This window comes from Lutra lutra, chromosome 2, assembly GCF_902655055.1.
Source record: "Lutra lutra chromosome 2, mLutLut1.2, whole genome shotgun sequence".
Classification (NCBI taxonomy): domain Eukaryota; kingdom Metazoa; phylum Chordata; class Mammalia; order Carnivora; family Mustelidae; genus Lutra; species Lutra lutra.
Window position 1 is genome coordinate 45,677,233 of NC_062279.1, and position 288,358 is coordinate 45,965,590.

The 288,358-nt window shown below is 46.4% G+C and overlaps 4 protein-coding genes and 2 long non-coding RNA genes across 9 annotated transcripts; 3 read left to right on the top strand and 3 right to left on the bottom strand.

The window, feature by feature from the left end:
- The first annotated feature begins 41,622 nt into the window (after positions 1–41,622).
- Positions 41,623–55,295, top strand: CHMP7 (charged multivesicular body protein 7). The gene is made up of 10 exons (XM_047717358.1): positions 41,623–42,170; positions 43,917–44,088; positions 50,277–50,462; positions 50,600–50,733; positions 51,800–51,848; positions 52,105–52,224; positions 52,508–52,606; positions 52,842–52,902; positions 53,398–53,577; positions 53,824–55,295. Exons 1-10 carry the CDS (start codon positions 41,872–41,874, stop codon positions 53,874–53,876), a joined length of 1,353 nt encoding a protein of 450 aa, XP_047573314.1. The 5' UTR covers positions 41,623–41,871; the 3' UTR covers positions 53,877–55,295.
- On the bottom strand, positions 42,667–60,724 carry LOC125092871 (uncharacterized). Its single transcript, XR_007125084.1, has 3 exons — positions 60,461–60,724; positions 58,734–58,815; positions 42,667–42,744 (listed from the first exon to the last, which is right to left on the bottom strand). It is a non-coding gene; the product is annotated as an uncharacterized LOC125092871 (long non-coding RNA).
- Positions 60,725–60,845: 121 nt separating this feature from the next.
- Positions 60,846–126,322, top strand: R3HCC1 (R3H domain and coiled-coil containing 1; the record flags this gene model as incomplete). Its single annotated transcript, XM_047719805.1, has 8 exons — positions 60,846–60,995; positions 117,755–117,882; positions 118,256–118,393; positions 119,253–119,850; positions 121,008–121,180; positions 123,338–123,408; positions 124,786–124,881; positions 126,001–126,322. Coding segments are annotated over 8 exons (1,491 nt in total), but the record flags the coding sequence as incomplete, so codon positions are not given.
- Positions 106,159–117,161, top strand: LOC125092874 (uncharacterized). Its single transcript, XR_007125085.1, has 3 exons — positions 106,159–106,209; positions 116,552–116,829; positions 117,075–117,161. It is a non-coding gene; the product is annotated as an uncharacterized LOC125092874 (long non-coding RNA).
- A 927-nt stretch (positions 126,323–127,249) lies between the features above and the next one.
- On the bottom strand, positions 127,250–215,205 carry LOXL2 (lysyl oxidase like 2). 3 transcript variants are annotated; one of them, XM_047717360.1, is made up of 14 exons: positions 215,037–215,205; positions 188,117–188,537; positions 181,522–181,697; positions 167,472–167,683; positions 161,316–161,538; positions 156,944–157,145; positions 149,964–150,115; positions 144,378–144,545; positions 142,149–142,311; positions 137,908–138,151; positions 132,210–132,325; positions 130,952–131,088; positions 128,902–129,013; positions 127,250–128,153 (listed from the first exon to the last, which is right to left on the bottom strand). In XM_047717360.1, the coding sequence occupies exons 2-14, from the start codon at positions 188,466–188,468 to the stop codon at positions 128,074–128,076; spliced, it is 2,337 nt and encodes a 778-aa protein (XP_047573316.1). In that variant the 5' UTR covers positions 188,469–188,537; positions 215,037–215,205; the 3' UTR covers positions 127,250–128,073. The 3 variants fall into 3 exon arrangements, with proteins under 3 accessions (XP_047573316.1, XP_047573315.1, XP_047573317.1); XM_047717359.1 differs by having other exon boundaries at positions 156,944–157,148; XM_047717361.1 differs by having other exon boundaries at positions 156,944–157,127; positions 215,037–215,204.
- Positions 215,206–243,904: 28,699 nt separating this feature from the next.
- On the bottom strand, positions 243,905–280,869 carry ENTPD4 (ectonucleoside triphosphate diphosphohydrolase 4). Of its 2 annotated transcripts, none has more exons than XM_047717363.1 (13): positions 280,697–280,869; positions 272,933–273,031; positions 271,563–271,760; positions 270,851–271,056; positions 268,058–268,208; positions 267,235–267,338; positions 259,411–259,470; positions 258,558–258,688; positions 256,450–256,616; positions 252,126–252,450; positions 250,286–250,371; positions 249,200–249,361; positions 243,905–248,130 (listed from the first exon to the last, which is right to left on the bottom strand). In XM_047717363.1, exons 2-13 carry the CDS (start codon positions 272,938–272,940, stop codon positions 247,902–247,904), a joined length of 1,827 nt encoding a protein of 608 aa, XP_047573319.1. In that variant the 5' UTR covers positions 272,941–273,031; positions 280,697–280,869; the 3' UTR covers positions 243,905–247,901. The 2 variants fall into 2 exon arrangements, with proteins under 2 accessions (XP_047573319.1, XP_047573318.1); XM_047717362.1 differs by having other exon boundaries at positions 258,534–258,688.
- Between the last annotated feature and the right edge of the window lie 7,489 nt (positions 280,870–288,358).

The window sequence follows — 288,358 nt, forward strand, 5'->3', positions numbered from 1 at the left end:
TACAAATCATATATATATATATATATATATATATATATATATATATATATGAAGAACACATTCAACTCAATAGCAAAAATATAAACAATCCAATTAAAAAGTAGACAGGGCATCTGAATCACCATTTTTCCAAAGAAGACATACAGAGGTCAACAGATACATGAAAAAACGCTCAACATCACTCATCAGGGAAATGCAAATCAGAACCACAATGAGATATCACTTCACACTTGTTAGAATGGCTATTACAAAAAAAAACAAAAAACAAAAAACCAACCCAAGAAATAATAACTATTGGCAAGGAAGTAGAGAAAAGAAAACACTTGTGTGCAGCTGGCAGGACTGTGCAGTGGTATAGCCTCTATGGAAAACAGTCTGGAAATTTCTTTAAAAATTAAAAATAAAAATACCATATAATCCAGCAATTCCACCTCTGGATACTTAGTCCAGAGAAATGGAAAATACTAACTTGAAAAGACATATCTCTTACCCCCCACCCTGTTCGCTGCAGCATTATTCACAATAGCCAAGACACAGAAGCATTCGATGGAAGAATGAATACAAAATTGTGGTATCTATATTATTTTTTGTACATATCATGTATACACATAAATCTTGCCACTAGTGGCAACATGGCTGGACCTTGATGGCATTATGATAAAGGAAATAAATCAGACAGAAAGACAAACACCATATTATCTCACTTTAATGTGCAATCTTCAAAATCTCACTTATATGTGGAATCTTCAAAAACAAAACTTATGGACACAACAAACAGATTTGTGGTTCCCAGAGGTGGGAAGGCAGATGGATGAAATGGGTGAAGGTGGTCAAAAGGACAAACTTCCAGTTATCAAACAAGTAAGTCCTGGGATGTAAAGTACAGTATGCAGGTGGTAGTTAATAATACTATTTTGCCTATTTGAACGTTGCTGAGAGAGTAGACCTTGAAAGTTCTCATCACAGGAAACAAAATTTGTAACTATGTGTAGTGATGGATGTTACGTAGACTTATTATGGTCATCACTTTACAATGATCCAAATGGAAAATCATTATGTTGTACACCTGAACCTAATATAATGTCATGTGTCAGTTATAGTTCAATTAAAAAAACAAAACAAAAAACCACCCCCCCACCACATATCCAGCAACCACACTGCTCTGGGGCCACTGAGTCCCTCGACCCTACCCGACACTCTCCTGCTTTTTAAAACTATTTCCCAATGTCTCTTCTCCTCCAGCACTTCCTGACTGCTTTTCACTCTTGGCCAATGACCTTGCTTCTTAACCTTGGGGACAAAGTAGAAACTGTGTGGAAAACTTCCATGTGCTCCATTCAGGGAATCCCCCCATGGGCCTGCTTCAGTGCCCACAACTTCTGTCTTCCCTCCCATTAGAACAAATAAAGTTCCCTCTTTTTTCGTGATACACTTTGGAAGTCATCATCCGACATTAAGATGGTCCCCAGCAGATTTCTTGCCCCTGCTATCTGCGTGGTATATCTTCTTCTATCCTTTTACTTTCAATATCTGTGTCGTGCTTTTATATTTCATCTCTAATTGACAGTATGTGGCTGGTCTCACTCTCTCACCCCACTAATCTTTTCTACTTTTGAATTGTAGTGTTATATTACAAAAATTAATATGGTTGAAATAGATCTCTAAGTTAACCATTTCCTTTGTCCAGTCTTTTCCCCTCATCCCTCCTTCCCTGCATACTTTGATGTTAATTACCTTTTAGAATTGCATTTTACATGTGTATTGGCTTTTCATCTACTCATATTTCTGTCAGCTCTATTTTGTTTAAAGATTTACTTATTTATTTGAGAAAGAAAAAGAGAGCACAAGCTTGAGGGGGCAGAGGGAGAGAGAGAAAGAATCTCAAGCAGACTCTAGGCTGAGTGTAGAGCCCAATGTGGGGCTTGATCTCACAACCCTGAGATCACAACCTGAGCCAAAATCAAGAGTCAGATGCTTAGCTGACAGTGCCACTCAGGTGTCCCCATCTCTACTTTTTAAAAAAATTTTAAGTAGGCCTCATGCTCAATGTGGGGTTTGAATTCACAGCCCTGAGATTAAGAATGCCACGCTCCACTGACGGAGCCAGCCAGGTGCCCCTTTACATATTTCCATTGGCAATACGCAATTGGTACAGGCATTAAAATACACAATCTTTGTGTCTATTGAAAGGTTCTTAAAAAGCAATTTATTGAGGAAGAATTGACACGCCATGAGCTGCACCTAATTAAATCACACAATTTGATAGATTTTAACATATGTCTGCAACTGTGAAACCACCACCACAGTCAGGCTAATGGCCGGGTCATTACCCCCAAAGTTTTCTCTTGCCCCTTCATAATCCTTCCCCCGCCCCGCCCTGACCCTTTTGGCCCTGGGGAACTATTAATCTACTTCCTGTCACAACAGATTGGTTTGAACTTTCTGGATTTTCACAAAAATGGAGACAGAGAATATTTATCTCTTTCTCTCAGTTTTCTTCTGCTCTGAATGATTATTTTGAAATTCACCCATTTTGTTCTGTGCATCAATACCTCATTCCTTTTCACTGCTGAGTTGTATTGCTGAATGAATGGTGTAGCATTAGTATAGAAAGTAAGAGATTTATAACAAGATAGATCAATTCATCACCACTCTCCATTCTTTTTGCGAGTTGCTCATATACATGTTATAAATCACACAAACAATATTTGATCATACGTACATTTAAGAAATTAAGAGAACATAGTGGTCTTTGTCATTTGGCTCCATCTTTCCTCTTTCTGGTGATCTTCCTTTCTTCCTTCCTTAATATGCAGGTTTCTATTCGTTGTCATCTGCAGGACCTGGAAACTTCATTCAGTCTGCTGGCAATGAAATGCTGCCTCTGTCTCCAAAATCACACCCATATGCCTAATTCTTAAGCCCTTTTCCACCCATTTACTCTTTGATTTTGTTGATGACCTCTGTCAGCCACTCAGGTTGCAAAACCTAGAATTCACCTTGAGTCCCTTCCCTCCTCTTACCAAACCCAAGTCATCCTCTGCCAGTGCTATCATTGTTTCCCTCACACCTGTGTCTGCTGCCACTTTCCTCTTCAGGCTGATACAACCTAACCACTTACCTTAACCACTAGGACCTGTGCCAAATTCTCTTCAGTTCACATTTGAGTTCATACCTCTAGTCCACCAACCGAAGGGCAAATGATTTTCTCTTTATAAACAAATATATTTACAAGAGCTAGTTTGATCAGGGATGACCCACTGAAAAGTTGACAGCTGGCTCCTGGATGGAGCCCATGGACTTGGGCAGTTCCTTGGGATGATATTCCCTGACTTCTGTTCTGTCCTCAGCCTGCCTGTCCTGTTTCCCACCACCCACATTAAACATACTGTAGAACAGGACAAAATCACATCAGCATCAGTACAGGGAATTAGAACCCAAGTCATCCACTCACCCAGGGAAGGCATGTCTGGAGCCTGGTCAGCCATATGGGACAAAGAGCATCAGTGACACGACATGGCCCTTCCTTTCTTTAGGACAGATGTGGGTCACAGGGAAAGGCAGAGTCACAGATCACCTCACAGTTGACAGAAGTGAAAAGGGCTTGGAGGGGCTGCCCAGGCTAAGGTGACAATACCATGGGTGGCAGGGACACTGGTGGACATAGAGGGGAAAGTCCACTCAGACAGGATCAGATAAGAGAGGTCAAAGTAATGGGCAGGGCAGAGGATGAGACATTCTAGTTTGTAGTCATCTCTGCTTGAGGAGACTGGAGACACGGATGGAGATCTAGACTGTGCCAACCTATAGACTCGGACTCAGGGGTGAATGTGTGTGTAAAAGAGAGAGACAGAAAAACAGAGGAATGCATGAAGAGAACAGAGCTTGGTGCATGTTAAGTGCTGTTTGTAAGTACACACTGTGACACATAAACATCAGCCATGAGGTTGACTTTAACTAAAACCACGTCCTCCAGGCCAGCGATATCAGAGCTCTGGGCCTTGCAACAACTCTGTCAGAGTCCAAATACAGGTGAATAACATACCCCGTCACCATCACAGCCTCTCTGGAGGTGAGATAAGTGGAGGGTGATGAGACTCTATTCCATTTTCCTTTAGGTATGTAGGTTCCTGGCCTCATCTCTTCTGTTAGACTCTGAGCTCCCAGGACCAGGATAAACATGGGTCATTTGGATAAACATGGGTCATTTGTTCCCCTCCCCAAGACCCTGGATTTTCCTGAGTAAAGGGCTCATCAACTGCTTGGTGGGTTAATAAGAACACCCTCCCCTAGGACACAAAGAAGGTGAGCCTAGCAATGACCTCATCGCAGTGCCTAAGGACAGTTTCCAAGGGGCAGCAAAAGGAGAGGACCCAAAGGGAGCCCTGTGACTTCTCTTGAGGAGACATGGCAAGAGTTCCAAGAGGCTGAATGCAGGGCAGTGAGATGGAAAAGAAGTTACACAGAGACTGTTCTGGAGATGTGCAGAGGAGCCCATCCAGCACGTGGGTGTGTGCTGACCTGTGCATACATGAGAGGGACCCACCCCCAGACTGAGGAGAGATCATCAGAAATCAGTAGGCTGGGGTGCTTGGGTGGATCAGACAGTTAAGTGTCTGAATCTTGATCTCGGCTCAGGTCTTGAACTCAGGGTCCTAAGTTCAAGCCCTGCACTGGGCTCCATGCTGGGTGTGGAGCTTACTTAAAAAAAAAAAAAATTCAGTGGACTGGACAAGGGTTGAGATTCACCCAGGGCTGGGAATTGTTTTGCTCCCATTCATTAAAATGGATGAACTGCATAAGGTTACTGGCTGGTTATTACAAGTTTATTATTAGTCTTAGTAGTTAATATTAGTCCAAGTAAGTTGACTGCAGCCCAGGCATAAAGTTTAAAAGGTAGTATCAGATGATCAAACTGATATTCAGTTTTCTTAACTTTGATGAGAACAATACCCAACATTCTTTAAATGAATACTACAAAGTTCAATTCCCAAAAAAGTAAAATTGCTAGTCACCTAATAAAAAATTATTTTGTAGATTATATTATTTAGATTAGATTATTATTTATCATCTAATAAAAAATTACCAGACATGAAAAAATTGAGAAAATATCTCCATAAACAGGAAAAAATTCAATCAATAGAAACAGTCAACAACATGAGCAAAATAATGGAATTTAGGCAAAGAACTTAAAACATTGGAGGCTAAGCTATATCTTCCAAATGCCCTGAAGAATGTACAAAAAATATGAACACTATCAGGAGAGAAATGGATGATATTAAAAACATCCAATAAAACTTCTAGATTTTAAGAAAGTACAATGTCTGTAATGAAAAATATACTGGATGGGTTTCAGCAAATGAAGTACTGCATAATATCAATGAACTTGTAGACAGAGCAACAGGAACTGTCCAAAATGAAACAAAGCAAAAAAGAAGGGAAAAATGAACAGATCCAAAATTAGTTCTGAAATAGTATCAAGGATTCTAACATAAATGCAATTGGAGGTCCATTAAAGAGAACAGACTACCAAAATATGTGAAGAAATAATGGTCAAAAATCTTCCAAATTGGGGGTACCTGAGTTGCTCAGTGGGTTAAACAGTTGTCTTTGGTTCAGGTCACAATCCCAGGGTCCTGGGATGGAGTCCTGCATCGGGCTCCCTGCTCAGTGGGGAACCTGCTTCTCCCTCTGCCTCTGCCTGCTGCTCCTCCTGCTTGTGCTCTCTCTCTCTCAAATAAATAAATAAAATATTTTAAAAGAAATCTTCCAAATTAGATATAAACTATAAAGCCAAAGGTCAAGAAATGCAATCAACTGCAATATATGTATAAAGAAAACCAGACTGTGATGGTTAATTTTATGTCATCTTGACCAGGTCAGTGTGCCCAGATATCTAGCTATGGATTATTTCTCTGTGTGTCTGTAAGGGTGTTTCCATAGGGAACTGACATTTGAATTGGTGGGCTCAGGAAAGCAGTTTGCCCTCTCTTAAAGTGGGAGAGCACCATCTAATCTTTTTGAGGGCCTGAATAGAACAGAAAGGTGAAGGAAGGGAGTGCTCAGCCCTTCCTGCATAATCACTAATGCTGTGACATCCATCTTCTCCTGCCCTTGGAGCTCCTGGTCCTCGGGTCTTTAACCTAAACGAGAATCTATGTATTGGCTCCTCTGGTTCGCAGGGTATCAAACTCTGACTGAATGAAACTCTAAACTAAATTAAACTCACTTTCCTGGTTCTCTAGCTAGTTCTCTAGGCATCAGATTGTGAGACTTTTCAGCCACAACATTGGTGACCAACCATCTGGAGCCCCATCTGCTGTTCACTCTTCGAACTGTCCCTCTACAAAGCACTCACCAGCGGGACACCTGAAAACATCAGAACCCACCAGACCTGTGGCCCTGTTATGCCATCACTGCCATCACTTGATGTTTGGGCTCCTCTGTTTTCCTCCATGACCCCCTTGAGCAGGGCTCTGCACCCTGATTTTCAGAAGCTCCTGCTTCCCCCTCAGGGAGCCCATACCAAGGTGCCAACACAAGCAGGTGGCAGCCACTGCTGGGGTGGAAACCATGTGCCCTCTGAGCCTCCCACACCCCCAAGGATGTGATGTGTCCTCCCACACGGCCTCACACAGGTGCTCACTTAACTGAGCAGTTTACGAAGGGTCCTACCGCTTTTTTCTCCTCTCCACTTTACACATGAAGAAGCAGGGCCAAACCAGGGGCACAACACTGGAAAGAAGCAGGGCAGGGCCACCATATCCAGCTCCAGTATGAGGACCCATACAGCCTAACAAGCTTCTAAGCCTCTGAACCTCACGGTTTCTACTGTCACAGAGAGAGGGACCTGGAAGGGAAAGACCTGGAAGAGCAGTGGACCCTTCCAGCACATACAGAGTAAGAATGTGGGGTTAGGAAAGAGCTCAGCATCTGATGTAATCCTCCCAACAGCCTGAGGACACAGGTGACATCTCAACATAAGTGGAGCTGGGGCCAGTAACTGGTCCCAGGGAACATAGTTTCAAGTGAACAGCTGGGATTCCAGTCTTCCTGCCACCTAATCAAGGTTTCCTGGTCATCTATTCCCAGAAATCTCATGGGCCCCAGAAAAATCTCTCATAGCTCCAAGGAATCAAAACTGTAACACTGTGGAGCATCCATTTTTACCTTCTAGATTAGCAAAGAATGAAAGTTTAGTGTAACAAGGGTAAAAGAAAATAGGCATACTTATGCATTCCTTTTTTTTGAATTGAGACTTATTCTGTGGCCTAACATGATCTATTCTGGATAATGTTCCACATGCACTTGAAAAGAATGTGTATTCCACATTTTTTAGACAAAATGTTCTGAATATAGCTGTTAGGTCCATCTAGTCCAATGTGTCACTCAAAGCCACTGTTTCCTTGTTGATTTTCTGCCTGGATGATCTATTCACTGATGTAAGTGGGATGTCAAAGTCCCCTACAATTGTTGTATTACAGTCAATTTCTTCCTTTTTGTCTATTAATAGTTGCTATATGTATTTGGGTGCTCTCAAGTTGGGTGCATAAGTATTTACAAATGTTATAACCTCTTGTTGGGTTGTTCCCTTTATTATTACACAGTGTCCTTCTTTGTCTCATCACAATCTTTGTTTTAATGTCTGTTTTTCAGACTCTCTGTTCAGCAGGGAGCCTGCTTCCTCCTCTCTCTCTCTCTGCCTGCCTCTCTGCCTACTTGTAATCTCTGTCTGTCAAATAAAATAAATAAAATCTTAAAAAAAAAAAAAAAGAATAGGACGCTTAAACTGACCACGCCTCCCAGGTGGGCACCTGGGTGGCTCAGTGGGTTAAAGCCTCTGCCTTCGGCTCAGGTCATGATCCCAGGGTCCTGGGATCGAGCCCCGCATCAGACTCTCTGTTCAGCAGGGAGCCTGCTTCCTCCTCTCTCTCTCTCTGCCTGCCTCTCTGCCTACTTGTAATCTCTGTCTGTCAAATAAAATAAATAAAATCTTAAAAAAAAAAAAAAAAGAATAGGACGCTTAATGTCTGTTTTTGCTACCCTGGCTTTCTTTTCACTTTCATTTTCATGGCAAATGTTTTTCTAGCTCTTCACTTTCAATCTGCATGTGTCTTTAGGACTGAAATGAATCTCTTGTAGGCAGCATATAGATGGGTCTTGATTTTCTATCCATTTCAGTCACCCTATGCCTTTTGATTAAAGCATTTAATCCATTTATATTTAAAGTGATTAGGTCTGTATATATTGCCATTTTGATACTTGTGTTATGGTTGTTTTTATAGTTCTTCTCTTGCTTTCTTCCCTTGTGGTTTGATGGCTTTCTTTAGTATTGTGTCCTTGGATTAATTTCTCTTTGTTTTCTGCATATCTATTATAGGTTTTGGATTTGTAGTTACCTTTGGGTTCATATGTAACATCTTAGAGGTATAGCAGTCTATAATAAGTTGATGGCCACCCTAGTTTGAACCCATTCAAACAGCACTAAATTTTACTACCCTCACATTTTATGTGTATGATGTCACACTTCACTTCCTTTTATTTTGTGGATTCCTTGGACCGATTTTTGTAGACATAATTGATTTCCCTGCTTTTGTGCTTTGACCTCCATACTAGTTTATTTAAGTGATTAATCCACTACTTGTATTATAATTTTGCTTTTACCTGTGTATTTTTTTCCTTTCATAATTTTCTTACTCCTGATTATGGACTTTTCTTTTCACTCAAATAAGTCCTTTTAGCATTTCTTGTAATGTTGGTTTAGTGGTGATGAACTCCTTTAACTTTCGTTTGTCTGGGAAACTGTTGTCTCTCCTTCCATTCTGAATGATAATCTTGCTGGGTAGAGTATTCTTCATTGTAGGAGTTCTTCCTTTGAGTACTTGGAATATATGATGCCACCTTCTTCTGGCCTGTAAAGTTTCTGCTGAAAAATCAGTTGATAGCCTTATGGGGTTTCCCTTGTATGTAACTACTTTCTGAGAGCTGCTTTAAAATTCTCTCTTTAAGATTATGTTGAGTGAAATAAGTCAAGCAGAGAGAGTCAATTATCATATGGTTTCACTTATTTGTGGAGCATAACAAATAGCATGGAGGACAAGGGGAGATGGAGAGGAGAAGGGAGTTGAGGGAAATTGGAAGGGGAGGTGAACCATGAGAGACTATGGACTCTGAAAAACGATCTGAGAATTTTGAAGGGGTGGGGGGTGGGAGGTTGGGGGCACCAGGTGGTGGGTATTGTAGAGGGCACGGATTGCATGGAGCACTGGGTGTGGTGCAAAAATAATGAATATTGTTATGCTGAAAAAATAAAAAAATTTAAAAAATAAATAAATAAATAGGAAAAAAAATTCTCTCTTTATCACTACTTTTGCCATTTTAATTGTGTGTCTTGGTGTGGACCTCCTTGGGTTAATTTTACTGGGGGAATCTCTGTACTTCCTGGATCTGGATATCCACACTTCGGCATTTGTGAAGTGCATATAAAATTGGCACAAACTTCTTTTGGAGAAGGAATTTATTGATATAAATACAAAATCCTAAAATCAATCATTTATCACATTGATACAAGCAAATTACTGCTATGATGTTTGAATTAGAAGAAACAAAACCAGTATATAACCTAAGCAACTATGCATAGGAGAGAAATGTAAAATAAACTGTTGTTCTCTCATGCAATAAAATACTATATCATTATTTTAAAAATTAAGATAAATCTCAATGCACTAATATAAAACACCTAACTTAATTTGTTATTATCTCTATAATTTTAGAAAATAATTTTAGAAAAATTATTTAGAAAAATAAATTTCTATGCATTTTAAATACATAGAAAAAGACAGACTTATGGGAGGCTGATGGGGGTATTTGTAATACCAGAAAGTTTAGGCTTACATTCCCCAAACCATCAAATCCAGATTTTGACCTTATCTACACAGATCATCCTTACATTTATCCTGGAGACATACAAGCCACTCATACAAGCCATTCAAAATAAGCCATTCATCAAGCAGTATAAACATAGGCCCTGTCTAATATAGACTAATATTTTATTTATTTAATCTTTTAAAATTCTTAACTAGCATTTTTAAAAGATTTTATTTATTTACTTGTGAGAGAGAGAGAGCACAAGTGGGGACAGGAAGAGGGAAAGGGAGAGGGAGAAACAGATTTCCCCAGTGAGCAGGAAGCCCAATGCAGGGCTCAATTCCAAGACCCTGAGATCATGCCCTGGGCCAACAGCGGATGCTTAACCAACTTAGCCACCTGAGCATCCCTAAACAGATATTTTAAAAATAAATCCTGAAATGTTACTACTTTTCTTAATTTATTGCTAATTTATTCAATGAAAATATTTACAATTTTGTGATTCCTACAACCTCGATTTGGGTGCTTTTGTTTTTGTAACATATAAGTAACCTTGGAAAGGGTAATTGACTGGAGTTTCCATTAACCTGGAAAGTAATTCTGTAAGTGTATATTTTTGTAAGTGTCTTCAGGATGCACACCCTTACCAGTTTGATTCTCAAAATCAAAATCAAAACAGGAGCTTCACACCAGCCTCCTAAACTAAAGATAGATCCGGTATCCTGCTGTGTGATTATTGGTGGTTTACCTTGTGAGCCCTGTATGTGTTTCTATGGATGTAAGTGACTGGAAAAAAATTTGGTAAATTGCTCACAGTGGCCACTCAGGATTACTGAATCAAAGGGAGGTGAGAAGTTTGCTTTTCTGTAAAAATCAATGGGAAAAATAGACACCATGAGCATATTTTAGAATTTAAACTGTTAACCTTCACAATAAAACTCCTAGCTATTTTACCAGCAAAAGCTGAGTTTATTTGAGAGCAGTAGAGAATTGTAATCCAGAACAAGCAAGCCAGGGCAAAACCATAGGCAACTTCTCCCAGAGGAAAGCAGGAAGTTGGAGAAGCTCTTATAAATAAAAAGTCTATTTGATTTCACTCAGGTCATGATCTCAGGGTGGTGTGATTGAGCCCTGCCTCAGGCACCACTCTCAGTGCTGAGTTTGCTTGTCTCTCTCCTTCAGCTTCTCCTTTCTCTCTCTCTCATTAATAAATAAATTAAATCTTTACAACAGGTATTTTTCAAAGTGCTGAAACAATCCTAAAATTTGTATGGAACCAGCAAAGATCCCAAATCATCAAGGAAATGTTGGAAAAGAAAAACAAAGCTGGGGGCTTCACACTGCCTAATTTCAAGCTATATTACAAAGCTACAATCACCAAGACAACAAGGTACTGGCACAAAAACAGACACATAGATCAATGGAATAGAATAGAGAACCCAGATATGGACCATCAACTCTATGGTCAAATAATCTTTGGAAAAGTAGGAAAAAATATCCAGTGAAAAAAAGACAGTCTCTTCAATAAATGGTGTTGCGAAAATTGGACAGCTATATGCAGAAGAATGAACTCAACCATTCTCTTACTCAAAATGGATTAAAGACCTCAATATGAGACAGGAATCCATCAAAATCCTAGAGGAGACCATAGTCAGTAACCTCTTAAACATTGGCCACTGCAATTTCTTTCATGACACGTCTCCAAAGGCAAGGGAAACAAAGGTGAAAATGAACTTTTGGGACTTCATCAAGATAAAAACCTTCTGCACAGCAGAGGAAACAGTCAACAAAACAAAGAGACAACCCACGGAATGGGAGAAGATATTTGCAAATGACACTACAGATAAAGGGCTGGTATCCAAGATCTATAAAAAGTTTCTCAAACCCAACACCCAAAAAACAAACAATCAAGTAAAAAAAAAAAATGGGCAGACATGAACAGACACTTCTCCAAAGAAATACAAATGGCTAACAGACACATGAAAAAATGTCCAGCCTCATTTGCCATCAGGGAAATTCAAATCAAAACCACATTAAGATACCACCTTTCACCAGTTAGAATGGCAAAAATTGACAAGGCAAAAAGCAACAAATGTTGGAAAGGATGTGGAGAAAGGGAAACCCTCTTACACTGTTGGTAGAAATGCAAGTTGGTATAGCTACTTTGGAAAACAGTGTAGAGGTTCCTCAAAAAATTAAAATTAGAGCTACCCTATGACCCAGCAATTGCACTACTGGGTATTTACCCCAAAGATATAGATGGAGTAAAAGGAAGGGCCACATGGACCCCAATGTTCATAGCAGCAATATCCACAATAACCAAACTGTGGAAAGAGTCAAGATGCCCTTCAATAGATGAATGCATAAAGAAGATGTTGTCCATATATATAATGGAATATTACTCAACCATCAGAAAGGATGAATACCCAACTTTAGCATCAATATGGTTGGAACTGGAGGAGATTATGCTAGGTGAAGTAAGTCAAGCAGAGAAGGTCAATTATCATATGGTTTCATTTATTTGTGGAACACAAGGAATAGAGTGAAGGACATTAGGAGAAGGAAGGGAAAAGTGAAGGGCTAGAAATCAGAGGGGGAGATGAACCATGAGAGATTATGGATGCCAAGAAACAAACCAGGGGTTTTAGAGGAGTGGGAGGTGGGGGGATGGGTTAGCCCAGTGATGGGTATTAAGGGGGGGCATGTATTGCATGGAACACTAGGTGTTATACACAAACAATGAATTATGTAACACTACATCAAAAACTAATGATATACTGTATAGTGACTAACATAACATAATTGAAAACAAATGAAACAAATAAAAAATAAACAGAAAGTCTATTGGAGTAAACTGGAAGCTAGAAGTATAGTGGCTTTTCATTGGCTACATTGTGACTGTCTCTCATTGGCCAGGCTGGAGGGTACCTGTCCTTCCTCCCGCTGGAATAGTAATCTAGTATCCCCTGCAAGATCTGTGTGTTTCTGTTGGGTCTGCGGTTGAGAAGGTGGTAGGGCATGAGAGCTCCCCTGGCTGAAACTCTTTACTCTTTTTAGTGAGGTTTCCCTTTATTAATTTTCATAAAATAGAGGCCATAAAAAAGAAAGGGAAGGGGGCACCTGGGGGGCTCAATTAGTTAAACATAATTTTGGCTTAGGTCATGATCTCAGGGTCGTGAGATCAAGCCCCGTGTCAGGCTCCATGCTCAGCACAGAGTCTGCTTGAGATTCTTTCCTCTCCTCCCTCTCCCTCCTCCTCTGCTCCTTCTCCCACTAGCGTGTTCTCTCTGTCTCTAAAACAAACAAACAAACAAATAAATAAGTCTTTAAAAGAAAGGAAAGAGAAAGACCACATCAAGGCTTGCTAGTGTCAACCTAAAATTGTCAGGAAGCAATAATTTAAGTAAAAACATTTATTTAGGATCAAAGAATTGGAATTTGGGGCACATAGATTTGGATAACAACCCAAATAGTGTCCCACTAGAGAGAAAGAGTCAGGGATTTCTAGAGACAAAGAGAAAAAGCTTGTATATGTTGCTTACAAGAATTTTGATTGATGTTCAAAGAGGACTTCTAGTAACAACTTTCTAATTGATGAAGTTCTTTCCAGCTTGTCTTTCTTCCCCCCCAACTTATCGGATAACTCAGGGAAAAGACCTCACGGACTAAACATTCAAGCCATAAAGCCTCCATTTGACTGACTCCAAGACAATAATGGACCTGAGCTTTACCGCCCAACGGGACATACCCACCAACTTTTGTCCCCACGTCTTCCTTACATAAACCTAGAAGTATTTTCAGCACTTTGTAGACTGTTTTGAGGACACTATTGCACGGTCTTCCTGGTGTTGGCCCCACTGAATAAATTCCTTTCTTGTTTCACCTCCTCTGGTCTCTCTGCCTTTGGATTTTATCAGCAGGGAGTGGCTGAGCCTGGTGTTTGGGACATCTGAGCCATGCTCTTGCACCCTTGGACAGAAGTTACCCTGTTGGTGGCAGAAAGCTAATCTTGGCTAAATGTAATTGGTTGCTAAGGCTATTACTAAGCAAAAGCCCATGACTGTAACAAGTTGTAGGTGTTCTTGCAGAATTCTTAGAATTTTTGTAATTTGCTCCAATTCAAAAATTCATGGTTCTTTCCACCGTTTGGCAACCGTGGCCATTGCAGCTAAGAACATCAGGGTACAGATGGCCCTTCTTGTCATTCCATCTGTATCTTTGGGGTAAATACCCAGTAGTGCAATTGCAGGGTCATAGAGTAGCTCTATTTATGGTTCTACCTAGTAAGGATGAGGAAGACCTACATCTCCTGAATGTCCTTCTCACTCCATTTAAAAATCCTGGACATATGGGAGTCTATTTTGTTTCATGTTTCACATAGGCGAGTCTTCCTTGATTCTGGAATTCATTTCCAGGACAGCCAGACCTGCTCGGGACCAGGGTGGGGGTCTCTGCTCCCTCTGGGTCTGGGCAGGTGCTGTTGCTAGAGGGCTCTTCCCTGGCTCCACCCACTGTTGGTCCTTCCCCAACTCACCCCTGCCTCTGGTGACCCAGGAAAGCACTACCACTGTGTTCCCTGCTCCTGGCCATGAGGCCCTCCTTCCTGAGCCAGGAACCACAGCAGGGACTCACCAGCTGCAGGACACCAAAGACAAGGAATAAAAAGGTCCTGGGACCCCAAAATGGAGGCCTGCCCCCCCACAGTTGGCATGGTGTCTGCAGCTTACCTTTCCCCTGGCACCAGAGGCTGCTCTCTTCCCACTGCCCCAAGCCATTAGGGAGTGCTCCTCATCTCACCCACCTGGCCACCAGGCTCCTGGCAGTCAACGTCTGCCTCTGTCCCTATACACTGCTCTGTGTAGGTTCTGTGTGAATGCCAGGAGCATCACCTGCTTCCACATCAGCTGGTAATACACAATCAGTATGGAGCTAATTGAAAACACTGTGCTTTCTGCTCAAGCAGGGAAATTAGGCTCAGGTTCAGCATTCAAGGCCTTTCCTGATCTAGGTCCTTCTTAGGATCAATATCCCACTTCTTCATAAACCTTGAACTTCCTCCCTTCATCTGACTACCATTTTCTGCCCACTCTCAGCTTCTGCTCCTCGTCAACCATGTGCATGGATGTCACTCATCCAGAGTTACTTTGCTCTTCTGTCCCAGTGTGAGGCTTCTCAGTCAGAGGCTTGTTAGCATCTCAGTAGCCACTGTCTGGCAGGAAGCAGGTGGATGGTTGGAATGGACACAGAGGCCATGACCAGTGGCTTTGAATTCAGATGGTCAGTAGGCTTCCACATCTTCACTCATCACCTCTTTGCAAATTCAGGTGATTCCATGTCCATTATCCATTTTTCTGTCTCAGGTTTTCACACTCTCATCTCAACCCTACAGCTCCTGCTTTGACAAGCCAGAGGAACCCACTTCAGCCTTTCTTCTGGATTTTCCTTCCCTGTTAGATTCTTTAAAGTTCTTTGGATGCAGAACTCCTGGTGACTAATTAGCATATGAAACTCAATGGGCCAAGAAGAGGAGTCCTGTTGTGGTTCAGGCTCTTCTAGCTGTATCCACACACTTAGGGCACTGCTGGCCCCAAGTTGGTAGGGATGGTGGGGTCCACTATTCCATAAGTCACAAAAGTCTAGATCCTTCTTTGGTAATGCTTGCAGAGTGATTTAAGGGCTGGACAGAGTCTAAGAGAGAAGGGAACCCAAGGGAGCTTCCAACTCCACCCCTTACATCAGTTTTGTATGTACAAGGGTAGTAGGAGTTCAAGTTTATTTTTCTTCATACATCGATCCAGTGGTTCCAACATCATTTATTGAAAAAACATTTTTCCCCATTGAATAGTCTTACCTCCTTTGTTGAAATTCAATTGACCATCTATATGGTCCATTTCTGGACTCTGCATTCTGTTCCACTGATCTATTATGTGTGTCAATACAGCATTGTCTTGATTACCTTCAAATATTTTTTTAATCTATTGAGATAATTATATGGATTTTCTCCTTTACTAAAGTGGTAAATGAAATTGGTGGACTTTACATCAATAGATGAGTGGATAAAGAAGATATACTATATATACACAATGAAATATTATTCTGCCATAAAAAAGAATGAAATCTTGTTATTTGCAATGACATGGATGAATCTGGAGAGTATAATGCTAAGTGAAAGAAGTCAGTCAGAGAAAGAGAAATACCATGTTTGTACTCATGTGAAATTTAAGAAAGAAAACAAATGAGCAAAGGAAAAAAGACAGAGAGAGAGAGAAACCAAAAAACAGACTCTTAACTATAGAGAACAAACTGATGGTTACCAGAGGGGAGATAAGTGGGGGGATGGGAGAGATAGGTGATGGGGATTAAGGAGTGCACTTGCTGTGATGAGCACTGGGTGATGTATGGAATTGTTGAAATACTATATTGTACACTTGAAACTAATGTAACACTGTATGTTAATTATACCGGAATGAAAAAAAATAATAAACTAAGATAAAATAACAAACTGATGGACTTTACAATGTTAAACCTACCTTGAATTCCTGGGCTAAAGTTTGCTTGTCATGATGTAGTATCCTTTTTAAGTATTGCTAGATTTGATTTGCTGACATTTTCTCAAGGCTATCTTTGTGTGTGTGTGCACCTATTGTGAGGAATATTTGTCTATAATTTTCTCTTTCTGTGATGTCTTTGTAAGGTTTACCTATCAGGGTTATTTGGTCTTATAAAATAAGCTCAATTTCCTTGAGAGTTGTGTAAGTTTGGTATTATTTCTTCCTTTTTACCTTCTTCTTTAAATGTTTCATAGCATTCGCCAATCCCACCACCTGGACCTAGAAGTTATTTTTTGTTGCTTTTGTTTGGAGTTGTGTGTGTGCATGTGTGTGTGTGTGTGTGTCTGAGAGAGAGAGAGAAAGAGAGAGAGTGTGTTTGATAATTCAAATGCCTGAATAGATGTGGTGTTACTGAGATCTTCTATTTCTTTATGTGTCTATATTGACAAGTGAATGGTTTTTTGGTTATTTTTTATTTTTTATTTTTTAAATTTCTTTTCAGTGCACCAGAATTCATTGTTTATGCACCACACCCAGTGCTCCATGCAATACGTTCCCTCCATAATACCCACCACCAGACTCACCCAACTTCCCACCCCACCCCCTTCAAAATCTTCAGATTGTTTTTCAGAGTCCATAGTCTCTCATGGTTCATCTCCCCCTCCAATTTCCCCCAGCTCCCTTCTCCTCTCCATCTCCCCATGTCCTCTGTGAATGTTTTAAAAAAAAATTTTTTTTTTTGCTTATTTGAGAGAGAGTGAGAAGAACAGGAGGAGCAACAAAGGGAGAAGGAGAAGCAGACTCCCCACTGAGCAGGGAGACTGACACAGGGCTCCATCCCAAGATCCTAGCAGATGGTTAACTGACTGAGTCACCCAGGTGCCCCTGACAAGTCAAGTTTTTAAGGAATTTGTCTCTTATCTAGGTTATCAAACATATCAAATATATCAAATATATTCCCTTACTATCCTTAATGATCATAGTGATATCCTCTCTTTTATCCTAATTTTGGTAATTTGTGTTTTTCTTTTTCTTGATGAATTTTGCCAGAGATTTTTAAGTTTTATTAGTCTTTTCAAATAGCTGTGCTATCTATGTTAATTTTGTTTTTTACTTTATTCTGTTTTTTACTTTACAGATTTCTTCTCTTTATTATTATTTTTCTTCTACTTATTTTAGGCTTATTTTGCTCTTCTTTTTCTAGATTAAGTAGCAAACTAGATCATTGATTTTTAATCTTGTCTTCTTTACTAATGTAAACATTTACACTCTCTCAAGACTTGCTCCAGCTTCCTCCCATAAATTTTAATATATTGCATTATCATTATCATTCAGTTGTAAATACTTTCTAATTTCCATGTAGTTTCTTTTCTGACCCATGGGTTTTTAAAAGTATGCTCCTTAAATTCCAAATATGTTAATCTTTTATTTATATCTTAGTGTTAATTGATTTCTAATTCAATTCCGTTGGCAACCAGAGAACATACTATGGTACAATTTCAAATCTTTTAAATTTACTGAGATTTGTGTTATAGTCTAAATGTGGTTTACCTTAGTGAACACACTATGTGCATTCAAAAATAATAAACATTCAACAATTGTTGGGCATAGTGCTCCACAAATGTTAATAAGCTCAAGGAAATGAATTCCTCAGATCTATGACTCTGTTGATTTTTTTCCTGATGAGTTGTTCTATGACATGTTGTGTAAAAGGTGTTAAAAATCATCTATGATTGTAGATTTGTCTATTTCTCCCACTAATTCTATCAGTTCTATCAATAATTCTATCAGTTGCTTCTTCAAGTTTTAAAGCTCTGTTATTAAGTACATGCATATTGAGGACTATGTCATTCTGATGAATCAACCATTTTATCATTAGATAGCCTCTTTATCTTTGGTAATACGTGCCAGTAATATTGAAACTACTCTGTTTGACTTTAAGAGAGCTACACCAAGCTTACTTATGCTTATTGATTGCATTGTATATCTTTTCTCATCTTTTACAATATTTAGGATTTTGTATTTAAAGTGCATATGTTTTAATTCTCGCCAAAATACTAGCCAATAGGATTCAACAGTACATTAAAAGGATTATTCACCACGACCAAGTGGGATTTATTCCAGGGCTGCAAGGTTGGTTCAACATCCGCAAATCAATCAATGTGATACAACACATTAATAAAAGAAAGAACAAGAACCATATGATACTCTCCATAGATGCTGAAAAAGCATTTGACAAAGTACAGCATCCCTTCCTGATCAAAACTCTTCAAAGTGTAGGGATAGACGGCACATACCTCAATATTATCAAAGCCATCTATGAAAAACCCACCGCAAATATCATTCTCAATGGAGAAAAACTGAAAGCTTTTCCGCTAAGGTCAGGAACACGGCAGGGATGTCCGTTATCACCACTGCTATTCAACATAGTACTAGAAGTCCTAGCCTCAGCAATCAGACAACAAAAGAAAATTAAAGGCATCCAAATCGGCAAAGAAGAAGTCAAACTATCACTCTTTGCAGATGATATGATACTATATGTGGAAAACCCAAAAGACTCCACTCCAAAACTGCTAGAACTTGTACAGGAATTCAGTAAAGTGTCAGGATATAAAATCAATGCACAGAAATCAGTTGCATTTCTCTACACCAACAACAAGACAGAAGAAAGAGAAATTAAGGAATCAATCCCATTTACAATTGCACCCAAAACTATAAGATACCTAGGAATAAACCTAACCAAAGGGACTAAGAATCTATACACAGAAAACTATAAAGTACTCATGAAAGAAATTGAGGAAGACACAAAGAAATGGAAAAATGTTCCATGCTCCTGGATTGGAAAAATAAATATAGTGAAAATGTCTATGCTACCTAAAGCAATCTACACATTTAATGCTATTCCTATCAAAGTACCATCCATTTTTTTCAAAGAAATGGAACAAATAATCCTAAAATTTATATGGAACCAGAAAAGACCTTGAATAGTCAAAGGAATATTGAAAAAGAAAGCCAAAGTTGGTGGCATCACAATTCCGGACTTCAAGCTCTATTACAAAGCTGTCATCATCAAGACAGCATGGTACTGGCACAAAAACAGACACATAGATCAATGGAAAAGAATAGAGAGCCCAGAAATAGACCCTCAACTCTATGGTCAACTCATCTTCGACAAAGCAGGAAAGAATGTCCAATGGAAAAAAGACAGCCTCTTCAATAAATGGTGTTGGGAAAATTGGACAGCCACATGCAGAAAAATGAAATTGGATCATTTCCTTACACCACACACGAAAATAGACTCAAAATGGATGAAGGATCTCAATGTGAGAAAGGAATCCATCAAAATCCTTGAGGAGAACACAGGCAGCAACCTCTTCGACCTCAGCCGCAGCAACATCTTCCTAGGAATATCACCAAAGGGAAGGGAAGCAAGGGCAAAAATGAACTATTGGGATTTTATCAAGATCAAAAGCTTTTGCACAGCAAAGGAAACAGTTAACAAAACCAAAAGACAACTGACAGAATGGGAGAAGATATTTGCAAATGACATATCAGAAAAGGGCTAGTGTCCAAAATCTATAAAGAACTTAGCAAACTCAACACCCAAAGAACAAATAATCCAATCAAGAAATGGGCAGAGGACATGAACAGACATTTCTGCAAAGAAGACATCCAGATGGCCAACAGACACATGAAAAAGTGCTCCATATCACTCGGCATCAGGGAAATACAAATCAAAACCACAATGAGATATCACCTCACACCAGTCAGAATGGCTAAAATGAACAAGTCAGGAAATGACAGATGCTGGCGAGGATGCGGAGAAAGGGGAACCCTCCAACACTGTTGGTGGGAATGCAAGCTGGTGCAACCACTCTGGAAAACAGCATGGAGGTTCCTCAAAATGTTGAAAATAGAACTACCCTATGACCCAGCAATTGCACTACTGGGTATTTACCCTAAAGATACAAACGTAGTGATCCGAAGGGGCACGTGCACCCGAATGTTTATAGCAGCAATGTCTACAATAGCCAAACTATGGAAAGAACCTAGATGTCCATCAACAGACGAATGGATAAAGAAGATGTGGTATATATACACAATGGAATACTATGCAGCCATCAAAAGAAATGAAATCTTGCCATTTGCGATGACATGGATGGAACTAGAGGGTATCATGCTTAGCGAAATAAGTCAATCGGAGAAAGACAACTATCATATGATCTCCCTGATATGAGGGAGAGGAGATGCAACATGGGGGGTTAAGGGGGTAGGAGAAGAGTAAATGAAACAAGATGGGATTGGAAGGGAGACAAACTATAAGTGACTCTCAATCTCACAAAAGAAACTGAGGGTTGATGGGGGGAGGGGGGTTGGGGGGTGGGGTTATGGACATTGCGGAGGGTATATGCTATGGTGAGTGCTGTGAAGTGTGTAAACCTGGCGATTCACAGACCTGTACCCCGGGGATAAAAATATATGTTTATAAAAAATAAAATTTAAAAAAAAAAAAAAACAAACCCTAGGGGAGGCCCAAGATGTCAGAGAAGTAGGAGACCTAAATATCATCAGGACCCAGGAGTTCAGCTAGATAGTTATCAAACCATTTTGAACACTTACAAACTGAACAGGAGATTGAAGAGAAGCACAGCAATTCTAGGAATAGAAAAGGGCCACTTAATGGAAGGTAGGATGTATGGAGAAGTGAATCCTAGGCGATATATATGGAAAGAGAGACCGCAGGGAGAGGGGTCAGCTCCCCGCAAGTGGTAAAGCAGCAGCGCACAAAATCAGAACTTTTAGAAGTCTGCTCCACTGAAGGACGTCACTTCAGAGGCTAGTGGGGGAGGGTGTGTGGAGCCTCGCAGTGTGGTCTCAGGAACTGGTCACAGAAAGACCAGGGGTGTCTGAGTGTGGCAGAGCTCCCAGGTATCAGAGTGGGGAAGCCAGCAACAGATATGGAGCCAAGGAGGCATAACACGGGATCCAAGGCACAGGTGGGCCACTGCTCTTCAAGAAGGGACCCCACAAGGCACCTGGATGGCTCAGTGGGTTAAGCCTCTGCCTTCAGCTCAGGTCATAGTCTCAGGGTCCTGGGATCAAGGTCCATATCGGGCTCTCTGCTTGGCAGGGAGCCTACTTCCCCCTCTCTCTCTGCCTGCCTCTCCCTTCTTGTGATCTCTCTCTCTGTCAAATAAATAAATAAAATCTTTAAAAAAAAAAAAAAGAAAAAAAAAGAAGGGACCCCACAAGCACCAGATCCAGGGAGACCCTCTCCCTCCTCCTCCAGGAGGAGCATCATGGGAGTGCACTGCAGGAATCTGCTGGTTTTGGAGACTCCAAACAGGACTGTGCACCAGTGATAGAAATGCTTGGTCACAGACTGGTGAGCACGGAGTGCAGCCAGAGACCAGGGAGATGGGAGGGACTTACTGCTTTTCTCTGAGGGCACACTGAGGAGTGGGCCCCAGAGCTCTCAGTTCCTCTGGGGCCGTAGATTGGGAGGTCAGCATTTTCATTCCCACCCTCCAAAGCTCTACAGAAAGCATTCAGGGAACAAAAGCTCCCGAGAAGGAACCCAAGCAGATTGCTTAGCCTGGCTCCTGGCAAGGTCAGTGCAATTCCACCTCAGGCAAAGACATTTGAGAATCATGGAAACAGGCCCCTACTCCAGAAGATCAGCAAGAACATCCAGCCAAGACCAAGTTCACTGATCAATGAGAACAGCAAAACTTCAGAGCTACGGGAATAAAGCACATAGAATTCATGGTTTTTTACCCCCATGATTCTTTAGTCTTTCAAAGTTAAATTTTTAAATTTTTTTTTACTATTCCATTTTTTAAATTTTTTATCTTTCCTATTCCTAACCCACCTATTTCCTGTTTTATCTTATCAATACCTTTTTAAAAATCTTTTACAATTCTCATTATTATAGTCATATTCTATCCCTTCGTTGTATTTAACATTTTTTTTTATACATATAGGTTTTTCTTTCTTTAAAATTTTAGGATACAGTTTCTTCTAATAGATCAGAATATACCCTAAATCTAGTGCATGGCTTTGTTCTAGTCTCCTGCTTGATCACATTCTTTCCTCTTTGTTTTTCTTTTTTTTTTCTTTTTTCAACCAACAACTTATCTTATCAATTCCTTTTTTAGAATCTTTTTTCATTTTCATCTTTACAGTCATATTCCATCCCTTCATCGTGTTTACCCTTATTTTTGTACATATATGTTTTTTCCTTTTTTTTTTTTTTTAATTTTGGGAGGTAGTTTCTTCTAACAGATCAAAATACACCCCAAATCAAGTTTGTGTCTCTGTTCTATTCACCAGTCTAATATATAGTATTATATTTTATTATATTATACATATATATTTTTTTCTCCTTTCTCCCCCCACCCTCAGTTTTGAGACTCTTCCAATTTGGTTAGTGTATATTTTTCTGGGGTCGTTGCTACCCTTTTAGTATTTTGTTCTCTCATCCATCTCTCTTATCTGGATAAAATGAAAAGGCAGAAAAACTCACCTCAAAAAAAAAAACAAACAAACCAAGAGGCAGTACTGAGGGCTAGGGACCTAATCAATATGGACATTAGCAAGATGTCAGAACTAGAGTTCAGAATGACAATTATCAAGATGATAACGGAGCTTTAAAAAAGCATGGAAGATATTAGAGAATCCCTTTATGGAGAAATAAAAGCCCTTTCTGGAGAAATAGAACCAAAATCTAACCAAGTTGAAATTTAAAAAGCTACTAATGAGGTGCAATAAAAAATGGAGTGTCTTACTGCTAGGATAAATGAGGCAGAAGAGACAGTTAGTGATATAGAAGAACAAATGATGGAGAATAAAGAAGCTGAGAAAAAGAGAGATAAACAACTACTGGACCATGAAGGGAGAATTTGAGAGATAAGTGATACCATAAGATAAAACAATACTAGAATGATTGGGATCCCGGAAAAAGAAGTAAGAGAGAGAGGAGCAGAAAGTATATTGGAGCAAATTATAGCAGAGAATTTCCCTAATTTGGTGAAGGGAACAAGCATCAAAATCCAGGAGGCACAGAGAACCCCCCTCAAAATCAATAAAAATAAACCCACACCCCATCATCCAATAGTAAAACTTACAAGTCTCCGTGACAAAGAGAAAATCCTGAAAGCAGCTCAGGACAAGAGGTCTATAACATACAACAGTAGAAATATTAGACTGGCAGCAGACCTCTCCACAGAGATCTGGCAGGCCAGAAGGACTGGCATGATATATTCAGAGCACTAAATGAGAAAAATATCCAACCAAGAATACTATATCCAGCTAGGCTGTCACTGAAAATACAAGGAGAGATAAAAATCTTCCAGGACAGGGGCTCCTGGGTGGCTCAGTGGGTTAAGCCGCTGCCTTCGGCTCGGGTCATGGTCTCGGAGTCCTGGGATCGAGCCCCGCGTCGGGCTCTCTGCTCAGCGGGGAGCCTGCTTCCTCCTCTCTCTTTGCCTGCCTCTCTGCCTGCTTGTGATCTCTCTCTGTCAAATAAATAAATAAAATCTTTTAAAAAAAAATCTTCCAGGACAAACAAAAACTAAAAGAATTTGCAAACACCAAGAAGCCTACTGTAAGTGTTTAAAGGGGTCCTCTGAGCAAAAAGAGCCTAAAAGTAACAGACCAGAAAGGAACAGAGACACTATACAGTAACAGTCACCTTACAGGCACTACAATGGCATTAAATTCATATCTTTCTTTAGTTACCCTGAATGTAAATGGGCTACATGCCCCAATCAAAAGACAAAAAGGGTATCAGAATGGATTTAAAAAAAAAAGAGCCATCAATATACTGTCTACAAGAAACTCATTTTAGACCCAAGATACCTCCAGATTTAAAGTGAGGGTGTGGAAAACAATTTACCATGCTAATGGACATCAAAAGAAAGCTGGACTGGCAATTCTTATATTAGGTAAATTAGGTTTTAAGCCAAAGACTATAATAAGAAATGAGGAAGGACACTATATCATACTTAAAGGGTCTGTCCAACAAAAAGATCTAACAACTTAAAATATCCATGCCCCTAACATGGGAGCAGACAATTATATAGACCAATTAATAACAAAATCAAAGAAACACATTGACAATAATATAATAATAGTAGGGGACTTTAACACCCCCCTCACTGAAGTGGACAGATCATCTAAGTGAAAGATCAACAAGGAAATAAAGGCTTTAAATGACACAATGGACCAGATGGACATCACAGATATATTCAGAACATTCCATCTCAGAGCAACAGAATACACATTCTTCTCTAGTGCATGTGGATCTCCAGAATAGATTACATCCTGGGTCACAAATCAGGTCAACTGGTACCAAAAGACTGGGACCATTCCCTGTATATTTTCAGACCACAATGCTTTGAAACTAGAACTTAATCACAAGTGAAAACTTTGAAAGAACTCAAATACATGGAGGCTAAAGAACATCCTACTAAAGAATGAATGGATCAACCAGGAAATTAGAGAAAAAAAATTTCACAGAAACAAATGAAAATGAAAACACAACTGTTCAAAATATGTGGGACACAGCAAAGGCAGTCCTGAGAGGAAAGTATATAGTGATACAAGTCTTTCTCAAGAAACAAGAAAGTCTCAAATACACAACCTAACCCTACACCTAAAGGAGCTGGAGAAGGAGCAGCAAATAAAACCTAAACCCAGCTGGAGAAGAGAAATAATAAAGATCAGAGCAGAAATCAGTGAAATAGAAACCAAAAGAACAGTAGAACAGATTAATGAAACTAGGAGCTGGTTCTTTGAACGAATTAATAAGATTGATAAACCCCTGGCCAGATGTATTAAAAGAAAAGAGAAAGGATGGAAATTAATAGAATGATGAATAAAAGATATCACAACCAACACCTAAGAAATACAAACAATTATAAGAAGATATTATGAGCAACTATACACCAACAAATTTGACAATCTGGAAGAAATGAATGAATACCTAGAGATATATAAACTACCAAAACTGAACCAGGAAGAAATAGAAAACCTGAACAGACCTATAACCAGTAAGGAAATTGAAGCAGTCATCAAAAATCTCCCAAGAAACAAGAGCCCAGGGCCAGACAGCTTCCCAGGGGGATTCTACCAAACATTTAAAGAAGAATTAATACTTATTCTTCTGAAACTGTTCCAAAAAATAGAAATGGAAGGAAAACTTCCAAACCCATTTTGTAAGGTCAGCATTACCCCGATCCCCAAACCAGACAAAGACCCCATCAAAAAAGAGAATTACAGACCAATATCCCTGATGAACATGGATGCAAAAATTTTCACCAAAATACTAGCCAATAGTATCCAACAGTACATAAAAAGGATTATTCACCACGACCAAGTGAGATTTATTTCTGGGCTGCAAGCTCGGTTCAACATCAGCAAATCAATCATTGTGATATGATACATTAACAAAAGAAAGAATAAGAACCATATGATACTCTCAATAGATGCTAAAAAAGCATTTGACAAAGTATAGCATCCTTTCTTGATCCAAACTTCACAGTGTAGGGTTAGGGGTACATACCTCAATATCATAAAAGCCATCTATGAAAACCCCACAGCGAATATCATTCTCAATGGGGAAAAACTGAGAGCTTTTCCCCTAGGGTCAGTAACATGGCAGTGCTGTCTACTTTCACCACTGCTATTCAACATAGTACTAGAAGTCCTAGCCTCAACAATCCGAAAACAAAAAGAAATAAAAGGCATCTGAATCAGCAAAGAAGAAGTCAAACTCTCACTCTTTGCAGATGTTATGCTACTTTATGCAGAAAACCCAAAAGACTCCACTCCAAAACTGCTAGAACTCATTCAAGAATTCAGCAAAGTGTCAGGATATAAAATCAATGCACAGAATTCAGTTGCATTTCTATACACCAACAGCATGAGAGAAGAAAGAGAAATTAAGGAGTTGATCCCATTTACAACCGCACCCCAAACCATAAGATACCTAGTAATAAACCTAACCAAAGAGGCAAAGAATCTGTACTCAGAAAACTATAAAGTACTCAAGAAAGAAACTGAGGAAGACACAAAGAAATGAAAAAATATTCCATGCTCATGGATTGGAAGAAAAAATATTGTGAAAATGTCTATGCTATCTAAAGCAATCTACACACTTAATGCAATCCCAAACAGCTTTTTTCAAAGAAATGGGACAAATAATCCTAAAACTTATGTGGAACCAGTAAAGACCCCGAATAGCCAGAGGAATGTTGAAAAAGAAAGCTAAAGTTGGCAGCATCACAATTTCAGACTTCAAGCTCTATTACAAAGCTGTAATCATCAAGACAGTATGATATCAGCACAAAAACAGACACGTAGATCAATGGAACAGAATAGAGAGCCCAGAAATGGACCCTCAACTCTATGGTCAACTCATCTTCAACAAAGCAGGAAAGAATGTTCAATAGAAAAAAAACCAGTCTCTTTAACAAATGATGTTGGGAAAAATGGACAGCCCCATGCAGAAGAATGAAACTAGACCATTTCCTTACACCACACACAAAAATAGACTCCAAATGGATGAAAAACCTCAATGTGAGAGAGGAGTCTATCAAATCCTTGAGGAGAACACAGGCAGCAACTCTTCAACCTTCGCCGCAGCAACTTCTTTGTAGAAACATCACCAAAGGCAAGGGAAGCAAGGGCAAAAATGAACTATCAGGATTTCATCAAGATCAAAAGCTTTTGCACAGCAAAGGAAACAGTCAACAAAACCAAAAGACAACTGACAGAATGGGAGAAGATATTTGCAAATGACATATCAGATAAAGGGCTAGTATTCAAAATCTATAAAGAACTTATCAAACTCAACACCCAAAGAACAAAAAATCCAATCAAGAAATGGGCAGAAGACATGAACAGACATTTCTGCAAAGAAGACATCCAGATGGCCAACAGACACATGAAAAAGTGCTCCACATCACTTGGCATCAGGGAAATACAAATCAAAACCACAGTGAGATACCACCTCACACCAGTCAGAATGGCTAACAAGTCAGGAAATGAGAGATGTTGGTGAGGATGTGGAGAAAGGGGTACCTTCCTACACTGTTGGTAGGGATGCAAGCTAGTGCAGCCACTCTGGAAAATAGTATGGACGCTCCTCAAAAGTTGAAAATAGAGCTACCCTACAACCCAGCAATCACACTAGGTATTTACCCTAAAGATACAAATGTAGTGATCTGAAGGGGCATGCGCGCCCAAAAGTTTCTAGCAGCAATGTCCACAAAAGCCAAACAAAACAAAACAAACAAACAAAAGCCAAACTATGGAAAGAGCCTAGATATCCATCAACGGATGAATGGATAAAGAAGATGTTATATAAATATATTTCACAGCCATCAAAAAAACCAAAATTGCAATGATGTAGTTGGACCTAGAGGGTATTGTGCTAAGTGAAATAAGTCAATCAGAGAAAGACAATTATCATATGATCTCTCTGATATGGGGAATTTAAGAGGCAAGGTGGGAGGTTGTGGGGGGAAGTAAGGGAAAAATGAAATGACATGGGGCTGGGGAGGGAGACAAACCATAAGAGACTCTTAATATCAGGAAACACACTGAGGGCTGCTGGAGTGGAGGGGGAAGGGTGGCTGGGTTATAGACATTGGGGAGGGTATATGCTATGGTGAGTGTTGTGAATTGTATAAGACTGATGATTCACAGACCTGAAACAAATAATACATTATATGTTAATAAAAATAAAGAAAAGAAATGAAGAGTGCAATAAATAAGATTAGAAGCACACTTCATGCAATAGACAGCAGGCTGGAAGAAGCAGAAGAATAAATTATTAATCTAGAAGACAGAGTAATGGAAAGTGATCCAAGTGAACAAAAGAGATGGAAAAAAATGCAAAAGGATAATAGACTTCGGGAACTCAGTGACTCTATAAAATGTAATAACACTGGTATTATAGGAGTCCCAGAGGAAGATGAGAAAAAGGGGCAGAGGGGCGCCTGGGTGGCTCAGTGGGTTAAGCCGCTGCCTTCGGCTCAGGTCGTGGTCTCAGGGTCCTGGGATCGAGGCCCGCATCGGGCTCTCTGCTCAGCAGGGAGCCTGCTTCCCTCTCTCTCTCTGCCTGCCTCTCCATCTACTTGTGATCTCTCTCTGTCAAATAAATAAATAAAATCTTTAAAAAAAAAAAAAAAGAAAGAAAAAGGGGCAGAAATTTTATTTTAAGAAATAATAGCTGAAAACTTCCCTAATCTGGTGAAGGAAACAGATATCCAGATCCAGGAAGCACAGAGGACCCCAAACAAAATCAACAAAAGCAGATCCACACCACAACATATTGTAATTAAATTGGTAAAATACAGTAATAAAACAAAAAATTTAAAAGTAGCAAGACAAAAGAAAACAGTAACATGCAAGGAAAACTCCTGCAGGCTATCAGGGGTTTTTCAGTAGAAACATTCCAAGACAGAAGAAAGTGCCATGACATATTCAAAGTGCTGAATGGGGAAAATCTGCAGACAAGAGTACTCTATCCAGCAAGTCCATCATTCAAAAGAGAAGTAAAGATAAAGAATTTCCTATAGACAAACAAAAACTTAGAGTTCGTAACCATTAAGCCAGCCCTGCAAGAAATATCAAGGGAGACTCTTTGAGTAGAAAGATCCAATTTAAATCCAATTTAAATATGAATATATAAAAATGAATATTTCTGTAGTAAATCAGCCAAGGAACTCACAGAATAAAATGATGTAAAATATGACAGCATATATCAGGGTGCCTGGGTGGCTCAGTTGTTAAGCATCTGCCTTCAGCTCTGGTCTGATCCCAGAGCCTTGGGATCAAGTCCAACATCATGTTCCCTGCTCAGCAGGGATTCTGCTTATCCTTCTCCTCCTGTCCCTCTCCCCTATTAATGTTTTCTCTCTCTCTCTCTCTCTCTCTCTCTCAATCCTTCTCTCTCAAAATAAATAAATAAATCTTTTAAAAAATAAAATAAAACAAAAAGACAAAAAGGACACTATGTAAGGGGGACACTATAAAGGGACAATACAATAAGAAAATATAACAATTGTAGGTAAAACACCCAACATGGGAGCAATCAATTTCATAGAATAGTTAATTACAAACATAAAGGAATTAATTGATAATAATACAATAACAGTGGAGGACTTTAATACCCTACTTATGACAATGGACAGATCATTTAAAGAGAAAATCAAGAAGGAAACAAAGTCTTTGAAGACACACTGGACCAGATGGAATTAACAGATATACTGAGAACATTCCATCCCCAAATAGCAGAATACACATTCTTTTCAAGTGCACGTGGAACATTCTCCAGAATAGATGACATATTAGGCCACAAACCAAGCCTCAATAAATTTAAGATCAAAGTCATACCATACATCTTTTCTGACCACAAGGTTATGAAACTAAGAGTCAACCATAAGAAAAAAATCCAGAAAGACCACAAATACATGAAAGTTAAATAACATGCTGCTAAACAATGAATGGGTCAGCCAAGAATGCAAAGAAGAAATCAAAAAGCACATGGAAACAAATGAAAATGAAAACACAATGATCCAAAACTTTGGGGGTGCAGCAAAGGTGATTATAAGTGGGAAGTTTATAGCAATACAGGCCTACCTCAAAGAAGCAAGAAAAATCTCAAATAAACAACCAAGCCCTATACCTAAAAGAGCTATTAAACACACACACACACACACACACACACAACCAAAACCTAAAACCAGTAGAAAGAAGGAAATAATAAAGATCAGAACACAATAAATGATATACAAACTAAAAAAGAGAGAGAGAGTTCAATAAAACCAGAAGCTGGTTCTTTGAGAAATCAATAAATTTGATAGACCTCTAGCCAGACTTAACAAGAAAAAAACAGAAAGAACTCAAAATAAATAAAGTCACAAAATGACAGAGGAGAAATTTTAAAAATACAGAAATACAAATAATTACAAAAGAATATTATGAAAAAAATATTATGAAAAACCTAGAAGTGGATAAATTCTTAGAAACATATAAACTACCAAAACTGAAACAGGAAGAAATAGAAAATTTGAACAGACCAACAAATAGCAAAAAGATTGAATCAGTAATCAAATCCCCCCCTCCAAAAAAAATCCAGGGCCAGATGGCTTCACACACAAATTCTAACATTGGAAGAAGAGTTAATACCCATTCTTCCAAACTATTCCAAAAAAAATAGAAAAGGAAGGAAAACTTCCAAATTCATTTATTGGGACTAGCATTACCCTAATATCAAAAAAGATGAGGACATTACAAAAAAAAAAGAGAGAGAGAGAGAACCATAGGCCAAAATCTCTGATGAATGGATGCAAATATCCTCAATAAAATACTAGCAAACCTAATCCAACAATACATTTTAAAAAATCTTTCACCATGATCAACTAAGATTTATTCATGGGTTGCAAGAATATTCACAAATTAATCACCATGATACATCACATCAGTAAGAGAAAGGATAAAAGCCATATGACCATTTCAATAGACACAGAGAAAGCATTTGAGAAAGTACAACATGCATTCATAGTAAAAACCCTCAATAACGTGGGTTTAGAGGGAACACACCCCATCATAATAAAGGTCGTATATGAAAAACCCACAGCTAACCTCAATCTCAATGAGGAAAAACTGACAGCTTTTCCTGTACAACAGGAACAAGACAAGGATGTCCATTTTCACTTTTATTCAACACAGTACTGGAAGTCCTAGCCATAGCAATCAGACGACAAAAAGAAACAAAAGGCATCCAAATCAGTAAGAAAAAAAGTAAAATGCTCACTATTTGCAGATAACATGATACTACTATATATAGAAATATATATATATATCCCAAAAGACGACAAAAAAACCCCTGCTAGAACTGATAAACAAATTCAGTAAAGTTGCAAACAGAAATCTTTTGTTGCATTTCTATACATCAATAATGAAGTAGCAGAAAGAGAAACTAACAAAACAATCCCATTTACAATTGCACCAAAAATAAGATACCTAGAAATAAACATAACCAAAGAGGTGAAAGACCTGTACTCTGAACATTATAAAACACCAGTGAAAGAAATTGAAAATGACACAAGGAAATGGAAAGACATTCCATGCTCATGGATTGGAAGAACAAATATTGTTAAAATATCTATACTCCCCAAAGCAATCTACACATTTAATGCAATCCTTATCAAAATGCCACCAACAATTTTTACAGATCGAAAACAAATAATCCTAAAATTTGGAAGGAAACACGAAAGACCCCAAATAGTCAAAGCCGTCTTGAAAAATGAAGAGCAAACTGGAGGCATCATAATTCTGGATATCAAGTTATATTACAAACTATAGTATTCAAAAGAGGCACAAGAATAAAAATAGATCAATAGAATAGATTTAAAAAAAATAAGGGCACCTTGGTAGCTTAGTCAGTTAAGCATCTGACTCTTGGTTTCAGCTCAGGTCATGATCTCATGGGTCATGGGATTGAACCCGTGTCCAGCTCCATGCTCAGCAGGGATTCTGCTTGAAGATTCTCTTCTTCTGCCCCTACTGCTCCTCAAATAAATAAATCTATCTTGAAAGAAAGAAACAAAGGAAGGAAGGAAAGAAGAAAGGAAGGAGGGAAGGAAGGGAGGGAGGGAGGGAGGAAGGAAGCAATCAAGCTCCAAAATCAACCCATAATTATATGGTCAATTAATCTTTGACAAAGCAGGAAAGAATATGCAATTGGGCATAAGACAGTCTCTTCAACAATTGGTTTTGAGAAAGCTGCCCAGCACCAAGCAGAAGAATGAAACTGGACGACTTTATTATACCACACACAGAAATAAATTCAAAATGGATTAAGGACCTCAATGTGAGACCTGAAACCATAAAAATCCTAGGAGAGAGCACAAGCAGTAACTTCAGATACTGACCATAGTAACTTCTTACTAGACACATCTCCTGAGGCAAGGGAAACAAAAGCAAAAATAAACTCATAGGACTACATCAAAATAAAAAAATTCTGCACAGCAACAAAAACAATCAACAAAACTAACAGGTAGTCTAGGAATGGGATAAGATATTTGCGAATGACATATATGATAAAGGGTTAGTATCCAAAATATACAAAGAACTTATATAACTCAACACCTGAAAAACAAATAATCCAATTAAAAACGGACAGAAAGGGGCGCCTGGGTGGCTCAGTGGGTTAAAGCCTCTCCCTTCGGCTCGGGTCATGATCTCAGGGTCCTGGGATTGAGCCCCACATTGGGCTCTCTGCTCAGTGGGGAGCCTGCTTCTCCTCTGTCTCTGCCTGCTGCTCTGCCTACTTGTGATCTCTCTCTATGTGTCAAATAAATAAATAAAGTCTTTAAAAAAAAATGGAAAGAAGACATGGACAGATATTTCTCCAAAGAAGGCATACAGATGGCCAACAGACACATGAAAAGAAGCTCAAGGTCATTCATCATCAGGGAAATGCATATCAAAACCACAAGGTCATATCACCTCACACCTGTCAGAATGGCTAAAATCAACAACATAAGAAACAATAAGTGTTGGGGCGCCTGGCTGGCTCAGTGGGTTAAGCCGCTGCCTTCGGCTCAGGTCATAATCTCAGGGTCCTGGGATCTAGCCCCGCATCGGGCTCTCTGCTCAGCAGGGAGCCTGCTTCCTCCTCTCTCTCTGCCTGCCTCTCTGCCTGCTTGTGCTCTCTCTCTCTCTCTCTCTCTGTCAAATAAATAAATAAATAAATCTTTTAAAAAAAATGTTAAAAAAAAAAAAGAAACAATAAGTGTTGGCGAGGATGTAGAGGAAAAGGAACCCTTGTGCACTATTGGTGGGAACGCAAACTGGTGCAGCCACTGTGGAAAACAGTATGGACGTTTCTCAAAAGTTAAAAAGAGAACCACCCTATGATCCAGCAATCACACTACAAGTATTTACCCAAAGACTATAAAAAGGGACTGAAGGGACACATGCACTGCTATGTTTATGGCAATATTATTTGCAATAGCCAAGATACAGAAGCATCCCAAGTGTCCATCAATTGATGATGGATAAAGATTGGACAACTATGTATAGAAGAATGAAACTTGACCATTCTCTTACACCATACACAAAGAAAACTCGAAATGGATAAAAGACCTCAATCTATCAAAATACTAGAGGAGAACATAGGCAGTAACCCCTTCAACATTGGCCACAGCAACTTCTTTCAAGACATGTCTCCAAAGGCAAAGGAAACAAAAGTGAAAATGAACTTTTGGGACTTCATCAAGATCAAAAGCTTCTACACAGTGAAGGAAACAGTTGACAAAACAAAGAGACCACCCACGGAATGGAGGAAGATATTCACAAATGACACTACAGACAAAGGGCTGATATCCAACATATATGAAGAATTCCTCAAACTCAACACTCAAAAAACAGATAATCATGTGAAAAAATGGGCAGAAGACATGAACAGACTCTTCTCCAAAGAAGACATACAAATGGCTAACAGACACATGAAAAAATGTTAATCATAACTAGCCATTAGGGAGATTAAAATCAAAACCACATTGAGATACCACCTTACACCAGTTAGAATGGCCAAAATCAACAAGACAGTAAACAACTGGAGAGGCTGTGGAGAAAGGGGAACCCTCTTACACTGTTGGTGGTAATGCAAGTTAGTGCAGCCACTTTGGAAAACAGTGTGGAAATTCCTTAAGAAATTAAAAATAGAGCTTCCCAATGACCCTGAGTTGCACTACTGGGTATTTACCCCGAAGATACAGATGTAGTGAAAAGAAGGGCCATCTGTACCCCAATGTTCATAGCAGTAATGGTCACAATCGCCAAACTGTGGAAGGAACCAAGATGCCCTCCAACAGACGATGGATAAAGAAGACATGGTCCATATATGCAATGGAATATTATGCCTCCCTCAGAAAGGACGAATACCCAACTTTTGTATCAACATGGATGGGACTGGAGATTATGAAATGATCTGAGTGAAATAAGTCAAACAGAGAGAGTCAATTATCATACGGTTTCTCTTGTGGAGCATAAGGAATAACATGGAGGACATTAGGAAAAGAAAAGGAAAGTTGAATTGGGGAAAATTGGAGGGGGAGATGACTCATGAGAGACTGTAGACTCTGAGAAACGAACTGAGGATTTTGGAGGGAAGGGGGGCAAAGGGTTAGGTGAGCCTGGTGGTGGGTATTAAGGAGGGCACATATTGCATGGAGCACTGGGTGTGATGCATAAACAATGGATCTTGGAACACTGAGAAAATAAAATTAAATTTAAAAAAGAAGGTGTGTTATATAGAGACAATGAAATATTAGCCATAAAAAAGAATGGAATCTTGCGATTTGCAACATGGATGGAACTAGAGAATATATTGCTAAGCAAAATAAGCCAGTCTGAGAAAGAGAAATACTATATGATTTCAATCACATGTGGAACTTAAGAAACAAAACAAAGGAGCAAAGGAAAAAAAGAGAGAAAGAGAGAAACCAAGAAATAGACTCTAACTATAGAGAAAAAAGTGATGTTTACCGAGGTGGGTGAGGGAATGAGTGAAATAGAGGATGGACATTAAGAAGTGCACTTGTGGGACGCCTGGGTGGCTCAGTTGGTTAAGCGGCTGCCTTGGGCTCAGGTCATGGTCCCAGCGTCCCGGGATCGAGTCCCATATCGGGTTCCTTGCTCGGCAGGGAACCTGCTTCTCCCTCTGTCTCTGCCTGCCTCTCTGCCTACTTGTGATCTCTCTCTCTCTGATAAATAAATAAATAAAATCTTTAAAAAAAAAAAAGAAGTGCACTTGTGATGAGCACTGGGTGTTGTAAGTAAGTGTTGAATCACTATATAATACACTTGAAACTAATATATCACTGTACCTTAATTGGAATTAATATAAAATCTTAAAATATTTTTAATTAAAATAAAAGGGAAGAGTGGAAGAGAAGACAGTGAGCTTAAAAAGGGATAAGTTCTTTGGCACAAAATTAAACAACTTCATAAATGGTTACTGAGGCATTCTAGAAGATCGTAGTTATGAATGGGTAGATAGCAACAACCTCCTGTGATTTGCATTCTTTGAAAGGAGAAGCCAAGGGAGTTCCCACAGCTGTAATTGCTCTAACCAGTCTGACTATGTAAGCAATTAAATTTAGAGGCATTTCAGCTCAAACCAGTTAAGAAACAGTAAGTCATCCAAATAAATAAAAGGTTTGATTTTTGTACTTGTACATTATATTGTGATCAATGTTCTTATTTTTTATCTTATTTTTTTCAGTGTTCCAAGATCCATTATTTATGCACCACACCCAGTGCTTCATGCAATATGTGCCCTCCTTAATACCCACCACCAGTCTCACCCAACCCTACTCCCCCCTTCCCATAAATATTCTCATGATATAAAGCATAGGCAATGATGATATTGTTTCTTCATTCTTTCTTCAAACTCATGGTTTGACTAAATTCATTAAATTTATTCATACAGCAATCTGAGTCCTTATAGATGTGCACACACTGTGCTAGAAAAAACAAAATTAAAAGCATTGTCCCTGCCAGTAAGGCGATTAACCTACTTAGACAGGCACATAAATGGAAATGCAGACAACAATGTGGGACATGAAATGATAGAGAAGTATACAGGTATAAAAAGATAAGACACCCAATCCAGCATGGAGCAGGAAGGAAGGAAGAGGAAAGAAAGAGATCAAGAAAGACTTCTAGAACATAGTGGTGCTGGAACAGAATATTAACAAGCCTGGCTTCTCCCTCCATAAATTTCGTAGATCATGAATAATGTATTTTTTATTCCTCCTTTAGCCAAGTCCTAAAGGCTGTGAATCCAAGAGATAAGAACTAGAAATAACTGGAAAACATAAGAGGGCATGCATATTTCCACAAAAACAATGAGGCATCCCCAAACCAGCTGGAGAGGCGACATGGAGCACTGTGCGGCTTTACAGAGGTGATGCAGGGTTTGAAGGCTCTGCGATGTTTGCACATTATCCCAGAAGTGAGGCTTCTCAGGCATCTGATCAAATACATATCAGAGTATCGGTAAATAAATATCACCGCAGTGAGATGATATGGTTGTTCTTGGTCTTCAGACTCCCCACTACTGAAGGACACCTGCAATCACTCACACCTACAATAGATATTACATTTAGAATTAGAAAGTGGGCACTAGAAAAAAAGTCCTCAAGATCATAGTGTAGAACACTTAATTGACAGAGAAGGAATCGGGAGAGAAAGCCTGCTTGCCTGAGGTCATGCAGGTATTTACTGACCTGAAACCAGGATGTGCGTCATGGTCATTTATTCATTTAAAAAAAATTAAATGAGGGACGCCTGGGTGTCTCAGTCAGTTAAGCGTCTGCCTTCGGCTCAGGTCATGATCCTGGGGTCCCTGCTCAGTGGGGAGTCTGCTCCTCCCACTCATGTTCTCTCTTTCTTAAATAAATAAGATCTATTAAAAAAATTAAATGATATCTAAGCGCCTCGCTCTGTGCAGGTACAGAGTATGAAATTTAGACTCATTGATACATCCCTACTCTCTCCCATCTAACCTCCTGCCACAAATTTCTTATGGTTTCAGTCTTAACTACTTCAGATATATCTTCAAAATATACTTTCAAGAAAACATAACCCCCATATTATTTCATTCGAAGTAATTTGCTAAATATCAAATGTCCAGTTAATAGTGAAAGTATCTGGTTACTATTGGGGTCCGTGATCAAAGGAACGAGACTGATACAAAGCGAAGGTCAAGCAAAGCTTTATTTCGCGCCAAGCATCAAGAATCAAACTGACTGGTCAGGGCTGTCTCTTATGAAAAGGTGACAACGACAACCCTGGCAAGGCCGCTCCCACCGTGGCCACTCTGGATAAGGCTGCTCCCCAGACAGGGCCACTCCCCGGACAGGGGCTGCTCTGGCAAGACCACTCCCTGAGGCCGCGGCTCCGGGCGGCCGCCCCGCTGGCGGCTCTCCCGGCTCTCACGACTTTCCTACTTCTTCCACGACTCTCCTACTCCTCCCCAGCCTCAGCCTCGCAGACTAACCTTTATAGGGGTGGTTGAGCCCCGCCCACACACAGGTGGCCAATGGGATCTCACCTCAGTAAATATATGCGCACCCCTCTAATTGGATGTTTTCACCTGGCCTGACTCGCCTGTGTATCTAGGCTTTGCAAGTAAGTTCCTCTGGGAGGGGCAGGGTCAATCTAAGTTCACTGCATAGGGTCAATCTAAGTTCACTGCAACAAAATGGCTCCCTTTGGCCAACCAGGCCCTTGCAGTTACCACTGATGAGTTTTTCTGATTATTCATGAAATTGGATCCAAATTAGATGAATAGATCTAATTGTAAGTTCTAGGTAGAACTCCCCAGTCTGGATTTTGCTAATTGCAACCTCAGTGTTCATTTAACATGTACCTCTCTCTACATTCTGATTTTAACTTCCACAAGCTAGGATTTATTTTTTTTTTTAAAGATTTTATTTATTTATTTGATAGAGAGAAATCACAAGCAGGCAGAGAGGCAGGCAGAGAGAGAGGAGGAAGCAGGCTCCCTGCTGAGCAGAGAGCCCGATGTGGGGCTCGATCCCAGGACCCTGAGATCATGACCTGAGCCGAAGGCAGCGGCTTAACCCACTGAGCCACCCAGGCGCCCCCACAAGCTAGGATTTAGATCTAGTAGCTTGATAACTTTCAGGTTCAATTTTTTTTTTAATACAAATACTTCCCCGTGGCTCTGTGTACTTGCTATCACATGTCTTCAGGACACAGGTATGTCTGGTTGTCTTTCTGTGATGTTCAGATAAATCAGCAGGTGTTGTCAAACTGACCCATCCATTCTAAAATGCCAAGGGCGCTATGTTACATAGAATGTTCAGACAAGGCCTTTCTGAAGAAGTGAATTTTAAGCTGTGACCTAAAGGATGAAAAGGAGCCAGTCGTGCAGAGCAGAGGAAGAATGTAGCAGTGGAGGCCCTGAGATGAGAAAGAGCTTGACATATCCCCAGTCGCTCCTTTGAGGAACATTGGAGCTTTTCTTTCTGTTCTCCATTACTCCCAGTAACTCCCCCAATTTCTAAAAGGTGGAGGTGGAGAACCCTCTGCTTAGAGGGTTCAGGAACCCAGTGGCGCTTTCAGTACAGGTGGCTACAGATACTTAACTTTGCTCTCCTGAAAATGTTTAGGACGGGGTGCCTGGGTAGCTCAGTGGATTAAGCCTCTGTCTCTGGCTCAGGTCATGATCCCAGGGTCCCGGGATTGAGCCCTGCATGGGGCTCTCTCCTCAGTGGGGAGCCTGCTTCCTCCTCTCTCTTTCTCTCTCTCTGCCTACTTGTGATCACTGTCTGTCAAATATATGAATAAAATCTTTTAAAAAATGCTTAGGAGCAGAACTATTTTGACTTGGACTCAGAGACCTAGGTGAGAAAACAAGCTGGTCTCTCCCATGACACACACCAACCAGCCATTTTATTGAGTATGCTAGCGTGGCAGAAACGTGCTTCTTAGGGTAACCCTGGGCACTAGTTAAAGTGGTAAGGATAGATTTTAATCAGTAATATACTATTACAATAGGGAAAGCATCCAGTGCAAATTTATACAGAGGTGACTAGGCTTTTCAAAGGGCAAATACGGGAGTAGGCAGGAGAGTGAGGGGGTCTCAGTAGAGTCTGGCCAGAGATAAATTACAAAAAGCAGGAAGGGGAGGTGGTCCCTGTGAAATGTATCTGGGTTTGCCAACTGACTTGTGAAAATTAGTTTTCCTCTCCCACAGAGGCTGGGAGACAAGGGCCCCATCTTTAGGTGTTGTCTGGAACAGACAGTAAAATTTTTTGACAACCTTGAGTTTTCTGAGACAGCAGCACTTTGGGAGGGCCTAGGGTTTCCTAGAGATGTGGTCTTGAGCTGTTAGAAACTAAGGTAGCATTTGCTCAGGTCTTTATAGGCCAAGGTTGGCAGGCCTAGTCAAGAACAGGGTTCAGAGAAACCTATCTAGAGTGTGGTCAAGGAGAGACTTTTTGTCAGTTGTCATAAATATCATATGGGATATTGACCTGAAAATGCTTGAAGGAATGCAACACATCAATATCAGTTGACACATTCATTTATATAGCCAAGCAAATCCCTTTTCGTATTTCAAAATCCTCATTAAAATTCTTCCTTATAACTGAGTTCCAACTACTAAACATTCTGCCACATGGTGATAATGATATGGAATACAAAGTCAGAAGAAAAATTATTAAATTTCCTTACTACTTACAGCCCATTGACAAGTCCTTGAAACGAGGAGAGTGACATTCCTTTAGGGACTCAACTGTCTCAATACTGACACTTTGCTAAGGGCAAAATTCAATCTTAGCCCAACCCCTGGGACCCTGTAGGTGTTCTTTAACATATAAAAATTCCTTTGGAAGCTCACTTTATCTCTAACCCCTCCCCCATCCAAGATACAGGTTAGGAATCATCTTCCAAGCATATGGTCCACTGATAGACATCTGAAGGGTCTCATGACTGAGGGTTTACTAAACAGTAATAAACACCTTTCCTAACAATTGCTAGCCCCCTCAGGGCCTTAGAAACCTTGTTTCCAAAATACCTTGGAGGTTTGTTCTGTCCCTAACCCCCTTTCCAATTTGCAAGTATATAATTGCCCACTCTTCGTGACCCAGTGCACTTCTTTCTGCCAAAGGAGCCTGTCTCGGTGTTTTAATAAAACCAACTTTTTGCACCAAAGACATCTCAAGAATTCTTTCTTGGCCCTTGGCTTCAAACACTAACATCTTCTGTACATCAATAACTATACTACTATACTAGGTATTTTACATATAGCATAGTATTTCTTTCAAATAGAAAGGTTAAATACTTGACCAAGGTCATACAGCCAGTGAATGGCAGAGGTCAGATTCATACTCAACTCTGGGGATTGTTACCCAGTTCCATTAAACAAGAAACTCCTTTCATCTTTTAAATCGTTCAATTAAAAAGAAAACCAGGGCGCCTGGGTGGCTCAGTGGGTTAAGCCGCTGCCTTCGGCTCAGGTCATGATCTCGGAGTCCTGGGATCGAGTCCCGCATCGGGCTCTCTGCTCAGCAGGGAGCCTGCTTCCTCCTGTCTCTCTGCCTGCCTCTCTGCCTACTTGTGTTCTCTCTCTCTCTATCAAATAAATAAATAAAATCTTAAAAATAAAAAATAAAAAGAAAACCAATTTATTTTAAACACCTTGGACACGTTCATTGCTCAAAAGATTTTTTTTGTAAGAATCTTATATATGTGAGCTCTCATTCATTCCAGCAAGATTCTAAGTTATTAGAAGGGCAGAGGTCAAGCCGAACACCTTTCAGTTTATCACAATTTCTTCAGCACCACTATGTATCATAGTATCATATTTAAGCCATTGCACCTGCCCGGAGGGAACTAGGGAACAGATACAGAATAGTAAATGCTAACTGTGCAGTTCGGGAAAGAGATCAACAGTGAGTCAGGTCAGTTGGGGTACGTTTCAACGAAGATTAGAGTTGAGCTCCAGCTTGAGGATCAGCAAGATACTGACACTGAGAATGAAACGCAGGGCGCTCCAAGGATGAAGGTGAGAAGCCAGAACAGTAGAAGCTTATATATCTTTTAAAAGTAGTGTGGGGGCACCTGGGTGGCTCAGTGGGTTAAATCCTCTGCCTTTGGCTCAGGTCGTGATCCCAGGATTCTGGGATCGAGCCCCACATCAGGCTCTCTGCTCAGTGGGGACCCTGCTTCCCTTCCTCTCTCTCTGCCTGCCTCTCTGCCTACTTGCGATCTCTGTCTGCCAACTAAATACATAAAATCTTTAAAAAAAAAATAAAATAAAATAAAAGTAGTGTGGATACTGTCACAGAGCTTGAGTGGCCGACGGCTGTCTATCTGCTGACATTACTGTAAAAGGAAGGTATCTTGGAAGTTTAAGTGTCTGAAGTAAAGGCTGCTGGAGGAACCGCATAGTGATGCACCAGCGATCCCGGCTCCTCTGGCGCCTCTTAGCGGGACTCTACAGTTCCACTATCTGAAACCTCCACAACCCGGCGCAGAAGCGTTAGGCTCTCTATGACGCGTCATTAAACTCTATGATCCGTCAGGGAGGCGGGACGCTCACCTACTCGCCGCGCACGCGCGAAGCCCCACTTGCCGCACAAAGACTGCGGGAGGAGGTGCCGGCGCAAGCGCCTTGAGCCTGTCAGAAAATAGGGTCATCATCCCGCCTCCTGGCGCAGGGAGGGCAGAGAGAAGCATGCGCTTAAGAAGGCACGGGACTTATTTCACGCTGGGGGTGGCGATGACGTAATGACAGAGGAGGAGGCGGTCAAGGAACGGAAGCCGGGAAGGAACTAGGGCGGAAGGGGACCAGGGCCGGGGTTGTGTTCGGATCCTTGGCGGGGCTGGGGTTCCGATGTGGTCCCCGGAGCGGGAGGCCGAGGCCCCGGCCGGGGGAGACCCGGCGGGCCTACTGCCCCCCGAGTGGGAGGAGGATGAGGAACGCATGTCTTTCCTGTTCTCCGCCTTCAAAAGGAGTCGCGAGGTGAACAGCACCGACTGGGACAGCAAGATGGGCTTCTGGGCTCCGTTGGTGCTGAGCCACAGCCGCCGCCAGGGGGTGGTGCGCCTGCGTCTGCGGGACTTGCAGGAGGCCTTTCAGCGCAAGGGCAGTGTCCCGCTGGGGCTGGCCACCGTGCTGCAGGATCTGCTACGGTGAGGGCGGGCCCGGGCCAGGGGCGGGGGTGGCTCCCTGAGGGTACCGCGCCCAGCCCAGGGTCTGGACCGCAGGGGCGGGTCTGTTTGTTCAGTACGCACAGGAGGACCAGAAAGGAGGCTGGGTTAGGGGTGTGGAGGGAGACGGAGACGGGGCATCGGGCAAATCGGGGGGCCACGATTGTCCGATGAGATTAGATTCAGACGGTAAGAGGAGAAACCCGTCTGGCAGAGGTGACAATGACTTGTCTGGCTTGGAATCCCGTTGTGTAGTTATTTTGTAGGGGCTTCCAAATTTGAATTACCGCGGCACAGAAGGTGTGTGAGATAGATTTATTGAACTAAGGAAGGTCAGGACTAACGAGAGGGCAGTCGTGGAGAAGAGGCCTGTGGGGATCTTGCCTGCAGCACCCCCGGCACAGGTCATGTGTCTGGACTGTCTTGGCTTGTCCTTGGCACAGGCTGGTTGAAGCAGAGGACAGGAAGCAGGCTGAGGGCTTTACTGGGTACCTCGGTGCTCTGAGAAGGGTCTGTAGGTGTCCCCTGTGCGACCGGTGCAGGGTTTTGGAGGTACCTGCGGCGGCGGCATGGATATCTGTCTAATAGATGTACCGCACTTAACAGTATGCAGATACTTTGCATACACCATCATCTGACCTCCTCAGCAGTCCTGAGGGCGAGATGATAGAATTATCCTCAACAGACAGAAGAGGGGACTGAGACTGAGATCAAGCTACTTACTTGAGGTCACTCAGCTAGTGAGAGCTAATGCCAGGCCTGGACCCCCTAGTCTCCTGATTCTAAATCATTTAGATCACATTTGCAGATCACATTTGCAGATCACATTTGTACCTACACTGAGAGCAGCCTAGCTAGCACAGTACCTGCTTCAGTGAATGAAGAAAGTCAACTTTCATATGTTCCTTTGAGGGTCCTGCCCAGTGAATGAAGAAAGTCAACTTTGCTATGTTCCTTTTAGGGGTCTGTCTTCTCCCCAGTACCTTTCCATTGGCTGACTCTGATAGGACAAGCCATTTCTGAAACTTACTGTGTCTGAGAAAGTGAACTGTGCCAAGTTGAGGACCAAATGGTCTGGGCTCAAATCCTGGCTCTGCCACTTGCTAAAATTATGTGCCCCTCTTTAAGCTTCAGCTTGACCAAGTATAAAATGATGATGATAATTGTCGTTAGGTTTATCGTGAGGATTTGAAACATTCCTTACGTAGTCCTTAGTATAGTGATTGGTCGATTAAATGTAGCTACTTAGTACCAGTACCATAAAGTACTTATGTCCTGTCTCCACCTTAGCTTAGGAATAGCAGAAAATCTTTTCTCTGACCGTCTTTGTATATTTCCTTAGGTCTTGCATTGACAGTAATTGACATTATGGTTATTTTCATTTATCATATGGAGCCTCATTTGTACAAGGAAGTCCCAAGGTATGCTCTGTAGCCTTAGTGGAGAGCTTGCATTTTGGAGCCAATTATATTGGCCTCTCTCACCCCAGTCCTCCAATTTTCTCATTGACCAAAATGCTAGCAACAATGTCCATCTCACAGAGTTGTCGTGAGGTTTTCAGCTGGAGCATAAACATTGCTGCTCATAATCGCTGGCCCAGAGTAGGTACCTAAGAAATGGTGTTTATGATAATGGTGATGATCAAATTTGTCTCTTAGGGGAGGATTCAGATTGGAATGGGACATTGCATTAAGCCTACTCTACGCCCTTTTCTTTCTTTGCCTGCAGTCGAGGGGAGCTGCAGCGGGAGTCAGACTTCATGGCCAGTGTAGACAGCAGCTGGATCTCCTGGGGGGTTGGAGTCTTCCTGCTGAAGCCCCTCAAGTGGACTCTTTCCAACATGCTAGGCGATAATAAAGTTCCTGCCGAGGAGGTGCTCGTAGCCATGGAGCTGCTTAAGGTGGGTACTCAGAAGGCAGAGGTCCGGTACAGATGGCATCCGCCATGATGACAGGATCCTCCACGTTCCTGTGTGTATCCTTAGAGAAACAACATCTTTTTTTGCATGGTGACGGAGTTGATAATGGAGTTTATCTGACCTTTTATATGGAGTTGTTAGTTGGATTGTACATTTCAAAGGCGATGGCTGTCCAGGAATTGTCCGTAACATACAGTTGATTACTTTCTGTATTTGTAGATATTAGTGATAAGCTAAAGTTTAGAAAATTCTTTGCTTTCTGTAGTTTACTGGTTAAGCATTTCTGAGGATTTCTAAAGACCTTGTGACTTTAGCTAGGCCTTCTCTTAAATCAGCAGACCAGGTTCAGAGTTCCTCCTCTGTGATTGTAACCCTCTCCCCGTTAGCTTACTGATGGTCTTAGTTTCACTGAAGAGGCCACCAGGCCCTTGGTCCCTTCATGCTGTCCTGGTCGGTCAGCTTCCTCCTGGCCTGCCTTCCCTAGCCAGCCTAGAGCATGCACCCAGCTGCTTTGCTGCTCTCTCGGGCCACCCGAGACACCCAGCACAGCCACTGCTGTAGACCAGCCCCACGGCCTGCCATCCCTGCTAGAGAAAATCACCCTGTCACCAAGACTGGGGTCCCTTTCATGGGGCCCTGCTTTAGGAGGGCCCTCGTAGCCATTCCTCAGCCCAACTTCTTGTCCTTTCCCAGCCCCCTCACACTTGCCTTCCATACGCCACCCTCATGACTCTGCTGACATTTCATTGAGCAGGTAGAATCTCCTAAGTTAAGCCTTCAGTTTTCTGTCCTTCTACATCCAGTTTGAGCCTTCGTTTCTCCCCAGGCTCAGAGGATGAAGGGTCCATCTTCTCTTCCACATGGGCTCTTGAGTCTGTGTCTACCTGGCTCTCCCCTCATTCCATCAGTCCCTCTTGATATATATTCTGTCTCCCTTGCTTGGTGATCTCCTTCCTCGGCCTCTAAACCCTCCCGAGTTTTTCCCATCACAGAATGACTCCTTTGTAGGGCCTGGCCACTCTCTCGTTAGTGCTCTGTTTCTCTCCTTCTTGACCAAGCTTTGTTGTCACCACTTCCTGACCTTCCCAGTGCGCTTTAACCCAGTGCACACCCACTTCAGCCCCACCACTCCACCAGAACTGCTCTGTGTGTGCATGTTTACAGATTGACTGAACACCAGGTAGCAGAAGTACAGCGTAGACAGTACTTATTTTTTGAAACTCACAGACTAAGCCCAACCTCAGGACCTTTGCATAGCCCCAGAGGCTTCCACACAGCTGGAGCCAGCTCAGCATCTTCATCCCTTATCCCCGCAGAAGCTCCAGTTTCTCTTCACCTTGACAGACTCCCCACCCTCTGTAACTCAGACTGAGATGGAGGTCTCCAAAATCTACCCCCTCTCCCTCACAATTTGACTGAGCAGTGTGCATCTGCTTCAAGGGAAGGGCTCTTTCTTTCCCTTCATCCACATGGCTTTCCTCCCACCCAGCACCCTGACCTCCAGGACTTAGCCAGGGACCCGCAGAAACTACAGGATAGTTTGTGTGGCTATGGGCCAAGCTCCATTCCTCTTCGCAGTCTTTTACTGCAAGGTTTTCCAACCTGGAACAAAGGGAGATAGACTCATTTGTCCCCACAGATGTGGTTTTGGATTCATAGGCTTTTGAAAGCAAAGGCAGAGATGGGGGAGGAAGTGGAATTAATAACATAGATCTTCCAAGAACCAACAGTAATTTTTAACTGCAGTGTAGTTTACTCTTATTTAAGTAGAAAAATAAATCTCGCTCTACAGCGGCATGGTACCGTTAAACCTATACCCAATTTACATCACAAAACAGAGTGCTTAACACTTGAGCTCATTCCGTGACATCTGCTTTCAAATATATGGTGACTTTGCTCTTTTCTCCTGAGAGGGAACCTTGTTTCCCTGTATGAAACTGACGAGTTTTCTCTAGATATTGTTATAAAATAAAGCCTACTTCTGAGGTTAAGTGATTTTCCCAAGTCCATACATAGAAAGCCAGTAAGTTTTTATTTGAAAAAATGCAGAAAAGTAAAAATTGCCTGTAAGGTTTGCTATTTAAAATAATTATACAAAGAAACAAACATTTCCTTTCTGTTCATGCCATTTCCATCTCTTTAGGTGTGTTCCTTTCTGTTTGTGTGTGCACACACATGTGCTCAGGTGCTCCTATATTTTCTTATTGACCTTGTCCCACACCATTGTATTACTTTCTGTTTTGTTTTATTTTATTTTATTTTATCTTATTTTTATACAGGTAAAATATATATTTTTTATATTCATATTTTTATGTTTTTATTTTATTTATTTTAGTTAGCATTAATCCTTCCTAAAAATATTATTTACTTGTTTATTTATTTATAATCTGTCTCTCCTACCAGGAGGGAGAAGTTCCATTGGCGCTGGGACTCTGGGAACAGCACCTGCTTCATAACAGAGAGTCAGTAAACATTTGTTGAATAAATACATGAATGTACACATACATACGAAAATATGCATGCACACATGCATTTTTTCCAGAAATAGAATCTTATTTTAATTATTGATCTGCAACCTGCCTTTTTTTCTTTACACTTCAGTATGTTACAAGCGTCTTTCCAGACCCCTACATAACATTCTTTCGGATAGCTGCATGATAATCTATTGATATGCCACAATTTAACCAGTAGTAACCACACAGTTGGACATGGAAGTCATTCCAATTTCTCTGTTACAAAAAAACAAAAAAATACTTCTTTGATAGCTTTGTGTATACATCTGTATACTTCTATTTTATTTTTATGGAGTTGATTTCTAGAAATATATATGTACAGAAATTGCCAAATTACCTTTCAGAAGTTTGTACTAATTCACACATTAACGTGTTCGGTCTCCCCACATCCTTGCCAGCACTGGATAACATGAGTCTTTTAAATTTTGCCAGTATGATGAACAAAAATGATGCTTCCTATTTGGGGTTTGAGCGGCTTTTTCCCTGTCTGCTGGCCATTTACAAATCCCTTTCTGTGTGTTGCCTGTTTATATTTTTTGCTTATTTTTATATTGGATTGTTTGTCCTTTATATTTAGGAGGGGTATTTTTGCGTATTAGGGGTAGATAGATAGAATATATTTAGTGTTAGGGATGTAAATATTGTTTTCTGGTCTCTCTTTTGCTTTTCATTTTTATTTATGATGTCTTTTACCGTATAAAAGTTTACGTTTCTATGGTCAGGTCTCTAAAAATTTTCCTTTATGGCTCTTCAATTTCTGGTCTTGCTTACAAAGGCATCCTCCACAAGGTTAGTTAGATTTTTAAAATACTTCCTCAGGAGTGTCTGGGTGGTTCAGTTGGTTAAGCATCAGACTCTTGATTTCAACTCAGGTTGGGATCTCAGAGTCAGGAGAGCAAGCCCTGCATTGGGCTCTGTGCTCAGCGGGGAGTCTGCTTAAGATTCTCTCTTTCCCTCTGCCCCTCCCCCCACCCTGTCTGTCTGTCTCTTTCTCTCAAATAAATAAATAAAATCTTCAAAAAAATGTTAAAAAATATTGTCTTGGGTCCTGGGTGGCCCAGTAGGTTAAGCATCTGCCTTCGGATCAGGTCATGATCCCAGATGTTGGGATCGAGCCTCACATCAGGCTCCCTGCTCAGTGAGGAGTCTGCTTCTCCTCCCTCTGCCCAGCACTACCCCCGGCCCGGCTTGTGCACTTGTGCTCGCTTTCTCTCTCTCTTTCTTTCAATCTCAAAAATAAATAAATAAATAATCTTTTAAAAAAAACAAAAACAAAAAACATTTTCTCAATTTAAATTCCAGTAATTTGAGGGTGGCTGTGTGATGGACACTGGGGAGAGTATGTGCTATGGTGAGTGCTGTGAATTGTGTAAGACTGATGATTCACAGACCCGTACCCCTGAAACAAATAATACACTATATGTTAATAAAAAATAAATTAAAAAAATAAATTTCAGTAATTTGGCATTCGTTTCCATATATCTGGTAAGGAAAACTGATTTTCTTCCAAACAGATAGTCAGTTGTCTTAACATCATTTTTTGGTGTTTTTTTTTTTTAATTTATTTTTGGGGCACCTCAGTGTCTCAGGTGTTGGGCGTCTGCCTTTGGCTCAGGTCATGATCCTAGGGTCCTGGGATCAAGCCCCGCATCAGGCTCCCTGCTCAGTAAAAAAGATTTTTTTTTTTATTTGAGAGAGCCCACACAAGCAGCAGGACGGACAGAGGGACAGAAACTCAAGCAGCCTCCTTGCTGAGCTCAGCGCCTGACGTGGTACTTGTCTCACAACCCTGAGATCATGATCTGAGCAGAAATCCAGAGTCGCACACTCAACCAGCTGAGCCGCCCGGCTGCCTCAACATCACTTACTGTTGCTTGCCGTTCATCTGTTGGCCTGGACACTGCACTGTTCCCACTACAGAAGCTTTATAGTAAGTGTTCTTATCCGACAAGGCAGGTAAATCACATGAAAAGTGGAGTCTCTGTCTTACTAGACTCTTCTGTTGCCTTTGACACCATTGCCCCCTCACTTCTTAAAATTTCCCATTTCTTTGATTTTGTTGTCATTACACTGAGGGTTCTCCTTGGTTCTCCCTAAGTGTTGCTCTGGGTCTCTTTTGTGAGTTCCTTCGTCTCTTAAACCTGGATCTTCCTTCAGCTGATTACTTTTCTCTGAGTTTCCTTGGGTAACTCGTTTGCACTTGGGAATTGAATTACTTTCTGTGTGCTTGAGGAGTTTCAGAGTTATATATCCTGTTTTGGTGTCTCCTTTGAGCTTCAGGTTTGTGTATCTAGTTCTGCTGGATGTATTTTCTTGGATATACTTCAGGCATCCCAAACAACGTGTCCAAAGTGGGAGGTTTTATCTTTCCTATAGAATACACTCTTCCTTCTGTGTTCTTGCTGTTAATTAAAACCATCATATCCACCTGGTCACTCAAGCCAGAACTGAAGCATCATCCTGGACTCTTCTGTCTCCTTCCACCCCATGCCCAGCTACTGAGGACTGCCTGTTTTATCTTCTGAATTTTTCTTGAACGCATCCCTTTTCTGTCCCTGTCACCACTGCCCCGTTCAGGCCCTCCCAGTCTCTGGCATAAATGGTCACCCTGCCTCTAAGCCTTGCTCCTACAATCCATCTTTCCCGCTTGCCAGCTAGATTCTGTTAATCCAGGCTTGTCATTTCGCTTGCAAGACTGTCCACCATCTGCAGAGCAAGGACAGCAAAGAAGAGACTACAGCTTGTGTAAGAGAGAAGGGCTTCTGTTCTCTCTCCCCTTCCCGTCCACATCCGTAAACACCATATTGACTGATACTCTATGCCGTTGCTCAGGACCTTCCCCCTTCCTGAGATACCTTCCCACCCACTTCACCTAGGGACTTACCCTTTGGAATTCTCCTCAACAACCGTTCGTCCCCTTCAAGCTATCTCCGAACTCCTAGGTGTTCCTTCCTTAGATTTTCATAGCACTCTGTTCATACCTCAGTATTTCCTATTTGCAGAAGTCTGAGAGAGTGCTTTCCATGTAAGAGGAACACGGTGGCATTGTTTCTTGAAACTTCTATTTCTTAGGCTCCCCACACAAACCCTGTCCCACCTCATTGTCACATACTTCTCTCCTGAGACTCCTTAGAGACTCAGTAATGCTCTTGCTTGCCGTATCACCAGTTGGCTTAAGAATGGGAAGACCAGCTTTGGAAGGGAATATGGATGTCATCTCTCCCCCTTCTTCAGTCTGTGAGAGGGATGCTGAGGACCGGTGAGACTGACTGGTCCCGGGCTCCAGAGGCAGAGCTGAAAAGCAGGCCTCAGCTCTCAGTCATGGCCGTGCCACCACACCACCTTGGGCTCCTCCTCCTTCCCCTGGGCTGGGAGACCCAGCAACACAAAGTCCCACATGGATAGGCAAGCACGGAGCCAGCTCCTGATACACATACCATGTACTTTCTTTCATCTGTATATACCAGACTTCCCTCTAAGGTTTAAAAAAACTCAAGTTCTTTTTCCTTTCCTAAGCTGCTACTTCAGGGGAGACAAGGCCAGCGCCCCCTGCTCTGGTCTTGCATGATCCTGGTTGGGAACATGGGGCCAGGGCTTCTGGGGCACTGAGGGCAGCGGCCAGGCTTGTAAGCACGTCGTTTGCCTCTCCCCCCGCAGGAGAAGGCCGAGGAGGTGTACCGTCTGTATCAGAACTCCCCCCTCTCCTCCCACCCCGTGGTGGCCTTGTCAGAGCTGAGCACCCTCTGTGTGGGCTCCTGTCCGGACGAGAGGACCTTCTACCTAGTGTTGCTGCAGCTGCAGAAAGAGAAGAGAGTCACGGTTCTCGAGCAGAATGGGGAAAAGGTACGGAAGTCCCGCTGTTCATTCAACGACTCAGCGACGGCTTATCGAGAGCTACTGCATGCACCTCCTGCCCTTCCTGCGGGGGGATTTCTGAGTGTTGGCAGTAGGGGCCCCAGTAATTTGTCCCTATCGCTCAGATTGTGAAGTTTGCCCGAGGGCCACATGCCAAGGTCTCTCCGGTCAACGACGTAGATGTCGGGGTGTACCAGCTGATGCAGAGTGAACAGCTGCTGTCGCGCAAGGTGGAGTCCTTGTCCCAGGAAGCAGAGAGGTAACTACCCCGGAGCTGAGCAGCCCCAGTCCCCCACCTGGCAAAGCACTGGTGTCGGTGGGCTCGTCTCAAAAAAAAGGAAGAAAAAAAAAAGGGAGCACCTGGGTGGTTCAGTGGGTTAAGCCTCTGCTTTCAACTCAGGTCATGATCCCAGGGTCCTGGGATCCAGCCCCGAATCGGGCTCTCTGCTCAGCGGGGAGTCTGCTTCCTCCTCTCTCTCTCTCTGCCCGCCTCTCTGCCTACTTGTGATCCCTGTCTGTCAAATAAATAAATAAAATCTTAAAAAGAGAAAAAGAAAGAAAAGTTTTTTTACTAATAGCAAAGTCCTCGCTGCTCAGTGCAGCAATCATGCAAAAAAACGGACTATCACAAAGGAGAAATAAAGGAATTTTAATTCTTCCCCCGACAAGATTACATCTGTTGCCGCTAACCTTTCTGCTCCTCCCTGCCACCATCTTTTTAACAGTGTCTGTCGCGCGGGGTCTTGTCTTAGGTTCTTAGGAATACTTCGGAATACCGTAGTGAGCGAGGCGAGTGTCCGCCTTCCAGGTTCTTTCTGAGGGATCCCTGCTCTTCCCCTCAGATGGGGAAGGCACCCCTGCTAAAGGCACACAAACCCTTTTCCAAACCGCAGGCTGTGTGGACACTGAATGAAAATGCTTGCTCCTCCTTAACAGCGAGAGAGACCCAGCAGTGCAGGGAAGCCAGGGACTACGTCCAAGGCCACTGTTGGTGTTCAGAACTGATTCCTTGTCTACGGCTGCCGAAATGGGACTGTGCTGTAAGGTGCCTTGTTGGCACGTTCTCCTTCCCTGGCAGCTGAAACCGCTTATCCTCGGTCGGTTTGGCTTTCTCGCCTGCATATATGTTCCATTTTACATCTCAGCTTGCTGCGGGAGTTTGCCAGCGGGCTCTTGGGCGTCGTTTTTCTGGCCATTGGATGGAAGTGATTTGATTTTCAGATTTGAAAGTACCTTCATTAAGTGGGACTGTCGGGGACTATTGGGGACACTACCACCCTCATCCTGCACCACAGTCGTCTTGATCTGTCCCCTGTGTTTGGTAGGTGTAAAGAAGAAGCCCGCCGGGCATGCCGAGCAGGAAAGAAGCAGCTGGTGAGTTTCCGCTCTTCGCCTCTAGCTGTGCACCTGGGCCTGGGTCCGACAGTGGGTGGGGGTGCCCCAGCGGTTCAGAGACGAGCTTGGGGCACGATGGGAAGCGTCTGCAGGTGGTCCAGGCACCACAGCTTGCTTTACAAATGAGGGAGGAGGAGGAGGCCTGAGATGGTCTTACCATCAGAGAAAGCCTTGCTTCCTCTGGCCCTCTGGCCTCCTGACCAAGTCTCCATGCCCCTCCCCCCACCCCCACCAGGCTCTGAGGTCTCTCAAGGCCAAGCAGCGGACAGAGAAGCGCATCGAGGCCCTGCATGCCAAGCTGGACACTGTTCAAGGCATCCTGGACCGGATCTATGCCTCTCAGACAGATCAGATGGTAACCACTGCCCCTCTAGTTCCGGGATCTGGGTGGTCTCTCCAGCAAACACTCCTCATTCCCTCCACTGTGGCTGTGCTGTTTGGAGGAGGCCTGGGTGTTTTCAGGATAGGGTGGGAGTTCGCTTCTCCTTTTGGGAACTTTTGGCTTCAGTGAACATGGGCTGAATCAAGGGCGGGTGGTTAAAAAAATTCCCAAAGTCCTCATTCGGAGATGAAACGATATTGGTACGTATTTTGCCCAGTGTTCTTTATTTGCACTGATAACTTCGTTTCCTCTTTAGGTTTTCAATGCCTATCAGGCTGGGGTAGGAGCACTAAAACTCTCCATGAAGGATGTCACAGTGGAGAAGGCAGAGAGCCTTGTGGATCAGATCCAAGAGGTACAGGAGGGGGCCAGGGAGGAACAGCTACAGAAGGAAGTTAGTGAGGGCAGGTGTGACTTTGCTGTGCTTCCTCTTTTCCCAAACTGAACTCCTTCACTTGTGCACTTGAGGAAGATTGTCTTGATTCTCAGGCGGGGCAGCATTACTTGGTAACCCTGAACCTTGAGCCCAAAAGACTGAGAACCCCAGAAGTGCCGCTCCGCCTTCAAGGCCTTGTGCTTTTCTCTTCCAGCTGTGTGACACCCAGGATGAAGTTTCTCAGACTCTGGCTGGTGGGGTTACCAATGGCTTAGGTGAGTTGACAGGGTGGTTCTTTTCTTCCTTCCTTACTAAGAGGCCTTCGCTTCCTTGTGCTGTGATGGCTTGGGTCATAGATCTGCTTTTCCTGGTGTAGGCAGGACTCTCACTGGGGGTGAACCCCCAGCAGTGGTTAGAAGGAACTGTCCTCTCCTCTTTGTAGACTCTACCGTTAACCTCTCTGGGCTGCAGCGATCTTGCCTCAGTAGACTTCCTACTGCAGGATCCTCCTTTATGGGCAAGGGGAAGTAGGGTCAGTTCTGTGGTGTTAGCAAATACAGGCCCTCGATGACTTAGCTCTGTGTGTGTGGGAGAAGAGTATTTGCTTGGAGGTGCCCTCTGCCTCCCGACTCATAAGATTTTTCGGACCTGCAAGGAAGCCTGGACATCTTTTGTAGAGCTGAGCTGAGTGATGCCATCCCCAATCCTTGACTCATGAACGCATTTGCTCCCTGGACTTTGTATGTCCTCATGCCACCTTTTCTTTCCAGATTTTGACAGTGAGGAACTGGAGAAGGAACTGGACATCCTTCTTCAGGATACCACCAAAGAACCTTTGGATCTGCCCGAAAACCCCCCTGAGACATTTTATACCAACAGTGTGCCTAACCCTAGGATCTCGGACGCTGAACTTGAAGCTGAACTTGAGAAACTGTCCTTATCAGAGGGAGGTATGGAGCTGTACTCCCAGGGTTGCCGGTGGGCGTGGGTCCCTCTGGTTGACAGTAGCCAGGCACAGGGCTGGTGAGTCCCAGCCCCAGTACTCAGTCTGTCAGGGTGCCAGACCCCAAGGGGTTTGTGGGAGGGAGAGATTGCAGGCTCGTTATTTAGGTGAAGACTCGACCCCTTACACACTGGGATGCTTTCACCCTAAAGGTCTGCTTGGTGTAGAACTCAGTCATTTCTTCTCCTTACAGGTTTGGTCCCAAGCAGTAAATCTCCAAAAAGGCAATTGGAACCGACTCTCTAAAGCCATTCTAGGACCCTCAAGTGAAGGACCCTCGTGTAAAAGAGAGACCAGGCTTGTGTGTGTGTACATAGTTATTTAAATGAGAAACTCTCAGAATTTGTTGGGAAGAGGAGGAAGGAGAACTGCTTCGATGTATCTGGATGCCACCACTCACTACAGGACAGATGTAATTTCTGGAAGCGTGCTCGTGAGGCGTGCTCCCAGCTGGTGTCATGGACCTGCCTTCTCATCTTTATAGTGCCACAATTTATACAGTTCTGTGTTTGACCTGTCGTCTCTCATAGCCTGCAGTCCTTGCCGTTGGCTCAGTTAGGTTTGTCTTTACCCGCCAGCTTTGTTCCAGCCCATGAAGGCGAAAGAGTTGCAGCTTTGCCAAATCAAAACCAGTCCCTTCTCCCCACCCCCACTGTTTTTTCCCCCTGAGGGAGGACTTTATTCTGTAAGGTCAGGTAAGCGACTTGTTCCGGTCCTATTCTGTTTTCACTGGTAACGCGAGGAAGGAGAGTCAAACAGCCACCACTTGATGGAGGAACGTACGGTGTGAAAGGGTGTTCTGTGGGGCCGCTGGCCAGATTCTCCAGGTGTTCAGAAAAAGAGGTCACCCCTGAGTGTCAGAGTCACGACACCTGGCAAGGGGGCTTGTGTAGTTGGGGGGATGCTGCTGTCTTTTCCGTCTTATGCAGAAGATCTGCGGACTGGAGAGTTATTCTTAGTCTTTTGAACTTGACGGGGAGAAGCCCAGGTGACTCTAGGGCCCTGGGTGTCCAAGCTCCATATTTTTTTTTAACAAGGCACAATCTCTGCCTTGCCCCCATCACAGAATAACTTAACATATAACTTAAATATGCGTATCAGAGCAAGCCACACAACCACACACCTCCCCTTCTTGAGCCTGGCACACAACAGCAGGTTCTTGGTTTGAACTTCAGAAGCATTTCGCTTTGTAGCCCGTTGCTCAGGGCAGGGGATCTGAGCCAGGATGTGCAATAGAAGCAGAAGATGTGGCCTTCCGCCATGTCTGCTGTGTACTTCCCCGGTCCTGCGCCATACCTGTCCTGCCTCCTCACGTGCTGTCTTCCTGCTTCCTTTGATGGACTGGGGAGGATGGTAGGGGGTAGGGGCGTCAGACAGGAGGGTCTGAATGTTCTGGCAACAGGGAGAAGAAAGGAGGACAGCTGCACTGCCACTCTGCTGCCACAGTAACAAGTATTTCTGCCTGGAGCCCTTTGCCCTGGCCCTCCTCCACAAGGTGCCGCAGAGCCCAGGGAAAGAATTTGCTCCAGGCAAGGAGCATGAATTACTGTTCAATTTCTCTCCTACTTGACCTTGGTAAACTGAAATGTTGGGGGTGAAGAGAAACAATCACTATTTTTTCTTTTTTATCTGATAAATAATTAAAAGAAAAAATATGAGTCCCGGTCCTGGTCTCTTCTCAGGTTGTATAGAGTTTCCTGTGCCTTCATGCCCCCTGCCACCTATACCCGCTGCATAGACACAGTCCTGGTCTTTGGCTTGAAGGCCGCAGAAGAAGGAAAGAGCTACAGAGTGTGAGAGCTGAGGTGGCCAGCGCCGACCGCTCGCTCTCATGCCACACGGTTCCTGTTCTCGGGGAGGAGGCATTCTTGGAAGGGCCTGGGTTCCAGGAGGGTGCCATCGTCTTGATTATTTTCCATGGCCTGTTCTCTTTCAATGGCCCCATTCCTCTACCTGTGTGACGATACCATTTTCTAGTCTGGCGCAGTGTCCACTCAGCACCTGTTACTGGCCCAGTGTTTGCCACAGCGGGTGGGGAGGCTGAGTGCAGAGCTAGATCGACCACAGCACTGGGTGTGCAGCTCTAGGGGAGTCACCGAGCCCAGAGCAGAAACAGCTTGGACAGAGAACCCCGTGAAACAGGCCAAGTGCTCTAAGGGAGGCGTGTTGCAGGGACCCCTGGTCAAGCTGGATGACCTGGACGTTGTGGTCTCATGTTAAACTCTTTCTTGCACTGGCCAGAGCTGCTGAGAAGTCCGTGTTAAAATGTTTTAGCCTGGGGCCTTGCTGTGCTGAAAGAAAGGAGATGTTGTCTGGGGTGGCTCAGAGAGAACAAGGAGCCGCTGGCTGGCGGTGGCTGCGTTTCTGCACGTGATCCCCATGAGGGCCTGAGTCCTGTGTCAGGGTGCTCCTCTGGAAGGAAAGGACTTGGTTTATTAAGGGAACTGGTGAATTTTCTTGTGTGTGGAGCTATACTGGGCCCAGATGAATCAGGCTCGAATATTGCCCTATTGAAGGTGGAGGACCCTTCAGCATACAGCTGAAGACCTAAGTAAGTTCCCAGAATAAATAAGTTGGTGGGCTTGGGGAGAGCTTCACAGAGGAGACGACATCCAAGCTTTCACTTTTCTTGAGTATTTTCTTGGGTGTTCAGAATCTTGTAAAGCAATCTAAGTGTTAAAATATCTTTCCATTCTGCTAAGAACAAGTAGGGAGAGAAAATACAAACTAGGGAGTGATAGGTCCTAGCTAAGGGAAACCTAGCTCCCGTTCTTGCCTCAGCCACTAACGAGTTGTGTGGCTCTGGGCCTACAAGCCTCTCATTTCTCATCAGCAAAGCAAACAAGACAGACAAGAGGACTCCTGAGATTCTGACTATCTTAGTCTCCCCGCAGATGGTCTGCTTATCCTTTCTCATGAACACCTGCTGCCTTGTGATGAGACAGGAAACGTGGCTAGAGGGTCTGCAGTCACTGCCTGCCGGGCGACACTGTGGCAGCACGCAGAGAGCAGGTGTGGGAAGGTGGAAGGAAGGGGGGTGGGTGCCTGGGAGCTGGGTGGGCTCTCCAGTCGGATACCTATTGTGAGAGGGGTGTCTTATCACTGCCTGAAGGGCTGAGAGTCCAAGGCTGAGCAGCCAACCCTGTCCCCTTCCTCACCCCACCCCCAAAGAGGTCACGATATTCTGGTCCAACGTGCTGGAAATGTCATCAAAGCAATTGCAAGGAGAAAGAACAAAGTCTAAGAAATATGAGGCAACTGGGAAAGCTCCTGACTCACAGGGAATCCAACCAAAGCTTTGCTTTGAGGTTTGTGGGTGAGTTTGACAACCTCCTTTCCTTTTGAGGGATTTTGTTTTCCCCGCCAATGTCTCATTCCTACCACCAACATCTCATTTTTTTTTCTTTTTATTTATCAGAGAGAGAGGGAGAGAGAGCAAGCACAGGCAGACAGAATGGCAGGCAGAGGCAGAGGGAGAAGCAGGCTCCCCGCCGAGCAAGGAGCCCGATGTGGGACTCGATCCCAGGACGCTGGGATCATGACCTGAGCCGAAGGCAGCTGCTTAACCAACGGAGCCACCCAGGCGTCCCACCAACATCTCATTTTTATTCAAGCTGCAGCCCCTCTGGGGAAAGTGTGGTTCCCGTCCACCTGCTGCACAGAAACAACACGTCGTCACAGACACCTTGGACAGGAGAGCCGGAGGAGCCTCGGCAAACCAAGCAAAGCCTTCGTTTTCCAGCTGAGGACACGGAAGCACAGATGACCTGCCCAAGGTCACAGAGCTGGCAAGGAGAAGTTAGGCTGTTGACTTCCAACTCCGCACTCTCTCTGTTAGAACAGGCTACTCTTAAAGCAGACTTTCAAAAACGATCTAACTCCGGAGCACTTCCTGTGGTTGGTGGGTGGTGTGTGCTAGCGCTGTGACTCGGCAGACGGGCTTCCCCTAGTTCTCAGTGCTACAATGACACAGACTTCTGTGGATCCAAAATCCCCTCCCAAGAGACACCAGCTGGCCAGGGGCCAATTCTTAGTGAACTCGAGGACGGTCTTGGCATTGCTCCTTTGCTGATATTACCCATGAGGGTAACTCTTTTGACTTGCATTTTGGAACAAAGCCCATCAACTGTATTGAAACCAAGTCCCAGCTGTGGGCTGCACAGCCCTTTCTAAAGGAGCCAGACTCCGAATCCTTGCAAGATAACCAATGGTGTGATTAGATGACTTGGTATCTCCAAAAGCACACCGTGAACTGCAGTGTGGATGGAACCTTAGCTAATAGATTTCTATCCCTGCGAACAGTATAATGAATGCAGGCTGGCCTCCTGGCTTATCATGTAACGAGGTAGCCTAGAAACTTCCTTATGCATGTGGGAAGAGTAAAATTTAGCTATTCAAAAATAACCCGCTGAAGTCCTTAACCCAGGAAAGTTAAAAATTAATCAACAGATTCGCATGGTATGCCCAGTTTGTGTGAGCTGGAGGGAAGGAAGTGGAGGAAGCTGGAGGGAAGGAGTGGAGGGAAGGAAGGAAGTTTTAGATAGATTCCCTGCCCTGCAGGTACTTCAAGGTGAATATCGTAGTTCAGATTGTATAACAACATACCACAGACCAGATGGCTAAGAAACCACAAAAATTATCTTGCAGTTCTGGAAGCTGGAAAACCGAGATCTGAGTGCCTGCATGGTCTGGTTTTAGTGAGGGCTTCTTTTAGCTGCTGATAGCCACCTCCTTAGATCCTCACTTGGTGGAAAGAGGGCACGGGAGCTGTCTGGTGTCTCTTTTTATAAGGGCACTAATCCCATTCACGACGGCTCTTCCCTTATGACCTGATTACCTGCTAGAGGCCCCACCTCGTAGTACCAGTACACTGGGGGTTAGGATTCCAACTTGTGAATTCTGGGAAGGACACAAATGTTTAGTCTATAACAAAGAGTAATTCCACGATATTAGCATAATGAAGGGTGATTAGTACAGCACTAAGCACCTGCAAAGCAGGGGTGGGATGGGTTAGGAACAGAATGTCCAATCTCAGACTCGAGCTTCTATTTTAACACAACAACAGTAACAAAAAGCAATAGCTAACATTTATTGCGTACTTACTGTCTGCCAGACACTGCATGTTACAGACGGGCTCTCCAGAAGCAGATCCGGAGACAGAGTTTGGGGTATCAGGGCTCCCCACCTGTGAAGTGAAAAGGGAAAAAGAAGACTGGGGAGAGGAAGAAGTCAATCCACGATGCAGGATCCCAAAAGCCTTGGCCGCTCTGGCAAGAAATTCTAAAATGAGTTTGCCCATTACTATCTATGTCAGGCAGAACTGGCCGTGCCTTTATCCATTACCCTTTTCCTCAGTTGTCAGAGTCCCCTGGAAAGGGGGTGACCTCAGCTGGGGGAGCTTTCTGCATCTGGGGCAGCCCCTGAAGGAGCCAAAAGCAGGCCGGCTGGTGGCTGACCACACTCCCTGTGGCTGGGCAGCAAATCCTTGAAGGGAGGCCAGGGCAGGGCATCTCCATGGTTACCATGTTGTGCTAAACCCTTTGAATGTACTTAATCTTCCAATGAGACAGGAACTATCATTTCACAAATGAGTTAATGGAGGCTTGGAAATGGTAAATAATTTGTCCAAGGTTAGCAGTGGATGATTGTGATATTGTGATTGGTAAGAAGACAAATATATAGTCAGTCTTCATCCAGTTTTTGGCACAGATCCTAAAACCCTTGAAATTTCTCAAGTGATAAGAGTAGTAAAGGAATGTTGATAATCCTAACCGGCCCCTTTCAACCACACCCAAGTTGATGTTAATGAGATGACTTTTGGAAAACACCTAAGAATGGGGTCTGGATGCCAGAGGAACCAGCCTTGTGATTAGAGGGTTGAAATTTTCAGTTCCCACCCCCCCCCCCCAAAACTCTAGAGAAGGGAGCTGACCTGAAGACTAAGTGTGATCACCAAGGGCCAATGCTTTAATCAATCATGCCTAAGTAATGAAGCCTCCACAAAAGCCCAAAAGGATAGGGTTCAGAGAGCTTGCAGGTTAGGGAGCCAGAATGCTTCCACATGTCACCAGTCTGGGCCTTAAACACCACAAGGCTAAAAGCTCCTTTGTTCAGGATCTTACCCTATGTATTTCATCTGACTGTTGATTTGTGTCCTTTACTATCCTTTGGAAAAACCCATAATGTAGTGAGTAAAAGGGTTTCCTGGGTTCTGTGAGCTACTCTAGGAAATTAATCAAATCCAAGATGGATATCATAGAAACCTCTGATTTAGAAACACGGGACACCCTGGATTTGTGATTGCGACTGAAGCAGGGTGGCAGTTGGGGGAGGTCACTCTTGCTGGACTGAGGAATCTGATTTTGCCTCCAGGTACCTACAGTCAGAACTGAGTTGAATTGTAGGACACCCAGCTGGTGGCAAAGAATTGCTTGGTAGTGTGAGGAACCTTCTCCCAAAGCCTTGCACCGTGGAAATTGGGTGTAGAACCCCTTTTAATGATGGAAAGAGGTTTCAGCTAGTGAATCCAATTTTTGCATTTCTCTTTTACTTTTCCTCTTTGTTCTTATCCCAACTAGGGTAAAAGTTGGCTCTCACCCTGATCATCCTACCCATTTATGAAACTCACATAGTCTTGATTCTTCAGCTTTCATGGGAGTAAACCCCTTTGATTATGACAGCCCTGGAAGAGAAACTTCCAGAAACCAGAACTGAATTTGCTTTTGTTTTCTATTTACCATAAGCACCTACCATAGCTTGGGGTGTGTGAGGGGGGATCGGGGTAGGGGAAGGTACTTTTTAAGATGCACCCAAATCGAAGCTGTCTTTACCAGTTTCCAGGATTGTTAGCAAGGGGCAGGCATCATCTGGCCACCAATGCGAGGAGGACAGCAGCTGAGGGGAGAGTCCTCCTTGCTCTCATTCTCTGCTACTAGCACAGCAGACCCCACTAGCTGCAGACCCCACAGGTGCCTCCGTCACCTCACAACTACCACTGTAGCAACAGTACATTTCTTCTGGTCCTTCCGAGTCCAGCGAGGGGCTGCCGAGGGAAAAGGAGACCCTTCTAGAAGGAAGGGCTCCAGAGATGCCGCTCAGAGATCTCAGGGAAAGTCGGGAACTGCGGGCCCCAGAAGTCTTGGTAGCACCAGAGGCTCCGAGGGGGCGGTACTCCGGGGCGGGGCTTGGGGGCGGGGCTCGGAGGGGGCGGGGCGCGGGCTTGCAGAGAGCCGCTGGGCGCGTCTTTGGACCTTGGGGGGAACGGGTTCAAGACCTTGCTGGCGCTGTTTCTGGGACCGTCTCGGCGCACGCAGGGAGCGGAGCCTGGGGATCTGGGGACAAAGGGTCGGCGCCCCGGGGAAGAAGGTGAGAGGGACCACCGCGCTCCAGGGAAGCAGGCGGGTGGACGCAGGGCTGCAGGGCTTCCGAGCCAGGAGCGCGGGGTGTGGGGCGCGGAGAGCCGTCGGGCGATTAAGTCCGGGAAGGACGCCGAGTCCGCTAGCGTAGGGGATCTCTAGGCCCCCTGGCTCGGTCCCTGCCTCCATGCTTCCCAGATAACGCTTTCCTTTCCAGCGGGTTTCTTGCGTCCAGATCCTTCGTGTCTTCACGTCCGTCCACTCGGACAGACGCTGGCCGTAGTCACTGTTTTGTGTCCTGTCGCCCTCTTCCGACGCTGGGAGGAGCCCGGGAGCCACTGACCGAAACCTACCCGCTCCTTTTCACAAGATAAAATATGGGACCTCCAATCTTTGCCCTATGCAGCGACCCGTCCCCTCTTCCAGTGGCGGGATCCTGCCCCGGGCAACTTCGGTGCAGGGAGAAAGACCACCGCAGGAAGCCAGAGGGTATTTGATTTTAGGTAGAGGCTGGTGCGTCTGTCGTCTGTCGGGGCCTCACTACTTGACCCTTGCCCCTCATCTCAGGCCTGTTCCAGAGTCTCTAGAAGGCCCAGCAGTTAGTTTTTATACGGGTGACAGAGGTCCCAGATCCAGCAGAGGGCAGGGGTGGTGAGGCAGGGAGGTGAGGAGGGCACTTGTGGGTCCTCACTGCTTGCATTTTGCTGATAAATACTCCTTATGTGTGCCGCCACCCTGAACTTTGGCCACCTGCGTTCTATGATCACCATTGTTCTCAAATTCTTTCTGGTCATCTTGGACCATCTGGTGGCTTTGCTGGCAATGCCTTGGGAAGTGGCAGCCCGGGCAGCTGGCTACTACCTTTTGGGGACTTCCGTGACATCTGGGTGGCCTTTGACATCCTGCGTGTTTTTTTCACTGCCTCCATCTTGCACCTGTGCCTCATTTGCCTGAAGCGCACTCCGGCCATGGCTGGCGCCTCCTACCACCTGCAGCATGAGACCTGCCCATGGCTTCTTTAGTGACCATTGGTTAGCCTGGCTGCTGTCAGTTCTCGTCTCCCTCATCCCTGTCCAGCTGCACTCTGGCCTCAGCAGATGGGGCCGGTGGCACAGGGTGGAGCCTTGCCCATCTGTACAGAGCCCCCAGGTATATTCAAAGATGCAGCCCCAGCCACACCTCTGTGGTGGCCGCTATGCAGAGTGTTATAAGGTGAGCCATGGAACTAGCACGTGGAGTTTGGGAGCCTACTGAGGAATTGAGTCTCAAGTTACGGTCACCTCTGTGGTGTCAGAGATACCCTGTGGGATCTGTAGGGCATTCTGGTATCATATTCCTCGACTCTGAATCCCAAGACCCTCTGTGGGTTTTCTCTTTCATTGCTGTAACTAGTCCTCATGGCATCAAGGCAGTCCTCATCCCAAAGTCTTGCTGGACAAGGCATGTAGTCCTTGATCAAAAATACCTTTTCTAATTCCTGAAGTCCTTGAATCAAAGTCATTGATGCCACAGCTAAAGCATATGCTTTATATACAAATATACTTTGGATATACAGGGTTAATGACTGAAGACAGAGAAAGTGGACAGGATAACTTGGAGGGGAGGGTCTAGGTGTGTAAGGGGGTAGGGTGGAGAAGTGGGTGAATTGATAATATTGATAGAAAGCGTTATCATTTGGCCAGGAGCTGGCTCTGCCTCACAGCCTCTTTCCTTCCTTGCTGCTGGGGTGTAGTCTGCAAACTGAGTTTACCACCACTGGGGGTGGTGATAGATTTGGTAGTGGGGAATGGTGGCAGTGAGGGTGAGGATAGTATTGGTAGTGATTGGTGGTAGTTATTGTGGTATTGGTGGTGACTGGTGATGGTGGTGATGGTCGTTGTAGTGGGGATGGTGGTAATGGTGCTAATGATGATAGTTGGAGTCGTGGCGGAGGTGGTGATGATGGTGGTGGCCATAATGAAGATGGCAGTGGTGATGGAGGAAGGATGATTGGGTAGATTCAGGGGTAGAACCACCAAAAAGTAGGGGAGAGAGTCAGAACTTTAGAGTGAATCAGTGTCATAGTCCATAGTTCCAAGTTGGGGAGTCAGTTTACTGAGGTCACCCTGTGAATGGGGGACCAAGAACAAACCAGGAACCCAGTGCCATGACTCATACTTGTATTGGGGACGTCTGGACTAAAGGCAGCTCCAATGCCCTGAGGTCTATCCCTGGCCAGTGGGCATGGTTACCACGCAACTGCTGTCATCCTCCCCGCCACAGGCATGGAGCTGCAGAGGCTGGTCTTTTTTTTTTTTTTTTTTTTTAAGATTTTATTTATTTATTTGACAGAGAAAGAGATCACAAGTAGGCAGAGAGGCAGGCAGAGAGAGAGGAAGGGAAGCAGGCTCCCTGCTGAGCAGAGGACCCCCCCCCCCATGTGGGGAATCGATCCCAGGACACTGGGACCATGACCTGAGCCGAAGACAGCAGCTTTAACCCACTGAGCCACTCAGGCGCCCCAGCAGAGGCTAGTCTTAAAGCATACCTGGCCAAGCTGTAATTCCTGATTTGCTCAGTAGCATACAGTTTAGTTGGCCAACTAGTATCTGGGGGGACTTGAGGGGCTGAATCAATAAGCAGTAAAACTTTGAGGTGAGAGAAGAGGACCATGGTACACAGGGATGCTATGGCAGGAGGTCTTAGAGGGAGAGCTGGTAAGCTTAGGACCTGAGAGGCGGGCAGAAGTCCTATTTCTGAGGCCAACTCTGTATGTGGATTAACTTTGCCCAGTGCCAGGCGAGGACAGGCTGAAGGCCCTCAGAGCCAGCTTCTGCGAGGACAGCTTGTTCCCATGCTTAGCCAGGACCATGACCACTAAGTTAACACTGTGACATCCTTCCCCTCCCTCATAGGGTAGAGGCTGGGCAGGCAGGGTGCAATGGCCCCTTCTACTTTTGTCTAGAATTTATTTGGAATGGTGGAGGAAAGATGGCAAGATCTAGGGCTAGCAGCCAGACCTGTGATTTTGTGGCCTTGGACTCTGGGTCCTTAGCCAGAGGAGATCAGTAAAGCCTTTGATCTGGCTCTTTCAGAGCTGGAGCTCCCAGATACCTCACCTGCGCATCACAGAGCTGAGGGGGCCGTGGGGGGGGGGGGTCCCATCTTGACCAGTCCTTATGTGCCACACACTGTGCTAGATGTGTTTTGTGAGTTTCTCATTATTCAGTGTCCATTGCTAACAGAGGCCCAAAGTATTACTATCCCCAGGTCACAGATAAAGAAACCACTAAATAGAGATAGTTAAGTCTTTTTTTTTTTTTTTTTAATTTAAGATTGTATTTATTTGAGAGACAGCAAGAGAGGGAACACAAGCAGGGAGAGTGGGAGAGGGAGATGCAGGCCTCCTGCTGAGCAGGGAGCCCGATGCAAGAGATGGTTATTCTTTTTTGCCCAAGATCACACAACTAACAAGTAGCTGCACCAGTATAGACTGATCCCAGTTCGTGCCATTGTAACCACTCTGCTGGGATAATGGGACAAAGGGGAGTTTGGGAATGGAGTATGTACATTTTTTTTTTGGTTATTTAGTAAATTACTTAGGACCTGCTTCCTTCTTACATTGATGTAGGGATCTCCCCTTTCTGTGCAAAGTACAGACGTGTGTGGCCCCAGCCTGGCTTTTATGTTGTTCTGGGGGCAGAGGTGCGTGTTGGTTGTCAGTGGAGTGGGTGGGTGGTTGGAGCTACTCATATTCTCACTCGGGGCAACCGTGGGGGCAACCGTGGAAGCAGGAGAAGAATGAGGCACAAACAAGTCAGCTGCAAGAGATTGGGAGCAGGGGACAACAGTCAAAAGACTGCTGCCTCGAGCACCTCCACAGTCTCACTTTTATTAGATAGAAACAATAACCCACAGAAGAGCTGGTGAAGGTCAAACATTAGTCACATGTCTTGTGGACAAACAAGGAGGGTAAAGTTTATAGTTAAACAAGCACATTCAAAGGACTCATCTAACTAACAACAGGCGCTTTTGGGAGGAGAAAGGAGAGACAGCGGAAAAGGGAAGCAGGCGGAGTTCCGCCAGGCCTTCCCAGCTGCTCAGCTTCAAGGTCGTGTATTGTCCTTTCCCCCAAAGACCTGTTGCCAGTACATGTTTTTCTTAAGGCCATATCTAAATGTGCTTGGTAACTAGTAAAATCATCCAGGGGTTATATTTTAAGTAATACATTGTTCTGAGGGGTAGTTGCAGTGGGCCGCCTTTCCAAGTGTACAGGGATGGGCCGGCATGGCCCCTTGTGGTCAGGAGACAAGGCATCCAAGCTCTGGCTCCATCATTACCTGGAAGTGTGATGTAAGGCAAGGCACCTGCCTTTGTAGAATCTTTCCAGGCGGGGCCGTTGTTTGTGAAACCTGGATTAAATGCACATCAGGCCGCCTGGCCCTGAGCAGGCATCTGTCCTACTGGCCTGTCCCCTTCCCTGGTGAGCTGTGCCCTGTAGGGGTTAGGGGCAGGTTGAACAGGGGCCTGGTGGAAAGCTGCCCGGAGTGAGAAGGGGACAAGGCTGTTCTTGGGAATGCTCCGGCCACTTGACTTTCTGGGGCCTCTGGCTTGGTCACAGCAGTCGTCAGTCCAGGCAGCTGGCGTGGACGTGATGCGGCTGGTGTTGAGAAAGAGCCGGGGGGGATGGCCGGTGGAGATTGCCAAGGGCTGTCCCCAGACTGCAGGAGGCTTGGTGACTTCGGGAGGGCTTTCCCTGTATCGTAGACCCCCTGCTTCTCCTCACAGCAGGCACGCTGACCCAGAAGGAAACTGAGTGGTGAGGAGGAGCCCGAGGAGAACTGGGCTTGGGGCCCAACACAGCGCAACACCAGGAGGGCAGCTGGCAGCTTTGACTTCAAGTCCTCCAAGGACTTGAACTCTGGCTCTGGATGCTTCTCTGTGAAGCAGCTGTCTCGACCCAGGACTCACCTTCAGTACCCTGCCCCAATTCTCCGGTTTCCCATCTGCCTGTGTTGGGCTCAGGACCCGGTTTCTTAACGGACTCTGGAAACAGTTTAATGCCTTGTCTCTTGCCTGGGTGAGAAGCCCCGTGACGCTGGTAAGCATGCTTTATCTTTCTCTTATATGAAACTTGATGTTTCTATTCAGAAAGCACTAGAAATACTGGTTTGAGAGCATGGTGGGAGCCACGCTAGGTGCTAGAAATGAGAAAAATGGCCATCGAGCTGTCAGCAGAGACCTGACAGTGTCGCCAGAGCCACTCAAGCCCTCAGAGGAGCCCCACGTATCTTTCCTTCCCGCTCTTGCCTCCTGTCCTTTTCAGGGGCATTGAACTGGGGCTTCTGGAGCCAGAGCCCATGGGGTTTGAGAGCTGGCTCTGCCATTTATCAGCTGTGTGACCTTGGGAAAATCACTTAACTTCTCTGTGTTTTAATGATTTTTTTTTTAAGATTGTATTTATTTATTTGACAGGCAGAGATCAGAAGTAGGCAGAGAGGCAGGCAGAGAGAGAGGAGGAAGCAGGCTCCCCGCTGAGCAGAGAGCCTGATGCGGGGCTCGATCCCAGAACCCTGGGATCGTGACCTGAGCCGAAGGCAGAGGCTTTAACCCACTGAGCCACCCAGGTGCCCCACTGTGTTTTAATGATTACGTCGATAAAACGGGAATGATGATAGTACTACCATCCTAACGTTGTGAGGATGAATCGAGCTAAGTGAAGGGCACAGAGGGTGCCTGGCGTGGAGTCAGCCAGTGCCACACGTGTAAGCACGCTCTCAGACCCTTGTGGCAGCCTTGTTGCCTCCTGGGGCCATCCTGGTGATGAGGGAGCAGGAGGCTGGCTGAAGACAAAGCAAAAGCTGGCACCTTGCACCCCCTCTCCATCCGCTCCCCCTCAGTCCTATGTGTAGCATTCCTCAGGCAGCCCTGACTGCCATGAATGATAAACAAATAGTTAACTTGCAGAGATCACAATCCTGCAAGACAGACCGGAGTCTCCCTTGGTTTACAAATGTCCTAAATCTCACTAACAAAGACGACTGATAGCAGGATTGTGACATCCACCAAAAAATCTCCCAATTATCTTGATGTTAATGGATGGCCCAACGACTACATTGATAAAGCCACGGGGGGCAAGGCCTCCAGTAGACCTCCGATATCCTGGCGACTCGTAGGCCCTCTTTAGCATATGAAACCTCCATTGAAACCTTCCTTCCCCTCACCTTCCCCCAACCGCAGGGTACATAACCTGCCACCCCTCACAACCCGGGGCAGCAGCATCTCCCCCTGCCCCCGGGTCCTGTCCCCGTGCTTTAATAAACCACCTTTTTGCACCAGAGACGTCTTAAGAATTTTTTCTTAGCCCCCGGCTCCAAACCTCACCCCACCAAACCTGACTTAGGTTCTGGGACTTCATCACTGGGAACCTGTGTTTTCTTTGTTCACTTGTGGAATTCTTCCTTGCTGGTGAGTGATTACGTTGGATGTCCTAACAGATATGTAAAGTAGAGTGTGCATTTTTTATTTTTTAAGATTTATTTATGGATTGATTTAAGAGAGAGCAGGGGGTGGAGAGAGAGTGAGGGGTAAAAAATCTCAAGCAGGCTCTGCACTGAGTGGAGCCCGATGCAGGCCAGCGTAGGGCCCTTGTGGGCTTGATGTGGGGCCTGATCCCGTGACCCCAAGATCACGGCCTGAGCCAGAGCCAAGAGTCAGACGCTTAGCCGGCTGAGCCACCCAAACCCCCGTGGTTTGTTTTAAATAGTTCTTGTAGGGGCATGAATTCTCACATGCTTTTCTTGACCTCTTTGTCTCTGTGTCCGTCTTTGGTGTTTTGCTGATAGACTTCTGATTAAAAATATATTAAGATCTACACAGTCAGGTGTTGACTAATGAAGAATGTAAAGACATTTTAAAGAATTAAGCAAATGAGAGTCTGGATTTTCACTAAAAATTCATAATTTCGAGCAGTTCTTAGACAAACATCTGTAGTATGTTGCAAATTCACTCCCAAGGCTGGGGTGGGCTGGATCACATGATGGTCTTTTTTTTTTTAATTGTACATTTTCCCCCCTGTCTTTTTTGTTTGTTTGTTTTGCTTTATAGCTTCAATAAAGCAAAGAGATACAAATTTCCCTTTGCCATCCTTGAGCGATTTTTTTTCTTTTGTGCTCTATGTTGGATAAAGTTTTCATATCATTATTTTTCTGTGATGATTTGGATTATATTTCTGCCCTTTCAGTGGGTACCCTCGAATTTTTAACTTATTAATTTAACGATACACTTTCTACCAAATTCTAAAGGTCTTCCATCTTTGTCTTTTCCCATTCAAGAACTTAAAGATGTTCTACCTACGAAGTGAGTGCCATCCTTGCCCAGCTTTTTATTGTTTCCAAGAACTTCCATTTGGCTTGAAGAAATGAACTTCTTGGGGCGCCTGGTTGGCTCAGGTCATGATCTCAGGGTCCTGGGATCCAGCCCTGCATCAGGCTCCCTGCTCAGCGGGGAGTCTGCTTCCCACCACCACCGTGCACACACACACACACACACACACACACACACACCCAGCCCCGCCTGCCTCTCTGCCTCCTTGTGATCTCTGTCAAATAAATATATAAAGTCTTAAATTTAAAAAAAAAAATCAACTTCTTACTCTGGAAAGGTTTAACTATACATAATATTAGGGAAAATAACATACCCATCACCCAGTTTCAGTAAAGATCACTACTTTGTTGGTCTTGTTTTCTCTATGATTTCTCCCTTATCTTCTTCCCAGCATATTTAAAGATTCTAAGGCAGGGACGCCTGGGTGGCTCGGTCCCTTAAGCATCTGCTTTTGGCTCAGGTCATGACCCCAGGGTCCTGGGATTGAGTCCTGAATGTGGGCTCTTTGCTCAGTGGGGGCCTGCTTTTCCCTTTCCTTGCTGCTATCCCTGCTTGTGCTGTGTCTGTCTGTCTGTTTCTCTCTCTGACAAAAAAATAAAATCTTGAAAAAAAAACTTTAAATTTTAAATTTAGTATTTAATAAAATATTTATAAAGTCTTTAAATAAAATCTTAAAAAAATAAAAAAAAACAAAGATTCGAAGACATTATACCATTTTCTCTACATACACTTTAGTATGAATCTTTACCAGATGGAAAAGCAAAACTACAAGTAAATGTGAAGATTTAATTGGCTTTATTAACTGTTCATGAATCAGACAGCATTCCATCTAGCAAGTAGAGGGGAATTCTGCTGAGCTAAACAAAGGAAAGATTTTTAAGGGCTGAAAGAGGGGCACCTGGCTGGCTCAGTTTGTAGGTCATGCGACTCTTGATCTCGGGGTCCTAAATTTGAGCCCCATGTTTACTTACAAAAGTAAATAGAGTTTAGAGTACATAGAATTTACTTACAAAAGAATAAAGACAGAAAAAGGGGATAAAAAAGAAGAAAGGGATTTATTAGGGAATGGCGTTGTATAGGTAGGGTTGGCCTTCTAAGGGGAGTGGAGGGAGTCTAGCAGTCAATTTCCTAGTATTGACTAGAAAATTCCATGTTCCCTGGTTAAAGGTTACATTCCTGGAGGGCTGAAACTGCAGTTTGATTAGGTATTAAGTCTTGGTTTACTAGCTTGTGCCCTTAACTTAAGCGATGCCATTTTGGGTGTTAGGGTTTTCTTCTTAACAATTCCTCCCTTTTGATCAGACTCTCAGCTTAACCAAAAGATGCGATCAAAATTTGAGTCTTAGCACCACTCTCATCTACTGCCTTTAGTTCTCGTAGCTTTTGTTCCTTTGTGTGGTATCCACAGGTCATGATGTTTTTGTTTCATCTCTGTGATACCTACACAGTATCCCTTCAGGGTACGTTCTTCATGCCAGCCATCCCTTTGTTCCTTTTCTGACACTTCCAAGGAAGGAGATCATTTGCTGGGTGGTTAGTGGCTATGAACATGCATTTAAAGCTTTGGAGAGAACACAACACACCAGGGAAGGGGATTGTGATTACGATGAGCAGGCTAATTCCCAATATTTGGAGGGCACTTTGAAGCCATGGTCCCCGAGACCCAAAGCAATTAAAATGGAATAAGTCAAAGAAAGACCCCAAGGAATGAGTCGTCTTTTTAAGCCAAGTGGCTTGTTTTGTGATCTTATGTAATTGACTTTCTGTTTCCCCCAGAAGTGCTAATTCAGGTCCACAAAATGGTGTTGGCCACAGCACAGACACCTCCCTGCTCAGCCAAAAGTAGCCAAGGGTTTAGCCTATCATCCAGAACAACTTAGGCCAGAGAATCTAAGGCTCTTTGCTGGGTAGCTGTTGGTTTAGCAGCAGATTCTGCAATAATTTTAAGAATTAAGAAGTTAGGCTTGTTCACGTTTATCCCTAACCAGGGAAGTAGGGACCCATCAAAAGGGGTGAATCCTAAATCATGAAATTCTCCCACTAGGTCTTTGTAACCAATGAGATGTCTTATTTTGCTTGGGAAAAGTTAAGAGATACAGTTGGATTTTTCTTTTAGCCTGAAAGAAAAGATGACTTTCAAAAGATTTTATTTTTTTGAGAAAGAGAGAGAGCAAGAGAGAGGTGAAGGGCAGAGGGAGAAGCAGACTCTCCTCTGAGCAGGGAGCCCTGTGCGGGGCTCGATCACAGGACTCCAGGATCATGACTTGAGCCAAAGGCAGATGCTTAACCGCCTGAGCCACCCAGGTGCCCCTAAAAGATTATTTTAGATCCCAGAGGTTATACCCCTCTTGGTAGTGGCCTGGGAGCCAGAGACGAGGCCTTTCCAGGCCAATGGCAGAGAAAAGGGAAGAGAAGACCCAGGTTCCATGTTTAAAGTATGACGGGTGATATGTCATCTTGGGCAGAAGCCATATTACTTGACATCAGCTACATGGATTTGATTTAGAAGTCTCCCACCATCTGTACACTACTGGGTATCCAGTGGAAACTTACTTAGCTGTGTGATGTGAACCCAAGGCTTAGTAACTTTTAACTTTTATCGCAGTGATGAGAACAAAGGCAAGAGAAATGTAGCCTTATTAACTTGCTGATAAACCCTGAGACACACAGATTGTAACATTCCTACAGCTCCCTCAAGGACTTCCTTTAATGTTTTACTACTACAGCTTTGCTCTCGTTAGTGTTGCCTTCCTCTGATAATCATAAACAATTCCCCCAACCAAGATACATGTTAGCAATCATCTTTCAAACATATGGCCCACTGGCGTACATCTGAAGGATCTGATGACTGTTTTACTAGACAGTAGCCAGTAACCTTATCTGAATAGCAGTGAGCCCCTCAAGGTCCTAGGAACCTTGCTTCCAAATTCCTTAGAGACTTATGCCATCCCTAACCCCCACTAACTATAAAGTATGTAACCAGTTATACCTCACAATCCCAGGACAGTTCTTCCCGCCCATGGGTCCTGTCCCTGTGCTGTAATAAAAGCACCTTTTTGCACCAAAAAGAATTCTTTTTTTTTTTTTTTTTTTTTTTTAAGATTTATTTATATGAGAGAGAGAAAACATGAGCAGGGGGCAGGGGGAGTGGGAGAAGCAGACTCCTGGCTGAGCAGGGAGCCCCACGTGGGGCTTGATCGCAAGACCCTGAGATAATGACGTGAGCTGAAGGCAGACGCTTAACCCAACTGAGCCACCCAGGCGCCCCAGGAATTCTATCTGAGCTATTTGCTTGCAGCCGCATATCAGTAGTATTAAGTGGTGAGGAGTGCTTGGTAAAGTCCTTTCCAGTGAGGCTCACAGGCAGTCTTTTTCTGATGACCTTTTCAGAATACTCAGTCTCCAGGCTCTAAAATGTGACCAGAAGGACCCTTGGAACTTGTTGATGAGGGACTTGAGCAGAAGACCTTAGAGACTTTCAGTAGCCAGTCCTACTAGCTTGAGACAACAGGGGATCGGCAGAGGGCTGTATACTGATAGAATCCCAAGAAGTTTGCAGAGTTTTTCCTTGAAGTTCATACCATCTGTCCCGTGAAGTGGGTGCCTCAGTCACTGGAGGTCATGGGGCTCTACCCCAAGTGAGAAATGAAGGCCCTTTTAACAGTTTTTTGCTATAATGGGGATCATCAGCCTTAGAGCAGGGGAAAGCTTTAACCCATGTAGAAAACACACAGTAACAAGTACGTACTGATAATGTAGCTGGGGTACAGGGGTGCAAGAGCACCTGGCTCCAGGGGAAGGGTCCCAAACAGACCAGTTCAGCCACTCGCCACGGACAGAATGCAAAGGCCGAGGGGACGAGCAGCGGCGAAACAAGAAAGGGATCTCTCGGTGTGGCCGACACTGGGAAGACAGCAGGTAGAAAATACTTCAGGTTTATGTAAGAAGAATACAGGAGAGGGGCGCCTGGGTGGCTCAGTGGGTTAAGCCTCTGCCTTCGGCTCAGGTCATGATCTCAGGGTCCTGGGATCGAGCCCCGCATGGGGCTCTCTGCTCAGCGGGGAGCCTGCTTCCTCCTCTCTCTCTGCCTGCCTCTCTGCCTACTTGTGATCTCTCTCTGTCAAATAAACAAATAAAATCTTTAAAAAAAAAAAAAGAATGTCTACTCATAGTCTGAATCATCTTAAGTGCGCTCTGGAGAGGAAAGGAATGCAAAAACCAAAAAATGGAAATTATCAGGGAGCCAGGAAGAACCAAGTCGCTGTCTCGGGTACTCGTACCCCAACTGTCTGTTTAATTTATAGCCATTGTTTGCTCACCTTAATGTCTCGGACTCAAGAGCAGACACTTCCCATGTTGTGACAGAGGCCGGGCCATAGCCATGGGGGGCTATGTTCTGCTTTTTGCAGAAGCAGAACAGACTTCTCTGCATATGCCACAGTGTTCATAGATCCTGTCACAGCCTTTGCATCAACACCAGTGTTAATATTGAAATTTCTTTCCAAAGACCCTTTTTCCACAAACCTTCTACAACATTTTTTTTTAAACATTTAGATTTTGTTCTAAATTTTTCCTCTTTAAAGAACCACCCTCACTTTAGGACCAAATTAGTTTCTTTTCCTCAACAAGAATGTGTTTTTATTTCTCGTATCTTTTCGTACCAAAAACATACATTTTACTTTCCTTGCATAGAGTTGTTTCCTCTTACTATTTCCAGTAGTCTTAAATACACTTACTAGAATTTTTAACTCTTAGAAATCTTAAAAGTTTTCGTGAAAAATAAGTAATAACTAATTATGAACTGTAATACCAGCATTTTTTGTTTTTTAAAGATCTTTACTTATCTGACAGAGATCACAAGTAGGCAGAGAGGCAAGCAGAGAGAGAGAGAGGAGGAAGCAGGCTCCCTGCTGAGCAGAGTCCAATGTGGACTCCCAGGACCCTGAGATCATGACCTGAGCTGAAGGCAGAGGCTTCAGCCTCTGATCACCCAGGTGCCCCTAATACCAGCATTTTTTTTACAGATTTTTTTTTTTTTATTCATTTGACAGAGAGAGATAGAAAACACAAGCAGAGGGAGAGGGAGAAGCAGACTCCTCACTGAGCAGGGAGCCCAATGTGGGGCTCAATCCCAGGATGCCGGGATCATAACCCAAGCCTAAGGCAGATGCCCAACCATCTGAGCCACCCAGGCACCCCAATACCAGCATTTTTTATTTGTAAATTTACAAATTTATTCTATAATATCTAGAAGCATATGCTTTTTAATTTTTTTTTATTTTTTTTAAAAAATATTTTATTTATTTATTTGAGAGAGAGACAGTGAGAGAGAGCATGAGCGAGGAGAAGGTCAGAGAGAGAAGCAGACTCCCCGTGGAGCTGGGAGCCCGATGCGGGACTCGATCCCGGGACTCCAGGATCATGACCTGAGCTGAAGGCAGTCGTCTAACCAACTGAGCCACCCAGGTGTCCCAGCATATGCTTTTTTAAGTTTTCTAATATAGCATTAATGCATTCGATTATCTTTTAGTTTTTTATAATGAGAAGCCAACAGTAGATAAAACTTGACGTGGGAAACAAAGGCAAAAGAAAAATTGAATTTCCTCACTATTTACAACCCATTCACAAATTCTTGAAACGGGGATGACAGTCCTCAAGGAACTCAGCTGCCTCAGTGCTAATACCTTGCTAAGGGCAAAAGGCAATCTTAGCTTAACACTATCCTGACCCCCCATGATCCTATGAATCTACTTTAACATATAAAAATTCCTTTTGAAACGTCTTTTATTTATACCCCAAGGCACATGTTGGCAATCATTCCCCAAGCATATGACCCACCGATAAATATCTGAAGGGTCTTGCCAAAGGTTTTATTAGACAGAAAAAATGACCTTTTCCTAACAATAGCTAGCCCCTTAAAGGTCCTGGAAACCTTGCTTCCAAAATTCCAGAGATCTGCACTATGCCTAATCCCTCCCAACTTGAAAGTATATAATGGGTAGCTCCTCAGGAACCCCATGTAGCTCTTCTGCCCTCAGGTCCTGGCGCCACGCTTTAATAAAACCACCTTTTTGCACCAAAGACACCTCCAGAATTCTTCCTTGGCAATTGGCTTTGAACCTCAACGCCCTTCTTACATCAAACCTATGTTCGGTATTTAATGCTGTGGTATTTTGTCTTATTTGGAAATGATCTAGACATTTAATGAATTTAACTTAACTCATCATTTAAACTCACTTGGCAAAAACTTTAAGGCTTTAGGACGCGAGAAAGATTTGGGGAAACGATTGAAGTAGATCTAAATACGGCTGAAAAGTCTAAATAAACTTTTATCTTGTTTACATTTATTTAATTTATTTGTTCTTAATAACTATGTTTAGATTACCCATGCGGACTTCATTAAACATTAGCCAAAGTTAGCCATTATCCTAAGCTCTTATTTTTTTGTTGTTGTTGGGAGATCTTCTAAGACACAGTATGAATTCATTCGGCTTCGTAAACTCATGTAGAATAAGAGTCTTCTATTTGATGTTAACTCTAAAGATATGTCTGTTTTAATCAAACCATCAACCTTCAGCTAGATTTTATATTGAATATTTTTCCCAGATCGTGTGAACTGGAAAACCATTTGGCTTAGTTTCGGTCTGAGAGTTTTAGAATGCCCAGTCCTTAACAGCGCTTGCCTTCAAACCAGCTACACAGAGCTCTTCTACAAATTAATTTTAGCAATACCATCTGGAGGTAGAAAAATATCTCTCATTTACACAATATATATATATGGACATACACACAAAAACAGATGCAAAGGACCTCATAATTTCTAATATTTGTGGAGAAGATTTTTAAGATTTGTATTTTACCTGGTCTTAAACTTGAGGTTGTGCTAGATTTTGGACATAGGCGCCCCTTTAGCAGTTTGTATTTTAAAAAGGCCGCCTCCTTGTCTTTCCCCTTAAGTTTCAGGTGATTGTGGGCTTGTGTTTACATTTCAAAAGAATGAGAAGGTGTACAAATTTAAGGGACAAAAAAAATGTAACTTAGGTCAATAGTTTACAAATCTTTTTGAGATAAAGGGAACTTTGGGGATTGGTAAAGGATAGGTAAAGGATAGGTGAATTTTGCACTGCCTTTAAAGCTGATCCCTCCCCCACTCCCCCATCAAAGATTTGTAAAATCAGGATAATTGTTCTTGGTTCCTACAGGAATTGGGTTGTAATTTGAACGACATCCTGGGTTGATCCCGCATATCCACCTACATTATCTTCAATTTGTTTCTTTTCCTCTGGCTACATAGTTTTAATTTTAAATATTTCTGGCAGTATTGAATACCAGCCCCCCTTGGGTGTAAGATGGGTCCCCAAAGAGGGTGCAAAGGATATTACCTTCCCTAAACCCAGAGTCATTCCCGAAGATCGCCAAGGCAAGAACCAACAAGCTGCTTGTCTCAGGGAGGCAGAAAGCCAAGCTTTCAGTTGTGCAAAGTGAGATCCTGAGAAGGCAAGGATCCCTAAACAATGGGTTGCATTTGGAAAGGAAGGACAAAGTGCAACTATTTTTTCTGTCTTACCTGGGCACTAGAGACATTCAGAAGAACGGAACCTGGTGGGCTTTTTCACCCTTCACTGGCTTCTACCAATTTTTCCAGGACCGTCTCTGCAGGCTCTGGTATCTATTAGACGTTCCCCTTGGCCATTAAAGGGACTAATGTAGCGGTTTATCAGAAAATGCCCTGGTTTTACCATGTGAGGGCCCTCCTTTCAAGGTAGATATGGTGGGTGTCTGTAAGACCTTTAACTTGGCAGCCTTTTCCTATGGCTGTGTAGTCTTTCTAAGTGAAGAAAACAACTCAGGATGAGTAGAATGAGTTCCCAAAAGAGAAGAGAGGGGAGCAGTAAGCATGACATCATTGTTTCGTCTTGTTTCAAGCATCTCTTCCATTAATCTTCCTTTAGCCTTTTGCAGTGAATCGTTCCATGAAACTGTTCTGGAACTTTGAAGATTTTTTGGAAGTTTCTGCTTGCCAGTTAAAACAGTTGGGTTTGGGAACCTTGGCTTTCAGGTGCACTTCTTAGATGATCTTATCTCGTTGGAATATTCCCCACCATGGCTCTTGTAATTCTAGGTGGTTCGTAAAATTCTGCCCCTTCTGTAGATATTCACAGCTCCTGGCACTTCGGTTTTTAGGCACGAAATAAGCAAGCGTGCTGGAAGGTGGTATACTTGATTCTTTGGGGTTTAAGGATCCCAGGGATGAAGTTCTAGAACCTAGGTGAGGTTCGGTGGGCTGAGGTGCTGAGCCGATTACCAAGAAGGAATTCTTGAGACCTCTTTGGTGCAAAATGGTGGTTTATTAAAGCACGGGGACAGGACCGGTGGCCAGGAAGAGCTGCTGCCCCGGGTTGTGAGGGATGGCAGGTTTTGTACCTTGCGAGGGGAAGGGAGGTCTCAAAGAGTTTTCATATGCTAAAGAGGACCTACAAGGTGCCAGGAGACCACTGTTGTCTTTCAGCAAGCCATTAACATCAAGGTAGTTGGGAGATTCCTGTCTTGCAGGATTGTGATCTCTGCAAGTTAACTATTTGTTTCTTATGGCAGTCAGGGGTCCCTGAGGAATGTCACACACATTACCGAGGGGAGCGGGTGGAGAGGGGGTGCAAGGAGCCAGCTTTTGCTTTGTCCTCAGCCAGCCTCCTGCTCCCTCCTCACCAGTAGCTAAGACTGTTTACACAAAATGAGGCAAACAAATGTGTACGTTAATACACCAGCAATAACCAAAAGATGTCGTTATGGCCTGGCCAAGAGAAGCCAAGCGTACCACCAGGAATGCCTAACGTGGATTAAGTCGGCGGGCTCCATATGGAGACTGGGGACTGGAAATGAGGAAAGGACTAAACCCACAAACTGAGGGTGGGAACTGGGGATTCCAGCCTGGAACTGCCGGCTGAACCAAGGGCTAAGTTAAGAGATTTGGTGTGAGGTGGGGCCTGGGAACAAATGGTCAGGAAAGAATTCTTGAGACATTTTGATGCAAAAAAGTTGGAATTATTAAAGCGTGGGGGCAGAAAGAGCTGCCCTGGGATTGTGAGGAGCAATTGATTATATGCTTTTAAGTTGGGAGGGGCAGAGATAAAAGGAGCTTCCAGAAGGATTTTCTTTTTTTTTTTTTTTTTCTTTTTTTTTTTTTTTTTCTTTTTTTTTTTTTTTCTTTTTTTTTTTTTTCTTTTTTTTTTTATTTTTTTCAGCATAACAGTATTCATTATTTTTGCACCACACCCAGTGCTCCATGCAATCCGTGCCCTCTACAATACCCACCACCTGGTGCCCCCAACCTCCCACCCCCCACCCCTTCAAAATTCTCAGATCGTTTTTCAGAGTCCATAGTCTCTCATGGTTCACCTCCCCTTCCAATTTCCCTCAACTCCCTTCTCCTCTCCATCTCCCCTTGTCCTCCATGCTATTTGTTATGCTCCACAAATAAGTGAAACCATATGATAATTGACTCTCTCTGCTTGACTTATTTCACTCAGCATAATCTCTTCCAGTCCCGTCCATGTTGCTACAAAACTTGGGGATTCATCCCAGAAGGATTTTCTTTTTTCTCTTCTCTTCTTTTTTTCTTTCCTAAGATTTGAGAAAGAGAAAAATAGAGAGTGGGTGCACCTGTTGTGGAGGCCGAGAAAATTAAGGCCATCCCACCTCAAGTTTTGCGTTAGCACAAGTACAGCCATCTTAGCTTTGGCAGCCATCTCGGCTCCTGTGACCAGGGGCTGAACTTTACCCTACTTCAGTTCCAGGAAGAACCACTATACCCAACCCTGCAACACCCCGGCAATAGCTAATTAGCTTACTGCAGTAAAGTCTGAGATTTCCCCTCTAACCCCCCACTCAAGCCTCTTGTAATGACGCATAGATACCCCTGCCTTAATTGTACTCGGGGTCCAAGTCCCTACTCCTCTGTGCTGGGTATACTTGGGTCCAAGCTTAAGCTTGTTGAATTAACCCTCGTGTGATTGCATCGGTGTTGGCTCCTTGTTGGTCTCTCAGACACGAAAACTTGGGCATTACATTTGGAGGTCCCACCGAGATCTGAGAGACCCCCAGGACCCCGACCCAGAGGGTCCTGCTCCGGCTGGTCAGTGCACTTGTTTTTATCTATTTGTGCACATACTTTGGGAGCTCCAATCTGCATTTTTACCTGTAGGAATTCCAACCTGTATCTGGGTCGACATTGGCTTAAGCGGCGGGCTGGCGGGCCATCGACTGGGGGTCTTGGGAGACGTCCCTTGCCCCCGCCTAGCGGACGAAGTCCTCATCTGTGAGGAGAGCCGGCTGCCCTTGCGGTCGGATTCTCCCTTAACTTCCTTTCAGTTTTGTCTTCGCGGGCGTGCCGGATCATTTGTCTGTGTGAGTGTGTTCTTGTTAATTGTCGTAAGTGTATTTGTCTTGCTGTGGACTGAGGACGTAATGGGACAGACGCAGACAACCCCTCTGTCTCTGATGGTTGATCACTTCTCAGACGTCAGGGAAAGAGCTCATAACCTGAGCACAGATGTACGTACGAAAGGGAAAGCTTTGGCCCGGGAGGGAACTTTTCAACTACCTATTACCTTACAGGTTAAGGCCATCATCTTCAGAGAAAAACCACACGGCCACCCTGACCAAGTGCCTTATATCCTGGTCTGGCAAGACACAATTGAGAACCCTCCCTCCTGGCTTAAACCTTTTCTCCCTCCCAAAGCAGGACCTACATCCAAGATCCTAGCCCTGCGGAACCCAACTCCTACGTCTGACAAGAAAGCGGAGTCCGAACCAAAGACTCCGCTTTACCCAGTCCTTCAGGACACTTACACGGAGGACCTGATTCTCCCACCACCCTACCAGGGCCCCCCACACTGTCTGCCCCTCCAGCAGAAGCATCAGGCTGCCGAGGGAGTGCCCCTCCCCCTCCCAGATGGAGGGGCCCCACGCATGGGCCGGCGGCAGGGACGTGGACGGACCCATTGGGCAGCCCCAACTCCAAATCTGGGACCGGCCGATTCCACTGTCCTTCCCCTCTGTGCCACAGGACCCCCCCCATGAAACGGGGGGACAGCCGATGTTATATTGGCCATTCTCTACTAGTGATTTATACAACTGGAGAACCCAGTATGCAAAGTTCTCCGATAACCCAAAAGATCTTATCGATCTTTTGGATACTATTCTTTTCAGCCATCAGCCCACCTGGGATGACTGCCAGCAGCTCTTACAGGCTCCCTTTACCACTGAGGAAAGAGCGAATCCAGGTGGAAGCCTGGAAGTCCGTCCCAGGTGACGACAGCCAGCCAGCCCAGAACCCCGACCTCAAATGCAGCTTTCCCCTTGTCTCGCCCCACCTGGGACTACAACTCAGCAGAAGGTAAGGAGAGGCTCCGGGTCTACCGCCAGACTCTAATGGCAGGTCTCAAGGCTGCAGCACGCAAGCCCACCAGTCTGGCCAAGGTATATGATGTAAGACAGGGTAAAGATGAGAGTACGGCGGCATTCCTAGAACGGATCATAGAGGCGTTCAGACAATACACCCCTATGAATCCAGAGGCCCCAGAAACCAGAGCTGCCATTGTTACGGCTTTTGTTAACCAAGCCGCTCCAGACATTAAAAGGAAGTTGCAGAGGGTAGAAAGACTAGGAGAAAAGAGCCTACAGGATCTGCTAGTGGTGGCAGAAAGAGTCTACGATAACAGAGAGAGCCTGGAGGAACAACAGGCTAAGATAAGTGACTGTCAGACCCGGAACCTGGCTAAGATCCTACTTGCCACAACCACGGATGACCCACAGGAAAAACAGACGTCTCAAGAAGTTGGCTTCAGGAGCAGGTAAGGAGGATGGCCCCTGTTGAGAACGCCCCAAACTGAATAAAAACCAGTGTGCTTTTTGCAAGGAAGAAGGCCACTGGGTAAAGGATTGCCCCAACAAAAGACCAAAGACCTCTGCTACTATCTTGGAGGTCAAAGAGTTAGATGACTAGGGGGTCAGGGTTCAGCACCCCTCCCCGAGCCCGGGGTAACTGTTAAAGTGGAGGGGCAACTGATTAAATTCCTAGTAGACACCGGGACACAGCACTCTGTCTTGCTACAACCTCAAGGGAGGTTGACAAATAAGACCTCATGGGTACAGGGGGCCACAGGCATTAAACAATATTCATGGACTACCCGAAGAACAGTGGATCTCGGCGTGGGCTGGGGATCCCACTCCTTCATGGTCATCCCTGAGTGCCCATACCCCTTGTTAAGCAGGGACCTACTCACCAAGATGGGAGCCCAAATTAGTTTCCACCCTGAAGGGGCAAAGGTGCTGGATAAAGAGGGGCACCCAATCGAGATGCTTGTCATGACCCTCGAGGATGAATATCGTCTTCACCAGACGCCCCCAGCACCAATGACCGACATTGACCTCTGGTTGCAGGAGTTTCCCCAAGCGTGGGCAGAAACGGGGGGAATGGGACTGGCCCAACAATAGCCAGCCATATACATTGAACTGAAGCCAGGAGCAGATCCAGTCAGTGTCCGCCAATACCCCATGCCTCTCACAGCGCAGACGGGGATCACCCCACACATCCGGTGACTGCTAGACTCGGGCATACTGTGGCCTTGTCAGTCGGCATGGAACACTCCCCTGCTGCCGGTGCGAAAGCCACACTCTAATGATTATAGACCGGTCCAGGACTTGAGGGACGTTAACCGACGGGTGATGGACATGCACGCTACAGTCCCAAACCCCTACACTCTCCTCTCCACCTTGCCCCCAGACAAGACTTGGTACACAGTGCTAGACCCAAAGGATGCCTTTTTCCGCTTGCCCTTGGCCCCAGAGAGCCAAGACCTCTTCGCTTTTGAATGGGCGGACCCGGAGAAGGTCATCAATGGCCAACTCCTGGACTCGACTGCAGCAAGGATTCAAGAATTCGCCCACCATCTTCGACGAGGCACTGCATGAAGACTTAGGTGAGTTCCGTGCCAAACACCCTAATCTGACTCTATTACAATACGTAGATGATATCCTATTGACAGCAGAGGACCAGGAAACATGCCTACAACGCACCAGGAATTTGCTCCAAACGATAGCAACTCTGGGATACCGGGCTTCCGCTAAGAAGGCCCAGATCTGCAGAACAGAGGTGAGCTACCTGGGGTACAAATTAAGAGATGGACAAAGATGGTTAACGGATGCACGGAAGGAGACCGTCATGAGAATCCCACAGCCTGGAAACGTCTGCCAGGTACATGGATTCCTGAAGACGGCTGGGTTCTGCCGATTGTGGATCCCAGGTTTCGCTGACATGGCTAAGCCCCTCTATGAGGCCACGAAACAAAAACAGGACTTTGTATGGACTGAGGCCATGAACAAAGCCTTAAACAAGCCTTGCTTTCAGCCCCGGCACTCGGGCTGCCTGATCTTACTAAGGCCTTCCACCTTTATGTGGATGAAAAGGAAGGGGTGGCAAAGGGAGTCTAATTCAATACATGGGCCCCTGGAAGAGACTGGTGGCCCAACTCTCAAAGAAATTAGATGCCGTGGCCGCTGGATGGCCTCTCTATGCTTAAAAATCATTGCTGCGGTAGCCACCATGGTCAAGGATGCAGATTAGCTGGCTATGGGGCAGGAACCATACATCACTACCCCACACCCCATTGAAGGGGTGCTTAGACAACCCCTGGACTGATAGATCAGCAGTGCCCGCTTGACCTGTTACAAGGGCTTGCTTTTGAACCCTACCAGAATTTTGTTCCAGGCACCAACAGCCCTAAACCCAGCGACACTACTCCCTAACCCTGAGGGAACCCCCCACTACATGACTCAAGAAATCCTGGCTCAGATGCACGGAGTCAGAGTCGATCTCCAGGACCAACCACTGCCGAATACAGGTGACACCTGGTAAACAGACGGCAGCAGCTTTGTCCACGAAGGAATCAGGTATGCGGGGGCAGCTGTGACCACAGAGACAGAGACTGTCTGGGAGGAACCGTTCACGGCTGGGACATCTGCCCAACGTGCAGAACTGATTGAGCTAATTAACCAAGGCACTAACAATGAGAGCAAGCAAGCGGATAAACATCTATACTGATAGCAGGTACGCCTTTGCCACAGCCCACATCCATGGAGCCATTTATAGAGAAAAAGTGCTCTTAACAGCAGAAGGAAAGACTATTAAAAACAAGGCAGAAATCCTTGAGCTCCTAAGGGCCCTCTAGCTGCCTAAGGCACTGGCCATTATCCATTGTCCGGGACACCAAAAAGCATACATGCCAGTGGCCCGGGGAAACAGGCTGGCCAACTTAAAGGCAAAAGAGGCAGCTCTTTCGGTAAACCCTGTCTTAGTGACCACACTGCCTGACCCAGGAGCACTGAGCTTGCCAGACAACCCCAACTACACTGACACAGACTTACAATGGATTAGGCGTCTGCTCATGACACAGTGCTTACATGGCTGGCGGAGAGCTGCAGATTCCAGCATAATCCTACCAGAGGAATTGGGATGGCGAGGCCTCTCCAAAATGCGTAAGAGTACCCACTTGGGAACAAGAAAAATGGAAGACTTGGTGCGACGTGCAAGGATCACCATCAAAGACTCCCGATCAGAGATTGAACAGATTGTGGCAAGCTGCCACGCGTGTCAATTAATTAACGCCACCACCCATGGATCTAACCCGGGCACCCGGCTCCAGGGTGACTGCCCAGGAGCCTACTGGGAAGTGGACTTCACTGAGGTAGAACCTGGAAAATACGGATACAGGTATTTGCTAGTGTTTATAGATACGTTTTCAGGATGGACAGCAGCATTTCCCACCAAACATGAAACAGCACAGACCGGGACCAAGAAGCTGCTGGAAGATACCCTACCAAGGTGTGGTTTTCCTGTTAAGATTGGATCAGACAGGGGCGCCTGGGTGGCTCAGTGGGTTAAGCCGCTGCCTTCGGCTCAGGTCATGATCCCAGGTCCTGGGTTCGAGCCCCACATCGGGCTTTCTGCTCAGCGGGGAGCCTGCTTCCTCCTCTCTCTCTGCCTGCCTCTCTGCCTACTTGTGATTTCTCTCTGTCAAATAAATAAATAAAATCTTAAAAAAAAAAAAAAAGATTGGATCAGACAACGGACTGGGATTCGTCTCTCAGGTAACACAGGGAGTGGCACTAGCACTTGGGGTAGATTGGAAATTACATTGTGCATATAGGCCCCAGAGCTCAGGACAGGTAGAGAGGGTGAACAGAACGTTAAAAGAGACCTTAACTAAATTAGCCCTGGAGACTGGCGGGGACTGGGTGACTCTCCTCCCCTTCGCCCTATATAGGGTACGAAACTCCCCATATAAGATGGGACTTACCCCCTACGAGATCATGTTTGGTATCCCTCCACCTATCATTCCCAATTTAAAACCTGAGGTGCTTACTGAGTTTGATGATCACCAACTCCTTTTCTCCCTCCAAATGTTAGAATGAACCCATGAACAGGTGTGGCCTAAGCTGAGGGCCCTCTACAAGACTGGGCCACCCCCGGGCCCCCATCGATACCAGCCTGGTGACTGGGTGCACGTCTGGAGATAACCAACGCCAAACACTTCAACCACGCTGGAAGGGACCCTACATCGTGATCCTGACCACTCCCACCGCTCTCAAGGTCGACGGGGTTACTCCCTGGGTCCACTGCACCCACGTCGGGCCAGCTCACCCACACGCTGTTCTCAAGGACTTCGTTCCAGAATGGAAAAGTCAGCCCGAAAAGGACAATCCCCTAAAGCTAAGACTGTGCCGTTCTCACTTACCCCACTAATGTTGCTTATGTTATGTCCCCCTCATGCCAGGGCAGATCTCCACCAACCACTTAACCTAACATGGCAGGTAATAAGTGTTCCTACAGGAGAGGTTGTATATTCCCTCTCGAAAATTGCCCCACTACAGGCTTGGTTCCCTGACCTTACTCTTGACCTAACAAAAATACTTGGGGACACCCATCTCCACGGGTTGAGAAGCCAACTATACAAACGGCATTTTTATGTTTGCCCGGGACACCTTACAGGATACAGGGCAAAACAGTGTGGGGGCCCCACCCACTTTTACTGTGCCAGCTGGAGTTGTGTCTCTACTGGCGAAATTTGGTGGACGGCCCCCTACAAAGATGATTTAATTACTCTTAAAAGAAACCACACATTACAGAGCTCTGAAACCAGTAATCTGATCACCCTAAAATTCACAGAGGCCGGCAAACTAGATACAAGATGGCAGATGGGACTTACTTGGGGCTTAAGACTCTATGACAAAGTAAGGCTCGGTTACCAGGACCCGGGTGCAATATTCACCTTGAGACTCTCGGCCCAGAATAACCAGGTTAACCTAGGCCCAAACCCTGTATTAGCACCGCCCAAAACTCCAATAACTCCTATTCCCCCTCCACTGCCCTCCCCTGTACCCACCATTCCATCTGCATCCAAGATATGATCACTCCTGTCCCAACCCCCTTCCCACAAGATCCTCCCTTCCTCAGCTCCTCTGAGCAATCCACTTTGGGACCTGATGTTCCAAGCTTACAGGTTCCTCAATGAACTAAGCCCAGTCTTACCCGATCTTGCTGGCTCTGCTCTGACATCCGCCTCCCTTCTATGAGGGAATCACGATGTTGGGTCAGTACAACACAACCTCCAACTCTAATGCCTGTAGATGGCATCAAAAGACTCAAGGACTCACTTTACAATCAGTGTCAGGTCAGGGACTCTGTATAGGCACCCTCTCACCCCAATACCAGGCCCTATGTAATGATACAAGATCTATGTCTAGTCTAGACTACCACCTACCTCCTCAAGGCGGTTGGTGGACATGTTCTACAGGCCTAACCCCCTGTTTTCATGGTCAGGTTCTGAATCAGACAAAGGGTTTCTGTGTGCTAGTTCAGCTACTTCCTAAAATTATCTACCACTCGGATGAGCAGGTACTTCAGTGGTTCGAGGCAGGTACCCACAGTCAGGATAAAAGCCCCCATCTCAGCTATCACCATAGCCACACTGTTGGGAATTGGGTTAGCAGGTGCAGGGACAGCTACTGCTTCACTAGTCGTACAGAATTCCCACTATCACAGTCTCAGAGCAGCAGTCAATCTAGACATAGAATGGATAGAAACCTCTATTTCCCACCTCCAAGACTCCCTAACATCTTTGTCTGAGGTTGTCCTTCAAAACAGAAGAGGACTAGATTTAATCTTCTTACAACAAGGGGGGTTATGTGCTGCCTTAAACGAGGAATGTTGCTTCTTCACTGACCACTCAGGAATAGTCCGAGAATCTATGGCAAAAGTCAGAGAAGGTCTGGCTAGAAGCAAACGGGAATGGGAACAGCAGCAGGGGTGGTTTGAGTCATGGTTCAATCATTCCCCATGGTTAGCCACCTTGCTGTCCACCCTAGCCAGGCCCCTCATTATCCTCCTCCTCCTCCTTACCTCTGGGCTCTGCATTATCAGTAGATTACTCACTCTTGTCAAAGACCAATCAGTACAGTTCAGCTCATGGTACTCAGACAGCATACCAACCACTGGACCTTGTCTCTGAGACCAGCCTGAACCCATTATTGGGTCCTTCCTTAGGTTCCTCTGAGAAGGAAATGTGGAGGCCGAGAAAATTAAGGCCATCCCACCTCAATTTTAGCGTTAGCACGAATATAGCCATTTTAGCTTCGGCAGCCGTCTCAGGCCCCTGTCACCAGGGGCTGAACTTCACCCTACTTCAGTTACAGGAAAAACCGCTATACCCCACCCTGCAACACCCCTGCAACAGCTAATCAGCTTACTAGTAGGAAAGTCTGAAATTTCCCCTCTACCCCCGCCAAGCCTCTTGTAATGACACATAAATACCCCTGCCTTAACTAGACTCGGGGTCCAAGTCCCGACTCCGTTGTGTTGGGTATACTTGGACCCAAGCTTAAGCTTGTCGAATAAACCCTCGTGTGATTGCATCGGTGTTGGCTCCTTGGTGGTCTTTCGGACACGAAAACTTGGGCGTTACAGCGTGCGCATGTGTGCGCGCATGTGAGCGTGCACACACACACACACAAGTTAGGGGAGGGGCAGAGGGTGAGGGAGAATCTCAGGCAGACTTCCCACTGAGCACGGAGCCCAGGGCAGGACTCAGGGCTCATCCCACAACCCTGAGATCATGACCTGAGCTAAAATCAAAAGTTGAACTGCAATCACACAACAAAAACTTACTATGTACTGTGTGTCGGCTAACTGAACATAATGGAAAAAAAGAAAAAGGAGTCAAGACAACTGACAGAGCCAGCCGGTGCTCCTCCATAAGGATTTTCGTTTGTTAAAGAAGACTTACAGGATCCTAGCTAATGTTTTTTGCTTCTATCAAAGCATTAACATTAGGACAGTTCAGCCGGGGGTGGGGGTAGGGGGGTGGGGGGTTGTCACCTGGGTGGCTCAGCCCGTTAATTGTCTGCCTCTGGCTGGGGTCATGATCCTGGGGTCTGGGGTTTGAGTCCCACATTGGGCTCCCTGCTCTGCAGGGAATCTGCTTCTGTCTGTCGTCCTCTCTCTTGTGCACTCTCTCAGATAAATAATAAATAAAATCTTTTTTCTTTTTTTTTTTTAGATTTTATTTATTTATTTGACACAGAGAGAGAACACAGCAGGGGGAGTGGGAGAAGGAAAAGCAGACCTTCCCTACTGAGCAGGGAGCCCGATCCAGGGCTCAACCCCAGGACCCCGGGATCGTGACCTGAGCCGAAGACAGACACTTAACGACTGAGTCACTCAGGTGCCCTGATAATAAGTAAAATCTTTTTTATTTATTTATTATTTTTTTTAAGATTTTATTTATTTATTTGACAGAGAGAGATCACAAGTAGGCAGAGAGGCAGGCAGAGAGAGAGGAAGGGAAGCAGGCTTCCTGCTGAGCAGCGAGCCCAATGCGGGACTCGATCCCAGGACTCTGGGATCATGACCTGAGCCGAAGGCAGCGGCTTAACCCACTGAGCCACCCAGGCGCCCCAGTAAAATCTTTTTTAAAAAGACAGTTGGGAGTTCCTGGAGGAATGTCCTACTCTGCTTGTCTCAAATATTTGTCAATGGACTGGCTCTCGGTTAGAGGTTCTTGTCCGTGTACATGAACTGTTAACCCCAGACTGGAAAGCGATGATGTCTGCAGAACTCTCCAAGGGCCCTGGAACCGTGAACTCCAGAAGAGCTCTCAAGATGCCACATCTGTTCCTCATTGTCCCCGAATGCCATCAGAAGTATAGTTTGGATCCTGACAACTGCTACCAAATCTGTTAAAAAAACAAAATTCATCCAAGTACATTTGAAGATTAATGTGCCTTCAACAATTCAATAGTTCATGAATCGAGCAGCATCCCATCTAGCAAGTAGAGCTGTGCTGAGCTAAACAAAAGAAAGGCTTTTAAAGGCAGAGGGAGAGCATTAAAAAAGAAGAGAAGAATTTGTTAGGAAGGAATGTGCGGTTTAGGCAGGGTTGCCCTCCCAAGGGAAACAGGAGGGAAGTATTGGCCAGGAAATCCCGCCCGTAAACCATAAACCTGGTGAAGTTTATATTCCTGGGAGGGGCATGGTTTGAGGCCACAGTTGGGGTGGGTATTAAATCTGGGTTTACTGACCTGGGGCCTTATAAGCCAAGCAATGCTATTTTGGGCCTGTGGTTTTCTTTTTAACAGCAACCATAAACACCCCCTGAAACATAAGAACCGAAACCCCTCATACCATCTAGTATCCAATCTGTATTCCTTCTTCCTTGGCTTTACCAAACGTGTCCTTTTTCACCATTAGTTTGAATCAGAATCTACAAGGGCTGACCTTTTGCATTTGGTTGTGTCTTTTCTTACCATTTGTTGTTTGCAGGCGTTTGAGCGTTTGAGTTTGCCAAGTTCTTCTTTTGTGGGTTGCTTTTTCTCTCTCTGAGCTCGCTCATCCTTGGATGGTGACTTTGTCTTTGCTTCCACCCCTGCCACAGGGCATTGGGTTAAGAACCAGCTTTCTTCTTGGCAGTGGAGAGCCCTGTGGATGTGGGGATGTTGCTGGCCCCATTGCCTGGTCGTTAGATTGGCCCAGGAGCCCCTCCCAAGACAACGTCTTTTGTCCTTCACCTTCCAGAGTAAACCATACTCCTAGAAAAAGTGGTCAAATATAGTTTTATTCTGTATGAATGCATAAATGGGAAGCTCTCCCTCCATCCCAGGTGTTGTGTGATTAGGTGGCTTCGATCTCCTTTTCTAGGGCCCTTTTCTTCCCTTTTAGCGACAGGGACTGAGATCCCCGAGGCTCTGCTGGTGTTAAGACTTGCAGCCCAGCTGGCTTGCGGCTTCAGCCACCCTCACTTCCCGGTGTTTGCCAGAGACATCAACTGTTTTCGATCTTTTTCATACAGTGCAGTGAACAAGGCCCTTTTGTGCTCCTTTGCCTCTGAGAGATTTGTCTTAAAAAGCCTGAGCAGAAGATACTCCGTGATCACTGACCATCTTGACTTTTGTTCTCGTAAAGTGTGAGTCCATTTAGGAGACACTACTAGGGTTCTGGAGCAGAGAGGGAATCATATTTGTGGGGGGAAGAATAGAGGAAATGTAGGGAAATACAAAGAGACGGGTCTGTGGGTCCTAGCATTGCTGAGGGCTCACACCGCAGGTCACTGGGAAGCCTTTAGAGGAAGTGGTTTGCATGTTTCACCTGGGAGACTGGATGCAGGGCCCCAGTGTTTGAGTCCCAGGGTAGAGTCACACAGCCCATCTGTGGCACAGTCACGGAGAGCCACCCAGAATCCGTAGGACCTCTGTGGTCTTAGACAGGCTCTTAGAGGCAGCCACTTCCAATGGGGTCCATATAAAAATCACCACAGTGAACGCTCTCGTGTGACTGTAGTTCTTAAACACAGACAAGACGGAGCAGCCCAAGGGAAGAGCATCTCAGGCAGAAGGAATAGCCATTGCAAAGCTCTTGCATCAAGAAAGAACTTGTCATGGAGAAACAGGAGGTTGGTGTGGCTGGGAGGTAATGGACAGGAAGGAGGGTGGTGGTCTGGAAGCTAGAGCCTTAACTATGGGGACGCAATTCAAGCACCCAGGGCGCAAGGCTTATGAAGGTAGGCTCTCTCCCACGTCTGGTCGTGCCTGGCTTGTCTCACCCTAGTCCAGGCCCCATTGCAGAAAGCCAGAATACTTAGAGCCTGGCAGTAAGTTACTGGAATGCACTGGGGTGCCTCTAAAGGATTTCATGTAGGGGAGCAGATGATATGATTTGATTGACATGTTAAGACTGCTGTCGTAACTTGTTACGGGAGATCTTTAAAACAAGCCTGAGGCCCATGGTACCATTTTTTCCTCCCTCATGATGCCTGAGGAATTGAAAATTGAAAAAGACAAAACCTCCCAGTCTGTTGATGGATCGTGGCTAAATAATACCCTACAGACGCTTGGCTGGAGACTGCAGTGAAGACGCGCTCCCCCTCAGTGAGTGAGCAAATAGTGTCAGCTCTGCGCCTCAGCATTATTCACCCACACAGAGTCTCAACGTTGCCAGCAACAGAGTAGGTAGAATTGGCCCTACATGTTTCTTAACACAAAAATGCTTAGAAGTACTCAGTAAATAAGTACAAATTTAACTGTATATCTGGTTACAGGAATGGGTAAATAAAAAATATTTAGATATTGTTGGAAAACAGGATTCTGGGGCACCTGGGTGGCTCAGTCATTAAGCGTCTGCCTTGGGCTCAGGTTGTGATCTCAGGGTCCTGGGATCGAGCCCTGCATTGGGCTCCCTGCTTGGCGGGAAGCCTGCTTCTCTCCCTCTCTCTGCAGCTCCTCCTACTTGTGTTCCCTCTCATGCTGTGTCTCTCTCTGTCCAAAAACAACAACAACAACAACAACAAACCAGGATTCTCACTGTAAAAGAAAGTGCATATAAATAAGGGATGGGAGGAAAAGGGCGAGAATTTGTTGGTTTGCTGGTGCTGGCCTGGAATTAAGAAATCCGTATAGACCCATTTTGACAAAATCAAGAAACTCTTAGCTCTGTCCATTGTAAGGACCTTGTATTAGTCATTGTTCTCCAGAAAAACAGAATCAGTAGGAGATTTCTATCTCTCTCTCCCTAGGTTTATTGTAAAGTACTGGCTCACATAATGTCCCAAGATTGGCATGTGTAAGCCAGAGATGCTGGAAGACGTGAGGGTCAGAGAGCCAGTGATGTAGTTGTCCGTCTGGATCTGAAAGCCTGAGAACAGGAGCACCGAGGTCAAGAAAAGATTGATGTGCCAGGAGTCCGCAAGCTGAGAGCAAATTCCACTTTTTTGTTCTATTTCACTTTTTTTTTTTTTAAGATTTTATTTATTCGTTTGACAGAGATCACAAGGAGGCAGAGAAGCAGGCAGAGAGAGAAGGAGGCAAGTAGGTTCCCTGCTGAGCAGAGAGCCCGATGTGGGGCTCGATCCCAGGACTCTGGGACCATGACCCGAGCCAAAGGCAGAGGCTTTAACCTGCTGAGCCACCCAGGCACCCCTATGTTCCACTTCTCAACAACAAAAGTTCTATACCACTTTGTTCTGTGCAGGCTTTCAGTGGATTGGATGATACCCATCAACATTGGAAAGGGCAACCTACTTAACTTAGTCCACTGATTCAAATATTCACTTAATGAAGCGTTAAGAAACACTTTGGCAGACACAGCCAGAAATAATGTGTAATCAGATATCGGGGGATCCTGTGACCCAGTCAAGTTGATACATAAAATTAATCATCAGGGGCCTAGGCACAGTGGGATCCCAGGAACAATGAGCACATGGAAATTCTGATCTTAATATCATTTCCCAGTGAAAGGAATGAGGATTCCTTGGATAAATGAGTCTGAGGTCAGGGTCAGGGAAAATTTAAGGTGAACCTAGAATGTCTTGCTAGTCAGAAAGGAAGTGTTCAAAAACCAGCGGAAACGTGTCAAAAGGACACAGGAGGCCGCTTGAAGGAATGCAAGAATACTCAGAGAAAATGAATAATGTGAGAAATCGTTTTTAACACACCTTTTTTTTTTTAAAGACTTTATTTATTTATTTGACAGACGGAGATCACAAGTAGGCAGAGAGGCAGGCAGAGAGAGAGGAGGAAGCAGGCTCCCTGCTGAGCAGAGAGCCCGATGCGGGGCTCGATCCCAGGACCCTGGGATCATGACCTGAGCCAAAGGCAGAGGCTTTAACCCACTGAGCCACCCAGGCGCCCACACCATATATTTTTTTAAAGATTTTATTTATTTATTTGTCAGAGGGGGAGAGAACACAAGGGGAGAGGCAGGCAGAGGGAGAAGCAGGCTCCCCGCTGAGCAAGGAACCCAATGAGGGACTCAGTCCCAGGACCCCAGGAACATGACCGAGCCAAAGGCAGTCACTGAACTGACGGAGCCACCCAGGCATCCCTAACACACCATATTTAAAGATTAATGGGTTTATTTTTATACTAACTTCAAAGATGATAATGACTGAGTTGGGGTGGGGAGGTGCTGGGGGAGGGAAAAAGGAAAACTCTCCTTAGAGAAGAACTAACAAACATCAAAAGAATAATAGAATTAAAACAATTACCTTTTTGGGGCGCTTGGGTGGCTCAATGGGTTAAAGCCTCTGCCTTCTGCTCAGGTCATGATCACAAGGTCTGGGGATTGAGCCCCGCATCAGGCTCTCTGCTTGGCAGGGAGCCTGCTTCCTCCTCTCTGCCTGCCTCTGTGCCTACTTGTGATCTCTGTCAAATAATAAATAAAATCTTAAGAAAAAAAAAAAATTACCATTTTACAACCATCACACCAAAACTAATTCAGGCAATAATAGCTAATTTAGACACTATTGAGCAAAATAGGACATTCACACAGTCTGAAAGTACCACTCCTTAGCTTATTAATAACGAATGAGAGAAAGTGTCTTTTTATTATTTTTTATAAAGATTTTATTTATTTAGTTGACAGAGATCACAAGCAGGCAGAGAGGCAGGCAGAGAGAGGAGGAAGCAGGCTCCCTGCTGAGCAGAGAGCCCGATGCGGGGCTCGATCCTAGGACCCTGAGATCATGACCTGAGCTGAAGGCAGAGGCTTAACCCACTGAGCCACCCAGGTGCCCCGGAAAGTGTCTTTTTAATGGATAAACCAGGTAGATACCAATCAGATAATCAAACTTAGCATTACTACAAATGTAGAAAAAGGGATCATGTTCCTCCTGATAAGATGGATAGAGAAAGACACAATATTAGCTATGTACAATTCTTGGCCAAAAAAAAAAAGCTTACTCTGAAACTAAAATATGCAGACAAATCCAAATTCAGAGTTACTCTGCAAAACAAGTGGTCTAGACTTTTAAAATGTCAATGTCATGAAAGACAACAGGCAGGTACACTATCTTAGATTAAAAGACACGAAAGACATAAGACATGTAAATGACGTGTGTGGCCTTTAACTGGATTAGAAAAAAAGACTGTCTTAAAAGACATTATTGGGACAAATGGGGAAATTGGACCATATATTAAAGTACTATACCATTGTTAAATTTTTTGAATATGATAATTGTATCTTGATTACATAGATGTATGCAGCAGTATTTAGAGGTGAAGTGTCGTATCTGTGACTAACTCTCAAATGGTTTAACAAAAATTTAAAAAGTAAATGTGTGGGTGTCTAGTTCTTCGTGAGATTTTTCTGTGGTTTTAAAATATTTCAAGATGAGGGGGGGAAATGGTGCATAACTGAGGTCACAAGAAAAAAATCCTTAAGGGATAAGAACAGAAAGAGAACTTAAAACTAGATGAGCTCTCACTGTGGCTGCATTCAGATGGGGTGTGTTGAAAACATAGGGCACAGAGTGTCACACTCACCCAGAGATAAAGATGAGCCCAAAAGTCTGTGCAAGCAGGGGCTGGGAACAAGAGTCCTCTATTAAACTGTGATCCTTAAAGTATAGCACCCTGCCTCAAGGGGGAGGTAGGAAGAAAAGCTATCCTTTGCCACAAGGAGATGACAAGGAAGCCTGTCCATCTCAGCTTGGACTTGGATGGAAAAAAAGTAGCATCTGAGAAATTAGACTCACAGGTCTACTCTCACCGGTTTGGGGTTTAAATTTTTCATTTTTCATGTGATATTACAACTGCCAAGATGAGAAAGAAAAAGTGGTCCTCTGTGTGTATATCACAATTAAAAAATATGGTCCAAGATTATTGCCACCGTGACTATCTGGAAGGGACAAAGGTAAGACAACTCTTAAAGCTGTATAAAATCTGCAGATAGAACTGCTGAAGGTGGGCTCATGGTTCCAAATTGTAAAATATACAAGAAAACAATCCACTATGAGAGAAAGCTAGCCCAGAGAGTAGCTTCTGGGTTAGACCACAGAACTTTAACTAAAGTGATTCACAGCTTATGACTATAAAAGTGAAAATATACTAAATAATTTAAAAGCATAAGAAGGAATCAAAACAAAAGTAATACATTGTGAAAATGACTAGGCAGATTTTTAAAAAAGGAAATCAAATTCTAAAAAAAGTATATGTTTGTTTATTCACCAAATCTCAATGCATGGGTTAAAAGAGCACATCTGATATACCTTAGAAAAGAATAAGTGAGCTATACAAGGAACTGAGAAAATTACCCAAATGCAGAATTGAATGAGGAAAAGATGAGGGAAATCCTAGCTTTCCAGTGTTCTCTAGACTTTCTGCTAGGTGGTCTAGAGACCACAGTGAAAAGGTCTATCATATATCTAAGTCAATGTCCAGAAGGAGAGTTTACAGATGGAAGAGCAACAACATTCAAAGAGAAATCCGTGAGTGTTGGGCTCCTGGGTGGCTCAGTGGGTTAAGACCTGCCTTCAGCTCGGGTCATGATCTCACAGTCCTGGGATCCAGGTCTGCATCAGGCTCACTGCTCAGCAAGGAGCCTGCTCCCCGCCCCCGCCCCCCCCACCTGCCTCTCTTCCTACTTGTGATCTCTCTCTCTGTCAAATAAATAAAATTAAAAAAAAAAAATCAGTGTTTTCCAGAACTGATGAGAGAAAGGAATTCAGGAAATGGATTCCAGATTAAGTAAAAAATAGTTCATACCTAGATCTAGATCCTGTAGACATCACAGAGTTGGTACAAGTATTATGAACAATACAATATATTAAAAGTTGTGGGGTACCAGCACAGGAGTGCTTAGCCTTAAATGCATATACCAGAAACAAAGGAAAAATGGAAAATCAGTGGTCTGAGCTTCCATCTCAAGAATCTAGACAAAAATAACAAATCAAGGGGCGCCTGGGTGGCTCAGTGGGTTAAACCTCTGCCTTCTGCTCAGATCATGATCTCAGGGTCCTGGGATAGAGCCCTGCATGGGGTTCTCTGCTCGGTGGGGAGCCTGCTTTTCCCCCTCCCTCTGCCTGCCTCTCTGCCTACTTGTGATCTCTGTCAAATAAATAAATAAAATCTTTAAAAAAAAAAAACACCTAAAAATCTAGAGGGAGAAAATAAACATAGCAGGTATTAATGAAATAGAAAACAAATGTATGGCAAAGAAATTTATCAAACCCCAAATCTAGTTCTTTGACAAGATGAATAATATTGAGAAATCTTTAGCAAGACTGATGAAGAAAAGAAAACAACATGTTACTGAATCCAGATTTGGCTGCCTGTCACTTGAAAGGCCATTACTTGAGAGATGAATTGTTTTTGTTTTTTTGTTTTTTTTGTTTTTTTTTTTTTTTAAAGTATTTTCTTTTTTTTTTTTTAAGATTTTATTTATTTATTTGACAGAGAGAAATCACAAGTAGGCAGAGAGGCAGGCAGAGAGAGAGGAGGAAGCAGGCTCCCCGCTGAGCAGAAAGCCCGACGTGGGGCTCGAACCCAGGACTGGGATCATGACCTGAGCCGAAGGCAGCGGCTCAACCCACTGAGCCACCCAGGCGCCCCTGTTTTTTTGTTTTAAAGATTTTATTTATTTGACAGAGAGAGCGCAAGTAGGCAGAGGGAGAGGGAGAAGCAGGTTCTCCTCTGAGCAAGGAGCCCGATGTGGGGCTTGATGTGGGGCTTGATCCCAGGACCCTGGGATCATGACCTGAACTAAAGGCAGACACTTAACTGGCTGAACCACCCAGGTACCTTGATGAGTTTTTGATTGGAAAAAAATTTGAGCTTTATTCAGAAGGCCAGCAGCCCAGGGAGAAGATAGACTCTTGATCAAAAGCCAACTCTGAGGTTTCTGCCTGGCTCATGGCTCATTTTTTTTTTAAGGGGTTTTGGGTAGTTAATCAGCAAAGGGAGTGCAGTGGCCTGCAACATTTCTTCATTTTGAGCAGACTCGCTGATGTCAGCTACAAATGTTATCTCAGTGCTTCGAGGTTGTGCAGTGAAGGGGTCTGGTTCTTGGTTCATGATGTGCAGGAATACTCTGTTTTTTCTGCAGAGGAGGGCAAGGTCTACAGATGCACAAAGCCAGGTCAGTAAAATCATTTGTGTGACCTAAAAAAAAGAAAAATATGTTGCTAAGAAATTTGGGGGCTAGTCAGAAAGCCGAGACATTTTCAGACTTCCTGGTCCCTGTAGCCTGGGAAAATTTGGTCCTTCATTCCTCAAGGCTAGTGGTCTGCAGATCTCAAAGAAAGTAAATTAGTTCTGTTACCTATCAAGGGCCTTATGTCAGTAAGTAAGGAATGTGCTAGCTTAAAGCAAGTCAACCTTTAAGACTGGTAGGAGTGCTGTTAAAGAGCATCATTACAGATCATACAGTTATGCTACAGATGTTAGGAGTAACTACACTTTTAAAACACAGCTTACCAAACTGACAGAACAAGAGAGAGAAAAGCTGAACAGTTTGATAGCTAGAGACTGAATCCATTGTTAAAAAGCTCACAAAGAAAACTCCAGGCCAAAACAGTTTCATTTTCCCCCAAGCATTTAAAGAAGAAATAATAGTTTTGCACAAACTCTTATTGAGCAATAAGAACTTAGGGAATACTTGCCAACTCATTTATGAGGTCAACACCTTCTAGTCACACAAGTCTGACAAAGTATATTACAAAAAAGAAAAGTAATGCATCAACATGAAGGGCAGTTTATTCCAAGAATACAAGGGAAGTTTAATAGTTGAAAATCAGTCAGGGATCCCTGGGTGGCTCAGTTGGTTGAGCATCTGCCTTCAGCTCAGGTCATGATCTCAGGGTCCTGGGATGGAGCCCCACATCGGGCTCTCTGCTCAGCAGGGAGCCTGCTTTCCCCACTCTCTGCCTGTTTCTTTGCCTATTTGTGATCTCTATCTGTCAAATAAAATCTTTAAAAAAAGAAATCAATCAGTTCATCACATGAAAGGAAGAAACAAGAAGGAAAAAGCAATTATCTTGACAAATTAGGAAAGGCACTTGATAAAACTCAGTACCTATTCATGATTAAAGTGGGGGGACTCTTTAGCAAGGCAAGAATAGAGGATAATTTTTTTAAAAGACTTTATCTATTTGACAGACAGAGATCACAAGTAGGCAGAGAGGCAGGCAGAGAAAGAGGAGGAAGCAGGCTCCCTGCCGAGCAGAGAGACTGATGAGGGGCTCGATCCCAGAACCCTAGGACCATGAACCAAACCGAAGGCAGAGGCTTCAACCCACTGAGCCACCCAGGCGCCCCAAATAGAGGACAATTTTTAAAAATCTGATAATTGGGGCGCCTGGATGGCTCAGTGGGTTAAAGCCTCTGGGATACAGCCCCGCATGGGGCGCTCTGCTCTTCTGGGAGCCTGCTTCCTCCTCTCTCTCTGCCTGCCTCTCTGCCTACTTGTGATCTCTGTCAAATGAATAAATAATATATTTAAAAATATAAAGGGGTGCCTGGGTGGCTCGGTGGATTATAAGCCTCTGCCTTCGGCTCAGGTCATGATTTTAGGGTCCTGGGATCGAGCCCTGCGTCGGGCTCTCTGCTCGGCAGGGAGCCTGCTTCCCTTCCTCCCTCTCTCTGCCTCCTTGTGATCTCTGTCAAATAAATAAATAAAATCTTTAAAAAAAATTTAAAAATAAAATAAAAATCTGATAATTGTCAACTATAGACCTACCAAGAATATCATATATAGTGGTGAAATATTGAAAGCTCTCCTGTGGGTATTATACTTATTCAACATAGCACTGGAAGTTCTAGCCAGTTTATTAGGGCAAGGAAAAGAAAAAGTATAAGGACTGGAAAAATTTGAAATAAAGCTGTCTTTATTCACAGGTGATATACAATTTTGTATATAGCAAATCCAAAGAATCTATAGATAAACTACCTGAAAGAAAGGTTAATTTTAGCGGACACAAGCTCAGTATTTGAAAAGTCGATTATATTTTTATGTATTAGCAACAAACATAAAAAAATTTGAAGATATTATCTACAATAGCCCCTGAAATGCCAAATTTCTGGGAAAGAAATCTAATAAAAAATCTAAAAAAGTCTTTTAAAAAAATCTAATCTAAAAAATCTAATCAAATAAGTTGAATACCACTTCACCAGAGTTTCTCAGCCTTGGCACAGTTGTTGACACTTTAGAATGGATAAGTATTTGTTTTGGAGGTAAATTAGTCAGCTTGGGCTGCTATTTAAAAAAAGGCACAAAATTATTTCTAGTTAAGAACCACTGTTTTACACTGAAAACTATAAAGTAGAGAAAAAATTTAAAGCCCTTAAGTAAATGAAAAAATATGCACGTTCTTTGATTAGAAGATTTAATAGCATAAAAGTGCCTGTCCATTCTAAGTTCAGTGAAAACTCAATCAAAATCTCAACAGGGTGTGTGTATGTGTGTGTGTGTGTGTGTGTGTGTGTGTGTACATATGTGCATGCATGTGAAAATTAAAAACCAGAAATGCAAAGTTTCAAGAGTAACCAAGGTAATCTTGAAGATGAATAAACTTGGAGAATACATGTTTCTATGTGCCCGTTGCAACTCCCATTTTTTAAAACTACTAAAAGAACAGTTATTGAATGAGTAACTTTTTTTTTTTTTAACAATTTTGTAATCTCTACACCCAATGTGGGACTTGAACTCACAGCACCGAGATCAAGAGTGACAAGTCATTGCGTCAGCCTGGTGCCCTGTATGAATAAGTTTTAAGCCATTAGAATATAAAAAGGGCAATAGGGCAAACCCAGTGGAAGATAGGAAAAAATAAAAACAGAAGCACAGAAATCCTGGTTAATAGAAAGTACAGGGATACCAGGGTGGCTCAGTCCGTTCAGTGTCTGCCTTTGTTTGGCTCAGGTCATGATCCCAGCGTTCTGGGATCAGGGAGTCTGCTTCTCCCTCTGCCTACCATTCCCCTGCTTGTGCTCTCTCTCTCTCTGACAAACAAATGAATAAATAAATAATAAAATCTGTTTAAAAAGTACAAAATTAGATGGTAAAAAAAAAGACATAGTAATCATAGATGTAAATGAATTGAACCTGCCACATAAAAGAAACTGTCCGATTTTTTACAATAATAAAAGCTACTTATGAACTGTTTGCAAGAGATAGACTTAAAAAATGACACACACATTTTTATATTAAAAGATAGAGAAGTGGGGCCCCTGGGTGGCTCAGTGGGTTAAGCCGCTGCCTTCGGCTCAGGTCATGATCTCAGGGTCCTGGGATCGAGTCCCGCATCGGGCTCTCTGCTCAGCAGGGAGCCTGCTTCCTCCTGTCTCTCTGCCTGCTTGTGATCTCTCTCTGTCAAATAAATAAATAAAATCTTTGAAAAAAAAAAAAAAGATAGAGAAGTGGTGCATCTATTTTAATACCAAACAAAATAGACTTTAGGGCAAAAACCTATTAGGGTTAAAGATGGTCATAGTTAAATAATAAGAACAATTTACCAGGAAGATCTACCTTTTCTACGTTTTTATGTACCCAATAATATAGTTTCAGAGCATGTAAATTAAAGCTGAAATTAAAAAAAAAATTGCCAAATTACAACTATGGTGGTAAATTTTCACACATGTATTCTAACAGAGTGAGATCAACTCGGATATCCAGTAGACCAAAAATTAAGAGGCTCTGTAAGATTTGAAGCACACAGCATGCTTGATCCAGTGGCAATATCTTCAACTCTGTATACAATGATCAGAAACTATGCATTTTTGGGGCGTCTGCTTGACTCAGTCCGTTAAGCAGCTGCCTTCAGCTCAGGTCATGATCCCACGGTCCTGGGATCCCAGCCCTGTGTCTGGCTCCTGATCAGCGGGGAGCCGGCTTCCTTTCCCTCTGCCCCTCCTCCTTGCTCATAGTCTCTCTCTCAAATAAATAAATAACATTTTAAAAAAAGAAACTTCATTTTTTAAAAAGTTTTATTTATTTAAGTAATCTCTACACCCAGTGGTAGGGCTTGAACTCATGACCTTGAGATCAAGAGTCCCGCACGCCTCTGACAGAGCCAGCCAGGAACTCTGAGGCAATTCCTTTTTTACGTATACACAGAATATTTACAAAAGCTGGTTGTCTACTAGGACACAAAACAAGTCACAAAAAAAACCAAAAGATCAGAATCATATTCATATTCTCTGATCACGATACAATTAAGTTAGATATATACAGAAATGGGTTAATTCTTTTGTTAGTGGGAATATTTTTATTTTATGTGCAATGGGGTGGCATTAAGGTAGGTGTCTTGGATGATGCACTCAAGGAGGTTCACTTAATCCAACGTAATGAAGCCTCTGTCTTCTGCGTACTGACGGAAATACTGGCGGCACATACTGAGGCCATAACTCTGAATCAGACCATGCTAGTTTGAGCAGACACAGCAAAAAAACAAGAAGCCGGGTGCCTGGGTGGCTCAGTGGGTTAAGCCTCTGCCTTCGGCTCGGGTGATGATCTCAGGGTCCTGGGATCGAATCCCACATCAGGTTCTCTGCTTGGCCGGGAGCCTGCTTCCTCCTCTCTCTCTCTGCCTGCCTCTCTGCCTACTTGTGATTTCTCTCTGTCAAATAAATAAATAAAATCTTAAATAAATAAATAAAATCTAAAATGCTCTGTCTGCTGCAACAAGGCAAAAGAAATGGGTTAATTTAAAGAAGACATTTGGCCATTATGAAATATTCCTGAATAACCCCTGTCTCAGAGAATAAATTATATTAGAAAGTAGAAAATGAGGGCACCTGGGTGGCTCAGTCGTTAGGCCTCTGCCTTTGGCTCGGGTCATGATCCCAGGGTCCTAAGATTGCACCCCGAATCGGGTTCCCTGCTCCGCGGGAAGCCTGCTTCTCCCTCTCCCACTTCCCTGCTTGTGTTCCTGCTCTTGCTGTCTTTCTCTCAAATAAATAAATAAAATCTTAAAAAAATAAAAAAGAAAGTAGAAAATGGGTAGCCACATCGGCCTCCCTCACTGACCCTGAACCTGCCAGAAATGCTCCCACATCAGTATCTTTGTCCATGCTCTCCTCTCAGCATACTAAGATGCATGTAATGGGGCTAAAGAGATACTTAGGGGACAATTTGTATTTGTATGTGCTAGTATTGAAAAATGAAGAGAAAAAGACTGAAAATCAATGAGCCACTAAAAATCTCAGCGAACCTACTAGCAAAATATCTTCTAAAAAATTTCCTGCATTACCAACTTTGCTTTATCGTCATTTTTCAAGAGTGATTGAATATCAGAAAATCTAATATCGTTTGCCACCAAGCCACCGATACGGTCGGGTACGTTGTCCCAAGCTGCCCACGGAACAAGTATCCAGTAAGACTAGGAGCCAAACCAGAAGTCACGGGCAGGCCTTTATTTACGTAGTGTAAGCAGGAGGCGACAGGAATGGATGTTGGCTTCCCCGGAGCCCTGTTTTCCCTCCACGGAACAGCAGCAAGTGAAGGTTAGCTGAATCAGTGAAGTAGGGAAGGCAATTGCCTCATGGCTCAGGGAGCGACCAACAAAAAGCCCTCACTGTTTGATGGGGCTGGAAACCGGCGGGAGAGTAGGGGGAAGGGCTAGAGGCAGAGGCATCTGCCAGTGTCTGAGCTCACCCTACTGCTCCCCCAGCGAAAACTCCTGGGCGAGGAATGTAGGTACTGCCGGTGTATGTGAGAGCATGGCTGGGCTAGGCCGAGGGAGCTGAGTCCTCAATGGTGGCTGCCTCCAGGTGGCAATGTACAGGCTGGGGGTCAAAGTCTCTTAGGAAGGCAGCTTCCCCACTCCCACCCCTGAGGGCTGCCAGGCAAAGCCTTCACACTTGCCAGCCGTCAGGCCTGAAGCATCACACATAGGCTTTGGCCTGGAGCCAGACTCCTCATAGGGTATAGCCTCTGTGTGGGCTGAAGGGGGCTGAAATTCAGTTCCAGCTTTGCTGCTAAGCTGTGGGCCCTGGCATGGGGCTGTGTCTACCTGAAGGAAGACACGCAAAGCTACCATATGGGCTCCTGATAGCCCTACCCACATGGACAGATTAAAGTAGATCGCACCACGTCTTCAATAGCCACAGAAGAGGCATGTGATAAAATTTCACACTCATCTATGATTTAATAAAGTGAATAAACTAGAGACTAGCAGGAAATTTCCTTAACTTAGTGAAGTGTCTGTGTCCAAATGTCCTCTTCTAAGGGCACCAGCATGTTCAATTAGGGCCAACCCTACAGATTTTAACTGAAGCACACCTTTAAAAACCATAGCTCCATGGGGCACCTGGGTGGCTCAGGCGGTTAGGCTTCTGCCTTCCGCTTGGGTCATGATCCCGGGGTCCTGGGATCGAGCCCCACATTGCATCGGGCTCCCTCCTCAGCGGGAAGCCTGCTTCTCCCTCTCCCACTCTCCCTGCTTGTGTTCCCTCTCTTGCTGTGTCTCTCTCTCTCTCTCTGTCAAATAAATAAAATCTTAAAAAAGAAAAAAAGCCCCAGCTCCAAATGCAGTCACATACTGAGGTTTCAAGGGCTAGGACTTCGACATGGAATTTGGAGGGACACAATACGGATAGAAGGTGGGTGTCAGAAAGGCCAGTTTGCAGAGGTACGTGGGAGACAGTCCCTGCAGGTTCCCAAGGGCTTGGGGTCAGGTGGGAAGGAAAGGGAGGAAAAGAGATGACTGGCCTTGAATAAGAGGGTAGCTGCTGCTCCACTTGCTGAGACGTGGAAACCAAGGGAGGAATAAACTTGAGGCTTGGTCCCAGACAGAGCCCTGAGGCATTCTAGCTTCCAGAGACTAGGAGAAGTGGAGCCCAGAAGAGTAACGGGAAGGAGGAATCCGGAAACCTGTACTGTCTTGAAAACCGAAAGAGAACCAGCAAGTTCTATTGATTCTGCCCTTTCATGTCTTTCTTATTTGAGGCAGAGAGAGAGAGAGAAGCAGGCTTCCCGCTGAGCAGGAGGCCCGATGCGGGGCTCCATTCCCGGACCCTGGCATCACAACCTGAGCGGAAGGCAGACGCCTAACCACTTGAGCCATCCAGAGTGCCCCTACCCTTTGCCTTCTGGTGAACTCCTGACTTCTACTCCAACTTGACCTCTACCCCGATTCCACCAGCAGAGGGAGCCTTTGACTCCAGGTGTGGGCCCAAGGGGATGCATTTTCAACGGATAGGATGGAAACAATAAAACTCAGTCTGTTTTTATTATCACCATGTGCTGGCAGTTCTAGTGGGTAATAAATACTTTTCTGCAAAAATAATTTATTGGTCTCAGTTCAGAATAATGACTGTGGTTATGTAAGCTTCAAAGGGAACATATTTATTATTATCTTCAGTAAACCTTATACTTGGAAGCTAATTCAGGGAGTTCACAGTGATATAGTGAGCTGCTACACATTTGTTTTGAAAGTAAGTTCTTGGGGTGTCTGGGTGGCCCAGTCAGGTGAGCGACTGACTCTTCCACTCAGGTCATGATCTCAGGGTCCTGAGAGTGACCTCAGTGCTCAGCAAGGATTCTCTCTCTCCCTCTCCCTCAGCCCCAGCCTCCTGCACCTCTCCCCCGCCCCCGCCTCTGCCCCCGCCCAGGCCCCCGTGGCCACACAGACACAAGCACTCACTACAATAAATAAATCTTTTTTTAAAAAGTAAGTTTTTAATAGCTTAGAATCTTTAAAACTCATTTTAGGTATAGTTCATGTCCTCAATCATTATGATAATACAAATTCCTGTGTTTATTTATTTTTTTTTAAGATTTTATTTATTTATTAGACAGAGATCACAAGTAGGCAGAGAGGCAGGCAGAGAGAGAGAGGGGAGAAGCAGGCTCCCCGCTGAGCAGAGAGCCCGACTTGGGGCTCGATCCCAGGATGCTGGGATCATGACCTGAGCCGAAGGCAGAGGCTTTAACCCACTGAGCCACCCAGGCGCCCCAAATTCCTGTGTTTAAACAGTAGATTCAAAATCAACCAGGATAGTATAGCAATTGTAAATACAAAAGAAAGAGCATGAGTTGCGGTAATTATGTCATTTTAATTATGACCACTTGGAGTTTTACTTGTGTCTAGAATTTAAAACACTGAAAGAATACAAAGTGTTTGGTGTATTTTTGTTTGGTAATTGCAAATTTTATTCATGCACGATATATTTTACCAGATTTGAATATCCTTAAATTGAAGTTTATCCTTTTTTAAATGGGAATTGTTGCTAAGCTAACGAAGGAATCAAGACAATAATGATTATTACCGATTAGTATGTGAGTGTTAACAAAAATAATTTTGTTGTCTAGGGGAGGAAGATACTTATAAATGAGCCACTCCCCAGGTATCCAATATGCTGATTATGAAATCAAAATGCTCACTATTTCATCTTTGAATATACATATATAAGGACAAAGTTTAGTACCTCTTGGGGTGCAGAGAGCAGTTTGTGAACTGGGTAAGGAAAAAAATAATCCATTTTTTCTGGCCAGAACAGAGGGACAATGAGGAACATACTAGATGAAATATGGCGGTCTTCACAGTCAGTCAGCTGATGGCTCCGTCTGTATTTTCACAGAAATGGCTCACATGCAGAGTTTCATTTTGCTGAGTTTCTTTGAATATTTTCTTTTTCCAAAGTCGTAGAAAGGAGTGACTTCCTAATTATTCTTCCTTGAGCCCATAAATGGGTATTAAGGAGTGAATAGGCGGAGCTGGGCTCCAGGCCTCCCAGCCCAGCTTGAGCCCAGACAGGTCACACCCACATCGTAGAGTCCAGACGTTATGGGCTGAATTGTGTTCACTCAAAATTCCCGTGTTGAAGGCCTAACCAGCAGGACCCCAGAATGTTACTGTATCTGGATGCAGGGCCTTTAAAGTGGTGAGTAAATGAAAATGAGGCTCTTGGGGGAGGCCCTAATCCGGTGTGGCTGATGTCCTTCTAAGATGAGATCTGGACGTACAAAGAGACACCGGGGGCCCACATGTACAGAGGGACAACCAGGTGAAGAAGCCAGAGACCGGCCACATTGCAAGCCAAAGAGAGAGGTCTCAGAGGAAAACCAACCCGGCTAGCACCTTGATCGTGGACTTCCAGCTCCTGGAACTGCAGGGGGGAACAAACCAAAAGTGTGTTAAAGCCACACAGTCTGAAGTATTTTGTGCCATGGCAAACTAACACATCAGGCATTTGTTTGAACTGAAGGTTCCACAGCTAGAAGGTGTTGGGAAATTACTAGAATAGGGGACAGAGCACAGACTCAGACCATTCCTCTGGATTTGAATCCTCTTTGCTTCCTTGTAGCAGAGCAATGGGATGGGCCATGGACTGAATGCTGGGGGCCCAGTTTTATGTCTGTAAAGTGGGAGTGATAACCACTACTCGGTATTTCAGTGGGGATGACACGGGCTAACGTATGGAAAGTGCGAAAACCGTTGTGGGAGCCCAGTAAATGAGGCTGCTGAGCCAAAGGCTTTCCTGCTGCCTTAGCTCATGTAAGTGAGATCCTGCCCAAGCTGACTACATTGGGGAGAGCTGGAAGTCTGTGGATTTCGCAGTTAAGGGAAGGTCGTTTTAAAAATGTTTGCTCAGTTAAGTTTTAAAAAATTTTGCTTAGTGTTACTTTGAATGGTTGGGAAGATCGAAAAATAAGTGTCTTTTCTCTGCTTATAAAAATAGCATGTGTTTATACATATACTGTGGAAATACACATATTCTACAGATATATTTTAGAAAATTTGCATGAAAGGTTTAGGAGTCTAGAGAAGAAAACAACTCATAATAAAACCGCTCAGGGACAACCACTGCCCACATTTTAGTATGTTTTCTTTCCATATTTTTTTTTCTGTTTTTTTTTTTTTTTTCCTAAATTGAGGACATCAATTTTGTGCCATGTTCTTTCACTGAACTTTTAAGCATGGGCACTTCCTATGCCATTACAAAGTCTTTTTTTTTTTTTTTTAAGATTTTATTTATTTATTTGACAGGCAGAGATTACAAGTAGGCAGAGAGAGGGAGGAGGAAGCAGGCTCCCCACTGAGCAGAGAGCCCGATGCAGGGCTCGATCCCAGGATCCTGGGATCATGACATGAGCCGAAGGCAGAGGCTTTAACCCACTGAGCCACCCAGGCGCCCCTGCCATTACAAAGTCTTAGCTTCCATTCTTTTCCTCCCGTCCTTTAAGGCCCATGGCTGCTATAGGGGCTGTTGTGAAGTAGCATTTGAACTGGGGAAAACAGATCTGGGTTTGGGGGGCTGTGCAAACACTAGCAGTCAGTCTTCCTAAGGAGTCCCTGGCAAGAGCTTGGAGGCTGAGATGATGACGGGCCTGAGTCCCGCAGCCCACCAGTGAGACACACCCTCCCCCCATTCCCCATTGAGGTTCCTGTTACCCTGGCCCTTTAAGAATGGAGCTAGAACTTGGGCTAGCTGGACAAGCGGTCTCCTAGCAACAGAAAGACAACAAACAGTTTCAGAGTTTGGGGCTGGGGTGGGGACCCTCCACAGCAGGGGATGGCTACCTGGAGGCCTATCAGGTAGAGCAGGGTCTAAGGGTGGGTCTCTCTGTCCTTTCTCTCCAGCCTTCCTACCCCTGCCTTTCTCTGTCCTTCTGTTAGCATTCCCACTTCCTCTGCTCCAAATGATCTTCATTTCTGGAGACAGTTCCTGCTTATTAAGACTTTCTTAGTGGATCTTGAAATTTTCTATGGGAAAAAAATACTCTGCAAATGATGATTTTTGTTGGATCTCATTAGATTTCCAACCTTTCCAGTTTTCTTTCTTATGTCCAAATTGCTTTTGCTAGGACCCCTAGAAAAAAATTGTAAAAAAGGCGTTGGTGAAGGGTGCCTGGCTGGCTTAATCTGTAGAGCATGGGACTCGATCTTTCAGGGTTGTGAGTTCCAACCCCATGTTGGGTGTGGAGATTACTTTAAAAATAAATAAAATATTTTTTGTTTGTTTGTTTTAAGATGATTTATTTATTTGACAGACAGAGATCACAAGTAGGCGGAGAGGCAGGCAGAGAGAGAGGGGGAAGCCGGCTCCTCGCCGAGCAGAGAGCCCAGTTCGGGGCTCGATCCCAGAACTCTGGGATCATGACCTGAGCCAAAGGCAGAGGCTTTAACCCACTGAGCCACCCAGGCGCCCCAATAATAAATAAAATCTTAACAACAACAGCAGGAACAACAACAAAAGGAATTGGTGAATATCCCTGGCTTGCTCTGAAATTAATGTGGTATTCCTAGTGTTTCCCATTAAGTTCCATGTGGTGTTTTGACTATTTTATTGAGATCCTTAAATAAATTTGCATACAGTTGTCCTAGGTGTGAGTTTGGTAAAGAACATAGAATGATATTTTGCTCTTTTAATCAATTTTAATGTGCATAATATAATGGAATCTATCCCATATATGGTTTTTAAAATTTTTAAAATTTTTTAAAATTGGCATATAGTGTATTATTAGCCCCAAAGGTACAGGTCTGTGAATCGCCAGGTTTACACATTTCACAACAATCACCATAGCACATACCTTCCCCAATGTCCATAACCCAACCACCCTCTCCCTACTACCACCACCACCCCCCACTCCCCCCCAACAACCCTCAGTTTGTTTTGTGAGATTAAGAGTCTTTTGTAGTTTGTCTCCCTCGATCCCATCTTGTTTCATTTATTCCTTTCCTATCCCCCAAACCCCCTACGTTGCCTCTCAACTTCCTCATATCAGGGAGACCACCATATATGTTTTTTGGTTTTTGTGTTTTTTTTGCCAAGGCTTTATTTAATATTACTTCCATCACCTCTTTTTTGTCCATTCTTTAAGCTTTCTTACCCCCTCCCCTTGTATTATATTTTTGGCCATATTTTGCTATAAGTTCAGTCTTCTTTGTTAACTAATGTCCCCAATCTCTGCCAGTTACTTGGAAAAACTATTATTTATTGAATGCCACAGTTATACGCCCTTCCTCCTTCCTCCACACTGTAGAATGCATTTGGGGGTTCCCGTCCTAGTCTGTTGTGATAAAAAACGTTTTTTTACATTCTGTAACTCTTCTTTCAAGAATTACGATATTTGTATACCATTTTCTTGCTGTGATTATTTCACTTAACTAAACGTTTAAGCAAATTAAATGTTCATCATGAAGCATTCTCTCTCATGACATCCCAATTTGTAAGTCATTTATTTTTATTCATCCCTTGGTTGTCTGCATTATGTCTTTTTTTTTTTTTTAAGATTTATTTATTTATTTATTTATTTGTCAGAGAGAGAGAGAGAGAGCGAGCACAGGCAGACAGAGCGGCAGGCAGAGGCAGAGGGAGAAGCAGGCTCCCCACAGAACAAGGAGCCCGATGTGGGACTCGATCCCAGGACTCTGGGATCATGACCTGAGCCGAAGGCAGCGGCTTAACCAACTGAGCCACCCAGGCGTCCCAATGTCTTTTTTTTTTTTAAGATTTTATTTATTTATTTGACAGAGAGAGAGGGATCACAAGTAGGCAGAGCAGCAGGCAGAGAGAATGGGGAAAGCAGGCTCCCTGCTGAGCAGAGAGCCCAAAGTGGGTCTCGATCCCAGGACCCTGAGATCATGATCTGAGCTGAAGGCAGAGGCTTAACCCACTGAGCCATCCAGGCGCCCCCTGCATTATGTCTTATAGTCGCTTCCCAGGAAGGATAATGAATGTCAAGGCAAAGCTTAGAAACATCATTTAGTTATGGACATTGGGGAGGGTATGTGAAATGGTGAGTGCTGTGAAGTGTGTAAGCCTGACGATTCACAGACCTGTACCCCTGGGGCAAATAATACATTAAATGTTAATAAAAATAATTAATAAATAAATTTAAAAAGGAAAAAAAAAGAAACATCCTTTAGTGAGTTGTGTAACTAACTCACAAGAACACCAAGGACAGGCATTAGATTCTTATGGGTGAACAAAGACAAAAAAAAAAAAAAAAAAGAAAAAGAAAAGAAAACCAAAAAAAGGACTTACATAAGGAAAAGGTATGGAAGAAGGCAAGGGGGGGCAAGGTGCTAGTCTACAAAGAGTGAATTTTGTTTTTCTAATTAGGGTTATTTAGCTCGCAGCTATCAAAGAGATTGGTCAGGCCATCTATACTGGAATAGATTGACTAGGTCATTAGAGAAAATAATTTCAGTTATTTGTGGATTTTCCAGAGTCTTGAGACTTAAGCTATGCAGGACACAGACAAGGTGTCTATCAACAGTGTCTGCCAATGTCCTGGATCTCCACCATAGACAGGCTGGGACCACTCCATTTCCCCCAGCGGAATTTCTATGAGAAAGACTTACAAAGTCATTGCAAGTTTGGAAACATCTTCCAGCTGCCATCGCGATTTATAGATTTTTGTGCTCTTAACACTTCCCCTTTAAACATCCACAGATTTGTTTCCTTTTCCTGTGGCATATGAGTTGCTAGGGAAATCTGCAGCCACTTGATTTTTTCCTTTGTATTCCACCTCAATCTTCTATTTGTCTTTTTTTAATGCCCAGAGGAAAGAATCTTGCCATGATCTGTATCTGTCTGTCTGTCTGTCTATCTATAAAATGGCAAGCCACTTTATAGCTTCATGTTTTCCTTTGTTTTAACAAAATATGGTTGCATTTTAATTTTTTTAAGTTGACGGTTGCATTTAATTTTTTGTTTTCCACAAATATTGATATGTTCTATTCATTTTCATTCCGTTCAATGTATTTTTAAATTTCCCCAGGATTTCCTTTTTGACCCATGTGTTTTTTAATTTCCTTTTTGACCCAGCATATTTTTTTAGTTTCCAAATGGTTGGAGATTTTCTTGCTATCTTTCTGTTACTTATTTCTAGTTTGAGTTCATTGTGGTCAGAAAACAGATAACATATGACTTAAATTCTTTTAAATTTGTTGAGGTTTGTTTTGTGGTCTAGGAAATTGTCTGTCTTTGACTATGTTCCATGGGTACTTAAAATGAAGGTGTATTCTGCTGTTGTTGGGTAGAGTATTCTAAACATTTTGATTAGATCCTGTTTTATTTATTTTATTTTATTTCATTCATTTGTTTTTTAAGTAGGCTCTGTACCCAATGTGGGGCTCGAAACCACAACCCTGAGATCAAGAATCACATGTTCTTTTTTTTTTTTTAAGACTTTATTTATTTATTTGACAGACAGAGATCACAATTAGGCAGAGAGGCACGCAGAGAGAGGAGCGGACACAGGCTCCCCGCCAAGCAGAGAGCCCGATGCGGGGCTCGATCCCAGGACCCTGGGATCAAGACCTGAGCCGAAGCCAGAGGCTTTAACCCACTGAGCCACCCAGGCGCCCCAAGAATCACATGTTCTATCAACTGAGCCAGCCAGGTGCCACACATGTTGATTAGATCCTGTTGATTAATGGTATTGTTGAATTAATCTATATTTTTGCTGCTTTTCTGCTTAGTTATTCTATCAGTTATTGAAAGAGAGATGTCAAAATCTCTAATTATAATTGTGGGCCTTGTTATTTCTCCTTTCAGTTCTATGAGTTTTTGCTTTACATATTTTGCAGTTTTTTTCTTTTGCACTTACACATTAGGATTGCTATATCTTCTTGGTAAATTGATGCTTTTGTCATTGTTTGATGTCCGTTTCTCTCTCAGCTAATTTCTTTGCTCTGAATTCTACCTTATCTGAAATTAATATAGCCACACATGCCTTCCTTCGATTAGTGTTTGCATGACAGATCTTTTTCCATCCTTTTACTTTCAACCTGCTTATGTTTTTTCTATTTGAAGTAAGCTTCCTGCAGATAGCATATACCTGTGGTTCTAAATTGACTTTGACAATCTGTCTTTTCAATTGGTGTATTTAGAACATTTATATTTAGTGTAATTAGTAATATTTTAATTTTTTTTAAGACTTTATTTATTTATTTGACAGATAGAGATCACAAGTAGGCAGAGAGGCAGGAGAGGCAGGCAGAGAGAGAGAGAGAGGAGGAAGCAGGGTCCCCGCCTAGCAGAGAGCCCGATGTGGGGCTCGAACCCAGGACCCTGAGATCATGACCTGAGCCGAAGGCAGAAGCTTAACCCACTGAGCCACCCAGGTGCCCTAATTAGTAATATTTTAGAGTCTAAGTCTGCTATTTTACTATGCTTTCTGTGTGTGTGTGTGTGTGTGTGTGTTTAGGGGGTAGGGGACAGAGGGAAATGGGGAGAAAGAATCTTAAGCAGGTTCCATGCCCAGTGTGGAGCCCAATGTGGGGCTCATTCTTACAACCCTGAGATTATGACCTGAGCCAAAAATCAAGATTAGATACTTAACCGACTGAGCCACCCAGGCATCCTGCTTTCTTTGTTTTTCATTTCTGTTTTTTTTTTTCCCTGCCTTTCTATGGGTTACTTAAACATTTTTTAGAATTTCCTTTGATTTACCCATAGTATTTTTTAAATGTCTCTTTATATAGCTTTTTTAAATGGCTGCTTTAGGTATCAAAGTCTTCTGGTGTTCTCTCAGTTTACCAACTAGAGTAAAGTATGGAAATCTTAATTCCCTTTATGTCCTTTTAACCTCTTCCACTTATAATAAATTATAATAAATTACAATAAATTGTCTTAAATATTTACACTAGATAGTCATAATTTTTGCTTTAGCCATCAAACACAATTTAGAAGATTTAAGAAGAGAAACCAAGTCTATTGTATTACTTACATTTATGCTTACTGTGTTCTCTTCTCCATCTTAATGTTCTAAGATTCTTTCTTTTATTGTTTCTTTTCTATTTATTTATTTTTTTTTAAGATTTTTATTTATTTATTTATTTGACAGAGATCACAAGTAGACAGAGAAGCAGGCAGAGAGAGAGAGAGAGAGAGAGTGAGAGAGGGAAGCAGGCTCCCTGCTGAGCAGAGAGCCCTATGCGGGACTCGATCCCAGGACCCTGAGATCATGACCTGAGCCGAAGGCAGCGGCTTAACCCACTGAGCCACCCAGGCTCCCGTTTCTTTTCTATTTAGAGAACTTCTTTTAGTTATTCTTTTAGACTAGGTCTCCTGGCAACAAATTCTCTTACTCTCCCTTTATCTGAGATTGTCTTGATTTCTTCTTCAAATTTGATTGTTATGTTTTCTTGGCAAATTGACCCTTCATGAATTTCCAAGTGGATTTTTTCCCAAATTTCAGAAGTTTTCAGCAATTGTTTTGACCACTTTTTCCACCTCACTCTCTCTCCTCCCTGGGACTCTGATAAAATGAATGTAAAATTGTTTTGTTAACATCTCACAGATCCCTAGTCTCTGTTCATTTTGTTTTCAGTCTTTTTTTTTTAAAGATTTTATTTATTTATGGGGCGCCTGGGTGGCTCAGTGGGTTAAAGCCGCTGCCTTCGGCTCAGGTCATGATCCCAGGGTCCTGGGATCGAGCCCCGCATCAGGCTCTCTGCTCAGCAGAGAGCCTGCTTCCCTTCCTCTCTCTCTGCCTGCCTCTCTGCCTACTTGTGATCTCTGTCTGTCAAATAAATAAATAAAATCTTTAAAAAAAAAAAAAGATTTTATTTATTTATTTATTACAGTGAGAGATAGTGAGAGAGGGAACGTAAACATGGGAGAGCTGGAGAGGAAGAAGCAAGCTCCCTGCCAAGCAGGGGGCCTGATATGGGGCTCAATCCCAGGTCTTTTTACTCTCTGTTGTTCAGATTGGGTCATTTCTATTGTTTTATCTTCTAGTTCATAGATTCTTTCCTTTTCCTCTTCCATTCTACACTGAGTTTTTTATTTTCATTATTGTATTTTTCAATTCTAAAATTTCCTTTTGGTGCTTCGTTACATGTTCTATGCCTTAGCTGAGACTTCTTTTTTCATTTGTACAAGTGCATTCACAATTGCTTGTTGAATCATTTCTTTCTTTCTTTTATATATATATATATTTAAGATTTTATTTGTTGATTGATTTACTTGTTTTTGAGAGAGAGAAAGAGAGCACAAGTGAGGAGTGAGGAGGGGCGGAGAGAGAGGGAGAAGCAGACTCCCTTCTGAGCAGGGAGCCTGATATGGGAGTCAATCCCAGGACCCTGGGGTCACGACCTAAGCTGCAGGCAGATGCTTAACTGACTGAGCTACCCAGGTACCCCTGTTGAAGTACTTCTTCTTGGCTACTTTAAAATCTTTGTCAGATAATGTAACATTTCTGGCATCTTAGTATTTGTATCCATTGCCTTTTTCCCATGGAGTCTGAGGTCTTCCTTAGTATTTGGTATCACGGGATATTTCTGATTGCATTCTGGACATCTTGGATGTTACGTTATATTTTGAGATTCTGTCTCTGTTTTAGCTGTCTCTTTCTGACACCATTCTATCAGGGGCATGGGGGGCATCTTTTTACTGCCAGATGGGTTCTAAAATCCAGTCTTCCCATACATCTGCCATTGACACCCAAAGTGAAGGCTTCTCATTACTGCTGGGTGGGGATGGAAGTTAGGTTCTTTAGTGGTGTCTACTGACACTGTAGGCAGGGGCCAGGGCTCATTACTGCCTGGAGAGCATGAAAGTCCCAATTCCCTACTGGGAATTCCCTTTCTCTGACATTGTCTTGGTGGGAAGATTGTGGTGCTTTATTACAAGCTGATGAAGCTGGCAATCTAGGCTCCTATTATGTTTTGCTGTTTTGAGTGAGAACAATGTTTGGCTGTGGTAGAACAATTATTATCCTAAAGTTTTCTTTCTGGCTAGCCTGCCCATTTGGCTGAGTGAAAAAAGGCTTTTGTTAGGTTTTTGTTTTGTTTGTCTGTGTCTTTTGATGTTTCTGGATTGCTGGCTTCAAGGTTGAAGTCTGGGAACTTGAGGCATAAAGAAAACCCAGGAAATATACCATTTTGTTTTTTCCTTGAATCCTGAGATCCCTAGCTGGTCTGCCTTCTCTCTGCCTTTCAGTCTCTTTATGTTTGTTTTATATATAATGTCCAGGGTTTTTAGTTATATTTAGTAGGAGGAATAGGGAAAAGTATGTTTACTCTATATTCCAGAAGTCCTCACTTTTTTATGCATATAAAATTGATGACCTTGTGGGCTATAAAGCAAAACATTTCTCTGTGTTGTACTTAAACAACTCTTGTTGATATTAAAATATTATAAATCTAGCTCTTTTTAATATTATAATACTGTTTACCAACTTAGTCAAATACTCTTAACTGATGTGATGTGGGCCTGGAGCAAATGGTCAAGAAGGAATTTTTGAGATGTTTTTGGTGCAAAAAGGTGTTTTTATTAAAGCACCAGGACAGGACTTGTGGGCAGGAAGAGCTATACTGGGATTATGAGGAGCTGTTGATTATATACTTAAAAAAAAAAAGATTTTATTTATTTATTTGACAGAGAGCAAGAGCACAAGCAGGGGGAGGAGCAGGCAGAGGCAGAGGGAGAAACAGGCTCCCCACTGAGCAGGGAGCCTGATGCCAAGCTTGATCCCAGGACCCTAGGATCATGACCTAAGTTGAAGGCAGCCGCTTAACTTACTGAACTGCCCAGGTGCCCTGATTATACTTCTAAGTTAAGGGTGAGAAGTAAAGACAAAAGAAGTTTCCGAAAGGATTTTCATATGCTAAAGAAGACTTCTAGGATCCTGGAGACCTGAGCTACTGTCAAGCCTCTAGCAGAGCATTAAGACAGTTATGAACTCCTGGAGGAGTGTTTTACTCTGCCTGTTTCAAGTATTTGTCAACGGGCTGCAAGTTGCATGGAAATTTAAATTTATCTACATTTCTTTGGTCTTTGTTCTCCACATCATTACATCTGCCCATTTTAAAATTCTAAGTCTGAGATCCATTTCACTTTTTAAATTGGAATCACCACGTCATATGTGAGATTCTCCAATATGCCGAACTATGTATGCCAACATTACAAGGACTTTTGATTGATATTCTTTTTTTTTTTAAAGATTTTATTTATCTATTTGAGAGAGAGAGAGAGAGAGAGCGTCCAAGAAGGGAGTAGGTCAGCGGGAGAAGCAGACTCCCCGTGGAGCTGGGAGCCAGATGTGGTTCTTGATCCCGGGACTCTGGGATCACGACCTGAGCCTGAGGCAGTGGCTTAACCAACTGAGTCACCCAGGTGCCCATAAACTGGATATTCTTAAATGTCACCTTAAACACAAAGAGCACACTACTGCAGCAGGGAACTCTCGGTCCATCTCTCCATATAGGACTGTTTGGGACCCCGCGTCCCCTGCATTCATAATCTTTCATAATCTTCCAATCACACCTCCTGGGAAACATTCTATAGCATACATGAGCATGCTTCTTCAACTGATGGATTCATCGAACTTATTTCATTCCTGATTTCTGCATCTGGCTCCAGGCCACCAAGATGAGTCTGATGACATTCTCAAGATGGAGAATCTTAATCCCGTGGTGTTTGGGAGCATGGGTGTGGCAGTCAGGCTAGAACTAGATTTTGAGTGGGTTCCAACTCCACGCTTTGTAGTTGCGCGTCCTTGGCTAAACCTGAGTTTCCTCCTGTACAATAGGCTCCCAATCTCCATCTGAAAGAGCTGCTGTGAGGAGTTAACGGCAAGCTTTCTGTAAATAGTCATCTTCTTTCCCACCAGCGTTTACTCCGCGGCGCTGCCGTGTTGCCCCTAGTTTTCGCTGCTTCTGCGATGAACGTGATTGCCTCTTTTACATCTTTCCAAGGCTCTGACAGTTCTTTTTCATCTCAATCTGTTGGTTTATCCACCGTGGCATGGAAATCAGTCTTTCTTTGATTTCCTTGGGAATGTGAAGCAGTTATTAACTGAAATTGTATTCTCTTTTCTCAAGGGAATCATCCAGTATCCTCTTACTGCCTATGCTCCGCTCTGCTCTTTTTCCTGCTGTGTGCTCATCCTTTTTTTTTTTTCCTGTAGAAATTCCGTCTATCCTTTGTGCTTTTTGTTCTGTTCACTCCCCTCTGAGTAATAGGGCCCATTTTATCCTCACCTGATACTGTCCCAAATAGTGTGGGTAGAAGCACTTTGACTCCCTTCCGCATTTCTGGAAGCATCCCTTCAGGAGGTCCACCCATGGTGTGGACCAGCTTTAAAGAGGTGGGGGCATGGCTTGTTTCTGGGGTTTTTGATTTGTCCCTCTGTTTTGGGAAGAGATGACCAGTTTGTTGAGAAAGTTGGGCCTTTGTTTTCTGAGTCCCCAGGCATATTCCTCCCAGGTAAGGTCTGGTCCCTAGCTGTGGCTAAATGGGCTTGCCTCCCAGCCTCATGCCTCCCAGTTAAGGGAGCCTGGTCAGAGAAACAGTGCCATCGTGTGGCCACTCAGAGTTCTCTCCCGGCCTGCTCCTGCTTCATTCATACCCATGTGGAGTGTGGGTATGCCTGGTGGGGTCAGAAACTCAAAGGGTGTCTCTCATTCTTCCTGCCAGCCTCCCATCCTCAGCCCTCTCGGGGACTGCAAGCCCCTCTGGGCTGGGCACGAGGATCTGTCAGGTCTTCAGAAGCTCCTCACGACCATACCCAGAAAAAAGACTCATGGCCTGGCTCCCTTGAGTTCTCCCTGCACTGTGTTTTGTCTTTATTCTAGGCCCTTTTTATTCTTCCAACTATCTAGAAACATCATTTTTTAAAAAAGATTTTATTTGTTTACTTGACAGAGAGAGAGATCACAAGTAGGCAGAGAGGCAGGCAGAGAGAGAGGGGAAGCAGGCTCCCCGTGGAGCAGAGAGCCTGATGCGGGGCTCGATCCCAGGACCCTGAGATCATGACTCGAGCCAAAGGCAGAGGCTTAACCCACTGAGCCACCCAGGCACCCCCTAGAAGCATTGCTTTTGTAAATGTGATATAATACCACCATCTTCTTAAGAAATTCTCTGAGAAAAACTGTGAGAAAGCAAAATGCATCTTAATTTTTCTCCATTTTTCTGTTCCAGGCCTCTCCTCCCAGCCCACCTTTGAGCTATGCTGTCCCCATAACCTTGCCCATATCTGACTGCAGGGCATGTTCAGACGGTCCCATCTCTGTAGGAAACCTGGGTCTTAAGTGTTTTTAGCTCAGGGCCTTGCTTTGCTCTGAGCTTCTGGATTCAGGATGATCACGGGCTTACATTTCAGCACCTCTCAGAACACAGGAGGATTTCAGCTCTGGTCTTCTAGATGATAACAGCCAGGAGGAGCTGTCTGATGGCGAGAATTTCAAGCCCCAGTTAAGGTGGGTGCTGGATGTAGATGTGGATGTAGAAGGGTAGTATAATTTGATGGCCGTCAAGTCACCATGCTAGTGCCTACTTCGCCCAGTTACCCACAAGGCTGGTACACCTTGTCAGTGACCCCTTGGCGTCCAGCTGGACTTCTGTGAAGATTCCCTCAATGAGGGCAAAAGAAGGGAAGGGATGGGCAAGAGGTGGTGAAATATTTGGTGCCCAGAAACTTCCTTCCTCCTTATTCCTCTGTTAGGTGCCTCGGAAGGGGAGTTCAACCGGGAAATCTGGTACTCCACGACCTTGCACGTAGGAGCCACTCAAAAGTGTTTGCTGAACTTAATACTAGGAGACAGTGTGCTCTCATGGGGAAAAAAAAAAAAAATCCCGAACACGCCCCTCTGCCATTTCTGCGGTGCCTCCCCCGGGCCGCGCGGTGGCGCTGTGGTTCCGCAGAGGCCGGGTGATGCGGGGCGCGCCGGGGCGCGCGGGCTTCCGGGGACCCTCAGAGCGGCGGCGGCGACGCGCGGGGCAGTGGCGGTGAGTTCGGCGTGCGGGCCTGGGGGTGGGTCGCCAACCCCGAGCCCTCTAGGCCTCCCGCTCGGGGACTGGGGAGGGCCGGCCGCGCCCGCCGAACAGGCCCCCGAGACGCTTCGCGGTTTCCCTGGCCCGGCCCGGGGAGGGCGAGGCAGCGTGGGGCTCGGCGTGCAGGGGTGCGCCTCCCGCAGGGCCAGGAGTCGCTGCCCTGGCCCCGCCAACGACTTGCCCGGAGACCCTCGGCACTTCCTTCCACCCGCCTCGGAGCCTGGCTGCTTTTTTGTCAGAGGAGAGACCTTGGCCGCGGTTCCTCTAAAGACCGGTCGGCACCGCCACTCGGGGTTGTGGGTGGGCCCGGGGTCTGTGCTCTGATCCCGCCGGGTCCCGTCTGCCCCGCAGGCTCTCCCACCTGTCACCCTGGCCCTTCTCTGCTTGGACGGCGTCTTCCTCTCCTCCGCCGAGAATGACTTTGTGCACCGCATCCAGGAGGAACTGGACCGCTTTCTGCTGCAGAAGCAGCTGTCAAAGTAAGCTGGGGCGGGGGGCGAGGGACGGCTGCCTGTTTGGGAAGAGTGGGTTCACGGGGAGCCGCCTGTGCCACCTTCCCAAGTAGCTCGTTCCTCCCTGCGTCTGGCCTTGGCCTTTGGGTTTAATAACCTCCTCTCTAGCCTCTCCCAGCCACATCTTTCCTGTGTAATTCTGAGCATCACCCAGAGATCAAAGGGTGTCAGCACAAGAATGGAATGGTACCAGTAACTCCCTGTGATAACCTCCTTGCAGCTGGCCAGGGATGCAGGGGGGCAGAGGGGCCTAGTGTCAAGCCTCCTGGGAGCTGGGCGTGGACCTGGTGGGGGTCAGGCCCTCGGCTCCAGCTCAGCACTCGTTCCCATCCCTTCCCAGGGTGCTTCTTTTCCCCCCACTCTCCAGTCGCCTGCGGTACCTGATCCACAGGACAGCAGAGAATTTTGATCTTCTGAGCAGCTTCTCCGTTGGGGAGGGCTGGAGGAGAAGGACAGTCATCTGTCACTTGGATATCAGGTGTGTATCTTAGTGCCGTGGGGGGCCCTCGGCATCTCCCTGTGGGTTGGTGGGTAAGCTGGTCAGGAACCAGGGCCCGCAGCCTCCAGGCGGCTGCTGCTGTCCCCGCCTCAGCTGCTTCAGGTCAGTGCCCGCCTTCTGTTTCAGCAGCGGGGTAGGTGTGCATTGTTTGTGGGATTCATTCAGCAAATTCAGCTATATGCTTGGGCCGAAAGAGAGAAAAATAGAGCAGTTGAAGCAGTGAGAGCGTCTGCTCTGAGAGGCCGTGGAGTGTGAGAAGCAAACTCGAGCCTCACGCATGTCTATTATGTGTGCATCTCACAGGATCTTATTATAACCACTATGATCCTAGTGTTTAAAGTTAGTATTTTTCTTTCTTTATTAGAGAGAGAAGGGGTAGTGAGAGAGGGAGAGAGAATCTTAAGCAGGTTCCGTGCTCAGCATAGAGCCCGATGTCAGGCTTGATCCCACAACCCTGAGATCTTGACCCTGAGATCACTGAGCAGAAGTCAAGAGTTGGACAGTTAACCGACTGAGCCACCTAGATTCCCCCAACATTTTATATTATTCTAATAACCAAGTTCCTAAATGCAAGTACTTACTTTTATCTAGTGTATGCCTGAAGATTCTGGTATCTCCAGCATAGTCTATGACACCGGAGGGGAGAGCTGGTGTTTCTTCTTCAAACGTGGCATTCAGCTTCCTCTCCAGTGCCTTCCCTGTGGTATTTCCAGGGGTCATTGTGGCGTTGGTTTTGCCCTAACGCTGACTCGAGAGCCTCACGCCTGAATGGCAGGTAGCTCCAGTAAACCGTTGTCCTAAACAACTGCTCTGATCACACTTCCTGTTCCTGCTCCAGGTTACCCAGTTCAGATGGACTCTCTGGCCCCGGCCACCCTCCTGCCTCCCAGCTCAGCAAGTATCGAGGTCCCCGGCCCACCTCAAACCAAGGAGCACCTGTGGGTCCTCGAGGGGCGCGGGCTGGCCGGTGGCATCGTGGACGCAAACCGGACCAGGCTTTGTATGTGCCCCGAGTGCTGCGCAGGCAAGAGAAAGGGGTACCACCCTCAACCCTAGGGCTCAAGGGAGACCCTCCAGCTGGCGGGCCCCCAGAAGAACCTGGAAATGTTGGTGCTGGGGACCTCAGCTCTGAGCAGGACCTCCCTGTGTTGATGACTCAGGCACCTGAGGACCCAGAGGGCCCAGACCAACACTGTGACAATGAGCAGCTACCGGACCCACTTGGCTTTGAGTCCACAAGACTCGAGAGCCCCTCAGGGTTGGGAGATGGGTTGGAGATGGCCACACGGCTGGGGTCCAGTCTGCGGCTGGACTTGGAAGAGGGGAACGGGAATGAGGTGGAGAAGAGCCTGGCAGCAGAGGAGGAAGAGGAAGAGGCAGAAGAGGAGGGGCCTGGCAGCTGCTCCTGGGACGATTACAGTGAGCTGCTACAGGAGGTGATGAGGCTCTTAGGCCCAGAAAAGGGAGGGCGGAAGTGAGGTGGGTGTGGTCGTGGGCAGACAGCGACCAAGGGTCCTGGCGAGGAGGGGCTGGGTGTTGGGTGATAGGGGTCCCTTAGGAGACGTAGGGGTGGAGCGCTGGTTCTTGCCCGCAGGAGTTGGGATGACACAGTTGGGAGGATGGGGTTCAGGATATGGGGTCAGGGGTGTGGATTTGGGTTCCCGCGCAGTCCCATGCAACCATGGGCAAGTCATTTTGTTTATATATTATTTTATATATATTACATATTATCTGCCTCGTCTGAGAGGCAGATAATAATATTTTGCCTCATGAGGTAACAGGGTATGATGAATTGCTTTGTAAAGGACTACAGGCCTTGGTCATGAGAATGGTTCTTCTGCCTGAGGCTTTGTGTTACAGATCTCCTTTCCTTGGAACTGGGTGTCTGCCCCTGAAACTGGCTGTTCGGTTGGGAGGGTGGGCGTCTTTTACTACTGTGTTACGCGTGAAGGCTAGAGACCAGGTAGACTTGCTTGATATCACATTGTTAATAAGGGGAGGAAGGATCCTGGGCTTGCCCAGTTCTGTCTCTTACTATGTATCTTTGGGGGAAATTACTTTTTTTAAAGATTTTTTTTTTTTTTTAATTTATATATTTGGTAGCAAGAGAGGAGACACAAGCAGGGGGAGTGGGAGAGGGAGAAGCAGGCTTCTCCTACCCGCAGCAGGGAGCTCGATGCGGGACTCGATCCCAGGACCCTGACCTGACCTGAGCCAAAGGCAGACGTTTAACGACTGAGCCACCCAGGGCACTCCTGGGCAGAATTCCTTAACTCTTTGATTTATAGTGCTCTAGTCTGTAAAGAGGGGATACTGTGAAACATAATGCACGTAAATGCCAGTTCCCCAATGGGGACTCCATAAAAGTGAGGTACCTTCCCGAAAACTCCTGCCTCCCCACCTTCTAGCCATCATGCTGCCTTTCCCAGACTCCTGCCAGGTGTGGCTCCCGTGGGAAGCCGCTTGCAGTGGTCTGCTCCCTGCCATGTGAGTCCCACTTCTCCCTGCAGGACTCGGTGTGTGGTTTTGAAAGCACATGTGTGGAGCCCTGCGTGTCAGAGCTCCCCTTGCTGAAGGGTGTGATCTCTCCCAGATAACAGACAACCTGACGGAGAAGGACATTCAGGTAGAGAAGATCCATGTGGACACGTCCTCCTTCGTGGAGGACCTGCCCGGAGAGAAGGATTTTGCCCATGTGGTGGAGATCTACGACTTTGAGCCCACACTCAAGACTGAGGACCTGCTGGCCGCGTTTTCTGAGTTCCAGTGAGTGCTCACAAGACTTCAGGGAAGCAGGGGAGGCAGGTGCTGGGACGTCACCGTGTTGTCAGGGACCCTTGCTGCCCCTCCCCCAGGATCTAGCTGTCTGGAAAGAAGGGCAGAAAGTGAATGTGGTTGTTCTGGGCTCTGTACCCCTGCTGGCCATGACAGTACAGAAGGGGGAGAGCTGGTTTTTTAATGGGGGGCATATTCAACGGCTCTAGAGCTGGTCCTGCTGGCATCCATCCTGCCCCCCCCCCCCCGCCTCCCGCGCACCCACACGCCTGCTGGGAGCCGGGATCCCTGTCGGGGTGCAGGATGCTGGCAGCCCACTGCCTCCCCTTGCTCCACATCCCGGCCACCCCGTCAGTCAGTCTATAGACTGAGGGCCATTTCTGTGCCAGAACTGTTTCTGGGGTGAGCTGGGTCTGAATGCCCTGGGGCAGAGTCAGGGTGGAGATGGGCGCCAAGGGGGTGTACTGCAAGCAGAGATTTCTGTTGCCTCAGATTTCTTTTTTTTTTTTTTAAAGGGAAAGGGAGAGAAAGACTCTTTTTTTTTTTTAAGATTTTTTTTTTTTAATTTATTTATTTGAGAGAGAGTGAGAGAGAGCATGAGCGAGGAGAAGGTCAGAGAGAGAAGCAGACTCCCCGTGGAGCTGGGAGCCCGATGCGGGACTTGATCCCGGGACTCCCAGGATCATGACCTGAGCCGAAGGCAGTCGTCCAACCAACTGAGCCACCCAGGCGTCCCGCCTCAGATTTCTTGATCTAACTCCAGTCTTTCCTCCTTTTTTTCCTTCTTTCCTCCTTCCCCCTTCCTTCCTTCCTCCTTCCCTCCCTTCTTCCTCCTCTCCTTCCCTCCCCCTTTCTTATTTTATTTTTTTTTAAAGATTTTATTTATTTATTTGAGAGAGAAACAGTGAGAGAGAGCATGAGCGAGGAGAAGGTCAGAGGGAGAAGCAGACTCCCCATGGAGCTGGGAGCCCAATGTGGGACTCGATCCCGGGACCCCGGGATCATGACCTGAGCCGAAGGCAGTCGTCCAACCAACTGAGCCACCCAGGCGTCCCCCCCTTTCTTGTTTTAATGTTCATTTTCCTTTTTCAGTCTCCTTTCTCTTTTTCTGCTTAGTCTTTTATTTTTTTTCAAAGATTTTTATTTTTAAGTAATCTCTACATCCAACATGGGGCTTGAACGCACAGCCCTGAGATCAAGAGTCACATGCTCCACTGACACCAGCCAAATGCTCCTCCAACTTAGTTTTTTTAAAAATCCCTTTCTTGGGGCTCCTGAGTGTCAAAGTCAGTTAAATGCCTGACTCTGGGTTTCAGCGCAGGTCATGATCTCAGGGTGTTGAGATCAAGCCCCGTGTTAGGCTCCACACTCAGCAGTGGGTGTGCTTGGGACTCTTTTTCCTTCTCCTCTGCTCCTCCTCCTTGCCCTCTCTCTCAAATAAAATGAAAATCTTTGAAAAAAAAATAAATGAATAAAGATGCCTTTTTTCATGGCCCCCTTTTAAGACTGCTTCTCAGACTGCCCTCCCTTGCCTTCCTGAGCCTGAGCCTGAGGAATGCCAAAGGGGCAGCTTGGTAGGGCAGGAGGGCCTCATCTGCTCTCGCTTCCTAAAGGTGTGGCCAAACGGGGGCCTCCTGTGACTCCTTCAGCCAGCGTGGGCAGTGCCCACAGAGAAACGGGGCTCAAACTGCTTTTGGCCTCTCATCAGCCTCAGACTCAGTGTGGCTTTCTTGGGCAGTAGGAAGAAAGCTGACCAGGAGCAATAACATGGACATGCTTATTTTAGGTTCTGCCCCCTGTCCCCGGCACGTAAACCCTTTTGTCTCCCATGCCCTTGGCCTCACCTTGGCGGTGCCTGCATGGAACCTTCTTCACCCTTGGCACCGTGCTCTTCGAGCTCTTTGAGTCCTGTCTTCCTCAGCCTTAGGAATCTGGGACCCACCGATCCACAGGGCTGATACTTGTCCTTCTGAGGCTAACTGTGTGGCCTTCAAGAAAGTTGCCTGCAAAGCGTTGTCTCCTTGCAGGGGAGATAGGAACTTGTCTTGGGCTGGTAGTGTTGGAGGATTGGAGGTGGGAGGGGACTCCTGCAGAAAGGGTTTCACCCCTTGCTTTTGTCCTTACTCTGTCTCCTCTTCCCTGGCACAGAGAGAAGGGGCTCAAGATTCAGTGGGTAGATGACACGCACGCGCTCGGTGTCTTTCCCTGCCTGGCCTCAGGTAATGCAGCTTCGTGGTGTGCTCGGTCGGCCCTTTCTCTGACTGCCATCTTCAAGGGAAGGATGACCTGTGGCGGGTGCAAGCTCACCTGGGCAAGTGGCCCCGAAGCCCGCACCCAGCCCTCCCAGTCCGGGAGTTCAGAGGCAGCGGAGGGGAGCTGGGCCGGGCAGCTCGTGGTGGTGCCTTCAGGTCAGAGGTTTCAGAGTCCGGTGATGTTTACCAAGCCCGTGTCACAGGCTGAGCTCTGGCTGCTTCCGCATGGGAAATGAAATCGTAGGAACATGCTCTTTTTATACGTGAAAAGCCTTTAAATACTGGGGATTTCATATGGTTCAAGCAGATGCGTTTTTCCTCAGCTTTCATTGCAGCCTCAAGAAGTAGGTCAGGTTACTTCTATTTTACAGATGGGGAGACCGAGGTTCCCAGAATGTCAGTGGTCTGTCCAGGTTACAAGGCCTCCCAGTGTCGAACCTGGGGACATCAGCCAGTCCCCTGGCTGTGACCCCAGTGCTCCTTCCCCTGCTCGGCCACACTCCCAAGCCACCCCTGCCACACCACAGCTCACTGTGGGTGTATTTATCGAGACCCCTGACCCCCTTGGCTGGGCTTTTCATAACCATGAGCTTCTGAACAGCAGCAGAGCTGGGAGAGGCCATAGTTGACTCGGACCGAGTTCTCAGGAGAGCTGTGGGTGTTGGGGGTGCGGGAGAACTGGGCTGCGATGGCTGCTGCAGCACCAGGGAAGGAGCCGACTGAGGGCAGGCAGGGTGGGTGGCCACGGGGTGCCGTGGAAAGAAAGTGCTGGATGCGGCGTGGCCGTGGCCGCCTCCTGAGCTCTGCCAAGCTGTGTGTGAGGAGCAGGTCCCGTCCTGGCCTTGGCTTACACAGCTTACACAGCTCTCTCATGCTGTGTATGATGTGCCATAGCCCAGGTACCCTGTGGCTCCAGCATAGCTCTGGGCAGTGAGGGCATGCATCGGGAGAGTCTTGAGTGGGGAAGGGGGAGGGTTTATTCGAAGCTCCCGGGCTTTAGAAGGTGGGAGGTGGGAGCCCGCCTTCCCTGATGTCAGCAATTGCAGCCTCGCTGGTGTGGCTCCAGACTGGCCCAGGGGAGAGCGTGGAGGCTGGGCTCTGCACCGGCTCCCCATCTGAGAGCACAGGTGGCCTCTGCGGGCGTGGAGCTCTAGAGGGATGAGGTGAACAGATGGTGGCCGTCTCTTGCCCGTTCGGAGAGGTGTTAGGGCAGCCCAGTCCCCAAGCTTCAAGGGGGTGCACAGAGAGGCGCCATCACTTTGGGGTGGTACATGTGCTTCCTGGCCCTGATGGGGCCTCACCAGGAGAAACAGGGATGGCTCCAGATCTGTTTTCTTTCCATAGCCGCTGAAGCCCTGACCAAGGATTTTTCTGTGCTCAAGATCCGGCCCCTCACTCAGGGAACCAAGCAGTCAAAGCTGAAAGCCTTGCAGAGGCCAAGTAAGGAAGCTGGTTGTGTCCTGATGGGAAAGCCACGTGAGCGTAGGAGTGGTTGGGCAGGGTGGGGCCTTCCCTTGGATTCATTCCTGTTCTTGAGCTCTGTGCCTTAGGACCACTGGGCTACAGTGGCCAAAGGGGTGCTCCTCCTGCACCCCGGGGCCCAGGGGTACCTAGGGAAAAAGGGTCCCATTAAGAGAGCTCTTTGCCTGTTGCTCTGTTCTGGGCTTGCCCTTCTAGGTGTTGCTCAGAGAAAAGCTTGGTCTTTCCTATGGGGCCCTGGAAACCATATTTTACAGTGGGGTAAGAAGAGCTTGGAGTTTGGGGTCAGCCCTGTGTGTGATCCTGCTTCTGGCACCTTTTGAAGTTGACTTTGAGCAAGTCACCTAATGTCTGTGAGCTGATTCCTTTCTCTCGAGAGTAAGCAGATCATACTGGGTGGACTGAAGGAGTGAATAGAACGTCCAGTGGGTTAAGCCGCTGCCTTCAGCTCAGGTCATGGTCTCAGGGTCCTGGGATCGAGCCCTGCATTGGGCTCTCTGCTCAGTGGGGAGCCTGCTTTCCCCTCTCTCTGCCTGCCTCTCTGCCCACTTGTGATCTCTCTCTGTCAAATAAGTAAATAAAATATTGAAAAAAAGAAAAAAAGAACAGCCTGACAGACCTGCCTGGGGCAGTGAGGGGTATACACAGAAGGTGCCAGATAAAGATCACTCCTCCTTTTTCCTCTTGTCCTTCCCAAATGCATGATGGAGGATGTTGGAGACCAGTTTTCTGCGGCTGCAAAGTGGCTGGCAAGACTGGCCCGGAAGAGGTCTCCTGAGGCCACCTGATGCTCTTGTGTCCCGTGTAACCTTTGCCCCAGACTTGGGGACAGTAAATATCCTGTCAGTCTAAGAGTTCCAGGTGTCCCATCTTGACTTGACTTCCCTTCCCGGTGGCCCAATCAGGGAAGAGGCAGAGGTGGCAGGATTAGGCTAGGACCCCACGGGCATCTGGCCATGCTGTGGGGACAGCTGGGCCTTAGAGGTTGGCTCAGATGGCCTCTTGGCTGCTGTGTCACTGGGAGGAGTGGTAGCCATAGCCTTGAACTCAGGTCCTCATGCCATGGGGCTTTCCTTTTAGAGCTCCTGCGTCTGGCGAAGGCAAGACCACAGACAAATACAACGGTGGCCAGGAGGCTGGTGGCCCGGGCACTGGGGCTCCAACACAGGAAGAAAGAGCGGCCTGCCGTTGAGTCTCCTACCTCCCTGAGGCCCTGAGTGGCCCAGCAAGCCTGGATTGGCGCCCACAGAACTGGGCTGGTGCCCCAACACCACAAGCCTTTACAGACACCAGAATAGCCCTGTGCAGTTTGTTAGGGTGTCCCTGTGGGATGGGGTGGGCTTTCGTTTGGTCTAGTTCCAGAAGTTGAGAAAAAAATAAAAGCTTGAACATTGCTTCAAAATGAAATGGCCTGCCAGGGAACACTAGAGGGTGCTGTTTCTCTCCCATTTTAGACCTGGGCTGCTGAAGAAATGGGTCCTTTAGGTAGGCTGGGAGGATCCCAGCAGGGCCTCAAAGGCATTTTTGCCCAGTGTTTACCCAGTTTTGGGGGTGGCGGGGTGGGGGGAGGGTTCCACCTGTTGTGTGACACCTGCCCAGTCTCCCAGCACTTCCAGCATCCTAACCTGCTGCCCTTGGCTGCAGGGCACTAGCCCTTGGACCTGGTCCTAGTGTCACCTGCTGGTGTGGGTCACAGAAGGGCTTGCCGCGCTTCTGTAGCCATGAACAAAGACAAGAGGCAGCACCTGAAATGGTCGCTGAATTTGACTCCCTCCCAGGACAAGGGCATCTTTGGGGACGAGGTCTCAGGTCACTCCTGTTTCTGGTTTGGGTGGATGGGTGCCAAGGCAGCCCTACCTGGTGCTCTGGGGTCACGGTGGACCCTTCCGATTTGCTGGGAAGAGCCCGCCCCCTGCTGGTGCTGATGCTGGTGGGCGTGGTCCGCATCCCCATCGCCTGAGGGGGCAGGGCTGGCCTCCCCACCCCCACCCCCAGAGCCTGGCCAGGGCACCGGCCTTGTGGACACCTCCTAAGACGGTTTAAATCTGGATGTCCCATCCCATCCTCAGAGCTGCTGTGCCCTGACAAACTCACTAAAAACATGAGTTCAGGAAAGGTCAGGACTTGGCATTTTTGTGATTTTTGTGATCCTTAATCTCTGCTGTCAGAAGGCTGGAGTTGGTCTGTGTGGTGGGCGTTGAAGGCAGCCGCAGGGACCCATCTCTATCGTGAACCTGAGAGCACATGCAAGGCTCCCGCCCTGCTGACTGTCCATGGGAGCTCTGCTGCTCAGAGGTGGGGGTAGGGGCACAAATGAGACACAAATACGTATCATAAACTTTTATTTAAAGTTTCAAGTATGTGTAAGTGTCTGTGATGACACATGGCGCTCGGTGGGTGTCCTCACCACCCAGGACCCTGGTTATAGCACCGTTAAATCAGTTACCCACAGAATTGGAACAACAGAAAGACAAGTCACTTACACAGGTGGGCTGGTTTTCCTTAGCTATACTTTCAGTGCCCCAGACGCCCAATAGTATATGCTGCGAAATTAGTTTGTGTTTCAAAGTCTGTGAAAGTATAATGGTATCTCGTAAGAGGATTTAGGAGTGGAGGGCAGAGAAGCACCAACTCTGAGCTCATTAGAAAACACATGGCAGCATTATTTGTATATGTGAATATCATAGAGTGGAGGCAGCCTGTTTAATGGGAAGAGAGGTCTAGGTACTGAGGTTGGCTGGAAATGACCCAAAAATGGAATTCAGCCCGACCGCCTGTGGTTGACCACTCACACCAACAGCGTGGTGAAATTATCTGTCATGAGTTGAGTGGGGTGGCATCATACTTGGGCTGGGACAAGCTGCTGCTAACCTGTGTTCCCGGGGTCCCAGCCGAGCTGGCTCTTGGTGCCCACAACCCTGTCGTCAGGCCCCACCCCAGAGGTCATCCCAGGCTCCAGAGGTCGGTCAGCAGCCCCCAGCGGGTGACAAGCACACCCCATCTCCCCGCCCCTGAGCCTCGGATGTGGCCATAGGGGGTTGGGACAGGGCAGGGGCTGGGCTGCACGAGGCGGCGGGGGAGTGTGGCCATCAGTCAGACTGCAGTTCTTGGGAAGATGTGTGGTGGCCTGAAGACAGGAGGTGCCCTGGCCCTTTACCGTGTGGAGAGCTGGTTATTTATGAGTCCACTGAAGTGTTCAAACTTTTTTTCCGTCTCTTCACTGAAGGAACCACCTGAAGGATGGGCATTGGGGAGACAGAGTTTGGCAAACCAGACGCTCAGCCTCCTCCCACACCACAGCTGTCGGCCTCAGGGGCCTGGAGCCACTCCCCTCCACCAGGTGGCGGTGCTGGGGCCACCTCTGTGTGACAGCCCCAGGGCGGCCACCAGGTGTGGGTCGTCCCCAGGGCCAGGCACAGGTCAGATGCTCTGTCAAAGCTGAGCGAAGGCATGGCCAACCCTAGCGAGTTTAGTTTTTGCCATCAAGGGAGTGGGGGGCCATCGCTCCTCCTGCAGGAGAGGAAGCTCTGCTTCCCCTTTTATTCTCCAGTGTGTGGAGTGCAAGGAAAAGTTGCTTTATTGGCAACCCGAAGCCACAGTGGTTCACTAAGCTTCTAGCTCTCGGCAGAGGAAGACGATACACAGAACCCACAAAATGCTGATGCCCACATGTTTGAGGTCACATGAGGAACGAGGAGATGGCCTCCGCTCCAGCCCGGTTCGGTGCCACCCTCCTCCTTGGCTGGAGCTGGCTGCGAAAACCCAGGCTCTGTCCAGGCCTCATGTGTCTACAGCTTCCTTCCTGTGCGTGGAAGCAGGAGGCTGGCTCCGTTCCCCACACTCGTTACCCAGATTGGGAAGCCGCTTGGATTCCTCGACAAAGCAGGGCAGTTCTGCCTCCATCTCCCGGAGGCTGGGCTGAAGGGGCACCCTGGGTCCCCTGGGGTGAGGGGCTCCCCGCCAAGCGCCCGGGGCCCTTACCTATGTGGCAGTTGTACATCCAGATGCGGTGGCCGTCGTAGCGGGTCCTGCACTTCATGATGTTGTTGCTGTAGTCAGACTCGGCGACCTCATAGTTGGGGTTGATGACGACCTGGGAGCGGGGCAGAGCGGAGCGAGCTGCTGAGACCCGCCCTGGCCACCCCCAGCGCCCACCACAGGCCCGGAGCCCACCCACACCAGCCCTGCATCCAGAGCCGGGGCGACCTCATGGGAAGGAGCATGGCCGTTGCTGGGGGCAGGATGGGCCCGGGGGGTGGGGGGGCGAGGTCCAGAGGAGTGAGGGTATGCGCCCCTGGCTGCCTGCCTCTGTGCAATTCACACACATACCCCCTCCCACAGAGAGGCCTTCATAAAGGGGTTACCCTGTCCTGGGGGCCCTGGGAGGCTTGAGGATAGTAGAGGCAGGAATTGGGGCCCAGGGTGGCCAAAGAAGAGGCTGCTGATAGGACCGAGGAGGAAGCTGGGGAGCAGGACACGCTGAGATGGGGTGCAGACGAGGACCAGGCTGTGTGCTCCTGGAGGTGTGCCTTCACACAAGCCCCTGCCTCTGAGCCCTTGCCCGCAGGCCCCTCTGCTTGGAAGGCCACTTCCTCTCCGCTCCCCACCCCCCAGTCCAGCCCGGCTGGCTCTCTCCCGGCCTTGGCAGCGTTACCGCTGTCTGCACGCAGGGCCAGGAGGTAATGGAGAGGGTCAGTGAATCCCAGGCCAGGGGAAGCTCCGTGTCTGTCCTAAGGGAAAAAATTCTTTTCCTTGAATCAGAGGCACTAACATGATCCTGTTGAGTTAATTAGCTAATTGTAAAGTTCGGGTGTCAGGAACGCAGACGTGATCCGGGTTTGCCGGGCTGTGAAATGGGTGTGCTAGTGGAGCCCTTCCTTGGAGGGTTCCATGTGTTCACGGGGCTTAGGCACAGCCAGGCCAGGCCCGGCATCAGGCTTCCAACGAGCCATCATTATTAAATAGATGGCACTGGTCAGGACACGTGATGCCACCCCTTCCCTCAGCAGAGCGATAGCAGACCCCACGTGGAAGCCCCTATGCACCGTGTACGTGTACAGAGACACGGATAGTCAGTTTTTAGAATAAAGAGCACTTTGGCTGGGCCTCTCCAAGTCCGCAGTTTGGGGTTTGTGGGTGGAAAAGTGTTTGGCTGTCTGATTTCCAGCCTCTGAAACTGCCCAGGAAGACTCAAAGCCACTCTGTGGTCACTTCTCTGCAGGTGTTGCTTCTTCCCAGGGCCGTCTGCAGGGTGGGGACCCTGGGCCAGGCTCTGGGCTGGCAGAGTGCCCCCTTGGGCAAGTTTTCAAGGCAGGATGACACATTTCTGGTCACCCACTTTGCCACCCGGTGGGGCCAGCCCGAAAGCAAGCCGGATGGCTGTACAGGAATGTGACAGGACGCCAGGGAGCCCCCGCGGGCCGGAGCACAACTGCGCCCCAGACAAGGGGAGGTTGGGGGGTGCAGCCCCACTACCATGACGGCCAGGGCCCTGGCTGGAGCAGGCTGGAGCAGGCCGCTGTGTCTGCAGGGAGGCAGGAGAACCGTCCCCCCTGCAGACCCTTGCCCGAGGCCAACTTTTCTGGGAGACCCAGGTCACAAACACTGGCGAGTGAATTGCTCTTCATGAGATTACTTTCAGCTCTGACAGCACAGACGAGGCAGGGTGAGGGCACCGGGAGAGGATGCGTGGAGGACAGAGCCTGTTTCAAATGACACCGCAGGTGTGGACGCTTTAGAGTTCGTGGAACAGCTCCTGGGCCGGAGGACCAGATCTGGCTGCCCGTGTATTTTGATTTGCAAGTTCCAGGTGTCAGCTGAGTGCGGGTGTCCCGGGAGGCGTGCATGCCTCCCATGCTTAGGTCACCTGGTTGGCCCTGATGTGCCGGCCCCTGGGCATAGGACTCCTGCCCCTCAGACTGGCCTCCCTGCCTTCATTTCCCGTTTGGACACCAGCAGGAAGGGGGCTGCCTTCCCCATCACCGGGAGATAGGGCCCTCCTCCCATCCGCTCGGGCTGGACCCCCTCCTACCTGGAATAGGTAGTCTCCTGGGGGGACATCGGTGATGTCGACCCACTGGCAGTCGATGTCATGGCGATACACGTCCCAGCAGCCCATGGTGATGCCCTGCTCACCGAAGTTGGCACACTCATAATTCTTCTGGATGTCTGCAGGCAGGGGCAGAGAGAAGCCCGGTCCCCTTGCACCTGGGCCCTATTGCCTCTAGTGCTCTCCCTCTGCGCTTCCCTTCCCCCAGTGCGCCCCAAGAAGCCCCACTGTCTGGGTGCTGTTCCCAGAGCCCACACTTGACAAATCTCTTCCTTCCCCCAAGCCCTCAAACCTTTGCTTCATCAGGGCTTGGCATCCCATCCCGACTGTGTGGGTCTCCCATCCATTCTCCCATCCCTGGAACCCTTGCCTGATTCTCTACCCACATCCTGTCTTGTCCTTTTAGGGCCAGCCAAGGGCCCCTCTTCCACAAAGCCCTCCCTGGCCCCTCTGGCATTCACATTAGCTGGGGAATGAAGTGAGCGTTGATCTGGGAAAGATCTGGTGGTGGTTATTTAGCTTAATGTGGGGGGTCATCTTGCCTCCCTCTGGAGAGTCGGCACTTTTATGTGGGCTCAGGTCTGGTTCGTGTATCTGACCTTTCACTGGGTCGGCTGGTTGTGTGGTACATAGGACGTGCTCAAAATTCATTCGTTTGGGTGATTTCATGGCATGGCAAGTCCACGGCTGAGTAATGAACATGCATTTGCCGAGAGGCTAACCTGTCCGGGCACTGCTTGAAGCCCTGGGCATATGCAGAAGCAGCACTGTGTCTCCCCTGAGTCCCAGTCAGGTCAGGTGGCAGATGTGCCCACCAGTGATCAGAGGTGGGAGCTGAGTGCCGCTTCCGGGGGAGTCGAGAGACCTGGGAACCTCAGAGCAGGTCTTTTGGGTCTGGACTTGGGAGGCCATGAGCCTGTGGGGTGGGGATTTGGCACTGGGACCCAGAGAGAGAGGCCGTGGCAGCCAGAGGTGGAGGGGAACCACGTGTCAGGTTTGGGCCTCACCAGGGGACCACTTGGACCCACCAGTGCCCACCGTGGTGGGGGCATCCAGCACCTTCACAGCCGGGCCCTGCCTACAAGCCCCAGCCCCAAGCTATAGCCACAGGAAGGCCTGAGGGGAGAAGGGGTCATGGGTAGAGTCAGCAGTGGCCAGGGTGACAGAGTGTGGCTTCAGGCCTGGGCTCCAAGACAGGTGGGAGCACTGGAGTCCCTCTGGAGCCACCACACAAAGATACCTCCTTCACATTCTGTGTCCTCCAAGCAGAAGCTGGCTTTGTGGCCCTCTGCCACTTTGGTACCGTTGAGGTTCAAGAGGTCATAGTGGGTGAACACTTCCATGCTGTGGTAGTGCCTGCAGAGAGAGAGTGAGTGAGAGAGAGAGAAGGCGGGGGCAGGCTACAGGTCAGTGGCTGGAGCTGCCACCTGCGAGCAGTGGGGTCCTGAGGGGTGGCCTGTGGAAGAGGAGTGGGTGACAAGGCCTGAGGAAAGGGAGAACAGAACCAGAAGCTGGTATCCATGGTGCTCCCCCACGAGGGGAGGCTTGCCCATCCGGGACTCGGCTCTCTCACCAGCTGAACAGGAACAACCCTGCCCGGACGCAGGCGGCCTCGAGGGGATTAGCAAGGTGCCCAGGGAGGCAGGGGGCCTGCCACGCTGTCCGCTCCATACCTGAAGAGCTCTTTACTCAGTGCTGTTTATAACCCTCCTGGGCATGACAGTGTTTGTCCCAGCCCATTTCTGTGTTGCACACTTACTGCAGACCGATAAAAGTGACTTTCTGATATCTCTGGGAAACTTTCTGAAGTGGGGATATGACGGGGAGGGAAAGGACAGAAGGGGGAGGGCATGTGCGGGAGGGGAAAGGCAGGAAAAGCAGACCATTTATGAGTCAGGGGGGTATCCGGGCTCAAGGCAGGAGGGCCCCCAGGTCACCGCACCAGCTCAAAGTGGGCGGCAGGAGTCTGTGCCCCTCGCCTGGGACACGTAAAAAGGGGCCGAGGGGGGCTCGCAGGCCCTTGGGAAGGAGCAGAGCATGGCAGGCACATCCCCATGGGCTCGGGATGAGAGCAGAGGAGGGAGAGCTCGTGTGTCCCCCTGTCTCTTGCTCCTGCGAGTTGCTTACATAACAGTGTCCCATCTCTTGGCTCCGGAGGAATTGAGAACAGATGCAGATTCTTGGAAAGTAGTGCCTTTGGTGCAGAAAAAATAAGGGGAAGATGGCTGCCACGTGTGGCCAAGGGCCTCCCTGAGGCCCAGCCCGAGCTGCGCCATGTGTGCCTCACAGGCATGTGCAACTATGCGAACACGCTTGTCTCTGGCATCACAGGGACACGGGGCAAATGCAGAAACAGAGATACAAGGCACCCAAGGCATGGGGAGCAAAACTACCCAAGCTTCTTCCTCAGGTAAGAGGGGATGATCATAGGACCCATTCTTAGGGGTCCCAGAAGGACTGAATCAGAGAAACCACAGAAAGACCTCCCAGGAGGCTTGTAACAGAGGGGTTCTCAGCACCTGTCAACTCTCTCATCGTCACTCCTGCTCACAGAAGTACCAAGAATAGTGATTTTGTAACCACTGCCGTCACTACCTTTCCTGCTACCCTTCCCAGCCTTCCTCACCCCCTCCAAGACCCACGGGGCTGGCCTCAGGCTCCCTCCATGGGAGCAGGGGCAGTCAGGACAGCGGCAAGAGGGGAATTAAAACGATAGGTTTTCGGAGAGGAAATTAGAGGCTCTTTCCCCCTTCCTCCTATGTTTGCTTGTGCTAAAAATAATGCCAGGAGTTCCTAACGGGCTTTTCTCAGGTCGCTCATGTTTCTGGGTAAAGCGATGCTGAGCCAGGGGCCCCCTGAGAACACTCACAAGGACACGTTTTGTGGCAAGTCGAAGCGATGACTCTGAATGAATCTATTTTGGCTTCTCAAAGGAGCAGGATGAGACATGAGGTCTGACTCACTGCCTAAAACATGTCTGCATCTTTCAGAGAGGGGTTTATGTTACCATGTTTACCGGCTGGAAAGACTGAAGAGAAATGGGTTTATGTTCCGTTGTCTAAACAAAATTCAGACGCAGTCCACAGATGGACTCTTGTAAGGCTGACCTTCTCTCGCTCCTCCTGCTTCCTGCAGACCTGATTTAAGAGTCTTCCCTAGCTCTTCAGTTTTTCCCCTACCAACACGAGGATGGAAACAGCTGGTTTGGAGCCTCTTGATTCCAGCTAGCTGTAGTCCTGGGGCTCCTGTGTTTCACCTATGGGGCAGGTGTGGACATCACTCCCTGGGGCCACGTCTCCCTCCCTGCCGGCTGGCTGTAGAGACTGGAGTACCCCCTGCCCCCACCCTCCCACCCAGGAAATGTAGATGGAGCCCCTGGAGGGCAGGAGGGCATGTATTGGTTTTGGGTATATCTCCACTTTCCACACTGAGGTGTCCTGACCCTTGAAAGTTTAAGGGGGAGATCCACGGTGGTGGGGGAGGATGGGCTAGGGAAATTACAACTTGGAAAGAAATTCCAGAACCTCAGGAGAGACAGAATAACCTGACACTTGGTGGAGGTCATTGTGATCCGGAGAAAAGGAAGGATGGCCTTCCACCTTAAGACTCCGGAGCTCAGCATGCTAAGACATGATGTCAGTGGAAGAAGGAGATGATGGAGATGCGGAAGACAGACTACGCCAGTCCAGAGGAAGATGGCAGCTTTGTTTTCCTAGGTCCCTGGGGACCCACATAAAACTCTGAATCAGAAAGTTGGTGTGTGCTGCAGAAATGCTGTCACCCTTCACCCTGTCCAACCCCTGCCACATATCCCCTCGTGCCTCCAGAATGGACAGTCCTAGCTGGGGCTCAGCGGCAGCTGGGACAATGATCCTGTCCCCACTGCAGAGAATATGGAGGAGGGGAGGATGGTGGCGGGTGTTTCAGAATCACAAGGTGCTGTCATGAAGGGTGAGGGCCTTCTGCTCACTCCACCCGCCCTCCCCATGTGCTGGGAGCCCTCTGGCCAGAACAAAGCCCTACAGATGGGGCAAGGGCCTAACATTGGCTCCCAGAGGCCACATCACATCTGTGGGGCTTTGATCCAAGATGGGGTCTGCTCTGCACATGGTGGGAGCTGGGCAGAGTAAAGGAAAGTCTCCTCTTTGGAGCAGGGCTGTCCCTGGGTCGCTGGGCTGGGCCCTGGGCTGTGCCTCCACCGTCCTGCTTGCCAGCTCCCAGCGCCTCTCGTGGGGCCACCTGCAGTGTGAGGATTCATCCCCGGGCCACAGCAGGGGCAGAGCGGCTCTGTGTCCAGCTCCACCTGGACCCTGCCGGACCTGGGACGTGACGTGCCAGTGAAGTAGGTGTGGCCCCGCTCCCTGGGGCACAGGCAGGGTCATTGAACCATGGCACGGTGCATATAAGAGAGGACATCTCAGGGCATTTTCTTCTACCTATGGTGGGCAAGGAAGGTGCTAAGGGGGTCAGTCTTTAGGTTTCATTTGAAAGCTTTCAAAGAACATAGTTCCATTCCTCACTGTAGCATTAATCACATTGGGAGTGATAATTTTCCCCATGCACACTGATTTGAGCCAGGGTTCTCAACTTTGGCTCCACAGTCAGTAAATCTGTTGAAAGAGGATGTTGAATCTTCTAGAAATAATTTTTTGTTTTTGGGTGAAGAAGGGCCTGCTTTCATCATACTCCCAAAAGGACCCAATCGAGGTTTTGGGGCCAGAAGTCCTATTGAAAGGTCCTCCTACAGAGCCTGGACACGTCCCCTGGAGCTTTGGAGGCTGGGTGCTGCGGGGGGAGGGCAACAGTCTTATGCTCCCTGAGATCTCATGGCTGTAGGTTCTCAGTTACGGATGAGGAAGGGGTGGCTTGAAGGGACATATGCTTGGCCAGAATGTTTTTTTTCACCCATCCCTCCCAAACCACTGATTAGAACATCTGTAAGCACAGAAATGAAACAGGACGACAGGAAAAGCATGGGGTAGGGTGGGGTAGAGACCAGGATGCTGGAGCTCCAGATCAGAAGGAACACGTCCGTGGTGTCACCATGTGTATTCTTAGAGGACAAACCACTGCTTGGAGAGCTAGCAGATGTCCCGCAGAGACTCCCCCCATGTAATGTCGGGGCGGACCGCCACGTGTGGGACAGAGATGCAATCATGTCCAACTTACAGCGGGCAGCGTCAGCCCCCGCTGGCCCAGGGCTCCCACCCATATGCTTTCTAGAGGCCATCAGGCACCAATCTGCTCACGACTTCAGTTTTACTCTTTGACGTCCAGCCTGCTGAAGGCTGACATACTTCTGTATGGAGACCAAAAATTCCCTGGCTAATTAGGACATTCAAAACATACGGATAATAATTATGAAGGAAAATCAACAAGTTCTAAATTCTATCCCTAGGCTTTTTCTTTTGAAACAGATTGAACAGTTCAATCCCTAAACCGGTTTGACTGTGACAGGAGCATCCATTGGGACACGGAGAAGCAGGCGAGGACAGGTTTCTGATGAACATGCAGCAGAGGTAACGGAAAGAGCTGGAGTCAGACAGACGCGAACCGGGGATCTGCGCCTGGCAACTTCCCGTTGGACTTCCTGGACCAGCCCTATAAACACCGAGCCCCCACTCCCTTACCCTTGAAAATGTGCCTGGCGCTGAGAAGGGGTCAATAAAAGTCAGTTCTTGTGCCCCTCACGGGGTCGCTATGTTTTCCAGTTGGAAGGACGCCTAGTCCTGGCTGGGCTGGGGCTCCTCAGACTTAAGACAAGACATACACACCATTGCCTGGTGATGCTGACAAAATGCAGATTCTGGGGCAAAGGTCTGCCACGGACTGACTCTGCCCGCCCACGGGCCTCCCTGTGAGAAGGAGGGAGCTCTGCCGCAGAGATGGAGGGCATCCGGGGAGAGGGGATGCTCACTGGGGACCCCTCGGGGTCTTGCTGCCCTGTTGCACGGCAGGGCTCCCCCACTTCGTCTGTTCTCTTCTGTTCCCTCTCCCTGCCCAAGTCAGGTCCCCTGCAGGAAAATCTGAATAAGCAAGGGCAGTGGGCTCTGGATTAGAATGAGAATCAAAGGCAAAGAGGAAGAAAAGGCAAGGAGATGAATGGGTGGTTTCTGTTGGCTCCAGCTAGGGCCAGCTCTAGGATTTCTTTTCTGGTGCAGGATTCATAGCACTGGGGCCAAGTCCACAGGCTGAGGGCTGGCAGGGACAACTGGAGGTCCCGGCTGATGTGGCCCAGATGGTCTGACATCACAAGGCTGGGTTGAGAGACTGGGTCTCATGACTGCTGGGTCCAGAAACCTTGCCTCCACACCCACTACCTTCCTGGAGATATTTCAAATATACATATATATATATATTTTTTTAAGGATATTAAAAAAAATATTTTATTTATTTATTTGACAGAGAGACAGCACAAACACGGGGAGTAGCAGGGAGAGGGAGTAGCAGACTCCTCGCTGAGCGGGGACCTGGCATGGGGCCCGATCCCAGGATTCCGGGATCATGATCTGAGCTGAAGGCAGATGCTTAACTGACTGAGCCACCCCAGCGCCCCTCACATATATTTATAAAAATCCAAAAATTGCAGAACCCCCGAGCACTGTGCAGAGTGTGAACTTGCCATAGATGGACATGAAAACCATCAACTTCGTGTCAGCGGAGATAAAACAAACAAGATGTTTGTTCCCTAACATTAGGCACTGGAGGCAAGAAAGAGACCAGGCTAGGGGAAGGTGAGGGGGGCTGGGGCAGCTGGCGGTGGAGAATGGCTCAGTAAACGTGGAAGGCCACTGTGGCGACCTGGACCCCCTCTAATGTGGGCAGACCCCGCCTCCTGGATGTGTGGCCTCTCAGCTCTCTCTAGAGCAACCCTGTGATTCTGATTCCTATGTGGGCCCTGCACTGTGTCAGGCTGCTGGTGATGCAGGAGGGCTCACCTGTGGCAATCATGCCAGATCCACGCATGGCGGCCATTCTTGGGTCGGAAGTCAGACTGCCCGTTGTTGTGGATCTGGGAGGAGAAGCGCAGAAGGCGGCGGTAGCCTGTGGTGGGGTTGGTCTGGGCGGCCGAGGCTGAGAGGCAGTTCTCTTCCATGGCACACTGGAGCATGAACATGGGGCGGTCCTCCAGGTAGGTGCTCTGCTGGACGATCTCAGCATTGAGGACCAGGTCGGGGGCAGCTGGGGAGCACAGACGTAGTGTTCAAGCAAGAGGAACGACCCCCCTCACCCTTCCAAGTCTTCTGCTTTGGACTCCTGAGCTGGGACCAACCCCATCCCTGCCTAGCATCACCATCTGGGACGGGCTCATGGTCTCTCCAGGTCCCCTCCTGGAGGAATGCTACCCCAAATTCCTCTTCCCCTCCTCTGAGAGTCCTCTCAGACATCTCTGCAGCTATCAGTGCAACATGATGGGCAAAACACGAGCATCCATTATATTGTTATCTCTCCTTTTGGGTGCCTGGAGATTTTCCATCATAAAATACAAACAATAGCAATGATACTATGCTTCCCGGAGAGAGAGCCCCGTGAACACCTCGGTCTGATCCTTCTGGGAGGGATGCACAATTTACAACACGTGTGATAGTGTATGTGGATTTACAGTCTGCTAATACCATTTCCCTTAAAACAGATCTTGACATATTTCCTTGTTAATAAATACCCATTACACATGCATTTTATGGCTGCATAATATTGAATTCATAACCCTACCTCCTATTTCTCGATACACCAGTTGCTTGCCTTTTCTCACCATTAAAGATAAAGCTGTGATAAACATCCAGGAGTAAGTCTGTGTATATAACTTATTTCTTTAGAGGGTATTTCTAGAAGTGACATTGCTGGACGGAAGGGCTGCGTGTTTTCAAGGCTCTGATGCATGTTGCTCAATAACGGATTCTTCCAGTTTCCACGTATACCGTTGCTCTGCATGAGAGTTTCCACCAAGTGCATTTTTTTTTTTAAGATTTATGTATTTATTTTAGAGAGAGAAAAAGTGCAAGCTCGGGGAGGGACAAAGGGGGAGAGGCAGAGAGAGAGAGAGAGAAGCAAATACCTGGCTGAGCGTGGCTCCTCACACCTCGGGGCTGGATCCCATGGCCCTGAGATCATGACCTGAGCCAACTGAGTCTGATACTTAATGGGTTGACTGTACCACCCAGGTGCCCTCAGGTGCATTTTTTAAAACAAAGCTTGATTGAATCAGTGAGCACACTGCACACTACAGGTGTTTAAAAAAAAATTACCAATGGCTACACTCTGTATTTCCTCAACAAGCCTATTAGAAGGTTTATCTTTTTTTACAAAAGGATTAACCGTAGGTTTCCCTTTAAAAGTCAGACTCTACTGACTATTTCTAGTACATCTGAATTCACAAAAGTATTGCCTGTGAATTACTTGTAACGGGATCCATCCTTCATTTCCTGACAAGTTGCTTGTAACTGGAGCGGGTGTGCTTCTGAGTTTTGTTTCCCTCAGGTTCATCAGAGCCTGGAGGGCTCCCCATGGCCCCCAGGCTGCGTGTGGAGCTCTAAAGACACACTGGGACCCCCTGGGGCCGGCAGCCTCTAGAGGAGCAAATCCACCTGCAGGGGATGGATGTGGAGCTGAAGGGTCTGGAGGGGGCCACACAGATGAGATGTGGGGTAAGGAGTGGAAGACAGCAAGTGGAGGGCTCTCCTTTGTTGAGAAATACTTCCTCTTGGAGGACACACACCAGGAGGCATGGCTGGTGCTGAGTGTCCTGGTCACACTTTTATTGGAGGCTGTAATGAGTCTTATTCACTGTCTGTACCACAGTCGGTACTCCGTGGACAGCACTTCTGCTTATATCTGAGCTGAGCGAATGGGTATCCCTTGCTCTTTCTCTTTCTCTCTGTCTTTCCACCAAGCATTCCAGTGAACCCTGTGCTAGGCTCTCTGGACAGTGCTGCACAAGGCTGACATTACGTTGTTGCAGGAGAGACAGACAGAAGCCCATATTAGCGGCTTAATTACGGTTGTGACCAGAGCCAGAAGGAGACATATGGAGGGTGTTGGAAATTATAACCAGGGGACCCAGCGGTGGGGAGGAGGTTGGGAAGGATTTCCTTGGAGGCAATTAGGGTTTAGTTGCTGCCTGGAGGGGGAGCAGGGATTAAAAGGAGTAGCCCTACACGCTAAGTAGCACGTGTCAGGTCCCTGAGGCATAAAGGGGCACCTCTGTGGCTGGGCCACCAAGGAGGGGTGGGAGGTGGCTCCAAATGAGGCTGGACAACACGTGCCTTGTGCAAGTTCCCGAATTCACCTAAGTGCTGTGGGGAAGCCTGGAGGGATTTGAACAGGACAGAAGCATGCGTGGGAGACCAGCATGGATTCCGGCCCTGGGGTGGGGGAGCCATCGGAGGGGCACCCGTCACTGTGGGGGTACCACCAAGGAGCCTCTGGGCTGATACAGTCTGGAGGAATGGCGCCTGGACACGGGCCGAGACGTAGGGGGAGTAGAGAAGACATGAGAGGTAACAAAGAAGACGGAGTATATATGGTGGGGTGGGGGGGGGGGTCAGCAGGAAGAGGGAGAGAAAAGGAAGACTTGCAGATACAGGGTGGAACTGGTCAGATGAGAAATAGTAATTATGCAGAATATTCCTCATCTGCCAATACTGTAACATGCATTAAGCCAGATTCGCTAAGAGCTGTGTTCCTGGCCCAAATGGCCACTGTTCCCCCGCCTACCCCAGGAGTCACTCTGAGTGATGCCTTTGGCCTAACTTGAGTTCTCAGAGCCCCACAAAACTCATTTTTCACCTTCCATGAGGATGTCAAGGGCACTGTTGATCTCATAATGGTCTGTCTGCGTGAGAAATTCCCTTCCATCTCAGAATCTAGAACAGTGGGCGTCTCTCATCTCATGGGTATATTTCTGCTTCATGGACACTGTGGATGACATTAATGACCAGGTTTCCCTCCTTCCTTTGGCTGTTAGGAAGCTCCTGGTGAATTTTATGACCTCCCGACAGTACACGAATAGGACTCTATAGCACGTATTTTTTTTTAATCTCTCTCTCGGTTCCATTTTGAGCCAGTAGCTTTTTGCCAATCCCTACTTTTCACATCTGATCTTCTCCTAGGCTACCTTGAATTTTATTTAGGTTTATGTTATTTTCCTCTTGGAAATGATGGTATATTACAAATATAAATAAATTAAGAAGCCAAGAAAAGGCCCCTGACTGGGGCTCTCTGTTTGGATGTTCCTCCGGGGATGGCCGGTTAAGAGTGACAAGCTCTTCCTTGGACAGGGTGGTCCGCCCAGAGAAGCTCACACCTGGGGGGTGGGAGGAGGGCAGTCCTGCCTTACAAGGAAGGCTTAGAAAACGCTGGGTGAGTCTAAAGGGGTCAATGGTGCACAAAGCTCCCTAGCTCAGGTCTGGACCCCTGGCTTTCCATGATGGTAAGAGATGGCGATGGCACACTACTGTCTTCTGGGCACTCACGCGTGTTTCCTGTCACATTTAATTCCCATCGTCTAGGAAAAACCGTAACTAGAGATCAGAGTGGTTAACTCTGCTAAGATTAGCTAATAAAGGGCAGGTGGGGTCTGCTCTCAGGTTCTCTGGCCAGATCCTGGGCCTCTTGTACCTCCCAGATTCACAAGGGAAAAGGCTAAGTGTGGTTTTAGAAGGTCAAGGCGGGAGGGCAGCACTGTCACGAGGCTCCGGAGAGCAGCGTGCCCACAAGGCTGCAGGGCTAGTCCTCTCTCTCTCTCAGCACAGAAGGGAGCCTTCATGAGCTGGGCCATTCTGAGTCCCCGCAGGGGTTCCCCTTCTATGTTTTCAGTCTCTCTAGGATTCCCAGGGACTCACCAGGAAGCTAAGTTGTCTCCAAGGTGTGAAAATAAGCAATGCTTTTTGGAAGGGGTTGGGAGGAAGGAAGCCAACACACACGGAGCCCTGGGTATGTGCTTCATCTGCTTCCCTGGCCTCAGAAACGGCCCTGAGGAAGGTGCTGTCTTCCTCGATCACTGGTAAGTGCTGGGAGTTCTCAGGCACAGAACTCCCCTGGTCTCCAGCGGCCCTGCCATTCGAACCCAAGGCTCCCAGACTCCCCAGTCCCTTCCTCCTGCTTCTCTTTCCACGATCAGCAGGCAAGTGTTGGGGTGTCTGTGCGGGGGAGGGAGCATGTGACCCCCAGGGACTCTCACTTTCTGAGCAGGCGACTCCGGCCCCATACTGCACCGCGCCCTGGGGGCAGGCCACATCCTCGTCCTGGCGGCAGTGTGCCAGGGACAGCTCGGTTCCCGAGCACTTCACCCCGCTCATGACCACCTTGTTGGCGTAGATATTTCCGTGCCAATACCAGGTCTCCTGGAGGAATCAAAAGACATGGGAAGCGTGTTACCGTGAGCTGTCACTTTCTCGTATTCGGTCAACTTTCAGCCTCAGGAAAATCCCAAGGCTGAAGCTAAATGTAAGCCCACTTTTTCTAATGGGGACAGCGGCGGCACACACAGCCACAGCCCCGAGTCACGCAGTTTGCTGGTGGTGGAGTGGGGGAGAGCCCCGTGCTCTGGCTCTGCCTCTGGTCCCCGCAGGGAAAGTGTGGCTAAGGTTTTGCTCAAACGGCTGTCCAGGGTTGTGTGTCAGGAACGGCAGGCGCCGGTAACTCAGGCTGCTTGCTCCCCAGCCCTGAGCCCAGGCGCAGACAGACTTGCCTGTCAGGGTCCTGTCTCCTCTAAACCTGCACGTGCTCTCAGAGTCCTTGGCACAGTGCTCCTGGAGACACTGCCAGTCCATCAGAATGGGCAGGAGAGAAGAAACCTGTTCACACGTGATAGCTCATCATGCATACATCCTACTGGTTCTCCTTACGGTCGTCCTCTGGAGAGAGGACTGGGGCCTCAAGAAGGGACGGGGTGCGTAATCGGTGGCAGAGATCCGGGCCCACATCATGACCCTGCTGAGGCCCAGGTGTGTTAAGAATGAGCTGACTGGGGCGCCTGGGTGGCTCAGTGGGTTAAGCCGCTGCCTTCGGCTCAGGTCATGATCTCAGGGTCCTGGGATCAAGCCCCACATCGGGTTCTCTGCTCAGCAGGGAGCCTGCTTCCCTCTCTCTCTCTCTGCCTGCCTCTCTGCCTACTTGTGATCTCTGTCAAATAAATAAATAAAATCTTTAAAAAAAAAAAAAAAAAGAATGAGCTGACCGGGAACGAAAATAACGGGATGGGCGCTCTCTGAAAGAGCACTGTTTTCTCCTCTTGCTTTGGAGCCCAGGGAGGGCCCTGGCTTGTCGAAGCAGCATTAGGAGAGACACTGTGGGAAGCCAGGACCCCGGAGGGAATGGGCAGGGCTCTCAGAGGCCAGGCTCTTCTGAATGGTAGAATGAGGAGCCACAGGACAGCTCAGGACTCAGCTCCTACCCTGGACGCAGCCAGCCCGTGGCAGGCAGTCAGGCTCTGCAAGGCTACGGAGCTGACCCAAGTCAGCTCCCTCCCTAAGAAATCCTGTTCGGGAGGCAGGACCCCCACCCCCCACCCCGCCTCCCTGCACAAGAGCTAGGGGCAGGGTTAGCAAAGCAACGTGGGACCTCCAGACATTTTCCTTTTCTCCAAACACTGAGGAAGTGTCTAGAGCCAGGACACTGAGGACCTGAGGGGTTCCTTCCATGTCACAGGGAGGAGAAGGGATGCCTGGGAGGGCAGCCACATTGGCCCAGATCATTACACAGAAGGCTGGTGGGGGTAGAGATGGGAACAGACCTCAAGTCTCCCATCTCTGGCTTCTCCTCCCCCCACAGCCTCCTCCTCACAATGTGTCCTCACAATACAGCTTGCAGAAGTCAATGATTTGTGAAGCCAAAGTGCTTCTTGCCTCTCCTCTGCTGCCTTTCGATAGGGGCAGGGGCTTAGTTGCCTTCAGCTGAGTCCCTCTCTTTCAGGAAGGGGCTGGCTGGACGGCGGGAAAGGCTTAGAGGTTTACCATCAAGGGGAGAAGGCGTGAGTACAGACGCCGGATGGGAAACATGGTCTGGTCAGAGGGGCCTCCAAGAGAGTGAGAGCTAAGGCCTCTGGGATGCCAGGCCTTTGGGCTGGGTGGTCTTCACTGCCCCATAGGACTGAGTTGCTTCCCTCTGCATAGGCACATCAGAACACCCCAGAATCAGCCCCCAGCCCAGGGTGAATCCCAGTGCTCTAAGCAGAGTAGACCCTGGAAACCAGAGTCCAGCCCCGTATTCTGTAGTGGAGAAAAGAAGTCCAGAGCAAAACATGACCCAGAGCCAAGGCCAGGATGAGGTTCCTGGTCCCTCTCCCCCCAGCTCAGGGCACTTTGCTGTCCACCTCCCGGGCAGCTGGGGAAGGTGCATGGAAAGCAGGTCCTGACTGCGAGGGCCAGGGTCACACTGGATGGAAGGGGCCGAGGTGGGGGCTTCTCACCTGGAAGGCATTGCTGGCAAACCCCAGGCCCAGCTGCCGGCAGACCACCATGGCCTCCACAATGCCCCAGTTCTCACCACACACCGTCCCCCATACGAGGGACCCGTTCCTCTCCACTAGCACCTCCACACGGCCCTCGTACGGGTTCCGGCCTCCGTTCAGGCGCAGCTGCGGACAGAAAGAAAGGCAAAGTCACCAGATAGGAATGGAGGGGAGCTGCCCCACCGTATTGCCATCAGTCTCAACTTCCCCCAAGCCGGGGATTCCTGCCTGGGACACAGTCAGCGTCAACAGCATCACTGAGAGCCTGCTGCGAGCCTGCATGGTGCCCAGCGCAGGCTTGTGTATTAGGTCCCGACCTGCAGGCAGCCCAAGGCCTTAGAGGCCTGGGCACTGACCCCCACCGCTGCACCAGCCCCTGCTCCCTGCTGCCATCCGTGAGACGCCTGGGGAGGGCTGCCCTTAGAAGCAGACACCCGGGAGGATGCGCCAAATGTTAGAACTTAAATGTTAGAACTTAAAATGTTAGAACTTAAAATTATTAAAAATGTTAGAACTCCCTGAGACTTCTTCCTGGGTTTGGTCATCAGCACACCCTCTGCTTGGCTGGTTCCAGCTCCTGATCTCATCTGCCCCCATCCCCACTGTCCTCTCCACCAGAACTCCCTTCTGTGACCCCGTAACCAGCCGCATATTTGACAGTTCAAATGCTGTCACAGCTCCGCCTGTCAGTTTCAGAGAGACCCCAAATCTGAACATGGCGTCTTCTCCATCTCCATCTAAACCTGTGTTTTATCTCCTCCTTGTTCCCCTATTGCAGCAAAAGGCACTCCCGTCTACTCCCGGGGCAGCACACTTTCTGCAAAGGGCCGGGAGCTGTTTTAGGGTTCATGGGTCGTGCGCTCCATGTCACAAGCACTCAGCCCTGCCGCACAGCTTAAGAGCGGCCCGGGCTAATGGGTCAATGGCCAACCGTGGCTGTGTTCCCAGTAAAACTGTAATGACAAAACCAGGCAGAGGGATAGGTCTGGCCTGCACGCTGTCCTTTGCTGATCCCAGTTGACTCTGTTATACAAGCCAGCCATCCGGGAGCCGTCCTTCACACCGTCCTCTCTCTCTCTCCCGCAACATCTGGTCAGAACCTTCCTCGGTGGATTTTATCTCCAAAGTCTCTTTCCAGTTCATTGCTTCCCTTCACTCTGCGTGGACCCTCTTGTCTCAGCGTCATCATCCCCTGCCCGAGCCAGACCCCCTCCTTCTCTCTCGGCCTCCACTCTGGACTTCATTACCCGCTTGTCTAGTCAGAAGCCAGCGTCAGCTTTGAAAGGCCCCTGCTCGTATCGCTTCCCGGCTCGGAGCATGGCAGCGGCTTCCCCTTGCTCCGCCACTCACGCTTCCATCCTGTTCTGTGACTTCCAGGCACGCAGGCCTTCCTCCGGTTTCCACGGCTATCTTTCTTGACCGAGTCACGCAGTAAGCCCCATGTAAGCCCACAACATATAGGTGCCCTTCTGCCCGGCTGATCCTTGTTCACCCTTCCGAGTCCGCGCCCTGAGCCACTTCCCTTTCATTGGGGTCCGTGGCCCTGGACACACTCCGTCGCTCCCTACACGTCTCCCTCTGAGCACTTCCAACAGTTATAACTAAGCTAACTCGCGGTTTGTTTAACATCTGTCTCCCCCGCGCTAGTATAAGCTCCTAAGGGCAGAGCTGTGTTTGTGCGGTTTCCTGTGTGATCGAGAATTAAGACGGTACCTCACAAATGTCAGGTTCTCCAACAATACATTTGGAAAGAATGAATGAATGATCAGTCTTAGGGACTGAAAGCATGGACCAGCTTAGGTGAGCTCAAGCAGAGAGATCCAGAGATTGGGGAAGGGCTCTAAAAATGCTCGCCTTCATCCAAACACCTTACGCTGCTTCCTTTACATGCCTAGCAATTCGTTCCTTTGGGACAAGGCATGACGCCTCCAGGAACCCTCACATACTGGGCTGTTGGCTTGCCAGTTCTTAGAAACAGCATAACTCCTGGGACATATGTCTCAAATCTTATTATGGATTTAGGGGTTTCAAAGGTCAGTGAGGTCAGCTGGCAAACAGACAAACCAAGGGCAGCCATGATGCCGAGTCTACCTCCCAGGCTTGTGGAGAGGAAGATTTAAATGAGATAATTCAAGGAAAATCCTCACATCGTTAAGTGCTCAAGAAATATTAGTCAGCATCCTAGTAATGATCTTTATTAGGGTGGAGTCCCTTCAGAAATCAAAACTCTCTTCAGAAGAACTAGAAGGGGTCATAGCAGGCAAGAAGAGGGCTGGCCTCTGGGAGGCCAATGTTTATCTTCTGAGAGTTTCTGGGCTGAGAGCCGGGGTGAAGGTAGGCACTGGACACGGTCTTAGATCTGGATCGTACTTTACCCATGACTAACATATCTTTGGGTCTATGTAAAAACACAGACAAGTAAGATGAGCAGAGCCACTGAGAAAATCCCAGAATGGCAGAAGGCAGGCTACCGGGCTTCAACATGCCAAGGAAAGGGCGGCACCTTGGGCAGGGCGTGTGTTTAAACCCATCGGGGGCATGCCTAGGTCACCACAGGCCATCCTCCTCCCCTGGTGTGGTTTCCAGCTGCCTCCACCAAGCCCGTGCACCCTGGGGAGGTGGAGGCTATGGGAGTGGACCCATCTAGTGGGCCAGGTGAGCACTGAGGCTAATGCCAGCGGGCAGTGAGGCTAAGAGCAGAATGACTTTTAATCGGGTTTGTTACTGTTTTAGAGTTCCTTGTGGACAGTGCCTTGCCTTATGGACTATTGTAACAGTCCTTGACAGGGACCAGGGTTCCACGGCTCTGGGAGTTTCAAGATGCACTGGGGGCCTTTTCTCATTTTCTAGAGAAGACCAGAGGGAGCAAGAGGCCAGCCATGAAGCTCTAACACGGCCCAGGACACCGTTCTCCATGCCCCGGGCCCCACTCTGAGGCCCCAGCATCCCCCAGCCGGATGTGCCAGCTAGAGGTGTTCTGCCCTCACCAGCATGGGAGGAACCCTGAGAGGCCTCGGGTCAGCCGGCGAGGATGCCAGGGAAGGTCCAGCGTCCTCAGAGTTTCTGAAAATAACCCTGGCACTCCCCTTTCCTTATTCCTTTGATTCTCGATGGCAGCAGTCTGGGGTCTGAAAGAAGGACGCGGAGCACAGGGAGCTACGTTCTCCTGAACACCAACAGGGAAAGCAAAACACTTCCCACCAGTGCCGTCTGGCAAGGCTGCCTCGTGTTTTGATAAGGTTGTGGTTGACCAGTCCCACACCTATTTTGGGATGTGAGGGGGTAGGAGGCAAGGGAACATGACCTGGATGTCAGCCTGAAAGGAAGCACGGGCACTTGCCAACTCAACATTCCTCACACGGGCTTGGTCTTGCTAACCAGGCCGGGCCAGGGGAGGCCCACAGTTCAGAGGTGAACCGGAGGTCAGCAGGGGTGGTCACCCGGGAAGCCCACCTGCCCTTCCCAGAGCCTGCTGGGCTCTGCTCCCCACTCCCAGCAGCAAGAGGAATGAGGCTTTGCTGGGGCCAGATGACCAAAGCCGCCAGCTTCCAAGTGTGCTGTCTCTAGTAGCCATTCAAGAGAACAGTCGATTTCCTACTGAACAGGGGTGGCAGAGAAGCCAGGGAAATCATCTCCCTCAACGTCCTTCTTTCCAGAGGAGTAAACCCAAGCCTCAAAGAATTATGGAAGGAATCGGCCAGTAAGTGATGGTGAACTGACTCGTGTGCCCGTGTAATTCCCGCGCTGCAGCCCCAACCCATTAATACGGCTGTATTTGGAGAAAGGGTGTTTCAAGAGGTAATTACGTTAAATGAGGTCATAAGGGTGGGCACTAATGCAATACGACGGGCACCCTTTTAAGACGAGGAAGAGACATGGGGGTTGCATACACTGAGGCCGCATGAGGACACAGGAGGAGGCGGCCATCCGCAAGCCAGGGAGAGAGGCCTCGGCAGGAACCAGCCCGGCCAGCACTTCGATCTTGGATTTCTAGCCCCTCCAGTTGTGAGCACCAGCATTTTTAGCGTCGAAGCCTCCCAGTCCGTGGTGTTTTGTTATGGCGGCCCCAGCAAACCAACACGTGGTAACAGCTGAGAGTCTCAGCGGTTCTGTCTGGCGGACCTGCAGGTGCCCTTGGCAGCCTCGAGCCACACCATGTGACGGGCTGGCCTGCTGCGAGGCCGAGACAACCCATATGGCCTTGGGACTTTCTTTCACAGGGGACCTTGCCCATTTCCTTCCCGGGGGATGGGAGGCCGGGGTAAAAGTCTCCCAGGCCTCCTGCTTGAGCTCAGGGAGCACCTGCGGGAGCCTGGAGGGCCCGTGCAAGGGTGAGGCCATTGGTGCTGGAAGCGCAGTGTCCCCACTGGCATCGCCGAGCGCACCGCCTGGCTCAGCCATCCCAACCACAAAGTGCATCTGGAAAACATCACTTTCTTTGGCCTAGGTCTTTCATTTGGGTTGAAAACCCCACTCCACCCACCCACCTCCAATCAGCCTAAAGGTCAGGCTGCCAAGGCATACCAGGACCGGGGCACATCACCTTCCACAGCTCCGTACGGCTATCTTGCAAGGCTGCCAGACGACTGGAGATGGCAAGTGTCCCCCGTAGCCATGGACTTGTGGCCTGTACTCCCACTCACCCACAGGCAAACGCACAGCTTGGCTGAGGGCTGTGGGGGTCCCATTTTGGATCCAAATACATGTCGTGGCTGACCGGTTTGGCATGCCGGTGCCAAGGTCAAGAATCAGGGTCAAAGCAAGAACCCAAAGGGAGAGCCATCTTGCGCCCTGATGTGTCTGCATTTGCTCGTTTTTAAAATAAGCACTTAAGAAACTCTTCCAATGGGCCAGCCAGGTAGCAGGTGACGCCCGGGACCCAAACAAATATGTGGGACAGTGAAGAGCAATGAATAGAACGTACTGGACCTTTCCTGAGGATGGGGGAGACCGAGAGGAATTCATCTTGTTGGCTAGCCCTGTAGGAAAAACCACCCAAGCCAGGAGACACGCTGATGTAGGATTTTAGACACTTACCTCAGGAGAGGAAAGGTGTCTCTGGTATAATGTTGTTAAGGTTTCCCTGTCTTTCCCTCTGGTTACCAAACTACACTTTTCTGTTCCAAAATAATGTCTGTACCGTCCTTACCCTTGTGTAACTTGTAGACCTGCTGTCGACGTGGTTGCCCTGGGTCCTTGCACAGGTACCATGCCAAGGGTGTCAGAGGTGCTACAGACCTTGAGACCCTTACAGAAATGACTAGCGATCATGCCACATGTCCAGTCCCCATGCAGGGGGTGGCATGCAGCAGGGGCCCGATATCTGCCCCTGAGGAACAGCGTGCTTATCCATACATTTTCTCCCTCGGCACACTTAATGAATGCAAGGCGACAAAGTCGTTAATAGTGACAGCAGCGGGGCCTGGCCCTTTCTGAGCTCATCCTCAGAGCACTCAAATTCCACCTGTGAGAACCCTTGAGTGTGAGGCCACCTGGCTCAGACTTTCTGGGGCTCAGTGACCAAAACAGAGCACAGCCCCTCACCTTCTTCTGGAAGCCCATGGCGGGGATGTTACATCTCACGCCGGCATCTTCTTCGTGGTTGCAGCCTTGAGACTCGGCATTGAATTTGCAGTCTATGATGGACTTCTCATTCCCGGTGCACTCAATTTCGTTGAGGTGGATGGGTCCTATCCCTGCGGGAGGAAAACAAGCATGTACTAGTGACAGCTTCCAAAGTAAAGTTTCTGGAATGTGCAAGAAAGTCCTAGACAGGAAGGACGTGTTTGTCCCATCCTCAAACTCTTCCAGCTGCGTCCCATCATCAGCTCAGGCTCCAGGCCTCCTCTCCGAGGAGAGAATTGCTTCTTGTCTTGGGATTCACTTCTCCCCTGAAAGCAAATCAAATGTGCCACTAACTTCCTGTGCGACCCTGGCCAACGCACTCAGCCTCTCTGAATATTGGTTTTCTTCTGATAAAGTGTTGGATGAGAAGACACCTAAGGTCCCTCTTCAACTTTAATACCCTTTGTGTTTTGAACCTGAAGGGGTGACTAGCCCTACAGAATTAAAGTCCCTGCAGGAAAGTGACAGCACAATCAAACTGGATGATTTGAACAGAGTTAGAAAAAGGGATTTTGAAAATAAAGGTAAGGGGTGCCTGGGTGGCTCATTCAGTTGTGTCTGACTTTTTTTTTTTTTTAAGCGTGTCTGACTCTTGATTTCAGCTCAAGATCTCAGGGTCCCGGAATCGAGGCCTGCACTGGGTGCCACGCTCAGTAGGGAGCCTGCTTGAGGATTCTCTCCCTCCCTCTCTCTCTCTGCCCCTACCCCGCTCGTGTGCACGCATACTCTCGTGCTCTCTAAACTAAATAAATAAATCTTTAAAAAAAGAGAAGATAAGGGGCGCCTGGGTGGCTCAGTGGGTTAAAGCCTCTGCCTTCGGCTCAGGTCATGATCCTAGGGTCCTGGGATCGAGCCCCGAGTCGGGCTCTCTGCTCAGCGGGGAACCTGCTTCCCTTCCTCTCTCTGCCTGCCTCTCTGCCTGCCTGTGATCTCTCTGTCTGTCAAATAAATAAATAAAATCTTTAAAAAAAAAAAGAGAAGATAATAAAGGTATAGACAGAGTGTAGGGAAATCACAAAATCACAATGGGCAGTCCAACACTCAGAGGCTAACAATGGGACACAGAAATGGCTCCTAGGCCTGCAGGAGTGAGGGGAAGATAGGTGTCCGACCCAGGAGAGCAAAGAAACTGTGTGGAAAGGCCACCTGTTAAGAGTCGTTCATTACTCCTGGTCCAAGAGGGACACAGCGGCCCTCAGGGACCCTGCAGGGAGAAGAGACATCTGGCCTCCCTCCTCTCCGCAGCCTGTCTCCTGCTGGTGCTCCCTGCTGCACGCACCTGAGTGTGCCCCCTGGGCACTGGCAGTGTGGACAGGGGAGCTGCTGGGGCAGAGACAGCAAATCATGTGGCAAGTGACCAATGGTGAACATGCAGGGCAACTGCTCTCATATGTACCCACATAACCACGGGGAGCCCCCCACTGCTGGGGAGAGAGAATTCCCAACCTGACCATCCTCGACTTAGCTCAGCTCACAGGGTTACCTCCCCTCTGTCTAGCCCATCAATGTGGATGGAAGCCCAGTTCTCTCCAGGAGCTCTGGGCTGCACTGACTCCCTCTTTGGTCCCTGCCCTGCCTGGGATCACCTCTCTCTCCTGACCCTCACCCACCATCCTCCTCTTGCTCTGGTCCTGCCCCTCAACACTCAGAGACTCACCCCACATCTGACAGCTGCCCTCCCCTAAGCACTGCCCGCCCCCCACACCCTGACCTGTCACTTTCATCCCCATCAGAGTGAACTTCTTGGAAATGCTGTTTTGTCCCCTTTACTTCCCTGGCCAGCAGAATGACCACCTCCCACCTGCTTCTCTTCTAGCCGTCTCCATCCTGGGAAGTCCGGTTCAATGTTCTCACCAGAACCCAGAGCTCATCTCCGGTACTCCCTCTTTCTCTGTGGTTGACAAGGAATTCATCACCACACCTGTGTACTCCGCTAAATCTGGGTGCTCTGCATTTCTGCCATCACAACGCTCATCCCACCCTGTCTTCTCCCATTTGGATAAGTGTAAGAGCCTCTAGGCTCTGTCCTGCCTGTTCATTCCAAAATATTCACCACAGGGCAGCCCAAGAGTGCCGTTAATGCCTGTTGAATCAAGTCACTCCCCATCTAAAGTCCCTGGAATGGCTTCTCACTGCATCAAAGGGTAAAATCCACAGTCCCCAGGTGGCCAGCTCGGCACAATGTGGCTTCTCACTTAGCCTTCTGGCTCAGCCTGCTCCTCCCACCTCCGCTGTCCCACCACCTCTCCTTTGGCTGCTTGACTGAGCTGAGCTTTTCCTCTGCATGTATACCCTCTGTCCAGACCATCTTCCTCGCCCCCTCACCAGCTAACTCCCACTCAGCCTTCAGGGCTCAGCTTTGACCACTTTCTTCAAGAAGCCTTTCTGATTCCTGTCTGAGCTGAGCCCCCTCTGTTCCGTGTCTGCTTCCCTACTGGGCTGGAGGCCCCACAAGGGCAGACGTCATGTCTGTGTTCCTTCTGTGATCTCCGTTGCAGAGGTTTCCAGAGACACTCTGTATCTAGGCTCACCAAGGCCAAAATTAACATCCAGGAGCAACCTATGTTAGCAAGTGAGAGCCAAGTTTCCCTTCCCTTAGAAATTCACAAATTCACAAATTCAATTCACAAACAATAAGGCTTCCAACTCAATCGATTAAAACACAGTGACTACAGCTGGAGGCATCCAAGGTCTCAGAGCACAGAGGCTGTGACAGCACAGACCCCGAACAGGGTCCTCGAGGCAAGCAGGGGCCCCAGCTCCGGGAATCGGGTGGACACAGAGATGGGCAGCACCTTCGGACCTGAGTGTCCGATGTGGGGCTTGCTTGACGACTGTCAGAAGGATGGCGTGTATTTCTTGAGCACTTACTATGTGCTGGTTCCTGTCCTACACACATAGCGTACATGAACTCATCAAGTCATTGCCAGTCAGTACAATGAGGAAACAGGGGGCTGATGATGAAGTAACGGGCCTGATGGAGGAGCCAGGAGGCAAAACAGGCAGTCTGGCTCCACGATGGGATTCTCTCCTGATGAGAAAACCCCCGTGTGCTGGACGGGAGCGGAAGGTTGCTGTGCAAAAGCATGGAGCGTTTGAGAGCACCTGCGTTCTTCATCTGGGGATGCTCTCTCGGCCCCTCCAACACCTCCTTTTGCTGACCTAGCTAGAGCCCATCTCCAAGGATCTCAAAGCCTTCCTCAGCCCCACTCTGCCAGACACCAGTTCACCCCCACCTGCAGCTTCTGTCCACACTTCTCCCTGGGAGGCGAGGAGAGACTAGAGGAGGGAGCCTGCATCTCCTTGGGGAGTGACGGGCGCTTTTGGAACCCTACCTCCCTCATCTGTCAAAGGCCATAATGACATCTCTCTGGCAGGGTGGGGTTGAGGAGGAATGACAGACACCAAGGATGGTCAGTTACCAGCGGCTCAGGAAATGGTAAGAGTATCCGGATCCCATCTCATATCCCGTGGCCCCTCTGAATGCAGGTTCTCTTTGAGGGAGGCTATTTCTAGTTTCCCCCCTTTGACACGAGCTCCAGGGAAGCAGAAACCATTACCATAAATGTTTGTGGAATAAATGAATTCTCCATTCCAGGGCCCAGCCCAAACAGTCCTCAGTGAACGCTTGTGAATCACTGGCCTACGGGACTGGCCGGGGAGGAAAGGTTTGGACGAGATCCTAACGTGCTCTAGACTCCAACTAACAACTGGGTGTCTCCTTCCAGCCTCACTTGTACAAATGCCCATGGGGTTCTCAGAAACGTGGGGATGGGGCTCCAGAGGGTGGGCCCCACGTTCCTGAGGTAGACACACTCACGGCACAGAGATGGGAACACCAGTGTTTCTCGTTCTCTTCCTGCAACTCCCAGTTCCACAGGGTGGAAGGCGTCCCTGAAGGCCGCTGGCCTGGGTCTACCGAGGACCATGGCTGGCAGTGCCTGTGGGCATCCTGACTCCCATAATTCGCCTGCTCCTGGTTCTGGACTGACCCCTGGATTGCTCCTCCTCACGATGCCTTCCCCACCTGCACTTTGGCCCTGTTCTTCCCCCAAGTATCAAGCCTTGGCCCCGGGCTGGAGGGGGGTGGTACCACAGACCGTGGCTGAAGCAGAGCACTGGGCACAAGCCTAACCCCCTGGAGCGATGTCACAGACTCTAGACCCACAGTCAACTCTTCGGGTCACAGTCACATTTTTTTTTTTTTTTTTAAGATTTTATTTATTTATTTGTCATAGAGAGAGAAGCGAGAGTGAGCACAGGCAGACAGAGTGGCAGGCAGAGGCAGAGGGAGAAGCAGGCTCGCTGCCAAGCAAGGAGCCCGATGTGGGACTCGATCCCAGGACGCTGGGATCATGACCTGAGCCGAAGGCAGCTGCTTAACCAACTGAGCCACCCAGGCGTCCCCACAGTCACATTTTTAAGAGCCCAGTAGAATATAGTACGACATAGCATGGCATTTTGCATGTCATAGGGGTCAGCACTGTTTCCGGAAACTTCTGTTTCAGCTTTATGTGCACGGCCTGTCCCATTATGTGTATTTCTGCTGGGGGATGTCAGGCAAAGGGCTTTCGAAACCACTGTTCTAAAGCTGCCCTGACCCACACAGCCACTGACTGCACAGAGCAAGTGGACCATGGCCGGTCCACACCGAGATGCTCTCTAAGTGTAAAGCACAGCTTAGAGTTCAAAGGCTTGGTATGCAAAATGTACACTATCTCGTTAATAGCACTGATGGCGATTATATATCGAAATCATAATATTTGGGATATAGTGGACTAAGGGAAATATATTATTAAAATTAATTTTTCCTGTTTCTTTTTATTTATTTGGCTACAAGACAATTTAAAATTACTTCTGTGGCTCCTGCTATATTTCTAATGGACAGCTTAGGTGCAGAGTCTCAAACTTCTTTACCAAGCATTCACTCAGCTGATCCTACTTATACAACTGGAATTCATTCATTCATTCATTCATGTGTTCTTCATAAAATGAACAGCCTAGAGCATTATGAGTCGGGTACAGACTCAGCATTAGGGATACAGAGGTAAAGGACACAGGCCCTCTCCTCGTGCAGCGCTGGGTCTTGGGAGGAGGTGGTCGTGGAAACAGCCAGTGAAGTCCAGAAGTGTGCAGGGGGTCCCAGGGCGCAAAGCACAGTGCCTGACTCCGACCTGACCTCCAATCTGGTGATAAGAGCAGGTCCCGGAGAATCATAGGAGGCTGGAGCCATGACTCCAGTGTAGAATCTGAAACCCCGGGTTTTGCTCAAGGTCACAGCTCAGACTGCTGGCCTCTTAGTTCTTGCCTTTCACACCCAAACTATGGGTGTGGTTGCTCAGTCCACCGGCCAGAGCCAGGACTGAACTGACCCCATCTGCTCTGTGACTTGACATTGACTGTGGACTTTTCCCTTCCTGCCTACCAGAGTTGACCTGCCCAGAGTAGTGGCAGATCATAAATCACCCAGTGGTTCTTTCAAGGACAGCATCAAAAATGCCAGCGGTTTCTTCTAGTTTGGTAGGTCCCTGGAAACCTGTGGCCGCTCCGGGCAGTGAAGTAACTAGGTCAAATAGCACACGCCCACAATAGATGGAATGCTTACGTCATCCAGTGCTTATTTGTTTCTCAGAATGAGTGGGCTTTGTCCCGCAGGCCTTGGGAAAGCACAGACCAACACATCAGCCAATCAGGGACCCGGACTGTGGGGGTATTTGCCATCCAGGGGCGCTCCAAAGAGCTCACCATGACCAGGGAGAAGAGGACTGGCCTGTGGTATAACTGAGGCTTCTAGGTGGCACAACGCAACGTCAGAGGCCAGCCTAGATCTCTAACCTTCTGTGCATGCCCAGGAAGCTTGTGGGATTGCAGAATAGGGATAGAAAGGCTTTCTGAATGTGCACAGGACTGGGCCATGGTGGACATACCAGGAGAAGCCCAAATCTGAGAGCTAATGACTTGGGTTTCAGATTTCCACCACTATTCATTATGGGGGTGACCACAGGCTTGTCTTTTCGTGCCTCCAGGCCTTGGCTGTTGGATTAGATGAACTGAGGTCCTCCCCAGCAGGGTGTCTCTGATTCCAGGACTCTCTCTCCAGTCCACTGGGCTGTTCCTTCCTCCAGCCTATGATCAATGACCTCACCACATTCCTCTCTGCGGGGCGATGGCCCTTGTCCGGCAGTATGGAAACATCTTCCCACAGGACAGGATGCCCCACCCTCGTCAGAAAGGGAAGCTATCTGTCATGTCCTCATGTCACATTTACATCACTATTCTCAATGAAATGACCTCCTTGAAAGCCTCTTATACTTTTGTTCTCTGCTTAGATGAAAGATTTGTTCGGGACACTTAATAAGAACCAGGCCCCTTCTCATTAGCATCACGTGACATCCAGAGCGGGGCATCCTGTTCCCAGTCTCTGGTGGCAGGGAGAGAATGTTTGTGGGGCTATGCTAGAGTGGGAAAGTGAGATGACTTTTGAGATTCTTGTGTGCCTGGGGTGGGCCACGGCCAGAGGAATTCTGAGATCCTGTCCTAGAGGAAGGGCCTGAGAATTCCAGCTTTCTCGGAGGGACAGTGGGGAGCACTGGGTTGCGAGCTGGGAGACCTCCATTAAAGTCTTCATGGGCTGCTAATAATGTTGTCTGATCTTGGTTACTCACTTCTTTCTCTGGGTCTCAGCTTCCAAATTCATAAAATGGGGGGTTCGGGGCTCTAAGTTCCCTTCCAGCTCTGACTACTGGGAGAGGCCTGACAATTTCGAACAAAGTGGCAGCTGAGGGAGGGAGGAGACCAAGCAGGAAGATCCTGAAAAGCCCGAAGCCAGCCTTCTGGGGCTGGGCTCCCTGTGCCATGCTCCCCATAGAGAGACCCTTGAATGCCTCCCCAGTCCTTACCTTGCCCCAGCTGGGAGCCAGTGATGGCCTCTTTGGCACTCCCGAAGCCCAGTTCTCTGCAGACGACGCTGGCAGACACCAGGTCCCACTTGTCATCACAGACGGTACCCCATTCTCCGTTCTTGAGCACCTCCACTCGGCCCTCCCCGATGTTGGCACCACCTCTCAACCGCACCAGGGGTTGCTGGAGAGACACACGGTCCTGCTGAGTGCAAAAGCCGAAGCACGTTCTGCAGGCAGGCACTGTCCACCCCCCTCCCTTTCCCGTCTCCCCCCTCCGCAGCGAGGTGCCTCGGCTAGGAGCCGAGCCTGTGCGGGCACCTAACCAAGAAGGTGGGGGACTGAGACAGTGGACACCGTGCGGGGGTGAGGAGGCTGCCGTGTGTCCTTGTGCTGCACTTCCCGCTACCGCTACCTCTGATTCTACCCCAGGCCAAATCAGCCCAGCTCTTCAGAAGAGGCAGCCCCCCTGGGTGCGCAGAGAGGGTGGGTGCTTACAGCTTATTTATTTTTTTTATTAACATAGAATGTATTATTTGCCCCAGGGGTATAGGTCCATGCATCATCAGGCTTACACAATTCATAGCACTCACCATAGCACATAAACTCCCCAATGTCCATCCCCCAGCCACCCTATCCCTACCGCCTCACCCCTCAGCAACCCTCAGTTTGTTTCCTGAGATAAGAGTCTTTATGGTTTGACTCCCTCCCCAGTCCCATTTTGTTTTATTTTTTCCCTCCCTACACCCCACAACTCCCCACCCTGCCTCTCAAATTCCTCATATCAGGGAGATCATATGATAGTTGTCTTTCTCTGATTGACTTATTTCGCTAAGCATGATACCCTCTAGTTCCATCCACATCGTTGCAAATGGCAAGAGTTCGTTTCCTTTGATGGCTGCATAGTATTCCACTCTGTGTGTGTATACATACATATGTATACACACACACAGTGTATAAATATATATACATATGTATATGTGTATATATACATATATATGTATACATACACACACACACACCACATCTTTATCCATTCATCTGTTGATGGACATCTATGTTCTTTCCATAGTTTGGCTATTGTGGACATTGCTGCTGTAAACATTCAGGTGCATGTGCCCCTCTGATTCCTACATTTATATCTTTAGGGTAAATACCTAGTAGTGCAATTGCTGGGTTGTAGAGTAGTTCTATTTTCAACTTTTTGAAGAACCTCCATACTGTTTTCCAGAGTGGTTGCACCAGCTTGCATTCCCACCAACGGTGTAGGACGGTTTCCCTTTCTCCGCATTCTCGCCAGAACGTGTTGTTTCCTGTCTTGTTATTTTTAGCCATTCTGACTGGTGTGAGGTGATATCTCATTGTGGTTTTGATTTGTATTTCCCTGATGCCGAGTGATATGGAGCACTTTTTCATGTGTCTGTTGGCCATCTGGATGTCTTCTTTGCAGAAATGTCTGTTCATGTCTTCTGCCCATTTCTTGATTGGATTTTTTGTTCTTTGGGTATTGAGTTTGATAAGTTCTTTATAGATTTTGGATACTAGCCCGTTATCTGATATGTCATTTGCAAATATCTTCTCCCATTCTGTCAGTTGTCTTTTGGTTTTGTTAACTGTTTCCTTTGCTGTGCAAAAGCTTTTGATCTTGATGAAATCCCGATAGTTCATTTTTGCCCTTGCTTGCCTTGCCTTTGGCGATGTTCCTAGGAAGAAGTTGCTGTGGCTGAGGTCAAAGAGGTTGCTGTCTGTGTTCTCCTCAAGGATTTTGATGGACTCCTGCCTCACATCAGGTTTTTCATCCATTTTGAGTCTATTTTTGTTTGTGGTGTAAGGAAATGGTCCAGTTTCATTCTTCTGCATGTGGCTGTCCAATTTTCCCAACACCATTTGTTGAAGAGACTGTCTTTTTTCCATTTGACATTTTTCCTAGGTGCTTATGGTTTAAACGCCCCTAAGTGCTCACTGACAGCTTGGAAACCGGGTAGAACACGGGGTTTATTTAATCACGTGGGCATAAGAGCCACTCTCGACCAGTGCTCAGACCAGAACCCGCATGTCCATCCTCTAGCCGAGGTTCCCGCTCAGCCACATGGCTCTCTCCCACTAGTGGTGCCTTGTGGCTGCGTGGCAGGGCAGGGCGCAGTGATAGCCCCCAGGCTTACAGACCATGGGGACTGCTCTGAGCCAGGCACTAGCGAGAGAAGAGGCACAGGGGTGTGTGCAAAACACCCGGAACCTTCGAGCTTTAGAGAACAAACCAGACTCTGCCGGCTGCAGCCTGTTTGCCGTGGAGCAGTGCCCTCTCCCTTCCCCCACCAGCCGGCCCAAGCTGTCTAGCTCAGGCAGCGGTAGCTCCCATGTTCTGGAAACTGCTCATATGGGCTGGTGGGCGGGAACAGCACATGGGAAGAGGAGGGGGAGGACAGGAGATGGCTGCTCATTTATGGTGGGGCAGACCCTGTATTCCTTTAGCCTGATGGAGGCAGACTGCCCAAGAACCTCGCCCCAGCCTGGCAGCGACCATGCAGAGTCAGTTGGGCCCAGAGGAAAGAAAGAAACCAAGGGAAAAGGTGATGTAAGACTCACTCCCCCCCCCCTTTTTTTTTTCTAAATTCCTTTGGCATGAACTTGATTCCTTTGCTTTAAACCACACAGCAAAAGGAATTCCAAAACAGTAGGGTCTGGAATTCTGGATGACCCATGAGAAAAGCTTGGAGGCTGAGGCTGAGGCTGAGGCTGTAGGAAGGATGTGGCCATCACATAGTGTGGCAGGGGCAGGGGGGCAAGCGAGGGCATGGGGGGGATGCGGGCAGGGGTGTGGCACTGTCAGGGGGGCTGTCTATGTTGCCTGGCTGCATGCATGTGCTGTATGGGGGGCCTGTGTATTTTGGAGGCTCCCGGGAGACTGAGGCGGTGGGGACGGCCGGCGGCTGGAAGCGTCAGGAAGGCACTCCAAATGGTTGATGGCTGGGCTCACAATATTCGTTTCACTCTTTTCATTGAAGACTTTTTCTTTTGTGCGAACACACTGTCCCCCACCTGGGAAGGGGCACCCAACTGGTTTATCTGCCTCCTGCCCAGGCTTCCCTTTTCCTTTGGATGAGGGTTACCAACCCCTTCCCAAGAGCAGGTCCTTAGATGTTGACGGGGAGAGGAGGTGGCAGAGGGGAAAGATGGGAGAGACAGGGAGAGGGGAAAGAGACACAGAATGAGGCTGTTTGAGACTGGGAAGGGGCTGCTCCTCCCGTCCCATGGCCTGGATCCAGCTGACACACCATCTATCCCCATCATGGCCTTTCCCCTTCCTCTTACTGGTGACATGATCAGAGTTCACCTGCCTGTGTGAGCGTGGAGGTTTTATCTGGCACAGGGAATCGCTCCTTAATAAATGAGCGGCCACCCTTCCTACCCTCCTTCTCCTCCTCCTGTGCTATTGCCACCCCCCAGTCCCCTGTGAGCAGTTTCCAGAACATGCACATCCCAGAGAACCTTTGGTGGATGTAGAAAAAAAGGAAGGGTATGATTTTCAAGGGAAGATAGAGGAGCGCACATCCCCTGTTTGAGAGGCTGCGTCAAGACTGCCGTGGTCGGGACAGTTCACCTGTCCTAAGAAACCAGACACTCGAAACGGGGCTGTCATTTACGTGAGCAGATGTACACCGACATATCTTGAGTGCACTCATACGCACACAGTGAACATGTGTGCACACACACATGCGAGAACACACTTACACCTGAACACACATATGTGAACACGCGTGTGCACACACGGGCTGCTTGCACACTCAGAACGTGACTGAGGGCTACGAGTGACACAGACATGAATGGCAGGTTTTCCTTGTCTGTCTTGGTGAATGCTTTTAAAAATCTTTACCCTTTCTCTTGCAGAACAAAACACGCTTGGAAACACTTGGAGCGGAGTTCAGGTGCTTTTGAGAATTATGCTGACCTTCCCACCCCCACCAATACTCCTGTCCTCTGGGAATTGAGCAGGACTCCCCTGCCCCTGCCTTTCCAGCCTGGCCAGAAGGCAGCGCAAAGAGCCCGTGACAGTGGGTAGGAAGTGCTTTCCTCTCCTTGGTATCTGTCCTGCACGTAGAGGACTCTGGTCTCAGAGTGGAGGAGCAATGGTGGAAGTCCAGGTAGGGGTGCTGAGCATTTGGGGCTGGGGCCCTGCGGCACGTCACACTCTAGAGGTGGCATCTATGGGCGGGGCCGGCCCGGACAGGGGTCCCACTATGTTCCTGCCCTGTAGGCAAGTGGTCTGAGCTGGGGCCAGCTCTCCTCATTCTTTCCTGGGGGGGAGGGGTCCTCCGCTCCCTGGCCTGCATCCCCCCCACCCAAGGAGCCAGACCTCTGGCCGTGTCCTCACCTCTGGCTTGTAGGCTTTCCGGAATCTCGAGGGCCCGTCAGGGCTGAAGACCTGGCCAGGCACACAGCTCACCACAGCCGGCAGCCCATTCTCACAGGTGACATTCTTCACGGGGTCCAGCAACACCTGCGGGCCGAGCTTGCAGCTGGAGATGTGGGCCTCCGTGCCTGTGCAGTCCATGGAGAACGGCCAGTAGCGCTGTTTCTTCCGGGCGGCAAACATCCTGCGGGGGCGAGATGGGCCGGCTGACCAGAGCATCATGGCACCCACCCCCCTCGTTCCTTCCACGACCAGGGAGTGGGCACAGGGCCAGCTGCTGTGCTGGCTTCTGGGGATCTGGTGGGGAATGAAACGGGCACAGTCCATGCACCTGGACCTCAGCCTCGATGACTGGTCGAGCACTCGCTGAGCACCTCAGCCGTGCGGGGCACCATGCTGGGCGCTGGGGAGCAGGACCTGGAAGGGCGGACGTGGCCTCCTTCCCCCAGGCAGCCTAGGTGCTAGGAGGGAGAGACTCAGGAGCGAGATAACACTAAAGCCTATAAACACAAAACACAGGGATTTAAATGAGGTAAGATCCCGGGTCCCAGGAAACCCTCAGTCCCAGGCAAACCAGAATGGTTGCTCACCTAAACTCTTCAGAAAATTTCCACACAGTCAGTTGAGGTTTCTTGCTTGTGTCAACGGGCAGAACGAGCTGAATGTTAAATTCTCTCCCAGTGACACACAAGATCAAAGGTGTGGATCCAATAAGAAGCAACGAACGAGAACAGTCTTAAATCACCCCACGGGCTGAATCAAAGCATAACTTGTTGGAAATGAAAATGGTCATGAAACTCAGCCCCGGACCTTATCAAATCTTCACATGGGAGCTAGTGAGGCTGATGGTTTCCCTGGAGAATTACCTAAGGGAAGGTCTTAGCCTGTATTATGCATAAAGTATTCCTTTTTATGGGTTTTTGGAAGGCAGAATGAAGGTCAAGGTGAGCCAAAGTGTTTTCTAAAACAATAACCAACTGATAAATAAGGAGCTGGTCAACAGAAAGGTAACTGTGCCTCAGTTTCCCCCTCTCCAAATGAGAAGCGAATGGGATCTTCTTGGTAAGACTGCTTATACCACCTGTGAAGCAATTAAAACCACACACAGGAAGGGCTTCGTCTGTGTCTGTAAAAGCACCGGCAACTATCTTGTTAAAGGAGAAACAAAGGGGATACAAGAAGGTAGGGCTCCCCAGGGTTGCCGTCCTGAGACACGTTCTCAGGGAGGAGCAGGATTTGAGCCAGGCTCTGAATGATGGTGGGATTTGCAAAGGAGGGTGTCACAGGGTGTCCTCTGTCCTCTCAATGCTGTCCCAGCTCTCTGGGGTTCTGTGTGCTTGTCCCTGCTTGGCAGAACCACACACAGCCAGACAGACCCACAGCATTGCTGTCAGCTGCCCAGGGGAGGGGCCTCCCGGGACAGGCTGGCCCAGGGCAGGGCAGAGGAGGGGGTCCTGTTTCTGCAGGTAGGGGAGGCCTGGGAGTTTCCACTTTGTTAAGGAGTGAAGGGATGTGAACACCTTACAGACACCGCCGATATTTTTTCTTAACCCAAAATTTCAACGGGTAATAGTTCTAGTGTACCTGTGTGCCCAATGACAGAATCTTTGAAAAAAGGACTCTCCTGGCAAATTTCCAAGCACTGTGGCCCCTCCCCACTTCGTGCATACGAGGCTGCTGCCTTTGGAATCACAACCTCCAGCTTGTTCCCCATGACACCCCTACCTCGGACTGGAGACCACCCTTGAGGGCTGTCTCCCGCTTGTTCCTCTGGCCACCTCCATGTTAGGTGAGCGAACCCACTAGGGGGAGACCAACTGCGCAAGGCCTAAAACATCCTCTTGCTTCCAGGGTTCAGTGAACAGCGTCCTCACTCAGCAAGAGATGTACTGAGCTCAGGGCAGACCGCAGGGCCAACAGCAAACACAGATCTGCTCCTGCCTTTCCCAGACAGCCCCGCTTCCCTCTCACATCAGCTCACAGGAATGCACCAGGGCCCTCCACAGGCCTCCACTACGCAGGCAGCGGTTCCCCTCCCCCACTCAGTCCCTCAGCGAGTCACCAGAGCCAGGGCCAGGCCTGGGGTGGGGGGTGGGGTGCAGACTCGAGGCAAGTCCTGGGGAGGATGGGTGGACAGCCCACGCCAGGTCTCCTGTTTGGAGGGCGACTGGAGTGAGAGGCAGCTTTGGGCCCGGAGGCCAGCCTGCTGGAGAAAGGGGTGTCTAGGCCTATGAACCCTCGGCGGGGCTTTTGACCTGAAAATGAAAAGTCCTCCTGGCTCTTCCCCAGCCAAGGGAAAAGCCAGATTTTGTTAGGGATCCTGCCAGCTACTGTGTATGCCTGTTCCAAGGATGAATTTCAGAATTTGGGAAATAACCACAAGATGGGCTCAGGGACCCACTGGGCCCACTGTGAGACGGGCCCGAACTAAAACTCCATTGATCACCTGACCTCCAGGAGCCCCTCCTCTGACTGGAGAGCCAAAGTGACCCGTGGGTCTCCTGGAAGCAGTGTCATTCAGAGCCTGTGTCCAGTCATGCTAAAGTTCTGGTTATTTCCTCTTCCCTGGTGCACCCTTTGGTAAGAGGCCATTGGTCCCTTTGGGAAAGGCTGGGTAATCGATTAACTGGGGTCCTTCTTCAAGGGGACCCGGCCTTCCCTCCACTCAAGGGGTCCTGGGTCTGTAAGCTGACTCAGGTCTGGAACTTGGGGGAGGGGTGCGACTCTCTGTTTTTATGACCCACGTTCGATTTTTCTTCTCTCTCCTAGAGTTTCTGTCATCTAGAACGAGTAAGAATTCGGTAGGCTTCCTATCCATTGCTTCTAGGAACACCATGACTAACCAGCCCACACCATGGGTCTGTAGGGGTCAAGATGATGTCATTCGGGAACCACGCTCACCTGGCCTTGGGAGGCTGAGTGCTGTCACCTGGCCCGTCCACCCTGGGATCCAGTCACACTCACCCCCACTCCGCAGTTACGGGGAGGTATGGCCTGTAGAGAAGAGCTCCCCGGGAGTTCTTAAGAACGCCAGGGTTTCCCACACAGATGTATTCCTCAGTCCTAGGGAAAGTGTGTCTTCTGGACCCTCCCAGGGTGGGTGAGGGCTCAGATGACAAGTGCACTCCAATGTTCCAGTCTCTGTAAGTCTTTGAATCCTTTCCTCTGCGTGAAACCAAGGAGAGCTGGCATGTCCATTTCGCTCACCGTGGGCCACATTTTGGTCCTAGTCTCAGCCAACTAACCACATTGTTAAAGTTTTTCCTAACTCCCGAGGGGCAACATTAGAGGCAGAATCTCAGCTTCGTGAGCTCGTATCAATAAATCAGCGTCAATACTGGGGTCCTGCTCTAAGAAAAAAAAAAAAAAGACCACAAAATGCTCCTGACTCGGGCGCCTGGGTGGCTCAGTGGGTTAAGCCGCGGCCTTCGGCTCAGGTCATGATCCCAGGTCCTGGGTTCGAGCCCCACATCGGGCTTACTGCTCAGCGGGGAGCCTGCTTCCTCCTCTCTCTCTGCCTGCCTCTCTGCTTACTTGTGATTTCTCTCTGTCAAATAAATAAAATCTTTAAAAAAAAAAAAAATGCTCCTGACTCCAAGAAAGGGCCCTGAAGCTTCAGTCTGATTAGCTTCAAGGAGCATTCATGGTTCCCCGGGGCCAGAGCAGAAGTCCGCTCATGGCAAAGCAGCTGACTCCACTCCCAGCGACCCAGAGGGCACAAGGACTCTGAGGGACATGCAGGAACCACCTGGAGGGCAGAGGGTGGCAAGCTGGGAGGCTCTGATGATGACCTGTGGCCCTGGCCCTGGGGATGACCGAGGCCCCTCAGTGACCACCAAACACACCAGTTGGCAGACAGAGCAAAGGGGGAGAGGCCTCAGGCACCGCCCAGGTAAATGTCTAAGGCTGTAAAGCTCCTTCGGACTAAGTGGAGATGGCTAACCCACTCTAGACAGAATCACTTCGAGAACGATCTTCTTCCCAGGGTGAAGGGCCTCCCTGGGACTGATGGACGTCAGCAACAGCAGGGACAGGCTGCGGCAAGGGCTGGGGAAGGAGGTGCTGGAAGGCGCAGACTCGGGGACCATACAGGGTAGCCCTCACTCGGCTCCCAGGCCTCTGCTGTCCATAGCCTCTCAGCACAGCTCCCAGACCCCTGTCCCCAGGCCAGCCCTGCCCAGCTCCCAGACTTAACAGCCACCCCGCCCTGGTGGGGGCCTGTGCCCTGTAGCCAGTCCCTGCCTCTGGGGTTGAGCAGAGCAGGAGCCTGGGGCTGGAGGGGGCAGCAGCAGTGTCGAGAACACACCTGGACTCCGCAGTGTCCTGGACTCTGTGACCCCCAGTGCCCTGACCTGCAGGCCTGCATCTCCTTCTCTGTGGACTGAGGACTCGGACCAGGTGATGTCTGAGGCTGCTGCATGCCCTGGGAGTCCCCATTCGTCACTAACAGCTTCCTCCAGCCAGCTGCCATTGCAGTCCCAACAGCAGCACTGAGGCAGAAACTTCCCAGTGTGCCTTTCTCTCTGGGGACCCAGCTGTCAGCTGAGTCTCAGAGGCTAACAGGAAACACGCCTACAAGCTTTAGTGTCCGCCCTCCTGCCCTCTCCGGCTAGAGGTCTGGAATCAGCAGCATCCTTAATCATCTCACAGCTTGGCTGAGAACACCACCCTCCGCCGTGGCCTTGGATGCCTCCCAGCCCTTGGGGCCTCTTCCTGTCCCAGTTTGAACAGGGAAGCCCGACACAGGGGTGGGAGGAGCAAGGAGACGGTTTCCAACCCCGCCCCTGAGAGGATCACCCGGGGCACAGCCGCCAAACGCAGATCTGAGACCCCCTCCTCGAAAGCAGGAAGGGGACTCAGGACCATCCTCAGCTGGGGAGATGGCTTTCAAATGCTCTCTGTACAAGGCATGTGCGGCCTGGCCTTGGTCTGATGGCAGCTTTCCCACTCCTAGGACTGGGCTGGGGGCTGTGGTGGGGCCAGCCAGGGGAGGGGTTTGCTTTTCTTGGCTCCAGTGGGTCGGAAAAGCTGAGAAGGTGTCCCTAGGGAAGGAGCCGACCAGCTGGCGGGAGCGGACCAGAGACTCAGAGGCCTGAGACCACTCCGCCTCCCAGCTGCCCTGGGCAACCAGGAAGCTCTGGGCCGTATCTTGGCTTGGGGGGGGCAGATGGGGGGATGGAAATCGACACTGCAATCATCCACAGGGGTGTTGTGAGCCTTCCTGGCTGCCCACGCTCACCCCTGCAGCCGACTGGGGCTCTAACCAAAGGCGCGGGGCCAAGCCCACGGAGGGATGCAGCCCGCCCTGACCCCAGCAATCTGGAAGTAGAGCCTGGCTTGGAACCCATGTCTTCCGACTTCGAAATTCCCTGCCCTTGGTTTGAACGGAGAGAGGCAGTGTTGTGAGTCTACACTCTCTAGGAGTGCAGACCCGGAAGTTGGAGACCTGTGTTCGGACCCTAGTTCCGACTTTCTTTGACCCTGAAACAGCCCCCTACTTCCTGGTGCTTCCAGGGTTCGGGGCTAGGAGCAGAGCCCAACCCACAGATGGTCAGAAACAGACCGTCGTTATCATTAGTAATAAACAGACCTCATTAATAATGAGGAAGACCCCACTGTCAACCAAGGTACTCCAGCGGCCAGCCTGTCAGGGGGCTGAATCCCCTCACGGGACACCCCTCAGGGCAGGTTACTCTGAGTCTCCTTGGTATCTCACCCCTCTGCCCCCCAGGGAGATGCTAACTTTGGAAACCACACCAGCACTGTAAGGTTTAATCAGGATGGGTGTAACTGAGTCAAATCAACCATTTTTTAATTTCCTGACAGTTGCTGAAAGGTCCAGATTATTCTCTGAATAATCACCTGCTGAGGCAAAGTGGACATGTCTCCTGAAGTTGGCGTTGCCCTGCTCCTGGCCTGGCTAGTACTGTCCTTGTTCGACCCCTGTTGTCACTGTGAGGACCGTCTATCCCGACAGGCAGGATTTCTCCAGGCTGGAGCACCTTGAACTTCATCTCTGCTCTCACCAACCTTCATCACACTTTGGCAAGCACAGTGTGTCTGCCACGACATGGGGCAGGAAGGACTCTCCTTTGTTGGGGGGCGGGGTGCCCTTACTTGTACACTTTGGTGTTGTACGTCTTCTCCCCGGGGAAGCCGAACATGCCGCAGACCACTCGGGAATTCTTGGCTGTCCAGTGCTTGTCGCAGATCTGCTTCCAGGTTTTTCCGTCCTTCACCTCCACATAGCCCTCTGTCACGGGCATGCGCCTGCGGTAGGCCGACAGGATGGCTCGGATCCGGATGTCCTCCACCTGGATGTTCAGGTTCTGGAAGGGACAAGGCACAGAAGCAGAGGAGTTACTTGCCTGGTCTGGCCACGGGGGGGTGGCAGCTGGCAGGGCCCTCTGGCCTCAGGTCCTGTAGGGCGGTGGGGGGGCGGGGTGGAGGGGTGGTAGGAGCGGCCCAGGAGCAGTCAGAGAAGAGGCCCCCAGGACCCCAGCAGCTTCTCCTACAGCCTCCAAAAAGCCCAGACAGCACAGTCCGGCAACCTCCATCCGTGGGTTCTCAAAATAAATGCGGAACAGAGAACGTGTTCTCTTTGAATTCTCAAGTTCTATATTAAAAACAATTGCGATTTTGTATTTTACTCCAAAGCATGTCTGTGTGCGCCTGTGTGCCTGTATATGTGGGTCTCCCCACTAAGCTTTCAGTAAAATTGGCACTGAGCTGCAAGGTCCCTGCCTTATGCCTACCCCAGAGGCCCAAGGATTTGATAGAAGGACAGGGGGCCTGGGGGGTGCGCAAGCTGGATGAGAGGAATGGGGGGCTACCCGGAGTTAGTAGTTCCTATGCTCACCCAATCTGCCCCCAAACACTACAGGAACTCCTTCCTGAATCTCTCCGTTCCAGCCCCTCCGATTTCTGCCTCTGTCCTATGGGACCACTACCAGCTCTTGCAAGGCTCCCTGGGTGCCTGCCTCCATCTCCCTCTTCCACCCATTGACTACAGGGCCAGCCACCAGAGGTCTTTTTTAGCAGAGTGATCTTGTCCCTTGACTGTATAATAAAGCCTAGATTACTTAGAGAGGTGGCCACAGCCGGTCATGCCTGACGCCCCCTGTGCCTCCAGTCCCCTCACAGTCCCCAGCCCCAAAACTATACTCAGATCTGGTTAACTGCAATATAATAGCATCTGTGTCCATGTGTGAGGCCCACAAGGAGTGTTCTACGTGCATTCTCTTACTTAATCCTCAACAAACAAAACAGGGTGGTTCGGAGCTATTGCCGTCCCATCTTCCAGGTAAGAGAACTGCCTGACTCGAATTACTCCCGAGAACCACCTGGAGGCAGGGAGCGCAGGGTGAGGAGCCCTCTGATCCGGGCCAGGGAGAGAGGCAGGGGGCCGCCGAGCACAGGATACTGGCAACCCAAGTGCCTGAGCCCCTGTCCAGCCAGGATGCAAATGAACCACGAGCTTGAACAGAACCATTATTTGGGTGCCTGGGGATTCATGTCTCCTCATTCCAGCTTCAGGGTGTAAAGCCAGGCCCCACTTCAGCAGCCCCGCAAGGCAGTGGAAAGTATGTGGGCTGGGAGTGATGGCATTTGGCACTGGTTCCCTTCCACTCAGAGAAGAAGGAAAGCGCCAGGGGCAGGGCAGTGTTTGCCAACGTAGATCCTGGATTATTTACAGCCTCCATTCAGGCCACGGGACCTGTGCCACCAAGACACGTGGACAGGGGTGAGCCAAGAAAGGGTCTGAGCTCCAGACAGGCCTGTGCACCAGCCCCCTCCTGTCTCTTCCCACCTCGGGAGGCGGGGCTAGAATTCCAGTGGGTAATGCATAATGGCCAGAAGGAAAGTTCCTGCTGAGGCACCCACCCTGGGACTCCACCAGGCAGGCCACCTTTATTAAATTCTGATCCTCCTCCCGCCACGCAACTCCCCACCCCCCACCAGCCGCCATGGGGCAGCAGTGTAGGATCACTGAGCAGAGATGTAAAAGTGACCCTCGGCACCCCAGCTACCAGCGTGGGACAGGGGACGCAGCAGACCCACCCACGTACCCTTGTCTTGGTGCAAGGTGGCATCTCTTCCGCAGAAATATGACAGTGACGTGGGGGAGCCAGGTGGGCTCAAGGATGTGGGAAATGAAGTTTAGAGAAGAGAAAGTGCTAGAGCAAGGTGTCCTTGTCCTTGTTCTTCCACCGACTCACTGCCTTTGTGTGTGTGTGTGTGTGTGTGTGATATGGTGTCTGTGTGGGTCTGTGTGTCTGTACGTGGGAGTGTGAGTCTGTCTGGGCACCTGTGTGGCTCAGGAGAGGTCCAGAGAGGGACTTGTTCTCTCCAAAGCCTTAGAAAAGTGGTCAGGGTCGTTCCTTCAAAATGGAATGTCTTCTCTCCTTCCACGGAAGCAATGCCTTCCCATTCCGTCAGGCTCAAATTCACCTCATTCATTCATTCAGCTAAATACACTCTCTCCCCACTCGATGGACCTTGAAGGCTTCCTCCCTCTGGCCCCAAACACAGGGCCCTGTCTCTTCTCTGAATAACAAAACCCGCAAGGGCCCTCACTTATCAAACACCAACAGATTCATTACAGGGCGGGTTCTGGACTCGCTCCATTCCCATGATATCCCATGAGCAGGCCGATGGTACGCCCATGTTGCTGATGAAAAATGAGAAAATAATGGTGAGGTTTCACAACTTCTCCAAATGCACACAGCCAGTAAGTAGGTAAACAAGGGTGAACACTGAGTTTGGACTCCAAGCCTGTGCTCCAGCCTTGGACTGCTGGTCTCTACCCTCCCACTCACGCCCTGTTCAGTGCGAGGTACTGAGTTGACCCACACAGGGCAGGGTCAGAGGTTCGGCCTTCCCTTGGGGCCTGCACATTCGAAGCCCATCCTGTGCTCTGGTGGGAGAAGCCCTGAGTCAGACCAGAGTGTACGTGAGGGGAGACCTGCCTCCCAGCTGCTCCTGGACTTGGGCCAGGGGGCAGCAGGGAAACCCATCCTGGTGCACATTCAGCGCTCCCTGCTAGCTAATGAGCTCCCTTAGGCTGCTATGTGCAGGAAAACACACACAGACACACAGAACTTCCCTCCTTACTTCACCGCCGTGGAATCTCTTCCATAACCACAAGGGTTAGATATTTTTTTTCTCAGAAGTTCAACTCCAAAAGAGAAGAGAAGAGAAGAAGTGAAACACTGAAACACAGACACATTTTTCTTTCTTCTCTAACAGAGGGCTTTCTAGACGTGCTGGTTATACATTAAGACCAATAGCCTAGAAGCTTGTAATGCACCTGGCACATTTTTCAGATTAAAATTAAAGTCTGAATGCTCTCTCTCTTGGCAGAGATAAGAGTTCACCCAGATCTCCAACAAGGCCTTCCTCCAAGGAATTCACAGAACCTTCTAGACTCGTCCTACTCAGAACTCATCTCGTCCCCGGCACGGCTCCAGCCCTGGGAGTGAGGACTAGCCACTTCCAAAAGGGCAAACCAAGGTGCAGGGAGGTGAGGCCCTGCCTTGCTTCAGCCAGAGGGGCTGGTGGAAAGAAAGGCTGACACAGGAGCACCACGCCTGGACTCCCAGGCTTGGGGCCGCACGACATTTCACATTTGCAGCGTCTGTGAACGACTTGCAGAAATTCCACAATGTGACAGTCTGGGGCTGTCGCCAAGGAGGAAAAATCACCAATTGTGAAAGCCTAGTTGAAGATTGCATCAGGTAGAGATACCGGGGGAGGCAAGGCAAGGCCAGCAAGAAAGCCAGCCTATATGGACATCGTAATTTGAGAACGAAGCACCCCCATCCTGGGAGGCATGTTGGTAAGGGCCCCATCTTAGCCCAATTATCTTCCTTCCCTCTGCTTTAGAAGCTGTCCCTGAACATCAGCCCAGGCCTTCCCACCTGAGAAGGCATCCCAGGAGAGGTGTGGAGGAGGGAGGATGGCATTGGTGAGATACTCGAGCATGCAGTCATTCCAACGAGAATGCACGGCTGGTTCAACCTCTGCTGGCTTACCAACCCCATCCCCCTACTGCTAACAGTTCTCTGAATCTTGCTCTCTAAGTCCTCAGCTGCCTTTATTCTGCTGTTTCCACCTTCCCCTCCTCAAGCCTCCCATCACTGCCCCAATCCCATCTCCATCTGCCAGGCAGGTGGCAACAGGGGAACTGCGGGAATGAAATGACTGGAACTCTGTCACTTCACACAGGCTGAGTGTCTACCTGGTGTGGAGGATTTGCCAACCCAGTCCACCTCTCACACCAGCCTGCCCACTGAGTAGTCCTGTCTTGCTCCAAACCTTCCCACAGCTCCCCAGGCCTTAGACTCCCAGGTCTGATCCATACCACACCCTCCCTTCCTTTTTTTCCAGCCAGCGACCTTCTCTCACTGCCACAGACATCACTCCTTAAAGCCCAGCATTGAACCTCACTGGAATTCTCTCTTCCTTCTCTCTGAGTCCTACTGACCACAGGGACAATCTACTTCATGCATTTGAACGTGTCTGTTGAATGCTCCTGGCACCGTGTGAGGCCCTGGGACGCACGGGCCAACCCGACACACCAGTCTCTTGCTGTCACTCCTGACAGGATACAGACAAAACCATCTCCCCCACAAAGCTCCCCTCCCCCAATATCTGGTCCACAGAGATTGGATTTCTTTATTCCCCACACATTTGCTTTTTTTTTCTTTTTTTAAGATTTTATTTATTTATTTGACAGAGAGAGAGATCACAAGCAAGCAGAGAGGCAGGCAGAGAGAGAGGGGAAAGCAGGCTCCCCGCTGAGCAGAGAGTCGGATGCGGGGCTCGATCCCAGGACCCTGAGACCATGACCTGAGCCAAAGGCTTAACCCACTGAGCCACCCAGGTGCCCCGCACATTTGCTTTCTGGGTCGCTCAGTTGGTCCTTGACTTAGCCTGACCATCTTGCACTCTGATTATTTATCTTTCCAGTGTGTTTTTACCAGCTCAGAACTGTGAGTTCCTGAGAGCAGGACGGTGCCTTATTCATTTCCGTCTCACCCATGGCCCCCAATCCCAGACACGACACATAGTGGGTCCTCGAACATTTTTGGAAGGAACCAATAATGGTTTTTAAAACTCCGATCACAGGAATTCGTCTTAGCTGAACATTGAGCTCCCGAGCTAAAAGTGTAATAAAGACTCCCTTTATTCTTTGTTTAAAGCAAAATAACCAACCAGGCAATGCCTGTTTCTCTTCAGAGCATAAACACTACGTGTGTGACCTATGGATGGACAAGTAGGACGTCTACACTCTCTCCACGCGCACCCTTGTCATCCTGGCCATTAACACCCTCCCTCGCCTCTCAAAACCTGATGCTAAGGAGGTTTCTGGGCTGAATTAAAAGCTGACCTGACCCTCAGCACATATCTAGGTGATTTAGCTAAGTGGGTATTCTCTGTAAACAGCATGAGGCATGCTGTAGTTGAAGAATCTGGCCACACTGTAGATACCTTTTTTTTTTTTTAAAGATCTTATTATTTGACAGAGATAAAGAGCACAAAGCAGGGGGAGCAGCAGGCAGAGGGAAAGCAAGAAGCAGGTTCCCCAATGAGCAGGGAGCCCGATGCGGGGCTCGATCCCAGAACCCCAGGGTCATGACCTGAGCCGAAGGCAGATGCTTAACAGACTGAGCCACCCAGGCGCCCCTGTAATTATCTCCTTTTGATGATCAAATCAGGAATTCACAGAGTAAGGAGCCAAGTAAAAAGACACATTCTCTATCCAGGGACTTCCACCGGGTCAGATGAGGAAGGGCAAGAGAGAAGGCATTGCCGTGATGGCTCAGCTCTGCGGGATGGCCACCAGTCGGGGGGTGGTGGTGTGGAGAGCTGAGGTCATTCTGAGCCACCAGAGGAAAAAACCAGCACTCTGTCCGGGCCCTCCTCCTATAAATCAAGAGCCTCACAAGGTTTCTGGAAAACCGAATGCTCTGTATTTCATTTTCCAACCAGAAAGCACTGGGGTAGGTAACAGAGACTGCTTCTTTGGGGAACAAGCAAGCCCTCCAGTGTGCAGGAAGCTGGCGGGACACCTGCTCCAGCAGCCAGTCCCTCTGAGCCAGCAGGGGCACTGAGGCCACAGCCCAGCCAAGTCCTGGGCCAGACTCCCAGCTGGGGGTGCCTCCTGCCTCGTGGGGTAATTACCACCATGGTAACTAAGTCACGATCTGTAAAACTGTCCTTCATGCCTAGACTGTAATCTCCAGGAAGGCAAGGCTGTCCGCTTCATCAATCTCTTTACTCCCAGTGCCTGCTATCTGTCTGGTGCTTGATTAAAACGTATCAGATGAATGCAGGACCAGATCCAGCATCCAGCTAACTAAGCACCAGCCTCAGGGGGGTGGAGCGGGGCGAGGGGCGGGGATTCCTTGGCACTGACCCCTCCGGCATGGTTGAAGTGACTAATTTGAATGGCTCCGGTCCAGGGCAGCCCCACCCGAGCCACATGAGTGGGATCGCCCCACAGAATGGATCCCCCGCCTGGGGGGTGAGAGTCTCCTGCCCACTTCTCCCATTTTGCATCCCTTCTGTATCTACCCTTCCATATCCTCTCTTGTCTCCATTTCCAAACGGCCACAAACTCCCCATCCCAGTCACACGATCGAACTTCGAGTCCCTGCTGTCCACTCGTTGATTTCATCTCAGATAAGCTGTCACACGGCTGTTTCTTCCATCGAACAGGTAAGCACAATGTCGCTTATTTCGCTTCACACACAAATCATAATCGTACTTGTCCTCTTCGAAGAGTTGTGCGGACAACGCCCTCGCCAGGGATCAGGTTCCCAGGTCCGTCGGGATGGGCGCAATTTCAAGTATTTTGTTTTGTTATCCGCACACATGCCCTTTTGCTTTTCAGAGGCTCGGACCTATTTTTCAGTTGGGAAAATAGGTCACCCTGGAACTACTTCTCTTGTGTTCCTTGTGGTGGCTGGCAAGCCCCGACCACATAGACTCAGTAAATAGAATCATGGAATGGTGGCACCAGTCAGGATCTTATATGTACATCCTTTTGCCCAAACTCCCCGTGAACTACGAGACAAACCCCACCCAGCTATATCTGAACGGCCCTGCTCAACGGGGCAGCGAGACTAGGGATTCAGAGGCTGTGGGGTAGCTTTCCAGTCCCTCGTTGGGAGCGTCCGTCTGACACAAACTGCCTGCTTGCTCCCACATCTTCTCCTGCCGCAGAGGGAGGCCATCCAGCTATCCTGCAGCCCTCAGGGGAAACAGGACTATACTGAAGCTTGGAGGGGCTCCTACCCCTGAAATTGGACAGAGATGAGAACAGACCCCCTTCCTTTCCTAAACCACCCAGTGTAACCCATTGCACCCACGCTCTGGTGGAAGGCGGGGGAAGCGGGGACAGGGGGCAACTTTCGGCTGGGAAATTCTCAGACCTTCCTAGAGGCCCCAGATGCTGGTGAGATAAGGGAAACCTTGAAGCATTCTGGCAGCTGAGGGTGACTAATAACAAACCTGGGCTCCTGGAATTTTAAGAATTCACACCAGCCTCAGTTCCCGTGGTTAAGAGAAGAAAGAGCTTTTTCAGGTCTCCATGCCCTTCCAGAAGAATGTGAGAGCGTGGAGGGTAGGGGTACCAGATTCTCCCAGCTCTGGCCTCCTTGTCCCTCCAGGGGCCTCTCCAGACCTCGGGGCTCCCTGCTGTCAAAAGGAGAAACTGAGGATTGGGGGCCACTTGAGGGATGGGCCCCCCTAAATCTCACAGCCCCGGGGGTTTCCAATCAGTCCTGGTAACCTAACTGCCTTTGCAAGAGAGCCTTTAAAAAATGGGTACAGAAGAAGGCGGCGTGAGGGGGGTGAAGAAAAGGAAAAGATCTGTATGTTCCCTGATCTCACAACACATGGCTCCAGCCCCGAGTCCTTCTAGGACACAAGAGTTAGCAATGCGCACAACAGCCAGTGTGGAGAGGCTGACTCAGGAGGGCATCTGGATTTGCAATCTCTTCTTATCTAATGCTTTTTCCAGCTTGTCCACTGCCACACACAGGAAACAAAGTCTCTCAAGTTAAGACCCTCTGAAACCCTGGAGGTTTAGCTGGGGCTCTGTTTCCTAGGTTTAAAAAGGATCCGTTTGCTCAGAAGCAATAGTATTCTGCATGGCAGACTTTGGTCCTGCTTGCCTCTTTTTGAGAAGGTTTTGAGGGCTGGCCTCTGACTCGTTTGCCTTGTGAGAACGTCGCTTTTGCAGTCCAGAGACCCAGGAAGGGTCAGGCACTCCAGAAGAGCTGCGAGTCTCAGGCTCCACCAGACCAGAACTCAAGCGTCCTGCCTTCCACTCCGGAGTCTAAGACAGGCTCCCTAGCAAGATGTGACTGCATACAGTCTGTGTCTGAAGACCAGAGAACTGCAACTCCCCCTGGCGAATTTTCTGGATGCCGTGACCCGAGGTGGTGGACTGGGGCAGGGGGTGGGGGCGGAGGGGGTGGCCGCTAACCTAACGAAGCACTTTATAGCCTGCTAAGCTCTTTGACAGAAATCATCTGAGTTTCTTCCTCTCCAGAACACTTAAAACTCCCTTGTAAATGATAAGTGCATGCTGTGTCGTTTTGATGGAGAAACCATTGCCACTCTGGATTACAGACGGTCAAACCGGAAGGGACGGAATTCAAGCAGCTCATCTTCATAAAGAGAATGGACTGCCCAGGGTTCTGGCTGCCCGCCAACAGGTAGCTCAGGGGCCAAACCTGTGAACTCTCCCTTGGTGGGGTCATTCCTATGAAGGAGATGGGCTTCCTCCCTTCTTTGGAACTGAATCCGAGAAGTGTCAAAGAGCCCCCAGGGATGCCCCAAGCAGACAGAGGAGTCCACTGGAAACACAGTTAGCTCATTGAGTGAGATTCATCAGCCGGGCCCCAGGGCTTAGTGACTCACGTCTCTGGCATTCCAAAGTGGGATGAACTTGGTCTAGACTGATGGCTCAGTTTTCTTCCACTCTCTGCTGGGGGAATTCCAGTGCACTCCGGAGAAGGCACAAGCCTGTGAGGGTCACCTCTAATGGTCTGTGATCTGCCCCCAATCTCTAGGAGTCAATGAGGATGGACGTTAGAGTAGAGTTAGAGATCCTGGCTGTACCCTTCAGAGTGGGAAGAGATGGGGCAGGGGCGGGTTGGGGGAAGTGTCCTTATCTCGTTCACTGGGCCAGTCTTTTGCACCTGGAGTCATAAGCCACAGAGAAAGCATTAACTCTTTTTGACCACACTCCACTCTTGGCCACTTTCGAATTTATGGACCCCGAACTGGGGAAGTCACAGGAGGACCTTAGTGCTCACACTTTGATGTGGAAGAATAAGGGCCAAAAGTCTGCTCCTGCTTTCAAGGCCAAGGTTGGGCAGGACCAGAGAAGAGGCAGGGAGAGAGCCAGAGCACACAACACACACACCAGCGGGTAGCCCTTCCATGTGCATGAGAGAGAGAGAAAGAGAAGCCGATTCCCACAATGGTGTGCACCGCTGACTGCCAGCTATGGGCACCCCCTGCGTGGGCTTGGTGTACTTTTGTAAATACAGAGTAATGAGGGATCTTAGAATTTGGCAATCGCCTCACCCGGCTTCCTTCCCAGTGTAGGAATCTGGCTGCACGTTCCTGGCAGGGAGGTCATCCCGCTCCTGCTGGAACGACACTTGTGACGGGAGCTTGCTACTTACAGGGTAGCCGCATGCGCTGTGGAGCGGCCCTAAGTATTAACAGTTTCCAGGCGGAGCCGAAATCTAAGTCCCATTACCTTCTTACCCATCTTGGTACTGGGTTAGAATCAATCACACATCTTCTCCATGATAGCACGGCTGAAACTTAGAGAACCCACATGACGCCCCTCCTCTCTCTCTTCTCGTCACCAAATCTTCCTCTCCTCCTTTGATATGGTTTCCAGACCTGTCTCCATCCTGCTGGTCCATCCTCGGGGTGATCTAGCTAGGGGATGGCCCCAGATCTGAATCCTGCCCTCGATCTAAAAAACAAACAGTTTAGGGGAAGAATCTTTCCATCAGTGCGTCAGTGCATATTCACATTTTGGGATTTTGTTTGTTTGTTTGTTTTGTTTTTACCACCATATCATAGCTTTGGCTTATACAGAGCTTTTAGTCAGCCAATCCCTTGCAGGGATTTTAAAGATACAGTCAGTGCTCTTCAGTCACTGTCCTGGGCTTTCACTCTATGGCTGATTTTTTTCTTCCAATATAGGACCTTGATATAGGACCTTCTATTCATCCCACTTTATTATAGTTTGGGCCTATTCTCTCAACATCCTGAGGTTTTTCTGAATCTCATTTAATAATGTTATATTCCAGCAATCCCTTCTAGTTTTGTGTCCCCTATAACTTTTTCCAGGGCACATTTTAATCTCCACATAAACGTCTGCTGTTAGAGAGGCAGCAGCTGGGCCCCAGGAACGATGGTTCGAGACCATCCACTGTGTTCACGGATTCACTGGCAGCGTTTCCTGGCGCCGTTAGTCATCCCACAGTCGCCCACCAAACTGCATGTCTACCGGCGTACATCTCTTGCTCTCACCCACAAACGTCTACAAGGGGACATTTCTGTAGCCAAGAGGAAAGATTCCATGACACAGGCTATTACATGAGGTATTTTGGAGAAACTTCTCAACATCCCACAAATATCCCTGTAAGTTTTCTGGGCGGCTCCCTACCCATCAGGCCAGCTCTGACAAGAAGCGTGAGCTTTAGCCACAAAGTTCTAGATGGACTGGCAACTCTCTAAGTTTCTCCTCAGCCATCTGGAGATGTGGGCCCTTTCATGACCTCCGTTCAGCTGACACCAAAGGGAAGAAGATTCCAGAGGACGGCTCATCAGCTGAAAGTTTCCTCAGTGTCTGTGGCTGGGCAAGAAAGCTCCCAGTGTGGCTTACAGTAACTGTATGAAGAAGAGGGAGGACTTCGAGGAGCCTGCAGAGGGTGGAAGGCGGTGGGAGTCATGCCACCCTTCCAACCAGTCATCCCCATCCCACCCTGGTAGTCCTCTCTGGGTTACTGTAAGTTCATTTAGGGTCTAGGCTCCTCACCTTGGAATGATCCCCCAGCTTTCCAAAGGCATGCATTTTGTCTTCTCAGGTCATAGGGTCACGTCTTTTTTTTTTCCCCAATGGGGTCCCCGACCATGCTGTGTGTACAGCATGCACCCAACAAATGTCCAGAAAAAAGACAGGCACTGGAGTGCCTGGGGGGCTCCATCAGTTATGCATCTGCCCTTTGGCTCAGGTCACGATCCCGGGGTCCTGGGATGGAGCCCCGCATCGGTCTCCCTGCTCAGTGGGGAGCCTGCTTCTTCTTCTCCCTCTGCCTGCTGCTCCCCCTACTTGTGGTCTCTCTCTGTCAAATAAATAAATAAAATCTTTAAAAAAATAATAAAGACAGGTACGAAGCTTTTGTGGTGGACTCTCAGCATTTCCAGAATAAAAAGAAGTACTTTTTCCTATATTTTGGGGGGTCATTTCTCTGCCTATTCTACCCAGTCTAGGGTCTGCTTTTTCTAGGACCAGATTCAACAGACACTTCTCTGTTGACATGCCATGCCCAGAGTCCTTTTTCCAGAATCATTTTTTTCTAATGGTGGAGGAGTCCTTTCATTCTCCCCCCGCCCCCAAACCCACGGACATGTTGGCCCACCTTCTTTCTAGTCAAACCATCAGTGACTTTCTTATGCCTGGAAGCCTGGATCTTCACATGACAATCCAACTATACTATCCCGAGGTTCTAGGCTGAAGAAAGGCCCATTAAAGATGCTACAAATAAGCTCATTTTTCGATTAAGCAGGGTGATGCTACAAAGGAATGACTTGCTCCTATGTGCTTCTTACCACTGTTTAATTTGATATTTGACCCGGGGAGATTCTTCACCTATGGGGAAGATGATCTCGGATACGCATTCCTAAGAAGAAAATTTAGGGGTTGGAGACACTGTTCCTATCAGGTACCCAACGCTATTTGTACTGGATACAATGGTGAATTAGACAGACCCCTCCCAGCAAGAAGCTTCCAATCTCCTTGGAAATTGGGTGCTAATGATTCCGTATGAGGTGATAAGGAGCGGAGATAGAACACGTGAAACTGTACTGGACAAGCCTATCCTCCAAATCACAGACTTTATGGTAAAGCCAAGTTGTCGTCAATATCTGGAGCACTAACGCACATCAGATCTTTGCCAATCCCTTCTATTCCTCCCAGATAAAACAGCAGCATGTGAAGAGTGTCAGCTAGAAGCTGTCTGATCCTGCCAGCTGAGAGAAAGCTAGAAATCCTCTTCCCTGCTGTAAGGCAGGCTTGGACCAGTTCCCAGCGTACTCAGTGTGCTCTAGGAACATATGAGAAAAGAGTGGGACAGTGTGAGTCATGGGAGGAAAATGTAAAGACCACAGTCTGGGGAGAACTTCCTCTGAAGCCCAAATAGGGCAATTTCAAGTTGGTTCTAAGGTCAGCTGGGGGGTAAAGCACAGTGAAGGCCCTTTGGCTTGGCTTTAGGCAGATCCCACAGTGCCTCGGGGGTGACATCCAACGTGTCCCTGAGGAGGCTATCCTAAGCCTCAGGTACCTTGTCCATAAGAGCAGTGCCATGAAGGTTTGCTGGTTTTATTGTTCACGTGGAGAACTTATTGACGAGCTAACTCTGAAACGTAGCCATAAATGTAGAAGGGTCTCAAGCCCTTTGGCCATTTCCAAATGCTGACTTGGGGCAGGCTGGCAACATCAGAATCATCTGAGAGAACTTTCAAAACTAGTCTAGTTCCCTAGTGGGAATTCTGCTTCAGGAGGTCAGGGGTGAGGCCCCAGTATGTGCATTTTAGAAAAGTGATTCTGGGGGCACCTGGGTAGCTCGGTCGTTAAGCATCTGCCTTTGGCCCGGGTCATGATCCCAGGGTCCTGGGATCGAGCCCCACATCAGGATCCCTGCTCAGGGGGAAGCCTGGTTCTCCCCCTCCCACTTCCCCTGCTTGTGTTCCCTCTCCTCTGTGTGTCTCTCTCTGTCACATAAATAAATAAAATCTTTTTAAAAGTTTTTTTTTTTTTAAGATTTTATTTATTTATTTGACAGAGAGAAAGATCACAAGTAGGCAGAGAGGCAGGCAGAGAGAGAGGGGAGGAAGCAGGCTCCCTGCTGAGCAGAGAGCCCGATGCGGGGCTCGATCCCAGGACCCTGAGATCATGACCTGAGCCGAAGGCAGAGGCTTAACCCACTGAGCCACCCAGGCGCCCCTTAAATAAATAAAATCTTAAAAAAAAAAAAAAGTGATTCTGATCCCCAGCTAGATTTGGAAACAATGGTCCTTTGGTAGCTAGCCTCCGAGATGGCCCCCAGTGGTCTCCACCTTCTGCATTCACACCCTTGGGTAATCTCTTCCCACACTGTGTGACCAACAGAATATAGCAGAAATGATGGTCTATCGCTTCCAAGATTGGAAGGCTGTGGCCTCCGTGTTTTGCTCCCGTTCTCTCTCTTTTGAATCACTCACTCTGGAGAAGGACAATGGTCATGTCGTAAGGACACCCAGGCAGGCTATAGAGAGGCAGAGGACCAGAAAGATCCAGCTGAGGGCCAGCAGCGAATGCTGGCCAACAGCCACGTGAGTCAGCTTGGGACAGGGCCCCCTGCCTGAATGTGATCAAAGTCAACCAGCTAAGCTGCTCCCGGATTCCCTTGGAAACTAAGTGAGATCATAAAGGCTATTGTTTGAAGCTGCAAAATTTGGGGGGTAATTTGTTACACAGCATTTGATAACTAGTACATTTTCCCAGCCCAAACGGCAGGCTCCTGACAGAGCCCAGAGGGGCTTTCCTGTGCACCCTCTGTAGCTTCCTTTCACACCACTCCTACATTCACCTTGTCTCTTGGCCTGTTTGACCTACTTACCCCCGTTCATGCCTCAGGGCCTCTGTGCCTTACCCAAGCCATTCTTCGTGTCTGGAATGAGTACCCTTTCCCCACCCACTGGTGGTCTCCCCTACTCCTGCAGCCCCCCCGCACACCAAATCAGGTTGGCTTGGGTCCCCTCCTTAGCACTCACACACTCTTCTTGGAATCAGTAGATGAGAATCGAGTTACATGGAAGAAGGAAAATACTGACATGTGGGCGTCATCAAGAACACAAGACTTGCCTCTATGTGGTTGATCAACGAATTGTCGAATTTGAAACCAGGAATCCTTTTGTCACTGCACACCACACCCACGTCTTCTGTGTGCTTGCAGTCGGTGATGCCCCAGCCGTTGGAGGAGCAGGCTGCGAGGGTGGCCTCCCTGCCCGTGCAGTAGACATTGTCCAACCAGATGGGCCCTGAAGGAAGCAGAGAAGAGAGAGACCAAGGGCTGCATCAAAGTTGGTTTGCATCTTTGGGGGGCACCAACATCATCCAGAGAGAATTTTTCTCTAATTTTGGCAGTTATTGTGGTCATCAATTGATGGTTGGTATGTTCGAGATACTGGATATCATTCTAGGGCATCTGGGTCCCCTTTCCAGAGTAGGCAGCTGACGTGATTTGGGGATGTGCTAGACTGAATGTGATTTGGACAGAAACCAGATTTGCGCCCAGATGTTACATGGTTAGTAGAATGGGCAGAGATTTTGGATGCCAAGCTGGGTTTCATTCTGAGAGAGCCATTTAGCCTTGGCACCTTGGTCAAAGCCCTTCTTTCTCATCAGACACGTCAACTGCAGGGCTACATAGAGGTTAGAGAGAATATGTGGCCTGTGTCTAGTTTGTTATTGGCCCATCGTTCCTCAAACGAGGTAACAAGGATGATGATGGCAATTGTCATTAGACTGACCATGGTGCAGGCCAGACTCACCTTCCATCTGCAGCAGAGGCTGAACTCTGACCCCTCAGCGAAAATGTAAACCACCTGTAACTGAGGGTTTGGAGTTTTTCAGGCATTTTCATAGGTATCAGTTCCCCTGACTTCCCTATGCCTCAGGGATGGTCATTCCCACCTTCCAGACACAGAGCTCTGGCTCACGGGGACGGTTCATCCTCAGGGTCACAGCCTGAGCCCAGAGGTTGGGCCATTCAGTGCTCTTCTCTCTGCCTGATGCTTCCCAGCCACTGATTTGGCCCTGCTACACTGACACACAGAGTCACCCCTTCACGTTCTAAAAGTCTGGTGAAGGCAGGGCAGGGAGGCCCTGTGCAGCTCTGCTTGCCTCCTGTGTGTCCATCTGATTTGCACTCCGTAGAAAATTCAGGATGCCGAGTGCTGGAGGGTTTGTCACAATGAGATGCTCCCTCATACCATTAGAATGTCTACCGTCAAAAGGGCAGATAATACCAAGTGTTGACAAAGTTGAAAGAAACTGGAACCCTTGTGCGCTGACAGTCAGCAGGAATGCAAGACGGTGCAGCCACTCTGGAAAACAGTATGGCGATTCCTCAAGAAACGAAAACTGGGAGACACAGGCTTCCGGTTATGGAGCGAAGAAGTCACCGGCACGAGAGGCACAGCACAGGGAACACAGTCAGTGGCATTATAATGGCGTTGTGTGGAGACAGATGGTAGCCCTGCTTGCGCTGAGTGCAGCATAATGCACAGACTTTTCGAATCACAATGCTGGACGCCTGAAACTAATGTGACGTGTGATGGCTGTATGTCGATAAATAAATAAATACTTAAAAAACAAAAATGGGATTCCCATACCATCCAGCGATCCCTGCTTCTGTGTATTTACCCAGAAGATCTGAAAGCAGGGTGTCTGAGAGCTATCGGCACACCCACGTGCATTACAGCTTCTTCACAGTAGTCAAAAGTTGGACAAACTCTGGCATACGCATACCCTGAGTCTAGTGCTCAGCCTTAAAAAGGAAGGAAATTCTAACACAGACTGCAACATCAGGGGACCTTCAGGGCATCACGCTCAGTGAAATAAGCCAGTCACAAAATGACAAAACCGTATAATTCTGCGTAGATGAGGTACTTGGAATAGTTGAGTTCATAAAGACGGGAAGTCGAATGGAGGTGGTCAGGGGCCGGGAGAGGGGAGCATGAGGAGTGGTTATTTAACGGGGACTGAGCTCCAGTTCCTCAAGACAAGAGGTGTTCTGGAGACTGGTTGTGTACAAACAGGAATGTACGAACACTACTGAATTGCGCATTGAAAAAACGGTGAAGACAGAGTATTTTACGTTAGGTGTATTTCACCACAATTTTTTAATGTGCTACAGGGTTTCCAAAGGGTGATTTTTGTAAGTGCCCCTATAAAATGAGAATCAAACTCAAATGTCTCCTTTTTCTCAAAGCTCCAGGCAGGCCTCAACAGGATGATGGAGGCAGATACCCAGGGCTCAGACTCTCTGCCTCGGGCCTGGGCACCACCAACTTGGCCAGCTACTTACCCAAGCCTGTTTCCCATTTCTGAAGTGAAAACAAGGATCCCCAACAAACAGGTCACCATGGAGATTCGATGAGATAATGTATGTGCTTAGTACATGTTCAAGCCCCTTTCCCTTCCTCCTTCCCACTAATCAGAAAAACAGGGAATCCCGTTGTTTCCAGATGCAAGGAAAACAGATACAGAAAAGCAGATACAAACACTCCCATTGCAGAGACAAGAAAACTGAGGAGAATCTGAAGTTCTTCAAGGTCAGGGTGGACATGGGGCTAGTCCCTGATTCCGGGGCCCTGCTGAGACACGTCTGCTGTAACAGATGGCCAGTTAGGGCTCGAACCAGAGCGCCTCAGACACATTGTGGGGAACAACGAGCTGATTGAAAACATCTGGGCCGAGGGTTTCCAACCGGTTTCTCAATTTGGCCTCGCTTCCCAGCCATCAAACTCCTCGGAAACATATGTTCCCTAATCAGTTGCTGCTTGGACAACAAAATGTTTGTCTTACTAAGTACTAGCAACGGAAAGACCCTCCACATTTGCAGGGAGGCCTCTTTGGAACATTCTGTGGCAAAGCTGCTGAAGGGACAGAGATGGTGAAAAGAAGTAGGGCCCTTATTCCATCTGCAATGAGAGAAACCACCCTGGCTAAGGGGAGGGGAAGCGGGAAAGCGTGCAGCTAAAGGAACCACGAGCAGCAGACGCTCTCCGGCCTGCTTTATTCTTTGATACGAACATTTGAAAGGAGCTCCCTGGGGTGCTAAGGGAATGAACTTCCCCCAGAGAGCTGCTTTCTTAAGTAGCATTAACTCACTGCCAATGATCCCACTCGGGATATATTCTCACTAGGTGTTTTTTTTTTTTTAAAGATTGTGTTTATTTATTTGAGTGAGGCAGTGAGTGAGTGAGATTGCACACAAGCAGTGGCAGAGGGAGAGTGGCAGACTCCCCTCCTGAGCAGGGAGCCCGAAGTGGGACTCGAACCCAGGACCCTGGAATCATGACCCGAGCTGAAGGCAGATGCTTAACCGACCGAGTCACCCAGATGCCCCTCACCAGGTAATTTTTCGTAGACGGTGGAAGGGTAAATTTCGACACAGCCCGAGAGGGCATCACCAGGCATGATACACTACTTTGGCTTGATTCCATGACAATATGTTTCCGTGTATGCTTCCTGCCTAAAGATTGTGTTCTGACCTTGCTCTGGCTCTCTCCTGCTGGGATGCACAGTGGGCCAGGCACAGCTCAGGAGACGTCATTTCAGAGCTGCTAGGAAAGTGGCACTTGGATTGTAGGTGGATTGTAGGTGCGGCTCTAACTTTGGACACAAAGAGCCAGCCAATCTGAAACCAAACCTCATTCTACACTGTCCGTTCATTCACTCTAAGAAATGCTTCTCCTGACAAGAGAAGAGACTTATCAACCAATCCACAAACCATTTGGAAGACAGAGATCACAAAGGAAACTCTGAAAGCCCAACTGTTCCCTGCGTTGTCAGGACAGTTGTTCAAGTTGGAAGCTCTGGGGCCCTACTGTGGTCATCTGTGGCTTGGTCACTCTGATCTGAACAATGGGGAGTGAGGGGCAGCACAGGGTGGTGGGGCTGGGGAGGGATCAGATCTGAGCTTAGGTCTGAAGACAAGCCAAGGAGAGCAATCATCTCTAGTTTAGGCTGCTGGGAGACCCAGGGAGAGAAACAGAACAGCTGTCCCTTCTAGAACCCTCTGGAAGGGTCCATGAGTTCCCTGAGCTTAGAGACACTTTATGGGAGAAGAACTCTTGACAGTTCAGGCTGGAAAGCCTGGGAGGGCCTAGGTGCTCTCCTGGGGCTTCCTTATTACTCCCTGTATGTCAGAGGAGAAGGAGATAGTAAGAGCTTGGCTCCGGTGGTCCCAGTGCATGCATGGGCCAACCTGCAGGTTAAACTCCTTTCCTGGGAACACAGCCCAGGGCACCGGTCACATTCTCTGCTTCCTATGCCAACAACTGTTTGCCGTCTGTTTTCACTACTGTCCTCAAGCAAAATAAATTAATCAGCTAATATTTACCGAGTGCCCAACATGTACCCAGTACTAAGAATCCTAACCTGATGCTAAAGAATTCAAATACCTTTATATCTAATAGACCTCTCCCGATGCAAAACCAAGTATCACTTTTTATGGACAACATAATCCTCAAAGTTCAGGAGACAGGACAGTTCACACTTTTTTTTTTACCTCTGTTTCTCCCTTCATCTTTGCTATTTCTCCTTCCTAAGTCCTGCTGGTTTCAGTATCCACCGGGATGACTGTTCTAGGATTCTCTGGCCTCTTCTTAGCTTCTCTCTGCAGCGTCTTTCCCTGGCCCTACATCAGTCACTATCCCACAGTCGTAGCTTAGACCTTATCATTACCAACAATGGCACCCCTCCCTAGTGTCCATTTCAACCCTTCTGCTGTGTATCTGCATCTTCACCCAACCCCCCAAAATGTTTCTAGCACACTCCTTCTTGTACTGCAATTTCCACCCTGACCTGTGACCCCAACAGCCTTCCCCACAAGTCCCCCATGTAGTACCGTCCTACTTAATCCAGCCCAGACTCCAGGGTCCACAGTTTCAGCTGCTCCCTCACACACTCCCTCTACTCCCTTGAACTCTTCTCCAGCCTTCATCCTCCCTGGGGGGCAAAGTCTGAGCCAGGTTAACCCACTTCCCTGGCCACCCCATGCCCACACTTGGGCAGGTGAACTGGAATGGGGGGAAAAACCATACCCATCTAATCTAATGACAGGTAAACTTTAAGTGTGAGTAGAAATAAAATAAATAAAATAGTAGAAATAAAATAAAGTGGTCCCTGGAAAAACCCCATAGTCATTGGCAAGTGTTATAAAATACCGAGGCTTGAGAGACTGGGATTGAAAACACAAACCTGACATTACCCGTGGGTCACTCAGCCAGCAGAATACATGAAGATGTAGAAATGTGGAGACATGTCTGGAGGCTTTGTTTTTCATTTTCATTTCATTTCATTTTAAAGTAGGCTCCATGCTGGGCGTGGAGCGCAACACAGGGTTTGAACTCACGACCTGCAATCAAGACCTGAGCTGAGTTCAAGAGTCAGATGCTCAGTGGATTAAGTCACCCAGGCCTTCGGCATGCCCAGAGTTTTGAAAAGAACACAGGAAGTGGGCTTTAAAAGCCCAACATTGGCAGGGCACCTGGGTGGCTCCATCAGTTGAGGTCTGACTCTTGATTTCAGTTCAGGTCGTGATCTCGGGGTTGTGGGATAGAGTCTGGTGTTGGGCTCCACCATGGGTGTAGAACCTGCTTGGGCTTCTCCCTCTTCCTTTCGCTCTGCCTCTCCCTGCCTCCCCACCCCGCTCTAAAAAAAAAAAAAAAAAAAAAAAGCCCAGCATTTGCTAACTCATTTTTGCTGCTTTAATCTCGCCACTGATAAGGAACCCCAAATCAGCTTCAGAGAACATTTCACTGTAAGTGTGGTCTCTTGGTCTGGTTACTCCCACAGAGCACATTCAACTGCAAGGAGGTAAGGCACATAGATTTTCCCTGTAATTTCTAGAATAACAGAGAGCAAGAGTTAGAAAGGACCTTAATAACAATCTATTTTGATGACTCCCAAACCTGGCTACATATACGATCACTTGGGAGGCTTCCAAAGGTTAGAGTCCTAGACTCTAGCCCAGACCTTAACCCAAAATACTACAGGTTAGCCCTGCCCCCCCCAAACTGTTCATAGCACCAATACTAGCCCTCCCTCAAAGCTTTTACCAAAACATCTTTCTTTCCCCCCCCCCCAAAATATATTGACTTGAACTTGACAAGGGAAGAAAGAGTAGCCCAACCAAAGTGAAAAACCCAGATCAACTCTGTTCCTGTCACGGACAAGCCCAGAAGAGCGTCTTGGCTGTTAACAGTGTGAAGGTTACACGAACAGTGCGGTGGGGAGAGTCAGGGAACATTGGCCTATGGGGAGCCTTTGTGAGAAAGAGCAAAAGGCACCCCTTCAAGGAAGAGGGGACTGGAAGAAAGGCACCCCGTCCCCTGGCTCACGTGGCCCCCGGGTAGGGCGCAAGGGGCCATGGGTACAGACGGACACCATCCGGTCCGCTCGAGCCAGGAGGCATTTCCAGGATGCAAGACTTCCTGCCCTAACACACGGAAAGCCCCAGGCAAAGCGGGACGGATGGATCCCGTGCCCTTACCGGGCACCCATCTGTTCCCACCTCCAGCCCAGACCCAGGAGGCTGGCCAGATGCAGGATTCTGGGGAATTCACACCGGACAGCAACTGCAGCTTCCTCTACCAGGCTCACAGTCTCACACAGCACTGTTCCTGGGGTTTCCAGCAACATGAGCACTCAATTCCAATTCCTTTACCTTCCCCCTTGCCGTAGGAGGAGCTGGCGGTCCAGGCCTTGGCCTCCACGTATCCCAGCTCCCGGCAGACGACGTGGGCCGCGTGGATGGAGAAGTCGTCGTCGCACACGGTGCCCCACTGACCATTGTAGTACACCTCCACCCGGCCCTCGCTGTGCTTCCTCTTCTGGCCGGCCAGGCGCAGCTGGATCTTCACCGTGTCCGAGGGCGCTTGGGGCCGGTGGTACTCGGGGGCCGGCTGCTGGAAGTACTCGGGGTAGGGCCAGCCCTCGTACTGTGCTAGGCTCAGGGACGGGAGCAGCAACAGCAAGGCCAGACACCCGCCGAGGCCCCAGCCTCCACGCCTCTCCATCCCCGTCTTCTGAACAGAGGACCTGCACGAGGGGGTGCTGGGCAGTGAGGGGCGACAGGCAGGCGCGTCCTGGAAGACAGGGACAGAAGCACATTACAGGGGTCTGCAAAACGTCCAGCTTGGTGCTGAAAGCTCTTCACCTTCTGGATCCCAACCTCCTCCCTTCTCCCGTCTAAGACTCCAGCCGACAGATGTGTCAATTTCTACCTCTTCAGTCTATGCACCTTTCCCTATCTCTGAAATGTTTTTTTCACTGGGGCTCCTGGCAGGCACAGAAGCCCATCCACACTTCATTTGAGCAGAGTTCTTTTTTTTTCTTTTTTAAGATTTTATTTATTGATTTGACACACAGAGAGAGGGAGCACAAGCAGGGGGAGTGGAAGAGGGAGAAGCAGGCTCCCAGCTGAGCGGGGAGCTTGATGCGGGGCTGGATCCCAGGACCCTGGGATCGTGACCTGAGCCAAAGGCAGATGCCCAACTAACTGGACCACCCAGGTTCCCCTTGAGCAGAATTTTTAAAAAGATGATCTATAGCGATGTGAGCAAGGTTCAGGGGAATGAAGGAAAGAGCATGATACCCGGGGCTGGCAATAGAGGTGAGCTGTTCCCACTCCAGCCTGGGAGGCCGGGGAGGTAGTGCTTGCCAGCACCAGAGAGAATGGCCAATCTGAGAGGGTCACATGTTTGGAACTGTGGCTCAAGGGAAGGGTCTTAAAGCCAAACCACAGCCACAGGAGAAGGAGGGATAAACACCGGACCTCTCTTTCTTCTGGTCTCCTGCTCTTTCCGGGGTCTCCTACTGAGCAAGCCCACCGTCCTGCCCGAAGTCAAGCATGTTGCCCCTCCTGGGGCACAGGGGCTGGTGGGGAAGGAGTGCAGCAGGTAGAAAGGGCAAGCAGAGGGCACCAGCACATTCCCTTCCTCCCCACCTCTGTACAGCTGGTTTCCCAGGATTCCCATCTCCTCCATGCCATATCCCTATTGAAGCAGCCTCCAGGATTCTCTCCTTCTGAGCTGGGCTCATCATCTAGACCCACTTCTCAACCTTTCCAGACACTTCTATGTCCCCATGTAGGTTACAAACTTCTCTAGGGCAGGACTTGTAGCTCATTCTTCTTTGGCTTCCCCGAGTAAACCCTGCAGGTTCATGGACATATTTACTGAACGAGAAGGTGGTCTAGTTCCAGGGACTGAGCCACTGGTGATGAATGGAGCTTAAGGTAATAATACATGAAAGGAGTCCCGTGTGTACTGTCTGGGCTTTCCTATTTGAGATGTCCTCCTTCCTTTAGGATATTAGCTGACCCAGACAGAAATGGCCTCTTCTGGATTCAGAGAAGAACACCAGGAAGAACACCAGAAAAACATGGGTTGCTGTTCTCTCTGCACACACCTGTGAACCCTCCCAAGGCTCTGCTCTCAGGCTCCAGGCCCTCAGACACACCAGCAGGCTGCCAGCCCATACCCCTGATCTCATTACACCATGCACTTGGGACCACAAGCCAGGCGAGGTTGCTGAATGAAGGTCAGCAGCAAAGTCTCCTTAAACAGCCCTCGTGCAGGGCCTGTCCTTAGCTGAGTGGTGGTTTCTGCAAGCAGCTGCCTCGGATGGTTTTGATGCCAGTGATGTCCCAGGACAGTTCTGTCCCTTTTCTCAGCTTCTGTCCCTGAAGGATGCAGGGGGCCGAGACCAGCATGCTCTTAGCACAGAGGGGAGGCATAAAGCTCTTTGTGGCAAACGGGAGAGAGGCTGAGTGGCCCATCTTTGGGGAAGGGAGGACCGGTCAGCAGAGCAGGGGGGGCTACTCTAGACTCTAGAGCCAGACAGCGTGGGTTCGAATCCACGTTCAGATACTCACTGTGCAACCTCGGGCAAATACTTAACTTCTCTGTGTCTCTCTGTGTTTCCCATCTGTAACATGGGGATAATACTACCAAGCTCACAGAAGTGTCATGAAGATCGAATGAAAGGCACATCGCAAGCACTACAGGAACATTTGCTAAAGAAAACTTTAAATTCTCAAGATTGTAGTCTCCATTCCCAGGTGGAGACTACCTCTAAGAATTCCACAGTGAGGATTATAGCAAGAGATAAATACTTAGGTCATGGGTCCTGGTCTTTCCATAGTCCAGAGAGAAGGACTACTAGTTTCAAAGGATTGCAGGTGTTTCCCAACAGAGGAAGCGGCCTTGGGATGTGGGGCCCCAGAAGCAAAACCGGGACCAGCAGGGGGAAGCTAAAAGTATACTACTTTCTATCTGAACCATGTATAAAGGGTTAGGCTAAGCATATTCAGTTCAAGGCACCTCTCCACCGAGGAAGGACCAGAAAACTGCCCCAAGCTGTTAGGATGGCCGGACAGTGCCCAGTTCCCCCTCGTGGGTACCGGGTGAAGAGGCCCGAGGACTGTGGAAGGCCCCCCAGTTCCACTGCAGATCCATACATCGTCATCCTGTGACTCACAAGCGAGGTCAGAAAGTCACAGTGGTTCCCGCAATAGCCCCCATCGGACACAGCCTGGCGAATGAGCAGGGTGGCTCGTCTCCCCTGCCCTCACTTCACTCCCATGAGAGCCCCTTTGCACCCACAGGCTCAACTATGCTCACTAAAACCTCGAGGTATGGTGAAGAAGGCAAGGATCATGATTCTTCTACAAGGGAGAAACTCAAGAACCCGAGAGGATTAAGGACTCCACTGAAATTGCGCATTTGTGCAGGCAAAGCCGGAACTAGAAATCCCAAGCTACCAGGGCATCAACAATCCACCAGCGCATGTAAGAAAGGCCCAAATTCTGCCCGGGGCATAGAAGCCTCTACACTTTGGATACCTACTCTCTTGGCTTCAGTTCCAACCACCCTTCTCTCTCCACTCTCACTCTAGACCTTCACATGTCACCTGTCCAGTCATACGAGCCTCTACTTGGCTGAAGCTTTACACCTCTATCAACGTGTCCCTATCCCAACCCTCTCCACCTCCACCAAGCCCAGCTTCCCTCCAAATAGTATATGTCACAAGCCCTCCCATTCTTCAAGGAAATTCTCATTCTCCGATGGACCTGGAGGGGCTAAAGGTGGGACATTCCAAGATGGGCCGTTTTAGCATGAAAATTATTTTGAATGAAAGCAATCAAAACCCAGTAGAATTCTGAAAAGCTCTTCACTTCCCCCTCAACTGCCGGAAAAGAATTCAGATAGAGATCTGCTCCAGGAAGAGGGCTGTCACCATAGAGAAGGACAGTAGGACATGAACTGGTTGTGTGGACAGAGAAGAACCTTAGCAAGGCCTGTCTGATCAAAGTCCTGTGTGTCCCATTGTTTCTAAGGGGTCTGAGTGCCCCCACTAGCATTTGTTTATCAAACATTTACTCTTTCTCATCTCCCTGTGAACTGCATTCCTTCTTTTGAAGTCCCAGACACCCAGCCCCTTTCTTTAGTTCAGGAAGACTTACGTACTGCATTTTGCCTGTCTTTGGAATTTCCATGTTCCTGTATGTATGAAATGAAATTTGATTTCCCTTCTTTTAATCTGTCTTGTGTCAAGAGGACTCTTAGCCCAGCTAGAAGGGCCCTGTAGGGCAGAGGAAATTCTTCTTAAATCAGAATGAGTGTCTTCTCTGATTTCCTTTAAAATAGAATTTTGTCTGTGCTGTACACAATGAACCTTCCCAGGGCTAGCCAATTCCTGGAGATGATAAAGAACTCACTTTTCATATGGGAACTAACCAACCCAGAACCCTGTCCTCCCAACTACCTCCTTACCAAAATCTCATACTCTGGGCCACTAGCCCTCTGCCCTAATCACCCCAGGGCCAGGGACCAGACAACTAGAGACAGCCCCTCAGCCCCAGAGTGAGCCAAAATTATTCGACCAGGGTATCTTAAACCTGCTTAGCCTGCTTCTTAGGCTTCACCCATTCTTTCCTGTGACAGTCACAAGAAAGGCTCTGCCCACGGTTTCCCCTTGCTCCCTCTGCCTGTGACCAACACTGGCGCTTTCCCTCACTGTGTGCCTTGCCTCCCGTTTCTAGGAATCAGTGAGTATAAACTTTTTCCTTCTGAACGGTTTATTCTTTTTTTTTTTTTTTAAAGATTTTATTTATTTGACAGAGAGAGAGATATCACAAGTAGGCAGAGAGGCAGGCAGAGAGAGAGGGGAAGCAGGCTCCCCGCCAAGCAGAGAGCCCAATACGGATGCGGGACTCAATCCCAGAACCCTGAGATCATGATCTGAGCCAAAGGCAGAGGCTTAAACCTCTGAGCCACTCAGGCGCCCCTGAACGGTTTATTCTTTAAAAGAAATCTTACTCTGGATGTGCCTATCTCCACACTGTTCTACCCGTTTTCTTGGATTCTCCCATCTGTGGGAATGGCCAGAGTTCAACTCCTAAATCTTTCCTAGAAAAATGCTCCTGAATTTTTTGCTTCTTTTGTGGGGCCTCCTGCTTCCTACTCTGGGGGATTGTAAAGTATTAGACCCAGATGCTTCCCTCTGCTTTCAAAAATAACTTTTATGCTTTTTTTCCTCTGCAAAACTTATGCAAACTGGTGATAAAAATCTGGATAATGCAAGCAAGTAAAAGGAAGAAAATAATTCGCAGTATCACTGCTGGAGGGAATGATTACTAACACTGTGTTATGTACCCCTCTGGCCTTTTTTTGGACATACGTATATCCTTTAAAACACTGAAATAATTTTCTACATACTTGCTGTGTAAAACTGACTTTCACGTTTATCAGTATATTCCAAATACTACGCCACTTTGAGTATTCTTTTACAAGATTTTTATCCATATACCATAAAATTAGATAATCTTATCACAAATTTTTTTTACTGCTATAAACATTGATGAAATGAATATCCTTGTAGCTAAAACTTTGCAGAGTCTCGAGATAAATTCCAAGAATAAAATTGCTGTGTCAAAGAGCTGGCAAAAAGTCAACACTTTAGCAAAACTCTATTAACTGCCCTCCCTGCCTGTCAGCTGATGTCAGCCAGTGGTATGGAGATTTCCTCACAAATTCAAAATTCTAGCTATAACCATGGTTTCAAACCTTCTGATAAGCATCTGATAAGCAGAAAAGGATATCTCGTTTTAACTAGCAGAAAAGGGTAAGCAGAAAAAGGGTATCTCGTTTTAACTAGCATTTTCTTTTGTTACTGGGGAGGTTGAGTGCCCCTGTCCCTATTCTTTTTGGCCACCTGCTTTTCTTTCTTTTTTTTTTTCTTTTCTCTTCCTTTCTTCCTTCCTCCCTCCTTTCTTTCCTCTTTTTTTTTTTTTAATTATCACTCCATGCTTTTTATCCCCTTTTCTCTGAATGCTCATCCTTCCTTTACAGCTTTGTAAAATCCATTTTTCTCATTGGCATCGGAACAGCCCCAAAGCAAAGCCTGGGTAGGCGCAGAGCAAAATGCCCTGCGGTCTTCCCTCATGCTGTCCCTCTTTGAGGCGCCTGGCCTGCTTCTCCCAAGCGCCCTGCACTTGAGCTTGGGTTCAGCCCCTCCTCGGCCTGAGAGCCCAGCTGCCTGGCGCAAGGCGGCCCGCGGGGAATCCGCCCAGGGCGGTCCCCCTGTTTCTGGCCACCGCCGTCAGCCTGCGGCGCCCCGCGCCCCTGATGACCTCGATGGAAAGGAGCAGCGTGCAGGGAGAGTACAGAGGGGCCGGACGCCTCCGGGAAGTTCGGGTCCCAGCTGGGGACCGCGGGCGGGGCCTGCGGGCTCAGCGCTCCGGGTCTCACTCAGCACTCTTGCCCGGGGCTGGCCGGGTATTTGGTCCGGCCGCCCTCCCAGCCCATCAGGGCCCTGGGCCACCTAAGTCCTTGGGGGCAGGCGGCGGCAGCGCACGCGGCCGGGCTAGGGGCGCACACGTGAGCCCGCGGGGGCGCGGGGCGCGGCGTTCTGGTGACCAGAGTCCCTGGAGGGCAGGGAAGGGTGGGCACTTCGCGCTGATCCCGTGGCCTGGACCCTCTGGGGCCCCTCTGCCTCCTGAGGGCCTCTCCGGGCACCAGGGCTGGGTGAGGCCCCGGGTGGGCTGGGCAGTGCTTGGTTCCGTGGGAGCGGGTGTCCCCTCTCTGCTCGCATTGCCCACGTGTGTGTCGGGGTGGGGGTGGTGCCACTGGTGATCGGGCACTGGACACGGACCCCAGGCTTAGCACGGTGCCTGGTGCACGTAACAAATCCTTATTTTAGAAGATTTGCATAATGACAGGGTACAGCTGGCTCAGAGTAGACCTGTCCTCATTCCTGGAAGAGGGGAGGGGGAGGGCAGAAACCAGGCCAACCACAGGCCTTCCAGATGGTGGGTGAGAGTCACAGTTTTACTTACATAAACAACAGACCTCACAGAGGGGCTGGAATAGAGCACCGGACAGAAGTTCTGAGATTATAGTTAGGTTGGCAGAGCTCTGTTATGCTTAGAACACCATTTCCCCTTCTTGAGTGTTTTTTCTCTGTAAACTAGGTACATCATCGGAACCTGTGAGAGAAATGTAATCAGCCAATGGGAAGAACGGTAAAAGCAGAGGAAAAACCTGATTACCTTATCCTCCCTTTTCTCTGGGAGGCAGGAGCCCCATCATGGCCAGAGCTGTCTTCCCCAAACCCAGCTCTCTCCTACAAAGCCATTACTTTCCTGTGCTCTAAGTGCCTTGTGTGAATTCCCAGTTGTGAGAGATCAGAGGATGGGGTGACAGACAGCAGTCAAACCTCAGACAGGAAAGGCTCCCTCTGCTTTCGGCCATTGATGTAAATAATGTCTCATAGGGCATACATACTTCTTCCAGAAAGGATCATTAGAACAGGGTGCAAAATGTCATTTTCTTATTGAACAATTGCAGGGTTTGGGACTAAATTTTGGTAGCGTCTGCAGTATGGCTCCCTCTGTGGCTTTTTCCTCTCAGAGGAGGTGACAGATAAGAGTTCAGGTACAGAAAATGAGCCCTCCCTTCTTTTCCTGCAAGAATGAAATGGAAAAGAAAAGAAAAGAACAGAGGGACAGGGGGGGGGACCTGGGTGGCTCAGTGGGTTAAGCCTCTACCTTCAACTCAGGTCATGATCTCAGGGTCCTGGGATCAAGCCCTACATCGGGCTCTCTGCTCAGCAGGGACCCTGCTTCCCCACCGCCCTTCTGCCTGCCTCTCTGCCTCCTTGTGATCTCTCTCTCTCTCTGTCAAGTAAATAAATAAATAATCTTAAAAAAAAAAAAAAAAAAGAATGGAGGGACTTCCTGGGTCCTGCGCTCCATCTCCTTACTCAGCTCCTTTTAGCACAGGGAATCTTTATAAACTGTGCTATGTTAATGAAAAGTAGTATCATTACACTTGATGAGTATTTAACTGAGCACCTATTATGTACTCAGTGTGGGGCTAGCTGCCGTGGGAGAAACCTAAGAAATGGGAGGTGCTCACATTCTTGTGGGGTGGGTCCTATCTCCCCATCTGGACTGTCAATTCTGCCCTCATTTTCCTCCCATTGTCTCTTGGGCCAGTCCTATCTCTCTGGAATGGGAGAACTATAAAATGAGAATTTACTCAAGTTTTAAATAAGTGGGCCCAGATTAGGGGAGTGTTAAGAGTTATGGGTGTAAGAAGTCTGTGTGAGTTAGAACAAAATCAGAGAAGGTTTTTGCCAGAGGAGACCATGCAGGGCCATTTGAAAAGGAAAGGCCTGGTCCGTGGTCACTTGGCTAAGAGAGCAAGAGCAGGAAATAATTTGCAGCTCCTGCTTCCTTAATCCAAGACTCCTCCCACTTGAGTACAAAGGTCGGGAGAGGTTCTGGGAGGAGGACAGCCTTGAGGAGGGCTGGGAAGAAGAATTAGGGAAAGAAAACCTGGGGTAGTCTGGACTAGAGCAAACTACATAATTCAAGCAATAGGTGTGGAAATCAGCAATCCCTGCAGGGACAGAAGGAGGTGACATTTGGAACATAGTGTTTAGAAGGTGCTGGAAAAAAAAGGATGGATGGGCAGAACTTCAGAGCAGGAGGGGAATTCAGAGCCAGTCCATCAAGTCAGTAAGTCTATCTCATGTCACTTTATAGATGAAAGAAATGAGGACCAAGGGTTTACACGATTGGCCCACGGCCAATGGTTAGTAATTGGCAGAGTCTTTTCTTAGTATATGTGCTGCCGAAGCGAGCACGGCAGAGTCTTTTCTTGACCTTGGGTATCTTGGCTTCCAATTCTGTCTCCTATACTGGCATCATGACCAAGTAAGAGGCAGGAGGGCAGGCATGGGTTGGTGAGGACTAACACAGAGCGGGGCGGGAGGGCGGCAGCCTGCTTGCTGGGCATTTGCCATCCCAGGCATGGAACAAACGATCTTAAGAACTTCCTGGTTCTCAGATTTTATGAACCCACAGAGGTCCTAAATGTCTTAGGTGAGACTACTGTTGTTATGGGTTGAATTGTGTTCCTTGTCTTGCTCTGGTCAATCTTTCTAGAGCTGATCCCCTCCTTCTCAGAACCCTGGTCCTGATTCCGCTGCTAGACCTCAGTATTGCTTCCTCCCTGGATTTCTCACGAGTCCAGCCAGTGCTCTGCTGCTGAGCCCACCCCAAACACATGACCCACCACCCCTCCGTGTGCACATCTACTCTGTTCCACGGCTGTTCTATCCACATCCACTGGTGGGATCAGATTGCTGTCGGATACTTGATACGCCTCTCCACGGTGGTTTTACAAGCTCTCTTCTATGATCATAGGTCAAAGCGCTATTCAAGTAAAGTGGATGCCAGGGGGGCCTTTGCCTCCCTCATCTTGCAATGTGTGGGTCGTCTTGCCTCTCGGCAACCCTTCCTCTGGTATCTGTGGGCAGCACTCGTTCCCCGGAGAGGACTGTTGGGCATCTTGGAATAAGAACACAAATGTCTGAATTCTGACTTTACCACGCCCTTAATTTGGGGACAATTTACTTTTAGAGCCTGAATTTCCTCTTTGGATTACGGAAATAACTTTCCAGTGTGTGTGTGTGTGTGTGTGTGTGTGTAGAGTAAATGAAACAATGTAAAAATTCCCAGCATACAACAACAGACTCATTCACATTAGTTTTCTTCTTTCCTTCCTGCCAACTCCGAACCCCCGATTGTGGGTACTCAGCAAATATTCATTGAGTGAGTAGGTAAAATTCCTATTCATATCTTCACACCCTACCCACATTGCCTTTTTCTTCTGATCTAATTGCACTGGAAAGCAAGGTGATAAATTCATACCTTATGAAATTATCGTCTTTAGGAATGCAACACGTTAAAGAATAAGTTAATTACTCTTCTGAAGACAGGGCACTTGTAACAGGAACTCCTAGATGGAATTCCAACAGTCGAATTTTACATATTGTACAATGTTGGAAGGAAGGGCAACAGGGTGTTTCCTGAGTGGATGGACCTTCCCCATGCCCTCCAGAACAGCCACCAGAGGTGCGTGCTTACGTCTGAAATTCACATGTAGCAAAGGTGGTAGGTAGGCGTTGGGGTGATTTATGGGAGATGAAGACTCCCAGGGATCCTAAAATCTCACCGTCCCAGATCATCAGTGCTGATATCTAGATGAGAGTCACAGGCTATAAGGTGGGATCTAGGTGAGGCAGAGGAAGGCACAATCCCAACTCATCACAGCTGATTTCCAGGGCCATGTGCTAACTCACTGTCCACATGTGTTAGCCCCCAAAGCAGGAGCCCCAAGCACCTGCTGAACTCGACACCCTAAGGGCCCATGAAGGTCTGAGGCAGTGAACCCTGCCGACATCAGAAGGGAGAACAGAGTACCCATGTCAGCCCTACGGGCAGTGGTGACTCTTCAAAACCCACTTCCTCGAAGAAGCCAGCTCCAGCTACGTCTGCTTTCCTGGCTAACCTCCAAGAACACGGTGAGCTGCGCTCAGGAAGGCATCGGGGGGTGGGCATCATCTCAAGCCAAGCATATGCCAGTCCCTTACTGAGGCCATTTCCAAATAGGTGGCAACCTCAGGAAGGAAGGCAGAACGAAAGCTTGCGGGAAAGCTCAACAGGCTCCATCTTTCAGCAGACTATAACACTAGAAGGTGCCAAGAGGTACACGTGCTTCACCTTTGGGGGTCTGGTCATTTTGCTGTGCAAAAATTGTGGTGAGTAATTCCACACTCGTCCCCCCACCCAGGGACATGTAAAATTTTCTTATTCTCTGCCTGTTTTATGTACCCATTTGCCCTCCTCCCCACCTTCTTCCAAAAGCATGACCTCTGCTTTTATACAGAAACCTAGACACTACACGGGCTGGCATTGAAGGCGGGATCCTGTTACAGAAAAAGCTGGATTAAAAAATAATAATAATAAACAAACCCTGTGTTTATCGATCACTCATTCTGTATCAGTTACCGTGTGAAAAGTGCCTCACAGGTATAGACCAATTTAATTCTCAGGACCAGAGCTTCCCAGTAAAAACATAATGTGAGGCACATATGTGATTAAAAATTTTCTGGTAGTCATATTAAAAAAGTACAATTAAATAGGTGAAACTAATGTTAACGATATATTCTATTTAACCCAAATATACCCAAAATATCATCATTCCAGTATGGAACCAATGTAAATAGTAAGATACTTTACATTCTTTTTCTGTACTAAGTGTTGGAAATCTGGTGAGTACTTTACATTCACAGCACATCTCGGTTGGGTCAAGCACATGTTAGGGGCTTGGTGGCCCCACTTGGTGGTGGCCGCCATATTGGATGGCTCAGCTCCAGGAAGCCCTCTGAGACAGTATGATCAACATCCCTACTTCAAGTCAGAAAGGCTACCTGATTTTCCTAAGGTCACAAAGCTAAAAGGTGATCAAACTGGGATTTGCATCCAAGCATCCAGATACCAGAGCTGATAAGTTTAGTCACTAATCGTTCTTATCTCTGTGGCTGAGATAGGCGCATTCCAGTATACCCGGCCTTGCCCAGGGACCAATTTGCTTGATAAGACTACTTTTGGGCTAAAGGATTTGAGCTTCTCCAAGAAATGTAGTAGGCTCCAAATGATGACAAATAAAAGCAAAGGAAATCTTGAATTTTAATTTCAGTAAAACAAAGAGAAGAGCACTATGTCTCTTACCTTTACTGGCGCCTAATCATAAACAAATATGGTAAATTTTTCTTTTACCTTTCTGGACTTCTTCTTCTTCTTCTTTTTTTTTTTTTTTAAAGGATTTTACTTATTTATTTGACAGAGAGAGAGAGAGAGCGAGCACAAGCAGGGGGAGTGGCAGGCAGAGGGAGAAGGAGAAGCACGCTTCCCGCAGAGCAGAAGGGGAGCCGGACACAGCGATCGATCCCAGGACTCTAGGATCAAGACCTGAGTGGAAGGCAGACGCGTAACCGGCTGAGCCACCCAGGCGTCCCTGCCTTTCTGGACATTTGATGACATCTGGATGGATGGAAGACACATTCTTCCTCCTCACACCTGCTCTATCAGTCCTGGTCAGAAATTTTATTCTGCTAAAGACGTCAAAAAAAAAAAAAAAAAAATGGTGGAGACCCCTGATCAAATGTGGTATCTGCTATCCCAGCTGGGGGAGTTTTGGGCAACAGGAAGAACTATTTTCAGCATTCACCTTTGAAGATTTCCCAAGTCATCAGTGGCCCAATAAGGGTCTACACCAGTGAGGACGCATCACCACCCAGTATGGAAATTCCAGAAGCATCCTTGACCCAGAACCCAGGCCAGCTGGGTCTGCGGAACATTTCTGCAGCTTGCTCACGCATACCAAAAAACGAGCTCAAGCAGGTTTCAGCAACCCTCTCCAGGCAAGCTGAAGAAAGTTCACAAAGGGGAAGCTCACCTTGGAGAGTATTCTGTTAAAACCTCATCTGACTGACGTCCAGAAGCTAATGTAGCAGATGGTCTTCATTATTCACACAGTTTAGCTCGGGAGTGGGCCATCTGCAGAGGGTTCAAGGCAAGATGCTCATGGACGGCAGTCTGTGACTAACAGGAACGGGAGCTAGCGCGTGCCAGAAAAAAAGTTGGCAGTGGCCATGGCTTATCAGAAAGTGGTAAATTATCTCTCCTAATATGTTCTCACTTGGCTCTTGGCAAAGCAGTTGAGGACAGTCTTACGTTGAATTCAATCCGCTGGAGGATACAACTTTCACACAATGGGTACTACTAGCATAAACTTGGCCAAAAAGAGACTCTAGGCCCCCAGGGGGCATCTGGGACTGTTAGGGAAAGAATCCCTTCACATCCCTGGGATTGAAGGTCCCAGACATCCCCGACAAATGTCAGCCAGACTCTGCTCACCTTGGGCAATCCCTGCACGCAGTGGGCCACTCAGACAGCCTGCTCCTTCTTTCCCCATGAAGAACAGGCTGGATGGATTCCCACCTCTCTGTGTGAGGATTCCCACCTCTTACAGCATGGAGTAAGAGGTTAGAGGCATGCAGAACAGGCTTCAAATCTTACTTCCCCCTCCTAGCTCTGTGACCTCAGGCACACTGAGATTTTCCAAGTCTCTGCATTTCATCCATAAAACGGAAGTGACATGTACCTAAAAGCAACTTTTTAAAGGGAAAACAGGAAACGCCTACTTTTCAGGATTGTTATAAAAGCAAAGATCATATTTCTTAAGTTCCTGACCCACAGTAGGTGGACAAAAATACCAGGTAGAGTATTTTGGTTCAAACAGGTGCCGCCTGCTAGATTCCGGCCGGGCTGTGTTAAGGACCAACCACAGCTAAGCTGCATTTTGGAAATGGTTGTATTTAATTTTGATCTTCAAATTTGGGGGAACTGGTAACTCCCAAGGATGAGCTTAGGTAGTTCCTCCTGGATCCAGCTCTTGGAACAACTCAACTGAAAACCAGAAATGTAGATTTGCTCCAAAAAATCTATGATACTGGAGACAAGCTTAATTACCAAAAATCTGTAGGGGTGTTCACACGTGCTGTATAAGCTAGGGAGGTGCTACCTTGTGTGAAGTTCAATGGGAAGGTGGGTTCCAGGGAGTCTGCCGTGTCTGCAAGGAAGACTCATGTGGGGTCTAAGTCATCCAATGCTTCTTGGTCTTGTTGGGGCCAAGGGCATGGTCAGGGGGAGAGAAAGGGTTTCTAAACCTGGATCTTGTTAAGTTTCTCATCTGATCATGAACAGAACTTCTTCAGTGATCTGATAAACATCATTCTTTGAGGATATTTTTAGCTTCAAAGCATATGTCACCTGAGGAACTTTCCAGTACATTCTAGAGACACTGATTTCTAGGATTCCAAGTGTGGCATTATTCTTGTAATGGATAAATATTTGAAAATCTTTTACTTAATTTTAACCAAGCAGGGCTCCAAAAAACAAAGGAGAAAACGTACAATTGGAATCTCCAGGGTGCATTTCTTAGGCTACGATTTTGACAGCTCAATCATTCTGCCTGGCAAAGACTAGATGAAAGGCTTACTCCAATGAACTCTCTGAGTCTCAAGGAACCTTGGGGCCACTCCAATGTTTTCCTTCCCCTAGAAGCAATTCCATTGGAATCACTCCGTCGCCTACCTGACAAGGGTATTCTGTGCTACAGAACTTGCCTGTCTAAAAAATATTTTCTAGAAAGTCAAGTGGCTATTGACTTCCCTAGGGCAGCCTTAAACAGTATGACGAACCATGGCCTCTTACCAAGGGTGCCTCGCTTTGTGGCACCTGGTGAACAAATGCCCCATGGGACCAACTGAGTCCCAGTCAGTAACAAAGGCACGCACAGACTGGGGGTAGGGGGGCACACTGTAAACACCATTCACCATGTGTATGGAGTACATTTAGCAGAAAGCACCGCTCTTACACAAGCTGATCCTCTCAACGGTGCCCCCTCCGCCTGCCCACCAACAGTACTGTCTGGGGCTCGCATGATGGGCCTGGTGTTTCTAGGCCCTTCCTGAGTAGGCAAAGGAAATGAATCATTACTCTGAGCCCTGGCTTCTCATCTTGTCCTCAGCAGCTCTCAGGAAGAGGCCTTCCCCCTCCACACGGAAATCGTCCCATAAACAAGGGTACCAGTCCCCAGCCAGGAGCAGTGGCCCACGATGCAGAGGGCACAGGGGAGCACACAACTCAACAGAATTCTTTCGCCCAGACAGAATGCTCTGCTGAACATCGCTGCCAGATGTCGGCATTCAGATAGGGGGTCAAGGGGTTGGGTGGGGGCTGTCTCCTTCATCAGACCCTCACCGCTTGGGATTCCTGCTGGATCAGCAGGAGCAATGAATGGTCCCCATTCATGGCCCAGGGTGCACCGCGGGGAGGCGACCCCAGCTGCGGTCCCGTAGCTGCTTCTGGCTCCACACGGAACACATTCCTTTGTGGAAGAAGGCTGCCTTTGGTGAATGGGGTGTGCTCCGAGAATAAGGGAAGCGGTGGGGGACGGTGGGGCCTTTCTGAACCACCTCAGACAAGAATGCAGACTTTGCCACCAGGCTAGACCAGGGCTGGTCTCCGTTTGGCCCTGGGCCAACGATTCCACCTCCGTCCTGTCTATTTCTGGCCACGGAGCAGGAATGTTCAGGGCACAGGGAAATGGTGAGAAGGGAAGCATTTAAAGCTGAATTTTTCTTTTCATCCCCCAGAAAGAGGCCTCTGTCAGGCAGGATGTGTTGTGATCAACTGGGGTTCCCCACAGCCCACCTCTGGCTCTGGGTGGGCTCTCATTTTAACCAGGCTCTTTCCTGGGGAGGCTGAAGCTACAATTTCTAGTTCCTAATGGAGGCTCTCGGACCGGACCAGAAACGGAAAGCCAAGTATACACAGCGTCTGTAAGAGACATCATTCTATCTTTACAACACATAGCCCATAGAGAGAGGCCAAAACCATCTAAACTCAGGGCTGCTGCTTGAAGGCAGTATTGTTACAGTGGCGGTGGGAACCGTGTGAAGCCTAGAGGCCCCTCGGGTCCAAAGGAACCCATCCCTAGCCCCTAAAAAAGGGAAGACCTAGTCCGATATGGGAGAACATACAATAATTGAAAGAACAGGGTATTGGCCTCTGAGTGTGGTCTCAGATTCAGATCTGGCTTCTGCAGGGCCCTACCATCTTAGTGAGTTGCACAGGAGGTAATGAGGGCTCAGTACAGTGACAGGCTCATGGCAATGCTCCATGCGTGGTAACTATTATAATTACATAAAATCACCAAGAACCTGGAAAAAAATCCCAGGAGGGAGGTCACTTCACCCGTCAACCACTCTTAACACACTACTTGGATAACAGCTTTTAACCATCCTCCCCCCTCCCCCACTCTACACACACACTATTTCCCAGAGCTAATGATCAGTAGCCAAACCTGTCTGAGTTTCTGCACCCTCTAGAAGGGAAGAACAGACGCCAGGGCCAGAATGGTGTGCAGACTTGGTCAGCAATCCCATCACTACAAACACATTGTGTTTTTGTGTTGTGTTGTTTTGTTTTGTTTTACTAAATTTATTAGTTCTAACATATATTTGTGGACACTTCAGAATTTTCTACATATAAGATCATGTTTGCAAACCAAGATAGTTTTAATTCTTCTTCTTCTTTTTTTTTTTTTTTTCCAGCAAACTTGAAAATTTAATCATTGTGTGTTTAGGGCAGAAAGTATCACTAGGGATGTGACCCACTACAGGCAAATTCCTGGAGGGTTGGTCCAGGCCCAGATTGGAAGGGAGGGGCTCTGCAGGGCCCGTGAAAAGAGTCTACCGGGCTGGAGGGGAAGGGAGTTGTGGGCTAGCGGCCATATACAAACCAGTTTTTCAAAGAGATGGCCCCTCGAAAGTGGCCAAGGAGGCACCCCCTACTTAGCTTCCCTCATGCCTCAGGTAGGGCGAGTCCCAGCAGAATTCATTCTTTGCTTTGTCCACTTTCTGTGGTCTCCCTTGGCTGCCAGATCAAGCTCTCATCCACGTGATACACCCTCAGCCAACAGTCAACTGCTCAGGCCTGTGACCCTCAGATGAGACTTAGACCCCACGGGGCCAGCAAGGGAAGGAGCAGCTGGCGCAGAGACCATGGCTGCATTTTTGGCTTGTCTGGAAATGTCTGGATACACTGAGGAGGGGATAGGAGCGCTGTTCTCAAGTCTGTTAAGGGCCTGTGATCTGGGATTCTGCTGTCCACAGAAGCACTGGCTCCCTTCCAGAAGCCCAGGGAATAAGAGCAGCAGGCACCGGCCGCCACATCACCAAAGCTGGCCGGGCCCAGCTGCACCCTGCCAGCTGGTCCTGTGTCACTGATGATCATTCCTGGAGAGAATGGCATCCACAGAGTTGTGGCATAAACACACAGGCCTACAGGTTCTTGCCCTTACTTACGAAGGCAGACTTTCTCTGCTACCTTTGGACTGGAACAGTGTCAGTGGTGCTGATCATAAGTCTTTTCTGGGCCTCCTTCTGGGAATGATTCTAATATTCTCACTGCATTTCCAAGCTTGGAATGGCTCGCACTGGGAGTTACAGGATGCCTCCACTCTCTTCAGCAGGACGTGCACCCACAACCTTGAGCTCTAGCCACACCGACTGAGGGCACGTGGTTCCCAGAAGACACTTGGTTCCACACTTTCCTGCCACTTGCTATTCCTTGTTCTAGAATTCCACATATCTACCTCCTGAACCCTTATTCCTCTTTGTTTAGGAATCTATCCACATGTGTATGTATATATGTATATATGTGTGTGTGTGTGTGTGTGTGTGTGTGTATATTATATATGTATATATTATATATATATATATATATATACATACATATATTAAGGAACCTACTAAAAGACTATTGGAACTGCTTAGAGTTCAACAAGGTTACAGGATACAAGATCAATTTACAAAAGTTAACTGTTTCTATTCGCATTCAAAGAACAATCCAAACATGTAATTATAAAACTAATCCCATTTACACTAGCATCAAAAAGAATAAAATATTTAGAAATAAACCTAACAAAAGACATGCAATATTCTCAGAAGACTACCAAACATTGTTGAAAGAAATTAAAGATCTAAATAAATGGAAAAATATCCCATGTTCATGGATTGGAAAACTTAATGTCTGTCATTAAGATGAGAATACAAATTGATCTACAGATTCATCAAAATCCTTATTAGTATCCCAAATGACTTTTTCATGGAAATTGAAAAGGTGATTCTAAAACTTACGTGGAATTTCAGGGGCACCTGGTTGGCTCAGTTGTTAAGCATCTGCCTTGGGCTCAGTTCATGATCCCAGAGTCCTAGGATCGAGCCCCTCATCAGGTTCCCTACTAGGCGGGAAACCTGCTTCTCCCTCTCCCATTTCCCCTGTTTGTGATCCCTCTCTTGCTCTTGTCTCTCTCTGTCAAATAAATAAATAAATACAATCTTAAAAAAAAATTTTATGTGGGTTTTTAAGGGATCCAGAATAACCAAGACAATTCTGAGAAAGGAGAACAAAGTGAGAAGTCTCACACTTCCCAATTTCAAAAGGTAACACAAAATAATAGTTATCAAGACAGTGTGGTACTAACACAAGGACAGACCTATAGATCGATGGAATAGAACTGAGAGTCTAGTAGTAAACTCATATATTTATGATTACTCCATTTGGAAAAGGGTACAAAGACCATTCAATGTGGAAAGAATAGTCTTTATAAAAAAATATGCTGGAACAACTGGATAGCCATATGTGAGAGAAAGAAGTTGGGGAGTGCCTGGGTGGCTCAGTCATTAAGCATCTTCCTCAGGCTCAGGTCATGATCCCAGAGTCCTGGGATTGGGTCCAGCATCAGGCTCCCTGCTCATCAGGGAGCCTGCTTCTCCCTCTGCACCTCCCCCTGCTCGTGCACACACATACACACTCTCTCTCTCCCTCTCTCTGTCAACTAAATAAAAAATAAAATCTTAAAAAAAAAAAAAAAAGAAAGAGAGAAAGAAGTTGGACTCTTCCTTCACGCTATTCACAAATTAATTTAAAATGGGTCAAACACCTATATGTATAAGCTGAACTATAAACCTAGTAGAAGAAAACAGGGGCAAATATTCACGACTTTGGACTTGGCAATGGTTTCTTAAATATGACCTCAAAAGCACAGGCAACAAATTAAAAAATATATATATTGTACTTCATCAAAATTTAAAACTTTTGTGCATCAGAAGGCACTATTAAGATGTTTCATGAACCAGGGCAGTAGTGGTAGGGCTAGAGAAAGGCATATTGATTAAGCATTTGTTGTACTGTTTGCTTGTCTGTCTTCCTTTCAAGATTGTGAACCCCCTAGAGGGCACATAATCTCGATCTCCTGGGTCCATTTTAGAATAGATGCTGAGTAAATGTGATGTGAACTGAGAAACACAGAGACACTATCAAGAAGGTGAAAAGACAACGCACAGTTGGGAGAAAACATTTGTAAATCATGTATTTGAAAGGGCTCTAGTATTCAGAACATGTAAAAATTCCTGTAATTCAGCAAGAATAAGATAAGCAGCCCAATTTAAAAATGGGCACAGGACTTGAACAGACATTTCCCTAAAGAAGATACGCAAATGTTCAATGACACCTGAAAAGATGTTCAGCATCATTAGTCACCAGGAAAAACACAAATCAAAACTTTAACCAAATACCACTTGGCACACATTAGGATGGCTAGGATTTTTTTTAAGTGGGGAAAAGGTAGGTGTTGGTGAAAATGTGGAGAAACGGGAACTTCCATATGTTGCTGGTGGGAACGTAAAATGGTGCAGCTGTTACGGAAAACAGTTTGGCAATTCCTCAAAAAGATAAACATAGAATTGCCACATGACCCAGCAATTCTGCTCCTATTTATACAGCCAAGAGAACTGGAAACAGATGTGCAAACAAAAATCTGCATGCAAATGTTCATAGCAGCACTATTCAGAAGAGCCAAAAGGTGAAAACAACCCAAATGTCCATCAACAGTGAACAGAGAAACAGGATGGGGTCTATCCATACAAGGGCCGGTATAAAGGTATGAAGTATGCACACGTGCCACAACATAAACAAGGCTTGAAAACATTAGGTGAAGTAAAAGAAGCCATATATATGATTCCATTTACATGAAATATCCAGAATTGGCACATACAGGCAGGAAGTAGACTAGCAGGAGTGGGGGAGGGGAGTAGAGAAGGGGAGTGGGAAGAGAAGCAGGTGATAGGTGAAGGGCACAGGTCTTCTTTCTAGCAATGAGATGCTCTAAAATTGACCATGGTGATGGGTACGCATATCTGTGAAAAACACTAATGTCTGCTGACTTGAACACTTCAAATGGGTGAAGGGTATGGTATGTGAATTACAACTCAATTACGCCATTAAAAAAATCAACTTAAATGGCACTGCATGTTAGTAGTATATATTTATGAAGCATCTGTTACATGACAAACACTGTTAGGTGCTGGGAATTCAAAGATGTTATCTGCCGTGGGTTTTGCTCTCAAGGAGTTCACACTATACTTAGAGAAGCAATAATAGTGCAGAAAGAGGTACAGAAATGAAACAGGGAGGCGGCGATCACACATGGGGATGAGGAGCAGGGAAAGCCGCAGATAGCTGACACTGAGCAGGTTTTGGAGGAAAGTTTCTTTGACAGGACTTGGGCTGGAGAGATCATTCTAGGGCAGGTCTGAAATAATGCAAGGTATTTTGGGAGCCGCGTGTGGTTCCAATTGCCAGATGAAAAGTAGAAGCGCTGGGTGTGGTGAGAAGTGGAAGAGGTGAGGGAGGAGAAGGAGGCTGTGGGCCAGAAGAGAGTAAACTTGAATGTCCCGCTAAGGAATGCTGAGTTTTCTTTTCGGGGATGAGGAGCCAATGAGCGGTAAGCGGGAGGATGATGGGGGCAGATTTGTGACCTAGAGCAGGAGTGAGCAAATTGTAGCCCATGGGCCAAATCCATAAATACAGCTTTTGGAAATAAAATGTTATTGGCACACAGCCATAATGATTTCTTTACTTGTTATCTGTGGCTGCTTTCCCACTCAAACAGTAGGGTTGACCAACAGCAACATAGCACATAAGGACTGTAAAGTCTAAAATATTTGCTATCCGTCCCTAGAGAAAAAGTTTACCACCCCCTGCTCTGGAAAGGTTCCTGGGGCTATTGCATAAAAGGTAGTTTTGCACGGGTTAAGACCAAGGGAAAGGAGGCCAATGAGGAGACCAGCCCCTCTCCTGACGCTGGGTAATGTTATGACGGTGTAACGGATGGCACAGGGGGTTGGGTGTGGGGTAGAGAGATGGCCATGGCTTTGTGGGGAAGGAAAAACACCTGGAGAGTATCAATTTAAGAAAACCAAGAGTACCTGATTTTCTGAAAAGGATTAGAGACCAACGTGCAAATTTTAGGGTTTTTTTTTTCTTCATCATTAAGATGGTCTCTAAACATCATTTTTAGCAGAATGCTCTCGAACAGATCACCTGACTTCAACACAGCTTAAAAGTATTTTATTTAATTTTTAAAAACGTAATCTCTATACCCAACATGGGGCTCGAACTCATGACCCCGCTATCAAGAGTCAATGCTCTATTAACTGAGCCCACCGGGTACCCCCAGCTTAAAAGTCTTTTTAAAAATTATTCTTACCGTTTGTTATAAACATGCCAGAGCAATTCTAGGTAACTGGATGGATAGTCTGCCTCTTTTCATGTATTGCACCAAGCCCAAACTCCACAAATTCTTTGGCTGTGCTCTAAGGCTGCCGTTGGCACTTGGTGGGCACCAAGGTGTTGGCTGCGGGCCATCAGAATATTCTTCCTGACCAGCGATTTCATTTTAAATACACATGTCAAATATCATGCCTTATTCATCTTGGTGTCTCCTACGGTGACTGGCAGAGTGTCTGGTACATAGAAGGCCACTAATAAATCACTTTAGTTAGGAAGAGACAGAGCGCCGGGTGGGGAGGGAAGGAGGAAGGAAAGGAAGAAAGGAAGGCAGAACACGGCTGGCCGCACAATTTTCCCTCGTGGCTTAAAACGCAGGCTCCAGCCACAGCCAATAAAAGGGCCATTCTCCAGGTGGGTGAGCCCCCTTCTCCCAGGGAGAGCCTGGCAGGCTATCCTTCGTGGTCATGTGTTCACACAGCTGTAGCTGCAAACCCCAAGTATGCGGTATTATCTTCCCCTAAGGAAAGAAGTTGCTTAAATCTCACAACTAATCTTGGGGCCTTTCACATTATAAACGGCATTTTTCAAACATCTCTTCCAAACTGCCTCATGGTAGAGTAAATGAGCATCCGGTCCCCAGCCCCCCGGGGTGTGGATGAAGCCAGCACCAGGGACACAGAACTGACTTGTTATTGACATGTCACCGACATCTCCTGCCTCCCTGTGAATCCCTGCACTCTGGGTAACCTTCTACTCTTGATCTAGGAGGTAGTTACAAGAGCATGTTCATTTTGTAAAAATTCATCCAGAACAGGTATTTGCACACCCAGGTTCAGAGCAGCCTTATTCCCAATAATCAAAAAGTGGAAGCAACTCAAGTGTCCATTGATGGATGAACGGAGAAAGAAAATGTGGTCTGTCCACACAATGGAATACTATTCTCTTATAAAGGAAGGAAATTCTGACACGTGTTACAACGAGGATGAATCTTGAGGATACACATGTTAAGTGAAATACGCTCATCACCAGAAGACAAAGTACCATATGATTCCACTTATACGAGGTACCTATATGCCAAATTTAGAAAGACAGAAAGTAGAATGATGGTTTTCAGAGGCTGGGAGGTGTGGGAATAGGGAGTGAGTGTTTAATAGGGACAGAGTTTCAGTTTGCGAAGATGAAAAAGTTGAATGTGCTTACTACCACTGAATTGTCCACTTAAAAATGGTTAAAATGGTGAGTTTTTAGTTATGTCTGTTTTACCACAATAAAGACAAAAACAAAAGTTTACGCATGTGTATGCTTAGGATGGGTGCCATTCTACCTATATATGCTATTCTCAGGGAAGGGAGAGTTGACTTTAAAAATGTACTCCATTTTATATTTGTATTTGATTTAGAAAGATATTTAGGCAAAGATTTTACTACATCTTTGGGTCATGCTGGCACTCTGGGAAGATATCTATCCCACCGTGGCAGGATACCCCAGGACAAAGGCTGGGGGTGGGGGAGTTCATGGATCCAAGTTCAAGGACAGTGTAAAAAAAAACTGAGCAAAGTACGTTGTTCAAAAGTCATCGATATTAAAAGTTCTGTTCTCATAAATCGTGTTCTTTATAGGCAAGCAGCATTATTTTCCCATAAGATAGTTAAAGCCTGTGTTGGGGACACATCGAGGAGGACATATGGTAGTTTGCACAAAACCTCCATGGGGCCAGCTGTGTCTGCTTGTGTAACAGAGTCTGACAATTAAAAAACTAAAAAAATGTGTCATCATTCGCCCATGATACTACAGTACAAAGTTCAAGATATTCCAAATAAAGGGACCAAAAGCCCTGGGCAAGAAGAAATTAACTGTGACCCTAATTACATCTTCATTCTCTGCTAAGTTCGTTCTTGCTCTACACCCAGGCTTGCCACACGAAACTTGCCTGGGTATGCTGTTTTTGCCAAGAGAAGTGTGAAGGACTTTTCCAAACTCTGGACGGAAATCTTATCAAAACGGTCACCCTCGTGCTTTATGTCCCTCGAAAGGATGGTCCTGGTGGCTTCTCAGACACAAGCGGCAAGGGGAAGACCAGCTAGCACACCTGGCCAGTTTGTGCTCCCCACCAAACACATGCCGTGCCTGACCGCAGGAGCACAGCTGGAATGACTAACAGAAGAAGGTCTGAAGGCTCACTTCAGACCTGGACGCAGCTATAGGACAGAAACTAATCAGTGCATCGATGCGGTTGTGCGTCTGTGGAATCCGCTTGGCCCTTCCTTCTCTGGCCCGCAGTGGCTAGTTCCGCTGCTTTTGTGGGCCTGGAGCAGGGCAGGCTGCGCCCAGCCAGGGTCCGCAACGCAGGTGGATGTCTGTGTGACGCGGTCACGAAGACTGACCGAGAAGACCCCTCCCCAGAGGGAAATGAACAATAGTCATCACAAGCTGTTCGGAATCCAGGCAGCCCTGGGAGCCAACAACTACACCTCCCAATGGTCCCGCAACTGTAAAAGGAAGTTAGCCACTTGCCACCGCTGATATAAGATCACCGAGAAATCCTACACCCACGGAGCCCGTCTATCAGCTATGGGGGAAGAGAACTGATGGTCGCCAGAAGACAGTGTGATTCCAGGTTAATGCTGTGCCCTGAGGAGTCCCTACAGTTGAATATTGGCTATGAAGCCGCCAGTTTCTCTGTCCCTGATTGGCTGTCCTATGGAAGGTCTGCTCACCCAATGTCTATTTCAGGGCAATGAACACAGCAGCAGAAAATCCAGGAGCGAAGACATAAGAGATTCCATTTTCCCACACAGCCAGCCAAGGAAGAGGATTTCCAATTCATGAGTCTCACTAATAAGATGTAAAAATGATGTATCACCCCACTTCAAAGCAAATAAACACAAGTAATGAAAGGGCTACAAGTACAAAATTCTGGTGTTCTGCATCCTCATCGGACAGCAGCACAATAAACAAAGTTGTTCGTGAATGAAGGACTTCAGAGGGAAGCCTCTTCTCTGTCATCGGATTTAGGAATCTCCCACGAAAGATACCAGCTGCCAGAACGCTCAGCCGATGGGGCAACTGTTCTCAGTGAGATTTCTTTCGGAGCCTTGGTCTTGTCCCACTGGTTTCACTCATCCCACTCCCAGACCCAGGAGCCTGAGAATGGGGGGAAATGCTCCTTCCTAGTTCAGAGAGGGCCACCCCGAGCCCTCAAGAGGGACACTGCTTTCCTACAATTTCATAATAAGCTGAGAAATAAACCCAGGCTTCCTGACTTTGTAGCTGACTTACCTCAAGCGCCAAATGGCCAATTACTAAATATTTAGACAGGGATTTCTGATAGCAGGTGTATAGAAGTGATAAGCTCGGGATGAAGACAGAGCCAAGATGAACGCTTGGGAGGACAGCTGATAGTCCAGGAGCAGCACTGAGAAACAGAGCCACCGTGGCCCAGGAAGGAGGCGGCTGGGTCAGGTCCTGGTTCCGCCAGTCACGGGCTGTGCCATCTGGACAGCTTATCTCTGTGCCGGTTTACTCAGACTTAAAATGAATTCAGGACACATCTCACTTTTTTAGTGGGGCATCATAATAATCAAATGACATAGTGGATAGAAGCACTGTTTGGAAGGAATAAAATATGACATGAACATAGACTATAAAAACCAACAGAACTCAGATCAACTTTACAAAGACCTTTGGGGGGAAAACAGGGAAATTTCTGCATATGGGTTGGGTATGAGATGAGAGTAAGGAATCATGGCTAATTTTCTTAGGTGTAATAACAGCATCATGGTTATTTAATATTTTTCAAGATCATGCTGAAATAAATACATAGGAATGGAATGATGATCAAATCTGAAATCTGGCATTTGCTTTAAAATACTTCAATGAGAAAAGAAAAAGCAAAGGAATAGTTAGAAGCAACTGTGGCAAAATATTGAGAACAAGAAGCTGGGTGAGAAGCTATGGGGGCCTTCGCTCTACTTGTGTGCATATTTGAAAGTTTTCAGAATCTAATTTTAAAATACACATTGCAGAACCTGGTGGGGGGGACATCACAAAGCTTCACTGATGGTCATCCCCAGAGCACAGAAAATCTGTTTCCCTCCCAAGAAAGACCCTTCCACACTGGTCATCCAGAGGTCAGAAAGAACAAGGACATGGCAAAAGGCCAGGAGAAGCAAGGCCAGGAACCCAGCTGGAGAGGAGACAGACAGAAGCCTCTTTGCAGAATTTTCCTGTCTGCCATGCATCAAAATGTCAGCCAACCTGTAATGTCAAGTGCATACTTTGTCTTCAGACCTAAGTTTCATACTGTCTTTAGACCAAGTCACTTTTTAACACAAAGTCACAGGGAGACAAACAGATTCGTGCATATGCACACCACTGAGACTGCAGCTTTTGGGGCCCCCAAAGCCCCAGGGGTCCATGAGGGCATGCACTTTGCCATGGATTTGATGGTCCTTCCCCAGGGCAGATACTAGGGACCAGGAAGGAGAACAGGACAAAAGGGAGAGGGAAATGAATGATTTAGGTGAGGCAGGGTCCAGTGAGTCCGTCATTCATCTGGGCAGTGACCAGGGAAATGAAGGGTTCGCCCTCCTCTTAAGCCCCATCCCTGACCATTTTAAGTACAGAATACACCATAAATAACTAAATAATTCCAGGAAGGGTAACAAATGGGCTTTGGGGATTCCTGGACAGACAAGCTCGCGGTGGCATAAGGAAGGAGCTGGGTTAAGGGAAGGGGGTTGGAGGCCCCACATTGACCAACTCAGGGGCCTTGAGCTTCGTGCTTTTCCTCCTCTTCGAAAATTAGCAATTAGACTGATTTTAAGAACCCCGCAGTTCAAAGATTTTAGGGGGCGAAGTTAATTGGGAGCATGTTTCTGATTTCATGCACATCGTTCTTCTCACCTGGACCTGAGGTTTCCAAGTAAACTGAATAGTTCAGTGCCCCCCCGTCCCCACCCGGCCAGTTCCGCCGCGTCCTCTCACCCCACCCGTGCTGTTTTTTGGGTGGTCTTTGCTTCTTCCTTCCAATCATTTCTATTCTGGCGCTGATTTATGGCGACACCTCCAGCAGGCTGCTACGTTAGAAAGCTCCCAAATTTGGGCTTGGGGGGAGGGTGTGCAGAGCGCAGTGGCCAACGCGCCTGCGTAAAATCTGCAGGCACTGAAGACCGCGGGATATGGAGGTCTGCGTACTAGCCTAGTCTACGTACTAGACTAAGATTTGCTCTACCCCCTGGGACGACCCTGCTTGCACGATTCGCCGGGTAGCCTGTGCCGGTTCTTTCCTACTCCAGGGCCTGTCTGTGATAACGGCGGGAAAGGTTCCCCGGTCCCCGGCCGAGCCAAGGCGACTTGGGAGGGCATCCCTTGCGTGCAGATCGCGCCTGTCCTCGCACAGGACTCAGGACGCTCGGGCGCTCAGCCCAGCCTCTCTAGGAGGCTGGGGAGAAAGCCCAATTCCTAGGCAGTGGGCACCAGAGCACCCAGGCGCAGTCCCAATGGCCCCCACCCACTCTGCCCTAGCCAGCCCAGTGCGCTCCGTATCTCCAAAGCCGCTGCACCGGGGACACCCCAGGGCGCCCCCTGCTCCCCGCGCGCGCGCTCCACCTCCTCAAAAGTCATTAACTCCGAGTATCCCTGTCCCCACGCCGCACACTCCTGGGTACCTAGAGCGCAAGAGCCTCGACTAGCTCGTCCTGCCAGGTTGCGGGCGTCCCGCAGCAAGCAAGGAACCGAGCGCCCTGCTCTCCCGGGCGCGCCCGCTGCATCGCCCAGTCCGGCTCAGGAGAGGTGGGGCTGGGCGGGTCCGCCCGAGTCCGAAAGGGCACCCCGTTAGCCTGCGGGTCCTAGCATCTCTCCGAGCAAGAGCCTTCGCTCGGAGGGCCCGCCGCGCAGGCTCCGGGGGATCCGGACCACCGCCAAGGGGCAGCTCCGCAGGGAGTGGAGCCCGGAGATTCCACCCGGATGCTCCCGCTTCCTTGCCTACCGCGTTGGGGAGGGCAGGGGCGACGAGCGCTCTTACTTGGCAGCCGGGGCCGACACTTCCCACGGTAGCCCCTCTCCGTGCCGGTCGCCGCCGACCCCCTTTCCCGAGCAGAGGGGGCGAGCCGACTTCTCAGGCCGCTGGAGAAAGCGGGCTGCAAGTTGCGGACGCCGCGGACTGGAGTCGCTCCTTTACGCTTTTCCCGGTACTTTTAACGCGAGTCGGAAGGCAAACCCCTCCCCGGGCCCGGGCCCACCCCTTTCCCGGGAGGCGGCCGCCACCGCAGGCCCGGCCTCCAGCCCCTTTTGTTGTAATTCGAGAGCGGAGCGGGCGGCGGGGGGGAGGCTGCGCGCCGGAGGGGCAGCCCTTCCCAGGCTCCTCGCGCCCAGGTTTCCGGAGCCCGAGATGCTAGGGAGGGGACCTTTCCTCTGGGGAGATTCCTCTACCCACCGCTACTCTCAATAGCTCCTGGAATTTAACTCTTCGATACCCTTATGCACCAGCATTAGGGTCCACGCCTGACAGGTCTTGGTCTCCAGAGAACTCGACGCTGCCCCGCGCATAATAGATGCTCAGTAAAAACTCATCAGTGAAGGAGATCAGAAACTTTCATCCATCTCGCCTGGCTTTCTCCTCTATGAGGAAAGCAGATTCTGAACTTGAAAACAAATAGCCCCCTTTTCTTCCAGCGGGTCAGGTCTACGGCCTTTGACAAGCCTCCCTCTCCAAGGATTGGTTTTCTCCTTTGTAATTCAAGGCTTTGAATTCAGTGACCTCTATGGTCCTTCCCTGCTTGGCAGGGCCAGGATTCACACTCCTTGTGCTCAGGGAACAGAACAAGATGCAGCTAACGGGTGCGTTTGGGAAGAGGGACACCTCATTACCAGCTCAGAAGCTCACACAGGGGGCAAAGTAAAGGGCGCCTTCTGAGTTGGAGGATTCTGTGCCGATTCCCAGGGTTCCTTACGCAAGAGCAAGGCAGGAGGCAGCCAGCTGGAAAACAAGGCCCCAGTCTGAGGGCCTCTGGGTGGGCAGTATCCAGAAGCGGACTGTCAACAGATGTCTGCTACATGAAAGGGGGCGACCCTCCTCCCGCTCCTTCCTTAGTCCCCTCCACCCAACCACTCCCTCCCTAGCAAATCCATAGCACCAGCAGCGACAGGTGGCGACTCCCAGACTCACCTTCAGCTCAGACCTCTCTCTTCACTGTGGATTCGTAAACCCATTGGCCTCCGGCACATCCTCCCTTGGCCCTCTAGATGTTTCCTGTGGCCACAGCTGGCTTAGCATGCTACACCAAACTTGGTCCCTAACTCACAGCCCATCCCAACCCCTGTGAGCTCTGCCAGGCAGAAAAGGGGGCTCCTCCCGCTCCTCCTCCTTACCCTCCCCTTGAATCAGTCCTCTGGTCTGGTAGGCATGGAGGGAGGGGGGCAGGAGGGAGATGGGTGTGGCTATCAAACAGCAGCTGGAGTCCTGCTGGGCCGGAATTGTTCAGTATCTGGACTGTGGTGGTGGATACAAGAACCTACACTGGGAATAAAAATTGCATAGAACGTAATAAGCAGGTATAAGCAAAACCGGGAGAATCTGAATAAGATCAGTGGACTGTATCAAGGTCAATATCCTGGTTGGGATATTGCCCTATGGTTTTACAAAAAGTCACTATTGGGGAAAACTGGCAAAGTGTACCAGGCATCTCTCTGTATTATTTCTTACAACTGCATGTGAATCTACAATTATCTCAATAAAATTTTTAATTGACAAAAACAAAAAGACATCCACCCACAGGAGCTCAGGGATGCACTCTGATCCCCTTTACAGCTGCTGAGGAGCCCTCAAAGGCATTTCCGGCCTGCCCATCTCTCAGCCACATTCTTTCCTCTCCCCCAGGGGCCCTACTTGCTGTTCAGCATGCCTGCTGTTTCACGCCCCAGGACCTTTGCATGTGCCATTCCCTGGCCTTGTCTGCTCAGCAATGACTAGTTCTTTGAGATCTCACTCAGCCTGCAGAGTTGACACCCTATACAGTGCCTGCACATAGCGGATGTTCAGTAAATGCCAGTGAAACGGAGGTCTCTCCTCTCCCCTCAGCTTCTTCTCTGTCCCTCCACTTCTGATCCTACTCTTCGTGCTAAAGCATTAACCCATATGGTATAAAATGAAAGGAAGCTAGCTTTGTAAACAATGTGTTGTCTGGTTGTGAAAAAAGGCAAACTCCTTGTGGACCATTAGAAAATATGAAAAGGGTAGAAAAAAAAGAAAATATGAAAAAGTATAAAAAAGAAACTTGTCACCCTCACGTGCTATTACCCATTGATAAACACCTAACACTGGGGAGTATTTCCTTCAGGATACTGTAAAAATCAAACCTGGATGAAGTTTCTGTACTCAGCATTTTTTTTTTTTACTGTGTTTGTGTGTGTGTGTGTGTGTGTGTGTGTGTGTGTGCGCGCACTTCTCAATATACTTTTTAATGGTTTCAGGCTCTGCCAGCATCTAAAACTACCATGTTCGGTGGTATCATTTCTCCATTGTTAGACACCAAGTTATTTATAACTTTTTACTAGGTTAAATTATACCAGGACAGTCATCCTTGGGAAAGGAATATTTATTGGGCAGCTACTATGTGGTTCTTGCTAATTGCTACAGATGAGAAAGTGGAGGCTCGGAGAGACTATGTAATTTCTGCAGACTCAAAGTATTGATAAGTGGTCAAGCTGTGATCATTGAAGCATACTTAGCTCCTTCTACAAATATTCAGCGGCCTCACATGCAAGGTCTCTACAAGCCCGCCTGTGCTCGCCATGCCCCGACTTCCAGGAGAAAACGAGTATTTGAAGCTTGCATGGAGTGGATGCAGAGAGCATGAATGCACTTTCAAGAAGGCAGTAGACCTGTGTTCTAGATGAAAGAAAATGGTTTATGTCCATATGTCATTCATATAGTCCACTTGTGACCCCCGACCCCCCACCATCTCCCAGGCAGAGGCAGAGCCACGCAATGGATTCAGAGTCCACATCTGCAGTCAGAATACCTGGGATCGCATCCCGACTCCATCACTTCCTGCCTGAACTCTTTGCCTGGCTGGCCTTGTCTGTAAAAAGCATCTCACTCAAACCACTTCTAGAGGAGTGAAAGGGGCCATACCCGAGGGGGCGTAGAACAGTCCTTGCCACGTGGGATGGCGCCCAAGTTGCTATTTGGCCTCTGATCCTGCAGGGCTGCGGGGAGGAGGGCTGCAGGGAGGAGGGCAGGGTGCTGTCGTGGACTCTGTGGGAGCTGGACCTGCAGACCCCCAGCAGTGAGAGGGAAGGAAGCCGGCAGCTGCCTGCCACCTTGCAGGAGCCACGGCGATGGCATCCCCAGGACACACTCCTGCGATGTGATGGCTGAGTCCAAGGGTATGGACTGTTCTCTCTCTTTTTCCTTGGCTCTTGAGCTCGGTGGTCAAATACCTTCCTAAGTCTGGGTATGCCCCAGGAAGGACAACTGGGCTCTCAGTGGAGGCCCAGCTGATCTCCTTACCAATCTTTGCCTTTAGGGGCGGACATACCCGTGTGGGGAGACAGACAAGACCCAAACGGACAAGGAGGAACGACGCAATGGGGGAGAAGCCGGTGACAAGTACTACGGAGAAGACCAAAGCGGAGGGAGGTATAGGGTGTTATTTCACCAGCGTGGCCGGGAAGACCTTGTCTGGCGAGGTGGCATTTTGGGCTGGAAAGACTCACCTTCCTTTGGGTTCCACCACGCCTGCCTCGTGGTGGTTATGTATCCAATTTCTCTTTCTTATAGGACTATCACAGGCTCCATTGTGCAGAAACCATGGGTCTAGAGCAGACTTCACCTCTGTAGCCACCTGGGGAGCCAGCTGTGGAGCCTTCACATGTCACCAGCATCCGTGTTTGCTGAAGTGAATAGATTGAATGAAACATTTGAAAGCCTATATGTCTAACACATCATTGTAGTCCGCATTATTCATGATTGCAGTAAGAAGAATGAAAAAAACTAGTAGTTTCAATCTATGCCATCCAAGAAGAGGCTCCAGCTCGCCTGCTTGTTAAGTTAAAAGGGGAACCTAGCAACCAAACAAACATTGGTTCCTTTGGGAAAGTGATTTGGAAATGCACGGTCACGGCCAGGGTGGTGGTCTGCTCTTGTGCTCGCACAGGGATTGCAGTAAAGAAGTCAGGCTGGTCAGATAGTTCATCTATTCCAGGGTCCCATGTTGGCCAGATATCAGACCCAACTGGCTGGCTTCCTCAGATTCAGCGATCTGTAGTGTTATCACCATTACCTTTAACGGGTGTGGGTGCTTCATAGGACGAGCTTGGGGAAATTCTCTTCCTCCTGGCCGGCAGCGCCCCCTAGTGTCCATGTCTCGCACGGCGTTGAGCGCCTGCACTCTTCAGGCCGAGTTGCAAACGGAGGATTTGGAGAGGACCTAACGTCTATCTCCGTTATAGCTGCGCTGTCTTGAAACCCGCAGAGCTCTGCACCCGACTGCAGTGCGTGAGCAGCTTAGCTGTAGAGCCGCGAGCTGAAAACCACAAATCTCCTCGGCACAACTGTAAACTGCACGTGTGTGAAAGTCAAGAGCCCTTAGGCTGCCCCCGCCCTTTCTCCAGAGAACGCGTGTCTTCATATGGCAAAAGTATAATTTCACCCGTATAACCTATTTTCTAGGATGTGTAATCATTCTTTGTCGCACACCTAGGGCCAAGCTTCCTCCCTCTCTCCCCTTTTCCTTTTCTTTATTATTAATCATTATAACAACATGTTTGAAGGTGCAAAACAATTTATTTGGGACCCCAAAGCTTTTCGGAGCCTTCTCCAATGACGAAAGCAGAGCAAGGCAATCCTTAACATTCTTCAAAGAGGAAAATTAAGTCTAGAAAAGGGAAATTCCATTTTTCCACGACTACTTGGCCATTTCTGTCCAGAATTTGAGTGGGCAGCTGCTTGGTTCCTTGGATAAAGTCTGGTGCTTGTAGCCCATTTGGCGTCCCGTTTGGCCTGATGTGGCCCAGTCCTCCCCCTCCCTTGCAGACTGACCTGGGTAGCTCTAGTTTACATAACAGCATGCATTCCTCTTCTGGGGGTTGCTGTGTCTGAAATTCTGTCGTTAGAAATTAGTCTCTTATGAATAAAGTCCTGATACATGCAACAGTATGGTTGAGTCTCAAATTTTTCCCGTTGAGGGGTACCTGGGAGGCTCAGTCTTTGGGCATCTGCCTTTGGCTCAGATTGTGATCCCAAGATCCTGGGATTGAGCCCCGCATCGGACTCCCTGCTCGGCGGGAAGCCTTCTTCTCCCTTTCCTGCTTTGCCCTGCTTGCGTGCCCTCTCAACACTATGTCTCTGTCAAATAAATAAAATCTTTTAAAATTAAAAAAAATTTTTTTCCTGTCAAGCCCCTTCCTAAACAAATCAGCCACCAAAGAGTAGGATACCATATGATCCCATTCATAGAAAATTCTGGGACAGCCAGCACTTAACTACTGTGATAGAAAGCAGATCGGTGGTGGCCTGAGGCATGGAGGTGGGCATGGCATTTGCCTGGAAAGGAGCAAGAGAGGACAAACTTTTTGGGGTGATAGAAATGATCTACTTCTCAATTGTGGTGGTGTTTACATGGGTATATGCCTTCTTCCCAAAGTCGTGAAACTGAACAGCTAAAATGGTTGAATTTTATTTTAGAGAAATTATTCCAGAACGAGTGTTGTTTGAAGACTTGTCCTCTCTTCTGGGGCTCCTCCCCATTCAGATGTTCTCTTTTAAAATGCAAGCAGTTTGGAGAAGGGGTTTGAATCCTATCTCCCCTGCTTAGGGAGTCCTGTGAACTGAGCATGTCATTTAACCTCTCTGGGCCTCGGTTTCTTCACTTGTCAAATGCTTCTGCGTTTTCCTGCGCAGAATCCTTGTACGGTTGGAATGAGTTCATGAACGTGAAGTACCTGGAATAAAGTGTCTGGTGCATGGGCACCACCAGCCAGTTTTAAAGCAATTCACACGGAGGTGTAAATGTCACGTAAGTTGTCTTCTTTTTTCTAGTTACTGTGTTTTTGAGCATAGTGTGAGGTTTACAGAAGAATTGAGCAGCCAATACAGAGAGCTCCCACATATCCAGCCTTCACACAGTGAACTTCCCCTCTTACCAACATCTTGATTAGGGCGGTACATTTGTTACAATTGATGAACCGTATGACACCTTATTATTAACTAAGGTCCATAGTTTACATTAGGGTCTTTGTGTTGTACATCCTGTGGATTTTGATAAATGTGTAATGACATGTATTGACCATTATAATATACAGAAAAATTTCATTGCCCTAAAAATCCTCCCTGCTCTGCCCACTCTTCCTCCCCCCTGCTCAACCCCCAGCAACCGCTGATCCTTACACTCTCCCCGCATAGTTTTGTCTTCTTCAGAATGTCATATAGTTGGAATCCTATAGCGTGTCAACTTTTCAGATTGGCCTCTTTCACGTGGTGATCTGTGTTTATGTTTCTCCCATGTCTTTTCATGGCTTGATAGCCCATTTCTTTTTATTGCTGAATCTTATTCTGTTGTCTGGCTGTACCACAGTTTTTCTAATCCATTCACCTCCTGAAGAACACCTTGGTTGCTTCCAATTTTGGCAGTTATGCATAAAGCTGCTATAAACATTTGTGTATGGTCATAATTTTTCAGCTCATCTGGTCAACTGCCAAGGGGCACAACTGCTGGGTCATATGGTGAGACTATGTTTAGTTTAAATGGTAGAGCCCCACAATGGAATATTATGCAGCCCTAAAAAAGAAGGAAATTCTGACACGTGCTAAAATGTAGGTGAACCCTGAGGACATGACGCTAACTGAAATAAGCCAGACACAAAAGGACAAATACTGCGTGATTCCACTTATATGAGGTGCTTTTAGAGTAGTCAGAATCCTAGAGACAGAATGTAGAAGGCTGGTTGCCAGGAACTGGGGAGAAGGGGAGTGGGAAGGTGTTGTTCAGTGGAAACAGAGTTTCAGTTTCACATGATGAAGGAGACGGAGTTACGAGATGGTATAGAGAGTTCTGGAGATGGTTGGTGCTTATGGTTGCACAACATTATGAATGTATTTAATACCACCGATGTACACTTAAAAATGGTTAATTAAGATGGAAAATTTTATGTGTATTTTACCATAATAAAAACTATAGGGAAAAAAGGCCATATAAGCAGAGAAATTGTTGGTGGGGGGAGAGTATGCTTTGTTTTCTAAGAAACTGTCAAACTGTCTTTCGAAGTGGCTGTTCCACAGTGCATTTCCGCCAGTGATGAATGAGTCCCCGTGGCTTGCATCCTCACCAGCACTTGACCTTGTCTGCTCCAGTAGGTCAGTAGTGGTGTCTCACTGTTGTTTTAATTTGCATTTGCCTGATGACATGTGATGTGGAGGATCTTTTCTTAGGCTTATTTGCATCTGCTCACTTTTTTTTTTTTTTGGTGAGCTGTCTTTTCAGATACTTTCTCCATGTTTTGATGGGGTTATTCATTTCCTTATTGTTGAGTTTTGAATTCTTTGTATATTTTATATAGTCCTTCATGTGTTTTGCAAAGATTCTCTCCCAGTCTGTGGTTGGGAGTTTTCACCAAGCACCTGGAGTTTCCTCATACTTCCTCTGTATGTGTGTGTGGGGGGTGGTGTATAGCAGATAGGATTGAAAGGGGGTGGGGACTAGGATTAAACAAAACTTGATGCAGTCCTCAAGAGGCTTATATTGTGATTTAGGAGAGAAGATCATATAGAAATTAAATAACAAGAATCAGAGGGACCAGAGGGTCCCAGCGGCTTCGTGGTATCTGGGGAGCGTGATAGGTGGGGGTGGGGGATAAGACGAGGGTAGGGACTAGACAGGCAGGGAAAAAGAGGCAATGCCTGCCAGGCTAGGCTGGGTGGGAGTGGCAGGAGGAAGACACACCCCTGGGAAAGCGCTTAATCCTTGCTCAGGAAGAGTCTGGGACATCTTGGAGCAGGTTGCATGTGGCTGGGCACAGAGTGGACCCCAGAGATTTGGCAAAGGCCCAGAACATGGGGTGATGGGTTCTGAAGACAAGCTTCACCCCCATTATGATATTTCTGCTCTCCTCACTTCCCACTTGACCACTTCTCCAGGAAAGTCTCCAGGTGGGAGAAGAGGGAGACTCTTACCTAGCACAGTCATTTGGAGGGAAAAAAAAGAAAAAAATTCCAAATTTCATTCCCAGACACCTGGCTTCTGCCAGTCTGACCACCTTGTCTCAAAGTTGCTGCTAAAACAGGGAGGGGGAGCACCAGAGAAAAATGGGAGCTTTTCTGCAGAGCGATGGGCTGGCACCTGGCAGGGCCTTCGCTCCCGCCCGCAGCCCAGCAAAGCCTTGCCACCTCCCAGAAAGCATTTGAGCAGCCCAGCCAGGTCACTCGGGGTTGTCTGAGGACACAGCCTGACTCCATTCCATTCTAGCCGCTGGCATTTACACGGCTCCTGCGTGCCCAGACCCAGCTCGGCACCGTAGGGTAGGGAGAGAAGGTGTGAATTCTACTCTGCCCACCAGCCCCTTGCTCCTGGGGGAGAAGCCCCAGCACCAGCCCTTCCTGGCAGCTGTCTTAAATATCTGGAGAGGCTGGGAGGTTCCGAGGAAGGCACGGTTCAGGAGAAGGTCTCTAAGCCCCAACAGGGCCAGTGACCAAAATGGCAGGAACACGGCTGTGGATCGAACTGTGTCCCCTTGAATTCACATGCTGAAGCCCTCCCAACTCCCACCCCAGTGTGATGGCATTTGGACAGGGCTTTGGGAGGTCATGAGGTTAGATGAAGTCATGAGGGTGGGGCCCTCATGATGGGGTTTGTGGCTTTGTAAAAAGAGGGAGAGAGATCAAAGCATGTGCTCTCTCTCTCCTCCCATCAGGTGAGGACACAGCTGGCGGCAGGTGGTCAGGAAGCAGGCTCCTGCCAGGAAAGGCAGGCACCTTGATCTTGGCTTGCAGGTTCCAGAACTGTGCGAGGTAAATACCTGCTGTTGAAGCCGCCCAGGTGTGGTTTTTGTTGTAGTAGCCCGAGCCGACTTGCACAAACACGCCTGTGGCTCTTCTTCCCAGACCTCTGCCACCGTGGACAGCTGGCAGCATGGTCAGCCTGCGGCTTTGGCTTCTCTGTCCTCTGACTTCACAGTTACTCCCCTCCTGCACACAGGCTCATTCTCTGACCCCCATCGCCTCCCCTCCAATGCTCAAGAGCGCAGCATAAATTAAGATGCCTCAAATATGTGAGCATATCTGCCCCTTCCCCCGGCTACTGCCCTAACTCTCCCCCGGTGACTGCTAGTTGCTGACTTGGCCCCTGATGCTCTAGGCCAGTAGGGCTTCTCAAAGTATGCTCCAGGGACCACTGGGAGTTACCAAAACCCTTGCAAGGAGTCCATGAGGTCAAACGATTTTTATAAAACTAAGACCTAATTTTCCTTTTTATTCTCATTTTTCTGGAGCTGGCCATAGACCAGGAGCTGTGGGCACCCCTTCCTCCAGACTGATAAACAGGTGTTCTGGAACATTCCAGGAATGTCAGGCAACTTGGATTCCGGTTTCAGGTTTTCTCTTCAGGAAACAATAGGTTGAATTAGATAATGAAGGCTCCTCCTGTCTATAAAAATGGCATCACTCTATTTTTGGGAGGGGGGAATCTTGGTGTTTTTCCCGTAGACTGGGATATAATTGTGTCTTCCCCCACCTACGTGGTAGAGCTCTTGAGAAGACAAAAGAGATTAAACATGCATGTGGTCTAGATGGGGAAAGTAGCTCCCCAATTACCAGGTGTGATTATGGTGAGTGTGACAACCCAATAAACATCAGGGAAGTCAGAGGCTGGTCCCCAGCTCCCAGCCTCCTTGGTTGCTAGGAGACCGTGGCAGGGAGGCTCAAGCCAAAGCAGCCCGTCTCTCCAACAGCTTCTACTTTAGGAATTGGAATCATTTTTCCTTAAAGGATCCCTGGAGCTCTGGAGCTATAGTAAGAAGTGAAACAAAACAAAACCCCGTTCTCTGCGGTTCGGTGTATATCACTTCTGGCCCTTCAGTCTCATTATCTATCTGTCTGTTGTTCACCTCAAAACTTTAAAAACGATGGAATATAACCTAAACACACACACAAACGTATAATATATAAATATGAGCATAATGAGCTAATATAAAGTAAACATCTAATTATTGTCCAGCTCGATAATTAGAATATTATTGGCTTCCCAGAAACATCCTCACAACACAAGCCCCTTCCCCAAACTCTCTCTCTTTTTTAATGGTAATGACTTTCCTGTAGTCTCTCCCAGGTCTCTTATTGTCGGAGGCTCCGGGGATCAGAGCGGGTTTTGCCCTCTAGGCCCCTGGCTTTAACTGCTTCTAGAAGCTGCCAATTCCCAAACATGGACCTCTAGCCTGCCCCTCTCCAAAGCCCTTCAGATTCCTGGTGTCTGACTCTGTGCTTCATGTCTCCCCTGGGTATCTGAGTGATACCCAAACTCCACTTCTGATTCTCTCCCCCAAATCTGCTCATATCAGAAAGGGTAAAGCTATCCTTCCTGCTGACTCATTCACTTCTAACCCCCAGGTTCACTCCAAATCACTGGATCCCCAGAATCCCAACTCCTCACCTCCGGTACTCATCATCTCTCATTTAGGTAACTAACACGGCTTAACTGATCCCTTCACTTCTATCTTTGCCTCAATGGTTGGTTTCAAACCCGTCAGTCAAATTCTGTCTCTGCTCTGACATCACCTTGTGATAATCTCCCATCACATTGAGAGTGAAAGCCAAAGTTCTTACAACTAGTCCCTGAACTCCTAGATGCTCTGCCCCCGACTGCATGCCTCTCCGACCTTATCTTCCTTTTGCTATCTCTGCTCCAGCTGCCCTCTTTGCTGTTCTTCAAATGCCCCACGTCTGTTCCTGCCTCAGGGCATTTGCACAGGTTCCTGTCACACTGAAACTCTCTTTCCCAGGGTCTCCTTGGACTTCTCCTGCCTCCTTCAAGATTTTGCTCTTGTGCCATGTTCTCTGGAAGAACATTCTTGACGGTGGTAGTTTAACTTCCAACCCCTCCTCCCGACTTTGGCATTTCCTGGTTACCATCTCAGCTTGGTATTTTTCCATGTAGCCCTCGAAATTTCTAGGCATACATATATATTATTCATTCATTTCCTTTTCCACTGGTGTGTGAGCTCCACAGGGGCAGACCTTGCTTTTTTTTTTTTTCTTCTTTATTTGTTTTCTCTTCTCACTGCTATCTCGAGTACCTAAAACAGTACTTGTGGAATGAATGAACGGGTTTCTCTGAGACCAGGGGAGCCGGAGGAGCTGATGCCAAGCGCGTCATGTCTCCCGCTTAGCACCTCATCTCAGCGTGCTCAGTCACGATCACCTCTTGACGTCTCTCAGAAAATCAGAAGTTCACACCTCTCTAGGTTTTCATGATGATTTTACAGACATATTCACATCTCCGTACAAAGTTGGGGAGAGTTATGTCCATTTGGCTGAGGGAAAACTGAGGTGCAAAAGAGTGAGCATGCTGTTCAGAGTTTGGCTGTGTTACAGTAGCTGCGGGTTTCTTCAGGGTGTGCGCACGCGTGCATGTGTATGTGTGTGTGTTGGGTTGGGAGTTGTTGTATAAGAAAGAATTTGTCTGGTCTTTGTCCTTGGTTCTGGGGAGTAAGGCTCCAACAACTTTGAAGCGCCCCTAGATCCGTGGCACCTGAAGGAAATCCCAAAGGCTTAGAGGCTTACTCTCTAACAGCCCTTCTCCCCCTGTGTTGGTTTCATTTCTTCCATGGCAAAAAATTCTTTGTCTGTCTAGGGAAGACGGTGAATTTTTTATTTCGGTTACTGTAATTTTTGGCTCTAGAATTTTCTTTTCTTTTGTGTTTGTTTTTAGTTTTTCTCTCTCTTTCTTAATATTTCCACTTTGTTCATACATTGTTTTCAAGACCTTTTCCATAGCTTCCTTTAGTTCTTTGAACATCTTTAAGACAGCTGTTTTAAAGTATTTGTCTAGTAGTTCTGACATCAGATCCTTTTTAGGGAAAATTTCCCTTTGAATGGGTCATACTTTCCTGTTTCTTTGTATTCCTTCTGATTTTTTGTTGAAAACTAGACATTTCAATCCTATCATGTCTGGAACTCAGGAAACTCTGGGAATCAGGTCTTCACCTTTCCATTGTGTTTGCTGGGGATTTTTATTATTGTTACTGTTTACTGTTTTTTTTTTATTCTTATAGGCTGCCTCTGTGGCACTGATCCTCCTGAGGTATAAACTGAAGGTCTTCTCGAGTCTTTTCTGGGTAGGCTCTTTCCCTGGGCCCTTGGGGTCACTTCCCAGTTTTGTTCAGGGATACACTGTATTTTATTTATTTTTTTTTAATTTTAAGACTTTTATTTATTTATTTGACAGAGAGAGAGCACAAGCAGGCAGAGTGGCAGGCAGAGGGAGAAGCAGGGTCCCCGCTGAGCAAGGAGCCTGATGTGGGGCTCAATCACAGAACCCTGGGATCATGACCTGAGCTGAAGGCAGACACTTAACTGATTGAGCCACCCAGGTGCCCCTTTATTTACTTATTTATTTTTACAGATTTTATTTATTTATTTGAGAGAGAGAGAGAGAGCAAGAGAGAACACAAGCTAGGGAAGAGGCAGATGGAGAGGGAGAGGCAGACTCCCCACCGAGCAGGAAGCCCAATTCGGGGATTCAATCCCAAGATCTACCCAACCAAGCCACCCAGGTGCCTCTATTTATTTATTTCTTAATTGGCGGCTGTTAATGGTGTGCCACTGAAGACATAAACTCACTCAGATCTTGACTGGAAAGGAGGGAATCTTGGATCTATTCTTGCTTCTTCTTGGAGACATACAGCCAATGAACTCATGAGGTCCATTAGATCCTCATCATAAGCCCATGAGTTGCATAGAACAGGTCTCATTATTCCCATTTTACAAATAAAATGTAATAAGATGGAGAAATTTCTCTTCAACCAAGTTTCAGGTGGAGGGAGGTGTAGTTTGGAAATACCCAAACTGCTTGGTGGGCTCCCCCATATCAGAGGAGCGGCGGTGGAGGGAGGAGGAGCTGGGGTGGCAGTTCCCCAGAGGCTCCCTGAGGCGGGGAGGGGCGTGCTTCCAGTGCAGGCTTTTGAGCCCGTACAGTGTGAGAGGGTGGTTTTGTGGCAAGGGCACAGAGCTGTAGGCTCTCTCCCTGGGGGTAACCCAATGTTTCTGGGAGAAGCTCTGATCCATGAAAATGCTAGGGGACGCAGATTTCTTGATAAAAAGTTCACAGGTCATGCCTTGGCGTCTGGATAGGGTGTGGAATGGATTGGAAACTCTACACAAGACCATAGGAAGGCACTCCAGAAAGGACAGATGAGAGAGATCCTCACCACTGTGGCTTAGTTTCCCCCAAAGGGACAGGAGGAACCCAAATGGACCCTTGTGCTGCATTTTATTGGCACATGGAGCTCATTATAACAGTCTGAACTTTATGAAGTTAGATAATGAGATTAGTCCTCTTCCCCAAAAATCCTTCCCTGAAGTAAACAGTGTAAAAGGTGTGCATCCTTCCATGTGTGTACTTTTTTTTTTAATAGATTTTATTTATTTATTTGACAGACAGAGATCACAAGTAGGCAGAGAGGCAGGCAGAGAGAGAGGAGGAAGCAGGCTCCCTGCAGAGCAGAGAGCCTGATGTGGGACTCGATCCCAGGACCCTGAGATCATGACCTGAGCTGAAGGCAGAGGCTTAACCCACTGAGCCACCCAGGCGCCCACCATGTGTGTACTTTAATTTGGAATCCAGGGGCCTGGAGTCAAACTCTTCCTCAGCCCCGGTCATGACATGCCTTGGTCATACCATGTCATACCATGACATATATCCTTGATCCATTGTGCATGGCCAGATGTATTTTGTTTCATTTGTTTATTTATTAATAAAAGGAACACTCATGAGTACAACATCTGGCCAAAAAACTGGAGCATTATCGATAAATTACATTTATGTACACACCCCTCCCATATGTCATGCTCTAGAACTCCACAAAAGCAACCTTTCTCCTGAAGTCTGTATTTGTCAGCTTATAACTTTTGTTCTGCTTGTTCAATATCTATCTGTCTCTCTTTCATTTTGGTTGATTTTTGTGTTTCTCCACAGTGTACACGACTGTATGCAATCTTATGGAACTTCCTTTATTCATTCGGTTTTATGTTACTGACATTCATCCTGTTGAGCGTAGTTGAAGTATATTTATTCTCACTGTAGTATAATATTCATTATGTGACTACATCACAATTTATTTTTCTAGACTTTCAATGGGTCTGAATTATTTCTAGTTTAATACAATGAAAAAACAGTGCTATCAGGAACATTCTTGTGCCTATCTCTAGTGTGTATGGAGACCTAGACTGCCCTTTCTGGATCCTAGATTGTGAGAATATCAACTTTCTATAATAATATCAGGATGTTTACCAACTTCCCTCCCACCAGCAAGTTAGACATAATCTACTTCTTCACCAAAATCTATCAGGCATCTTAAATGTCATTTGAACAAGAATAGAATGGTATCTCATTGTGACCTTGATTTGCTTTTCCCTGACTGCTAGTGAGGCTGAGTGTTTCTTCGTATGCTTATTGGCCAGACGGGTTTATCTCCTGTGCCTATTCATTTTCCCTTCGGGCTGCTGGGCCCATATTTTCTCTGAGCTGTATGTCATTTCTGAGACATCCCATGTTCATGAATTAAGAGGATAATCTCATAAAGATGCCAATCCCCCCCCCCAAGTTGCTCTGGAAGTTTATTTCAACTTGAGTAAAAAATTCTACCAGGAATTTTACAAGATGATATGGAAAAGCAACAGATCAGGCATAGTGCAGATACCGTTAAACAAAATGAATGAAGTGGGAAGAATGACTCACCAGGTTTAAAAATGTACCATAATGTAAAGGACATTTATTAAGGAATTGGCGGTATTGGCATGGAGTAGGCCAGTTGGCAAGGAAACAGAATGGAGAGGCTGCTAACAATCCCATGCATGATAGATTTTTGATTTGTGACAAGAGTCAAGGCAGATGACTGAGGGAAAGGGAGCTACTGAAAGAGTGTAGCTGGAAAATGTAGTTATCTAAGATACATGAAAGGAACAGAATCAGATTCTCAGTTATCACCATACACGAGAGCAATCCTAGGGTATTAATAAGATAAATGTCAAAGTCAAAGGTTAAAAAATTTAGAAGAGAGTAAAGAGGAGTACCCTTCTAACCTTGGGGTGAGAAAGAATTTCTTAAACTGAAAACCGCAAGAGAAATCACAAAAATAATTGATACACTTCATTGTATTAAAATTAAGAACTCCTGTCCATCAAAATACAACTTTAAGAAAGTGAGAATATAGGGAGGAATCAAGATGGTGGAGAAGTAGCAGGCTGAGACTACTTCAGGTAGCAGGAGATCAGCTAGATAGCTTATCTAAAGATTGCAAACACCCACAAATCCAACAGGAGATCAAAGAGAAGAAGAACAGCAATTCTAGAAACAGAAAATCAACCACTTTCTGAAAGGATCTCTTCTGATTTGGTTAAAGCGTATTTTCCTGGGTTCTTTGCCACCCTTTTAGTATTTTGCTTGCTCCTTCATATACTCTTATCTGGACAAAATGACAAGGTGGAAAAATTCACCACAAAAAAAGGAACAAGAGGCAGTACCGAAGGCTAGGGACCTAATCAATACAGACATTGGTAATATGTCAGATCTAGAGTTCAGAATGACGATTCTCAAGGTTCTAGCTGGGCTCAAAAAAGGCATGGGAGATATTAGAGAAACCCTCTCGGGAGATATAAAAGCCCTTTCTGGAGAAATAAAAGAACTAAAATCTAACCAAGTTGAAATCAAAAAAGCTATTAATGAGGTGCAATAAAAAATGAAAGCTCTCACTGCTAGGATAAATGAGGCAGAAGAAAGAATTAGCGATATAGAAGACCAAATGACAGAGAATAAAGAAGCTGAGCAAAAGAGGGACAAACAGCTACTGGACCACGAGGGGAGAATTCGAGAGATAAGTGACACCATAAGACAAAACAACATTAGGATAATTGGGATTCCAGAAGAAGAAGAAAGAGAGAGGGGACCAGAAGGTATATTGGAGAGAATTATTGGAGAGAATTTCCCTAATATGGCAAAGGGAACAAGCATCAAAATCCAGGAGGTGCAGAGAACCCCCCTCAAAATCAACAAGAATAAGTCCACACCCCATCACCTAATAGTAAAATTTACAAGTCTTAGTGACAAAGAGAAAATCCTGAAAGCATCCTGGGAAAAGAAGGCTGTAACATACAATGGTAAAAATATTAGATTGGCAGCAGACTTATCCACAGAGACCTAGCAGGCCAGAAAGAGCTGGCATGATATATTCAGAGCACTAAACGAGAAAACCATGCAACCAAGAATACTATATCCAGCTAGGCTATCATTGAAAATAGAAGGAGAGATAAAAAGCTTCCAGGACAAACAAAAACTGAAAGAATTTGCAAACACCAAACCAGCTCTACAGGAAATATTGAAAGGGGTCCTCTAAGCAAAGAGAGAGCCTAAAAGTAGTAGATCAGAAAGGAACAGAGACAATATACAGGAACAGTCACCTTACAGGCAATACAATGGCACTAAATTCATATCTCTCGATAGTTACCCTGAATGTTAATGGGAAAATGCCCCAATCAAAAGACACAGGGTATCAGAATGGATAAAAAAACAAAACCCTTCTATATGTTGCCTACAAGAAACTCATCTTAAACCCGAAGACACCTCCAGGTTTAAAGTGAGGGGGTGGAAAAGAATTTACCATGCTAATGGACATCAGAAGAAAGCAGGAGTGGCAATCCTTATATCAGATCAATTAGATTTTAAGCCAAAGACTATAATAAGAGATGAGGAAGGACACTATATCATACTCAAAGGATCTGTCCAACAAGAAGATCTAACAATTTTAAATATTTATGCCCCTAACGTGGGAGCAGCCAACTATATAAACCAATTAATAACAAAATCAAAGAAACACTTCAACAATAATACAATAATAGTAGGGGACTTTAACACTCCCCTCACTGAAATGGACAGATCATCCAAGCAAAAGATCAACAAGGAAATAAAGGCCTTAAATGACACACTGGACCAGATGGACATCACAGATATATTCAGAACATTTCATCCTAAAGCAACAGAATACACATTCTTCTCTAGTGCACATGGAACATTCTCCAGAATAGATCACATCCTGGGTCCTAAATCAGGTCTCAACTGGTATCAAAAGATTGGGATCATTCCCTGCATATTTTCAGACCACAGTGCTCTGAAGCTAGAACTCAATCACAGAGGAAATTTGAAAAGAACCCAAATACATGGAGACTAAACAGCATCCTTCTAAAGAATGAATGGGTCAACCAGGAAATTAAAGAAGAATTGAAAAAATTCATGGAAACAAATGATAATGAAAACACAGTGGTTCAAAATCTGTGGGACACAACAAAGGCAGTCCTGAGAGGAAAATATATAGCGGTACAAGCCTTTCTCAAGAAACAAGAAAGGTCTCAGGTACACAACCTAACCCTACACCTAAAGGAGCTGGAGAAAGAACAAGAAAGAAAGCCTAAACCCAGCAGGAGAAGAGAAATCATAAAGGTCAGAGCAGAAATCAATGAAATAGAAACCAAAAAAACAATAGAACAAATCAACGAAACTAGGAGCTGGTTCTTTGAAAGAATTAATAAGATTGATAAACCCCTGGCCAGACTTATCAAAAAGAAAAGAGAAAGGACCCAAATAAATAAAATCATGAATGAAAGAGGAGAGATCACAACGAACACCAAAGAAATACAGACAATTATAAGAACATTTTATGAGCAACTCTACGCCAACAAATTTGACAATCTGGAAGAAATGGATGCATTCCTAGAGACATATAAACTACCACAACTGGACCAGGAAGAAATAGAAAACCTGAACAGATCCATAACCAGTAAGGAGATTGAAACAGTCATCAAAAATCTCCAAACAAACAAAAGTCCAGGGCCAGATGGCTTCCCTGGGGGAATTCTACCAAACATTTAAAGAAGAACTAATTCCTATTCTCCTGAAACTGTTCCAAAAAATAGAAATGGAAGGAAAACTTCCAAACTCATTTTATGAGGCCAGCATCACCTTGATCCCAAAACCAGACAAGGATCCCATCACAAAAGAGAACTACAGACCAATATCCTTGATGAACACAGATGCAAAAATTCTCACCAAAATACTAGCCCATAGGATTCAACAGTACATTAAAAGGATTATTCATCACGACCAAGTGGGATTTATTCCAGGGCTGCAAGTTTGGTTCAACATCCGCAAATCAATCAATGTGATACAATACATTAATAAAAGAAAGAACAAGAACCATATGATACTCTCAATAGATGCTGAAAAAGCATTTGACAAAGTACAGCATCCCTTCCTGATCAAAACTCTTCAAAGTGCAGGGATAGAGGGCACATACCTCAATATTATCAAAGCCATCTATGAAAAACCCACCGCAAATATCATTCTCAATGGAGAAAAACTGAAAGCTTTTCCGCTAAGGTCAGGAACACGGCAGGGATGTCCATTATCACCACTGCTATTCAACAAAGTACTAGAAGTCCTAGCCTCAGCAATCAGACAATAAAAGGAAATAAAGGCATCCAAATTGGCAGAGAAGAAGTCAAACTATCACTCTTCACAGATGATATGATACTATATGTGGAAAACCCAAAAGACTCCACTCCAAAACTGCTAGAATTTGTACAGGAATTCAGTAAAGTGTCAGGATATAAAATCAATGCACAGAAATCAGTTGCATTTCTCTACACCAACATTAAGACAGAAGAAAGAGAAATTAAAGAGTCTATCCCATTTACAATTGCACCCAAAACTATAAGATACCTAGGAATAAACCTAACCAAAGAGGCTAAGAATCTATACACAGAAAACTATAAAGTACTCATGAAAGAGATTGAGGAAGACAAAAAGAAATGGAAAAATATTCCATCCTCCTGGATTGGAAGAATAAATATTGTGAAAATGTCTATGCTACCTAAAGCAATCTACACATTTAATGCAATTCCTATCAAAATACCATCCATTTTTTTTTCGAAGAAATGGAACAAATAATCCTAAAATTTATATGGAACCAGAAAAGATCTCGAATAGCCAAAGGAATATTGAAAAAGAAAGCCAAAGTTGGTGGCATCACAATTCCGGACTTCAAGCTCTATTACAAAGCTGTCATCATCAAGACAGCATGGTATTGGCACAAAAACAGACACATAGATCAATGGAACAGAATAGAGAGGCCAGAAATAGACCCTCAACTCTATGGTCAACTAATCTTCAACAAAGCAGGAAAGAATGTCCAGTGGAAAAAAGATAGCCTCTTCAACAAATGGTGTTGGGAAAATTGGACAGCCACATGCAGAAAAATGATATTGGACCATTTCCTTACACCACAAACAAAAATAGACTCAAAATGGATGAAGGACCTCAATGTGAGAAAAGAATCCATCAAAATCCTTGAGGAGAACACAGGCAGCAACCTCTTCGACCTCAGCCGCAGCAACATCTTCCTAGGAACATCACCAAAGGCAAGGGAAGAAAGGGCAAAAATGAACTATTGGGATTTCATCAAGATCAAAAGCTTTTGCACAGCAAAGGAAACAGTTAACAAAACCAAAAGACAACTGACAGAATGGGAGAAGATATTTGCAAACAACATATCAGATAAAGGGCTAGTGTCCAAAATCTATAAAGAACTTGGCAAACTCAACACCCAAAGAACAAATAATCCAATCAAGAAATGGGCAGAGGACATGAACAGACATTTCTGCAAAGAAGACATCCAGATGGCCAACAGACACATGAAAAAGTGCTCCACATCACTCGGCATCAGGGAAATACAAATCAAAACCACAATGAGATATCACCTCACACCAGTCAGAATGGCTAAAATTAACAAGTCAGGAAATGACAGATGCTGGTGAGGATGCGGAGAAAGGGGAACCCTCCAACACTGTTGGTGGGAATGCAAGCTGGTGCAACCACTCTGGAAAACAGCATGGAGGTTCCTCAAAATGTTGAAAATAGAACTACCCTATGACCCAGCAATTGCACTACTGGGTATTTACCCTAAAGATACAAACGTAGTGATCCGAAGGGGCACGTGCACCTGAATGTTTATAGCAGCAATGTCTACAATAGCCAAACTATGGAAAGAACCTAGATGTCCATCAACAGGTGAATGGGTTAAGAAGATGTGGTATATATACACAATGGAATACTATGCAGCCATCAAAAGAAATGAAATCTTGCCATTTGCGACGACATGGATGGAACTGGAGGGTATCATGCTTAGCAAAGTAAGTCAATCGGAGAAAGACAACTATCACATGATCTCCCTGATATGAGGAAGAGGAGATGCAACATGGGGGGTTAAGGGGGTGGGAGAAGAGTAAATGAGTCAAGATGGGATTGGGAGGGAGACAAACCATAAGTGACTCATAGTCTCACAAAACAAACTGAGGGTTGCTGTGTGGAGGGGGGATGGGAGAGGGGGTTGGGGTTATGGACATTGGGGAGGGTATGTGCTGGGGTGAGTGCTGTGAAGTGTGTAAACCTGGCGATTCACAAACCTGTACCCCTGGGGATAAAAATATATGTTTATAAAAAAATAAAAATAAAAAATAAATTAAAAAAAAGAAAGTGAGAATATAAGTCACAAACCAGAAGATACTAGTAACAAATATAGCTCTAAATATTGACATTAATAACTTCACTGTTTAATCTGTTATACAAATACATAAAAACAGATAATATATTTTTGAAATCATTTAATAACATATGAATTACCAGAAAATTGCTCATCTACTTAAAAAGTGTATCAAAGACAGCTTTCTTAGGTCTAAATAATACATTTAGACCCAACTCACTCCTTTTAAGAACTGTAATATTTTGTAGCACAGAGGTTTCATGATTTATTCGACCATTCATTCCACTGGGGAAGAACATTCAGATGACTCCATTTTTTGTGATCACAAGCAATTCTGTGTTTAGGATTGTTTGCTAGGGAGACAGATTGCCTAGGCTGGAATCCTAGTTTCACCCTAGCTGTGCTTTACTAAGCTGCTGGACTTGACTTTCATTCCTTACGTGAAATAAGGGGAGAGAGTAAGAACTCTCGCTTTGTGGGATTGTTGTAGGAATTAAATGAGGTTATGCACATAAAGAGGAGTATAGAACCATGTCTGGTTACATCACGAAAGCTCAGGAATGTCAGTTCTATGTCCTGCAATGTGCACACACTTTAAAAAGGTTGATTTATTTAAGAGAGAGAGAGAGCGAGTGAGAGGGAACCCATTCTTGCACACATGTGAGCACACAGAGGGGAGGAGCAAAGGGAGAGTCTTTTAAAAAGTATTTTATTTATTTATTTGAAGGAGAGAGAGGGAGAGTACAGAGGGAGAAGTAGGCTCCCCACGGACCAGGGAGCCCGATGTGGGACTCAATCCCAGGACCCCGAGATCATAACCTGAGCCAAAGACAGACACTTAACTGACTGAGCTACCCAGGTGCCTCTAAATTATATTTCCCAATTCTGTTGCCAATGTATCGAAATACAATTGCTCTTTGATTATTAAAACCTTGATATCTCTCTTATTAATTCCAATAAATACTCTTTTATTAGAATCTATGTAGGCAAGCATATTATTTGTGAAAAATGATGCTTTTGTTTCTTCCTTTTCAGTTCTTATAATTTTGTTTGTTTTCTTTGGCCTCATTAACAGACCTGGTCATTCAGTAAGAGGCTGAATAGAGGTGGCTATAGTGGGAATCACAGTTTTGTTTCTGATTGTAGAGAGAACGTGTAACTTTTCACCACTACAAATCAGGTTGCCTGCATGCTGGGGCACATAACTTTTAACAGGGTCAGGGAGCTCCCTTCTGTTCCCTATTTGTCCGAAGATTTTTTTTATTACAGATACATTGAATTTTATCACATATTGATGTGATCTTTGTCTTTAATTAAGGTATTGGAATTACAGAACCACATTTCTTGTTTTTTCCTTTTCCTACTGTCCTCTTCTAGTTTTAGCATTAGGCTAGCCTCACAGAAGGAACTGGGGAGTGTTTCCTCTATTTCATATTATCTGGAAAAGTATGCAAAAGACAGGAATTATCTGTTCTTTGAATATTGATAGAATTTTCCTATGAAAGTACCGGGCCCAGTGAGAAGATTTCAAATTACTAATCTATTCTTTTATGAATGTAGGACTATTCAGATTCCTTATTTCTTCTTGAATCAGTTTTGGAAAAGTCGTAATTTTATGGGATTTTATTCGTTTCATCCAAGTTTTAAACGTAGTGGCATTTATATAGTCATAATCTTCTCTTTTCATTTTAATCTGTTTTATTTGTAGTTATAGCTCTCATTTATCATAAAATTATTTGTGCCTTCTCTTTTTTTCTTGAGCAATTTTGCCATAAATTTGTTCATTGTATCAGTCTTTTCAAAGCATGAACTTTTGGCTTTCCTGATCTATTTCCACGCTTGTTTGTTTTACCTTATTTTTTCATTGTTATCTTTTTTCTACTTAATTTTCTTAAATTTCATTATGTATGTCTTTCTAATTATATACATTTTAAGGCTACAAATGTTCTTACTAAGAGAACATTAGCCACATCCAGCAAGTTTTCAGATGTATTTCATTAATGGTCAGTTCTAATTATTCTCTAATTCTCAGTATGGTTTCTTTTTTGGTATACAGATTGCCTAGAAATGTTTTAATTTTTCAACTATTAAGAGTTTAAAAATTATCTTTTGTTAGTAATTTCTTTTTTTCTTTTTTTTTAAATTTTTTTTAAAAATTTTATTTATTTATTTGACAGACAGAGATTACAAGTAGGCAGAGAGGCAGGCAGAGAGAGAGGAGGAAGCAGGCTCCCTGCTGATGTGGGGCTCGATCCCAGGACTCTGAGATCATGACCTGAGCCGAAGGCAGAGGCTTTAACCCACTGAGCCACCCAGGCGCCCCTTGTTAGTAATTTCTGACACAAAGATATCATGGTCAGAAAACGTGGCCGGTGTGAAACGAATTGCACAAAATTTGCTGAGCTTAAATTCTGTAAATGTTCCATATGGGCTTGAAAAGTGTGTGTCCTATAAATGTTCATGTATTAGGTTTGCTTGGCATGTTATTCAAGGGTGGTAAACTGATTTTTACTGCTTGATCTATTAATAACTAGGAAAAATGTTAAAACCTTCTGCCATAGTGAATTTGCTCATTTCTCTCACTGGATTCCCTACATTTGTCTGATTAACCATGTCATCTCAAGAACCATTTCTTTCTAGAAGATGCTTAGTAAATGACACCCCCCCACACCCCGTTGTTGTGGGTTAAGTTCTGTTCCCAGAAAAGATTGGATGACATCCTAACACTGGGACCTGTGAATCTGATCTTGCTGGGAAATCAGGATCAGCTGATGGAACGGACTAAAAATGAGATTGTACTGGATTAGGACAGGTCCTAAATGATGAGTGTCCTTGTAAGGAGAAGGAGAAAGACACAGAAGAAATCCAGAGAAGAAGGCCATGTGAAGATGGGGGCCTGGAAACTGTCATATTCACTATCTCTATCACCTTGTACAATTTACACAGCATTTCTGAGTTTCCACCGATAACGTGAGTAACTCCTAGGTTGGGATTATTTTGCAAAGGACACATTGTTTCATCAGTAGGGCGGGTTCAGGTTCTTACACAGAGCAAGAGAGCATGGGAGTTAGAGCAGCCACTAGGTGGCGACATTTCTTTCCGTAGTTAATCTGTGGGCAGAGTCCGTCCCTGACCAAGTGCTGTCCCGCCACTCAGGGTCCTGCTCAGGTTCTCAGGGAAAACTCACCAGATAGGCTGGCTGAAGCTGCGCCTTGAAACATATCCAAGGAAAATGGCGGATCTGATACTTGATTGATAGAGATACTTGATACTTGATACTGATTTGATGGAGAGAGAGCGTGGTAAGAAATCATCTAGAATGTTTCCAGGTTTCTGGTCTGAGTTACCAGCTGGTGCATAGAGAGGAGGTATGGCGGGAGGAGGGGTGCCTATTTGAACGTGAGTTTCAGGATCCCATGGGACACCTAAGTAACGTCCAGTAGGAAACAGAAATCAGGGTCTCTAACTTCCGAGAGAAGTCTGGAAGGAAATGAAAGGCAGAGAATGGGATCTTGGAGGCAGGATATGTTTTCTTAAAATTAGCCCAAGCATAGTGTAGGGTCTAGAGTAGAGGCTGGAAATCTACTGCCGGTGGGAAGAATTGGCCCACTCCTGCTTTTTGTGAAGGAAAAAAAGTTTTATTGGCAGAAAGCCACATCCACTCATTTAGGTATGGTCTATGAAACATTTCACACTACAAAAGCAGTGAAGTAATTTTTGGCCAGAAATCAGATGGTCTGCAAAGCTAAAGTATTTACTACCTGGCACTTTGGTGAAAATTTTTGCTGACTCCTGGTCTAGAGCAGCACTTCTCCACCTTCACTGTGCATTACGAACGACCTGGGGACCTTGCAAATAGAGAAACTGGTTCAGGAGATCTGAGACCAGCCCATCTATCAGGCTTCTGTGATTTTGATGCCACTGGTCCTGGGACCATGCTTTGAGAAGTGCCTAGACCAGTGCTGTCCAATAGAAACACAAGTACACAAGTCACTTAAGTTTCTAGTTGTCTCCATGAAAAAAGTAAAAATAGGTGGCAGTAATCTCTTATTTAACTTGATATGGCCAAAATATTATCATGTCTTAGGCAACCAATATAAACAAATTGAGATATTTTATGGAATTCTGTGTGCTAAGTCTTTGAAATCTGGTGTATATTTTGCATGTATAGCCCATCTCAATTAGGACTCAATTAGGAATGGCCACATTTCATGTGCCATACTGGCCAGTGTAGATCTGGGGTAGCCAGGCTGCCCGGTGGCCAATCCCAGCCCCCCATCTTACTAGCTGTGTAACTACGGGCAAGTTACGTAACCTCCCCATGTCAGTTTCTCCACTGTACAATGAGCATCGTAAATGCCCCTGCTCATGATGTTGTCTTCAGGATCACGTAAATTAATAAAGTGTCTAAACAGCCTATTGGTCACATCGTAGACCACTCTTACACCATTGCAATGATTCTGTACAACAAGCAGTTTCTTTCCCTCCCAATAAAGGAGACTGAGCCCTGCTTCCTGCCTCACGTCCCAGTGGCAGAAGGTGGAGGTAAGTATATTCCTCAGTTCTCAAACCACAGTTCCCCCCTCCCACAAGGATCTTTTTTTCTTTCTTTCCACAAATATTTATTGAGCCTTTACGGTGTATCAGACCCTGGGCCAGGCGCTAGGATAGAACACTGAGATGAACACAGAAGCCCTCTGTCCCCATGGATTACATTCTAGTAGAGAGAGAGCTTCACAATGAACATAATGTAGAGTATGCTAGAAGGTGGTACCATGGGGGGAAAAGGAAAGCAGGGTAAGGAAGCTGGAAAGTGCTGGGGAGAGGAAAAAAGGTCAGTTTTAAGTAGGTAGCTGGTGGGCTGTCTTGGGGCAGCAAGTCATTGATGGTCCTAAGGCCAGGGGGGCTGGAGCATAACCCATTTTTCTTCTGACTTCCTTTTCCTCGTTGATTTGCAAGAAACCTTGTAAATATTTATTAGTCCCTTGTCCATTATAGTCACTGCAAATACCTGCTCGGTCTGTCTGTTCACTTTGACTATGGTAGCTGTTGAACAGAAATCCTTACTTCTGCTGTTTCTTTCTTTCTTTTCTTTAAAGATTTTTATTTGAGAGAGAGCAAGAGCCCGAGAGGGAGAGCTTGAGAGGGAGACCATGGGCAGGGGAGCAGCAGACTCCCCGCTGAGCAGGCTCGACCCCAGGACCCTGAGATCATGACTTGTAGCTTAACCGGCTGAACCACCCAGGCACCCTCTTCTGGTATTGCCTTATTCATCCTTTCTCCCTTACATTTGGTGCTTTAGGATGTGTGTGTGTGGGGTGGGGGGAGGTGGCTGTTAAAAAGTGACTGGCTTTTAAGGATAATTTAGAGTAAAAAAAAAATTCTGAAGTTATGTTTAGAATAAAATCAATACACAGAAATCATTTCCTCTAAGCTGCCTTTGGGAAACATCCATCTTACTTTGCCGCTGCTCGTTTCTACCTTATTCCGGGTTTCTTTCTCCTTTTCTCAGGACTGAGTGGGTTAAGAAGAAAGGAAGCCACTTGATTTTCCTAAGTTTTTCTCAACAGAGCTCTAAAACGCACTGCTCTCTGCCTGAGTGAACTTCACTCAGTGGGAGGAGGAAGCGGGGCGGGGAGGGGGGGCTGCTGAGGGTCCTGGAGACTGTGTCCCCCTGCTCATCACGCTAAAAGGGCACGAAGCTTGGCAATCCCAAAAGAAGAAAGCCGATGACGGAGAATGAGAGATGTGTGAAAAGATCCGCTTCAGAAACCCTAGGAACCTAAAGTGGTGATGTGACAAAGAAACCAGATTTTGATTAGGACAAATATTTAGGAAGAACTATATGCTACAAAGTATTCCTTCACCGGCTTAGTTATAAATATATGAACACAGGAGGTGAGCACATCACGACCCACGCGCAAGGAGCTTCAGGGTGGACAGCCACAGGGTCCCCGAAGGCTGAAAGTGATTTAAGCATGTAATTGGAACACAATGGAGAAAGGCCAGGAAATTCCAGAAAGTCCTCTTATGCTGCCATGACCAGAATAAAAACTTCACAAGGCTAAGTAGAACCCATTAAATATTTACGTGTCTGTCTTTTTGAATCTCAGATCTAGGTAATAAAGCCTGTGCCAGGTGGAAAAGCTGGAATTTTAGGAGAAAGTGCGGGCGTAGTTCCTGGATTAGAAGCTGTGAAATCACTGGCAAAAAAGGCATGATTCCTCTTTCCAAAATTGCCCACGCCAAACCCTGATTACTATGGAGGCCAAAAAAAGGTGAAAGGTGGAATCAAAACTACCAATTAAAAGCCTGTGAGAATGGTGAGAAGGGCTGGCCTGGGTACTTTCCAGAAATAATACGGGGACAGAGTTAGTCCCACACCTGGAAGGAGGAGGACACTCTTTGTCTTCTGATGACCTGGCCACAGACCAACTCTTCCCCCTTCTCCTTTTTTTCAGGAGGAAAAAAAAAAAAAAAAAGCTCCCTTTCCCCTCCATTTAGTTGTTTATATGTATTTAGACAAGGTGCCTGTCTTTTGTGGCCATCACCATTATGTTCTGTGAGGAGACTTCGGTATTTTTCTCAGGGCGGAGATCCCTCTGAAGGCTGGGTTTTCTTGTTTAGGCTGCTTCTTTGGGTCTCTCACACGCAGCGGGCTGTTGACAGAAATGGTCAAGTGGCCATGAAGTCTGGAGCCCAGAGGTAATTCACCTGCCAACCAGGATCAAGCTCGAAGGGCAAAGGACAGGGGTAGCGGCCCCCGTCTGGGCTGTGGCATGGCTTAGTCCCGCTTAATGGATGCATTCAGAGACAGAGGCAACCCTGCACTGGGCAGGAGGAAGAACGGCTTGTTAAGAACAAAGGAAAATGCCTTGACAGGTCAACTCTCCTTTTGTTACGGGAGCCATCGGGCTTCCAGACAAGGTGAGGCCGGGGGAACACCTCAAGGTATTTGGTTTCATGCAGGCACTGGTGCTCCAGGCAAACAGCCCAATCTGCCATGTAGGCCTCTGGGAGAAAAGGACACTCCTTTGTCCTCTGGTGACCCTTCCGTAAGAAGACAGCCTGACTCTGATAGAGATGACGTTTGTGTCTCTGCTTCCAGACCAGTGTGAGCGCCAAAACCTGTGCAAACCATTAGCATTTCAGGATCTTGAAAAAAAAAAAAAAAAAAAAAAGAAGAGCCACCCCTGCATTCCAGACTCGTGGGACAAATGCAAAACAGATAAGGAACAAAAATCCCAAGCCACCGCCTTCCGGCCCCAGTAACATGGGCAGGCCCCAGTAACATGGGCAGCCGTCGGAAATGTACTTACTTCTCTTCAATCAAGTGGAGTAAAATTTGGACATGTTTAGATGCCTTAAGTATTTCGTGAATTAACCCTCAGGCTCAAAGACCTGCATTCACCACATTACCTCAGAAATCACTGAAGTTAGTTCTCTCTCAACACTGTCATCCCATTCCTCCTGCCTTCCAAGCCCCGGGCCTCTGTGCTCACCCCGAACTCCCGTTTTGCTCTGTTAGTCCCTCAGCCCTTCCGGGACGTCTTTCCCAGGCTCTTCTTTTTGTTGCTAACAGCGGGTGCCTTCCTTCTCCATCTGTCTCTATCATTCGTGTTTTGGCTTATGTCTCAGGCCCACCTCGCCCCCATCCCAGGGGAAATCTCTATTTTATATATTCTCAAGTTGCTGAAAAAAAAAATGTAGTTTCTAATAGTTACTAGTAACGATAGTGAGATTCACATTTCTCTGGAAATGAGCCGATGACTTTAAGCCTAGATCTAACTGCAGAATCATGTAATAGCAAGTTAGCATTGTAATTACTGTTCGTGAGAAAACATGCATAAAAAATTGGTTAATTCGTTTTTTGGGCTATGTTCATAGTTCACAGGGATCTTAAAATGGTTACCCTGTCAAGAGTTGCCTCAGAATGGCCTTTATTGTTGACGCCTGGGTGGATATGACACGGCGGGAAATGCTTCTCCTCGGGAACTGCTGGGCTTTGGGGTTGCAGGACGCACAGAACCCTCCCTCCAGAACCCACACAGCAGGGCTTCGTGACATGCACATAAATAGGGCAAATGCGAGGTGTTCAGTCAGACTCAGATAATTTATTTTACTGAATTTAGATTCAAGTTCAACTAAGCTTTCTAACAGGTAACAAGATTCGAACATCGGAGAAAAACCCATGTCAGTCATAAGAAACCAAGAGCCTATGGGCCAGTGGCTGAGCTTTCTTCTCATTGGCTCTCAACACCCATCTGTCTGTTAAGTGTGGCAACGTGAGGTGGCCGAACATGGAAAATGATACACCACAACACCCCAAAGATGATTATTCTTACCTTGAACAGAAAACATCACTTAAATTAAAAAACAAACTAAAAAAAAAACATTTAAAAATTCTCCCTCAGTGTTTGTAATTCCTAACTGTAAAGTATCATCTCAGTAACCGAACAAAGAATTCTCCTGGGTTGGTCACATCATTCATTACTGAACAGGAAAATCAGTATCATAAAAAATGAAACACGGAAGTGGAAATAAATAACAAAATAATTTACATGTAGGTAGTTTTACTGCATTGCACGTAACCACACAAAATCCTAAAGCTCATTTTTTTTTTTTTTTTAGCTCAGAAAACACATTTGCCTTTCCGAGTTTCTTGCTAAGTGATGCATGCTTCTCCTATGGAAAACTATGCAGGCCTGATATTTAAAATTTAGACACCGGTCAGTCTAGAGCTTGCCTACCTGGGCACGCGGGTGCGGGTGCGGACATGGGTGGTGAACGAGCGGCCTTCCCAGCCTCCTGGGGGCCCAGGCCTAGCAGCCTGCAGCCTCTCCAGCTTACCCCCAGGCCTATGGCCAGCAGTTTAGGGTGAAAATATGCAAAAAGCACTGGTACAAATGGGTATGCTTGTACTTTTGCTGTGATGCCCTTCAATGGACTATAAAATCTTTATTAGCATCCTCGGAAGGTTTAGAAAGAAGCACTGCACGGTATGAGGAGGGGACAACAGCACTTCCCATAGTGCTTCCAACGAAGCTCAACATAGAGCATTTTTCTTCCACAAGGCTCTTAGCAAGTTTCCACCGGTCCAACTTCTTTTGCTTCCTATTCCAAGTATTCCGAGTTCCCTACCTTCTTGGCCAGCCCTTAACTGATATGAATTACTCTCCTGAATTAAGCTCCTCCCGGGCCTGCCTCGCAGCCTGGCCCTCCCTGGCATCAGAAAGACCCCTGTGCAATCCTCCCGAGACCACAGGCTTCTCAGCACCATGTGGTGGGCCCACTGGAACAGCACTTTTTCAGTCTGTGGGGAAGGGCCTGTTTGCTGGCTTATGAGAAAACGGATCTTGAAAATAATCTAGAGGGAAAGACGAAGAAGTGGAATTCTGGTGCACACTCAAATATTTTAAGATTGAAGTTTGTTCTCTTCTCTTGCCCATCTTTCCATGTCCACAAATGGCAACTAGCTTCCTGAATTAAGAGAGGATGCCAATGCATATCCTTTCTTGAATGGGGTCGTTCCTGCAGGGGTCAGTGAACATTTTAAAGGGACATGTCCATAAAGGGACATTTAGTAAATATTTAGGCTCTACAGGTCACATACAGTCTCTGTTGCATTATTCTATCCCTCTCCGCCCCCGCCCCTTTTTTCCTTTGACCACCCTTTCAAAACTGAAAAACCATTTGCAGCTCAAGGCTCTTCTAGATTTTCCCTGTGGCCAATAAGTTTGCCAAGTCCTGGCTCCAGGGAGTTCTTTGGCAGGGGAACACGGGCACTTCACTATGTAAAGCACAAGGCTGTTTGGGCCTCAGAACCCTGATTTGGGCATTTCTTTTAGACAGTGAGGTAGGTCCTTGCTGAGGGATCCTTAGAGCGTGCACAAAGCAAAACTCCCATTTGTCTTGATTCTGCTCCCTGAAGGGTACTGACTGGGCCCAAATTGGCACCCTTTATTTAAAAGGTGGCAACTTATGGTGGGAAGCCTTAATTAAGGTCCATTTAAATCTGGGCCTGGGCTGGCTAATCCTTGCCTTGTTTTAAAGGCAAGATCACATACTCCAGGTGTCTGAAGAGTTTCATTACTACCGCCAATGGTTAGTGGTAGAAAAGCTCAAGTGTGAACACACTTCCTCTTCACCACTGATGGCACCCATAGTCTACAGAACAAACCCCATCCAGCGAGTCAAGGGGAAGCACACCAGCTCACTCTACTTCTAGGGATATCTAAAACACAGCTTGTCTGAGGCTGGGTCTTGATAAGGAACAACAGTGTTTACCAGGGACCAAGCACTTCAAGAGCTGCAGACCAGTGTTTCGGAAGCCAGATCTCCCACAGGGACATTTACCTCCCTCCTCTCTGACACAAGAGACTGAACTACCACAGAGCTCCTCCAACCTTCTGGGTATTCACGAGACAAAGATTCTAACAACTTTCTCACTGTTAGAATATTCACTTTGAAGAGCACAGTAAGAGAATTTGCTCTCTTTTCTGTATTTGTGATCTTTTCAAGTCATCAATATACTTATGATATATGCCATTTTAAGTAGTTAATAAATAAGATAAAAGTCCATTTTTTTTTTTTTAAGTTAAATAAAGGCTTCAGGATCTGAAACCTTTCTCTAACAAATGATGTCCAGAGAAGAAGCTCTTGGTTCTCAAAATACACATTTGCTACCAACCAGGCCAATTTAACTGTTCTGGGATTAAGAAATAGCATACGTACATACATACACACTCACAAAAAGAACTTCGTCTGAAAAATCTAGGTATGAGAATTCCCAAAGCCTCTAAACTAAACGAACAGGTGAAAAACAACTGATCTCACGTAAGCCAATCTAGTTGCTCTCTTTCGGTTTTTGTTTAAGATGTTGAACCTGTTTTCTCAAAATGTGAGTTTATTTCTTGTATTAAAGCCAGAGACATCTCTTAGTCTGGATTTACAGTGGAACTACCACCATAGCCTCAACCATGACAGTAATAAAGACAACCGGTCAAGCTAAGTATGGGGTCTCCAAGATAAAACCGCTGAGACCATTTTTCATGAAGGAGGGGGACATCAACTTGAATTGGAAAAAACTGGAGTGCGATTAAATCAGCAAAAGTGTACCACTAAGAAACCATGACGTGTCTGCCTGTGGGTAGACACTAGCTCCAGTTCTAATGACCTCAAAACTGCTGCAACTTGATGAATTTTCCAACTCACTCAAAAACATACTATTCTAGGGCTGCTGAAAGGTGGGACTGAGAAAGTCATTATCTGTGTCAGGAAAGACAATGGTAAGGGGGATTTTTCTACATAAAAAGAATTGAAATAATAAATTCTAAAGCGTGTGTTTTTAAAAGAGTACTGCATTCTCTCATCCTCTATCATTTATCTCTCACACACTCTCACATACACATTATCTCACATGGTTTCTCTCAAACCCATTCACACATACTCTCACACATATTCTCTCACACACATTCTTTCTCTTTTACACACACACACACACACACACACACACACACACTGCTCTAGTCATTATTTCACATCTTCCAGGACTATGGGTTTTAAAAATAGTACCTCCTGGTTCCTGTATTTCTATCTTGGATATAAATGGTTTTGATTTTTTAAGTCTATGAAGAAACTATACAGGGACAGACCTGAACAATAAAAACAATGCATCACCCTGTGTAGGTCAGAGCTTTTGAGATAGACAAAAAGAGGACTATGATTCAGCCCGTGGGGTTCTGGTTTGGAGAAAGCATCAACCGTCAGCACTACCTTCTCTGATGGAGAACAGCTTTGCCATTCCCTTCACTATCCAAGTGCATGTTTCAAATGTAACACACCTCAAAGAAAAACAGACAATCTTAGGTTGCTATCCTGTGCAGCAAGAATGAAGTGATTTTCCCTTTTCCCTGCTCCTCAATTTAAAGCTGTAGACAAAACAGTGGAGCTTACAAACAATGGATTTCGTTTCTGTTTCAAGGAACAAAAGGGCAAAGGAGAAACAAAACCAAGTGAGAATAAAGAGGAGAAACCCTGAGGCAAAAATGGCTTTTCCTTCAGAAAGTCTTCCAGGGCTCTCGAACCCCCTTCACAGGGCGCTGGCAATCTTCTGGGACGGGAGGCCTTCCTCCAGCCAGAGGGCGGCGGTCGAGGCGCTGCGGGGCGTCCTCCGGTGAATGCGCCGCAGCCGCAGCAGGTACAGGAGGATGGAGAGCACGACCACCAGGAAGCAGCCTGAGAACAGGTAGTGATTGTAGACGAAGGAGAAGCCCCGCCAGTGAGCGTGACTGGCCCGGAAGGTCTCCTGCTGGATGTCCCTGCCCGCGTGGAAACAAAAGCAAACACCACACGTAAGTGAGATCAGGACTGACCAGGCCAAGCCACGCGGTGGAACAGGTGCGGGCGGGGTCTCTGGGACTCAGTTTCCTCACCTCCGAAACGTAGGCCAACGTGGCCTAACAGAGGGTGGTTGTAAGCAGTAACAAGAGAACACGTGAAAGCGCATTTGTACGTCTGCAGCAGTTACCGTCACTGTCATTTGGGAAATAAAACCCAGAATTTTAAACAAACGGTGACAGTTTCCCTGACACACAGGAGCCACTGTGGAATGAGGGCCCCCGTCTGTGAGCAGTAATACCCACCACCCACAATGTCTGCAGGCAGCCCAGCGAAACGGACTGCCGGCACACGCTCCACTGGAATAAGGGGGGGATCCCCCAAGAAGCGCATTTCTCGTTTATCAGTGCCCCGGGGTCAGCGGGCAGCAGATCTGTGAACGGGAGCGGGAAAATGTCCATCTTCACTTGCCGGTCTCTGATTGGCATTTCCACTGGCCATGAATGCAGACAACAAACTACGGCAGTGTCTGTAGTACTTGCGACTTGGATTGTGCGGATGCTCGGAGAGCTCTTACACCACACTGTGGTGGTTTGCAAACACCTCAAAATATCGACACACGTCACTGTACGGGAATTACGGAAAGTACTAGCTCTGCTGCCAGAACACATATTACTGTACCACAGATATGTCTTCTGTAATTTTTTGACAAATATATTTCAATACAGCAGTTTCCTCTATACCCTGTTATTTATTTACATACCTTAGGAGCAATATTTTGAGGAGTCTGAAGCCATAAAGATGAAGAACCCCACATTAGCCCTTCTGTGCAGGGGTTGGGGAAAGACGCTTGACATAACCAAACACTTCCGTGCTGCATGCGATGGGACGGGCAGGGTGGGAAGGAAGCACGGGTGTCAAACTCCGGTCTGCAGTCCTGCCCGCGGCCAGCATGCTCCCCAAGCACCCGCCAGCCCCAGCTGCCATGCGCTATCATAATGCAGAAAAGCCTGTTTCGTTTGATTCTTGTTACCAGATTCGCAGCCATACCTTAACGGTAAAAATCGGGTCCTGTAAAGGATTGCTCCGAGCGTCCACTGAACCTCTTTGTCATAAACCTGTAAGGCTGTCTTTAAATTTTTATAGTTGACAGGAAACGAAAAGCCCCTGTGAAACACCTCGAACATCCAGGCCGACTTGAAGCACTGATACCTAGAAACACCAAGCACAAACCTAAGTGGGATTCGCTTACTTGTCAACGTGACCCGCTCGCTGGGACGGCCTTCCCCCGCCACCACGGTGGGTGCAGAGGCCTCACTAGGCCGGCACTCCGAGTAGACAAACCAACTGTGTGTACTTCTAGCTGATGGACTTGGTTTGTACCCCTTGTCCCACAACCCAAACAGTTCACCTGCCAGAATCACTTAGCACATGGAACTTGGTCTCAGTAGGATTTCACACCTTGCCATGACAGATTTTTTTTTCCTCAGGTATTCCCTCATTTACTCTCTGGCAAATACTGAGCAAGTTCCAACTTCTTTGGACCTCAGTTTCTTTATTATAAAATGAGAAGGCAGAAGGGTCCTTTTCAGCTCTGATAGTGTAGGATTCTAAATATTTATCAGAGGCTTACTTATTGCAAAGTGCTGGGCTAAGTTATAATAAGATATAATAGCAAATAATAAGATAGCCCATGTCACTTAAGTGACTTATGATGACAGGATATTAAAAAGCAACAAATAATTATGAAATAAGGCAGAACCTGATAAATGCCACTAGGGAGACAAACTGTGTCCTCTGGACACCAAGAGAGGGATGGAGTCTGCTTGAATGGGCAGAGGGAGACTCGACGAGAACAGCGTCTGACCGGACTCTGAGGTCTGGCCTGGACTTCAACAAAGCAGGGGTTAAACAGGGGAATTCTAGGTGGAAGGAATAGCAAAACTGAATAAAAATTGTCAGATACGTTTGGACACAAGTATCTGCTGTCCCGTTTGAAAGGAGCCCAGGGCAGATGAGGAGAAACTGGGATCAATGAGGACGCAAAAGTAGGTTGGGGCCAGGGTGTGGCAAGCCAGGGGCCAACACTGAAGCATGGTTTCTGGAAAGCTCGTGGCTCAGCCACCCACTCCTTACTTCAGCCTGTGGAGGTCGGCATGGGAAGCGTAGAGTCCGCGGTCAAAGCGTTCCCGCAAGATCGACCACTTTGTTGCACAATAATCCTGGAAGAAATTTCACCCCAAATAAATCATTGGTAAAGTGTAAAAGTTTCTTCATCTTCATTTTCAAAAGGGTTTACCAAATTCATATTCCTAACCAACAGATACTTCCATTCAGGCAACACAAGCTTAATTTCTATACATAACGGGAAGACAAGATGCACAAGCTTCCAGCAGACACTGATTAGTGGAGAGTGATTGTTCCGTCTTAAAATGCTGCTGAAGTTATTGTGACAGAGAATTTCACTGCCCATAACCAACCTCTTCAAAACTGCTTACATTTCCCCCTATGTAACTGCCTGTGACAGGCATAAACTTTTGGAACAGTGAAGTGGTACTTTAGCTAGGTCAGAGTGGGTACCTGTTTCTGTGGTGCCATAGTGCAAGGCTCTGGGAACACCAACAAGATTCCAAAAGGCCTGCCTTTAGAAGGGAAAGACGTGCTATCTTTTCCTGAAGTTATTTCTAATAATACTGATAGCTAACAGTTACAGAGCACTAAGTGCCTTTTCTGAACGCAATACTTAAAGCCATTCCTTGGTATGGCTAGGACTCCAACCTCTATTTCAAGGACAAAGAAATGGAGGCTCTGAGAGATGGTGAAACGTGCGAAAGGGGACACAGAACAACACTCGGTCTGGGGTGAGAGGCAAGGACAGGCATTTAGGGCAGAGCAAACACCGTGAACAAAGACAAGAGGGCAAGTAACTTAGATGCCAGGGAAACTAAGAGCTGTCTGCAGTGATGAGCATGCTGGGTGGGGAGGGGAGGCCCCCAAGAGGAAGACATCCAAAAGCATCTGCAATTTATCCTGGTATGAAAGGAAGCTGCTAAAGACTGTAAAAAGGAGAGGGGACAGCACTTGTGTCTTGGACAGAACTCTCTGGGAGTGGCATGAGGCATGAACACTGGAGGGAGACCAGAGGCAAGAAGACCGACTGGGAGGTTCCTGCAGGTGCAGCTGCAGGCATAACTAGGGCAGTGAGAGCAGGACGTAAAGTAGGGAAGGCTTTGAGAGATGATATGCATGAAGGCTTGCTGACTGATTATGGGGCGTGTGCGGCGAGGCCGGAATGAATGGCAGGGAGAAACCTAGAACTCGAGTTTTGGGAGGTGGACTGGATGGTCAGGGATGCCATTAACCCAGACAACATCACAGAATGAGGGAACAGAGAGAAAATGGTGGGTCTGTTTTGGGTCATGGAATCTAGTAGGCAGGGGTCAGGCCTGGAGCCTCTTCTTGACAGGCAGTGGCAGCAACTCGTGAGCATGGATGAGACCATCAAAGAGCCTGAAGGTCCGAGGGCCAAAGGTGGCTGTCAGGGATCACCCAGGGTTAAGGGGTATAAAGGTGGGGAACCCTTGAAAGAGCCTAAGCAACCATCAGAAAGGGAGGAGCCAGCAGGAGAACAGGGGTCCTGGCAGCTAAGCAACAGGAAGGCTGCCGGGAGTGTGGCCAGATCATGGCTACATTATCACCCCGAAGTACACAAGTCTGTCACCTGGAAGCCACTGATGCTCAGAGTGGCTCATGGAGTGGTGGGCAGAAGTCAGTGGACTTCTCACTCCTACTGGGACAGCATCTCTTGTTCAACCAAGGGAACAGGGTCCCCAGGAGGCTGCCCTACATCCTTCCATCCTCCACCTTCCCCTTCTCTTGACCCAGGCCTCTCAAAGTGCAGGAGGGACATAAACTGCCACTGTCCACATGAGTCTCTCAAAAGCATGCAGAGGAAGAGGATGTCTTTGAAGGTTACCTTTGCAGCTTTAGTAAATGTAGCAGCATTGTAATCCCCCCCCATTCGTAACACATCTTCAGTGCAATAGTAGAACTCCGAAAAGCCATAGAATTCACTGTTTTGGAAGTGAATTGGGGGCTGGTAGACACCATTGAGGGAAGTCTGTGTCTCATTTGTTTTATTCATGAAAGGCTGGATGGTCTCTCGACATAGGTCAAAGTCTCCTGTTCCCCGGAGGTACATGGTCCGTCCATTTTGCTGGATTTCATCTTTAATGTCTAGGGGTAAGCAGGGGTCCAGGTATGGAGTATCAGGAGCCAGACCGGTCTGTTTCCCCAGGAGCCTACAGGACAAAGAGAAACTTGATTTGAGATTGACAGAAAACCGTTTTTTGAAGCAGCAGCTGCAGGTCAGTGTTTCTCAAGACATTCTGTAGACATTCAGCAAGGTGTTCTGTGGAAATGAAAATGGGTTCTGGGGTCATGAGGTTAGGGAAACAGGTTCTTGAACCCCTCTTGGAGATTCACCATCCATGCACATGCATGTAGGGCAGACACTGTAACAGGGTCCAGTGAAACAGCTACCTGGTGAGATGACCAGTGCTTTCAGTACCCAGGAACGTGGCCTGATGCTCTCAGCCTATTTAGGTGCCTACGCTCCTCTTGGTTTCAAGTTTACTGCAGCCGAATGCCTACCAACTGTGTCATTCCCAATCCTGTTCTGCCACTAGAGCCTGTGGGTTTCAGTGTATAGAGATGAAATGTGACTGTGGAAAAAGGTCATTGGCCTCAGGCTCCATGCCTTGGAGGCAAGGTGCTTACTTGAAAACTACTGTCAAACTCAGTACTAGCAGAGTTGAAAAAAATTGGGAAAATCTAGAAAAACTGGTATCAAGTTGCTTCACAAATGTTTGTTAAGCCCTTGGTAGTCTTTAAAGAAGCCAAATGACACTGAGATGAGCAGATGCAGGGCAGGCCAGAGCTATGACGGCAGTAGCCTAAGAAAAAAGAGCTATGACGGCGGTAGCCTAAGAAAAGACCTCAGTCTGGAACAAAACACTGGCCCATGAATACCTAAGCTAAAACAAAGTGCCTACAGTTACATTCCATTTTGGATTCTATTTTAACTGATTTTTAAAAATTAATCAACTATCCCACATCGGGCTCTCTGCTCAGCGAGAAGCCTGCTTCCCTCTCTCTCTCTCTGCCTGCCTCTCCGTCTGCTTGTGATCTCTCTCTGTCAAATAAATAAATAAAATCTTTAAAAAAAAAAATTAGGGGCGCCTGGGTGGCTCAGTGGGTTAAGCCGCTGCCTTCGGCTCAGGTCATGATCCCAGGTCGTGGGTTCAAGCCCCACATCAGGCTTTCTGCTCAGCAGGGAGCCTGCTTCCTCCTCTCTCTCTGCCTGCCTCTCTGCCTACTTGTGATTTCTCTCTGTCAAATAAATAAATAAAATCTTTAAAAAAAAAATTTAAAAAAAAAAAATTAATCAACTATCGATCCCAATTGCTACAGATAAGAGTTTCTATTGTTAATTCAAGGTTCTGAGACATTCCATGGACAAGATATCTTAATTGTCCTCTGAAATGCACTGCGCTTAGGACTGACTTCCCAATGCGATTTCCCTGCACTAAGATCTGTCGTCCCCTGTACATACTCACTGCGAAGCCACTGAGGAACCGGAAAGAGCTCACAACCAATGGGTTTACTTCAGTGTTTGATACTGTGAAATCACATGGGCCTAAAAAGGTGTTTAAATTTTACTATCCATCACTCGAATGACAAGTTTTTTATCCCTAAAATCAAGGCAACTCAAAATGCACTTGAATGTAATAAATTAAGATCTTTGCCATTAATTAAAAATGTCTTTTTTTTAAATTTTATTTGACAGAGAGAGATCACAAGTAGATGGAGAGGCAGGCAGAGAGAGAGAGAGAGAGAGAGAGAGAAGCAGGCTCCCCACTGAGCAGAGAGCCCAATGCGGGACTCGATCCCAGGACTCTGAGATCATGACCTGAGCCGAAGGCAGCGGCTTAACCCACTGAGCCACCCAGGCGCCCTAAAAATGTCTTATTTTAAAATCTCAGTTGCTACTGATGGCAAAGAGATAACTATGCATTTCAAGGCTCAATTACTCACATATATAAAAAATGATGACTAATGTTTATAATCATTATAAAAGTCCAAGATGGCTTAGTCAGCAAAGTGTCCGACTCCTGATTTCAGCTCAGGTCATGATCTTGGGGTTGTGAGACTGAGGCCCTCATCAGCCTCCACACTCCGTCCAGAGTCTGCTTGAGATTCTCTCTCCCTCTGTCCCTCCCCTTGCTCACACACACTCGCTCTAAATACATAAATAAAATCTTAAAAAAATAAGTCCGAGACTAGTCAAATGTACTTCAACACTACTGTTTTTAGCTGCCCTACAACTAAATTAAGAAGGGCCACTGAACTGTCATACAAGTTTGACATTAAAGCCAATTACTAAAAATTAGCATTGCAGGTGTTTCTCTGAAGTTCTAACTCAAACATCACTAAAGAAGTATTCCTATATAAGACTATTATAAAAAATAATTATACCAAAATGTAGTATATAATATACTACATTTAAAAGAAACTATGGGACTACCAATCTCTTAACTAACACCATTCAATTAATGTCTGGAGCAGAAGAACAAGTTTTTACGGCTCTTCCTAGTCACATATGTGAATTTCTGGAAAATGTGGTACTGAATGGCTGTGTCCTAGTCTCTTAAAGTTCAGGCCTCCACAGTTTTGTTAAGATTAAACTGATCAAGGAACTATATGCTACCATTTATCTCTAAAAACTGGGATTTTTTCACCTTCAAAACCAATCATCAAAACAAGGAAAACTAAACACAGTAATTAACAGGATATTTTATATAACTCCACATTTCAGGTATTTTTATTCATCCAAACAGCTTTGCTTTTCTTATGCCCCAATTTCAAATAAATAATTGTTATATACTTAAACTTATAAATTTAAACTAATTAAAGTGCTGATTTAGGGACACCTGAGTGGCTCAGTCAGTGAAGCGTCTGCCTTCAGCTCAGGTCATGATCCCAGGATGCTGGGATTGAGTCCTGCCTCAGGCTCCTTGCTTGGTGGGGAGGCTGCTTCTCCCTCTCCCTCTGCCTGCTACTCCCACTACCTTTACTCTCTCTCTCTGACAAATAAATACAATACAATACAATACAATAGTGTTGCTTTTATTTGTTTTATATATTTTCTATAGCAGAATTTTTTATAAAACTCAGTTTTTTGTTTTTTGGGTTTTTTTCGGTAAAAATCAGTGCAGTTTTATTTGTGATGATGTAAATTTATGATGACATAAATACCTAAGACTCCACGTTTAGATGCATGGGTGAGATAAGGACTGAGCCCAGCCCTTCTGCTTCTCCTTGGGATTCCTGGGGGCAAACTTCTCTTGCAGTGTCTTCCATATGTCTTTATTCATTTCCTTAAACTCTCTCAAGTTGTCTGTGGACAGGATCAGCTTGTACTCTTCCATGAACAGGCTGCTGAAGCTTGTGTCTCTGGGACGAGGGTACTTGTGTTTGTAATAGTTCGAATGGAGTTGTGCTAAGCTCTCATACATCTGACCACAGGCCTTAGGTTCTGGAATATGGGTGCTCTCTCCCTCCTTAAAGGCCTGTCTTACCCTGAGCCACAGGTAAATGCCCAAGTCCCAGCCCTATTTGCTCTCATCCACTGGCCAGTCCTCACAGAGCTTAAGGAAATGCTCATAGCAGCTGGTCACCATTTTGGGGCCCTCATAAACGCATTTTTAAAAAGTTTCACTGCTAAAAATGTTTAAAATCACTAACTTAGACTTGTAGATCACTTCTTTCTCTTGAATAACTTCTTTCGCTATGGTCTTATCCACTAAATGACTGCACAGGCTGGTTTTGCAGAACACCACCAGAACATCAGGTAATCCCCTTCCATCCTCAATGACAATTTGATCATCACTTACTGCAGGCCTCTGGGACATCTGCAGAGGCCCAGGTGCTGAGTTTCCCAAGGGCTCTGCAATGTGAAATACACTACCCAGGGTTCAAAACTGCCTCAATACACTAACAGTGAAATCTCTAATCTACGGAGGTGTGGGTCTAAGGGAGAGATCTTCCTTCGGAGGCTGGAAGGGTTCAGAGCCAAAGACATCTGCTGTCCCTTCATTTCTCAGCTGCCAGGGGAGTCAAAAGGTGACAGTGCTGATATACTTCTGTTGCTTGAGGTCTCCCTGCTTTGCCTGGATATGTTTTCTATGAGGAGATACCGAGGTTTGAAAGTGAATGTTGCGAAGTGGAAGGAGCTTTACCTGTTCTTTTGAATGGTGCTGGCAAATATTCGGTCTTCGTACCTCTGTCGAGCAGCATTGCCACCAAACCCAAGAAATGTGGCCACATAGACTCGGTACACATGCTCAGTTTGGTGAACATCACATCCCAAGTTAAATTCAGCTAACAAGTTCTTAGCTACTTCTTCCTGCAGGTGCAAGGATAAAAGACTTCAATATTTAAAGCAATACAAAAACAATAACCTCCTGTGAAAAAGGATCTAAAAAGATTCCCATCTAAAAGCAGCAAAAATGTCTGCTTCTGCATTTCCCCAGGACCCTTCCAAGCATCCTTCCAAATTCAATATGACAATTCTGACTCAAGAAATTCCAGATGTGCTGCACGCCTGTGATACTGTTGCTTTTTGGAAAGGGAAGTTCATACCCTCCGATGTAATATACATACTTTTGGAAAGACATAGTTCATTGCCTCCGATGTAGTATACGTACTTATGGAAGCCTATGTTTTAGAAATAATTCTAAACATCAAAAAGTCTCCACATACAAAGATGACCTCTGTGTTCTGTGAGAGAAAAAAACCAAGTGTCATCTAAATCTACAGCTCTGGGGTGCCTGGGTGGCTCAGTTGGTTAAGTGTCTACCTTTGACTCAGATCATGACTTTGGGATCTTGGGATCAAGCCTGCCTCAGGCTCCCTGTTCAGCGCGGGGTCTGCTTCTCCCTGTCCCTCCGCCCCTATGCCCCTGCTCCTGTGCTCTCTCTCTCACTCTCTTTCTCAAATAAATAATAAAATCTTTAAAAAAAATTTTTTTTTAAGATTAAAAAAAAAAATCTACAACTCCAAGGAGGGCTTAGTTAATTATGGTAATCAATAGTATGTGGAGGAACATGCTTATGCACTATTAAATGAGGGACACAAAATTATATAAACAGTAAGATTACAACAACCATATTTGAAAAAAAAAACTATAAATACAGAAAAATGAATGAAAAGAAATACACCAAAATGCTAACAATGATTGTTTTTGGATGACACACCCATAGAAAAGTTTTAACCCTGATTTTTCAGTATTTTTTTTGAAACTTGCTTTCTATGTATTTTTTACTTTGTCTTGAGGGGGAAAACACGACTTTTAACAAAAGGTATAATAGTTTCTAGAGGCATGCTGGGACGAGAAGCAGGACACACAAATCGTTGTATTTGAATTTACAAAGCATTTCTGTAAAGAGCTTAATAAATACACCAGTAACAGCGAACGCTAGGCAGCTGGCAGTACATCAGCTATGTTATATGCACTATCTCATCTCAGCCTTATAAAAGCCCCGTGTGAGAGCTGCCTGCATGGACCTCTACAGATGAAGAACCTGCCTCCCAGTAGTTAAGCGATGTGCTTAAGGTCGCATCTAGTGAGGCTCATGTGACGACGGAGGCCAGGTTTTTTTAACCACTACACCGAGCTAGGGGGAAGTGCAGGAAACCAGGCTTTAGTAGGAATTTACAGCTGAGTGGAAAGAGACTCTTAAAGATGTGTAGCAGTTCAGGAACACATCCGGAAACCTTCCTGGTGCTCTCTAGACGAGTCTGCCCAGCCTATTGGGAAACTATAGGTAGTGACTGCGGGCCCTGAGGGGAACAGGAGAAAACAATGGAAACCCTAAGTTCAGAAATGTGCAAACAGTGCATACAAACCTCAATTCTTTCTAGAAAAGTCAAAAGCTGTCTGAGCCTTGAAAGAAACCCCAGTACATTCCCCAACTATAACTTAAGAAATGTGATGCTATTACATTATGTTTTACAGTATCTGTTGAGAAAAGAAGTGACTGAAGAGAAAATACAAACAAAAATTCAAGCACGTGACTAAAATTTATACCAAACAAAAATGCCCAGTTCAGAAAACAAACCAGCTGACTTCAATGAACAAACACAAACGGCTTAGCAGAGGTTTGCGTGGCTTTCTCCTGACTCCGTTCTCCTGGGTTGGGAAGGTAGGGCCTCAGCAAGCATAGTAAAGATGTGTTCAGACTCAGAAAACAAGACAAAAATGGATGGAGACATGTTAAAGGAAAACCAAACCAAACAGAAGAAAATTTGTACGGATAGTAACCTGCTGTGAGGAGGCAAAGCTTACAGTTTTGGGAACTTCGTACGCTATCTGAGTCGACACGCCGCCCATGTCCAGAATACCGGCTGTCCTTTTACGGAGAATAGCTTCCCTGCTTTCACTACCAGGAATGTTAACCTCCACAACTGCCTCCTCATCTGCAAATAACAAGAAATATCCATTGGAACAGAACCAACCTGGAAAATGGGGATCTTCTCGTGAGTCCCCTTGTTTCCATGGTACTTATCTTAAGCCCATCTGGGCAAACTCAGCCTACTCCTCCCACCTATAGTCAAGTTCATAGTGGGAAAGAGCAGCTCCTCTATCTACTCCTACCCACTTAGCTGTGTCACAAATTTTGGCTCCTGGGGGTGCCTGGGTGGCTCAGTCGGTTAAGTGTGTCTGTCTTCAGCTCAGGTCATGATCCCAGGATCCTGGGATCAAGTCCCACATCAGGCTCTCTGCTCAGTGGGAAGTCTGCTCCTTCCACTCCCTCTGTTCCCCACTCATGCTGTCTCAAATAAATAAAATCTTTTTTTTTAAAGATTATTTATTTATTTATTTGACAGAGAGAGAGAGAGAGAGAGAGAGAGAGAGAGATCACAAGTAGGCAGAGAGTCAGGCAGAGAGAGAGAGAGAGAGAAAGAGAGGAGGAAGCAGGCTCCCCACTGAGCAGAGAGCCCGATGCGGGACTCAATCCCAGGATCCTGGGATCATGACCTGAGCTGAAGGCAGAGGTTTTAACCCACTGAGCCACCCAGGCACCCTCAAGTAAATAAAATCTTTAAAAAACAAAACTTAGCCCCCTTTTTATCCTTTGGGATTAGACAGAACAGCCTCATTTCCAGTCAGACAAGTTGGTTGGAAACTTGATACTTACCATCCTCAATATGCTCGAATCGTCCAAGGACAAAATTAATGCCAATCCAAGCATACACACCTACAGACATTTCACAGGGGGAAGAAAAGGATAAAGTTCTAAGATACTTTTTATAACTCTTATCCATGCAGTTAGCACAAACAACTCATTTACTTTACTCCCTAACAACCTGTGAACACATTATCTGAAATAAAGCAACCCTGATAATGTATTTTGTATTCTCCTACTGGCTTTCCAAGAACTCTCAACTTTAAAATGTATAATTCTTACCATTTACATGGGTAAAAATAGAATTCCCTCAATGCCAGCTTTCATTTGGAACTCTCTTGAAATAATGGAGTTTTTACTTCACGAAGTTAAGCCTATCAACTGTAAACTTGAAAAAACAAATTGACTCTTCCAGTTCCTTCATCCCTTGCTTTCACTCAGTTGCCGAGCCTAGATCCCCTTCTATATTTCCTCTATCCAATCTTTACCCACTTCATTTCCACCTTGATTTAAGCTGTTACAGAGACCCAGTCAATCTCCCTGTCCTCCTCCGCCACTCCAACCCATGCTATTCTCTGCAATTGGCCTGACCTCCAGAACAAAGGCCAAGCCTCACAGCCTGACAATCCAAGACCTCTTGGATAAAAACTTTTTGTTTTTCTTGCATAAATCAGACATGTAACATTGTGTAACTTTAAGGTGTACATTGTATTACTTTGATAGGTCTATACACTGTGATATGATTGCCCTTGCCACGTTACATACAGTATTACTGCCTATACTCATTATACTGTCCACTAGAACTCTATGGCTTGTTACTCATTCCAAGTTTGCATCTTTAAACACCATCGATCTTATCAACCCCCATTCCCTGGTAATCACCATTTTATTCCGTTTTTTTATAGGTTTGACTTTTTCAGATTCCACAAGTAAGCAACATCAAACAGTACTGTCTTTCTCCGTTGGACTTATCTCACTTAGGATCATGTGCTCAAGGTCCATCCGTCTTGTTACCAATGGCAGGATATCCTCCTTTCTCATGGCTGAATAATATTACATTGTGTATATGTACTACATCTTTTTTAACCGTTCATCCATTGATGGACCCTTGGGTTGTTTCTCTATCTTGGTTCTTGTAACGAACACTGTGATAAATATGGGAGTGCAGACATCCTACTGAAATCCTGTTTTCATTTTCTTTGGGTATATACCTGGAAATGTAATTACTGGATTGTATGGTATTCCTAACCAATTTTTTGAGGAACCTCCACATTGTTCTCTGTAGTGCCTGGGCCAATTTACACTCCCACTTCCAACATATAAGGCCTTTTCACCACATTTTTTCCAGCACCTGCTACCTTGTCTTCTCCATGACAACCATTCTGACCGGTATGAGATAAAGTCTCACTGTGGTTTTGCTTTGCATCTCCTTGATGAGTGACGCTGAGCATCTTTTCATGTGCCATTGGCCATTTTGCTGTCCTTTTTGGAAAATGTCTATTTAGGTTTGTTTGTTGTAAAGATTTATTTATTTGAGAGCGAGTGAGCAAGCATGGGGGGAGGAGCAGAGGGAGAGGGAAAATCTCAGACTCCCTGCTGAGCACAGAGCCCGATGTGGGGCTCCATCTCACATTCCGAGATCACGACCTGAGATCATGACCTGAGCTGAAACCAAGAGTCTGATGCTCAATTGACTGAGCCACCCAGGCGCCCCGTGTCTGTTTAGTTTTTAATCAAATTGTGTCTTAATTTGTCTTAATTTTAATCAAATTGTGTCTTTAATAAGTCATATGAGATCTTTATATATTTTGGATACTAACCCCTTGGCCAATATATGGCTTACAAAAATTTTCTCCTATTCTGTAGGTTGTTTTATCACTTTGTTAATTGTTTGTTTTACTGTGTAGATGCTTTTGAGTTTGATATATTCCTATTTGTTGGTTTTTGCTTTTGTTATTTGTGCTGTTGGGTGTCATGTCCAAAAAATCATTTCCATGACTAATACGATGAACTTCCTCCCTATGTTTTCTTCTAAGAGTTTATGATATCAGGTTTCATGTTTAACTCTGATCCTTTTTTTAGGTTTTGCAAGTGGTGTGAGACAAGGGTCTAATTTCATTGTTTAGCATGTGTTTCCTCAGTTTTCCCAACACCATTTGTTGAAGAGACTATCCTTCGCCCACTGGGTGTTCTTGGCTCCCTCACTGGGTATTAGCTGGCAATATATGCTGGGATTTAATCCTGGGTTCTCTATTCTGTTCCACTGATTGATGTGTCCTATTTTTTTTATGCTAGTACCATACTGTTTCTATTAACATTGCTTTGTAGAATGGTTTGAAATTGAAGCATGATACCTCCAGCTTTGTTCTTTTTTCTCAGGATTGTTTTGGCTATTAGGGGTCTTTTGTGATCCACACAAATTTTTGGGATTCTTTCTTCTGTTTCTGTGAAAAATGCTTTTGTTATTTCAGTGGGGGCTGCATTAAATCTGTAGATGGCGGGGCACCTGGGTGGCTCAGTGGGTTAAAGCCTCTGCCTTTGGCTTGGGTCGTGATCCCAGTGTCCTGGGATCAAGCCCCAAGTCAGGCTCTCTGCTCAGTGGGGAGCCTGTTTCCTCTTCTCTCTCTGCCTGCCTCTCTGCCTACTTGTGATCTCTCTCTCTGTGTCAAATAAATGAATAAAAGCTTAAAAAAAAAATCTGCAGATGGCTTTGACTAGTATGGCAATTTTAACAAAATTAATTCTTCCGGTCCAGGAACATGGGTTGTCTTTCAATTTGTCTTCTTTCATTTCTTTCAGTCAAGCCTTACAGGTTTTATTGTAAAGATCTTCCACTTCTTTGCTTAAGTTTATTCTTATTTTATTCTTATCAAAAACTTGATACCATTGTGAATGAGATAGTTTTATTTCTTTTTCAGATGCTTCATCCTTAGGGTAAAGGGATGCAATTGATTTCTGTATGTTGGTTTTCTATCCTGCCTCTTTACAGAAACTGTTGATTCAATGACTGACAGCTTTTTGATGGACTCTTTAGGATTTTCTATAAATAAGATCATATTATCAGTAGATAATGACAGTTTTACTTTTTCCTTTCTGATCTGGAAGTCTTTTCTTTGTCTTGCCTAGTTACTCTAGCTAAGACTTCCAGTACCATATTGAACAGGAGTGACGAGAGCAGGTATCCTTGTCTTATTCCCGATCTTAAAGGAAATGCTTCCAATTTCTCTCCATTGAGTCTAATGTTAGCTGTGAGTTTGTTAAACATGGTTTTTATTATGTTGTTTCTTCTATACCCACTGTTAAGAATTTTTATCACGACTGGAAGAGATTATGCTGAGTGAAATAAGTCAAGCAGAGAGAGTCAATTATCATATGGTTTCACTTATTTGTGGAGCATAACAAATAGCATGGAGGACAAGGGGAGTTAGAGAGGAGAAGGGAGTTGAGGGAAATTGGAAGGGGAGGTGAGCCATGAGAGACTATGGACTCTGAAAAACAATCTGAGGGGTCTGAAGGGGCGGGGGGGTGGGAGGTTGGGGGAACCAGGTGGTGGGTATTAGAGAGGGCACGGATTGCATGGAGCACTGGGTGTGGTGCAAAAACAATGAAAACTGTTACGATGAAAATAAATTTTAAAAAAATTTAAAAAAAGAATTTTTATCACGAAAAGATGTTATATTTTGTCAAGTGCATTTTCTACAATACTTTTTTGAGATGATCACATGATTATTTTATTTCCACTCTGCTCTTTATTATTTCCTTCCTTCTGCTAACTTTGGGCTTCACTTATTCTTCTAGTTACTTGAGGTGTAATGTTGTACTGTTTGAGATCTAATTTCTCAATATATGCTTCTATTGCGGTAAATTTTCTCCTCAGAACTGCTCTTGCTACATTCTGCAATAATTGCTATGTTCTATTTCCATTTTCATTTGTTTTGAGATAATTTTTTATTTCCTTTTGAATTCTTCTTTGACCTACTGGTTTAGAAGTATGCTATTTCATTTCCACATATTTGTAGATTTTCTCACCTTCTTCTTATTGATTTCTAGTTTCATACCATCGTGTTCAGAAATGATGGCTGCCATGACTTCAATCTTCCTAAACTTGTTAAGACTTCCTCTGTATCTCTCAAATGATCTAACCTGGAGAATGCTCCATGTAGACTTGAAAAGATGTATATTCTGCTGCTATTGGATGGGATGTCCTGTATATATCTGTTAAGTCCATTTGTGCTAACATGTGGTTCAATTCCAATATTTTGCCTTGCTGATTTTGTTTGGGTGATTCATCCATTTGTGATAGCGGGATTCCGAAGTTCCCAGCTATTATTGTATTGTTCTCTATTTCTCCTTTAAGACCTGTTAGTATTTGCTTAATATATCTCAATGTTTCGCTGTTGGGAGCATATATACTTATGTTCTTCTTGAAGTACTGGCCTGTTTATCATCATAAAATGACCTGCTTTATCTCATTACCCTTCTAGCTTTCCAGTCTATTTTGTCTGATATGTATATGACTATGCCTGCCTTCTTTTGGTTTCCAATTGCTTGGAAAAGTCTATCTGTGTCTCAGAGCTGAAACGAGTCTCCTATAGGTGGCATATAGTTGGGTCTTATTTTTTTTAATCTATCCAGACATTCTGTGACTTTTGATCGGTAAATTCGATCTGTTTACATTTAGAGTGATTACTGATCTGTAAGGATTTACTACTGCCATTTTATGTATTGCCTTTTGGTTATTTTGTCTCTCCCTTGTTTTCTTCCTTCTTTACCCTTCCTTCCTTTACCCTTGTAAGTTTGTGGTCCTCCAAGGTTTCCACAGTTTGCTTAGTGTCCCTCTTTTTTTAATGTTTTGTGTCTCTCTGCTCTGATGTTTGCTTTGTGGTTTACATAAAACATCTCATTGGTAGAAGTCGTTTTTCTACTGATAGCAATTTATCTTTGTTCACCTATAAAGTTTCTATCCCCTTTTACTCTTCCCCTTTTATATATATATATATATATATATATATTTTTTTTTTTTTTAAGATTTTATTTATTTATTTGACAGACAGAGATCACAAGTAGGCAGAGAGGGAGAGAGGAGGAAGCAGGCTCCCTGCTGAGCAGAGAGCCCTATGTGGGGCTCGATCCCAGGACCCTGAGATCATGACCTGAGCCGAAGGCAGAGGCTTTAACCCACTGAGCCACCCAGGCACCCCTCCCTTTTATATTTTTGATGTCACCAGTTATCTTTTCATGTTGTGATGTTGTGACCAAGTTATAGTAGCTATGTTTACTTTTAATGCTCTTTTTCCTTTAACCTTTGTACTTGTTTAATATACTATTCTAAAAACGTTAGTTTTTCTATTTATCACCTTTTAATCAGATTTTGTGTGCCTTCCTCTTTTCATTCAAGCTTGAAAAGCTCCTTTCAACATTTCTTGTAAGTTGTTTGGGGGTGGTGAACTCCCTTAGCTTCTGTTTGTCTGGGAAAGCCTTTATTTCACCTTTATATCCAAGGATAACTTTGTCAGACAGAGTATTCTCAGCTGGCAATTTGTATTTTTTAATACTTTAAAGTGTCATTCCACTCTCTCCTGGCCTGTAGAGCTTCCACTGAAAAATATGCTGATATTGACAGAACTTCTTTTGTAGGTTACTGTCTTTCTCCCCCTAGTTTCCTTCAAAATAATTTATCACCGACTTTTGACAGTTTTAATGTAATGTGTCTCAGAGACGGTCTTTTTGCACTGAGATAAATAAAGTGGTCTGTTAGCTTCACAGACCAGAAAGAGCCCAATTCCTTCCCTGGTTTTGGGAAGTTCTCTATTACCTCTTTAAATATGCTCTCTTCTCCTTTTGGGATACCCTCTAATCTTATGTTGGTTCTGCTAAAGGAGTCTGATAGTTTTCACAGGGTTTCTTCACTTTTTAAAAACCTTAGTTTTTGTTCCTCTTTTAGGGGAACCATTTTTATATTCCTATCCTCAAGCTTGCTTATTCTCTCCTCCATCTGCTCTATTTCCAATGCATTCTAGTGCATTCCTCATCTCATGCATTGACTTCCTCAGCTCCAGAATGTTTGGTTTTTTAGAAGTTTAATCTCTTCTTCTTTCCATTAATTTTATTCTGGAGATCACTGTATTAGCTCACTGAATTTCTTTATAATAGTATTTTAAATTCTTTATCAGTTAGATTTAAATATTCCATGTCTTTGGGCTCAATTACTGGAAAACTGCCATGTTCTTTTTGTGATACCATATTAAGATGATTTTTCAGTGTTTGATAAAAAGTACTTTTTCTGCTGCATTTCAAGTCATGGACACCTTTCTTATTAAGGAAGGCTTTTTTTACTTTGGTTCTAACAATTTACTTCAGTTCTAACAAGGTCGGTAATTTAAAAAAAAGAAAAAAAGGATGACCGCAGAGTTCGTGGGACTGTGTTTAGTACTTGGGGCTACCACAGCCTGGTAGGGGATCCTTAAGTGGGGGTGGGGGATCCAGAGGTCCATGGGTGATCCTCTTGCCAGAACCCTGGGGCAGAGAGCAGGAAACACATTCCTTCAGTTCTCTGAGCCTTCTTCCCTTTTCCTTTCCCTCCTCTCAGTCACTGCGATCTCTGCTCAGAGAGATAAACTGGCACGCACTGTCGGGTAAACCCCTAACTCACCACCTTCACCCTCTGCCTCCTCTGCTAGAAAAATCGTGAGGGTCCCCTGCCACCACTTGCCTGGCTCCATGGCCTCTTCTGAGGTTCAAGCCACCCATTTTCAGATGGGTGGATGTGCTGAGTGTCCTATGCAGAGCTGCTTTCTCTGGGTTATAGATGTTTGATTAGTTTTAAATCAAAAGGGAGGGAAAAAAAGAACAACTCATGCTGCCACAACACGGACATCACCAAGACCTGTCCAACTTTTCATCTTACTACCACTTTTCAAAAGGGCCATATGCCACTCAAACTATTTTTGTTCCTCTGTCCACCGTGCAGCTTTTCTAACCTATGCTGACTCAGATCATTTCTTCTGCTTGGAATGTACTTCCTATCCTTCTCTCAGAGCCCTACCCTTACCAGGCTCTGGCACGCTTATAGCTAGCTATCCCACAATTTCAACTGTCACTTGCTCTACGATGTCCCTAGCAAGGAAAAAACAAAGCAAAACTCCCTTTTGCAAACTCCCACAGTACTTCTTGCTTACCTTCCTTATGGCACCTAGCACTCTATCTTATGTGGCAGCTAACTGCGTACCTCACTCGTCTGTGAACAGCTCAATGGCAGTATTTGAATTTCACCCAGTTTGTATTTTCTACAATGTCCTTCCCAGAGGAGGTATTTGCCCAAATGTTAGATGATTTTGAAATAGGTGCTTTTGGTCTTCATTTCTAGCAAACTAGTCCCCAAATAATATCCCACTGATTTGTTACTTTATTCTCAAGTAGAATCATTTACTTGAAAGCAGAACTAATATTTTCTCAGTGTATCAAAGTCAAGAATTTCCCCTTTGTAGCAAATAAGTTGACAGAAGGCGCCAATAACGCAGTAATTATCATAATTACAAAAAGGTGTATACCTTAGACAAGGAACACGAACCTTTCCTATCCAAATGAATCCAATGTATGTTTCCTAAATGTGGTAAAGACAAACTAAGTTATTTTTTTTAACGGCTTAATGTTTGGGGAATAAAGGCCACTCATATAACAAACTAACTTTGCCATTTAAAAATAATATTTCAAGCTATGATTTCCTAAATTTTAAGATAGTAAAAGTAATTTAATAACGCGTACACTGGAAAAAAAAATGGGGAGGATTTAAAGGAATAACTTCCCAAATTTCAAGTTGAAGACCAATATACCAACCTTCTTGTTTCCCTGAAATCACTTCTGCGTGAGAGTCAGAAAATAAGAAGTCAAAGTGCACGGGGATATCAGTTAGGAGGTCCTCCAGGATGGCTTTCTGCTGGCTGGAAGACAACCCCAAAATTGACACATCAAAATGGAGCCTACATTTCTCTGTTTTAAAAAGAGAAAAAAAAACCACAACAAAACAAAAACTATGGCTCTGGTATGTCCTGTACAAAAACAGTAAATTTTAGGGTGGGAGGTTGGGGGCACCAGGTGGTGGGTATTGTAGAGGGCACGGATTGCATGGAGCACTGGGTGTGGTGCAAAAATAATGAATACTGTTATGCTGAAAAAAATAAAAAAATTAAAAAAAAAAAAACATTCAAAAACAGTAAATTTTAAAGCCGAAGTAATTCACTGACTAAAACTATTTTAGGAAGAAATCTCGTGAGTTGTGTGAATTCTGCAATTCCCAGATATGAAACTACAACTATAATCCTTAAATTAATAACATAGAAAATCAGGGTTTTTTTATATGACCACTTTATAGGTTACGGTCTGTTTATAGTTCACTATTTATAATTATAATCAAATACATGAGAAGATTTTTGGTGCATTCTGGCTAAGGGAATAGTTCAGGCTCTATTCCAAATTTGAACAAAGAATTTTTACTGTCTTCCTTTTGGTGATGATAATGAACGAGGAGGAAGGGAAGGAAAAGGGACAGGAGGGGAGGTGGGGAATACACCACCACCATGACCCACCCCACTCTCTCCCCTGTCCCCCACCTCCCCCACCCTCAGGGCCTGGCCTGCCCTGGCCCCATGTGGAGGATCACCTTTCAGGAAGAATTCTCATTCCAGCTGTGCAGAGGATGTAGAGAGGCGTCTCTTTGTGTTTTGCCCGTGGTACATGCTCTGCAGCAAAGTTCAAGAGTGGAGAAATATAATCACTGACTTTCTCTGGAGAGGTAGCAAATTCAGAAATGCCTACAGAAAAAAGAACACTTCTGTTAACAAGTAGATAGTTAATTAATATGTTATGTTTCTTCAACGGGGCATATTTGAGAGAAATTCTGGCTCTACACCACACTCCCCTAGTTTTTCCCTATCCCTCTAGCAACAACAACCTTCACAGCCTCTCTTCCTTACGTGGTGGTGGTACTAAATGTTCAGTTTCTCCAAGAAACTGAGGCCTGATTGCACAACTACTATGTGTCAGACACTGGGATCGACAGCACATGAGCTCACGAGCCTGCCCTCCAGAACATGTTTCCACTTTGTTCAGGCAAGCTCACTCACTCCTTCGGCTGCCACCAGCCACCATCACCTTTGTGTCTCAGTTCTCCAAATCTCACCAGTAGCCACCAGATCATGTTCCCAACCTCCAGATCAGCATGTGGGAACTGTCCCCTAGACATGGCCAGATGCTGGTCCTTACAGACCCTAAACTCCACACACACACATATACAAACCTGAATCGAACTTCCACTACGAATCTGCTCCTACTGCTTGTTACCTACCCCAGTGACCACCATCACTAGCCAGCCAGCAGCCCAAGCCAGGATTCTGGATAAATCCCTCTCCCTCCCCCAATATGTGTTCTGGGTGTCCCTGATCACATCTCCCTGGTTTCTTTCACATTATTTCATTTCTCCTCATCTCTTCTGGCAGCCTGATGCAAAACAGGCTCCGCTCCAGTCTTGGCGATCCCTTGATCATTCCCTATGCAAAGAGTATCTTCCTGACTTCAAATTTTAAAAGTCCCCAAATTTCTCATTTCACAGATTAGGAAACTCTGGATCCAGAAAGATTTAAGTGATTTGTCAGAGCAGTCAGCAGAAAACAGACTAATAGATCTTTTTTTTTTTTTTTTTTAACTCCACCTACAATGCTGTTTCAACAGACACCAAGCCCCAACTGATCCAGAATCTATTAAGTAAGGAAATTTCTAGAGCTTTGCTGAAATGCTAAACATGAGAGTCCCTGCTTCAGGACCAAGAAGAGCTATAAAAATGTACTTGAATTTCTACTTCAAATACTTTCTGTAGCATCAGAAAAATCCAGTTAAGCCTATGATGTCCCAAAGGACAACTGCAAGGCATGACAGGTTTTATCTTATTTCAGGTGAGCAGTTTGATCACTGATGGAACCTGATATGTGAAGCTAGATGAAAAGCAATGTGCTTTATAGAGCTTTATTTTTCAATCTTCTGGTCAATTTTTTATTTGATCAACATTACTTTAACCCTGAAAATGTTTCTAGATTAGGAATACATCAAAATTCAAGGAATGGAATAACAGAAAACTAAAAATTCACAATCATTCATTAAGAGTTAGAGAAAAAAATGATCATTGCTCATGGAAATTTACTTTGATATTAAAATAATGCTTATATGAGAGACTCCGATTAAATTCCCTCCCTTTAACCTAAGAAACAAGGTAGAGGTTTTGGATTTTGGGGCAATATGCTGGTGCCCAGATGCCGAAATATCAAAGAACCTTGTTAAGGGTCGCCTGAAGAAGGAAGTGGGGCCTAAATTATTCAATGAAGAAGGAGAGAATAAGCTAATTATTTTTTATTGTTTTAGTAATCTCTACATCCAACGTAGGGGTGAGCTGAGATCAAGAGTCACATGCTCTTCCAAATAAGCCAGCCAAGAACCCCTGTGGTGCACTGTTTAAATCAGTGATTATAAACTATCAAGATATAAAATGCCTATTGCATTTCATTGCAAGGTACTCCTGGACACCTTTCATTCCTAATACTTCTGATAGAAGGGCAATGCCCATGGAAACTGTACATACAGAAAAAAGTTGAGAATGATGGATTTAAATTATCTAATGGAAAAGGCAAATCCCAATTTTTACACAACACACTGACTTAGAAACTGTGATATCTTTAAAAACTGGACATTAACAACATTGGCTCTTCTAAGTTCTACAGTCACTCTTACTAAATAATCTAGATGATCAGAAATACATTGGGGGGTGGCACTGGGGCACCTGGGTCAGTCGGTTAAGTGTATGACTCTTGGTTTGGGCTCAGGTCATGATCTCAGGGCTCCTCTGCACTCAGCACAGGGTCTGCCTGAGATTCTCTCTCGCCCTGTGCCCCTACCCCCACCTGCACTAGCACGAGCTCTCCTCTCTCTAATAAATAAATAAATAAAATATAATCTTAAAAAAAAAAAAAGAAATACATTGGGGCACTTTTTAAAAATGAGGGGAAAAAAGAGAAATATGTACCAATGTATTAGACTACAGATATCCATGAGTCATCTGAAATTACCCTGTTTTCAGGGACAGTGAGTGATGGCCACCAAATAGAAAAAAAAAAAATCCCTCCATAATTAATGTAACTAGCAAACACCTGAGTAGACACATGAGTAAGGCACTGTGATAAATGCTGCAGGAGACACGAGAAAGCCATGGTTTTGTATATTTATCAAGGAGTAGTCGCCTCATGTGAGATAGACAGAAGAGGGGAAAGAAAGTGAAACAATGAGGTCCTGGCGTGAGCTCTGAACCAGGGTGATGACTTAATGGGGAGAGGAGAGAAGGACATGAAAGACCTCACAGAGAATAAAGGACAGAACCTGGTTACCAATCAGATATTTATCTTTTACATACCGGGTTTTATTTTCATAACCACTGGCTTTCGGTTTTTATCCCTCATTTGTCTGATATCCAACAGATCATGAGGATTGCCATTGTGCCTTGGCCAGCAATAGACGAATATGCGAGACCCACTGCTACCACAGTCCACCACGATACCGTAGTTCACGTTGGGGTTATTGGTGTCTGTAGCTTCAATGTCAGTAACTCGTGCCAAGTACCTTGTTCAGAAAAATGAACATATGCTTTTACTGAAACAGAGACTATCATCCTGAATCCGCACACAACAAATGCAATAAACAAACACCAAGTCCATGAATTCTGAGCTGATCCATAATCGCATTTTTACAAGGAGCCAAATGATTAAAGAGTCAAAACAGAACCCAGTGATAGTGATAAAGATAATCTAAACCAGATACACAGTCATTACTCCTTTTAAGAAGTTCAAACAAGTTCTGAGAACCAAAACTATTTCCAAACTATTGACATTAACTGAAAAATCAGCTTAGAAGATATCACAGGAGAAGCTTATGTTTAAATCCTCTTACTACGGGGATTTGGTGGTTAATGATTAAACAGCTTCCGACAGTTTAATTTTTTCTGCCACACTGTATTCTCTACAGATTCTGTTTCCTGCAGCCACATGCTCCTTCAATTCCAACCTAATCCCCAAAGTCCTGAAGCTGTAACATGAAGCATCCCGTCTAGAAATGTTTTCTTCTCTTACCTGTGAAACTTCTTGTCTCTGGATAGTCGCCCATACTTATTTCGGATTATAACAACAGAAAAGTATAAAAGTGAAACAGCGGCAGCTAGGACGCTAATAACAATAATCTGGCGTAAATTGGTATTCAGAATTCGAGGACACCCCACTGGAGAGATGCTAAAATGCCAGGAAGCAGGAAAAAGACAGGAGATGCCGATCCTAAAATTCAAAAAAACAAAAAACAACCAACAACCAGATTTTAAAGCAATCTGCTCCAAAGAGGTCTCACCTTACCTAAACTGATCCCAAGGTTAACATTTGGGTCAAGCCACCCGTTTTCCCTCTGGGAGGTATCTGTACACCAGCACCTTCCCTGTTGCTATTTTGCTATTTTACTCATTATTATAAAACTACATGAATGAAAATTACACCCTGATGGTAATCACATTTCTGTGTTTTTCCACTTTTCTTGACAATATTGTATAGATTATTTGTTCTCTGCTTTGTTTCAAAAACAAACAAAAATCAGAGACAAGTAGAAGTTCAATACCATAAATATATAAATCTACAATGAATGCAGGTTTAAGGATAATGAAACCAAAAAAACAATTCAGAACAAGGAAATGCATGTAGGGGCCAAAACCTTGTCCATTAGATTAGAAACATATAAACAGATCAGGAGGAGGAAGATTTTAACACTGAATCCCAAGGCAAATTTCTCCCTGATGACTGAGTGACAAAATGGGAGAAAAAAACAGTATCTTTAACAATATCTGCATAATACAGTCAATAAATGAGTTTTGTATGTCCTGTGTTTTCAAAATTATTTCTGAGCCATTTTTGCAAATAAACACTTTTCTTCTCTGTGTATGTCGGGAATGAGTGATTATTATTAGTCTGAAGAAAAGCTTGCTACTTTTAGAATAAATGTTTCATGGTTAATTTCTATACTCTTCCCTTTAGGGGTGCTTCCTAGACTAAAATAAGTCCCAGAAGGGGGAGCCATCCTGCTAACCCAATGGTGCTCCACCTGCAGTGTCCAGTCTCCATGTGGGTCCTTGGGCCACTCCACAGAGTGCGCCATCCCCTGCCCACTCCTCCGAGGCTTCCGGACAGTTATCCCATGCTTAGTACAACCCCTCACAGATTCCAACACACCTGCCCTTCACAGTAAGCTACCCCAACCCCTGCAGAAACCACCTGGCACGACCACTCTCTATAACAGGCGCCCCAGGGCAGCCTGAAAGAACAGAGCTGTGAAACAGAAGTGTAGCATAACTTCTCACTTGCAATTTAGTTTTTTGTTTTTGTTTTTTTCCTTCCAAGATCTGTCTCTGTGGCACCAGAGGCTCGGGTTTTATAAGTACTGGCGGTGAGATGCCATCACTTACCTCCCCATGCTGACGGGTCCGAGGCCAGGTGGCGTTCTAGGAGTCAGTCCTCACACACCATTACAGAAATAAAGGGGTCCTCCCGGAGTTAGAGACCTCCTGTTCCAGAAAGTGAGAAAAGTCACAAAGACGGCACAATCCAAGAAGACATCTATGTTCTTTTACCAAGTATGGGTTTAAATACAACCACACATAATCTGGTACACGAACCTTGCACTGAAGCTGTTGGAAGGGCCTATTCTGAGCACCCTACTTCTAAGTCAATTTCATGCTGTCAGGGATGTAGGCCTAAATCGAGAGACAGCAACAGTCTGGCACTAGTTAGTGTTCTCTACCTAAAAGCCAATCAGTGACCCCAAAATACCAGCTCATCAAATAGGTACTGAATTAAGGAAGACTCAGGGTGGTGCCAGGCAGTAGGTGGTAGGTAGAACGCTTCACTGAAAAGGAATCTGAAATAGGGACTCCTAGAAGAGAGATCAGCTTATGCACAAGGTACCACACAAGGTCCCACGCTCCTAATCTGATCTGGTGCTTCCCCCGGCCTCGTACTCCTCCAGCCCCTAGGCTCCAACTCGCAGAGAAAACAAGGGCTAGCAGGGGCTGGCAGCCAGGGCCTCCTTCTGACCTACTGGATCTATTCCTTGGTTTTGTGGCTTTATCTCTGTCAGGCTTCTCAAGACAGCCATCTCCCCTTTCCAGCTTCCTAGCCCTTGAGCAGCAACTTCTCAGGACACTTCCCAGGTCTCCTTCCTAAAGGCCTGGCTGCTTCGCTGTGTCCTGGATTTCTTCCTGGCTTGGCTCCGTTCTCCCCCAGCTCTGAGCTCTGCTCCTGCTCAACCTCACTGACGGCTTCAGTCTGCAGACCGCTCAAAACCTTCTTTTTCCATCCCCAGCTTCTCTTCCGAGCTACAGCTACAGAGATCTCCATGCACTTACTGATACCTCCAGCTGCACACAGCACCTGCCCATGAAAAACAGTTCTAAAACCCACACTCCTGCCACAATCCTCACTCCCTTCTCCCTTAACCTGCCCCGCCCTGCAGTCGCAGTCTCAATTCCTCCAAGCTGCTTAAACCAGAAGCAAGGGAGTCAGGCCTGACCCCTTGTTCTCCTTCACCTTCCACGGCCAGTTTCTAGCAGATTCCACTATTTATTTATTTATTTTTCCTCCTCCCCTTTTTTTAAACCTCACTTCATCTAAAATCTGTTCCTTTTCTCATCTCTTGCCCAGACTAACAAGTTAGTCTCCTCCCTGTAGTGTCAACCCAGTGGCTCTCTAATCCTTCATCCAAGACTTCTAGACACAGGTTCTTCAGCAGAAGTGGACACTCACCCCGTCCCTGCTCAGGCCTATGATCCCGTTACTCTTGTGCTTGAACCTTCAGTGGCTCCCACTGCTCTTAGAGTAGGTGCTGAAGGCTTTACTCTGACTCCACACCACTTCACCACCTGTCACTCCTCTGATCTCATCGTCTGCTCTCCCTTTTCACTCCACACCAGCCATTCTGGCGTCCTGGCCTCTGAACATGCTGCTCCCTCTGCTTAGAAATCATCTGACTCACTTTCTCACTGCCCCCAGGTCTTCACTCAGTGTCACTTTCTCAGGGAGGCCTTTCCTGATCACCTGATCCATCTATCAAGTTGTCCTCTCCACCCACCTCTTTTATTTTTTCCCTTAGCTTTTACTTATTTATTAAATAGTTATATAGAGTTTATTATGTGCCAGGCCCTGCTTACTTACAAATATTAATTTATTCCTCTTAATAACCCACAAGGTAGGCACTATTTGTAAAACACTTTACAGGAGAGGCAGAGAGGCTAAGCGACTTGCCCAAGGTCATGCAGCTAACAGAAGATGATTATATACAAAAAAGCTAAGATTCCAGCCTGAGAACCCCACTCTCATCCTTGTCTCTAAATAGCGTGTGCACGTTTGTTTGCATTTCTCTTGCTCATGGGTCAAGTTCCACAACGGGCTGGATTTTTGTTGGCTTGATGGACTGCTGCATTCCCAGTACCAAAAAACCCCAGGAAAGTGCCTGTCAAAAAGTTGGCTGGGACCCATAAAAGGTTAAGAACTTACACACTAGAGTGATCTTTCCAAAACAACTGGGAATCCTGACACCTCCCCACCTCCCAAACTTTTTTTCTTCCTTCCTTCCTTCCTTTTTTTAAAGATTTTATTTATTTATTTGGAAGAGAGAGAGAGAAAGAGAGAGCACACATGAACAAGGGGAGGTGTAGAGGGAGAGGGACTAGCAGACGTGGGGCTCGATATCACAACTCTGAGATCATAACTTGGGCTGTAATCAAAAGTCAGATGCCTAACTGAGCCACCCAGGTGCTCCATTTTCTTCTCCACCTCTTTTCTCTCCCCCTCGGGAAGAAGTCCTAACTCCTTAGGATGGTAAAGGAGGGCTCTCTCAGTCTAGTCTTGTGCCTTTCAATAGGGTAGCCATTGCCATGTGTGGCTATTTAGAGTAATTAAGATGAAAAATGCGGTTCCTGAGCTGCAACGGCCACATTTCAAGTGCTCAAGAGGCACATGCAGCTTCTGCATTAGACAGCACTGATCTTGCCCCTGTCTTTCTAGTCCTATCCTGACAGACTAGACAGGTATGTACCCTCTGCTTTAGCCATACTAAACAAAAGCAGCGAGTCCCTGAAATGCCCCACATTCCTCTGCCTTTTATTTTTTATTTATTATTATTTTTTTAATTTATTTATTTGACAGACAGAGATTACAAGTAGGCAGAGAGGCAGGCAGAGAGAGAGGAGGAAGCAGGCTCCCTGCTGAGCAGAGAGCCGGATGTGGGGCTCGATCCCAGGACTCTGAGATCATGACCTGAGCCGAAGGCAGAGGCTTTAACCCACTGAGCCACCCAGGCGCCCCCCTCCGCCTTTTTAGAATGCCTCTCTCTTTCAGGTCTGTCTGTTGGTGTTCCCATGTATTCCCTGCGACACAAGTCAGGCCTGCTTCCTCTGTGAAGGCATCCCCAGTTCTCATATCCCCAGAGCATTTGCTCAACACATTAGTGGGCTACTGTAGTATACTTGAGGTTGACTTTCTCATTACATGGCAAGCCTCTCATTGGCAGTGGCAGCCTCTTATTCTTCTGTTTTCCCAGTGACCAGTGCCTGTCACACAAGTGTTGTCTGCTTCCTGGGTGGCAGGGAATGGGAGAAGTAAAGATGAACCAGGTATGGACCCAGCCCTGAAATAATTTACAATGCAGTAGAGGGGATAAAACACACACACATACACACACACAGATATTAGAGTAAAAAGTACTAATAATGCCTACTTGACAAAACAGGAAAAATCACTTTAATTCGTTCAGGTTTCAATATGGTAACCATATCATACCATGTACCCAAAACTTGGGACAAACAATATTTGTGATTTAAAAGTTTACACAAAAAAGAAAAAAAATGTCAATTCCTGAGCTGTTTAAATGAATTTTAATGTGTTTTTATAAAGCAGCTATCTTTTAGCATTTGAATATGGTGAGATTACTACATCACAACTTTTATGAGAATTCCAATGGTTCGAAATTTTAAATGTTAAAAATACACATAAAAATGTAAGATGAAAATGTACCCAACTCAGAATGAGTAAGTTTTTTCTACAATTGACATCAATGTCTCAATCCATAAATGCAAGAAAACAGACCATATGAGTTTAAGACTTCTGTGTGTTTTTAAGAAAATCCCTTCCCAAATACAAGACTTGGGAAAATTACTTGAAACACATAACAAGAGGTAAACATCCCTGACATATAAAATGTTCTTGTAAATAACTAAGAGAAACACTGAAATAGAAAAATGCACATGGATAATTAGAAATTAACCAAATAAGCAAATAACCTTCAACCGGTCGCTCCAGTTTCCAGCATCAAATCCTCTTCTGGATGTATCAAGAAAGTCTACCTTAAAAACCATGACATAGGATTCGAATCTGAACATTTTAAAAAATCAATAATTATGTGATAGCTGAACTAAGAACAAAAGAAAAGAACGTTATAGTAAACAGCTTAAAGTCAAGGTACTAGGGGGAAAAAAAGACCTTTAATGATTCAATGATGCGAACTTGGAGGGAATACGAAGGGCACGGAGGATTAACAAACCTGACTCCAGATTTCAAGGACTGTGCAGACTGGTTACAGAGAAAATTCTAATACCCATAAAATAATCAAGAAGATAACAGAAGGCAATGTGAAATTATCCGGACTCCTGCTGTGACAGTTCAGAGAAGAGCACAATGAAGGCTGGGGAACAGGAAAAGATTCTTGGGGGGTGCGAGGTACACTTTCAGTGGGAGAAGGGAAAAGAGAACATATTTCAAGGAAGTTGCACTGTTTAGAATGATCATAGCACACTTGGTAAACGTTACTTAATCTAGTGTTTGTCTTGGAACTTTTTTTAAGATACGTGAGGATTTTAACAAAAAGGATAAATAGATATTTTTGTAAGTGACACAATCTGTGTTTAAAGATAGAAGAAAATAGGGCAGCTTATAAACTGCTGAAGTAATTACTTTTATTTAGGACAAAAAGTATGACTGAGTATTACCCAGCAGTTAGCAATATGGTAATTTGATCTCAAAATGTAAACTCTAATTGTATTTGTGGCTAAGAATCTTGGCACCATAGTTTAGGAAGGCAAACTCTAATGTTACATAAAACTGCCATGTTTTTAAAAGGCCTAAACTGTGTTAGACCTACCACCAGCAAGATGCACAAACTCATGATTTCAGCTAGTGGGGAGGCCCTCCTTAGCTGAACATTCTCTAGTAGAGGGAAGTCCATAGGGTCATGGTTAAATGTGTCAGTTTCTCACTGTTAGTCCTAAAGAAAACAGTGAAAACAATATCAATCAATTGCAAAGTGAAAGGGCTCTTCTGGTGAAAAATGCAGCATACAATGAGACAGACATTAGCATATTCTCAAATCACAAGAAAACACAATCACAGACAAACCAGACTCTGGAAGAGCTAGACCTCTGAGTAAGAAAAGGTAAGATGACACGAAGAAAAGAATGATATAAATACCACAGGATTACAAGAGGACCTTGAATAATCAAAGGAGCCCACAAACACTTAGGCAGAGCTTTGTAAAAAAACAACTGTGGGGTGGGGGGAACCCGGATGGTTCAGTTGGTTAAGCGTCTGCCTTTGGTTCAAGTCATGATCCCAGGATCCCTGCTCAGCGGGGAGACTGCTTCTCCCTCTCCCTGCTGCTCCCCCTGCTTCTGTTCTCTGTCAAATAAATAAAACAAAATCTTAAAAAACAAGAAAAAGAACAGGGTTCTTTTTGTGAACCCTGTCAGGGTACCTGGTGGCTCAGTAGTTTGATTATCCAAGTCTTGGTTTGGGCTAAGGTCATGATCTAAAGGGTGGCAGGATACTGCAGTGGGCTTCATGTTTGGCGGGGTCTGCTGGAGATTCTCTTGCTCTGCCCCTCCCCTATTCACGAGCACATGTGTTTCTTTCCCTCTCTATCACTCATAAATAAATCTTAAAAAGAAAAAGAAACAAATGGCTTGGAAGAGTGAGTCCAGGATGTTGTGTCTCACTAGGTTGTGGGGAAAGACATCAAAATAACTAATTCATTCTTTGTTTCGAGAAGAATGCACCTAGTTGCATTTATGATCTACATTTTCTCCAATATTTATTTTAAAAAATTCTATTTTTCAATAACAAGTCCTAATTAAACCTCTTCCTACCTCTCACTATTCATTTGCAAAATTCTGGTCCCTATTTTAAATCACCTCTGCAATTTCTGAAATCTGGAATTTCCTCAAGTTCCTATTCCATATCCTAGCTTACTGACATCCTGTTACTACAACTTCTTTAGTTCAAATCTGGGATCACAATCTTTTGGCAGAAACTAAGACCACCTTCCAAATTTTCTAGGCCTAAGAGGGATATCACTGCTGACCAGGGTCACCTGGTTCTTAACCTTGAATCCTACTTATCTGTGTGTCTACATATTATATCATTCATTAGGTCCTGTCAAGTCTTTTTCAAACACACATCTGTATCAGTTAGTTCACACATCTAAAATCACCATAGCAGACATCACTACCTCAAGACAGACTTTAGGCAGATCATCTAGCTTTTGCCTTTACTCTGAAGGCCACACTTCAGAAACACTTGTGTAAAATGCTGCCTTCAAAATATCATCAGCTTAAGAAACTTCTGGAGCCTATGGGTCAACACCAACTTTCCTGTGTGGCATCTGAAATCTTAACATCCATCTAATGGTCCCATCTAATTTTATCAACTTCTCTCCTTAGCCCCAGATAACATCTCCCCTGCTGTAGTGAGGTGGGTCTCTTGTTGCCCACATATACTCTTCTAATTCTTGCCTCTGGCCTTTACTAATATTACTTCTCCCAGCATGTCCTACTGTCAATATTACACTTCTTTCAAAGCACTGGTCCAATATTTTTCTTTGACAAGATTTAACCTGTTTTACTTTCTAATGTTTTCCCACATTCTGAATCTTCTCTTTATTCAAGTGTAGTTTGTTTTATTTTATTTATTTTAGTAGGTTTTGTGCCCAGCATGGGGCTTAAACTGCTGACCCCGAGATCAAGAGTGACATGCTCTATTGACTGAGTCAGCCAGGTGCCCCAAGTGTAGTTTATTTTAAATAAACATGCTGAATAAATATGTACAGAATATAAATCCTTAGATCATCTTTTTTTTTCCTTCTTTCTAGACTATAGACACAGAAGTTGAGGTCAGGCCTTCCTATTATACCTGGAAGAATGTAAATCATAGATTACAATATGTAACAGACACAAGTGATCAATGTTAAGGTAAACAGTAAACCACTTATGTTCCCCATTCTAAAACTGTGCTAATGTGTCAAACTGAATAAACCTAACACAAAGACAAGATAACATCAAATACAAAATAACACAAAGAATATAATTCTTTTAAGCCTCCAAGGCTGGAAAAATTTCATTACACAAAGCAAGACAGGTTAAATGCTGTCCTGTGAAATCAAACTAGGGATCTCTAATTTAGAATTCTTTAGTAATTCCTAGTTTATCTTCTAGCATTGAAGTTCCAGAACTGTAAAGCACCTCTTTTCTTCCCTAATAGTGATAAATGCTCTCTGAAAATGCTCTGCACCAGTGCTCATCTAACTAGGGTCTGGGGACACGCGTAAGTTCTGGGACATATTCTACACAAAGAGAACTGTGTCCTTAAAAAGATGTCCACGCATTATTCAAGTTTGAGAAACTGCTCTATCACTTTATTGCCTGAATAGTTCCGTTCTTCCAAGGAGCAGTCTGAAGCATAAAACTTAGTAAAAGCAGAGCAAAGCAAAACCAAGGCTGAAAAGTACAATGTTAGGGACAAGGCAGCAGGCAAGAAGCAGTCAGTCGGTGCAGCATCCTCTCTCCGCGGCCAGGTCCTCCCCAGTGGGGGCCAGATCCGCCCACACTGCGTGTGAGAGAGGGAAAATCCAGCGTGGTCACTGGAGCAGGCGCGACAGCACCAGGCCAGTTTCTCTCGCCAGGGGCTGGGGGAGAGCACCTGCCAGCCGGGGTCACGGGGGCTGACCGCCCGGGCGGCGGGGGGCGGCGCGGACGCCGGGGTGACCGCCAGCAGGCGCAGGGAGGGCTCCCCGGACACGGGTGCGTACGCGGCCCTCGTCGCCCCGCCGGGCCCCACACTTCAACCGTCCCAGCTCTGCCGGCCGCTTCCCCGCCCTCCTCTCGTCCGCGCCTGTAAGGCCGCCTCACCTGCTCGGCAGCACCCCATTCGGCGTCCGGCGCTCCCGGCAGCGGGAAACTGTGAGCGGAGGGCATCCCGGCCACCGCAGCGCGGTGGTAGCAGCGGCGACACAGTACCGGCTTCCCAGAAGCTCCGCTCCTTTCCGGGAGCCGCGCCGCCGCCCCGGCGCCGGCCCGTGCGCGTCACCGCCGGCGCAGGGAGCGCGCACGCCGGGAGGGGGCGGGTGGAGCGCGGCTCTGGGGGCGGGGCCTGAGCCGGGATGAGTGGCTTGGAGTGCGGAGCGGTGGGTGAGTGCGGAAAGTGACAGTGGTATTACAGAAGTAACGGGGGGTGTGGCTTGGTTACCGCCATTCGCCGCTAGTCTGTCGCAATGTTTTGCGACTCTGCGGTTATCTTTCCTTGTGTCCCCAAGGATTATGGAAAATAATGCTCGAAAACCTAGGCATTTTCACTCAACTCTGGGCATTTTACAATTTTACCACTAGCTATCCGTGTTGGTTTTTTAAAGTTTTTATTTAAATTCTAGTTAACATGCAGTGTAGTATGTTTTAGGTGTACAATTTAGTGATTCAACCATTAAAATCCCAGAAGAGAACACAGCAGTAACGTCTTTGACATCAGTCATAGCAACTTGTTACTAGATATGTCTCCTGAGGCAAGGGAAACAAAAGCAAAAATGAACTATTTGGACTTCATCGAGATAAAAAGCTTCTTCACAGTGATGGAAACAATCAACAAAACTAACAGGCAACTTAGAGAATGAGAGAAGATATTTGCAAATGACATATCTGATAAAGGGTCAGTATCCGAAATATATGAAGAACTTATAAAGCTCGACAGCCTAAAAACGAATAATCCAGTTTTAAAAAGGCAGAAGAAATGAATAGACATTTTTTTCCGAAGAAGACATAGAGCTAGCTAACAGACACATGAAAAGATGCTCAACATTTCACTCATCATTTGGGAAATGTAAGTCAAAACTACAATGAGATACCACCTCACACCTGTCAGGATGACTAAAATCAACAGCACAAGAAACAACAGGTGTTGGCAAGGATGTGGGGAAACCTTCATGCCCTGTTGGTGGGAATGCAAAGTGGGGCAGCCACTCTGGAAAACAGTGTGGAGGTTTCTTAAAAACTTAAAAATAGAACTGTCCTGATCCAGCAATCACACTAGAAGGTATTTACCCAAAGAATAAAAAATATGAATTCCAGGGGATACACCCACCCCAATGTTTATAGGAACAATGTTTACAATAGCTAAACTATGGAAACAGCCAAATAAATGGATAAAGAAGATGTGGGGTGGGTGTGTGTGTGTGTGTACACACACACACACACACACACATATAATCATATATATAATGGAATATTACTCAACCATAAAAAAGGAATGAAATCTTGCCACTTGCACTGAGTTGGATGGAACTAGAGAGTATTATGGTAAGCAAAATAAGTAGCTAATCCTGTTTTACATGTGGGGAGGCTTAGGCTCAAACCATCCAGTGACTCTGTCAGGTCCACATAATTAGTAAGAGCTAGGATTTCATCCTTGCCAAAAGCATGCTCTGGAGGAGACAGACCGCCTCCACCCCCCCAATTACACATAATGGTTCTGAGAAGAAATAGTAGGGTGAACAACAGTTTCTGAGATTGACCTGATGACCTGGTACTTGGTTCAAGGACACACTCTCTCTCTAGCTTGACAAAAACCTGCCTTGAATTCACAGCGCTGGAAGAGACATTGAAAACCACAGCTTTCATCTCCTTTCCCTTTTTCTACAGGTGAATACATTGGTGTCCAAAGATAGGAAGTGACCCGCTAGCTTAGCCACTTAATTTTTTTTTCTAAATGAGAGCTATGAAAATTTTTACATCATTACTTCCATCAAGTTAAATAAACTTGGACAGAACTAATAGTTACATATTTCAAGCAGAATCCTTCTTGGTCCAGCACCAGCCTGGGTCATCTACTCATCCTCAGACTCTAATACTCTTCATGGAAGCAAGCTAGTAGTGACCAGGAAGCCTGGTAAATACTGTCTTGGGGCACCTGGGTGGCTCAGTCAGTTGAGCATCTGACTCTTGATTTCAGCTTAGGTCATGATCTCAGGTCTTGGGATTGAGCCCTGAGTCTGGCTCTGTGCTCAACAGGGAGTCTGCTTGGGATTCTCTCTCCCTCTACTTCTGCCCCTTCTCCTGCTTTCTCTCTTTCAAATAAATAAGTAAACCTTTAAAAAAAAGAAAACACATACTATCTTTTTTACTACTGCTTCACATTAAAATAATAAAGCCACAGAATGTTCAAGCCAGAGAGAATGAACAGACTTTCTGGTCTAAACTACCCCCTTTTGCTGTTGAGGAACACAGACCTAGAGACATAGAGTGACTCGCCCAGGATCCCTGCACACAGTGTGGGGAAGCTATACCAATGGTTCTGACTCCTGTGTCAGTGCCCTTTGGTGGCAATCTGTTTCTATTTTTTAAATTCCCAGTTTGGATAGCTTACACATTAAGCACCTCTATGATACTTAAGTCTAGTTTTTAGAAGCTGAAGTAGTTAACTACCAACATGTTGTGATTTAAAAGGGTCATTCTCCCTCAAAATGATGTGCCCTTCAAAGCCCTTACCATTTGAGATATTGGTTTGGATTATGGTGGTCTCTCTTAAGGAGGCCCCCACTAAAATGACAGACTAGTGTTACTAGTCCATCAGCATTTCTTATAATACATATATAGTAATTATCTGACCAAAGCTAGGAAAGAAAAGTATAAAGGAAGTATGAAAACATGTAATATGGTGTACTCATTTCCTAGAACTGCCCTAACAAATTACCCCAAACTGGGTGCTTAAAATGACAGCAATTTCTCCTTTCACATTTCGAGAGGCTGGAGGTCTGAAATCAAGGTATTGGCACGGACATACTCTCTCTGAAGACCCTAGGGGAGAATCTTTCCTTGCCTCTTCTTAGTTCCTAGCTCTCTTTGGCATTTCTCAGTTAGTAGATGCATCTTTCCAGTCTTCATCTCTGTTTTTGTGTGCTGTTCTCCTGTGTGTCTCTCCATGTTCAGATTTCCCTATTCTTATGAGGACACCAATCATAATGGATTTAGGGCCCAACATAATGCAATTTGATGTCTTCTTAATGTAATTATGTCTACAGAGACTCTATTTCCAAATAAGGTCAAATTCACAGGTTCACAGGTGGATGTAAACTTTTGGGGGACACTATTCAACCAGTACATGAGAGGACCATCCCAGTCTAAGCTGTCAGAGAGGACCTCTTTGAGAAAGTGACGTTTGAGGTCACGCCTGCCAGGTGAGCTAGAATTAAGTAGAAGAAGGATGAATTCTGGGCCTACATATGAGGAAGCAGTGCAGTGCAATAGAAACAATGAAGATGCTTTGAAGGGGGAAGGAACACAATGGTCAGAATGATTCATCAATTTATTCTCACTTGTTAACAAAAGAAATAAAAAACTAAGCTAACTGGAGATAACATTTACTGAGTACTTTATTTTAGGCATAGTTCTAGAGCATTAGAAAACATTGCAAATCGAATGACAATGAAAATACATCAACGTTGATGGAATGCAGCTGGAGTCGGAGCCTGGGAGAAATGTATAATTTGAAAAGCTTATTTTGACAATGAAAATAAATGTTTGAAATCATTATCTAAGTTTCCATCTTAAGAAGTTAAGATAAGAGGAGTGCCGGGGTGGCTCAGTTAGTTAAGTGTCTGATGCCTGGTTTCAGCTCAGATCATGATCTCAGGGTCATGGGATCAGTCCCTGCAAAGGGCTCCATGCTCAACGAGGAGTCTGCTTAAGATTCTTCCCCCCAATCCTGTCTGCTTCTCCCCCAGCTCATGAGCTCTCTCTCTCTCAAATAAATAAATAAAATCTTCAAAAAAGAGAGAAGTTAGAATAAGAAAAGCAAATTTTATCAACCTTTTAAGAAAGGAGTTATGCCAATCATATATAAACTCAGAGAAATAGAAGAGGAGGGGACAATTCCTAACTCATAATATAATATCAAAATGATCCTGATACCAAGAAACAAAAAGGAAAGAAAATTACACCTCAATATCCTTTAGGATATTGTGTTCCTTTAGCAACATAGATGCAAAAATTCTAATAAAATATTGGCCGATCAGATTCAGCAATATCTAGAAAGAGTAAGATAGCTTAACCAAGTGGAATTTCCTCAAGAAATGCAAGGCTGGTTCAACCCTTTAAAATCAGTCAATGTCATTCATTTCATAAACTGTGTAAAGGAGACAATTCATATGATTCACATGATCTCAGTCAATGTAGAAAAAACATTGGACAAAACTCAACAGTCATTCATGATTTAAGCCAAAAAGGTCTTATCTACTATAAAGGGAATTACCTTCCTCAGTTTGATACAAGATCTATAGAATTATACATCTACAGAACTATAGCTAATGTGGCTGCAAGAACAAAATATCTCACTACCTGTTTGGTATTTTAAAAGTATTAAGTAATAGTTTGAAAAAGAACGTGACATCTAGTCTGCAGAAGCCATCTTGCAACCATGAGGCAATAGTAATGTGAATAAGAAGGCAATACTAAATATGATGGAATAGAAACAAAGAGTTGCTTGGGTCCATCGTGGCATCAAGACACCACTGAACACTGCCAGCTACTGGGTCTACTTCTTTACTTCCCATAATGGGAGGAAAAATAAAGCCTTTATATAAATTAGTTTTGGCTGGATATTCCATTATTTGCTATCAGGTCTTTGGATTGGTTGATTGAAAACTAAAAGTTTCCTCAAGGGTCTTATTTCCCAGCTGCCTTTTTTTGTTGTTGTTGTTAGTGTAGGATTTATTTACATTTTATAGATGATACAGGTGGGCTCTCAGAGGCAGATCGGCTTCCACAATTTTCTAAGAGTGGGAGACAGGATAATTGAATATGAAGAATACCAAACTGGAAGGCAGACACTTGAGTCCTAGCCCCAGCTATGTTGCCCATCTATTGTGTAAGCTCAGAAAATTTAGTTTGCCTCACCATCAATATGTTATTTTAAAAAGGGAGAGGGGAGGTGGCTAGGCTGACCTCTAAGGTCCTTTTCAGTTCTCAAACCCGTAATTTCTAAGAGGCACTAGGGAAGACTGAAACAAGGTCCTCTTCTTCCTCCACCTTATGTAATCAAACATAAAAGATCTCTTTCCTTTTTTCATTGAACTCTGGATTGCTCTCAGTTTATGCCTATGGGAACCTTGATGAATGGCTCAGTATTTAACCATCAATCTTTCAAATGCAAACAGGATTTCTTTTAAATTATCTTCTTGAAAAAAAAAACCCCTCTAACAGGACAACTATTTGGCATCCTGCTGGTTTTGTTCTTCAAATGGTTCAACCCACCATCCCAGGGAGCCTAAGCTGGCTAAGCTGTCCCTCCTGGCAGTGTGGATGTGTGGCTTTGGATGTCACAGAAACAAAAGAATCAGGTGGCCCTTGGAAATGCTGAGTCAAAATGTTCTCTGGTCCTGTTTGTCTTCTACTGCATTCCTGCACAGACTAGTTTTGAGCAACTTGGCTAATAATCCTATATACTTGTACAGAATTTGTCTTCGAGGAGATCATAGCACTTGACAGACATGACCTCATTTATAAGCTCAGCATTCCTAAGGCAGGGAATGGGCCAAGAAAATTCTTAGTTTTATGGTGTTTTGTTCTAGAGGGAAAGTGCTTGTGATCCAGAAGGAGCAAGGGACTTGTTTAAAGCAACATCATAATTCGGGGTTTCCTTTAGCTTTGTCTCATCACAACAACATGATCAACTGTATGTAAAGGGATCATGTGGGATGTGGGTCATTACACACACACACCCCCACACACACACGCACGCATGTGGGGAATGGACTTGATTGCTGCTCAGGACCCACCCTTCTGTTTCTGGTAGGAGTACCTCAAATTTCTGAAAGAATATACCTGTCTCACACTTGGTCCATTTGGGTTCAAACATTGACCCTGGCCTGGTGGAGTAGAGTAATTTCATCCCCTGATCACTGTGACTGGCACGTGCATCATTCTACTCTGATCAATGTAAGCCACCTTCTTCAATATCAGCTTCATCTGCTGAAAGGATGAGATTTGGGTTTTCATAGGGTTTTTGTTCCATTTCACAAACCATTCAGACTTGGCCAGGAAGTAGCAGGTTTTTCTTTGGGCCCCTTGAATCTTGCCACTTCTGTGTTCCTTCCTTACTCCAGCTAACCTACCACTTTTCTTAGCATCCTTCATTCATTCCTTATCACCTTGAGGTTAGAGTTGAAATTCAGAGCCCATCCACTCTGGGAATCAGTGGGTGATTGGATGTTATTGGCAGGTTGGCCTTATGCCTACCTCCTGAGCATGACTCCCCAATGTCATGACTGAGTTCTCTCCAGCTTTTAAGCCTCAAGTCCGAAAACTTCTCTCCACAACCCCTGGTTCTAACATGATTAACTGCTTAATTGCTCCCAGTCTTCCTTATTTCTATGCCTCTGTGTCTTACACACACTTCCTAGGACTGGAATAATTTCCTCTTTCTTGATTGCCTAGAAAAAAATTTTGTTCATTTTTCAGCTTGCCCCTCTGCAGCTGTGTTATTACCAAGTTGTTCTTAACCTCGAAGCCAAGAAAGTCTCTCTCCTTTATTGCTCAGCACCATCATTTGGTATAACTGTTTTGGTCTTTGCTACTATCTTACTCCTCTGTGTATTCCTAGCCTGGAGCAAAAATGAGGTCAATTCAACAAATAACATTTTGTGTGTCTGTGATGCGTTCCTCCCATGCCCTGCAGAACTAAGGTTCTAGCTACCTTGCCTTCCACAGCAGAAATAGATTCCACCCATCTCCTGCTGCAATGGTCCTGCTTTTGCCTGATCTCCAAGTTCATCCCTGTCTCAGATCTACACGTTATTTTTTAGGGTAGCTGCCCAATAGTGTCTACTTGAACTGAAGTGGATATTTCATCTTATTCAAGTCAAACCAATACTTCTATCTGTCAGAGTCTCTGGAATTCATATTTTGTTATCCAACTTGCTCCTAGCTTGGAATCATTCTTATTTGCATACACGTCTTATTCCTCATGTCTTCTCCCACTAGACTGTAATCCCTTTGAAGACAGTATCATGTCTTCTACTTTATACCCTCCAGAGTGTTTAGTATAGTGCTAGGCAGATAGGAGGTGCTTAAAACACATTTGCTAAGTAATGAATGAATGAATGAATGAATGGGAGAATGAATGAATGATATTATTTTCCTTATACACAGAGTTTGGCAAAACAGGTCACTTCTCTGCTTACCACCCTTCAAAGTCCCTGAAGTGAGGGGACAGAAAAGGGAGAGAAAGCATTGGGTGACCTAGAGATAAGCTGGATATCTTTTCTCACAACATTTGGATCCTACTCGCCTTGTGTGCCTAGCAGAGAATCCATTAGAGTTTTTGGACTTGGGTAGAAAATGTTCCACTTGATTGATGCAGATTGAACCCTATTTTTACATTGTCTCATCATTTCAGCTGGAATTGGGGCCGAATTTACAGCATCTTTCTCTGTGAAGCCTTCTCTGCCCTCCAGCAGGGTCACCCTTCGACCCTGAACTTTTTGCTCATCCCCAATTTCCTCTCTCTCTGTCGCCCATATCACTATC

Bases quoted from the DNA above. Each gene is read 5' to 3' on its own strand.
- LOXL2 (XM_047717359.1), bottom strand. From the start codon at position 188,468: ATGGAGAGGCGTGGAGGCTGGGGCCTCGGCGGGTGTCTGGCCTTGCTG. The intron at 181,698-188,116 runs GTAAAGGAATTG...TGCTTCCTTCAG, and splicing joins CTCCTACGGCAAGGGGGAAG to GGCCCATCTGGTTGGACAAT. The intron at 161,539-167,471 runs GTAAGGGCACCC...TCGCCCCCGCAG, and splicing joins TACAACACCAAAGTGTACAA to GATGTTTGCCGCCCGGAAGA.
- CHMP7 (XM_047717358.1), top strand. From the start codon at position 41,872: ATGTGGTCCCCGGAGCGGGAGGCCGAGGCCCCGGCCGGGGGAGACCCG. The intron at 44,089-50,276 runs GTGGGTACTCAG...CTCCCCCCGCAG, and splicing joins TAGCCATGGAGCTGCTTAAG to GAGAAGGCCGAGGAGGTGTA. The intron at 50,463-50,599 runs GTACGGAAGTCC...CCTATCGCTCAG, and splicing joins TCGAGCAGAATGGGGAAAAG to ATTGTGAAGTTTGCCCGAGG.
- ENTPD4 (XM_047717362.1), bottom strand. The intron at 267,339-268,057 runs GTGATCCTCCAC...GTTGTCTTCCAG, and splicing joins ATGAGAATTCTTCCTGAAAG to CCAGCAGAAAGCCATCCTGG. The intron at 249,362-250,285 runs GTAAGGAGTGGG...TGGTGTTTCTAG, and splicing joins GCCGACCTCCACAGGCTGAA to GTATCAGTGCTTCAAGTCGG.